Source organism: Meleagris gallopavo, chromosome 10, assembly GCF_905368555.1.
Source record: "Meleagris gallopavo chromosome 10, MGAL_WU_HG_1.1, whole genome shotgun sequence".
Classification (NCBI taxonomy): domain Eukaryota; kingdom Metazoa; phylum Chordata; class Aves; order Galliformes; family Phasianidae; genus Meleagris; species Meleagris gallopavo.
In genome coordinates, this window is record NC_139413.1 from 23,744,773 (window position 1) to 24,020,698 (window position 275,926).

The 275,926-nt window shown below is 39.7% G+C and overlaps 11 protein-coding genes across 28 annotated transcripts; 6 read left to right on the forward strand and 5 right to left on the reverse strand.

Moving 5' to 3' along the window:
* Window positions 1-9,476: 9,476 nt before the first annotated feature.
* Window positions 9,477-67,205, forward strand: ZFYVE9 (zinc finger FYVE-type containing 9). 3 transcript variants are annotated; one of them, XM_085231371.1, is made up of 19 exons: window positions 9,477-9,610; window positions 24,168-24,271; window positions 30,851-30,955; window positions 32,484-34,564; window positions 38,367-38,466; window positions 41,253-41,429; window positions 41,681-41,850; window positions 42,607-42,730; window positions 44,764-44,886; window positions 45,757-45,912; window positions 54,070-54,294; window positions 55,938-56,020; window positions 56,733-56,837; window positions 59,478-59,628; window positions 60,984-61,064; window positions 61,401-61,563; window positions 62,618-62,723; window positions 63,637-63,813; window positions 64,654-67,205. In XM_085231371.1, exons 3-19 carry the CDS (start codon window positions 30,886-30,888, stop codon window positions 64,813-64,815), a joined length of 4,254 nt encoding a protein of 1,417 aa, XP_085087497.1. In that variant the 5' UTR covers window positions 9,477-9,610; window positions 24,168-24,271; window positions 30,851-30,885; the 3' UTR covers window positions 64,816-67,205. The 3 variants fall into 3 exon arrangements, with proteins under 3 accessions (XP_085087497.1, XP_085087496.1, XP_085087498.1); XM_085231370.1 differs by lacking the exon at window positions 9,477-9,610 and adding an exon at window positions 9,961-10,101; XM_085231372.1 differs by lacking the exons at window positions 9,477-9,610; window positions 24,168-24,271 and adding an exon at window positions 9,963-10,101.
* A 330-nt stretch (window positions 67,206-67,535) lies between these two features.
* CC2D1B (coiled-coil and C2 domain containing 1B) lies at window positions 67,536-97,907 on the reverse strand. 2 transcript variants are annotated; one of them, XM_010716120.3, is made up of 24 exons: window positions 97,472-97,907; window positions 94,625-94,766; window positions 91,234-91,346; window positions 90,275-90,394; window positions 89,013-89,150; window positions 86,865-87,138; window positions 86,261-86,385; window positions 86,033-86,108; window positions 84,725-84,835; window positions 84,273-84,403; window positions 83,655-83,727; window positions 81,371-81,483; window positions 80,572-80,764; window positions 78,214-78,386; window positions 77,500-77,625; window positions 76,968-77,026; window positions 76,564-76,680; window positions 76,007-76,080; window positions 75,333-75,391; window positions 73,985-74,036; window positions 73,117-73,216; window positions 69,893-69,983; window positions 69,091-69,222; window positions 67,536-68,310 (listed from the first exon to the last, which is right to left on the reverse strand). In XM_010716120.3, the coding sequence occupies exons 1-23, from the start codon at window positions 97,535-97,537 to the stop codon at window positions 69,103-69,105; spliced, it is 2,646 nt and encodes an 881-aa protein (XP_010714422.1). In that variant the 5' UTR covers window positions 97,538-97,907; the 3' UTR covers window positions 67,536-68,310; window positions 69,091-69,102. The 2 variants fall into 2 exon arrangements, with proteins under 2 accessions (XP_010714422.1, XP_085087500.1); XM_085231374.1 differs by lacking the exons at window positions 94,625-94,766; window positions 97,472-97,907 and having other exon boundaries at window positions 90,275-90,390.
* A 130-nt stretch (window positions 97,908-98,037) lies between these two features.
* Window positions 98,038-120,682, reverse strand: ORC1 (origin recognition complex subunit 1). The gene is made up of 17 exons (XM_085231373.1): window positions 120,527-120,682; window positions 119,929-120,022; window positions 119,447-119,574; window positions 116,945-117,114; window positions 116,145-116,520; window positions 115,417-115,711; window positions 115,173-115,277; window positions 114,642-114,843; window positions 112,920-113,026; window positions 112,221-112,322; window positions 104,895-105,066; window positions 104,603-104,710; window positions 103,755-103,904; window positions 102,424-102,543; window positions 101,284-101,450; window positions 100,352-100,439; window positions 98,038-98,881 (listed from the first exon to the last, which is right to left on the reverse strand). Exons 2-17 carry the CDS (start codon window positions 120,015-120,017, stop codon window positions 98,687-98,689), a joined length of 2,574 nt encoding a protein of 857 aa, XP_085087499.1. The 5' UTR covers window positions 120,018-120,022; window positions 120,527-120,682; the 3' UTR covers window positions 98,038-98,686.
* An 83-nt stretch (window positions 120,683-120,765) lies between these two features.
* PRPF38A (pre-mRNA processing factor 38A) lies at window positions 120,766-125,032 on the forward strand. Its single transcript, XM_010716119.4, has 10 exons — window positions 120,766-120,979; window positions 121,047-121,206; window positions 121,718-121,839; window positions 122,318-122,403; window positions 122,578-122,688; window positions 123,250-123,362; window positions 123,860-123,886; window positions 123,964-124,061; window positions 124,415-124,463; window positions 124,714-125,032. Exons 1-10 carry the CDS (start codon window positions 120,850-120,852, stop codon window positions 124,754-124,756), a joined length of 939 nt encoding a protein of 312 aa, XP_010714421.1. The 5' UTR covers window positions 120,766-120,849; the 3' UTR covers window positions 124,757-125,032.
* A 1,357-nt stretch (window positions 125,033-126,389) lies between these two features.
* TUT4 (terminal uridylyl transferase 4) lies at window positions 126,390-169,933 on the reverse strand. Of its 8 annotated transcripts, none has more exons than XR_014885157.1 (30): window positions 169,780-169,933; window positions 160,838-161,507; window positions 159,184-159,347; window positions 155,616-155,732; window positions 153,269-153,446; window positions 150,077-150,165; window positions 149,086-149,137; window positions 148,251-148,320; window positions 147,152-147,278; window positions 145,934-146,053; window positions 145,369-145,590; window positions 145,049-145,223; window positions 142,340-143,082; window positions 141,790-141,940; window positions 141,134-141,220; window positions 140,306-140,409; window positions 139,859-139,916; window positions 139,661-139,764; window positions 139,147-139,236; window positions 138,573-138,686; window positions 137,439-137,516; window positions 137,018-137,195; window positions 136,632-136,679; window positions 136,451-136,533; window positions 135,170-135,285; window positions 133,363-133,523; window positions 132,338-132,435; window positions 130,639-131,164; window positions 127,292-127,998; window positions 126,390-126,851 (listed from the first exon to the last, which is right to left on the reverse strand). XR_014885157.1 is itself a non-coding variant. In XM_085231364.1 (30 exons), the coding sequence occupies exons 2-30, from the start codon at window positions 161,397-161,399 to the stop codon at window positions 126,760-126,762; spliced, it is 4,881 nt and encodes a 1,626-aa protein (XP_085087490.1). In that variant the 5' UTR covers window positions 161,400-161,507; window positions 169,780-169,933; the 3' UTR covers window positions 126,390-126,759. The 8 variants fall into 8 exon arrangements, 7 of the variants coding, with proteins under 7 accessions (XP_085087490.1, XP_085087491.1, XP_085087492.1 ...); XM_085231364.1 differs by having other exon boundaries at window positions 127,825-127,998; XM_085231365.1 differs by having other exon boundaries at window positions 127,825-127,998; window positions 160,838-161,504; window positions 169,780-169,924.
* Window positions 169,934-173,391: 3,458 nt separating this feature from the next.
* On the forward strand, window positions 173,392-187,729 carry GPX7 (glutathione peroxidase 7). Its single transcript, XM_003208870.5, has 3 exons — window positions 173,392-173,639; window positions 178,588-178,849; window positions 180,670-187,729. Exons 1-3 carry the CDS (start codon window positions 173,433-173,435, stop codon window positions 180,831-180,833), a joined length of 633 nt encoding a protein of 210 aa, XP_003208918.1. The 5' UTR covers window positions 173,392-173,432; the 3' UTR covers window positions 180,834-187,729.
* Window positions 187,730-191,221: 3,492 nt separating this feature from the next.
* On the forward strand, window positions 191,222-204,743 carry SHISAL2A (shisa like 2A). Of its 2 annotated transcripts, XM_085231376.1 has the most exons (4): window positions 191,334-192,359; window positions 198,899-199,038; window positions 201,645-201,727; window positions 204,259-204,743. In XM_085231376.1, exons 1-3 carry the CDS (start codon window positions 192,178-192,180, stop codon window positions 201,674-201,676), a joined length of 354 nt encoding a protein of 117 aa, XP_085087502.1. In that variant the 5' UTR covers window positions 191,334-192,177; the 3' UTR covers window positions 201,677-201,727; window positions 204,259-204,743. The 2 variants fall into 2 exon arrangements, with proteins under 2 accessions (XP_010714417.3, XP_085087502.1); XM_010716115.4 differs by lacking the exon at window positions 201,645-201,727 and having other exon boundaries at window positions 191,222-192,359.
* Window positions 204,744-229,510: 24,767 nt separating this feature from the next.
* COA7 (cytochrome c oxidase assembly factor 7) lies at window positions 229,511-231,572 on the reverse strand. Its single transcript, XM_010716116.4, has 4 exons — window positions 231,397-231,572; window positions 230,910-231,127; window positions 230,700-230,840; window positions 229,511-230,140 (listed from the first exon to the last, which is right to left on the reverse strand). The coding sequence occupies exons 2-4, from the start codon at window positions 231,013-231,015 to the stop codon at window positions 229,692-229,694; spliced, it is 696 nt and encodes a 231-aa protein (XP_010714418.2). The 5' UTR covers window positions 231,016-231,127; window positions 231,397-231,572; the 3' UTR covers window positions 229,511-229,691.
* On the forward strand, window positions 231,150-251,955 carry LOC100545946 (protein zyg-11 homolog B). 3 transcript variants are annotated; one of them, XM_085232080.1, is made up of 16 exons: window positions 231,694-231,782; window positions 236,041-236,357; window positions 236,614-236,685; window positions 236,914-237,079; window positions 239,419-240,173; window positions 242,369-242,509; window positions 243,429-243,605; window positions 244,335-244,399; window positions 245,074-245,173; window positions 245,261-245,311; window positions 245,912-246,073; window positions 246,170-246,217; window positions 246,819-247,016; window positions 247,106-247,158; window positions 248,046-248,143; window positions 250,314-251,955. In XM_085232080.1, exons 2-16 carry the CDS (start codon window positions 236,241-236,243, stop codon window positions 250,502-250,504), a joined length of 2,394 nt encoding a protein of 797 aa, XP_085088206.1. In that variant the 5' UTR covers window positions 231,694-231,782; window positions 236,041-236,240; the 3' UTR covers window positions 250,505-251,955. The 3 variants fall into 3 exon arrangements, with proteins under 3 accessions (XP_085088208.1, XP_085088206.1, XP_085088207.1); XM_085232081.1 differs by lacking the exon at window positions 236,614-236,685 and having other exon boundaries at window positions 231,695-231,782; window positions 236,041-236,381; XM_085232082.1 differs by lacking the exons at window positions 231,694-231,782; window positions 236,041-236,357; window positions 236,614-236,685 and adding an exon at window positions 231,150-231,303.
* A 2,627-nt stretch (window positions 251,956-254,582) lies between these two features.
* ECHDC2 (enoyl-CoA hydratase domain containing 2) lies at window positions 254,583-260,018 on the reverse strand. 5 transcript variants are annotated; one of them, XM_085232087.1, is made up of 10 exons: window positions 259,853-260,013; window positions 259,011-259,078; window positions 258,365-258,452; window positions 258,155-258,241; window positions 257,422-257,514; window positions 256,818-256,874; window positions 256,242-256,429; window positions 255,793-255,843; window positions 255,476-255,523; window positions 254,583-254,860 (listed from the first exon to the last, which is right to left on the reverse strand). In XM_085232087.1, exons 1-10 carry the CDS (start codon window positions 259,953-259,955, stop codon window positions 254,783-254,785), a joined length of 861 nt encoding a protein of 286 aa, XP_085088213.1. In that variant the 5' UTR covers window positions 259,956-260,013; the 3' UTR covers window positions 254,583-254,782. The 5 variants fall into 5 exon arrangements, with proteins under 5 accessions (XP_085088213.1, XP_085088212.1, XP_085088215.1 ...); XM_085232086.1 differs by having other exon boundaries at window positions 259,878-260,005; XM_085232089.1 differs by lacking the exon at window positions 259,853-260,013 and adding an exon at window positions 259,354-259,822.
* A 46-nt stretch (window positions 260,019-260,064) lies between these two features.
* On the forward strand, window positions 260,065-271,677 carry SCP2 (sterol carrier protein 2). The gene is made up of 16 exons (XM_003208849.5): window positions 260,065-260,221; window positions 260,595-260,649; window positions 261,142-261,213; window positions 261,512-261,643; window positions 262,089-262,153; window positions 262,487-262,613; window positions 262,867-262,930; window positions 263,174-263,260; window positions 263,593-263,743; window positions 264,237-264,384; window positions 265,328-265,435; window positions 265,689-265,842; window positions 268,178-268,271; window positions 268,815-268,944; window positions 270,317-270,396; window positions 270,803-271,677. The coding sequence occupies exons 1-16, from the start codon at window positions 260,180-260,182 to the stop codon at window positions 270,896-270,898; spliced, it is 1,605 nt and encodes a 534-aa protein (XP_003208897.2). The 5' UTR covers window positions 260,065-260,179; the 3' UTR covers window positions 270,899-271,677.
* Window positions 271,678-275,926: the final 4,249 nt, after the last annotated feature.

The following is a 275,926-nucleotide window of genomic DNA, read 5'->3' on the forward strand; positions in this document are numbered from 1 at the left end:
ACCTCATGTATATATACCCTTATTATTATATGACATAAAGATCTGTAACATTGGCTCTGTTTTAGCTTGGTTCCTTTATTCATCCAAAGGACAAGATTTCCTTTATTATGAAGATGCTCAGCTTTTTCACATACTACAGGGGGAGATGTTTGCTCAGCAGTTTTCTTGATGTTAAACACTTATTTTCCTTTGGAAGACAAACTTTTTCTTCTGGCTTTCCATCACAGGGACCATCTTGTTATAAACATGAGAATGTAAGAGAAAGGCTGCACTGTTTTTGTTTTAGTTTCAAGATATTTTTCCTTTTCTTACCCTTGAAAGGACAGCCTAACTCTGTGTTTGGGCAGTGTTCTTATCTTTTGCTGGCTAGTTCAGCATGAGTTGTCTATCCAGTCCGTTTACCACTGCATTCTTCTGCTTTGCTACAATTTATGCAAAACTTCTATAAAACAATTTAGAAGTCTGTCCAATAAAGATAACAAGGCATTTAGTGCTAGGAATGAGTTTGCTGCTTAGAGGAGGAGGAAAGCTCCTCCCAGGAGTAGAAAGCAGTATGAAATGGAAGTAGGCCTACATGTAACAGCTTAGTGCTTGCCTGCATTTAGCAGGCTGGAGGGAAGGTGCCAGTGCTGGAGCCAGGCCATGTGTGTAGCTGCACAGACCATTGTCACTTAAGGCTCTTTTTAAATAACTTTTTAAAAATGACACCAGTTTCAGAAAAATAGTTTTTAGTACAAGAATATAATTGTGTGAATACGATCTTCAGATAACAAATTAAATGGATTTTAACTGTCTTTCCTAGTGAATTTTTGGTGTGGGGAATTTCATATCAGTTCAGTTGCTGCTTCATTTTTCAGAGCATTTTCACTATGAGTTTTACAGTTTCAGTTAAGTTGTTGCTATTTAAAAAGATGACTTCCATGTCATTTGCAAAGCACATAGAAGCTGGAGGCGATTCAGCATTTTGACACTCTTAATTAACTGACAGCCTGTCATGAAAGTAGGTTGTAATTAAATGATACTGTAATTTTGGTCATGCTACTTTTCAAACTATTTTTATGTCCTAGCATAAGTCAGGCGGTGACATCATGTCATTATACGTGCCTCTCCTTCCTCACTGCCTACTGTTACTGGTGGTTCAAAATAGCTGTAAGACAATAAATAAATCCCAATGAGTTTTTGGTGAAAAAAGGAAATAGAGATTTAAAAGAAAAATTCCTGTCACCGAGCATCATCCTGTTGGGCTCTGTGAAGATGATGTGTAATATGTGACAAACTACATTTCCTGTAAGAAATATTTACATGTTCATAGATCTGCATGGCTTGTAGTGGTCTGTTTGTGTTTGTGAACGATGGCTGGAGAAAACATGTAATTTTGGTGGCTATAGAGTCTGTGTCATGTTTGCTCTGGAAGATTTGAGTAAGATTGTATCTGGACTTGGCCCAATATATTTTCTACTAGTGAAGATTATGCTGACATGAACTAGAGGGTTGGATATTGAAATTGAAGTGCTTTTATGGATAAGCAAACATAGCTATACAGAGATATTCCAGGAGGGACATGTCTCTAATGCAGCCTGACAGCATTACTGTTCAGAAATTAGTGGGATTTGCCAGCAGCTGGTAATGCCCACTGCATTTTGAGCTGTGTTCTTTTGATGTCCATTTTCTGATGTCTTGCCCTGGGGAAATCTGCAGTCTATTCATCTCTAAAATCCTTTAATAACATCCCTTGTGCCAGGAACATCATAATGCTGAATGCTCTGACTGAGATGTTACTATGAATATGCTGAAGATCTTTGCTTGGTGTGTGTGTGATGAAATGATCTTTAGGGAATAAGTGAAACAAAAGCACATGTAGGATATCCTTTAATTGAATGAAGAATGTGGGTGGAGAAGCAATTGGAATGAACAAGATGCTTGGGATTTTTGTTAATGCCTCGAATACTTGGGGGTGTACTTACACAAATTTTTGTGCATGTGAACAGTTTAGTTCCTCAAAGAACTAATGAAAGCAGGAGGAGCCCATGTTTTTAACCATCTCCTTCATTACCTGCCCTCCATTTCCTCTGAGTTGTAGGCACCATTATTCGCTGTGGCAGTTCTGATAGAGGAGAATATCCATCCAGAGGAGTCTAGACTTGCATGCTGCTGACTGACAAGCCACCTGCTGCTGAAGGGATGTAAGGTATCTGCTGTGCACTCAGCAGGGGCAGTCGTTTCTGACTTTCTCCTACAGCAGTCACCAGTTGCCTCTTTCAAATGCAGCTGAAACTGAGCAACATGTATCTAAATTGTTAGGTGCACCTGCGGCACAGTTGTGTAAGCAGACTTCCTTAGAAGACTTAGCTTAAAAAAAAAAACAAAAGCATCAAAGATGGTGGCTATTAATGCCTGCTGCATCCTCTTTCATTAATCTGACAAAAAGGTGGAGTAGCATGGAAAAGATAAGCAAGCAAGCAACAAATAATCCAAGAGAGATTTGCAAAGGTAGTGTCTGCCAGATTCCTTCATGAATAAAATCCCTTCTGTTGGAATTTGACTTTATCATGCCTTCAAAGATTTAATAATAAGAAATCATGAAACAGAGCTTGAGTGTCATGTACGTTCATGCACATAGCAGCCATTCATTTATCCCCAGCACAACAAAGAAGAGAAATGCTTCAGATAACCATGAGCCAACTACATCTACCACTTCCTTTCAAGTAAGTTTCACTTCCTTTCTGAAGAAAACCCATCTTTTCATTTGAATCCAGAAAGATTTGAAGAATCATTTGAAGATACATATATATGTATCTGTTTAAACCCTGCACATAGACACTGACAGAAAAAATATATTCATTTTCTAGATTAAGGTTTATACTTAACTTCCATCCTTCAAGCAAAAGGTCAAACAACAAAACTGATAATGCTGGAAATAAGTAACTACATGTATGTAGACACATTAAGAACTCTACACTTGGATTGAAGGCAATTTCTAAAATATATTTCCTACTTCAACTAGAGGCTATAAACTTCATGCAAGATGTGTGTCCTCACTACTGCTGTCCCTCAATGCCTTCTCATGCCCCAGGATCCACTGGATTTATTCCTTCTGTGTCTCCCCTTGTCCTACCAAGGCCTGTAGCAGTCTCTCTCTTCCCTCTTTTTCACAGATGCAGTAAAAATATTTTATTTTTATGTTCAAAGTAAATTTCCTGAATGTTGAGTGCTTTTGACAAAAGCAAGGTAAAGCTGATCATAACTGCCCACAGTCGGATGCATTACCTTTCAGGTTTGACCGTCCAAGAAGAAAACCAGACTTTTCAGTTGAGCTGGTTGCAGGCAGAGAGCTCTGCTTGTTGTATAACTGTTATTCTCCCCAAAATAGAAAGCAATAACACTGAGGCTGTCAAAGTACTTCTCCAAGTAGGTGACACAGCCTGTTCAGCTCTGGCCATAGCCTTCAGCTTTGCAATAAGGATAAAATTAAGCATCTAGATGCTGAAAATGACACTATATAAAGATGCCGAGAAACCTGTGATTTGAAGAAAAATTGATATTGTCAACATTTTTGCAGAAACAAAAATGTGACAGAAGGAACACACTGGTAGTAAACAGAATAGAGGATTATATGGAGAAAGTAAAATTGATTGCTCCTGTGGGAGAACAAAGGGCTGTAAGTTAAACTGCCTGGCAGAACATGTACAGTTGATTAAAGAAAGTACTTTCAGAGTATAATTGGTGCATGGTACTCGCTGCTACAAGATATTACACAGATTATAACAGGATCTTAAAAGGATTAGATCTTTTTTTCTGCATAGAATGTATGTATCCATTTATATTAGATCAGTACAGCAATTAATTGATTTATTTCATACACAAAACTTGTAAAAAAAATCTGACAACTTTTTTGTTGGCAGTTACATTGGAAGAAACAAGAAAACACACATGCCAAAAGGTGTCACTTCAGCATTCTTAATAGCGGATTATTTAATCATACTTATGTTGGTATGATTTTTCACTTTGAAATATTTTTATTTTGTACTTACAAACAACTAAAATTGAAGTATTTTCTCTAAAATTGAGTTGTCCTTAGAATTTTCCTTTCATCTAAAACGTTGACATTTGAGGGAGTGAGTCTCTGTTCACAAAAACAGTCATTCGAAAATCCTCCACAAAACACCCTCTGTGTTGCTGCTTTGCTGGTGGAATTCCTTTCTGAAGTGTCTGATGTATTTTGTCCTCAGCCAGCATATTGAGTAAGCCTTGCCTCCACGAGTGAACGCATCAAGTCCAGAGCACATTCACTGAAGCCCACACAAATGCCTGGGAATGTTACTTACGTAGATCTACTTTAGCATCTTGTAAGCTGCCTTGCAGACTCACATCTGGTCCTGTTTTGGAGACTAAGATAAAAAATCACCTGCTGTTTGCCAGTGTTATTCCCACTGGCCATGAAGCACAGATATGTTGGTTGCATGTATGGAAAAGGGTACGTGGCTTTTTAGAACAGGCTATCAACAACTCAGAAAATTCCTTCCTGAAACTGTGAGATAAACCAGTCCCTCCTCCATCAATATATCACACTTAATGCAGAATTTTTAGACCAGCTTGGCATGAATTATAACCTCTATCCAAACAATGAGAGTCACAATTCTCCAACTTGCCACCATCCTCTGGCACAGCTCCAGCATTATTGCTGCACAGCTCCAGCATTATTGCTGAACTCCATTATCTTTGAAAGATGGAAGACTTTATACAATTGTGGAAATTAAATTATACCATAGTTGAGATATACGGGATATGAAGTAAACTCAAGAATTCTATGATTCTAGTCCAAACCCTTAAATGTGTTTTTGAATGATGTGGAGCAGATTGTTTAAGAGTTTCAACTATTTGTAATGTGCTTTTAGATCTTCAAATGAAAACTGCACATTTTGCAGCATTTTAGGAAGATGAAGTTAATCTTTTGAACTCTAGATAAACAATTTGAATAAGTATTGTTTCCATAAGAAGCTTGGACTACCAAACTAAAATGGGCACCAGAGGGAGAGAAAATGAAAATATCTAAGGTCCAAAGGCCTTGCTCAACAGAAATTTAAAACAGATACAGACATATATCTCTTAAAGCATCTGGGCCAGTGTCTGGAATATGGAGAGAAAATTGATGGATATTTCAGAAGGTAGCCAGTATAGCTAGTAAACCAGATTTTAAATGCATAACCTATGAGAGTGTACTGCTGGAAAGATTTAAAATGCCATCTTTATTATTCCTAAGAATATATGATGTTTTAAATTTAAACTGGACAAAGCGAGAATATGTATTATCATAGAATGACTCTAAACTGACCCATGCGTGGAGTTGGTGACCTAGCAGGTCTTTTTCTTTGCTAGAGATTAAATCACAGAAAATACATTATATGTTAATTAAGTGTCCAGGTATTAGTGGCTTTATTGTATGATTCATTAAATAGTGAGTTAACCTTAATGTACCTTCCTAACGTTGTCTGGATAAGCTTTTCTATTTATTCAGATTGTTCTGATGCAGGCTGTACTCGAGTGTAATGGATGAAGCCTGCATAAAATAAATTTTAAAAAAAACATCAAATATTCAAGGCTGGTGATGTAGTAAAGATGAAGACAGTCACCACAGGAGCTGGACAAAGTCATTCAGCCACTAGAGGGCAAAATCATTACATTGTAATCTTCACTGCAGGTCTCGGCGTTTTTGGAAGGGTGTAATCAGAGTTGGTTTTTACAGTAGAAAAAAAAAAAAAGAGATCATTAAGCACTCCATCGGCAGAGGTGGTAGTAATGAATAGTTAAGTATTTTTTTTGTAGGATTGTGGTATGCAAACAGTTACTAGCAACTGTATGGAAAAAGCCTATATTTTATTCCATGGAACTGTGAACAAATGTGATGGTCATCCAAGGCATCATCCAAGGCATTTTGACTCTTAGGTTCACAGCACTGGCCCTTCCCACTTGAGATCACAAGTATCAATAGGATGCATGTGTGGATCAGGAACCAACAGTAGGAAAGTGATGAGCATTCTGCTGTGAGTTTCCTAATTGTTTAGTGATACAAGATCAATCAGGAAACTTATCATTATTTTGATCAATGCGAGATTCTGGAGATGTTCAGAGCTTACTAAATTCAGTCTTTGACTTTTCAGTATCATATGTTACTCTTCTCTCCAGTGGCTCTGTTCTGCATCTTTGCCACTTTACCATTAAATATCTATTCCGTGCTCCCACCAAAACTCCCACTCTACTGTTCACGGATCAAGGCTGGGCCAGGCTTGGTTTAAATCGAAACTGACCTTTTCTTCTTGCCATGAGATAGATTAGTAGCCTGCCTGTGGGAACAGACAGAAGCAGATGCCAAATAAGAAATTAGTAGCAGGATAATCGTATAGTGTAATTTGTAAGGAGTTCCCGGCTTCTAGCAATGCATGTCAGACTTCTCGAGTGAGAAGTGTTATCTTTGTATGTAATACACTTCAAAGAATTTGCCTTCTGTGAACAACTACACTCATTCCTTCAGCTTATGTAAACATTAGCATCCAGATGGCTGCTCCCATCATGTGCTCAGAGACACATGATCTGTGTCAGATGATGCTGAAGGGGATGACAGGTTGCTTCTTCTTAGTGCCCAAGGAAATCAACTTCTGCATAGACAAGCAAAAGAATCCACAGCTAGGATCTTGTAGTTGTCTCTGACAAGCACCTCATCTAACTTGTTCCTCCCTGAAGTGTCTCAGTAATTAATTCACTTGATAAAAGACCTCACTGGCAAGGTGAACGAGACTGCCTTTAGTATAGTCACTGAATTCTGGATGTACTTAAAACCTGTGATTGATTGAGTCATCCCTTCACTTTCTTATAGACATGGAAACAGATCTAATGTTTTGACTTTCTGTCTGAATCATTCTTGCTGTTCTTCTCTGGACCGCCTCTTTTCCAGCTTCTATGAGGGAATCTGAATATCAAATTTCAGGAGCAGTTGGACTTATGCCAGATAAAAATAAAGACATAATTCTATATTCTTCTGTTTATATAACCAAGGATTATATTATCCTGCTGGCCACAGCACCGCACCACCTGCTCATCTGCTTCTGATTATTTGTGATGACTCTTGAGGTTTTTGAGCATTAACTTGTTATAGCATAAATTCTCCCATCCTGTAATCATGACCTCTATTCTTTGGTGCATGTTTTTACATCTGGCTGTATAGAAATGCATATTACTTGCTATCAAGCTGTCTCAGATACTCTACGTTCTGACTTGTTTTTTTGTTGATCCTTATTGTTTACATCACTCACAGACTTGGTGATGGTTTTATGTTCTCCTTGAAGCCATTACCAGAGATATAATAGCATAGAACCAATCACTATGTGACACAGAAACACATTCTTTGATGACGCCTTCTAATTTCCCTAATTTGTAACTGCCAGTTAGACAGTTTAGTATGTGCTGTAATGAGTCTGTATCATTCTGGTTTCTTAATTAAAGTGTTTCAAGCTAACAAAACAAGTATTTCATAGAGCTACTTACCTTGATCAACCAAACTTGTAATGCCATTAAAAAATCAAATTATTTTGGCAAGATTTGTTTTCCATGTTGATTTGCATTTATTTTGTTTCCATCCTTTAATTCTTTTCTAATCATGTAATGCAGCCCATGTCCCATTATGTTACCCAGAATTCTTGTCGGCAAGCCATAATTACTCTGGTCACCTTGTTTACCCTTTTGAAATATTGGTGCAATATTTCATCCAGTCTTCTGGAACAGCATTCCAAGATTTATTGAAAATCGACGTTAATTGTCTAGAGATACTCTGTGCCAGTGCTTTTAAAACTTTTGGACGCAAGTTACCTAGACCTGCTGATGCCCAGCTATTAGCTTCTGTTTAACATCCCCCTCAGAGCCTGTTGCAATGGAATGTATCTCATCATCATCATAATGTATTTGTGTATCACCTGGCTCTTCCCCAAATGCAGAACAGAAATACTTCCTGAGCTCTTCCACCTTCCCGTGTTATTGTTCACATTTCTACTGTTTCCATCCAGTAACAGACTCAGACCATTGCTAAGCTTCCTTTTCCTCCAAGTTTCTGCAAGTTTTGCCAGGTAGTTTAAACATTCTCCTTAATTCTCTATAACTATTGCTGTATCAGTTGCCCATAACTCCCAACTCTCAATGTACTTATGTTGCTACAAATCCCTATCTTTGTATTGACCCTGCAACTCTCAGCTGCCCCCCTCAACTATGGCACCCCATGGCTTCCCCTCACCTTTCTAACCATGGTCTCCTCAGCCTCTTTGCAGTTCTGTGGCAGGGGGGTTGGAGATTCATGATCCTTGAGGTCCCTTTCAACTCGGGCCATTCTGTGATTCCCCACCTTTGTGTGAGCTGGAATCTCCACATACCCTGGCTGTCCTCTTCCTTGGTACCTTCTCACAAGCAGCTGGGCAAAGACAGTGAAAGACTTAGGGAGAGAGGTGGTTAACTCAATGCCAAATGTCCATGCTACCATCTGGGGTATTGTTAGGTATATTTTTCTTGTCACAGTGCGCTAGATGCTCACTGACATGAGGCTGATGCACTATAAAGAGCTGAAGATATTTTTTTTTTCATAGTTGTACTGAATGTGCCAAGTAAATGGTCCGTGCCTTATGGCATTGCTGGGACTTGGGACCGAAATTATTGTTTGCACACAGTATTTATCATTACTCATACCCAAATTCTTCCCTAGCAGAGGGAGCGCACTGTGGAGATGAGAAGGATGCTTTCATTCCAGGTGTCTGGCAGCACAGCTGTATAAAACAGAACAAAATTCTGGTAGTAATATGACTCTGAGACATAGGTAGTTGGGGAACCACAGGCGTGCACTTACTTGGCTGGAGGGCATGAAGTGTCAGATTGCTGATGCTGTCACTTTCTGTCACAGGCCATGTGTTTAGCTGTGCGAGCTGTTGTGTGAGGGCTGTTCTGAGGGCAGTGACTGTGCACTGTGCTGGATCAGAACTCGTCAGTGCTTTACAAGCGTGACACCACTAATTGCCAGAGACGGCACGTTGGGGTTAACCAGGAATGCTTTATAGGAGAAAGCAAATTCCAATTCCATTTAATGTGCTGCTACCAGACACGATCAGCGTTTTTTATCTCCTCAGCTCTTTGTCCACAGATTGATGATTCAGTTAATGGGGAGCATCTTGTGTTTTCTCCCTGAAAAGCACATCGTTCTACCAGAATCAATGAATAAACACTAAATGCTTTCTTTTGATTTCCAGCGGGATGGGCGAGCAGTCCCCGATTCGCTCACTGGGGCTCACGGCAGCGTAGGAAGCAGGCGGAGAAGCCCAACCCGCCGGCGGTTTCCTCAGCGCTGCTGAGGCGTTGGCCGTGAGCGCGGGCGGGGCGCGGCGGCACGCGGCTGAGGCGGCGAGCGAGGCCCGTGAGCCGGGCCCTCGGGCTCCGGCTGGCCGTTCAAGCCAGAGCCGGGCGCGGGAGCCCGGGGTTGTCCGCCCCCTCCTCAGCCCGGGGCGCAACGCGCACACGCGGGCGAGGCGTTGGAGAGACGGTTTTGCTGACGGAGTCCGAGAGCACTTCTGAGTCCGCTTTTGTGAGGAACCAGTGTGGTTTTTTTCTCTCTGGAGCTGCCTTTGAGCGGATGGCCCCGTGTACCGCCGCACAGCGTAGGGTGTCCCCGGCTGCCCGATGAGACGCGCGCGGCTCCACGCGCTGCCATTTGCGGGCGGCTCCCGGGAGCCGCGTCGCTCCCCCTTGGGCGCGCGTATGGGCGTGCGATCCGGAGGTGGCGGGGCGGGGGTGCGTCAGGCTCCGCACTGCCTCCCCGGCGGTGCCGCAGTGCCGTGCGCTGCCGCCGGGCCCGGCCAGGGGGCGCTGCCTGCCGGGAGCTGCGGCGGCCTCGGCCGCGGAGCCAGCGAGCCGAGCCCGGCTGGCGGGCGGTGAGGGCGGGCGCCGGTCTCTCCAGCGCTCGCGGGGGCTGCGGGGCCCGCCCGGGAGCGAGAGGCGGCGGCGGCGGCTGGAGGAGCGCGGCTCCGGGGGATCCCCCTCGCCATGCAGACCCGGCGGCGCCTGCCGCCCGCCGAGGTGAGTGAGCCCAGCCCTCCTCCGTCCCCAGGCCCGGGAGGCCGGGGTACCCCGCTCCCCAGGCCCCCCTACCCGGAGCGAGGCCCCGCGGGCGGCCAGGGAGGGCTCCGACGCCTGAGCCGAGCCGGGAGCACCGGGGGAGGGGGTGGGGATAACGCGGAGGCTCCGTGTGCCCCTCGCCCCGCCGCCCTCGTCCCCCGCGTGCGGCCCCGGGGTCGGGCGGCCGGCCGAGGGGAAAGCAGCGAGCCCCTCTCAGCCCTGCCATCTCCAAACCGCCGTTCTCCGCCGTCCCTGGGTGCTGCTCGCCGGCCTACCCCTCCCCCGGCACGGCCCCTGGAGGAGCACAGCTAGGAGGGCTCCGCAGCCTCCCCGGGATCCCCTCCGTGTTGCGAGGCTCTCCCCCGCCGCCCCGGGCCTGGCCCAGCGCCCCAGAAGGGAGGGGAGGATCCCCGTTTGCGTCTCGTGCCCTTTTTATGGCCGGATCCGCGCTCTGTCCCCGGGCGCCGAATGTGACTTGCTCATCGCGATGTGTAACAAGTCCCTCCTGCAATGGTGGTGGTGTGGGGGGGGATGGGGCCAGCGGGCGGGATGCGTTTTGTAACATCTCTAATTAGGCGAAACTGTGGTCGTGTCTCAGTCCAGGAATAACCGGCACTCGGGGCATGTCAGACTTTGAGCAGAGGTGGGTTAGTGACCTGCTCGTAAATGTTAGGGTTAAAGAGGTGCGTGTGATGGAGGGCAGCTGGAGAACTGCTTTTATCTTCTAACCCACACAGAACCAAGTGGCAGATGGGAATTGATAGAGTTTGTGTTTTGGTGTTATTTTGTTTATTTATAGAGATATTACTGATTGTTTTGTGACAAAGCTTGTGCTGGTTTGTTTTTTTTTTCCTTAAATCTGTCAGAGGGTTTAATTCTTACACATGCTTTCATTCAATTCAAATATTAGAAGTTGACTGAATAGGGAATCTCAAAATCTGGTGACCTTCACATTAAGTGTGGTTGGATTGGATTAGAATCCCAGAACAACACTGCCTTCAGTATGTTGATCTGGGCTGAACCCAGAACTGGAAGGGACTCAATAAGCAAATAAAGATATTCTACTTGAATAAAAGCTTTTATTTTCTTTGGACAGCATTTTATTGATCATACGATGTTTTAAAGCTTAATTAGCTTTTATTAGCAAACTGTTTTTGATTGCATGGAATGAATCCTGATTTTAGATATACCTTCAGTGATTAAAACAACAGAATCCCTTGTTGTATGTAGCCAATGGTGCACTTTCTTTCTTCTTTAAGTTACGGCTTACAAAGCTACAAGAGCCATCTCCTTGACCCAAGAGAGACAAAATTAGAAATCTCTCCGCAGAGGTTTGGGGAATCTGAAATGGAAGCTGAAAAAGGACCTAAAATCTCAGCCATGCCTCCACCTAATTCAGACTCTGATACAAACCTAATGAGTTATCATCATCAGACATATTGTGGTGGGTTCTGTAGTTGTCCATCTTCTTCTTTCGTTTGTGAAGAAAGAAGAAAACGCACCACAAAACTGCAATTCTGAGCCCTGATTTTAGGTGTTAATTCTGTGCTAGCTGAGTCAGTTATTAGGCAAGAGATTAAATATTTTCAAATGCACATTTCAGGATCTGAGGCCTGGGGCTAAGGCTGAGACGAAATACAGTTTATTTCAGTTAGGGAAGTCTGACTATGGCTGTCTCAGGGAACACAGGTAGAGACTGAACAAAGAGGCAGTATTAAAACTTGTGTTCAAGGAATGATAAGCTTTTAATGTATGTTGCTGTCAGTCCACCAGCTCTGCAAACCATAGGGGAAAAAAGCTTGTTAGTTTTGGTTTTTATGGACTCTTTATGTGGTTGTTGTGCAAAAGGATTAGAGTGAAGTTTTGCTGTAGAATAGAAGTTGGCAAAAAATAAGTGGCTTTTGGAATAAATTATGTATTAACATTTTGTTGATCAGAATGATCTCTCTGATGCACTAAGATAAGAATCTTCAAATAATTTTGAGCTTCTTGACAAAAAAAAGAGGGATGATAATTTCATGGTTAGTGTGCATGCTGATGAATCAGGAATTGTATCCAGAACATTGTTAGAAGATACCAATATATTAATAGAGTACTTTGAAACCTTTATGCAAATGCTGCTGTTTTTTAAGTGTTTGAGATTAGATCATTGAAAGAGATTACAGGAATCCTGTTTTAGGGCTCTGCTCGTGATGTCTTATGAGACTTGAACTTTGAAATGAACAGAAATGTGAGCTGACATGCAAGGTTTTCCCTCCTGTTGTTTGTATTGTGCCTTGAGAAACACTTCAGTACAATGACCCTGTAAGTTTACAAAGCTTTTTTATTGGTAATAAATATATAAGCAAATGTAAATGGGCGAAACAAGTAAGAGTTTTAGGAGAAAAAACAGCTTTCACTTCTCTTGACTTTGTTTTGGTTACATCTTGGACATTTGGGAAAATTACATCCGTTAATGTAAATGGATGGGAAGTTTGAAAAGATATACAGAGAATCCTTCACTTACACAGTAGTTTCTACTGAAGTAGAATTCAGAATATTTACATATTCCAAGGAGTTTGACTAGCAACGAGAGCAAAACATGCTATATTGTTATCAAAAGGATAAGTGTGATAGATGATGCTATGAGAGGTAAGTAGAAGCGTGCAACATGGATGCTCGTTCTTCAGAAATAACAGCATGTCAGCATGAAGTTGACTGAAGATGAAAGGCAGAGAAAATCTGACAGGGCTTTACTAAAGTCATTTTTTAAATAGTTGTTAAAGGCACTGTAGTATGGCCAGGAGCTTATGGGTGACAGTGTTGTGTAGACTGTTCCTACACAGTTCTTTCTCTAGCTCAAGCGGGAGTTAAATTAAAGAAGCAAGTCCAGACAACCAAATTTTACACATAGTTCTGTTAGAGTAGAATAAAAAAAGGCTAACAAAAAAGTGATAAACTATGTGAAAAACAGAGTCACAGTCAGTAGATGTTTCTATGTTAGGGCAAGTGTGGGGCTAGAGTGCTCTCAGCTGTACTGTTCCTAGTACAAGCTAGGACAGTAGTTTTGTGTTGGTTTAATTCAGTTATGAAGATCGGTGAGGAGAGTTTAAAAAAACCCAAAACTTTACTGCTGTTTTGTTTCTGTGTAAAATTTGGAGATGTCGTTGTATGACTGACTGTATGTTCATGTCTTAAAGTGACCGTGCCCAAATGCAGACTTTTTTGAGTATTCTGTCCAATGTGCATTGGACAAACGTACATGGACTTCAGGTTGGACTTCCACTTGCATTAATTTTTCATTTTGCGAGATGTCCTTGAGTAGCAATTACCAATCTTTGTATTGAATCATTTTCAGATAGCACTCTGCATGCCATCTCTGTGTTGCATATAGAATATAGAAATGTCTTGTTTGCTGTAAACATTGCTTATATTCTTAATGCTTTGATGGCAACTGAAGTGATGAATCTGCCTTGTGAGTCAGTGGGGTCGCTTCAACATCAGTTGTTTAAGGGAATGTGTTGAAGATGCAGAAGCATTCTGGTATGCAGCATCACCTTTGTTTTTCTATGAAGGGCTGTACTGCATGCTGCTAGTTTATAGTTTTCCTTCTGTTTTCTGTACTTTTCTCCCTCCCTTTTAATATCAACAAGAAGCTTTTTTTTTTTTTTTTTAAATATATTTTTAAGGAATTAATTGCATAGTGAAGTGTGATAGGACTTTATAATTGAAAGTGGTATTACCAGGTAATAATTTTTCTTAAAATTGTTTTGGATTTCTGTTACTGGTTCAGTTCCAATATACTAACAAAGGTGGAAAGTTTTCTAATGGAGGCTTGAGGCATCCACTGATATTCTACACAGTGATGCTGAGCCTTGTTTAGGGTATGGCTTTGTATATATAAAATAATGCAGTGCTATGTTCTCCTGTTTGTTAGCCTGGCTGAAGCTGACCTGCAGTTTGCAGTAGTCAGAAAAAAAATGAGCTAAAGCCTAATGTAGACAAAGCTGTAACTGTTTTTTCTGCTATTATTTGTATATGAAAATACTTCAGTGTAGATTTTGGTAACTATTTTAGGACCGTTTCCCAGCAATTGGTGATTAGTGACAGAGGAATTGGGTACGATTGGAGATACTGGAAATGTTTTGAGCCTTTGCATGTATTGCAAAAAACTCTTGCCCTGTTAAAAGTCATAATTTGGTAGACTGTATTTTCTGTGTTTACTGGAAACTTTTCATTGTGAGTCTTGCTTATTGACTTGTGTTTCAGTTTTGCCAGAGTACATCCATGGGGCTGCCTAAGAGGGCAGAATGTTCAGTATTGGTCTCATGTTGCCTTCTTTGTTGTTGTTGTTGAAGTGGTAGCTGGAAGGAACCTGTCCTTCGTCTTCCCAGCACTCAGATCAGAGGTCATTTCCTACCAGGCGATGATTGGCAATTAAGCCATGCTTATGTCAGAGATTCACGTGTGCTCTTTCAATTACAGAGGTGCCATAGTTACCCTAGTAATCATTTGCCTTACTTCTAGATTCTTGTGATGTTTTACATTACTGTCATGTGAAAGTTTTAGTTTATCTCTATGATATACTGAAACTTTTTTATTTGTAACTCAATCGTTATATGTGAGTTCAGTGTAAACATTTATATTTTGTTTGTGGAAATAATAGGTGAACTACAAAATTCATAGATTACCAGTGAAGAAACACATGCTGATACATTTCTTAAAAAGTAGTACAATGAACTTAAAAGGAGTTGGTGATGTTCAGTGTAAGAAGTACATCAAAGAGCCTTCTAAATCCCATAATAGCTTCTGCATTTGTGAATGACATTGACTATTAGAGGAGCTTTTCTGTATTTAGATTCAGTTTTGTAGTGTCAAAACTCTTCTTTGAACTCAGTGCACATGTTGACTTGCCTGTTTGCACTCTGCGTGTGATCTAGATGGTTGGTGTGGGGCTGCTGAGATAAGCACGAGCCATGTGTAAGTCTGAATGTATAGTAAATATGTAGCTATGACAAATTCAAGAATAATTGGCAAATCAGATGAAAATGTGTGAAACGCATTACTTGATATGTTAGCCAGATTATTGAAAGTCTGGGGGAGGTTACAGGACAAAAATTGCAGATAGAAACAAAACAATCACAGATCTGGAGTTCAGTTATCATCTGATGTACTTAATTTTTTTTTTTTTCCGACCTGCTCAATGAAACTGTTCCCTCATTTTTATTTTTATTTTTTTCTTCAACAGCTTTGCTTCTGGCTTTTGTTCTTCCATCGCTTCTCCCACTCTGTGGGTCTGTGGTTGCGGTGTTATGTATTCCTTTGTGCTGTGCTCAGACCTCGTGCTGAGCCTGGTGTGCCTCACAAGCGGCCACCTCTGGGAGGTGACTCTGGTGATGTGCTTGGTGGTGGTTTGGCTAATCTCTACCCCAGTCATCTGCTGAAGATAAAGGGCAGAAAGAAATTTACAGTCCCTCTTCAAGTGGTTCAGTTCTTGCCTTTGCTTTTGAGTTTAAACAAAAACAAGTTTGTTTCCACACAGATTGGGAAGTTCAGTGACTGAAGAGGCAGCACATTTACTTTTTCTGCTTGTGTGGTGGAACAAGAAAGGCAAGTGGGCTTCTGTTCTCTATTGCCAAAGTGGCATGGATATCTGGTGCTGCTGATTTCTTAAATAACCATGGTATGAAACAAAAGAACTTGTGTCTTAGAGCTCCATGTGTGTTAGCTCCACCAGCTGTTGATTAGGGGTCATGCTTACCTGTCTTCTTAGGACATCACAGATTCAGGGAGCGTGCTGCCTGATGTCATGCAAGAGTGAGGGCAGAGAACTGGGCTAGACTAAGCTGATGCTTAGAAAAGCTCAATGGTTTTCTTGGTTGAGTGAATGCAGTGTGTTGGTCAAGTCTTGCAGACTGATACAGGAACGGGCATCACTGTAATTGAAGCAGTGAATATCTAAATCCAGGTTCATTTCTGATGACCAATTTTTTTTCTGCCCGTAAATATTCAGAATTTGTGAGAGATTTTGTAAGTAGCAGGGAAATTCTTAAATGGTCTGGTAATGAAGAGAACTATGTTTGGTTTTAAATTAGGAGATGTGAGTTTTGTAATGTATACTGAATATGATGTTGTATGTACCCAAGTTCTTTGAAGTACTTTGTAAGCATGTTGTTCTACCATTATTAGATTGAAATCCTGTAGACTTAAATAGTTTTTACCTCTTACTATCTCTTCCCTTCCTTCCCCCTCTGCAGTAACCGCAGCATTCTCACATGACACCGTAACTCTGGGCACTGATTGCTTAGCAGGTTGCTCCCAAAAGTACATAAAACAGCTGAATCCTGCTTGCCTTTTCTTTGGAGAAGTGTCATTTGGATTTTACTGTGCAGACACTAATTTTCATGAATGTTGGTTTTTGTTTTTGTTTTTTTAACCAGTACAAAAATACCAAGTGAACAATGTGATTTCATAATCTTCGTTTCCATAGGAAATCAAATAGAAAACTACAACACTTGATAAGTGATAGTACTGAACTCAGCATGTAAGTTCTCTTCAAATGTGTGTTACTGAAATTGTGAATGTTGAGTTTTCCTAGCAGAAAGGAGAAGAGACAGAAATTTCATGTTTAAAGTGTACAGTTTTAACTATGCCTCATGAACCAGTCATGTCAATGTAATTTTTTATACCTTATCTGCTCTGTAATGCAGATAAATGAACTTTTAATATGAACTGAGATTGTATAACAAGCAAGTTTCCTCCTTGCCTATTAGGGTTTTTTAAATTTATCTGACAGTCTTTTTGAAACTACTTGTTTTTCTGTATTACAGTGGGAATGCATGCTGTTGCCTGCATCTCAGACTTATGTTTTGTTGAAGGTGCAGCTGTCCCATCTGTGCCCTTTCTATGGTCTGTACTCAGGTATATAGGCAATCACTGTTTGCTGTCCTGTTCTTCAACAGAGCACATTAGTAGTTACTGCATTACTGAGTTGCATCACGTGCGGAATATTGGTTAGTTCATAATAAGTATATGCATAAAACACACTTACTGGGCTATTAACAAACTCCCGTTAATAGCCTGTGTGTTGAAACAGCCACTTCACTGAAACAGCAAATTGCATTGATTCACACTGTGGCTTTGTGTAAATGATGAAAGCTGAACAGTATCCCAGTATGGTTCATGTATTGTTCTTTCTTGATACTTTTATTGGTGTAACTTTAAAAGGTCATTACTGAAAGCATCTGTCTACCTACATACTTTCGTGTTTTCAAGAAATTAAATTAGTGCACTGGTATAATGTCCTTTATGTTTTATTTACTTTACTTTTAGTTAATGTGTCACATGTAAAATGCATGTAAATCTATAATAGATTTGCAAATTTATTTTTTGTACTCTTCTGTGGAAGTGGATTTGAGTATGATGGGAATTAGAACTTCCTTATTGAGATTGGCAGGTAACATTTATGTGTATATGTAGTGTCTTTGTTTCCCTCATTCTTTTCCTGTAATGTCCTTCGTGGTTGTGTTTTGTCCTTGTTTATTTTTTGCCATTACATGTCATTTCTACAGAGATGGCCTGTAGGTGCAATTGTACTTTTTTACTTGAGGAAATACGCAGAAAGTGGCACTTTGGTACTTAACAAAGTACCTAGGGATCTTGTCTGAACTTAGGGATCTTGAACACATGGGTGCTTGAGAGAAGCAGGGGTCTGTGCACATCTTGGGAGCTGGACTTGGTGTGTGTGTGTGTGTGTGTGTGTGTCAGAAATGGTTCTGTTGGGTAGCATTCAGTCCCTTCAGCACTGTTAAAAGGATGTTAATGGCACTGGGCGTAAATGAGAATCATGCTCAGAAGCAGCAGTGCAGCAGTGTTGCCATGGCTGTATCGAGTTGTATTGAGTGAGTTACCAAGTACAGATGCCTTGAGACCTAACCCACAGTGAGCATCAGCTAGACCAGTTAGACTGTGATCACAAACTTGGGGATGAACTTTCCTGCATTTCTTAAGACAAAAATAGTTCATAATGTGTCAGTGTTTGTGTGTATCTCAGTGTGGTATAAATAGGTCAATACAATAGGAGAAATAAAATTGCTAGTAGAAATCAAAAGTTATTTCCTTGAGATGATTTCACATTGAAGGGAGTGTGAAAGAAGCATTCGTGATCTTTGTTTTCAGATCTTTCATTTGTTTTCTGATGGGGATCTAGCTCCACAAAGGATTTGAGAAATAACAACTGTTTGCTGTCTGTTAAAATGATATTTCCTATTAAAAGTGTATGTGGGAAAGATTTTAGATAACTGTCATTACATAGCTATCAAAAGAATAAATGTGTGACCAGAGCAGCATTGGAAAGAGGATGTGTCCAACTGTGTTGATAGAGGTGGCTTTAGTAAACAGTTAACTGATGTTCTGTACGAGGTGACTGCAGACTTCCAGACTTCTTTTCGGTATGGGTTGGCCTTTCTCTAAAGAGCAGCTGAGTGCATAAATTGTGTCTGTTCTAGCTGCTTCTCTCCCCAGTGGGTACAACTGAGAATTGATGGGCTGGTAAATGGTAGCAGAGTGGTTTCCCTCTTTGCCTGTTGTCCTTTTAATCTGTCCCATTCTGATTATGTGGCAGTTCTGGCTTTTATTATCACATATGGATCTTGCTATCAGCACCTGCAAGTATCAATCCCCCTGGTTTTATAAAAAGGGCAGTTCCTTGGCATTTAATTAGTGATTCTGGGGGACCTTAGTTAGTTCTTCTTATATTGCCCAAATCTAAGAAATATCTGAAACAATAAACTGCAAAGGAGAGCTTATCACTCTCTACAACTCCCTGAAAGGAGGTTGTAATGAGGAGGGGGGTCGGCCTCTTCTCCCGGGTAACAGTGAATGGACGAGAGGTGATGGCCAAAGTTACACCAGGGAGGTTCAGGTTGGATATCAAGGAAACATTCTTCTCAGGAGGAGGGGTCACACTGGCACAGGCTGCCCAGCGAGGTGGTGAAGTCAGTGTCCCCAGAAGTGCTGAAGAATCATAGAACTGTGGCACGAGGGATGTGGTCAGTGAGCGTGGTGTAGTGGGGGCGAGTTGGGGTTGGACTAGCTGATCTTAGAGGTCTCTTCCAACCTTAATGATGCTGTGATTCTATGAAGGCAAGATTAGACTACTCTGAGATGCTTAACACTTATTCTGCATTTTACCTTAATTTTCAGATGAATAAAAGATAGATGAGGATCCTCAGATGTTTTTAAAATGTGCGCTGTTAGACTGATAACACTACACAGAATCCACAGGCAGGCTAAGAAACATAACTTCATATTAATGTTTAATACACTGTTCTTGGATCCTTTGTAGTTTACAGCATTTTAAACTTGGAGTTTTTAACGCTTCATTTTATACAACATAGTTTTACAAAACACTACATTTTGAAGTGAGCTTTATGAACATGTGAGTAAGTTCAGGAAAGGATTTTCTCTTTTCTGAGCTCTTCCTGGGAAAACTGGCATTGAAGGCAGTGCTGCAGTGCAAAATTGTCTATCTGTTCTTTTAGAGAGCTGGTGAAGGATACTTCTGGAGCCAGTCAGAAGTAGTTATGTAAGGAGGACATGTGGTTCTTGTCTCCAGGTGCTGACGGGCCTGCCTCGTTAGTGTGCTGGGAAAGGATGGGCCTTTTGGCAAGATGGTGTTTGCACTAAGAGAGCAAATCAATTTCTTTCTCATCAGATCGGTCAAAAAAGGTAGGAATTGGGAATTATATTCTACTCTAAGCTGTTTTAAAGCAGGTGTCCTTCTCAGTTGGACTGCTTTCTCTCAATTAATGGAGGGCGAAGGTTGGTGGTGTTGCTGTAATTTTTCTTGTCTCCCTGTTACTTCTGATGGTGATACTTTCTATATGACTTCTTTGAAGTTGGCTGCTCTTTTGACTGCCTTGCTGCTGCTCTGGCACACGTGAATGTCTGCTCTCACAAACTTGGCTGAAGAAAAAAGTGAGAATAATAGCTTTAAAACGGCATGGGAAAAAGTAACAGGAAAATATGCAAAGTTAGTGAAATAATTAGAGAAACTGTACACTGCTTCAGGTTCCGTCCATCTCTGTTTGTGGAATTATCTGGGGTAAAAAAGGACAAACCACCACAACACTGAAATAGTTTATCTTTTGTCAGCAGTCATGGGTTGAGAGTCGGAGTTGTATTACACAGAAATAGCCTGCTGTGCCCCAGTCTACTTTCGATTAATTTATGTTGAATAGGAGGAGCACCAGAGAATTATGGTCATTAAAATGAAGGATTTTGGGCATCTTGAGTTTTTGGTGCAGGAAAAGGATTAGCAGGGACTATCTTGTTTGTATTTGTTATAATTTCATCTCTTGCTTCTGCTTTTAAATCCACTCATTGAGTGGATTTAAGGCACATTTAGATGGAATTTTTACATTTTAGACAAGGTATTTTTGGAAAAAAAAAATCTGGATTTTGAAAACAATTTTTTGGGGTCACATTGCATGCTACTTGCTTAACTTATTAAGAGAACAATTCATGTTTAATTCGTGGTCTAATCTGAAGCCCTTGCCACTGCAGCCATTTTCATCCACATGACTCAGATACAGCTACTGCTACACCACAGAACTTCTCTCATGCCCCCCCTTCCTTCTGGCACACGCTAGATGAAAACAGCCCAGTAGTGTCTTTGTATAGGATGAATAGCTGTTTGAGAATTGATGAAATTCAGGAAAGACAACAGCACTGCAGAATGAAGCTTCCATTCATTCCTTGGTCTGGATGTATGTTGTCCATATGGGTGCTGTTGTGACAGCATATCCTGAGACTGGTGTGGAGGACTGGTTTGTGGGAGGAACAGTCCTAGGCAGTAGTCTGTCTTTCTATTTACATTAATTCTTAAAAAGTAATCAAACACAAATGTGTGAAACTTGATGCTTCATCTGTGAGAGGCCAGTAAGGAACTGTTAAAGTGATAAACTGCACAAGATAATTTACCATTATTCAAAGCATTTCATCACTTGAGTGAAGGAGAAGCCCCACCTTTTCCACTTGTAAAGACTTACTATTCAGATTAATTGAAAATAACTTGTTTTGTCTAATTGATGTGTGACCTGAAGCTTGTTACCTGTTTTCACTCCTACTTATTTCTTTTTGCAGTTTTTGTTCTTGCGGTGGTTGAGACCTGAGTACATTCACTGCATGTCATCTCTCTGAGTCTCCCATCTGATGGTTCCAGTGAATAGACAAGCAGGAATTTAAGATACCAGCACTGAAATCTGGGTTTGCATTTATGATAATACCTTATTCAATTAATCTCGCGATAACAAAGTGCATTAAAATGGCTGCAGATGTATTTCTGCCTACTCAAAGACATCTTCTCATCGATAGCACATTATAGAGGATCTGTAGTGTAGTGATGAATTGGAGCCTTGCCAGCAGATGGAAGCTTTTTTTAGCATCTCTTCATGCTTTGAGTTTTCTGCTTTTTCTTTTTTTTTTAACATAGTGTCAAAATTGCTGCTCTTTCAGTCTCTTCATTTATTGTAAGCTATTCCAATTCCTGTTTGGATTATTTCCATTTGGTTTTGTAAACATTTTTTACATTCCTTTTTGTTGGAAATATTTTTAACCTTATATTTTTAGAGCTCTCTCTTTCTATTCTTCATCCTTTCTTTATTCTGGGCACGTCTCTGCTTGTCAAATTTCTCTTCAATTTCTGTTTTGCCTTTGCAGTAATTGGCAGACACCCTCTTGGAGCTCCTGAGGGAAATCATATATGTAGTATTTTAACCAAGAAGCACCTGAGTGATATTACCGTAGGGCAGGAGGCAAAAAGTTCAGCCAACCATCAGCAGAAGAGATAAGAAACTGTGAAATGTACCAAGTAAGCAATCTGGAACAGCAGAGGCACAGGGCCTTCTTCCTTTGTGGTCTTACATTTCAGTAGATACACAGTTTTTAGGTGGCAATATATGTTAGTTTTTTTTTTTTTTAAAGTGTGATGGAACCAGTTTTTAGCAGTAAGAAAAGCTTAATAATCACTAGTTTTTGCACTGTTGTAAATACTCTTGGCTTTCCTTTGTAATTATTCTTCTTGATTCTGTTTTAATATACTCTTGGAAAAAGAACTTGACTTTGTCAACTTGCATTTCATTTCTCTTATGAAACCCAAGTGGTACAGTTTACTTTTTTTCCTTTCTAAATTGCTTTGTTAATAAATACATCCATATCTGTAAGTATGCTTTGATCTTTGAAAGGAGAAAGTGGTGATGAATTGTTGAATTGTAAACAAAAAGCTGTAGGACCTCCAGCTCTTCAAAGCTTTCTTCAGAAGCTGGTTATGATTGTCTGAATCCGTGTTCCTCTGTGTTAAGGGCAAAAAATTATTACATGGTAAGAATGGAAGAAGGAAAATGAATCAGAATAAAAGCAGTGAATAATAAAACTATATTATTGCTTTGAATATGGCCTTCCTGGTAGGCTTGCTGGCTTAGAGCACTGGTAACAGCACAGCATGTTTTAGCTGTGCGTTGCTAGGTCTGATCCATTTCTGATCGGTAGAGACTGAAGTTTGTGGTTAATGTATGACTGACTGCTTAATGTGAAATGTATTTGATGTTCCTGATGCACTTGATAGGCCTAGTCATAAAGTGCAAAGAGAATTGTCTTGCAAAAGGATCGTGAAAACCAAATCATTTTCTTCTGTCTACAGACCAGGAAGGAGCGTGGTGATGATACTTTGCTCAGCTGCCGTGTTACTTCACATCTCATCATTCTGAAGACTTTCAGTAGAATTGAATTTTTGCACACCTTCATTTTTGTGTGCATTAAGAAGCCCATCTGAAGAACCTTGTAATATAATAATTGTTAACATTTCCCAAATATCCACAACTCAACTTATAGAGGTTGAAATACACATGGCATGAAAATTTTTATTTTGCCTACAGGAACGGTTTTGTTGGCAGGCAAAGCTGTGTGATTTTATTCTGAATTTGGAAACGGTACTACTAAGAGTGCTACTGTTCAGTTCATTAGTTTCCTGGAATTATTAGTGTGGTTTATTTCTGAAGAGAATAATAAACAACCCTGGGCAATTTGTAGTGTAACGCCGAATATTGTTTTAATGTGTGGAAAACTGTTTTGGTTTTTTTTTTGTTGCTGTTGTTTATTTGTTTTTCCTCTGTTTGTTTGTTGGAGTTTTAAGATAATTATTTTTTCCCTAACATACATGCAGCTGCTTCATCAGAGTGCTAATAAACATTTCAACTGCCTAACAGGTCAAATACCAGTACCTTAACTTATTTCAGTCCTTGTTCTCATTTGGTTGTTAAAACTACTAGCCTTTCTTCTTTTCTCATGGCTGTATTGGGTTCTTGAGCTCTGTTGTGTGCCAGGATGTAGGCCATGAAAATGATCACCTGACCTTGAAAAAGGCTGTAATTAGGAGAACAAGGTACTTCTGAAGATTTTTCTGCCTGGGTCTTCTCTGCTATTAAGTGTTGATGCCATGGTGGTATTTGAGAGAATAAGCTGATTGGAAGTGAAGGGAGCCTAGGATTGTAGGAGGAATAATTTGTAGACAAAAACAGTTTAGCTACAACAGAATCAGTGGGAAGCTGATAAACGCAGTTTACAGAACTCCGAGGGTCATGAATTTTTTGTCTAGTACCAAAGCTACTAGGTTTTTATTTTTGGAAGGCCTTTTGCAATGTAGTATAATGAACTTTAGAAACTAGTTTTATAAATATAGCATTGCAGTCAAGGTCATGAGGGATACAAAAACAATTAGAGTTGCTGTCTCACTCTGCGAGTTTACGATTAAATGAAGAATAATTGTCAGTAGGTAGAATGTGCTTTTTATTAGAAGCCTTTTTCATGAGAATATTGGTGTACAATAGTGGCATAGTGCATAGACCCCTGAATTAAAAGCTGCATATGTAATCTAAATCATTTAGAGGCTTGCAGCATTTGCCATATGTATCTGTGTTAGCAGCGTTGAAAAAACCTGGCTTGTGGCAGAACTACCAGTTACAAAATGCATATTTATATTTTCTTTTTAGGATCAAAAAGAACACACTGACTCAGCAGAACTGGCTGATTGTGCTGCAGTCATCATGAGTAGGCACAGGGTCATTCGTTTCTTAACAAATGTGTAAGAAAAAAGGTAAGAGGCAACTTCTCTTTAGAATATAATGGTTTAGGGATATGTATGTGAAATGCTTGAGTTCTTATGTATGTGTATGGGTTTACATTTATGTGTGCACCTGGACATATGTATGTTATCTTGTACACAAGATAATGGAGTATTTTTAGCATTTTGTGATTTTGATCTTTATTGAGAGTAATTGTCTTGTTACAGAGCTGAGATGTCTTGCTTTCTTTGGGGGTGGGGAGCAGGCAAAGTCTTTCTTCCTCAGTCTGTGCTGTAGGTACAACTAATGCTGAAATCTGTAAACAAGCTGCTCATTAAAATAGAGGTGCTTGACTTTGAATTCCTGGGGCAAATAATATAAAAGTCACTAAAGGAAGCTGCAAAAATGCATGGACGTTTTTTTCCTGAGATTGAAGATGGTCTTCAGGAGCATTAGAATTAACAAATCAGTTTGTCCAGTTGATAGTCAGTTCTATGTTGTCATGCAGTGAGAAGATGACATTTTCTGGAGTCAAACTCAGGATGAATGAGCAGTGCTTGTTTTCAGTCTGGTTGTGCCCCTTGTGACTTTCATCTTAGGAGCTTTTCGTATGTGTTATTGTTGATGGCTACAATAAACTACTTGAGTATTTTGTTTAGTAAGTGTTTACTGAAATTGGTATGTTTACAGTTTTGTATTGAAGAGCAGAGAAGTCTGCCCACGAGGCAGTGTGATAGAAAGTCCTGAGATGTTATTGCCTGATGTACTGCCTGATGTGGAGGCTTTTTCTGTGACGTTAACAGTTGTATGCTGGTGTTACTTCATTTTGGTGCATTTTTTTATTATATACCATTAGTATGATCATGTGCTAGTCATGTACTGTTAGAGTGGAGAAACTGAAATGCTGTCAGTTCCAGTGGTGAAGGATTCTTCAGGGTAATGTAAGACATCCAGCATGGAAAGAAGATCATAAGTTATGTAATTCCTCATTGCAGAGACCTGAACAAGTAAGTCTTGCCCTTTGCAGGTACAACACAAAGCCTGTCTATTTGTACACATCCTTTCCCAAGAAAAAGCAGGCATGTAGGACATCTGAGCTATCTTGAGAGGCAGCCTCCAAGGTTAAGCCTGTTCAGAATACCAACACTATTAATTAAGATCTTTCTGTCCTTTTCCTTGGTTCCCTCTCTCTCCAGTAACCTCCTGAAGTTTGTTTTAGGTCTAGATGCTGTCATGACTAGGATAGTAATTCTGTTTCTATATCTGATACAAACATTCTGCTTTATATTTAGATACTAAGGGAGGGTAAAGCATATAATCTTGTTAAAACATAAGTTTTTAGGTTTTAGAGGTGAAGATGCTGTTTTGTGAAGAAATTGTTGAGTAAAATGCAGAGTTTATGACTTGTGCCTGATCTGTGGTCCAACAGGAGCCTGAAGATAACCTGATTGTTAGATTGCATGTTTTTGTGTTTTTTTTTTTGTTTGTTTGTTTTGTTTAAGTGTTCTTCACAGATTGGAGGCTTATGTCTTCTGCTTGCACTAGCATGATATCCTTGTATTGTTCATTCCAATATGTACTAGTTTAAAAGGTGCCCCATTTTTGGCAGTGTATAGCTAAAATCACCATTGAAATTTCTTTCTAATTTGTTCATGTCTTCATCCTTACTTTTCCAGAGTTTGATTTATGTGTTTGCTTCTCAGCGTCTCTCCATGCCATGGCTTGAAGAGTTTCCCAGCTATGAATGATTAAAAAATGTCATTTCTTCTTTCAAACTAAGAGAAGGTTTGGGACTAGAATAGTCCCCAAGCTGTCCCAAACTTTCTTAGGGGTACCTGTGAGTTACAATCAAAGTTTCCAAAGGCTTATAAAGGAATATATATGGTTTTATTTATGTTAGACCATCAAAATAAATATTTAAAATAAATTGTGACCCATGGAGACAACAGCTACCAGATTATTGTAGTGTACTGTTTTAGAGCATTTTGTGTTATCTTTTGATCTTGGGTTATTGGCTGTGCAGTTGAAGTATTAGATCTTAAACTGGTAAATGTATGAGATGTTGACAGTGTATTGATCAAGAGGATTATGTTTGTATGTCTGGAACATGAGTACTTTTCTGTCAGGAAGACAGCAGTAAGAACTTTTGTGCATTTCACAGTTGTTTTTTTTTTTGGCTTGGGCAGAACCCCAGGAAAAGTGTTGAGGCTGATGTATTCTTTTATATAAGAATTATAATTTTCAATGTTAGACCTGAGGATTCACAACTGACCTTTTCAGAGAAATACCTACTTGTATAGACAATGAGATCTCATTTGGAGTGGCTGAGAGTTTAGTGATTGTGAGTTTAAAAATAAAAGGTTCTCTGCATATCCTGGTATGTCATATGTGAAATAATGGTAATGTTTATTAAAAAAATGTTTTCCTTCTTCAGTTTGCATTATGAGCATCTATCAGGATTTTGTCTCAGTACATGCTTGTGCACTTGCATTTGAGCTTCAGAATGTAGTTGTTTACATTTTAGAAATATAGAAAAAATCTTTCTACATATTGGTCCAAAATTAAACTCGCAGATATTAGATGTTTAAATGTTAGTACTGCTTTTAATAAAATTATTATTTCATAGAATTGTTATGAAGTATTGACCCATTGGGGTTGCAAGGGAATGGGGACAAAATTCCAAGTCTTGTTTATATGCCCTTGTTATTGTTAGACGTGGTTTCTGAAGCCTGAATACTTGTATTTTTTTGGTGTTATAGAACCACGATATAAGATTTTAAAGCCAAACTTTGACTAAGGTAAATAAAAACGATAACATTTATTGTGAGAGTCTAACATTGCTCTCTTTGGTAGGGTGCAATTTGATTAGGGGACTGGAGCACCTCTCCTACAGCAAAAGGCTGAGGGAGACCTCATTGAGGTACTTAAAATGAGCTTACAAATAGGACAGAGGCCAACTTCTTACATGGTCTGATTAGGACAAGGGGGAACAGTTTTAAACTAAAAGCACATTTAGTTAGAGGTTAGGAGAAAATTATTCAGAGGGTTGTGAGGCACTTTCACAGGCTGCCCAGAGAAGCTGTGGATGCCCCATCCCTGGAAGTGTTCAAGGCCAGGTTGGATGGGGCCCTGGGCAGCCTGGTCTGGTGGGAAGCAACCCTGCCCATGGCAGGGTGTTAAGACTGGGTGGTCTTTAAGGTTCTTCCAACCCAAACCATTCTGTGGTTCTGTTTCAGCAGACAAACAAAAAACACTAAATTTAGGAAATGTTCGGGCAAAAATGCCTTATTGCTGTAGGTACATAGATTTGAGTTAGTTCTAAATTTTATCAGTGTTTCAGTCACATTTCAAAGCTGTATGAATGGTCAGCTTTTGTGAATTCTTCTGAATGTCTGAAAGATACACAAAGTCAAAACACAGTGTTTTAAAGAGTTACTTTAAAGCATGTTTTCAGCAACTGTGTAATCAGCCTCACATTCCTTCCCTATCAACTTGCTTGACATTAATCATTATCTTCCCTAAAATAAGCAGAACAGAAAGATCACTGCTTGTAGCCTATTTTGAGGCCACTCATACTGTGGTTTGGGTTTATGTCCAAGCGAATGCCTTGACTGGATGTCCTTTTTGACAATGGAAGTGCACTGAAATCTGATTGTGGTGGTTTCAGAGAGTGTTACAGTTTAACTCTGTTAAACAAGAATTCTGGATGTTACTTTTCAGTCTTACTGTGCTTCCACTGACAAATATTATTTATATCATTGACCCTAGTGGTGGGGTATTGCTAGACTGGAATGTTATCATTGTAATAAAGTTAAATCCGTTACACATGGATGTGAAATTATATGGCATTTTGTATAAAAGGATTTTACTGTAGTGCATTAAATGAGGCAGATGATCAGAACTCTGAGTGGAAAAAATGAAGCAAAACATTTATTGGAACAGATTCCGGTTAACTTCAGTATTGATATTTAAAGAACTGGTCTAGATGCTTCTCATCAAGATATTGAAAGGAGAAGAAGGGAAAGGTGCAAGAGAACCTACAAACTCTTGCAGTTTGGTTGTAGTTCAAATGAATTTAGTGTTTGTATCTCTAAGGAGAAGTATTTGCTTTGGTTTGATTGTATAGTAAGTGTAATTGTTTTAGTTAAAGTACTGTGGAAGATTTATAATGCCTTGACTGGGCAGGCAGGATAGGTCAGGAGGACCTTAAAATAAATGTCTAAGGGATCAAAGAGTACAGTGCCACAGCTAGAGGTCAGAACTTGGCTTTACCTTCTTCAGGAAAGCAAGTATGTTAAATAATGTAAAAATTAATGTTGTAGTAATTGAAATAAACCTTGTTGATGCTTTCCTCAAATTCTAGAAATACGCAGATAACATTAAAACATTGTCTAGTGTTAAATGGGAAAGTTCCTCTGACTTGTTTCTTGTCTGTATCTCTAGTGTAAAGGAGCTTGTTTTTAGTTGAGCTGAAGTCTAGCTGTCAGGTCTAACACTGTTTCTTACTGTAAAACAAGGTTCTCACCCCTTCCTCCTCCATTTCTATATTTCACAGCATTTGAAAGCCAGCTCTGAAGAGAATATTTTGGATGGTGTTCAGAGAACAGATCAAATCAAGGTCTCTCTTTATGGTATATGGGTTATGACACACATTTCTCAGTGAAAATGCCTTCACTGTTAGTGTTTTCAGGAAATGAATCACAGCGTCTTGTTGCTCTAAATCATCAGTAGCACGAAGACCATCTTCTCACTGTTAAGGTGTAAAGGTGAAAATGTTATTTATTATATGGAGTTGTAGAAGGTTATTTAATGACTTAGGGGTTGTTTTTTTTTTTCTTTTCTTCCCTTGTCATGGAATCATAGAATCACAGAGTCATAGAATGGCCTGGGTTGAAAAGGACCACAATGATCATCTAGTTTCAACCCCCTTGCTATGTGCAGGGTCGCCAACCACCAGACCAGGCTGCCCAGAGCCACACCCAAAGATCCCTTCCTGAGATCTGTGCTGAAGCTGAAGGGCTGAGCACTGCAGCACCATCCATAGGCAGCATGTATTATCTTTTGATGGAACTGCTTATTTCTGTGCCCTTTGCTAGATTTCTGGTGCTTGCCTATCACAGAAACAGGGATTATTAAAGCAGGCAGTTTAAGAGTAGCATAATTCTATTAACACCTGTTTATTCTCTCAACAACTTTTCAAGTAGGAATCTTCGAAGCATCTCTGAGAAATGAGTGAATCAGAATATTGCTAGCCTAGGAGACATTACAAAACTGAAACAGAGTTTAGGCTACTTGTTCAAAGCTGTGTGAACTTATCAGTGGTAGCATGAAGCCAAAAGCTGGATCTTCAGATTGGTGCATAGTTGGATTCTTGGTTTTCTGAGCAGTGTTATTTTCTGACTGATGTTGGAGTGGTTTTCCTCTCATCATTATGGTAATCTCTACAGTAGACGTTAATGTGGCAATACAAGGAAGGCTGCACTGACATCATCATTTGGCTTTTGAAATGGCTTAGAGAATATTGCTGGCTCTGACTGTTCTGTTTAAATGCTCAGGTCGAGGTCAATGTTTTTTTTGAATGTAAAAAGTTGAGACAATGCTATCAGATGCTGAGGTAAGCATTGATGGTGAGCTGGGTGGGTAAAAGCATGTGACTGGCTTTGATGTTTTCAGGGCTGTACTGTTGATTGTATTTTTGCCCCAGCAGTTAGGGTTGCAGTTCTTTCAAAAGTCCTTCTCTCCTTCCCTGTGTATTGCGGTGGAAAGAAAATCTCAGTGGTCTAAATAATGATGAAAATTGCAGTGATATGTAATGAAAAGCTTGAAACATGAGAAAAATAATGTTTTTTTGTACGTAGGTTGCATTTTGCTGATCTCCAGTTAATGCTGGAAAAGCTACATGATTTTCACTTCTATTATACTATCCTAAAAAGAATTTTCTAAACATAGATTTTCTAAATTGCAGAAATCAATTTGGTGTGCTTCTTGTGTATATTGTTCTCCCAAGTCCTGAAAAGAAAATCCCTTTATTTTGGCCTCTCAAAAAGACCTGTCATTAACTGGGAAATGTACGGAACGAAACGTAGGGACAGACACACAGAGCATGTTGTAAATTCTGTGGTGTGGAATACATTCAGCTTTGAACTGACACAAATTTGCAAACCCAGTTTGGTTACTATTTTTTATTCATCTGATGAGGATATTTTCTGTTCCTCTAACAGCCAGCATGTAAAAATGAACCTGCATTCTTCAAATGTTGTTTCTGCAGACACCTGGTTTACATCAACACTTCTACTTTGTGTGTGGCAAGATTTAAAAAAACATATTCTTCTGCACATGGTCGTAAATGCTATAAAAAAAATCAAGATTTTGCTTACATGCTAACTTTTTAAAGAATACTTCTATAAACTTGGAGATAATATTAAAATCTTAAAGCAAGTTTGGGGAGGTTGTTAATCTGAATTAAGCCAGTTTAAACACATAAATAATTTATATACTTTTGTTTTATGAGTGTAATGCATTTAAAATTTGATTTACAGATGTCTTCTTTGCTTCTTAAAACAGAGGAACAGAAATGTAGATACTTGATTGTACTTTGTTCTGTTTGTCAGGTTCAGACAAGAATCTGGTGGTCATTCCCTGACAAATGGAGAACTATTTCCAAGCAGAGGCATATAACCTCGATAAGGTTTTAGATGAATTTGAGCAAAACGAAGGTGAGTAATTTTAACAAGATCATAGATGCATGATGTTCCACAGGGAAAACCAATAGAAAGGGGGTGGTCTATGATAGAATTTTGGTTTTTTAAGTTACAAATGTATCTCAAAATTTGGAAAATATATCTGTTGATTTGATATGAAGTGTGTTCAAAACTTGTTAATAGCATTTTCTTCAGCTTCCATTCATCTTGTTTATTCATTTAAATATTTGTTCCTCTCTCTTTTGATAGAAAGCCTTCAATAAACATTTTAAAGAAAGGCTTTGTGGAGCTTCATCTCAGTAGCTATGTTTTTTGTGATTCATTTTAAATGAGACTAAATGTCTTTATTCTAAGCAGCTTTTGTAGTTTTGTGAGACTCAAGCATAGAAATGTTTTATTAGGTCACGTAAATTTTATAATGAGAGTTATCATATTTGAAGTATTAAAGTTTTGCTTTGTCTAATTGCTACTTCTGTACTGTCAAAGAGGCTGAATGTAATGGAAGTTTTCTAGGCATTTTAAGCTATGTAAAATATATTAACTGATACTTTTAAAGTTGTTTGAGGAAATTCTCAATAGAATCATAAATTGTTTGGATTGGAAGGGACCTTGAAGATCATCTAGTTCCAACCCCCTGCTATAGGCAAGGACACCTCCCATTAGACCAAGCTGCTCAAAGCCCTCTCCAGCCTGGCCTTGAAAGCCTCCAGTGAGGGGGCATCCACACCTTGCTGTGCAACCTGTGCCAGTGTCTCACCACCCTCACAGTTTCTTCCTAATATCCAGTCTAAATCTACCCTCTTCCAGTTTAAAGCTATTTCCCTCATCCTGTCGCTACATGCCCTTATGTAAGAATTCCCTCTGTGGCTTTCCTGTAAGCTCCCGTCAAGTTCTGGAAGGCTGCCAGTGGCTGGTACTGGGGGTTGCTCCCCACAGAGCCTTCTCCAGGCTGAAGAGCCCCAACTCACTCAGCCTGTCCCTGTAGGGGAGGTGCTCCAGGCTTCTGATCATTTTTGTGGCCCTCCTCTGGCCTCACTCCAACAGCTTGATGTCCCTCTTGTGTTGGGGGCCCAAGTACTGGAAGCTTTACTCCTGGTGGGGTCTAATGAGAGCGAAGTAGAGGGGCAGAATCACCTTCCTTGACCTGCTGGTCACATTTCTCTTGATGCAACTCAGGATACAGTTGCCCTTCTGGGCTGCAAGCGCATGTTGCCAGCTCATGTTGAGTCTTTCATAAACCAGCACATCTGAATTCTTCTCTTCAGGGCTGCTCTCAAGCAGATCTCCACCCTGTATTTGTGCTTGGATTCAACTTAATACTAATTGGATAGATCTAAAATTCTTAAGTTGCTGAAACATCTTGCAACAAGACAATTAATGGTCAATTGAAGATGTTAATGGTTGATCAAGGATATTAATTTTACAATTCTAGGAATATTTGAACATCTTTTCATTTATGTTTGGGATGTTCTAATGCCACAGAGTTAATAGAATCTAGCAGGACAGTAATTTTTCTTATTAATTATGTAAACCATTTTTTCAGGTGCTGCTGTCTCACCTACGCTGTTGGGTGCAAAGTGGAATCAGATTCTAGATCCGCCTTCATGTCGTCTGTCATATAACCCGACTGTGGCCGATGTGAATGAAGCTACAACTCCTAATGAATGTCAGCAGAGATTAAAGTCTTTCTCCTTGTCTCATTCAGTGACTACACCCACAGGAGGAGAGGATCACTGTGCTAATGGAAAGGATTTTAGCCTAAGCCCAGAAACTCCAGTCATGTGGATTGATGATCAGGCAGCAGCAGACGATCAGTTAATTAAAAGAAATGGTAATCAGGATGATCAGTGTAACGCTGTGGAATCTGGAGAAAAGAAATGTGGAAGTATAGCTTGCTTGCCAGAGGAGAAAAATGTACTAGTGGTGGCAGTTATGCATAACTGTGACAGAAGAACACTGCAAAGTGGTGACTTGCTGGATTGTAAAAATTACAACAGTCAGTCCCTAATGGACACTATTAGCTTTACACTGGATAATGAAAACCAACAGAGTGATGAGTTTAGTGTTACTGTAAATGGATCCATGGAAAAAGATGCAGATACGGAAAAGCAAGTAAATTGGCTGTGTACCGAAGATGACTCTAGAAGTAATTTGTTTAACACTTCATCTGAAACCTTGACCGTTGCATGCCCCTCCTCTTGCTTAAAGGATGATTTTAATATGAGTAAAGATTCATGGCTTTCAGAAGCTACAGCTGCAGGGATTAATACAGTGACTCTCTGTAAGAGACCTGTTGATGCTATCATTAAAATGCAAGAAAATTGTGTATCAGTTGAAAATTTTAGTAGTAAAGCCATTCCTCAGAGAACAGATCTAGAAGTTAAAAACTTTTCTTCTGGTTCAAGTAATGGTAGCCTAGGAGAAGAAACAACCCAACAAATATGTTCTAGGGTATCTGGGCTTGAAGAAACTTGTCAATCTAATGTGGCTGGAAATGGCAACCACAAGGAATGTGTTGCAGAACATTTTACCTCTGAGGATGGCAGTGCCATTGAAAGTGAAGTCATTGAATGTGGTAAAAATCTTGGCACATCTGAAGTGCTCGGTATGGAAGAGTGTTACCCTGAATCTCAGGAGATGACTAATTGGGAATTGACTAGATTGAATGAGATTAATGATAAGCAAACTGTGGAAGAGAATGAAAGACTTCTGCAGACAAAACAGCCTGATGAGGCATGTAGTAGAAGCAAAGAAGGTGGAGATGGGAAGTTGGAGGCAGGCATAGACTTAAAAGGGACTGGTACAGACGAGCCTGAAGGGTCCAGTCTCTCTGATGCGACAGGTACATCAATAGCAAGCTCTCTGTCTAATGGTTGTGATTCCTATGGAATGCAGAACCCAGTTGTTCCTCATGTTCCAAAGACTTTACCCTCCAAGGAAGACTCGGTAACTGAGGAAAAGGAGATAGAGGAGAGCAAGTCAGAATGTTATGCGAATGTTTATGAACAGAGAGGAAATGAGACCATAGAAGGGAGTGGTCTTATTTTAAACAGTGCTGGTGACCACGTAAAGAAGAATTATCTACATAATCTCTGTAGTCAGGTGCCATCCCTGCAAGGGCAAACTTCACCAAAACCAGTGACTAATCTGCAGTCTGTTAGTGTTCCTTTTGGTGGTGCAAGACCAAAACAACCTACAAATCTTAAATTGCAGATCCCAAAGCCATTATCGGACCACTTACAAAATGATCTTGTTCCCCCAAACTGTGGAGGTAATAGTAAAAACAAAAATGTCTTTGTTAAGACACAATTAGGGGATAACTTGACAGCAGACGTGTTTCCTGGTGAAGCATCGTTGAATGCCCCTGTTACTGATACTAATGGAGAACACTTAGAAGAGTATGAATCTGGAATCTCTAGTAGTCCGTGCCTTGCAGTAGCCCCAGATAGTCCAGATAATGATCTCAGAGCTGGTCAGTTTGGAGCTCCAGCCAGAAAGCCTTTTACTACTTTGGGTGAGGTGGCACCAGTTTGGGTTCCAGATTCTCAAGCACCAAACTGCATGAAATGTGAGGCGAGATTCACATTCACGAAAAGAAGGCATCATTGCAGAGCTTGTGGGAAGGTGAGTTCAAAATCTTTGAGTAAGTTCAGAGCATGCTTTCAGTGCTTATACGGTGTAAAATCAAAACAGAACTTCCTAAGCAGCTGGTTGTACTTAACTGTGACATCTTCTTCCTGAAAAGCTGTGTTTGATTTGTGATGGAAAAACAGAAGTTTCTAAGTTCTAATCTCTTTATGGTTCTAATGAGGAATAACTATTTGTATTTATAGGTGTGAGAATAATCCTGTATGAGCAGCATATTAGTTGATTGCAGTCATCAACAAGCATTGAATTCATGTGATATGAAATAGGAAAGTGCAGGAAACTAGTTTGCAGAAATTACTGCATCAATAATCCCATCAAAGGTATAGAAACATTGATGGGGATTGGAAATACAGTGTTGCTGGCATTCTTGGTGTTTCAGATGTCTGTTCAATTCTATCCTTTTAAGCTTTCTGTACTATTTTGCATTTTTAATATTACATCTTCTTTCGTAAAGAATGTATCTTTGTTCCTGAAAAAAAAAAAAGTCAAATTTTCTATGATTTGGTGGATAGATACATGGTAAGAAATTTTGTAATGAAGACAACCAAAATTTAATTTCTGTATTTCATTGTTGGCTTTTTTTTTTTTCAATTTGAAAAGTGCCATCTAGGCCAACACAAATTGTTATGTGGTGAGTTTATGAAGTATTCTCAATATCTTGTTACTGAAACACAAGTCAGTGGCATATGGGAAATAGGAACTTGGGGAAAAATATTATTATTCAAAGGAGGTAACTTAACACTCTGGTTATGTAGATATTTTAAAATTATTCACGCATAAAAAGAAGCATTTAAATTGGCAAAAAAATAGAGTAAAAGTAATACTGGTTTATTTAGGATTCTATTCCACTGCTCCTGAAGTTGGTCAGAAGACCCCAGAATGCTATGGGCATGATCTTTAGCTACCAGAAGAGTGCAGGGAGGCAGAACAACTTGAACAAAGAACTTCAAAGAAGTATCTGGAAAGCTCAAACCCTTAAATCACCTGTTTCTGGAAGCAGCCTATCAGAAAGCAGGCTTACTTCTCCATGGTAGACTATGTATATGTAGCATTTCTCTATTTAGAAACCAAAAGGCATAGCGCTCAGTTTCTTCACTGCATCATCATGTAAGTAGATTTTAAACAAATGCTGAGGAGTTGTTGCCAGGACACTTGACTGCTCTGCAGACATTAGTTATGCACTTGTTAAGGACTTCCAGTCGTTTGCTTCTGCCATCCTGTTTCAAGTTGTTTGCAGTGCAGGTCCTGAGGAGGAGTAGTAACCACAGGAGATCAGTCGGCATCATCAGAGGTACAAGCCTATGTTTTGTGCACCTTGCAGTTAGTATCAAAGGGCTCATTCTTGTTCTTGTGGCAGTTAGGGAGCATCATCAGTTAAAGGAGTTGCATAGCTTTGATGTGCTAACTTATGCTGTCAGGTCCCATTTTTGATTTGATGTGATTACAATTTTTATTTACAGCAATATTTTTTTTTGTTTGCTTGTTTTAAATAAGTTTATTGCTGATATTTAATGACTTCTCTGTAATGATTAAGCCCTGAATTGCACAAATGAGAAAGCAGAAACTGAGAGTAACCTTGTGTGAAATGGGCAGAACATAGATAGTTTTAAGCCAAAATATTTGGTGTCCTTTTTTTTTTTTTTTTTTTCCATTGAACTACTTAAGAAGCACAACAAACCTTGGAAAGAACAACCAGCCTTGCTTTGGATGATACATAAGAAATAGATGAAATAAAGGGTCCCTCTGCTCTGTAGACAAAATTATTTCTCAGATATGAAAAATACATGTATTGGTATTTAATATTCTCAGAGTGTTCTTAGAATAATCCTCAGAAGGGCTTGTTTCTAGAAGCTTGTGATAGCTGGGCCAAATTTGCACATGTGCAGTTAAAAAATGCTGCAGATAATTCTGTGAAGCTTCTCTTTATGCCTTTTTACATTTTTTTTTTCTCTGAAGAAAGCACTCATTTACAAATGCTTTGCATTGCTGTAAGTCAAATACTACCTAGCACTTAATGCAGACTGCTTCACAACATTCAAGTCCTGTAGTGTTTTTGGGAGGAGAGAGACCAAAAGCTTTGAAAAGCAAGCTTTAGTGAATCTAGCTGGAGAGGCTTGAGACATGTTCAGCTGTCTGCTCTGCCTTCTGCTTAGGACAGCCAGCCCAATGCAAACCATGTTGACAGTGTGCTGTGGTGTGGGAAACTGCTGCATCATGGTAATGCTTGCACTGCTTCTGTGAAATGCTTAAGTCTCCATTAAAGAGCTGGGGAGGTAACATCTTTGTGTTTGACAATTTCTTGTTTCTAAGGGACTGGTCATGGGAATAAAGATTTTTGAACTGAGGCTTTAGCACAGCAAAGGAAAAAAGACAACATGTGGTAGAGGTGAATGTGATCATTTGATTTGGAAATGAAAGTAGCATTTAAAAATAGTCGAGTGGCACCTGGGAAGTCTGCCTCTGTTTTTAACTTCAGGATCATAACTGCAAGATTAATGGAAGATACCAATCCCAGGGGAATGATAAGAAGTAATATGCTTAGTCAATTTTGAATTAAAATTAAGAGCCTGAAGAGTGTAGGTGAACAAGTTCATAAATTTTGCCTTATATGTGTATGTATTTTCCATTGTCAGATGAAACAATCGTCCATGAGAGGAAAAACATAAAATTTGTATCTCATCTTTTTACTGGCAGTCAAAACTGCATTTTCAACTTTGCTATAAAAATCATCAAAACCCTTAATAAAGGGAAAAAGGTTTTAAAAGTACTTTTTTTTTTTTTTTTTTTTTTTTTTTTTAAATCATATGTGGAAAGGTGGCATTTTATTCCTGCATGAAAATACTTGTTTAGGCACATTTCTGTTTTGTTTCCAAAATGGATTTGGTTGTTTGGAGGAAGCCTCAACACTGTTTCCTGCCCAGAACTTGGGAACTGTTAGGTACAGCTCAGGTGTGAGATGTGCTGGTAATGATCTGCAGCTCTGCAGACAGTTGTGCCTCCAGGCATTTTGCACTGGGTCCCTCTTAGCAGCCAGCGTGTGTAAAATGCAGTTTATGATTTCTCTGAAGTGTTGTGATGGTGTAGTGTCTGCAATTAAGTAAATATGAGCTTTTTCTTCTTTTTTTGTCCTTAATAAATGAAACAATGTCCTTAATAAATGAAACAATGTTTTCCTGCAGTATCACTGTCATTCAGATTTTTAAAATGTTATTTTATCCATTGAAAGCTTAAAGCATTTTCATACATCAGTACTCACTTGACTGAGGAATACATCTGAAGAGATTAAATAGAGGTACTAATATAGATGAACCATCCTGCTGCAAATAATAATGACTTGTTTGAATTAATCTCTGCCTCAGCAATCTCTTACGCACAGAAAACTGGTGTATTTATAAAGAGTTGATTCTAGAAAGTAATCATGCTTTAAAACTGATGTTCATTGTCAAATTGTTAAATCAGTGAGGGATTGTAATGTGGTAGGAATTTAATAAGCCATTGTCATCTATGCAAAACGTGTTTTAAAAAATAGCACCATGAAGTATCAGTACAACATGAATTTATGTGCTGCAGATACTGCTACTTCGTTGGGATTGGTAGGAAGGGAATCTTGGGCAGATAGTAGTCCCTGTGGCTTTAATGGGAAAATACTGATAATTTGCCTCCTTTGATAATTTGCCTCCTTATTTTGCATGTCTAGAGCTTTACCAGTATTCTCTGATTATATGAATTCATTGTATGTTTTTGAACAGCATTTAAGTTTTTTCCCTTTGGGTTCCAGGTTTTTTGTGCAGCATGCTGTAGCCTGAAGTGCAAGCTGCTGTACATGGATCGAAAGGAAGCCAGAGTGTGTGTAATCTGCCACTCGGTCCTAATGAATGGTAAGTGGAGGGAGAATCTGAAATGCAGAGCTTTGTTGGCTTTGTGCTGAGCTGCAGTGATGATTTAAAAAAACAAAACAAAAAAAACCAAAACAACAAAAAAAACCAACCAACCCACATTTATTTGTATGGGTAAGTATAGTAAGTCAAGGCTCTTAAGAAATTAGTTTGTAATCTCTGAGGAAAGTGGGAATTTCTCAACTAAACATGATTAATACAAGGCAAAAACTAGAAAGGTTGCCATGAGTTCAAAAACGTGTTTGTGAATGCTGTACAGGATTCCACAAACAGTGATTTAGTAGGAGTCTGGGGGATCGATGTCAGCCATTCCTCATAAGTCTTGCCTTTCAGGCCCTTGAGCATCTTTGTAGCCCTCCTTTGGGTGCTCTCAGATAGCTTTATGTCCTGATGTGGTGGTGTCCAAACCTGCACACACCGCTGGAGGTGAGACTGCACGGTGCAGATCAGAGCAGGACAATCCCTTCCCTCTCCCAGCTGGTGCTGCTGGTCCTGCTGCATCCCAGGGTACGCTTGGCCCTTTTGGCTGCCAGGTCACGTTGCATGTTCTCATGTTCAACTTGCTGTTGACTGTCTGTATGCTTTCTTTCTCCACGTAAGCACTAGAAAAAGATCTATGCTCAGCCAAAATGGCCTTCTGCCTGCTCGATTGACTTCTGTTGCACTGGAATCATCTGCTCCTGTGCTCTTAAGAGAGGACTCTTGAAAAGTGAGCGGCACTGATGTGTGCCCAGTTTCTTCAAAAGCAGATTCCCAGGGAACCTTACTAACTTGCAGGCCAGTTATTTAAAGTGACAGGAAATGCAGGCAGTACTATCAAGAAGTTAAGAGCAAGCCCCGCAAAGACAGTTTTACATTTTGAAATGGAGAAAATAGCACATTTCAAAGAGTACAAGAACAAGTACATAACACCTGGCATAAGACAGCCAGCTCCTTTTAGTGGTGAGTAGGATTTGTTTTCAGCTGGGGGAAGGAAGGAATATGAAAATATTTCAGTTGGAACCAGAAGTGTTCTTGTAAAAAGGCATAATAAAATTGATCATATTATAATGATTTCCTTTTAAAAGCCTTTCTGTCCTGTTGCCAGGATGGAAACACATTAATGGCAGCAAAGAATGACACTGCTTGGTTTATTTTAGGGAGAGAGAAAGCTACTTAGGTGTGCTGCCTCTCAGTTACCTCTGTGTTGCTATCCCTGCTGCAGTGCTTTGTGGTGATGCTTTTGGTTACTGATTATTTTCCCCATTGTGTGATTGTGTCTGATCTCTCCAGATTTCTTGCAGTTTGTTTTCCAGTAAGGGCTTTTTTTTTCCTCTCAGTGCAGCAGATTAAGCATCTTTGCACAGTTTTGGACTTGATGATAGGAATTGCACTTTAAAAGCCATAAATTCATTTGGTTGCTCAGTACCTGCTTTGTATTTTAGTAAGATGTTGAGAGAGAATTGTGAGTTTTTTTTCTGTCATTTTCTTGTGGGCAGACTACATACTTAAGAAGCTTCCAATGCCACTGGTTGCTGTACTTTTCAGTTGGTAGATATGCAGTGTTGGCACTTTGGTAGATCAAGAGAAGGCTTTAAAAATGCTCTTTCACTCTGTTATGAATTTTCTAATTATGGGATCTTGGAGAAGTAATTTTTTGGTGCATTTTTAATATGTCTTCCAGGACACTTGTTAAATGCATACAGAATTGCTGTTACAAATAATTAAACTTTCATCACAAATGTCAGTACCATTTCCATTGATAATATTTCAATCTACTGGTCTTGTAGATTGATGGGAAGAAGTAGAAGGGTTTGTGTTTTGTGTTTTTTTTTTTTTTCTCTTTTCAGTCTTGTTACCTTCACATTGGCTTTATGACAACTTATAGCCAAAGGAACCCAAAGATGTATGTGATTTATTCAGACTTATAAGCTGCTTTGAGAATTCAGGTGGTGTGATATTTATGCCTGGCTGGAGAGTTGCATATATTTGTAACTAATGTGGACAGGCTATAAACACACATTTGAATTTTCTGGTAACTTGCAAAGCTACAAGTCTTTCTTACAGATGAAGAAGTTGTTGTAATTTGGAGGTACAATCTACTTAGTCTGCTTCTCTGGACAGAGGAGAGATTTCACTGAGATGGATGTTTTCAACAGGACTTTGGTGCATTATAGTTTGGATGGTTAAACTAAAGTTCAGGCAATTCCTTCAAAATTGATAGCATATGTTTTTTTTTGTTTTTATAGTGAAGAATATGAGTTGATCTGTAAATAATTGACCTTGAATATAAGGAAATGTACGGTGATTTTTTTGTCATATACAGAAGATGACTTACAGGACATCTCAGTAGATTTATTAAACATTTGTAGTAGGAATTAGGAATGTCCACTGAAGTCTAACGAAGTACTGCGTGATGAAGATACATATGTGATATATATATATATATATATATATGTGGTATATAAATATATATATTTATATATATATATTCAGAAATACAGAACGAGGCATGAAGAACTAAGCATCAGTCAGTTCAAGTGTACTGTTAAACTTTTCAGAAGATATTTCTGTACAAACTGATATTGTCATTACATAGGGTCAGTGATCTTTCTCCTAATGCTGTGTTTCATTGTTAAATTACAGTCTCTTCAGCTTTTAAATGAACAGAGGTTGTCTTTCTAAGGTGTCGGTGGTCTAGAGCTACCATAGCTGAGAACTTAACACAGTGTTTTTGGAGTCTTAGGTACTTTCCTCTGCTCATGTTTCTTGTTCTTTGTTTGCTTTAGCTCAAGCCTGGGAGAACATGATGAGTGCCCCAAGCCAGAGTCCTAACCCTAACAATCCTGCTGAATACTGTTCTACTATCCCTCCTTTGCAGCAGGCTCAGGCATCGGGTGCCCTGAGCTCTCCACCTCCCACTGTCATGGTACCTGTGGGAGTTCTAAAGCATCCTGGAGCAGAAGGTAAGAGTTACTTCTGTTCTTTTTCCCTTTCAGTTTAGCTGTACCAAGAAGTTGTCGAGAATATCTGCGCTTCATCTGCTCTGAGTTTTCTAGCTAATGCCAATGTGGCATTCCTGCCCTCTCTAGAGACATAATGCTTTTAAGGACACGTCAACTACTCTCAGCAGATGAGTGTTTAGTTTATGTGTGATGTTGCCATAGAGGGTCAAAGTTGCTGTGAGATGTTAAATACCATTTTTTTTCCTCTCCAGTGGCTCAACCTAGAGAACAAAGACGCGTTTGGTTTGCTGATGGGATATTACCCAATGGAGAAGTTGCTGATGCAGCAAAACTGACAGTAGCTGGAACAACTTCTACAGGAACCTTAGCAGTATCGCACGATCCAACAAAGCCCGTAACCAACAATGCTTTATCAGCAGAAGTAAGGAAACATTAGTAACCATTCAAAACACCAAGCTTACTTTGGTCATATATGTTACTTGTTTGTGATTTCAGGAAGGCTAACATGGAAAATCTGTTGAGACTTCTCTTAGTGTGTTATATGGCAAATGTCCTCACTTATTTCCATGTTTGCAGAGTGCTGAAGCAAACGTATATTTTGGCCCAAAATTGAACTCTCATAAGAGAGCATTTAAAGCACTGTTTAAAGTTTATGTGCTAGGTGGCTTCCAAGGCTTGAGATGTGCAGGCTGTATAGGGAGCACATTTATGTAATGCATGTTTTAAAAAAGCTGAGTCACTGCCAGTAAGGGTTTGTATCAATCAAGTTGTCATAGCACAAAACAGAAAAATGTTTTGCGTGAGACTTCTCATAAAGTGATTTATGCATGAAAATGCAGATGGGATCTAACAATGTTAAATGCACCACGCTCCATGTGAACAGCATTGCAACTTTTCACTAAGTTCAAATGGGCACGAGTACATTTGTGTGTACTTTTACAAAGGAAATTGGTATGTGTGGTGCTGGAGAAGGGAGATGCAGTCTCTGAGCAGGCTCTTCAATAAAAGTTCACACATAGGAGTTGTCGTCATAATCTATTTTTAAAGGGACAGATTACTTGATGCTTCTGTTTCTGCTGCAGACATAAAGCCCTTCACCTAGATATAGGTAATCTAATTAGGCAGCTCTTAATTCTCTTCTGTAATATTGTCTTCTCTTATTCTTTGCTTCTTATAGACTGATAATGCTTCTGTATTTTCGGGAAGTATAACTCAGGTTGGCAGTCCTGTTGGCAGTGCAATGAATCTAATTCCTGAAGATGGGCTTCCTCCGATTCTCATCTCCACTGGAGTAAAAGGAGGTGAGGGGATAAGCTGGCAGTTAACTTTTTTGTTTAACTGTTGCAATTAACTCAATTGTTACTACGTTTATTTTAGAAATAAGATGCTATCAGTATGGTGAGCATTTGAAGAAATGCTCAGCAAATACTTCTGTCTAAATGTCTTGACACTCTGTATAATCAATGAATGTACAGATGTTATAGTTACGAGATATACCAGAGAGCTTAGCTACACAGTTATTATATCAAAACAGAATAGATAGGATGCTTACCCATGTCCTGGGCTCACTATGAAACTCCAGAGGAGGGGATCTCCAGAAGAGATCCTTTCCCACTGGCAGTCAGCTCTTAAATGGGTGTAGGAGAGGTGCAGCCAGGCTCCACCCCTTCCAGCAGCACATGTGAATTGCCTTCACCTGTGCTGTCGTGGCTGACTCATTGCTCACCCCTCAGGTGATCAATCAGAGGCTCAGGCCATGATTCAGCAGTTCCCATACTCACTCATTTGCACTATTGATCCCTACTAGCAACCAGAGGAGCCCCATCTTGCAATGAAATTATGGTAAGAAGTAAAACACAAAGCAAAAAGAAAATTAGCCCATATTTCTGGTCTCGAGTTCATTTCTTCACTAATCGGGCCGTTGGGAATATTTTGCAGAGATGCATTTTAATTAGCCTCCTGAATATTCATGCTTCCCTTCTCTGTAATTCTCTTGTGACATCTGCTTGTCTGAGGCATCACAGCGCTGAATACAATGTCACTATGGCCCATCTTGGCCTGCAGTGACAGTTGTAGTAATTGTGGTATCCCATTCTGAAGCATCCAAACGCAGGAGGATTCAGAAAAACTCATTTTCTAAAGGTTTAAAAAAATGTATGTTTGTTTATCTGACTGTTGCTTTCTGCTAATTCATGATATCCTTTGAAATGGTGTTTCTGAGATTAATTTATTTTTTAATCTTTGATTTCCCCCTTTTTTTTTTTTTTTACATTCCTATTAAATATTTTGCTGCTATAGTCATTTCTAATATTAAACCAGAAGTGACCCATGACTGTAGGATATTGTCAAAACCAGAATGTGAGCATTTCATTTCAAAACAAATCTGTCCCATCCTGTGTTGGCTGTTTAAGTGGGTACTTGGTCATTCAGTTGCTTCCACAAAGAAGAGTGAAACGACAGTATGGTTTTCAATTTCTATAAGGAGAACCTCATGTAAATTGTATTTTGTATGCTAAGTTGATTTTGTTTCAGATGCTGTCATGTACAGGATTTTTTTTGCAATATCTTACTTTCTGTATTCTATTTTTATTTAAAAACATTCCAAAATCATTTTTTCATTATAAAACAAATACTAGCTTTCCTGTTAGAATTATCTAGAAAGAAAGGTAATACAATGTAACTGCTTTTTGTTGGTTTGAATACAGATAAGATTATAATCACATGGATGAGAAATTTTAATTTACTAGTCTTAAAGGTCTAATCAGAGAGAGAAACTACAGGCATCTTTGAAATGTCATGTTGGAATGCATTTTGCAGTGCATCTACAGTCTGTGAAGAACATTGTTTTATATGGTTATGTATTATTGTTTTCCCATTAGCTAATGCACTGAAAATATAAGTTCTGTGACATAGGGATAGACTGTGTGTTGTGTCTGTAGTCCAGGACTGATGCTCCTGTGCTTTGCTGTGACGTAAATAACAATTGCTATCTTCTTTGGGTTATCAGTTGGCACCATGGCACATTTCTGCATTTGATTTCCCTTTTCTCCTCCAGTTGATACAAAAAAAACCCCTACCAAACCTGATTTATGAAAGAAACTGTACTTTTCTTAAGGGTGCACAGGGGTGATGCATATAAATGTTACTGAGTTTGAAAAAAGCAGCCTAGAAGACAATCAGTCAGATCAGAATACGTAAGGAATATGTGATTCTTTAAGTGTCAAAAAGCAAAACAAACAAACAAACAAAAAAATCAGGATCAGAGTTAAGTGATCATAATATACTTTATGAGTAAGTGAAGGATTTCACTGTGTGTTCACTTGTTCTTTTATAGATTACGCTGTAGAAGAGAGACCCTCTCAGATCTCTGTCATGCAGCAGCTGGAGGATGGTGGCCCTGACCCTCTTGTATTTGTTTTAAATGCTAATTTGTTGTCCATGGTAAAAATTGTAAATTGTAAGTCTATGCTTTTTTGTGATATACATATATATTTTTTAATTGCTATTAAATAAGGCTTGGTATATGGGGGGATATTTTGTATGTATTATTGTAGCAACAGCAGCTTTTTTATTTGGTGAGATAGTCTCAGTGTGCACAGAAAACTTTGTACTTAACCACATTAATTAAAATTATATAAGGATTCTGTCCAGTGCTTTAAACATTGATGAAGATTTCTTTTTTTCCCCCTGAAGATATGAATTAGATTGATAGAACCACCATTCTCAATTTTGTGGTATCTCCTTTCTAACTTGATAGGACAAAATATTATATTACTCAGTCTTCCTGAGTTGTCTGTAATCTTTTAGCATCTAGTTAACATTACATTTATGTGCTTATATTTAGATGAGAAAATGTTATTCTGGTAACTAATTTTTGATACTTGTGTCATGGTTAATGGTTAATGTTCATATAAAGCAGAACACAGTGATTCAGTGATCCATCTCAAGAGAGAGATTGCTCTCCGAAACTTGTTTAGCTGTCAGGATCACAATATGCACAGCAAACAGCCTGGCCTTTTGTCAGCTTCCTTTAGTCCCATTTGTATCCTGACCTTGAATTTGGACACAGAAGCTGCTAAAAGTCTGCTCTGGGGTGCTAATCCCAAAAATCTGGCTGGTTCCTTAGTACTCTGGCTGTTCCTTAGTTTCAAACTGCGTGTTCCTGAGCTGGTTTTGGTACGGATGTGTTGGCTAATTTGTTCCTGTGACAGACATCACAACCAAATATGCTGTAAAACTGATGATTGAATGGTATTTCTGTACTGAAATTTAGGCACATTTTGTGAAATTTTCATTTTCTTTTCTGATATATTTTCCCTTTCTGCAGATGTGAACAGGAAGTGCTGGTGTTTCACTACAAAAGGAATGCATGCAGTGGGACAGTCTGAGATAGTCATTCTCTTGCAGTGTTTGCCTGATGAGAAGTGTTTGCCCAAGGATATCTTTAACCATTTTGTGCAACTTTATCGGGATGCCTTAGCAGGTAGGAATTCTATCTATCTCTTAAAAATGATTTCAATAGACCAGAAATTCACATTTCTGTCACTTAGAAAAATGTCTTGTATTTTTGTATGAGATAATATGAAAAACAAATAAGGATCAAAGCTGATAGGGTGCTGATTTATGATTGGTTAGTAGCATCCACTGTAACGTTCATCTTATCAAACAGAAGTGTGAGTGGGGTGCTGGTGACATGGGAACTGCACTGAAGATCATCCAGCTGTCCTGTGGGAGCCAGCATGTGGGAAGTTTGGCCTATAAAGACTTTACATAGGCTATTACAGGAATGGAGCAGGAAGACTCTCCCTATATCAATGCTGTTTTTATCAGCCATTGCTTATTGTCTGCTCTGGCATTTCTGTCAGATCTTGAGTTAAGAACTTGAATAAAACTAAAACATTCCTTAAATGATTGCTCAGCTTTGTTTAGTGGTAGGTGTAGTAGGATACCCAGCAAGGCTCCTGGGTACACTGATAACATAGCTTCTAACAATTTTCATTTCAGCTTAAAGTCAGAAAGGAAATGTTGAGAATTGTTGTAGATAGAGTATTAAATATCTTAAACCAAATAATTTAAAAGTTGGTTCCTCTATTTTTATACATATGTTTGTACCTTGCAGAATTTTCCCCTGAATTTTGCATTTGCATTTTAGTATCTCAATCACAAGGTTGTATGATGTAAACCTTTACACATTTTATATTTGCTGAGTAAATAGGCCTATGCTCTTGACTGTTGATTGAACCTTGTAATTCAAAAACTCTTGCATGGTGAGGAAAAGCTCTTATTTAGTTTCTCTGATGAGAAAATAAAGCTAGTTTTCCAGAGGTGAAATTGCATCATATTTAGGTCATACACTGGCAGAACATTTATGAAGGGTTCTGCGTGTTAACTGAAATGCCTGTGCAGTGACAGAATCCAGTGCTTTAACAAAATAATGAAAAAGGTCTTTGTCTCCTGAAATGTCTTTACTCAACAAAGGTCATCTTGTCCAGAGAGGTTACCAGGTTCAGAATGTGCTGTTATTGCATGGCATAATGGATTTAACATACAGTGGAAACAAATAACTTTCCAAACCTCACTTCACTGACAGTGCTTTATCTTCTAATGATGATGTTACTCAGAGGGAGATGGTTAGAAAATGCTGTGTGTGTGTATGTGTATGTGTGTGTGTGTGTGTGTGTGTGTGTGTGTGTATGCAAACACACTGGTATGTACACGTGCTACTAGATGTGTATATTGCAGTGATGTTTGTGTAATTACGTTACTGAAATAGATAATTCATAACTCCTACATAATATATTTGAAATTCTTTTTAGTGCTCTCATGGCAATAATTTAATATCCTATGACTGTAGTTGTGTAAAGAGCTGCTTACTATTGTACAATTTTTTCATTAGAAACCAAACTTCACTGGTTAAGAATTCCACTCTGTAATGTTCTTTTGTTTCCTCTGCATTGTATTTCAGACATGTAGTGGAAATAGGTACACTGAAACTTTCATAGGTCATAGCACCTCAGTAAATTCCTGCAGCACTTTGTAATGCACACTCTTAATCTGCATCCTTTTTTCTTTTCAAGTCATGTGCAGGAGAAGAAGTATATATTTGCAGCTCTGGTCATTTTCAACATTAATCAGAGAGGCTGAAGGGATTTCAGTTGGGTGGTTGCAATCCCCTGGAAGTGGTTAGCAGTTTGTGTGCTGTTATACATGCACCCATTCTTCCAGCTTTGTTCATTTCAGAGGTATTGCACTTCTCCTAGAGTTTAAATGACAGATGTTTAAAGCAAATGAGAATCTCCAGTAGAAATCAGGAACTGTTTGAAACCCCACCTCACAGTTTCATTTTTCATGATATAAAAAATTGGTTTAAATGTATTTTGCTGTGAGGAAACTGAAATAAACTCTGGTGTTTTTTATTCATTTCTAGTAAATATTTAAAAACAGTCACAAAGTAAAAAGGCACAGTGAGTAATTTTTAATGGAAAAGAAACAAGAATTGCATACAGTGATAATGATTTTGTTTTGGAAATGGTTGGGTTTTGCTGCTGGTTTTGCTTTGAACCAAAACATACAGCATTTCTCACTTTGATTATTTAATTAAAGCACATCTCTGTAGTAATTTTTTTTTTTTTCCATGAGTCACATTTATTTACTAGCTCAGTTTTTTTTTTTCCTGCTCAGTTTTGAGTTTTGCATTCAAATACAGAAGCTCGAACTTGTCTCAGGTCCCCTCCGAGATGTTTTTGCTATCCTCAAAGGTTGGTTTGTTTCTTCAGGCCAAGTCCTGTGCTCTGCATGCTCAGCCAAATGCAGAACATGGTTTTAGCATGTGCAGTAGCTGCAGCAGAGCCCAGCCCTCCCACCTGCATTTGGTGTGTGTGCTTAATGCTTTGTGGTTTGTCCTTCTGCTTCAACTCTATTGTCAGTGTGGAGAAGATGTCAGTCTGGTGCTCTGAACCTTAACTAGGGGAAATGCTCAACCATGAGCTTTAGTGTTAGGACTTCATAATTGTAAAACAGTTGAGACACTTCGAAGGTAAGATGCTATTTTTCCCTTTGGGTTGTATGTATGTGAGGTATAAATTATAAATTTGTTAATTAAGACAAGCATTAACTGCTGTTGTTTCCCTTGTTTTACTTTCCCTTTGGCTCTTCAAAAACTTCCTGCTTCCCATCAAGCTCCCTGCTGTGTTGCCTTTCTTGTTTTGAAATTGAAAGCTAATGATTTCTGTTGTAGTTGTAGAAGTACTATTGCAGTAGTAATCCCATGATTATCTTTGTTTGTTGGCTATCAGCCTGCGAGGAGGTCTGGTGAATGGAAAAATGAGAACTTCTGTTCCTCTGAATGAGTACTTTGAAACAGTTAATACAGAGCTGCCAGATCCACCCTTAGTATGTGAACTCTTTGGTGGGAAACGATGAATGCTACTGTTACTTTTGTAATGAAAAGGCAAGTATGGTAACTGCTTGGAAAGGAGTTCTGGGTGTTCTATCCCAAGCACAGTTCTATGTATTTTTTTACTTAGCGTGGTTTTATTTAAGTAAGCTGGTAGCTAAAACATAAGATCCACAGAGAAGTCCATGGGTACACTGAGCAGAGAACAGCTTAACTGTTGTGCTCTGCAAGTGCAGTATGAAAACTGGATACAAAATTGAGCATAGGGTGAGAGTGATTGAAGACTGCTGTGTCTTGACCTGAGGAAGGTTTGAATGCTGATAACCACTGCTCACAATGATAGTGAGACTTTACACCTGTTGCCAGTGTAAGTTCTTTCCAAATTACATGCTGATATTTTTCAATGCAAAGATACTCAGTATGATCAGAACTTTGAATTTTCTTTTCAATAATGGCATCTGTTACAGTTGTGTTGTGTGATTAAGTTCAATCCACAATCCTGTCTCTTTGTGGACTTTTGTGTTAACACTGACTGGGTTTGTGTTGGTTTATGTGCTCATTTGCTCTTGAAGAAAATCTGTCTGGCAAAACTGATCCCAAGTGAGTCTTGCTTTGCATTTCTTGCTGCTGGAATAGGATGTTTGAATTTTCAGGATGTTGGCATGGTGTTGGATACTTGGCAGATCTTGGCTGTTACTGGTGATGGTGGGATGAGGTCAGATGGGTGCAGCTTTCTCTCTTCCAAATGTGCTTTCCCTGAGATTAGATGTTAGTACGGAACAGTACGGAGTATATGTCAGGAATTTAACATCAACTGTTTTTGGTAAAAGTACTGAAGTGACTTCTTCATACACTGAGTGCAATAGAGGAACACAAGAATACTTTCTTCTTTACCTTTTCTGGTGTAAACCATTTTATTTGAACCCAGAAGGGATTGTCAAGCTGATATGCAGAGTTCATCAGAGGAAGGCACTTAAGCAAAGAATTCAGAACACAATATGGATTATTACTGAAGGTAAAGCCACATCAAACAAGCTTGTTTGTTTTAAAGGAATTCGTAGAGCTGCTTAGGATTAAGGATATATACAGGGTAACCCAGTATAGCTGGGAAAAGAATAAATACCTCCTGCAGAGCTGCTTTAGATGCATTGTGCAGATTTATGGCACTTCCTAAATAATATTAATTGTCTGATGTAATGTGCTGGAATTTAATATAAGAAAAATATAAAAGAAAAGAACTTTCTGTTCACAGTTACTTCTATAGAAAGGAAGTTGTGATGTTTTGTAAATTAAATATGTTTTTGAGAAGGATGGCTTTTTCTGAGGATTCTTCTGACAGCTGCACTTTCTGTACAAGCTTCTGAAGTACAGTTCTGTGCTCCTAATGTGTAACAGTGCAATGGGCTGGTTTGACCTTGTCACACTGGTAATAGCTCCCCTTTATTTAAGGTAGCAGTGTGACAGGTTTAAGTGCTTTGTATCCACATAAATAAAAAGTGAATGGGAATTTACTGAGAAATTTAAGTATATATTAACTTATCAGTGGGGCCTTGACTTGGAACTGCCTTCAGAGACGTGACAGGAAAGGCAGACAGCCTCCAGACAGGGTAGAAATATTTGTAGAAGAAGCCCAGAGTGGCTTTTTCATTTGGATTTGCTGGGTGAAAAGGGCACTTTCTTGATTCTTCCCATCTCTACTCAAAGCAAGCTGTTGCATGTTCTCATAAATGATGACTTGCAGCACAACTGCCTAATCACAATAGTTTGTCCTCTTAATAGTTGTAACGTCTTGGAGCTTACACTGTGAGACACTTGTATCAGTAGGAATAACGGGTAGTGCTGTGTTTGTGGTAGCAAAGTGCTGAACAGCAGAGAGTCAGATTTCACCCTGAAGGTTTTTTCATATTGCTATTAGCTGAGAAACTTGCTGCTAAGGCAGCTCAAGAACGTATTGAAACGCCATCTCCTGAAACAGAAAAATAAGTAGTCGTCCTCTTCTGCTGCAGCACTTGGCATCAGTCACAACTAGAAGTGTCCGATTGCTTTGTCATCCCAGTGGGCACTAGCTCACATCATGAAGTATACGGTATTCTCCTGGAATCACAGAATGGTTTGGGTTGGGACCTTAAAGCCCAGCCAGTTCCAATCTCCTGCCACAAGCAGGACTGCACCACAGCAGAGCAGGCTGCCCACAGCCCCATCCAGCCTGGCCTTGTGCATCTCCAGGGATGAGGCACCCACAGTTTCTTTGAGCAGTCCGTGCCAGTGCCTTCCCACACTTTGAATAAAGAATTCCCTCCCAGCATTTAACCTGAATCTCCCCTTTTTTGGTTTAAACCCATTCCCTCTTGTTCTGTTGCTATCATCTTGAAGGGCTGTCTCTGTCCTGTTCCTTTTAAGTACTGATTATTCTGGTCATGTTGTTTGGAACCAAGAACCTCATCAACTAATTTTACTATCAGGTCTATAGCTTCTGTTTCGATAAGAACATATGGGAAGGGAAAAAAGGAAATATAAACGAAGAGGAAATTACTGAGGGTAGGTGGGAACTGCAAAAGCAAATGAATTGAGATAGAAAGGTGCCAGAAGCTATTTTAGAACAGAGAAAATCTTTCATGAACATGAGTCGATACATTAGGTTACACTTGTACCAACTGCAGCATCTTGCTAGTATTAGCAGTGCAGTCACTGTGCAGGCTGCAGTGTCACAGCACAGGCTGACAGAAATGCATTTGCAGATGGGCAGGGACAGTGCTTCTCAGAAGCTGGCAACATTTGATGTAGCTTTATTAATCATGTTAATTTTTCAGATTAATGAATGACTGCTTTACATCAAATATACTCAGCTGAGCATTATGGAAGTTGTAACCACTGTCAGAGTTTTGGAATTTGGAATCCGTGATGGTGGTGTCAGCTCTGGCTTGTGTGTATCCGTAAAATTAAAAATCAGCTACTGAGGGTAGCAGCAAGCTGTGAATGAGCCTGACCCTGGCAAAGAGGTGCCTGTGCTGCTGAAGCCTGATGGCCTTTAACAGAGAACTTGAGAGCTTAGTTTGTGCAGCACCTTACGGGCACAGCAAAAAAACTACCACAGAAACCAAGCAAAATAAAAATCCAGTAAGGTTACCCAAATTTGAATAGCAGGGACACCTGTGAGTGCATTTGCTATTTGGAGTGTAAAATAAGCCATTTGTTTAGTGATCTACCAGTAGCTGTACTTAATGCAGGAGATCCCTGCGTGAGTCACGTGAAGGAAAGAAAACCCAGTGGTGATCATGTTCTGGGGGGCTGCACGGTAGCATGGCCCACATCTCTGGAGTGAGAGCAGGAATTAGCTGTACTATTCTCATGCCAGAGCTGTGAGCTGGGACTTTAGTGGTGGATCAGTGTAAGGGTCACGCTTGGAAGGACTCACCGGTTAAGCTTTCCTTTGCTGGCCTAAACTGTGCCTACTGTGTTTGTTTAATTGCATTTATACATGTCAGTGTGTTATTTTTCAGCTGTTCTGAGTTATAGAATTTGAGAAGGCTTAACTTAATCATCATTTTTGTCTTCTGAGGATTGCATTTCTGTGACCTGTGTTTTTGCTCAAGATGCAGTATTTGTGTGTCTGTCTCAGCATGTCTAAGAGGGAGAAATTGCACAGCTGATGTGCATGCTGAAGAAGCAGGACAGCACTTCTTCCTTCTCTGCCTTAAATTCAAATAGAGATGCTCCATTATGAAGTAAGGGAGGAAGGAGCATAACTCCTACCTAGCAGTCCCTCTGCCTGCGTGCATGGGAAGCCTGGGGTTTCTGCACAGGCCCACAGGTCTGCATGGGAGCCTCAGACCCACACGGTTCCTTAGGAATAGTGTTGATCAAATGTTCAACCATGCTACGCTCCCTCAGCTTACTTTTGTTTTTCTTTGAGAGCAAATCAGCACTATTAGTGTTTGCATCTTCCTATGGAGAATTGCGATCAGCCCTTTGGTTGTTTGCGTGCTGTTACACTGTGGTTCTTTGCCATGATGTTAAACATTGCATTGGATGCTATAATAACCTAATAAACTTTCAGATTCATTCAGTCATTCCAGCATAAACACTTTTGGAATTTAAGAGCATCAAAGAAGAAAAATTGGAGTGAAAATAAGTGGTTCTTCTCCCCTGTGCTTGTCTCAGTTGCATTTTACATAAAATGCGCTAATTAAATAAATACTCTTATGTGCAATTCTTAAAATGACCCAGATCTTCAGTATGACAGAGAGAGACTCTGGTGGTTTGCCTAAATGAAAGGACAGCCCTGTGGGCATTCAGCATCTCACTAGGTGTGCACTTCCTCTCATCTCAGCTGGCTCTGAAAATTTGGTTCAGTCATCAGCAGCTTCTGCAGTAGAAATCTCTTGAGTGCCCGGGAGGCACCAAACACAGGCTTTCACTGAGCACTTTTGTAGTGCCAGCAGAAAGGTGCAGGCAGCAACACTGTCCTGAACTACCCTTCTTCTCCTCGACTGTCCTTGGGATATATCATCCCCTCTGTTTCACCTCTTTGGCTAGTTGAAACAGGCAGATGACTGAAATGGTCAAGGCAGTTCGCCATTCTTTCCCCACCCTCCACCCATTTTTTTTATTATTTTTTTTTTAAGCTGATTTTAATCCACTGAGTCATTTTTAAGAGCCATGAAGACATTGCTGAATCATACCAACCTCAGTTGATTACAAAATAGAATGTATGCTCCTTTCTAAAATAAAATATGTGTCAAGATATTGCTGTTTTCCTTGGAGAACTGGTAGGTATTGTATATATTTTGCAGTGTAATTCTTTATGTGTATGTATTGCTGAAAAGGAGGAGAAAAAAGGAGAGAGGTGAGGGACTTCACACTGTATGTACTGTCCTGTTAACATTTACAAGCATGGCTCAGCCAGTGTGGAGCAGAAATGAAGATATTTGTGCACGTTTTCCTACAAATCTGACTTTCTACCAGTGATAACAAGTAACTTTATCACCACCAGAGGTGGATCAAGCAGAGATACCATGGCTTTGGTTTCTTTAGTCTACGCATTATTCCATAGCAGATTTCACAGTTTTGCCCAACGGAAACCTGAGCTCCTGTGTGCAGCAAATCATTGTTTCTTGTGTTGTTAATGGGCATTAATGCTTTAAGAAGCAAAGATATATACTTTTTTACTTCCATCCTGAAAAACTCTTTAAATTCTTGATACAGCTCTCAATCTAGTGATGTAACGAGCATTTTTATTCATAGGTAATGTTGTTGGCAACCTGGGACACTCCTTTTTCAGCCAGAGCTTTCTGGGAAGCAAAGAACACGGAGGGTTCTTGTACGTTGCAGCTACGTATCAGTCCCTGCAGGACCTGGTGCTCCCAACCCCACCCTACTTGTTTGGCATCCTCATTCAGAAATGGGAGACGCCCTGGGCTAAAGTGTTCCCCATTCGGCTGATGCTGAGACTTGGAGCTGAATACAGATGTAAGTAATGTGTGTTCTTTTAGCTGCAATTATTCCTGCAGGATAATGTATTCTGGTTTAGAGCACACACACCCAGTCCTGAATTGCTACCTGCCAAAGCAGTGTGAGCTTCAGCAAGCAGGTAAAAATTATTGTCACTGGTGTTCCATACCCACGTTGCATCCAGGTAACAGCACAGCAGCCCTGGGCGCTTTTTATGACCTACAGCCTTTTTAAAACTGTAATAGTTGAGCTTTTATGGAAACAAATCTAAATCTGAGCAACTATCTGTCGTTCACTTGGTGACTTGAAAGGGAGCAGTGTGCAGAACAAGTCTGAGTTAGCTGGTGTAGTTATGTCAGAGGCTCTCATTTGTCCTGCGAAGTTCTTTTCAAGCTGAAAAAGAAGAGCGTTTCCCTTTAGTTTTGTAAAAACACAAACAAACAAACAAACAAACTGTGCTCGTTATCCAGAGAATATATGCACAGGGGCAACTGATGTGGCAGCTTGTTAGGAAAATTCTGTTGCAAGTAATAAAAAGCTGGAGAGAACGTTTCAGCTAAATAAAGTCTTAGCAACTAGAATGGAGTAAAATCTTCAAAAGACATTGATGATTGCTGGAGACTGCTGGAAGTCTGTCCACCATGGCAGGCCAGAAGTTTGCGGTCTTGGTTGTCTGCTGGTTTAATTGGCACAACTCCCCTTCTTGTTGTATCAGGACACTGTGCTTGAGTAGGTCAGTTGTGCAGCGTGTGTGCAGGAGTTGTGCTTTTTAGGTGCCTCACCAGTGTACAAAAACTGTAGTTTATAAGGAAATCGTGATGATTTTATTCAAACCTGTAGAGCATTTTGCAGCTTTTTGTGACTGCAGTGGAAGCTATGAAGATGTGTGGCACTTTGGAAAATCAGGGAGAGTGGTTGCTTGAGGATAATTTAGGAGGCTTCCTTCACATTTGTGTTTAGCAAACACTGACATTACATATGACTGCGTGAGTCATGTTTCAAGCTCAGTTATCATTTCTGCTGCAAGGTAATGTGATGGAGCCAGATCCATACACTGCACATTGAATTGCATCATAGATGTTGTACAAGCATGGCTAAGTCAGCTAAGGAATGCAGATATTTCACATTGTTGTCATACTGTAAATATCCTTTTCATTCTTTCTGACATGCTTCTGTAGAGAATTTGCCACATTTTAATGGGATTATGAAAACAGAAAATAAAATAATCTCAGTGTTGTCTGTTGAGTGTCACATATGTCATTGACAAGCTAAAGGCTTAGGGTGCTGTAGTGAAAACAGGATGACCATAAAAAAGGGAGAAGCCATTTCCAATAAGTATCTTGAAAAAAACATCTAGGCTATCTTTGCAATCAGTGTTGAGATCAAGTTCAGGGTTGCAGTGTGGCACTTGGTAGTGGTCCATGAGATTGTTCCTCCTACTTAGAGTGTGGTGGGCAAAGAGCCATGAGAGCCATGAGATGTCAGGTGTGTTAAAGGATTGTACCCTTCTTCTCTTTGCTCTTTAAACTCTGGTCTTCTTTCCAGTCTTTTCTTTTGCTGCTGGTTACCACATTCAACAGAGGCGATTGTATTTAAGTCTGTTTTTTCAGAATCTCAGTATGTAAATTGAATTTGACTACTTCTGTTTTATCTTATCCTAGTTTATCCATGCCCACTTTTTAGTGTCAGATTTCGTAAACCTCTGTTTGGAGAGACGGGACACACCATTATGAACCTCCTTGCAGTAAGTGCCGAGGCTGTTTCCATGTTCCATTGATAATCATCAAACAATGTGAGGAGAACTGGGCTCCTGTTGCACATAGTAGTTGGCAGGCCTAGATGTCAGAAGGGAATAATGGGCATTTGGATGAGTTGCCTGCCACTACTGGTATTGGGTGTTACCTTGTGACAGTGTGTGGATTGTAGAGATTCCCAAAACAGCACCTCCACCTTGGCCAGTGGAGGATGTTTGGATCACTTCCTCAGCAGTGCTGGCTTGTCACAGTGTTTATCTGCAGTGCTCTGGTTATACGGAGCTTCAACTGCAATGAACTTGCTGGCTTTTCCAACATTGTTAATGTTTTCAATATCGAAAATTATTTAATGTGTGATTTCATATCATTGCTAGAAAAGCTAATTATCCAGTAATGTAACAGAACACAGAGAACAAATTTTCTTGTATACAGTGATGGCATTCAAGGCTGGAGAATTTTAATTCTGATGTAAGAAAATGAGTGGAATAACAGGGACTAACAGGCACGACGAAGATTTTTCATTTGTGTATTTTCATTATGTAGGTTACAAGCTGTGATGTTTCCCTCCCTCCCTGCTTTTCAAGTTACTGATTACAATTATCTTAATGAGGTAGCTGATTGGTCACTAGGATAGTTAAAAAACCTGCTATGTTAATGATGATTACCACGCGCATAATTTTAAAAACTTGTTTTAATTACCAGGATTTCAGAAATTATCAGTACACGCTGCCGGTGGTCCAAGGCTTAGTGGTGGATATGGAAGTCAGAAAAACCAGCATCAAAATTCCCAGCAACAGATATAATGAGGTAATGCTTAAAAGAAGTAGATTTGTTTGCAGTTTCTTTGTGATTGGAAGACCTGGGGTCTGAATGAATTTTATTCTTATCACTATCACTAAGGAAAACTGCCTCAAAATCAGTCAATAAATTCATGATGATTGCATATTTTAAGAGCAAGTAATGATGGCTCCACAGGAAGAATGCAGTTCAGTTTAGTGTTGATAAAACAGGAAAGGCTATTTCTTTTTCTTCAGTTTTTTAATTTCAGTTTTAAGTACTATAAATAATAGAAAGTATTAGAGGATTGCAGATATCTTTTTGACCTGAGCTTTACTTGTGGTAAGTTGACAAACTTCACACTTGAGGTGAACTAGGAGGTAAAAGTGCATTAGCTTTCCACATCTATGCTGTACATGAATACTTGCAGCATGTATTGGTATTGTTGGATTGCTGAGTATGTAAAGCCTCTGCATCTCAATTTTATACTTGATGTCTGCTGTGAGAAAATCAGTGTCTTCAAGATGTAGCAGTGCTGCGAAAGCTGAGGGATGGGATATTTGAACAGCAGTGAAGGAGGTGATATATTTTGTGGTCTGTATGGACAGCAGTGAGTAAACTTGGTATTTTGAAACTAGTCAGCAGCTGGGAGAAGAGCAAACCTCCTGAGCAAAGCAGTGTTTTTAAAAGGTCTTGTAGAATCAGAGCAGAATGCATCTTTATCTTGTGAGGGAATTGTTCTACTGGAAGCATTTAAGTGAAACAATAACAGGATTGAGGAAATAAAAAAAAAAAAAAAAAAAAAGGAAAAGCAGTTTTTATGTGAAGTTTGAAAAGAAGAAACTGATGAAGCAAGAAGATAAAAGGATGTATTTAAAAGATAAATTGGTTCTTGGTGCTGTTGTGAGAAAATGGAAAAGGTCAGTAAAGTTTGCACACATGAAATGCAGATCAGCACACTGGAGGCAGTTCTGTAACAGCTGTGCCTGATTGCAGGTGTGCGGATGGTTCTGTATTGCATGTTGCACTAAGCTGGACTCAGAGAAAGATTCCTATGTTGTACAGCATGGCAAAAGCTCTGCACTGTGCTCAGGTTCTCTTTGCAGTGTAAAGCAAAGACTTGGCTTTTTAAAAGGAGGAAGTGTTATTTATTTAACATTATTGCCTGCAACTGAGCTGAAAGGTTGAATTGGTAGAGATTTTTCATCCAAGTGTACTTTGAATTAAGATGAATTAAGCCAGAAGACCTTCACTTTTTTCCCTGTGCAAAGCAGTATTTCATTAGAAAAGAGCGTCACTCAAACTGTCTTGAAAATGAAGAACTCATCCTAAATCTCATGCATGGATTAAATGTGGAAAAGTCAGGCTCTAATTAACAAATTAAATATTCATATATATTTCTCTATTAAATTTATAGTTTTTTCTTCAAGATGGTTTTACTTTTCTACAGTTGTAGTGATACTCAGTTCAAGTGTAAGACTATTCAGTTCCTCAAGGAAGGTATCACTGTTACTAAGTTGCCTTGGTACAAGATACAGTGGCCATTCCTGTTGTTTCTTCTCATGCTGAAGGTAACTACAGAGCTCCATAGAGCTGCCTGTTGTTGAGCTAAATTCTTGTTTCTGGAGCATGACATGATAAATAGATAAAGAAATACACTGTTGTCTGATGCAAAATCTTAATTAAGTTTCCTCCCTAAACATTACACCTGTGCATATTTGTCAACAGCAAGCATCAGCTAATGTTCCTGACACTCTAATTAAGGTATTATGTTAGACTGAGGAAGATAAATATGATGTGCAGGGCATGCTTGCTTATCAGGTACAGGAGGCGGAGGATTGGAGTGTGAGCACTCTTAGGAGATGTCAGCATTTTCCTTCTCTCCAAGGTTTTTGCTGGGGGAGATGTAATTTAGTCACTCTCTAACCTCTTTCCCCCCTTTTTTTCTTTAAATCAGATACATAATTTTTAATTTTGAAAAATTCCAGAGATAGATGACTCCTCGGTGTTTATTTTAGATAAAAAAAATCTCATCATTTAAGACAAGATGGAGAGGAGAAAAAGGAGGAGTACAATTTATAATAATATTTTGCTGAGAATTAAAATGATTTCTGGATGTCAGTGATTGAAATCTCTTTGAAAAGTCTTTGAAGGAAGGAGAAGAACCAATCCCAATTTCACCAATTCGTGCTGGTGAAGCACAGAGGCACCAAAGCTTTGGTGTCTGCTCATGGCAGAACTAGGATTAAATGCCACGAGTGTCAGAGTGCCATTCTTGCACTGTTTGCAATTCATGGTTTGTGTCATCATTAGCTCTAGCAGTGTAAACTAAGCAGATATTTCCTCCCAATATTTTTTTTAATATTTTTTCCCTTGGATGTTTTATAAAACAGCTAGAGAAAGCAGCTTTTGCAGGCTACTTTGTAGGTCATCTATCCTTCTTGCCAGTTATCTTAATTACTTGAAAGGTGACACTAAAGCATCTAGGTGAAATAAGGCCTGAACCATCTTTTCAAGTGCAGGTGATGGTTCTGAGTATTGAAGTCTGTCTGACACGGGACTGCAAGCACTCTTAATTTTCGCTGTCTGAACGAACTGTTCCAAGAACAACCTTGATATGGTATTGCTTGACAAACAGGGTAAGAATGGTATAAACCTTTTTGTTTGCAGATGATGAAAGCCATGAACAAATCCAACGAGCATGTTCTAGCAGGGGGAGCTTGCTTCAATGAGAAAGCAGACTCGCATCTGGTGTGTGTTCAGAATGATGATGGGAATTACCAGACACAGGCCATCAGCATCCATAATCAGCCGAGGAAGGGTGAGAATGGGGCTCATTGAGGCCGTTGGCTCACGGTGCTCTGCATGACCTCTGTTTTGCTGTTGTTCTCACAGTGATGCAGCGTGCTGTGTGGTGAATCTGTCAAGATTGGACTTGTCTGTATTTCACTGTTTCTGCTCTAGTTCAGAGAAAATCATTCTGACTGTTGGGCTTCCTGAATAGGCAGCTCTGTGAGTTAGGTTTGAACACCCAGAATAGCGTGTTGTGCTGCTCTGTCTGCCTTTACCCCCTCAGTGTTTTATTCCCCTTGCAGAATGCAAAATCTCAGACATCCAGAGGCACACTGCTGTTTGTGTCCTGTGTACGGGCCTCATCACACTTCCTAGGTCAGTAGTGCTGTTCTGAATTTGTCTGAGAGGCATTCTGGCAACTTCAGACCAAGCAGACACAGAATTAAGCATATTACAGCTTGCTGCCTTGTAAATGTGGTAATACTGTTTGCACAGTACAGCTTGGGACATACACATTTCCAGAAGTCACAGTGCTCTGACTGCCTTACACAACTTCTGTACATGAATAATGACAGCAGTCTTTGGCATTACTGGAGAGTAGAGGTGGGAGTGTGGTTGCCTGTGCTTGTCCTGTAGGCTGTGTGAAAGAAAGAGATTAGGTTTAGTAGGAGGCTGGAGATGTGAACAGAAATAAGCAACAGCAGCAGTGTTTAAATAATGTAACTTCAAAAATAGATTCACCTCAGTCAGACCATCTGATTTCCAGGCTTTACCTGGCAAAGATATCTACACTATCTCCAAATGAGAAGCAAGATACAGGCCAACTTTTGTTTGGCAAGTATCCCTATATGCAGTGAGTGTAGTGATGTGGGATGTCACTTCAGGACTGCTGGTTTTATCTGAGTGTGATTTTACACATGGGATGAATAGAGGAACTTCCAGCAAGTATTTTGTGATGCTTGGTGGTCATTTAAGAGAATTTTATTCTAAATCAGCTGGCTGTCTTTCCACTGTGTCGGTGTTACAGTGTGGGCCATAAGCAGCTCACACATAGTCTTTTGCTGCTGTATGAGAACTTTCAGAATTATGTAATTGGTTACCCTAAATTAACAATCCTGAAACTTACAGGTGGTAGTGGAGAGAATGATGAAATACTAGCATTTAGGCTGACAAAACTGCTGTCCAGTTCAGAAGATAACTGGATGATTTGCCATTCTATGTCCAAGCATGTAAGATGCATTAAAGTCACTATAATTCTGAGCAGCACTTGTTCTGATTTAGATTAATCACCTCTCTGGATGATAGAGCTGTTCTACCCGATTCTTGTGTGAGGCATTGTTTTGATGAAAGCCCCACTAAATCACTCTGTTGTTGTTGTTGCAGTGACTGGTGCCAGCTTCTTTGTGTTCAGTGGGGCTTTAAAATCCTCTTCAGGCTACCTTGCCAAATCCAGTATAGTAGAAGGTAAGAACTGAACTTAAAATGCTTGCTTAAAATGCACTGCTTCCCCCTTAGCACTGCCCAGCTAAGCCCTGAGCATTTGAATGAAGCTGCTGGTTCAGCTTCAACTTACTTTTTAGCAAAAAAAACCCACTGTTTCCTTTAATGAGGGGCATGAGTTATCGTGGTGTCTCCTAGTCAGTGTTCCATCTTTTAGGGTTCAGAGAGTTCAAGAATGGCCTTGTGTACTGTCCAAATGGATTTTCAATATTTCTGTTGCTCACAGGAAGAAGGATGTTTTTTTATAGGGTCTGCTCATTGTGACTTATCTTGGCTTATGAGGATTTCTTGGTTCCCTAGATGGAGTAATGGTCCAGATAACTGCTGAGAACATGGACTCTCTGAGGCAGGCCTTGAGAGAGATGAAAGACTTTACCATCACTTGTGGCAAAGTAGATGCTGAAGATCCTCAGGAACACGTTCACATTCAGTGGGTAGAAGATGATAAAAACTTCAGTAAAGGGTAAGCAAGACATATTTGACTGAATTTGTTAAAAGTTTTAATGGATTTTATAAGGTGGATGGACCATCAAGTCAGTACGAATTATAAGCTTACACTCTATTTTGAGTGATAAGATGCAATTAAATGTAATAAAAGTGGAGCTGAGACATCAGAGCTTTGGGGCATCAATTAAAGTTGTCAGTGCTATGGATTATTTTGCCATTGCTAATAACCAGTTACTGGAATCTTTCTCCAACAATCCATGCTGAACGCTGCATATTATGGTCACTTCATACTCTAGTTGCTTTGTGAAGTAGTGCTGGAAGAAAAATTGCTGAACACCAGCAGTATATGTTGTACTCAGATAGTTAAGCCAAAAGAAAAGCATACATGGCAGTTTAAGTACTTAGGGGGAGAAAAATGCTGTTATAATGGGACGTTCTTGTAAAGAATCAGCATCTACAAGGGATGGTGTTTCTGTACGTACAGAGACTGCATCAGTCTCAAGTTCTGTAATTAAATGTTACAGGACACATTCTGTAGTATGTGAGTAGTGTTTAAAGGTATCGCAGGCCTCCACCAACATTATAAATGAATACAAAGCAAGTCATTTCCTGTTGCTCTTTTAACAAGTGATTAGAGTTCAGTCTTGGTGCAGAGTTTAGCTGGAAACATGCAGGAAGCTCCATTCTGAACTCCACGTGTCAGAGGGCTGGGGTTGCAGTGGACAGCAGGACCTCTGTGCCTTTTCCCCCAATTATGAACATCCAGGCTTAGCATCAGCATTGCAATTAGCAGTTGTGTGCAGGGTCACTTATTTTGGCACCCTTTGTTCAAGGAGCTCCCTTCTGAGGCTAGTTTTGGTCTGCGTCCATTTAATTGATGTGGTTAATTTGCTTTGTTGTAGTGGTTCAAATTGCAGAGCACTCAGTTCTGAAAACAACCTGCAGCAATTCTGTTGATTTAGGTGTACCAGAGGCACTGTCCTTTGATCTGAGATACTTTTCTTTTGCAATGTCCTCTATTAATATCTCCTGCTAAGTAGGAATTTACCCTTTTCCCTTCACTTCTGCAGTGTTGTAAGCCCTATTGATGGCAAATCAATGGAGTCTATAACAAGTGTGAAGATATTTCATGGCTCAGAGTACAAGTCAAATGGAAAGGTCATTCGATGGACAGAGGTAAGTGAGGCAAGTGGAGCATTTTAGGACTGCAACTGCAGCAGTCTGTCTTCATCGTGCTCTCCCTACATTACCAAAATTATAGCAGTGAATTCTTCAGAACAAACCTGGAGTAGATTTTCTAAGTGTGCAGAAAGATTCTGCAAAGCACAGTCCAGAGTACAGTGTCCTGCCACCACTGTGTAACTCACCCTGCTGTCATGGCCATTTTCTACAGCCTGCTTTGTGCTGACCACCTTTTCTTGTGCTGCCTTGTTGAATGTAGGAAGAACTAGAAAAATGCTTGCTCACTGTGTTACCCAAGGTAACAGCTGGTTTCACCTGTATTTTGTATTAAAAGCTACCTTTTAAAAGATACATAACTCTTATCTATTAAAAAAAAAATGCTATTCTGAGCCCTCTTTTCTAAAATTTCATTGCTTACAGCAATTAAGTTAAGAAACTGCACAAGTGTTGTTAGCTTTGACTCTGCCAGCTGACTCTGCCAGCACACAAATGCTAATGTTAAGGATTTCTGGAATTGCTTCATTTATCTGCCCAGGAGGAACCAAGTCAAATCTTTCTACAGCTTGCTACCTTACCCTTCTTTTTCCAGATTTATCTGGAGTTAAAGTTTACTGACAACACCACACATTTTTTCTGACTTCTACTCAAAGTGTGGATTTTCTGAAATGAACACCCATTTAAAAGCAAATAGTGTACAACATACAGTGACTTTCTGTAATGAAGCTTTTGATGGAACTGAAAGGTTTTGGAAAATGTCTGTATAGGTATCTGTTGTTGAGACATAGTTTGTCTTTAGGGTCTTTTACTGATGTTCCTCACGAAGCTTTTCTTGAAGTCTTCTTTCATAAAAAGTTTTGAATGGCATTTAATTAACTTCATGTTCTGTTATCTTAATTCTTACCCTCAGGTGTTTTTCCTGGAAAATGATGAGCAACACAATGGTCTGAGTGACCCAGCTGATCACAGCAGACTGACTGAAAACGTGGCAAAAGCCTTCTGTTTAGCTCTTTGTCCTCACCTTAAGTTGTTAAAAGAAGATGGCATGACGAAACTTGGTCTGCGCGTTACTCTCGACTCAGATCAAGTAAGTCTTGAATAGTTCCAGTTTAATGACTGGGTGGTTGGTTGCTTCCCTCTCCTCCCCCCCCCAAAATCACCCACTGTTTCAAACCATTCTGTTGGCTGAAGTACAACCAGTATCAAGATGCTTATCAAGTACTGCTATTATGTGGTGTTTGGGGCAATCTGTTACCATGGGAGAGCCAGTGCCTAGCGTGTATAAACAGTGAGCCCATAGCAGCACCTGCTCTGTATCAGACCTGGAACAGCCCTTGGAAGTGCAGGCTGGAGACACCTGCTGAGAGATGCTGTAAGCTGGCCTTTCCACCAGGAGCTGAAGAAGGGAGTAGAATAAATGTGTTCTTGTGTGAGCATGAGACAGCGCTTAGAAGTATGGCTGTTCATAAAAGATCACATTGCATATGAGGCTTAGAAACAGATGGGAGCTTCCCTTAGAGTGCTCCACAGCAAACACTACAAGCAGAGAGAAAGGGCTTTTGGCACACCAGCTGGCCTTGCCTTGAGTGAAGTGTGCTTAGTATCATCCAGGTCTTAAATACTGCATGCCTTAATCTGATAGTGCAGGGTATGGCTCCTGCTGGTCTGGAAGCTCTGCTTTGGTAGAACAGTGGGAAAAACAAAAAGCTGCTTTTGTCCAGGCAGTCACTGGGAACAGAGAGAACACCAAGCACAAGTAGGTAGGCTGATCTAATGCTGGCTGCATGCTGTTCATGGGCCTGACTTCCCCCAGCTGAGACAGGGGGCATTGCACACAGCTCATCCTTCTGCACAGCACTTCCCCCACTACCCTGAGCCTGCTATTCCCTTTCTGTGTAAAACCCACTGTTACTTTGTATTTTTCTAGGTTGGTTATCAAGCTGGGAGTAATGGACAGCCACTGCCTTCTCAATACATGAATGACCTGGACAGTGCCTTAGTTCCAGTGATTCATGGAGGGGCATGTCAGTTGAGTGAGGGGCCAGTCATAATGGAGCTCATCTTTTATATTCTGGAAAACATTTCATAAGAGGACTTCATTTTCTGTTCAGACCTGTTCCAGCAGCAGTTGTATCTGAATCATTTGCACTTTAAAACTGGAAAAATTAAGCTTTTGGTAACACTATTAAGGGGAGGTGGGGGGTGGGGGGTGGCGGGAGGGACAGTTGTTCCATAATTCTAAATCTTCTATGCATTGTCAACAAACAGAGGATCAGGGCAGCTTCTATACTACAACATGGCTATGCTATCCTTCTGCAGCTAATAACTTCTGTTACTGTTTAGAAAAATGCTCATGTTTAAAGACAGAGTACACGACTGTAAATGCTCAAACGAGTACAAAGATCACTGGGGCGTAAATAAAAAGTGAAACTCCTATCTTGTACTGTTTGTAGATGGACAAGTAAGAAACAACAATCAAGACCTCCATTCTGACCTCATCATAATGCCGTTTGTGGTAATTCTGTAGACATTAAAAAGTAACGTTTACATTGTTTTGACCAGATTATTGGTTAAAATTTGTTTGGAGTAGCCCTTGAGAGATGTGGAACGATTACCTAGCCATAACTATGTTTGTATATGAGTCTGAATGAGAAGGGTAAGCATCTCTCAGAAAACGGTATTCTGTACGCTGCAGTTCTGTGTGTGAAATAGGCTAGTTTACTTTTATCCCCCACTCTATTTACTGTAAAAAAAAAAAAAAAAAAAAAAAAAAAAAAAAGACAAGTTTATTGGTTGGTGGTTTTTTTTTTTTTTTAGTTACCTCAGCTGATTTCTGTAACCTTCTAGAACACCTCTGTTCTTCTCTACTTTGTTTACAAGTCTGTATGAATTTCAGATACCTGTCCCAAGCAGAGGAATAGTCCTAAAGTGCAGTTATTACCCCTTTCCCCCAGTAGGTCCTGCTTTTTAAAGAGAGTAACACCCAGGGCAGCTTTAAGTCTTCTCCCTGCTGTACGCTGTAGTGTAATGCTAGTGTCATGTAATACAAGACAGCTTGCACTTATTAGCAGCACCATGTAAAAGCTTACCTGTGATTAAAGTATAGAGTGTCTGTTTCTGCATGTTCTGCTGAAAAAGGCTTTCTGGTCAGCTCTGGAAACTTGCACATGGCCCAGTGCTCTTGGTCTCACCTGGGAGGGTGCTAGGGAAGCAGCTGCTCACAGCTGGCACAGCATTGTGGAGCTGGAATTGACACAGCTAGAAGAAATGTGATTTCAGTCTTCCCAAATTAAATTGTTCCAGTGGAAAGCTGCTAACGAGAGGAGCAGGGGGCTGTCTGTTGAGTCAGGCAAAGCAGCTCTGAACCCCTTCCAGGAAGGGGCTGAACATTTCCCCCTGCTGCCTATATGGAAAATTAATGGGGAAAGGGAGACTACTTACCTACACTTAAGACAGTATCTCACACCTTGCACTGTCCCTACTTGCAATCAGTTCTGCTGGATGCAGTGGGGATCATTTTGTTTCTGGTGTGTATGAGCGATACAGGCATCCTTTCAACCAGAAAGAGAAGTCCAAGGCTACTATGAGACCAATGCTATGTTTTTTAAACAAATATACAGCATCAGCTGGGCAAAGGAAAAGGTAACTGTACACAGTGATGTATTTTATGTAAAGCCAGCACTGTATATGTACAGAGTGCATTTGTGAATAAATGGCTACTGCTTTTTAAAAAAAAGTTCTACAAATTTATAGCAAATTACAGCTGTTAACACCCAGCGTTTCAAGAAGAAAGGCCACACTGCTGGGGTCCCAAACCAGAGATAAAAGCTGGCCAGCAAGAGGTAGTGCATTAGCAACACTGACCCCGTTAAGTGTCCAGTAAGTACAGCCTTACCTCTGGCAGTTGGGAAAAGGTGGCTTCATGTTTCACGATGGCCAAACAAACCTTAAACAATGAAAAGCCTCCCTACGTATTTGTGCAGAGGAGCAGGACTAAGGTTACTTTCCTTTCAGCCTCTCTTCTGCCCACGTGCATACAGTGCAGCACTACGTGCTGTAGGCAAGATTTGGTATCTGGAAGAGAGTTCTGTAAACAAAGTAAAAAAAATCTTCCTTCTATAGCCTGCACTCCAGCTTTGCCACAGCAGCAGCTTCCCAGTTACCTCAGTTGCATTGTCCTGCTTAATAATGCAGTAAAAGAGGTGAGAAATCTTGATCTTCTCTTCCTTTGCCCCAAAAGTCATTTAAGTTTGGGTTACGTTTGTGCAAAACACTATCAACTGGTGACTGACATGTCTGCTTCAACCATAGCCTTTTAAATGACCTTAATTACCATGTTGTTAAGAAATGAGTACTTGTTTTAGAAAAAAAATTGTACTTTTAAAATTCAGTTAGTTAACACTGCAAAAAACTGCATATTATATTTTTATTTTCAACATGTAGTTTTGTATATTAAATTTATTGAAATTAAAAACTAAATACTGTATTGTCTTCATCTGCTCAGGAAGACAGGCAGCACTGCCCAACTGCTCTGGACTCTTTCCTGCCTACAGCCATGCCTTCCCCACCGCCCCCAACAGCCGCACTGCACCGCCCTGCTGAGGGCACATCCTCTCTTCTGAGGTCACTCATTGCTGTTGGCTCGCGAGATTTAAGCGCACAAATGTATTTGGTACCTTTTTTTTTATGCTGCTAATTCAAAGCATTCCTGAAATCCTAATCCAGTTTTCTACACACCACAGAGTGGCCATTTTCCCATCACCTGGAAGAACTGTGAAAGCCTATTTCTGTAAAAAAAGACAATGACCATTTGTGAAGCAGCAGTCTAGCGTATCTCTTTTTTCTTTTTTAAATAAACAAACAGACAAGAAAAGGCACAGTACTCCGGCTGCCCTGCAGTAAGCAGTGCAGTAAGCATGGCAGACAGCGTAGCCAGAACAAAAATGCAGATCTGTAAGCACCTGCTGCTAAGAAGCATTGCAGCCTTCTCTTCTGGAAGGCAGCATCCTCAGAAGCTGAACTTCCTGCTGCAGTGGCAAGCGTAGAGGAGGGGGGATGCTGCTGCCAGAATTCTGCCTGAGTTTTCTCCCCTCTATTTTAGGAAACTGCCACTGGGCAGAGGGTGGGGGGAACAAAGAGTCGATGATAAGCAGAAAAAGCTGCAGCAGATTGCTCCCTGTACCGCACTGAGTGTTGTACACTTAACAAAAAATATATCTATCTATGAAAGGCCTTACCTGGACCTTGACTGAAAAGTTTCTGTGCTGCCTCAGGGAATTTTGTTTTAAAGGGCTAAACCTTCCGCACACCACTCTGCATAGTTAATGTAACATTCATCCTGGTGCTACGTTAGTAGTCCCACATTAAGGCAATTCTGTCTATTTTGTGTAGACAAAATAACAACACCCTGCAGCAGCAAATTTTCTGAGCCTTACATTTGCCTTAAAATTATTAATAAGCACTATGGCTGTTACCAAAAGAGACATCAGGTTCAGTAGTGCATTTTTGTAACGTCTTTGGTGCTTGCAGCTAGCAGCATCTCTCTTCATACACGTTCATCCCACATCTCAGCCTTCTTGTGGAGCTGGGGAAAGAAGAGAAAACAAAGTTACTTGATGCAGCACTAACAGATGTTCATAATCAAGGTCATATACTTAAAACACTGACGTGAAGTTTCTGGGCAGTCAAGTACAGCAGAGCAAAATCATCGAGCTCTAGTGACAGAAAATACTTGTGTGTCCAGTCAGTGCACAAGGCCAAGGCATTGCCTCAAGTACCACCACCAACACGTCCCTCAGCCAACCTGAAGCTCGGGAGCAGCTCCTTCACTGGGAGGAAGAAATCACCTGCCAGACAGCTCGTTTGGGGCTTCCAATTCAGTCCGCTGTTTTGAAACAGGACCCCGCAAAATCTTAGACAATTTGGAAGCAGTGATGTGGCAAACAGGTGAATCTCATGAGCATTAGTTTAATTTATGAAATTAGAGCTACACCGTATGCTAAGGAACAGGGAGCCCGAAGATTTCAGGAAGCCAAGAGAAAGGTAAGGGATTTCTCATTAGAAAGTTTCCATTTATACATCATCTGATGTCCATGAGTTTTGTTGCATGCTTATATAGCACGGTCATGGTCCAAAAGGACTGTACACACTGTAACACTACAATAGCATATTTGATATACAGACATCAGATACAGATTCTATAACCTCATTTCTAAAGTTACATCAACTCATCCCCACAAATACAAAGATGAATGGTATCAAAGCCACATAATTAGGTCAATGCCATCATAAGACATTGTTCCCTGCAGAACGTAGCTCTGAATTTATCTGATGGCCAGACCATCTCCAGATGCTGTATTCATACCTCATATAGGAACTAGTGTTCAAGGACCAGCCAATTTTCTGTAACTGTTTGAAGATCCTGACCGCTGAGGGGCTCCCTGAGTCTCACTTTTACTTCCAGCTTCCCTCCAGTGGGTTTTCTGCCATCAAATATCTGAAAGAACCACAGAAAAAAGGGCAGTTAGCACACACACAAACACACAGTCACACTACAGTGCCTCAGGCAGCCACTGCAGATGACTGCAGCACTGGGAGGTGTCACAGCCACGTGCTTCCCCAGATGCAACAACCTGTGGTTCAGCAGAGCTCATCTTCCAGACGAGCCACTCAGGCAGCTTTACCACGGGCTGTGTTAGCTCTGTCTGCCAGCAGCAGGCATTCTGCCCTGAAGTACCAGTAGGCAGCTCCAAGGGCAGGACGAGCAGCAGCATCCTGATGCAGTCTGTGATGCAGCCTGAGGGAGTTCTTCAGGCTCCACTTACTGAACTCATAATGGATTGTACAGCAGCTCTCTATTCACTCTGGCAGTCTTTCCTTAGTCTTTGATCTGTTTTCTACTAGTGTGGGATCATCTGAATTTTTGGTCCTAACCAAGAAAACTGTCTTGATATAGAAAATGTGCAGAACAGAGTGCTCAAGAAGTTCCCAGTACCAGAACTGTCACAGCTAAGACAAGCTTCCGGACAAAGAACAGTCTATTGTTTAGCAAACCCATGCAGTACAAATCTGTTCTCTGCATGTGAATCATTTATGTGAAGTGAACATTCCATTTCCCTGCATGTTCAAATATTATTAGTAGAGCACACCTCCCCCAGAACACATACCTCGATGATCTCTCTAACTTCACATTCCGACTCTAGCTTGTCCAGTTTCAGGTGTGCTGTTCCCACATGCTTGTCACTTCTGAAAAAGGACCTGTTACAAAGAAACCTGTCTTAATGGAAAGCAGAAGATTTCTCAGAACATTAAGGAGAAAGAGAAGTAAGATCATCACTGTTGGGACCATCAATGCATCCAGGAGGTTCTCAAGGTGTGCTGCTAGAACCATAAAACCAGGGTGAAAGAGACAAACCTGTAATGAATTAGCCCACAGGATATACTGGATTAATACTGTAGTATTAATTTTCCAATTACACTCTTAAAACCAAGTTAGAGAGAAGCACAGTGAAAGCAGATGAATCCTCAATTAGCACTTGGAATGGCAGAAATTCTGGTTTCCTCTTCTAAGTCATTCATTTTAGGAAAAACAAAATAATTCACCCTTCTTCCTGCTATCATTAAGAGACATTAAGGTACCAGCAAGCAAGACGTGACGTGCACTGAAACCTCTAAAGCTGATTTTACAGAGCCTCGAAGCCATGTAAGTTGTAGTAAAAGTAACTGGTATAAAACAATCCTTCTAAATTGCTTGTTTTGCACCTGATGAGCCAGCCATATTTACAAACCTTACAGCATCCCTGACATTAACCATCCTCATCTTGATTCACTTCATGCATCAGAGCCTTGAGGACGGACGTTACTGATATTTTAAAAAAATTGTTGACAGAACATTCATCACCTTCCTGAAAACGTCACCACGACCACCAGTGCCCTTCTTCAGCTCCAGGCTGATACCAGACAGGAGTTCTGTAGCAAGGAGCTTTTCATGAGACGAAGCAACAATTACATTCAAAAGACATCTGAGGATTACCAAGGGAGGTCACACCAAAACTGCTTTCTGGTTTGCCCACCTCTCTCCACTTGCAGCACAATGAATGGACAACCCCTCTGAGACCAAGTGTGAAAAGTCAATTACCATTACAGTTTGGAGCATTTGGACGAAATTTCTATGAAAGAATTCTGACAGCAATAGACCCAGAACACACTCCAGAGCACGTCAGTCTGAATTTTGTTGATACAAAGCCTTCCATTCCCCACTGATATGACTAAAGGTAGGCACAAGTCATTTAGGTAAGTTAGAACCGGTTACTTCGCATGCTGCAGTACTTCCTTCACTCCATATGCACCTTAAAATGAAGGGTTACATAACTGTACTGCAGTCTGTTGGACACTTTGTTCATAAACTTTAAAAGAGAAGTAGCAATCCTCCCAGCTGCATTTTTTTTTTTTTTCTTTTAAAGCATTTCTCCATATTCTAATCCAGGAAATAAAGACTGGCTCCCCTTGATCAGTTCCAGGGAGCCTGAAGGGAAGAATGAGCTTGCTGTAGGCAATGGCTTCAGAAACCTCTGGGGAAATCTCCTTTTATCTTCAGAAGATTTTACAAGAGTTTTAAGTTAAGACTTTTCCTTTGGAAAGATGCGTTGCTGGGTTTTCACTTCAAAGTGTTTTCTAAAATAAAGTTTAACATGACCTGAAACAAGTTCCCTTTGTTCACTAAGAGACCCTGAATCTGTTACATCCATGAGCATTTCTGAAAGTATTATCTAAAAAGACAACAAGCTGACAATCTTAAGAGAAGAGCCTGGAACACTTAATTCTCTCCTTCCTCCACTGGCTGCAGGTAAGCCAGCAAATCAAGAACTGCACGAGGCAGAAAACATGAAGACTGTAGAAAGACCACTGTGAAGGGGAGGCAGCTGGGCCTGTTCGTTAGCTTAGTATCACATACCATGGCAGGAAGCACATTCTGCAATTCTGCTTAGCATAAACGTAGCCTACAGGAGGCCTGGCAGCCCCGTCCTGCCCCAAGAAGACGGCTAAGGAGCAGACAATCAGTGGGCATTTCTTATTTATTCCCTTCCCTGTTGCTGTTTGCCATGGGGAACTGCCAGCCCCTACCCCCGTAAAGGAACAAGTATATATTTAACTTGTTAGATTCCTGTTCTAAGGACAAAAAAAATCCCTCTACGCCAGAAAAGAGAAAATTCACCCAGATTTATTTGCTGACCTTCAGAAAGGCTTCAAAGGACAATCTGGAGCTGGCACACAATTTCATGAGTCACTGGAGAGTGTTTCCCAATGGATGAACTTAAGCTTGAACTCAAAATCTAAGAACGTGTGGTTCCAGATGTGAAGAGCAAAGGATATGCCCCACATGTGCAATGGTATGCAAAAAATAGGGAAAAATGTGTTTACATTTTAAAATCTGACAGATCTATGCCAAACAGGCAGGATCTCCAGCAGTGAAATCCTGAAAAACAGCAGACAGGATTGATAGAGAAAGAGGAAAGGAAGTCAGCTATTGCTTCAGTGGAGATTTTAAATGGAAGATCTGGAAGAAAAACAATGGGAGTTCACCTCATAAATAACACAATCTACAACATCAAAACCATTTTAAAGAAACACTGGATCCTTTCTGTGTGCTTCAAAAATAGAAACAAAGAACAGCACGAAGAGCCATTGAGACAGAACCAAGTTATCTGACATCTCACCGAAGCCATGGGTCACAGCTAACAGTGAGATGAGTGAGTAGAAGACATTTGGATTTTGAATAAATCAGTGATAAACTCAGACGAAGGATGTCACCAATCGCTATGAATCACTAATCGCTAACATCCGTCTCATCCCGTTGGTCTCCATGATGAGGGTAGCTAAGTTCTCTCAGAACAGTTTGCCAGCAGTGCTCAGTAAATATTTTAAGATCCTCAGAAGGTAAGTACAAAATTGTAACACCAGTTCTGCCACTGTCTGTCATCTGCTGTACTACTGTTTGTGTTTTGCTGTCACTCGTATTCCGTTACTCTACAATATTATCCGATATAACATTTAAACCTTCTAATCAGATGACTAAAAACAAATTGGACAAGAATCCAACAATTTAATGCTGAATCATTACCTTCTCCGTCATCAATTTTTCTTAATGCACTAATCCTCAATGGATCTCCTACTTAGGATCCAACTTCTCCTGACTTCTGCTTTTTTTTTTTTCCCTCGGGAAGATACAGAGCTCAGACATACTTTGAAAGGAGTTCTCAGACACAAGAACTAGGCAGCTTTTATTGCTAACTTAAAGATAAATCATACACTTGAGCTTCATAAATTTCAGCGACAGCACTCTTTTCAACCCTTACAACAGAAGCAATGAGAGGCAGCACACTAAACTTACCCTTTATGATATACTTCAAATTTAATTCCTTTGGACCGAATTGCTCGTCGGAAACCTCTGTGATTTCGGTTGATGTTTAACTTGAACAGCTGGTTGTATTCTACAAGAAAAATGAAAGAAAGCTGTCAAAGTCCAATGAAGTTCAACGTCCTACTACATGCATGTACTCATACCTCTGTTCATCTCTGCCCCATTTAAAAGACACCTCACATCTGCATGAACCTCCTGCTCAGTAAGACCCAGTTATTGAAAGACACAGAGCAGAACTCTCAGTATGAGGGCTTTAAGACTTCCACTCTCCAGAGAGTGTACAGTTAAATTAACAGCTAACAATTTGGATATTTAATTTGATGTCGTTTTGATACTAGATGGCTGCTTACTGAAACAATTAGAAAGAATAATACAGCAATAAACCAAACTCAGAGTGTAAGATGATTACTCATAATCAAGTCTAATACTGGTGTTCGCTAGGTACAAAGGGATTTTTTTGCAAAGGTACAAAACAGTATTTTAGTTTGAAGATGCAGTCTTAAATATAAATTAAAAAAACCCTATTTCTACAACGACACTTTGTAAGGTTTAGAAACACTAGAAGATTAGCAAAAATCATGATAGAACTGGCGATCTCACAGGGCACTGAAAAACATCTGATCCCTGGACATTCTGAAATTAATAACTTAACTTCCTCAATAAAGAAAAAGCATTTATCTGGCCCACCACCCAGGAGGGTAACAGCAACAGGTCACTTATCACCTCACTACTTCATGACACAACTGCTCCCATCGATACTGGGATGAAGGTGAAGAAATGCCTCATCTGGACTTCACCTTCTATTATGCCCTTTCCTAACAAGCATAGGAGTACTAACCTGGACAGTTGTTGTTGTTAATTACAGGCGTTTTACTCTTTTGAGGTTGCTCCTATTTAAAAGAGAGAGACAGTGCATAAAAATATCAGGTACTGTTCCAAAATACAGAACAGTAAGCATTTTTACTACCAGGTTTTTAGTACCATGAAAGAAACATGAGGTTTGGGCAGGCGTTATCTGAATGATAAAGTCAGTCATGGTACATTCAATACTAAAATATCTGGATATCATTGTGGTTGCAAATATAATGCTAGATAAAGAATAAGCCAGAACACTGAATTAAATACAGGTGCCACAGATAAGCTGCATGGTCACACTCAATTCAGTCACGTCATCGTGAAGTTGCTGACAGAAGCTGGTATATTACATGATAAACTATGCTCGTTCCGTGGCACGGTAATTCTGCTCCTTTGGCATTAGCTGGAATAATAAGCTACACAAGGAATCCATCACAAGTCACTCAGGGAATTGCCCTACTATTATTTTGCCTGACAATCAATCTGTCACCAAAATGAATTAACTTTTAACCTAAAGCAGAGTACAAACCGAACCTCTGGAGACTGAACAAGGACAATGTGCCCTAATTATTGCAGCTACTTTGCAAAACTGATTTCAGCTATGAAGGAGAAAGGTGGTTTATTTGCTCATTGGCTAAGCAATAGAGATCTGCTTTTTTCTTTTTTAATAACAAAGAAAAACAGACTAAAAGCAACTCTGCTGATTCTTACTCACTCCCCAGAACACGACTTATACACAACAAATCTGTTTTCAGCCACCCCAGTGGGGTGTGCCCTTCCATTAAAGTCTCGTGTAACTCAAACATCATCTGTCCACACCAATTTCCCACAAGTAATTGAATTTATCTTAGCAGAATTACTACAAAAATGTATTAGAAGGTAAAAATGTAGGCTCTGGACTCTTGCTGAGCTAAGAACTAACACTTTAAGAGCAGAAAGTGTTTTTGCTCTATTGAGAGAGTAGCAGAAGTAGCAGTACTTCTGCTGATAATCAGAGTAGCAATGTATATACTGGTTCTAATGAGGGCTATGTGTCTACACACATACATACAAAAAGCATCAATTTATAAAATAAACACCAACTGAAACACGTAGCAAAGCCCAAAGCTAGAGAAAAGAAGATTCAAAAGTCCTGTTTCTCAGGGAAAAAGGGTTCTGCCTTTTTGTTTGCTTGTTTTCCTAAAATACACTAAAGCAATATGACTAAAAACACTAAAAGTATTTCCCTTCTTAGAAGAAAGCCTGCTCTCCCTCCCTGAAGTCCTTACAAGTGAATCCAATGATAAAGGTCACAGCCGGAGATACAGAAGACTCAGGACACACACACTCACCGTGCTCGGGTAATGAAATTCAAACTTCACAAAGGCATCCAAATCTTTAGGTGCCACACCTGAAGGAGAGAAGAGTCAGGCAATCCCAATAGCTAATACAAAGATTTTCACTGCATCTGTATTGTTAATGAGGATTTTCAAAAGCACCTAACTGATTTTCAGAAAGACTCATTACCTGTTTCTTAATAACTGAGGAACCCATCCATTAATCTGACACCCACAGAAAGCTGACAGCCAAAAATAAACATCTACTTTCTTACTGCTTTCGCTAGTCCTGAGACAATGCAGCACAGATTGCTTACAAGCCCCAGAAATGAGGTACTAAAAGCAGTGATGTTGGCAGGGAAAACTACTGTCTGCTGAAGGGTCAATACAGATGGTGCAGAGCTACAGAGGGCATTCGTAACAAAATACAAGACACACATGAAATTCAATCTATGTAAGTGAACCCACGACAATTTGAAGTTATTTCCTCTATCCAGACAGAATCCAGATTCTTTATTCTCATGCTGTTGGGTTTTTTCTGTGCGCATCTCTGAGCCTGAAACCTACTTATTTTGTAGAGCTCTGGTTACAAAGTTCTGATCCTCAAGTGGTCTTTAGGGTACAAAAATAGCATTCCTCACTACCTTCCCCTACTCACTCAAAGACCACACATCCTTCTAAGTTCATACCTGGTGGAGCTGGTAGGTTTATCCCCCTGACAATAAGAAGGTGCATTTCTGTGCTGTTGAGCTCAGAAAATATCCTGTGAAAAAACAAAGACAAAAAGTGTATTCACCTCAGTATCCTACACCACTGATCCACTGCCAGACCAGGATGCCGTGAATTTTTTCAACAGCATACTCCTGCAAAGATGATCTTCAGAAATAACAGAAGAGTAAGGAAAGAACGTGAACCAAAACAAAACCATCTCTGAGGCATAGTGAAAAACACCAAGAACAAAGCTCAAAGACACCAGGATTGAGTGAGACAGACAGAGGAAGGAAGAGTCACTGATGTAGCCAAACATGAAAGATGAAGATGGAAACAGCAAATAAAGCTGGAGATAGTCTGAAAACAAAAGGACACAGAAGAACAACTTCTTTGTATTTTAAGTGGTTATGAGTGTCCTTTCATGAACGCTAAAACCCTATGTGCCATCTGAGTTTACTGAAGCCAACAATACCTAAGAGCTAGAAATCAGAAACTCATTCCAGTCTGGCTAAGAAATCTCTTTGTTTTTACACACCTTATCATCTTAAAAGTTCTCTCCTCAAAGTGATGGCTTGGGGGATCCATTCCTTGTGCTCGTGCAAGCTGTAGGATGTCCAAGTCCTTTTTACACCCTTGTGCCAGCTTCTCAAACCTGTGAAAAAACAGCAGAAAAGTCACACACCGTGGAACATCAAAGCGTTCTGCCAGACACAGGCCACACAGTAATCCTCAGATTACTGAAGCTGAGAGCGACTTGGCGAAGCAGGCCTCACCACTACTACCCCTGTAACATAATGAGGCTCCTGCAGGCCTCACCATTACTGTCTCACATAATGAGAAGAATCTTACCAACCCAATCACTTTTAAGGAGGTTAGGCAGACTCAAGCCTGAAATGATCACTTATGGGATGATGAATAACAGCGAGCAGCAGGTCTTACCGAGTCGTTTCAGCTACATTTCCCAGATGCATAAACTGCTTGGAATACTGCAAACATTTCTGTCAACAGCAACAAACAAATACAGATGCACTTTAATGATCTTCACACACAAATTCATGTTTGGCAGCAAGATATGAAGCTCATAAAAGTCTAATTTAAGCCAAGAATCCACATTTTTCCCAAGTCATCCAAAAAGATCCATCCCCCAGTCCTCTAAGCCCAAAGTTGAGCACTCATCTCTTCAAGCTGCTCTATCCTACTGCTTTTTAAACGACTTAATTTCTAGAGGTTCAGCCAAAGGCTACTCAGTTGAGTACTATTTTCAAACTTGTGTGCTCACATCTAACAGTGATAATTTGATAGTTTCTAGCCTCCAAGCACACCTTCTAACTTCAACTAGTGGAGAATTGAGCTCTGAAAATGTTTCACTCTAGGACATGCAGGATATAACATATTTTACAAGAATATTAATAAAATCCTGGAAATGTTATAAGAAAGATAAACACATTTTTTGCAAGGATAAAACAGTTACCTCATGTTGGTCCTTCAGCAGTTTTATGAGCTGTGTGTATACCTCATCTGCTTTCTGAGATAGTCTGACATCTTCATGGTGTATAAAGATAAAATCACCCTCTTCATCTGTAGGGGGTGATGGCAGCTGCAAAACAAGAACATCACATTTCAGAGCCCTTGTAAGAAACAATGAAATAGACAAAAAGCAGTCAGAATGTATGGAAAGGTCAGCGAAGGGAGACAGGCTGTTTAGGTAATTCCAACCCAGTCACTACTTATACCACTGCAGAACAAGTTGTAAGACCCCGCAAAATGCCTTACAGGTCTAGCTCCCTGATTATGCAGGTCAAGAGAGATGCTGCAGCACAGTGTGATTTCCCCATCTACCCACACACCAGCAAGAGCTAGGACATCACTGGATCACATTCACCTGATCCTCAGCACAAAATGCAGTTAAGACATAACCAGGAGGTGTGCTCACACCACAGACCCAGGGAACATTTTCAAGCTGCATGGTTTAGGTGTGCCATTGTACATCAGGAGCAAACCCTTTACAGAGACTGGATTTTCTCAGAATCCAGCACAATTTCAGGGCTCAGTACCCACATCTGCTACTTGTGTGGTTTTAACTAGTTTTGTGTCGAGAGGTATTATTAAATCATTCAGCATTTTAAGTATGCAATTAAATGTCTGAGAATACGATACAAAGCAGAATACTAGCAGTCTTACTAACCTTGGAAATATCAACGAGTTTGCCACATTTTGCTTCCTCAATCTTTAGGTCAAAGGTCTTAGCTGTTCTGAGATACATCTTAGCCTGTTCAAGATTATTTTCCTTCTTTGCTTTGATGGCTGCTTTCATGTATTGCTTCTTTCTGTTCTCCAGAAGTTCCAGTTGTTCCCTAGCTGAAAAACAGTTGTATGAAAAATCTCACTCATCTGACACTGACATGGCCCTGAAAGTTTCATCATGTTCAGTTTATAGTCAAGAAAAATCAGTAGAAGTACAGACATCGACTGAGGACATTTCCTTACTGCACTTCATTGTTTCTTGGCTAGTTTCAATCTCGTTTATAAGGATGAGAAACACTTCCTTATATCATGGCATCCTTCATAACAAAAAAAAAATAACTCACAGCACTTCACAAAGACACTTCAAAGTGTCACAACAAATCACAACAGCTGACAGGTAAATAGCAAAAGCCAAATTCAAACTTTCAGCTAGCCGTTTAAACTTCTCAAAGACAGCGAATATTACGAGCACATGAACCTTGAAAGCACTTCTGTTTACTCATTTCCCGTCTTCCACTCTCTCTGTCAGAGAAAATAGATAAGACAATGTATGCAGGCACACTCAGACACATCCATCTCTGCTTATTTGTAATTCCTTGCCATCTTAACTGTTTTCTTAAGTCTTGGGTCTTCTGTTTCCTTCTCAAAGCAATAAGGACAATCACACAAGTTAGAAAAGATTGCTTTACAATGTAACAGGTCGGTGTATTTTGCCCCTTAGTTTACCTCACTTAGGAAAGGGTACAGTGTTAGCTGAGTACAGCCATTTCTAAGGATACTCAGTGATTTCACCACTGCACTTGTAATTACACAAGCTAAACAACACCTGCAAGAGGTGTCTGTCTCTGCAAATAAATACACAAGTGATTCTCATGCTATTTTCACTGCTGTCAGATGAATATCCCACTGTCACAAGAGAGGCTGCTACCCTACTGCTGTGAGCAACTTGGATCCCATCAGCCAAAACCAAAGTGATTAGAAAGGTAGCTAGCCTCGTTTTCATTGAGACAACATAACCAGCATATAGAGTTCTCTGTGAGGCTGAGATACAGAACACAGGTGTTTTCAAAGAAAATGTGTGTAAGATGAACTTAATAGAGCCATTATTCATACTGATCATGGCTCCTTTCCTAGTATAGACCTGAAATGTTTCACTGCACTCCCATAACTCTTTATGCCTCACATACTCTGACCAAAAAAAAAAAGCTGATTATCAACTAAGCTGTACTTCATAATTCTGGGAGAGGGAAGTTAGATGTGAGTCACAGAAAGTAGTTTAACTAGTGAAATATAGCTCTATGATAGCAAAGTACTGGCATTTTGTTGTGAAGATGAAGACTGTATGAATCTGTGTCAGTTCTTATTGCACCTATTGGTCTCATTTTAAGATATTTGAAATGCCCAGGAGAGATTACTGACCAGGTAACGCCAGAGATGATGGAATACCACTTTCTTCACAGTAAAAGTCAAGAGCATTCTAGATTCATTTAAGAGATTAATATGCCAGCTGAAATTGCAGAAACCTAATTTCATGAGGATTTATGCATCTTCAAAGCCAAAGCATACAACTTCTATGTTTCAGCGTTCTTTAAAAAACAAGCCATGGAACCTTCTAAAGAGATGAATTATCAGGCACATTGAACACCTTTGCATTCTGCAAAAGAACTCGCATCAGGTAAGTAGGCAGTGTGCTTTGTCCCGAGGAACTACCCAGGGCAGGGTGGGATTATGGTCATGGCATGATAGCAGTATCAGTAAGAGCTCAGGCACTGCTGGCACGTGCCCAGATTGCTCAGTGAGGTGGTGGCTGTACAATTAATCTTGTACAGACAACTGTTCAGTGACCTTAGGGATAGGAGGAATAGAGATTGATGAATTACTGCCCATGTACTGGTTTGATATCCTTGGGTGAAACACGAGGCAGAAACCACTGTTTCACACAGGAAGCTACATTACATACATGAATGATTCAAACTAGTGAGCCATCCACTCTAATGAGAGTTGAGTTCAACTGTGAGCAGAGTTAAATATTATGAATCAATATATTTGTTACATCAAAATTAATTAAAAACCCAATCAACCTTGTAATTACACACGCTGCCTCTGTGAAATACAGGCTGTATGGATGGTCTGGATCTGTCCTCCAGCAGATAAATATACCGAGGCTCCTGACAGAGGAAATTTACATCATGCATTCACAGGCTTAGATCTAAATCATAATGAAAAGAAGTCTTCATCAAGGTATTAGTGCAAATGACTTGCACATGGATCACGGGGAATGCTGATCCCACCACCTTACCAGCTGGAGGAAGATGATCCACTGGCTCTGCCTTGTCCGGGCTGGAGGGCGATGCAACTTGCTTTACACACTCAGGAGAGCTTTCCTCCTCAGCTACAGCAGATGGCACTGTAATGGGCTTAACAACCTGAGTCGGCTTTCCAGGCAGCTGAGCAGGCTTCTTGGCAACTGGGGCCTGTGTCAGAAGTTCATTCTACCATAACAGAAGTAATTTCATATTAAGTGCACAGAATCTAACCCAGAGGATGGTATCTCAAGCATCAATAAACCTGGTTATCACTATGCCAACCCCCTAATACCACTTTTGAGAGGTGTATAACATTCCAGACTGTGAATTCTAACTTCTGGGGTCTATAAGGAGGGCTGTGCCAGGAGGTAGCTGACCCATTGCAAGCTCCAAACCTCTGCTATAAAAGGGACAAAAGCAGTGTTCAACAACACAGTCGTTTCAAAAAGAGCAAGTGCATGCATCAAAAACATCATCCAGGAATTCTCTCCATTAAAAGCTATACTGGTTGAAAGCACAAGCATAATCAGCAACCAAATTTAGCTAGGGAAAGAAATTAAACCAAAGACTAAATGCAAATACTGCGTGACAAGACACAGTGAGTGCTGAACATCCTGGGGAAGAACAGACATAGAAACTATTGGGATGCAGGAATACAGCATAGATTTAAGCACTTCTGAATAATGTAAAGGTATGGCCAGAACCTGAAGTGTTCGCTTTGAAACTAAAGTAATCTCATTATACCAGAAGAAACAAAATTTAGACTACTAAACATATAAAAGAAACACTAACCTCGTCCTCTTCATCGTTATCCTCCATGCTTGCCAGCTTGCTGGCATTTTCCAGAACAGCAGCTATAGTTCTGTCATCATTTGGTGCTGCAACACCAGGAAGGGGGGGAAATCCTAAGGAGGAAAGAAGCAATGAGTTGTGCAATGTGTATGTTTTGTCTTCCATGTTTCTTTTCTTTTTTCTGTGAAGTTATTTCTATACAAGTATTAATTATTATATTTCGTAAGTTAGTATATCTAGACTGAGGCCAAGGCCAAAAATTTTCGCTAGGTGGGCTCAACAATAGACCTCTCACCAATATCCAAGCTTAAGGGATGATGCTAAAATGATGTAGTAGCAGAGCATGGTTTTCTATGTTCAACACCTGGCAGCCAGCCAAGGAACCTTACAACTTCAAAAAGTTGGTAGGAGATGCTCAGAAACAGTAAATAATTTAGCCTCTCTCCTTTACAAACAGAAGTGCAGCAGATTGTACAAACAGTTGCTGGTTTGTTTTTTTTTTTTCCTCTTTTACTACAGCCTCACTTTATTTGGCACACAGTCCATCAGAAAAGCAGTGATACCCCATACAACTATAAAAAAGACACAGCTGAAGTCCAGGAAATGGACTATAACACTAGCTGTCAAAGGATATGCTGGAAGTTCTATTGCAATGGAGAGGTTGCAAAGTAAAGCAAAAATACAGTAGTTAAATGTGAAGTATAAGGAGAACAATCCTTTTGATCGTTTTATTATTCTTTTAAGGATGGGAGGAAGGTTGGATGATGGAAGATAAATTCTGATTTCCATGCCACCAGTTCAGTGTCAGCTTCAAACAGCAGAGATGCTCCTGTTTTTCTAAATTAGTAAGATTTGTCTCATTAATATGTAGCAAGCATTCTTGTTGCCAGTCTCATTAGAAGGGCTAACAAATAATGACTAAACTGCTTTTGAGCTTGGAGATGGCTGCTGTGGGTACATAACTAATTTGATGTATACAGGCAGGCAGAACACAGGACCTTATGCCAATGCTCCTGTGTGACACAAGGTTCATTAGTAAGCAGCATTTCTGTCCCCATGAAGGTCAGGACTGCTACTTATCATCACCCAGATGCAATGAAACGCACTGTCAGCCCTGTATAATCTCACAGCTGGTTTCAGTGACTGCCTGACTGCTGTCTTCAACGTAAATCACACAGCTTCTAACTCCTGACTGGTCAACATGCAGCTGTGTAAAGAAATTGAGGAGTTATGCATATTTTCAGAAGGCTAAACCTGGAGTACCTCACTCTTACCACAACTGATGTTCACTACGAATTAGATTGTGTTCTAGAGCACGAGTTGCTGAACTGCTGCTTTTCAGGGGCAGATTCAAAGTAGGAGCTGTTCAAAGCACAACCTGACAGATTTGGTGCTGCCTACCTTACTACTATGTACTTTACTCCTGCTGAAGAGTTGCCATTGCCACATTTGATAGTGACAAAAAGCCACCAGATTCGTGTCCTTGAGGATTTTTTTCCCCCAAACTAGAAATTCTAAGCACCATTTTGCTGCGATGTGCATCTTATCACAAGAACACATTACACACAAGGCAAAAGGAATGATGCTCCCAAGAAAAGGAACAGTATCACACAAGCCAGAGATGAAGTATTCATAGATGACCTTGCCCAAACCTTTATAGACAAAGCACTGTTCTGAAGAAGATAAAAGAAGAGACAGAATGTCTCATGGAGTTTCATTTTCTGTCTCTGTCACTGTCTCAGTGTGACACAGGCATGATTTGTTTCATCTCTGTACACTACTTTCACTAGCCTTGAGAATGGCAGCATTCATCTGACTTGTCAAGCATTGCAAGGAGATATTTAATTAAACACAGAGATCTGAGGCTGCTACTGGGAAAAAAAAACAGAATGGGAAACATCAGGTAAAATTTTTCCAGTTTCAAAAATCTCCTTCTCCTACCCCAGAGAAAGCATATACATCCCAAGTTTATCCTTTCCTCCACAACAGGCAGAGAGTTATATTCATCATCACCTGCTCACGATTATGTTGCTTAACTCTCCCAAAAAGGGTTGCTTTCAAGTTCTGGCACTGTCAAAAAATATTTACCAGTGCAAAAGCTTGGGAGCATTTTGATAAGCAGTTTTAAAATGTATTCTTTGGTGCTAACCAAAAAGAAATGCCAGTCAACTGAACTGAAAAAAGGAGGAGACACTTCACAGGATGAGGAGGCAATACCTGCACAACTCCTGCAGAGCCCAGAGCACATGCAGAAGTTGCAATTAGGACACAGGGTCACACTTACCAGGAGGAACAGGTAGCTCAGAAAAGTTAACTTTTCTCCCTGCTTTATGGGCTCTTATGGCATCCTGGTATTGCTGTAATCAAAGGCACTCAATAAGACATAAAATGGAGTTTCATGTTAATTGTAAGTTACTAATCATTTATATTTAATTACCCCAACTATTGCAGAATACACAGTATTTTGGTATTAAGTTGTATATGCATACCACCACCTAATTCTGAAGACAATCTTGCTTCAATGATTATTTACATCTCTTTCTTGAATAGTAAAAGATGTCAGAGGGAAGTAAAAATACTGCTCTGAAACTCAAGCTTCTGCAGCTCAGAAACAGACATCACATTCTTTAAATTCTTCTGGCATGAAAGACTGAGGAGCTTTACCTTCTTCCTACTTCTTATTTACAGTACGTGCCCTGCCTCTGAATTGGTTTTATTTCAGTAGAGCTGAACACCTGTATTTTGTTTTTCCTTACAATGAAGGTTTTAGAGCTTTTACACTGAAATTCTTTCCAAATAAAAGAACGATACACAAATGATTTATCCCGAAAAATTCTTCAACAAGAGAATTACCTCCAACAGCTTTGCTAGATGCAAACAGCTTGCTATATTTGCATTTTACCTTGGCTATCCTCTCGTGCATTCTGCCTTTCCGATCATCCCCACTTGCTTTAGCTTGTGCTGCTGCCGACTTGTACTTTTCAAGCCTTTGCTGCAATGCTTCCAGCACTGTTTTTGGCTCCTGCAGGGAAGCTTGAAATAAGAAAGACAATGAAAAGCTACGTCATTCTGACTTCAAAACATATAAGCTGCCTTTTTCCTACCCTTCCTTACCTCCCGCAGAGACAAAGTTATTGCTGAAAATTCTTATATACAACTCTTCTAAAGGAAGTTTATGAATTTTTTACTTTCATTACTGGTCTATAACAAAAATCAAGATGGGATCAGTAGCAAACAAAATTTAGGAACGTAGCTGATTATACTCAATCCTACTGTACTTCACTGGAAAATACCTCAAAATACCTTCCAGCCCTGCTATCTTTATAGCTTCCTACAAAAATCCAGAAGTCCTACCTGAAGCTTCTTGGGTTTGGGAATCAAGTGCTGCAAGACCCTGAGAACTTCCCACCGAAGCTGGTACCTTTTGCTTGGATGTATCTTGTGCATTTCCTAAGCTTTCCAGATCTGCAAAGCAAAGAAAGCAGGAAGATTCACAGCATGTTCCATAAGCAGCAAGTAAATACCAATGAGTAAGAAAACCATGGACTGATCAGATCTCCTATCAGAAAGCTTTTCGGCTTCAAAAGAACATTTGGGTGTCTAGGTAAGTCTAAATTTCCCAATATTCAGAGAAAGTGCTTTACAGTAGAAAATGTGAAATACTGACTTAATTTAGGTTTGTGCTGCTTACTAAGAAGAAGAAAAAAAAGTAAAAGCATTTCAGGTATTCTAAGAATTCTCTCACAGAATATAACTTGCCACCTTGGCAGATAGGAAGCATGAAAAAAATCACTAACTTGACTAAAATATCCTAGTAACAAAATCTGTGCTGAAAAGGGAAGGAAGTAACACCTTCTATTCAGAAATCCAAGTTTCAAATAATAGTGGTTATTTTTAGAAAACTAGAAAACAATCTAGTTTCTAGTTTCATTCTGGAGACTCAAAACAATCTAACAATCTTAAAAAAATATATATCCACTACATTCATGTTCAACAGTGGAATATATCATGGGTGAGGATTCTCTCCAACACCATTTGGTGATCAGTTTACAACTTAAGAAGTCATAAGAGTCATGATTTACTGAAATAGAATAATCTGTCATCTATTTTCTTTTAATATAATAATCTACTACTTGCAGTAAATTGTCTAAAACACTGACTTGCAGAGATCAAATGTTGGTTACGATGCTAGATCCATTTTAATAAGTCTCTTACAACGATTCAAGTATATTTAATATTTTACCTTCCTAGGATTTAGACTTTAATGCATTGAAATTAACCATCATTTGTATCCTTGTTAGCGTATCTGCTGATCTCTTAATCTGAAACCTTATGAACTTCAATTGAAACACAGAACAACATTAAGTATTACAGTGAACTTTGAGAATGTGCCCTCATCCCCCTTCTCGGCCACTAAAATATTGTCTCCTGTTATCTGAAGTTACAAAAGAAGGAAAATTAGACATCAACTTTGTAATTCACAGAAATTAATATAGATAGTGATACCTCATTTTTCTTGGATGCTTTTGATTAGAATTTGAACACGCACTAAGTCTCAAACCTAGGTGATCTTTAATTCTTATAGCTTCACAATCAAATTCAGAACCATTGCACATTACAGCACAGACAGACTTCTAAAAGCTTCTATAAGGTACACCTTACCCTGAGGAGATGGAGGCATGTTCTGGAGGTCTATTGGCTGCCCACTGTCCAGAGCTTCCAAGACCACATTAAATTTCTAATGCACAGAAACAAAACAGAAGGTATATTCTAGTATGGCCAAGACTTGCTAGCTGGCACAATGAACACGTGACATCAACGAATGCAAAAGCACAGGACGTGGGTACAGCACAGGGCACATTCAGCATTTAAGATTTTCTGTGTGCATACCTTGCCTATTTTCATATATTCCTTTGCCTTTTCCAGGTCCCCTTGCTGCTTGGCTTTCAGAGCTGCTAATTTATACTCCTTCTGCCTCTTAAGTAGTATTTCTCGTGTGCCACTGCTATGGAGATCTGTGAAAATAAAATACTGAGACTTACACAAAGCATGGAATAGATGCACTTCTGGTTACATTCATCTACCTGCACATCTACCTTTGAATCACATATCCATCTTTTCCTCTCAGTTTCCAGTCCTAACAGGCTTGACAATCCCACTTTTTCCAGTTTAAAAAAAAAAGAAAATAAAGAAAAAAGACAGAGTCTTTAAATCAGGGTCTCCAAAAATCTTTAAAGCACCTAATTCCACATGTTATAACACTGGAGAAGCTGAGACACAGTCAAGATTGAACATATTGATACAATGCAGACCATAGCTCTATAGTAACATGTGATTTCACTGCCAGAGATGCACTATCCCACTGCCAACTTTATCTGAAATATTCAACAGGGAAGTGCAGACATAGGCAGCGTTTTGGAACACAGCTGAAAAATGGAGAAAGATGTAGCATTAATATCATACTGCAACAGCTTATCCTCTCAGATTATGGTACCTGTTTCCAGGGTAGGACTAGAAGCAGCATGACTCTGTAGAGATTCCAATTCCAGGTGCTGCTTTGCTTCATGTGAGTTCTTCTGCTCATCACCTGCACAAGACTCAGCTCTGCTCTCTGGTGGGACACTGACTGAATCTCCTGAATTTTCCTGATCTGCTCCTGTGGCTTGAGATATGTGAGACGAGCTTTTTCCTATTGCAACAGGAGGTGGCACTTCTTCCTCATTGATTTTTTTGCCTCTCTTCACTGCAGCCAGCATGGTTTCCAGTGTCTGGGAGAGATGGAACACCGAAGTTGGTAGGTGTTTTCATCAAATATAGTGCTAGCATAAAATCATTAAAACATGAATTAATTCTCCTACTCATGGTGAGATCTATTACATCACATCACAAGAGATGGATGTCCTTTAGCATTCCCTCTTTTACTGCAAGGGCAACATCAGCACTAGGGAAAGGTGCCCAATTATCAGATTAACACAGTGCAAAAGACTTGCTACACAAACTAGGTAATTGAAAGTGGCAGAGCACCTGCAAGTATCAGACCATTGATGTGGAACAGTCAGCTTTCTGACAGACAATAACCAAGGAAGCTATTGCTGAAATGTCACTTCAAAATTGTATTTAGGGAAAGAAGGAGTCCACATACTTGTTTTGTGGGGATGAGAAAAATCATTAAACTAGAAATGGCACAGCTGGTGACTTACGGCAATAAGCTCCCACCATCATTAACATGGGTTAACTGCTAGTCACACAGTTCCTACTTGTGGCAGAGAAAGGGTTTAAAGAAACCATTTTTTTTTTTTTTTTTTTTTATTTAAAGTTCAGACAAAGAAGCATCATGATCTTAAAGCCAAACTAGAAGTTTTTACTTCATTCATGTTCCACAGAAACTGAAATTGAAGCACAGAAAGACAACAACATCTCATCAGTGCCAGAATCACTGCTACTCTCAGTTAGCTGAGGCACTGTTTGACCTACTAAGTAACAGTGGGACATATAATTTGACTAACAGCATGTGAGACTGGAGTTCAGACCAGCCCAGGAACACACACGCAGCTCTCTCCTCCTCATGTGTTACCTGAAACATGGAATTAGACTCTCTGGGATTAAAGTTCAGTTCCAGGAATCAAGCACGAGATAACTGTACACCATCTGCTAGAGTGTCATCTAGCTAATTAGGAACTGTGAGCAGTGAAGTAAGATCCAGTCTACTAACCTTAGCTACACCACTTAAGCACATGGAAGCTCCCTACCTTGAAAAACAAAGCAAAGGAAGAGACAAACAGAGCACTAGATTTCCTTATTTGGTGAGCAAACCAGTTCTGCTATCCCTCTTGCTCTCCCTAAAGGTCAGGTGGTTACATGTACATTCAATTCAGAGTAAAGTGGCAGAGGACACACACAGCAATATCCCTTCTTGTGCATTTCCTTTTCTGGGTTTGGCCTCAGTCACTCCCTCTGCACACTTGGTAGCCAAACAGACATTACGCTCTTCCCTCACTGAAAGATAAAGCTTTGCTCAACAAGACAGTCTGCTGCTGTCTGAGACAATGCAGGAGATCAGAGAACAGGGAAATAGACACTGCACAGCAGCAATCACCAAGCACTACCAAACTAACGGCAAGCACGCCACCTGGCTGAAAACATGCAGAGCTAGAGAAGCTGCTTCTTGCTGCAATCTGTAATGGTTCTAATGAAAAATCCCATTTCATTCATTTTCAAGCCCACCCATGGAAAGGTAGCCTGTCTTGGTCTCACAGAACCAAATGGAAGGGGGTATCATGGCAGGTGTATGCATTAGGAAAGCTCCTAAACTGTGAGTTCAAGTAACAATTAACAGTCATTACAGGTAAAATTCAGATCTAGATGGGCAGGTTCAACACCAGCATTTACCATATTCCCTGCCTCCAACTGCTGCTAGGTACATTCAACAGAAAAAGAGCTGATGCACAGACATATGAAAGTACACTTTACCTGTGTATTTACTATGCAGGAACACTAGTAAATGTTTTTACATTAACTCAAGGCAGTGTATTAGAATTTCTCTCCCATTTCAGCAATTTCACACATCTGAAAAGACTGAACTACACCTCAGAGAACTGATTTTGTCACCTCCTTGTTCACACAACTTACGAATCTAACTTACCTTAAGGCCTCTTTCGTACCGCCGTAGTTTGGCACTCTCACCCAAGTCCTTTGCGTTAGAAATTGCCGTCCTATAGTTAACAATTCTCTTCTCTATTGTCTGCTGCAGCTCACTGGTGACAGCAGCAAGCGAGGTGGTCTCAGAAGAAATAAGACAAATCAAGAAAACTTACTTCATCAAACTATAGGATCTTTTGCACAGCACTGAAAAGCAAGCACTCTTCTTCAAACACACTCACATTAGCAACAAACGCAAAGATGGAGCGGTCTCCAAAACAGAGCAGTACTTGTACTACACTAACAGTTCCTGGATCCATCTCTGGGCTCTCTCTCAAAGGCGCAATAGAGCAGAATGGGTGGAGACATTTAGAAAATTCAGTCAACAGGGTAACAGGAGCCATGTGGTCAGAGAGTAGGTGAGGGAGAACAGTAAGGCCTTTCAAATACCACACAGCAAAGGGTGCGAATAAATATTTTGGCACAAATCTTTTCTCCTTTTCTAAACATGCTGGTTGACGTCCCTCAGGGGCTCTTCTACTTGGTTTTACTATAAGAACTCTTCTTCCTACAGCCTGAGATTAGGTCAGTGACACAAGCAGCCTAAGCAAAGTTATTAGTACTACTTACAAATGCTCCACAGCTACAGAGACATTGCAGATGGCTGCCGATGTAATTACTGCTATAATTACTACTATTATCTCTACAGCAACTCTGACAGACTCATTAATGGGCACAATGCACGAGGGCACTGGAATCTGCAGCACACAACAGAAACAGGGCAATAACTGAATAATGGATTTAAATGCATGAGGATTGACAAGTTGAACTGAGAAGGCTAAGGCTACTGAGAAATAAAATCCACCAAGATGTCAGAGATACTGAGTTATATTGGGTCTCGCTATCTCAGCTCACAGCTTAATGGTCAGAGAAGGAAGTCACAAACTTTAGAAGTGAACAGCTATTTACATGCTCATACACAAAATGAGGTGTAAGGCATACTGGATTCTGTTTACCTCCTTGATTCTATGCTTACACTGAAAGGCATCCTTGGAACAAAACAAAAAACAATCATTCAACTCTATAAATACAGCACTGGTTCCCACAGAGAAGACAGCAATAGTGTAGTTTTTCCTTCCCTCAAGGACAAAAGGGTCTCTCTCTCATTTGTTACCTTGTACTACTGTTTATCATGAAAGTGATTCAGCAAAACTGTCAGAAAGCTTCAGCAAAACTTTATGTCAGAAACATAAAGCTCTCTCCTACCTGTGGTTGCAGTTCAGGTTGCTCATTTTCTGCTTCAGCTACAGACTGCTCCATTGTTACTGTTTCATCCTCACAGCTTCCCGTCTCACCTTCCACTCCCAGAACTTCTTGCAATTCTGCCTGAAGCAAAAGTCAACAGTTCTTCAAAATTTTCTACTGCCTCAAAATACAAAACAAATGAACTCCCCAGTTCCTTTGGATGGACCTTAAACACAGAGAATCTTAAACATCTCATATCTCAGATACTTCTGTATTTATTTTAAAGAAATTGTTTCCATGAATTCCACTTGTATCCACAATGGAAAGCCAGATACTAAAAAGCCAGACTGCAGCTCAAGGATCACCACACAAGATTGTGGTTAAAGATCTGAACTAGAGAAGTACTTTCAAGACATCATCAAAACCTACGAAACTTCAGAAAATCATCCTTTAACACCGGATGTTAAAAATGCTGCCTAACACTCTTTTCCAAAAAGCTAGCCAAAAAGGAATTATTTGGGATCTTCCTCTCAGGCCAAGCACTTCTAGCAATAGCAAAATAGTCATATACGTCACTCTAAGGAGAACGTTTGATCCTATACTGCACTGTCTGACACAGAAAGGGATTCTCACTGTTCTCCTACTCCTCTTAGACTATCACACATTTGAATGTGCCGTGGTTTGAAGAGTTAATCTGTCATCTTTTCGGGGAAGCCAGTTGGTGAGGGTTGCCAATAAAGACTTCGTTTGACTCTTTCTCTGTATTATCTCACATTCCTTTTAATAAATTACTTTCTCCTATCTCAATCCGGTTTTATTCCTCTTCCTTCTCTTGAGGGGAGGGAGGAGTTTCACATGATTAACTCTTCAAACAGAAGAGCAGAAGAAGTGACATAATGTTAGCTAGGAAACTCTGTCACTGTATCCTTGTATGGAGTATTTTGCATGCTTAAACTTCTTGCTAACAAAGTTACACATACCAACAGATCTGTATCTTTCTCCAAGTCTTCATCCTCTGCTTCCTCCTCATCTTCATTCAGGTCCTTCATGCACTCTGCAGCCATCTTTTCAATATGATCCATGGGCAGAGGAGCTGCAAAAGAAACCACAAAGAGATATAAGCCCTGGACAACAGTTATGCAGTCATTGAATACAAACTCTGAAGCTGTATCTACTGGCTGAAAGACAGCAGTGACTTTGCTTCCTCTGTATCTTTGATAAGAGTCACAGGTAAACAAGAGTATACTCATGGATAAAGGACAAACACTGGGGAAATGAACATCTCAGAAAAAGAAAAGCTACAACAGCGTTTCTGAAGGTGACAGCCAAGGTAGGCAATGACACAATGACTGCATCCAATAACCCAGCTCTTTAGTAAAACAAGGAGTCCGAGCTGCAAAATGGTGAGCATCACAATAAACAAGTATATATGGTGGAACACAACAGTGCTCAGAAAACATAGCTGCAGAAGAGAAAGATGCTGTGCCAGGTTTGCACAGCAATGACGTTTAAGACTGAGGAAGACAAACAGGTAGGTCTAGATGAAACAAGTGGCTCAGGGAAAAATTACTAGAAGTCTCTAGTTAAGTTCCTAGGCTAATTTAAGATAAATATTTCTGTGATATTATTTACAGAAATAGCTAGCAATAATTACAGTTTCATCGTGTAAGATTTCAATTTTCCACAGAAAAATCAGAAAATCATACTGACTATTCTTAGATGTTTTGTCAAAACTGTATTCCTCACGTTAAGATAAAATACAATGGTGTCACAAGAACAAATTAATATAAACCATCCATGAATAAATCCAATTACACGCTTCTATCCATGAAAGGAAATTACTGAAGCAGCCTTTGTTCCCAGTAGGAACAAAGATCTGAACTAGTTTTAGGCTCATGATAGATACTTATAAAAGGCATTTATGACATGATTGTGCATATTAACAAAGTCTTGTCTTGGCAGCCTTATCAGATCTTTCTGTTCTGCATCCTTTGCCTCACGTCAGTTTACCCTTAACAAGATGTAATTTACTGCTGTATAACCTTTGGTTGAAAGATTAAATTCTGATTCTCTATGGAACAGAAACACTCCATAGCTGATCCAAAGTACCAACAAAGTACCAAGAAGTATTTTTCCCACTTCTTTCCCATTTCTACTCTTCTGATATTGAACTCAGATGAGGTAAAAGTACCCCAGCTCCCAAGGACCTGCACACATGGATTTGATCAAGTTAGCTCACAAACAGAGGCAGCTTCAACAGTTAGATGGATAAGATGCAGACACTGAATCTCAGCACTCTTGCCTTGAAAATTTTTGTTCGCACTTTCATCACACTGATCACCCTGGCTCAACTCAGAACACTCCAAAACACAAACCCTTTGTCTGAGAGCACTGTTCAAGCATTCCCTGAGCTCCAGCAGCTCAGAGCCATGCCCACTGCCCAGGGGAGCCTGTTCCATGCCCACTGTCCTCTGGTGCAGAACCTTTTTCTAAAACCCAGCCTGGCCCTCTTCTGACACAGAATCAGTGCAATAAACTTGATGAAACTTGATTCCCCTCTTCAGCCTAAAAGCAAAAGCAGGCCACTGGCACAGAGATCTGCTATACGAATCAGGAAAAACACTTTCTTCTACCTTCTTAACTACACTTTTGCATTTTATGCATTATCATCTCATTCCCTGAGATTTTCCTCTTTCCATATCTTTACTGCTACTCTGTGCTGTCATTTTTCTTCAGGCTCCTGGTCTTTGTCCTGAGAACTCTTCTGAACTCTTCCTTGCCAAGTTCTCACCTTTACTTCATACCACGCTTAACCGAAATCTCCTTTAACTATTCACTTCCTCCACACATTCTCGAAAGTGGAGATAATTGCACACAAATACCAACTGTCCACACGAATGACTCTGATACCTCCCTACACAGATATATCTCTTACTTCATCACAGAATGGCCAGGATTGGAAGGGATCCTCAAGGACCATGAATCTCCAACCCCCTGCCACATGCAGGGCCTCCAACCTCCCTATTTAATACTAGACCAGGCTGCCCGGTCCCATCCAATCTGGCCTTGTAAATGGAACTAAAAGAGACCACATCCCTCTCCTGAATTTGCTGAATGAGATGAAAATTAGCCCAAAGTTCATCTGCTTCAATGATTTAAGTTACTCTATCAGTGCTGTAGTACCTCTATCAAACACACTACCAGTGTATGTGACACATAGCAAAACTCTGCAATCAGGACAGCAGGCAAGTGGCTGCACTTCAAGGGTCAGATTATCCCTTACCTGAAGCCCCTCTACAGAGACAGTATCAACCAAGCTTCCCTGGATAGCTGGTTCCACTCTAACCCAGTATGGCAAGCTGAGGCTAGAATTTCAAGCATCTCAGTAGCTGACCAACTGACATTTATGGTTGCAGATAGCAGAGATTTCTGTACTTGAGATGTTGCGTCAGTACAGCTTTTGCTGCCTGCAACAAGGTACAGACAGATCACTTCTACCCTACCTATCACAGCTCTAGAATATAAATCTAGGAGTCAGTTACTGCACCACGTGCTCAGTTATCCTCTCCCTTGTAAGCACAGCAGTGTTCCTGCAGGCAGGTGACCAGACCAAGGAAGTGTTTCAGCTGAAAACCTAGCACAACAAGAGAAGTTTGTTTTTATAGCTGTGTTTCCTGAACCAGCTCACCCTGCACCTCCAAAAAGCATACTAATTTGGGAGTAGAGCTTGTCCACTTGTAAACTGCCCCACTCTGCAACAATCTTGACAGTAGCTTACAGAAAACCTATAAAACATTGCATAGCTGTAAGTAAACACCATTAGACAGATTAGCAGTAGATTTGTAAAATATTAACAATAACAACTATATTTTCCAAGAAACACTAAGCCGCCTGAATAACACGAGTTATCAGATCCTCCCAGTAACTCCAACGCTTCCAGAATCTCTCTCCTAAAAGAATATTTTGTTTTAGTTACAGTATCCAAGTAACTAAGAATATAATGCTTATTCAGTAAATTCACTCTAAGCAAAAGAACAACCAATCAGTCCAGCCTGCACAAGAAACATGATTTCTATTTTAAACTCATCTAGCACCTACCACCACGTGTTATGACACCATGCACTAAATTGACAAGCATGTCTTAATTTAGTCATTATTAAATTAGCTAGCCATCATATATGTTTTCCCTGTATTAACAAGAACACAGACAAATTCCTCACACTTTTTGCATTAACGACTGTTACCTTTTAAAATTGAATACAGCTTCTACAAGTGGTGCAAAAACTTTTCAGATAAATCAATGACTTGTAAATAAATCTTTAAGAAATTATTCAGGTTGTCAGTAGATAAAATCCTGAGACTTGGACTTACTTTTTCCTTTTGGTTTGGTTTTCCCTTCTTTCACCTTTGCTCCTGTGATAGCAGCAAGCTCTGCTTCTAGATCACCATCATCCCCACCTTCCTCTGCACTCAGTAGCATCTCTTCAGGATTGAAATCTACAAACAGCCCCAGCTGGAGCCAAGGGAAAGAAAAAAAGTTGTGCTATGAGAAAGAAATGACACTCAAAAACATCACCCTGCATAGATTATTTAAACATTTTTTCTTTTTCTTTTTTAAAGCCAACTATAACATCGCTTCTATTACCAAAACAACACACACAAAGCATTCGTGACTGAAACGCAGTGCACAAATCTTAATAAGCAATGAATACGCCCTATAGAAACTCTACATTATCAATGATTTTTAAAAATAAAATCTAATAGCTTGCCACAACCAGACAAAATGATGGCTGTTATCATTAAGCAGATATCATCAAGGAAGTTCAGGGCAGCTCCTGTAACAACTAAGCTAAAGAAATATTTAATCACCATTCACAAATACAGGTCTGACATGTGCACGCAGAGACTTCACCCTTGTCTTTTGGAACAAGCTACATTTGCACATACAGAACCATCTTCTATCTTATTAACTCAGCACATAAACAACCAAAAAGAGGAAACACACACACAGAAACGTGACCAATGTCTAAGTTACACTGGGAAAAACAATCAAGTGTTCAAAATAGATTATCGCTATAGCTAAGTGACAGCACCTCAGGGAAGACTATTAACAGTACTCAGAATGTGACAGAAGACTGCCTTTAAATTTTGCAAAACACACCAAAAAAAAAAAAATATCAGAGATACCTCTGAAATCTTAATCTGAAAGATGCTATTCTAAAACGTCATTTTGACACAACTGTTCTATTGCTAAAGTACCTAACTGACCCAGGAATAAAAGCATTCTTGATGTAAAGAATGTTAATGATTTATTTCTAATAAACATGAATTAGCCGAATTCCACTCATCATGTGAGGTACACAGAGCAGCTTTTCTGAGATTTTTTCAAAGCACAAAGCCCTTTTGGTGCACCGATCTTCACAAAGCCAAGCAGGTAGCAGCTCAACTCCATTCTAGCATCAGAGTAAAAAAAAAAGTTACCATTATTACAAGGATTAACAATCTTCCCCTGACTTGGAGGATCTGCAGTGCTGCCAAGGCTTGAAGCTGGCTGTCAGTTTTTCAACTAGAGCTATTCAGTAATAACTTTTTTTTTAAACCCTGTAGGAACCAAGGTACTGGTGGCTCTTTTATAACCCCAAAGAAGAAGATAAGACATAGCTGAGAAACACTGAGTGCAAGGATCAGGAACAAAGCAGCAGCTGTATGTTTGCTAGCCATGGTCCTGCCCTTGACATTCAGTAAGGTACTGAACTGGTAGATGAATCACTCCCTGCCTTCTTCCATCTTCTGTAAAACAAAACTAACGTATCTGTAGTCTTGTATAGAATGGAAAGAAGGTCCAGACAAGATTTAATCAGGAAACGTCTGTAACAGTGATCTAAAGACTCAAGTTCAACAGAATAGACAGTCGTATCTGTTATCAGTATGAAACACTGATGATTACTGTGCTACAAGCATAGGCAAAGAAGTCAAGAACAGAATCCAGCAGTTCTAGGGCTGAGTCCTCAATCTGATCAGCAAGGCAAATTTTCCATGAAGTTACTGCATCAAGTTTTTGCTTTCTCCAACTTCTTCAAGCATTTCTTTAATACCCTCATACGGTTCAGAAATAGCTAGTCACATTCATTTGCAAGTGAACAAGCCCTTAGCATATTCAAGAAATAATCCAAGCTGTAAGCTGTAACCATATAGAAATAAAAACTGGTAAAATACGTTAGTCAGATCTTTTATTTTTTTCCTTTCTTAGGGAGAAGGAAACATACTTCCATCACTTACGTCTTCCCTTCCTCAAAAAAGGTAATTAAATGCTACTCCTCTAACTGAGAAATACAAATGATTGTATTGGAGCAAAAGTGACTTCATAGATCTCTAACAGAACCATTCTGCCTCTGGTATAAGGATACTGATTCCACCAGAACAGAGTAACTTACCTAGGATCCCATTTCAGTCTCTTCTCCTATTTCCCTATTTTTGCATCAGCTATTCCTCCAAAGCTTAATCAGCTTCCATTTTAGATCTAACTGATTTTGGAACTTTAATGAGCACTCGCTCTCTGCCACCACTTCCATTTACATATCCACAATTTTGCCTGGGTCAAATTGCTTTCTTTACGCTTTTCTGAACTTCTTCCCAAGCCTGCTCACCATTACCAGATTCGTGGCTCTCTCATCAAGACTTCTGAAACTACATCCAAATGAAACGAGTACAAACAGAACCAACTTGCAGGCACACCTAAGCTCTCAATGATTAAGCAGTAACTACCGAGCAGTGACAGCAGCTAATCAGTCCATCTGTTAAAGGAAGAATAACCTCACAGAAGGCAATAAACTGTTGCTTTACTGTTTTCCCATCTCTGACCCTGAATTTGTTACTTAATATTCTAGTCTTACTCCTCCGCTTTTACAAGTATGAGAAGAAATTCAATATAGAGACTGAATTTACGATTAAATCTCAAAACAAGTGATTAGGAAACTACCCTAAGTGTGAGTCATAAGGTCTGCTACAAAGATTACAGCGTGACAGCACGGCGGCTTCCTCGCAAGGCCTTACTCCACGCATACTGCCCGTCACGTTACTTTAGGAAGAAGGCACTAAAGGAGGAAGCACAAAACAACCGACAGGCAACTGGAAGTAGTTCCGAGCCTCCCGCAGGACAGCGGCGAGGTCTGAGCGGGCCGCCCTACCCGCGGCACCCCGGCCCTTCGCCTTCCTCACCTGCTTCGCCACCGCGGCTCCCTGGCCCTTGGCCTGAGGGCTTTTCTTGTGCCTCCTGCCCAGCATGCCGCCGGCGGACCTCAGCGCACAAACAAGGAGCGCGGCGTCAGCGTGCCCGGCCGCCTCGAGGCAGCGCCAGCGGGCCGCGACCCCGAGCAACGGCCGCCGGTCCCCCGCCCCGCTTCGTGCCCGCGGGAACCCCGCCCGGAGTGGGCGAGGCGACGGCGCTGCCCCCCTCCCCTCAGCGCAGGGAGGAGCCCGCGGAGGCGACGGGCCGAGCGCCGCTTAGTAAGTGACCGCCGCCTCCCGGCCCGCCTCGGCACCCGGCCCACCTCCGCCTCACTCCGCCGCCCCCCAGCACGCAGCCCGCCCGGCCCGGGGACGCCTGGGCCGCAGCTCCGGGACGGCGGTGCGCCTGCGCGGTGGGCGGGGCCGGGAGCAGCGCCGGGAGGGGGGCGGGCAGCGCCGGTACAGCCGCGGCCTGACGCGTACCGCCCTGCGTGGGCTGGGCGCGTTGACTTCTAACAGCCGAGGTGTACGACGGGCGAAGGGTTCTGCTAGTTGCAGCTTAAGCCACGGGCACGTTTTATTCACACAACACGAACGCAGTTCTCAAACCGCCCCATCTCCAACCCTTGGATACAGGTCTGGGAGCAGTCAGGTTGAAGGCAGGTTTCAGGCGGAGGTTATTTCTTTAAAGCAATTCTCAACACCAAGCATACACAAAGTTGATTAAAAGTAACAAAAGCCGTCAGTCACACACATAGCTCCATGGTTGCAAAGAATCCTTCAACAGATGTAAAGTTCACTTTCGAGACACAAACAACAAAGGTTTAAGGATACCTCAAACACATCTTTTGTACTCAACAAAAAAAAAAAAAAAAAAAAAGGAAAACTAATGCCACAACGACAGGGCTGGTCACAACAAAAGCAGCTCCACAGGGATAAGCTGAGAAGCACTGATGCCAGTAATCAATTCCAGCTCACACACCTCAGCTGGAAGGGGACTGCTTACCAACAGTGCTTTTGAAGCAGATTGTTTCGTTTCAAGTATTTAAAATGCTCCAAAGGGAGTTCTTTATTGTACAAAGTGCTTTGATACACCACACAAAAATATTTAAAAATACAACCTACTATTTTATCAGTACTTAAAAAAAATAAAATAGACCATCTTTAAAATATTTGTACATATATAAAAATAAAATCTCTATTGCCTTAGTCATCCTTGAGTGCATACATGACATCATCCTGGCTGATGTTGAGGCGCACACGCATGTGAAGGTATTTACTGCTGGACTCCAGCAGCAGCAGCCTGCAGGCACCAAGCCTGGCACAAATGGCCAAGATGTCTGACACTGTTGGGCTCTGCATGCCCTCCATTCTGCACAGTGATATGTGTTGATGATAGACCTGTTGAAGAAAAAAAAGATATAAAAAAAAAGATTTAACTCAAAGTTTTGACCTCCTGCTGCAATCCATAGGCCAAGGTGACAAAAAAGGGAAATTTCCTTCCCTCCTCATCTCTGAATCACAGAATCACCAAGGTTGGAAAAGACCTACAAGATCATCCAGTCCAACTGTTCACCCATCACCAATAGTTCTCACTAAACCACGTCCCTCAACACAAAATCCAACCATTCCTTGAACACCTCCAGGGCCAGCGACTCCACCACCTCCCTGGGCAGCCTGTTTCAGTGCTTGACCATTCTTTCAGAAAAGTAGTATTTCCATTTTTTCTGGGAAGGAAGAACTATTTTCAGCCTATTCAGTTGAAATGCACACATCTTGCTGTCGTAGCACCAAACACTTGGAGCTTCTGTCATAATCCACTATCCTTTATTTTGATATAGCCCCAAAGCAAAGTCTTCCGCAACCTAGTCTGTCCGCAATTTCACTCGATCATTTGTTACCACACCTTCCCTGGACTATGTGGAATGAAGGTGATCGAGCAGCCCAAGAGCTGATGTACAGCTCATCACCCATCTCAGAAGCTACATGCAGGACAAGTGACCAGTAAGCATCAGTGTTGCTGACTGCAAACATCAACAAACACAGCTTAGAAAGGCAGATTACACCTTTAGGCACAAGAAAACACAAGTGTCACAAATCATGCAGATTAAGACAACATTGGTTGGGATTTTCTGATTTTCTACTTCAGGAAAAGCAAAAGAAACCTTTTTGTTCTTAGAGGAAAAACTAGGAGGAAGAAGTGTAAGAGATCAGCTTAACAAGATATTCTTGGATGTTCAAGAGCAGATTGCCCACTGTACCTATCCAGTCAACTGACAGATATTCAGGAAGCTGTAATAGAAAATTAAAATTCTTACCTGTAGAACCAAATTTAGTTAGCAAGTCATTTTATATAAAAATATATTGTTTTAAATATTTGTAAGTATTAGCATTTAGCTTCCAAGCACAAAATGGACTCTCTACGTGGCTCTGCTGGTGTATTTTAGGAATCCACTACTGGTGATATTTGTCTCTAATATGAAAGAGGATGATACAGAAATTGGAATTAGCTTTCAGTTTTCATCCTTGAACTGTGTTACCCAGTATTTCCAGGTTGTTTTATTTCTTGTTATTAAACACATTGGGTGAAGCTATTTTCAGATGCAGAGAAAAAAAAATTCCTTGTGTGAACCAAACCACTGGTAATGCTAATATAGGTGCAGGTGTTTCTAATTACAAGTGATAGCACCAATTATGTTTCACACCTGGGCTGGACAGCCATGTCCCAGTCTACCACTGGGACCCAATTATTATCATATTGTTTTCCACCAGGTTCTAGGAATATAAATCCCAAACATTTAAACATTTATAGTTTTGCCTGAGAGTTTTTACAGTGCATTTAAATGAAAGTACCACAAAACATTAACATACCTGTTGAATTGTTGCCTCCTCAACTCCCGCCCTGCGAAACTCTGCTAAAATTGCTTTAAAAAAGATTTGTTCGTGCAATGAGGCATTCCTGAATATCAAAACAAGATGGGCAAGAATTAGTCTGCAAAATTCAGAACTTGTGAGTCCTTAGGAAGAAATCTGGGAGGAAAATCATCTGCTAGCAACACTTAAATGCAGTGTTTTCCTACCTGACAGCAGAAATATGCAAGACACCTTGTCAAACAGCCCATATTACAACCTGCAACCCTGACAATACAGAGCACTGCATCCCACTCCTTTCACTATCTATCTGAACAAGACATTTGATTCCATGCAGAATATAAAGCTTAGTGGATCAGTTAAAGTGCCACACAGTTTGCTAATTGTACAGATCCTTGTTTCTTACAAGCATTCATGTGAGGAATGACACGAGATCAAAAATTAACATGGTAAATCTCTATGAATTACAGAATTGTGTAATGCCATAATACTGTGAGTGTACTGTGCTGGCAGAACAAGTCTGTACCTCCTTTAATAATTCTGAACCCAAGCTGAAAATGGCAGAATCCATATTAAACTCCATACATGCTTTGCAATGTGTTATAATCACTTTACATTTATAAATTAACAAATTAACATTTTTCAGACACAAAATACAGTAAACAGGGACGATCATAACATCTCAAAATCTTTGAGGGAAAGGCTAGTATGGAAACATAACAAGAAATTTCTGTACCTTGTTGTCCCATCTTTCATTTCTATTTTGTATCTCTCTTCTGTGCTGTGAGATTGTTGTTTTTTAAAATCATGTTTCAACAAAACAATGCATCACATGCACTCTAGGAAGAGTGTAAGAGTAGACTGAAGATTTTTGAAAAATAGCACAGTGAAAATGACACAAAAACAAATAAATGCCCGAGAAATGTTTTTACCTGATTGCCTTTATATATGGTGATGAGAACATTTCATCTATGGCTTGTGTTATGTGGGTCATCCTGACTATCTCATGAGAACTCTTTTGGCCAGAAAACTCACAGATCTCAGCAGCCCTTCTGCAGATATCAAGGCAACGCCTTGCATCCCCAGACAGCGCTGCTACCTGAAAGTAAACATGACAGGTTTGTAGAAATATTTTCTTGCTAAACACTTATCTCAGCTTGTAGAATCAATAGGCCAGAAAACAAACAAACAACAGGTGGACTATGTTATGCAAATCCAGATTTGAAATACTGGTCAAAATTTTGATCTTATTGATCAAAAGCAACTCCCCTGCACCCACCTTGATCTAGCATTCACTCATTTGAGACTGAACTTTTCTTCTAAAACCACAGAAGGTTAAAAAAAAAAATAATCTAGGAAATTCAGCATGAACAGTTTAATCCAAAACTTCTCAGAAACATTTCAAGTTTCTGAGCAAAAAAAAAAAAAAGCAAAAATTCTGTTTTTCATACACAAAGTAATATTATTTTTAAGAGTTCACAACTGCTTGAGATAATGAATTTACACTTGCAAGTGTCTGAAGAACTTTAGGTTTACAAAATTTCTGAAATACCTCTTAAAACCCACTTGCAGCTTACAATTTTAATGAAGTTTTCATTAGACCATGCATACATCTTAATTTGAGAAGCTACTGATCCCAAGGCATTATTTGTTTTTTGTACTACAGAGCATACAGACTGGAAATAGAATAGGTTACACTGAGGCCTTAAAAATCTGGAGAAAGACAAAATGAATATGGATATTTCCACTGCTAGTGGCATACTAGACTTCCCCCCTCCCCCAAGATCCATCCAATGATTCATTATGCCAAAAGTGTAGAAAGCTGACATTGTATCATTAAGCAACCTTCTCAAAGCAGGTGGAAAAAATAGGGACACTGCTTTAGCATGTTTCCTGTAAAAATGCCATGTATACTTCAAAGAAAGAACAGTGCATGATCCACTACTAGTGCCTCACTTTGTCCCCACTGCAGGATGTGTACCCACAGAACTGAGATTACTGTTACAGAAGTCTCCCATGTCCCCATAATTTTTACCTAGCTCAACACAGGATAATATTTGTACTGTATTTACCTTTCTGGAAACTAGCTGAATTGCATCCTCCTCAAATGCCTTCACACTGTTCAGTCTAGATGAAATAATTTGCTGTAGCTGTTTGTAGGTATAAGGCTGAAAGGACATTCTGGTGAGACCCTATAGTAAACAATGAAATACAGTGAGAAGTGCTTGCAGTACTTAAACTATTCAAGCATAGCCTGCATTGTTAGTAGTTGTAACTTCTCTGGTTGGAGCAATCTGTTTAATCCAACCTTTGATAAGCTTTGATCTTTTTTTTTCTGCTTTGCATTTGTGAAATAAGCATGCACATCCACAAATGAAACATGGAGAGCAGATCACTACCCCAGAAGGGCAGAGTTAGTGGTGCATGCTATTAGAATTCAAGTTCTCTTACAAAACTAGAGCCACCAATAAAAGAATCTTTTGATTACAACTGTTTACACTGATTTTTAAGTACAGTAACATCAGAACCTTCCAAAACTATCCATCTCTTCTTTAGTATATCTATGTGTATGTATACAGTCATACTGTTGACTTGACATTAGGCCTGCAAGTCAACAACCAGCAAAGAACTACAAATCCACCTTTGGCTCAAGCTAGTAACAACTGATTTCAGATGAGAAGACAAGTCTATGATTTATATATGATGTACTGCCTTTCACATCCTACAGGAGGCAAAGCTTTTCATCCCTTATGAATTCCTCTCCCTTGACTACATGGATTCTCAGAGCTTCAGCTAATCTGCAGGTTCTATTTTTGAGTCACAGAAGGATGAAGGCAGAGCAGTTTTTGCAAATCACTTCTTATGGAAGCATTGAATCAAAGACCTAGGACAATGTATTAAACACATGTACAGAGTACATCCAATTTCCTGACCAAAGGTATTGAGCAAATAAAATCCACCATCTGATTAGAGCAAACAGAGACAAGTAATCTGTGCCAGAAAAGGGGAAATAGCAAGGGAAAACAGAAGGAAATTTCTCTGAACTCTGGAATAAGCAGCTTCACCATGATGCACAGAATTAAATTATACAAAACTTAATATGTTTAAAAAGACATCTGCATTCTTTTTCTTAATTCATTCTTATAAGAACAGAGTGTTCTTATGTAGCATAACATCTGACTAGTTAGCTGACTCCTATACTTATTTTGCTAAGATTTATATGATCATCTGCCCTCTGGAGACAAGAGGGAATTATAATTGTTTATAATTATTTAACTTCTGATGTAACCCACCCTACCCTTCCCTCCCAGATTACTTTTGATTGCAGCACTCAATCAGTTTTGGGTTGTTTTTTTTTTTTTTTTAATCCAAAGCTTAGCAACCTAATTGTTAGAAGACATACCAGCCTGCTAGACACTCTGTTCATCATTATTCTCTCTGGCAAGTCCATGGTGTTAGCAATGGCCAGGATGATTAACTTGGAGTGCTTTTGAGTCGGCCAGTCAAATAAGTTGTACATCACATTCTGCTTTCGGGTCCACAGAAGATCAAGCTGAAGAAAAAGACAAGAATGTGACTGAAAAAGAATGTGTTGTAACAATACAACTTACAGTGAGGTTTAGAGTTAGTTCTGCCACAAAAAGTTCTTACATAATACTGAAGAAGGTGTCTCTGCTGCATTTCCTTTGCTAATCTATTAATAGTACTGCATTTTTTGCATTAGAGCTCTAATCTCTCTGAGAAGTATTCATCACAAACTTAAGCTGCAATTTCAAACACTAGTGTGATATATTACATCCAACAAAATTAAAATACCTAACCATGCAAAGATCTGAATCATCTTATAGCAAAAAAAAAAAAAGTGATTACTGAACATAGTATATCCAAAGTTTCAAAACTAGATTTTTTATTGTGAATTTTCTCTCCACAAAAAGATGCAGCTTCCACATAAAATACATACTCTGAACATGTTCAATTCCATGCTATTTAGGAGCCAACATCATTATGCCATAAAACATAAAAACCAACATGAAAACGAAGAATTCAGGAGACGCATCTATTTACATTCAGTTTCCTAATGAGACTAAGAGGAACTATTTGAGTGCCCTCATTCCAAAGTCTTTTCCTTTAGATCACATATAACTCTAAACACAAACTGTTTTTCAATTCTCTAAAAACCTTTTTTTTTTTTTTTTTAAATGATACTTTAGGTAAGATTTAGTATAGAGAATGAAGGATTCCTTGTCTCACCTCATCCACTACCAGCACCGTGGTCTTCCTCTTTGGTCCAGGTGTGCAGAACAGTTTTGCCAACAGCACTGCAGCATGAGTTGCTGTCACCTTCTGACCTGTTAGTAACTGGACAAGAATTAAATTATACTGCAGGTTAATCACACCAAAACTCTGGAAATAGGCAATTTAACCCTTTGTAAGTTTTATCTTTCAGAAGTATTGATTGTTAGTTGCCTTGAACCCCATAAAACACCGAGGATCTGAATTTCCTCTTCTTTCAAAGGAGAGCAGCTGAGGAAGCTTTTCTCACCTCTAGAATCTGCACATAAGCTTGGTGAGGATCAGTAAGCTTCATGCCATTGATCTCTATGAACTGGAATGATGGTAGGTCATCATCTTCTGTAGCTCGCTGAAGACAGCGAATCACTTCATGAACAGTTGCAGTTTTACCTGTTCCAGGCACTCCAGAAATATACATGCACCTACAAAATAAAACATCTTTTTAGCAGCCTCCGCAAAAGAGTTACACTCTTAGTATCAAGAAATTGGAGTTCCTGGGCTCTGATGCTGCCTTGAATACCCTTCCCTCTCTGTCCCTTCAGGTAATTCCCTACATTCAGTTATTTTATTGCAAATTAGGATGTCACATATTAGAATAAGGTTTCTTTTTTTTTTTTTTTTAATTATTAAAGTAACTAACAATCTAAAACACTTTAGAAATTCTAATTTTGCTTTGTTAAAAATATTTTTTGAGACATCTAAAATTGATTAGGCATTTCTGTCTTAAATTTGAATTTGTGCAATAAAGGAATTCATATTATTTACATGCACAACAGCTCTCAAGGAAAAAAAAACATGCTGGAAAATTCAAGTAGGATCTTTACTTCAGTAAACAAGGATAGCATTTTAAATAAAAGCAGCCTTGATTGACTGACACTGCACCATAGGTATGTGTGATTGTCATGGTTTCATGATTTTTCATTATCGGTATTCCACATCATAACATCATGCAATGTACTGGGGGTTTGACTGCTGATGCTCAAGTTCCGGGTGCCTGTCCAGCGGAGAAGAGCAGCTACGTTTCCCCAGGGGGCTTTGCGGTCAGCGAGGAGATATAACTCCCGGCAAGGTCACCTGATGCTCTCTTCTCTGCCTGCGCTGCTTCGCTTGCGCTTCTCTGCCTGCGCTGCTTCGCTTGCGCTTCTCTGCCTGCGCTTCTCGCCTGCGCTTCTCTGCCTGCGCTTCTCATCTCAGCGTTGTGGTAAGGCCGATCCACTATCAATTTCACATTCTCTCTCCTTATAAAATTCTGTTGATACCATATTTAGTAAATTACTTTGTTTTACCTCAGATTGTTGCCACTGTTTTCAATTATTTCGGGGTCCCTTATTTTCTTTTTTTTCCTGGGGGCGCGGATCCGCGGATCCCTCCGCCCTTCTAGTCACGGAACCGGGCCGAACCAGCCCGTAAACCGTTGACATTCTTGGTGGAGAATGCGGGCAACAGTTGCTTTTTAGCTTTTTGAACAAATCTCTCTCTCCGCTCTCAGACAGCTTCATTGGGAAAGTTTATCTGTTTCACCAGTACTGTCTGAAAGCGTGACCTTGAAAAGTCCAGGCGGACGGCCAATACTCTAGGATATTTGTAAACTTTGAGCCTTGCTATCTTGTTTCTGTAAAAGAAAAAAAAAGAGAAAAAAATGCTTTCTCTACTGAAACTGCCTTTTAAGGGGCTGCATGCCACTGTCTCTTCTTTCTTAATGCTAAAAACATACTGGGCCTTAATTAAGTTCACCACTTTGCTCTATGGAGCAATAGGTATATATAGCCAATTGAAAACATGGATGGAAATAACTATGTGGCATCTGCATATTATGTGGCATACCATTCCAGAGGGAGCTGCTAATTTTACAGGGTTGGGGATTTTTAAGCAGGTTTCCAGCCTCTCCTTTGAATTCTTTATGTGGATTTTCAATGCTCACCTGATCACGTTATTAATCTCCGTGAATGTACTGCTCACCATTTCACTTATTATTAGTATTTATTATATTTTGAGGAAGTCTGCCCCAAAACCAGTAAATACTGAGTGGCAGGGAATGTGGAGAGGCCTGGGTGAGACTTTAGAGAGATGGAAATCTTCGGTGTCATGGAACTTTACTCCAGAACACCTGAAAGACCCTGAAAATTTAAACAGATATTTGAGACAGGAATGTCGTGGCTCAGGAAGATCTGAGGAGGCCCAAATTGTTTGGGGCCTGGCTAATGCTTACCGGGCCTTATTCAATACTATCCTGGAGAGGGAGAGAGTTTGTGAAATTGAAAAGGAGAGTCTCAGGGAAACAGTGCAAAATGAGCGAGAGAGTCTCCTGGTCGAGAGAAACAGCCTCCAATATGAGAGAGATGCCCTCCGAATTGAGAGAGACTCCCTGCAATCCAAACTCAACAGTCTTCAATCTCAACAAGACACCCTCCAATCTGAGCTAGATACTCTCATAATCGAACGAGACAGGCTCCGAGCTGAACTGGAGGATGAGAGCATTGGAACTGACCAACCTGATCAACTACAGGAAGCACCACAATTGATGTCACTTGCCCCTGTAAGAGGACGGAAAATGAAACGAATCTCGACTCAGTTAGAAGAGAAGAAAGAAGAGGAGAGAGGTCCAGAGGAGTGGCTCCAAGATCCACAAGAAGCACCCCTAAGTCCAGGGGAGGGGCCCTCAGTAAGACCACGGTCACCGGCGCCAATGAGGGCAACAAGAAGTCCCGAAAGAGTAAGAGGTGAGCAAGATATCGTTACCATTGTTGATCGATCTCTGAAAATGAATGAAATTCGAAGTCTGAGAAAAGACTTTTCACGTCACCCAAATGAGCCTATTGCCACTTGGTTACTTCGATGTTGGGACAATGGGGCCAACAGTGTGTGGCTGGATAGTAGAGAAGCTCGCCAACTGGGTGGCGTTGCTAGGGACTCAGCCATTGACAGAGGTATTAGTACATGCCAGAACCAGGCCTTTACCCTCTGGAAGCGGATGTTGTTAGCTGTAAAAGAAAGATACCCCTTCAAAGATGATCTGATGCCTGAGAAAAAGAAATGGGCTGATATGGAAGAAGGCATCTGTTATTTAAGAGAATATGCTGTGGTGGAAATGCTACATAGCCCCGATTTCATTCCTGACGAGCCAGACCAAGAGCATGATCCCGAGAGAGTCAGGTGTACACCAAACATGTGGCGTACATTCACAAAGACCGCACCAGAAAGGTACGCCAGCACATTTGCAGCAATGTATGGCAGAGGGGAAAGAAGACCCCTTATAAGTGAATTGGTTAATAAACTTCAAGACTTTGAGTTACATTTAAGCCCTCTGCGAGCTTGTGTTTCAGCCATTACAAAGGTAGCTGAAAAGCTGGACAGAATGGAAACCAAACAAGAAGATATAATAGACAAACTATCAACCGTGCCTGAAGCTGATAAATCCATAGAGGTAACGGATACATCAAATGGGGACCAGAATCCCCAAAACAGCCTATTGGAGGGGCTGATCAACTTGATTTCCTCCCAGCCGGTGGCATCTAATGTCTCAGCTATCAAAAGAAGACGTTCTCCTGCTCGAGCAAGTGACAACAGTAAGACCACATCACGTTTTGCCTTGTGGCATTACCTACGTGACCATGGAGAAGATATGAAGGAGTGGCATAAACAACCTACTCCTGTACTTCAAGCACGGGTAAGAGAGTTACAAGACAAATCAACCACCAAGGTGAACTTCTCTAAAAAGGTGATTGCTCCAGTTGCTGCAGACAGTGAAGGTAACAAATAGAGGGGCCCTGCCCCCAGCCAGGGGGGGAAAGGGATAATAGAGTTTATTGGACTGTGTGGATTAGATGGCCTGGCACATCAGAATCACGAAAATATAAGGCCCTGGTGGATACTGGTGCACAGTGCACTCTAATGCCCTCGAGTCACCAAGGGACAAAATCAATTTATATTCATGGGGTGACTGGAGGTTCCCAAGAGCTGACTATGTTGGAGGCCGAAATCAGCCTCACTGGTAAAGACTGGCAAAAACACCCTATTGTGACTGGCCCAGGGGCTCCATGCATACTTGGTATTGATTACCTCAGAAGGGGATATTTTAAGGATCCCAAAGGGTATCGATGGGCCTTTGGAATAGCTGCTGTAGACACAGAAGGTGTTAAGCAGTTGTCTATTTTGCCTGGCCTGTCAGAAGATCCATCTGCCGTGGGGTTGCTACGAGTGAAAGAGCAACAAGTACCGATTGCCACAAAAACGGTGCACAGACGGCAGTACCGCACCAACAGGGATTCCTTGCTCCCCATTCAGAAGCTGATTCACCAACTAGAGAATCAGGGAGTGATTAGCAAGACTCACTCACCTTTTAACAGCCCCATATGGCCAGTGCGTAAAGCCAGTGGAGAATGGAGGCTGACGGTGGACTACCGTGGCCTGAATGAAGTCACACCCCCATTGAGTGCTGCTGTGCCAGATATGTTAGAACTCCAATATGAATTGGAGTCAAAGGCAGCCAAATGGTACGCCACCATTGATATTGCTAACGCCTTTTTCTCCATTCCTTTGACCAAAGAATCTAGGCCACAGTTTGCTTTCACCTGGAGGGGCATTCAGTATACCTGGAATCGTTTGCCCCAGGGGTGGAAACATAGCCCAACCATTTGCCATGGGTTGATCCAAGCTGCACTGGAACAGGGAGGTGCTCCTGAGCACTTACAGTATATTGATGACATCATCGTGTGGGGCAACACAGCAAAGGAAGTTTTTGAGAAAGGAGAGCAAATAATCCAGATCCTTCTGCGTGCTGGTTTCGCTATTAAGCGAAGCAAAGTGAAAGGGCCTGCCCAGGAAATTCAGTTCCTAGGTATAAAGTGGCAAGATGGCCGTCGTCACATCCCAACAGATGTGATCAACAAAATCAGTGCCATGTCTCCACCCACTAATAAGAAAGAGACACAATCGTTCCTGGGTGTAGTGGGTTTTTGGAGAATGCATGTTCCAAACTACAGCCTCATTGTAAGCCCCCTTTATCAGGTGACACGGAAGAAGAATGATTTTATGTGGGGTCCTGAGCAGCAGCAGGCTTTTGAGCAGATTAAACAAGAGATAGCCCGTGCCGTGGCCCTGGGGCCAGTACGGATGGAACAGGATGCGAAGAACATCCTCTACACTGCTGCTGGAGAGAAAGGTCCCACTTGGAGTTTGTGGCAAAGAGCCTCAGGAGAGACCCGAGGCCGACCCCTGGGATTCTGGAGTCGGGCGTACAGAGGGTCTGAAGAGTGCTACACTCCAACTGAGAAGGAGATCTTAGCCGCGTATGAGGGGGTTCGGGCTGCTTCCGAAGTAATCGGTACAGAAACACAGCTCCTTCTGGCACCTCGGCTGCCAGTGCTGAACTGGATGTTCAAGGGAAAGGGTCCCTCCACCCATCATGCTACTGATGCCACTTGGAGTAAGTGGATTGCGCTGATTACGCAGCGAGCGCGGATGGGGAATCTCAACCGTCCAGGAATCCTAGAGGTGATCATGGACTGGCCTGAAGGCAAAAAGTTTGGAACACCGCCAGCAGAAGAGATATCACGTGCTAAAGAGGCCCCACCATATAATGAACTACCCGAAAATGAGAAGACATATGCCCTATTCACAGATGGATCGTGTTGTATTGTGGGGAAACACCGCAGATGGAAAGCCGCTGTGTGGAGCCCCACACGACAAGTTGCAGAGGCCACTGAAGGAAAAGGAGAATCGAGCCAATTTGCAGAGGTAAAGGCTGTCCAACTGGCCTTGGATGTTGCTGAACGGGAGAGGTGGCCAATGCTTTATGTTTACACTGACTCGTGGATGGTGGCAAATGCTCTATGGGGGTGGTTACAGCAGTGGGAGCAAAACAACTGGCAAAGAAAGGGTAAACCTATTTGGGCTGCTGACCTGTGGAAAGATATTGCTGCCCGAATAAAGAATATGGTTATAAAGGTGCGTCACGTAGATGCCCATGTGCCCAAGAATAGGGCTACTGAAGAGCAGCAAAATAACCATCAGGTAGACAGAGCTGCCAGAATTGAGGTGGCCCAAATAGATCTGGACTGGCAGAACAAGGGTGAATTATTTCTAGCCCGATGGGCCCATGAGACCTCAGGCCATCAAGGGAGAGATGCGACATATAAGTGGGCTAGAGACCGAGGGGTGGATTTAACTATGGATGCTATTGCGCAAATCATTCACGACTGTGACACGTGTGCCACAATTAAACAAGCCAAGAGAATGAAACCTCTCTGGGAGGAAGGGCGATGGCAAAAGTACAAATATGGGGAGGCATGGCAGGTTGATTATATCACCTTGCCACGATCTCGTAATGGTAAGCGTTATGTGCTCACCATGGTGGAGGCAACAACTGGGTGGCTTGAAACCTATGCAGTACCCCACGCTACCGCCCGAAATACCATACTAGGTCTTGAGACACAAGTCCTGTGGCGACATGGTACCCCAGAAAGAATTGAGTCAGATAATGGGACTCATTTTAAAAATTCTCTTGTAGGTACCTGGGCTAAAGGTCATGGTATTGAGTGGATTTACCATATTCCCTACCATGCACCGGCCTCAGGTAAGATTGAACGATACAATGGGTTGTTAAAAACTATGCTGAAAGCAATGGGAGGCGGTACATTTAAGCACTGGGAGAAGCATTTGGCAGAAGCCACCTGGTTAGTCAATACCAGAGGATCTATCAATCGTGGTGGTCCAACCCAGTCCAGCTCCCTACATACCGTAGAGGGAGATAAAGTCCCTGTTGTACATGTAAAGAATATGTTGGGAAAGGCAGTTTGGGTTATTCCAGCCTCTGAGAAGGACAAACCTCTTCGTGGAACTGTTTTTGCCCAGGGACCTGGGTCCACTTGGTGGGTGATGCAGGAAAACGGGGATGTTCAATGTGTACCGCAAGGGAACTTGATGTTGAGGGAGTGCAGTCAGTAATTCCTAGTGCGTGTGTTTATATTTTGTTTGTCTATATTAAGCATGATGTAGTGATGTGGAATAAGGGGTGGAATGTCATGGTTTCATGATTTTTCATTATCGGTATTCCACATCATAACATCATGCAATGTACTGGGGGTTTGACTGCTGATGCTCAAGTTCCGGGTGCCTGTCCAGCGGAGAAGAGCAGCTACGTTTCCCCAGGGGGCTTTGCGGTCAGCGAGGAGATATAACTCCCGGCAAGGTCACCTGATGCTCTCTTCTCTGCCTGCGCTGCTTCGCTTGCGCTTCTCTGCCTGCGCTGCTTCGCTTGCGCTTCTCTGCCTGCGCTTCTCGCCTGCGCTTCTCTGCCTGCGCTTCTCATCTCAGCGTTGTGGTAAGGCCGATCCACTATCAATTTCACATTCTCTCTCCTTATAAAATTCTGTTGATACCATATTTAGTAAATTACTTTGTTTTACCTCAGATTGTTGCCACTGTTTTCAATTATTTCGGGGTCCCTTATTTTCTTTTTTTTCCTGGGGGCGCGGATCCGCGGATCCCTCCGCCCTTCTAGTCACGGAACCGGGCCGAACCAGCCCGTAAACCGTTGACAGTGATCTCAGTTACACAGCCTCACCAATGAACTCACCCTCCTGTTCCATCAATAAGTTTGCTTTCCACAAAGTTATAGATATCCTGGAATTCTTCCTCACGACAGGGCAAAGACTCTGGGACAGCAGAAACATGCAGCCTTTTGATTAAAAAAAAAAAAAACCAAAAGAGTAAGACAAACTGAAGGCCAAAGAGTTGCATTTTCACTGATCTACCTGAAGGGCCTTAAGGGGCAAAACAAATAGCAAGCCCCTCCCACCTCTTCCCTTCACAGCAGACTTTAAAATCTTAGATACTTTTGGTTTGAACACCAATGTCAAGTATCCAAATAAAGTCTAGTCTCTCTAGAGGTTTTAAGCTTTTGAGCTTTAAGATGGCTGAACAATCATCATCAAATAGCATTAAATGAGGTATAGATAAGAAGAGGTGATAGCTTGTAGAATGGTACTCATTGTACCATTATAATCTACAAGAGAGGATCTTTGCTTTTTTTTTTTTTTTTTTTGAGTGTTAGAATAAAGACAGATACCTAACTGAAGAATTTAGCACTAAGAACTAGTTACAATAACTTGCAATTGTAGAAGTAGTACTATAACCACCTGTAATTATAGTATTTACTGTCAGTTCATTAGTGTTCCTCTGAAGTCAAAATATTACCCATTTTCACTGAATTTATTCAATCTGGTAAAGGTGACATTACCCTATTTTAGTATTCCGTGCTTTCAGTGAACATTACCTTAATCTGGCTTCTTCCAGTACACTGGTTGGTTTCTGTGCTGCATGGCTGCGCCTGGGAATCTCAGGAGTTGCATTCCGAGGGGTCCTGGGTGTTCCTAGTAAGGGCTGAGAAGAAAAAGTTACGACCTCAGATTTGCTACGTACAGGAATGTCTACCAGAAACAGATCGTTCATATAGGTCTCCAAAACATTAATTACACATAACTTCCTGGAGATGACGAAGTACAAGATGAAAGGAGGCACATATTCTGTAACTCTGTGTTCCAAAGCGATCTGGTTCTCAAGAAACAGCAAACAACTAGAAACTATTGATCTGTATTTCATTGACCAAACAAAAAAGCCACACAGTATCTTATATATTCTTCCTCATTGTGCTCACAAGCTCTAGTTGTGCTAGGATTTCCGTGTTACACTTCACAAGGATCCCCATCCCAAGCCCAGTGGCTGTGGCACTATGAGAAACTGCTGGCCACACTGTCTTTAGCATGGCCATAAACACTGCACAGCATTCCTTTTGTGCTGGTAGCCATCAGCACAGTGCTGAACTTACAGCTTTCTGCAATATATGAAGATTGCATTGACCAAAGATTATTCAGAAACAGCAGAACTAATGTGTCTCAGTGTGCAGTGCACAATAAAAGGAAAAATGCTGGCCATAAATGGATGCTTAGAGAACAGAAAGAACAGGGCAAGAACAGCCTTAAGTATTTTCACTTCAGAGGAGTTAAATTAACTTGCTGTATCCTCTTTCTTTAGTAACTCTCAGTGGATCATTCTTGGGTACTTAAGTCATTCACTGAACCCACATAATATTTGTACAGTAAAAATACTGTTTGCCCAAGAACTGCACAAGTCTAACTACTCATTGAATAAATTGACTAATTGCTTTCAGTTTAATCATAATTCCTACCAGGTTTATTTGAGAGCCTGTAGATTATACTGGGAGAGAAAAACAGTTTCTGCTCCACTCTTCGGCCACTTGTGACTTCACACACCTACCCTACCTCCTCCCACATTGTCTCATTTTAAGATTCACAATTCATGTACTGCTTTCAATAGTTTCCCCATGTAGAAACAAATCCATCATTTCATTATCTCTTGCCTTCCTCTGAACCAGCATGGAGCTTATTTTTTTTCTTGAGAATAGTGGTTGAGAAACGCAGCACCATTCAGGTGTTTCAAACGGTTTCCTCAAATCATCTTAAAAAAAAAAAAAAAAAAACAACTAATTATCCCCTAGAGACTCTTCTTTTCTTAAGCTGCCCAATGATTCACATAAGACTTTCACTTACGTATCACTAGTAGATGTCCTGAATCCACAGCTTAAGAACTACAGATTTAGGACATGCTAATGCTCTTCCTCCCTTCCTAATTCTCTCCCATGTCCTTCCTCAAAGTAAGCCAAGATATTACAGCCACATAACAAACAAACAAACCAACCAACCCAACACATTCAGCAGTTACTGGTCAGCTTCAGCCTAATCCAACATGTCCTTTATTTAGGCTGGAGAGTTTTCTGATCAACACTGTTGTAACATTGAGGATAAGCAAGTACTACATTTTCATAATTTAGTCATACTGAAGATCATACAAATGTTTCATCTAAAGCATAGGGGCTCAGATACTTAACTTCCTCATACAGGCATTGAGCATTAAAAAAAAAAAAGCTTAGAAACAATAAAAAACTTTTTAAAGTGTCAGCAGCTATAAGGAACCTTACTGTTTTCCTTGGAGTCTTGGCAGGAGTGTGAACTGAAGGCTTCCTTGAAGATTTTGGGGTGCTGAACATTCTGCTTGATTTAGTTTTCTTCTCTGGTGTACAGCCCACATCACTATCTTCTTCCTCACTACTTGAGGAGTAAGAACCATCCGAGCTAGACAGAAAATCCTCTTCTTCCTTTGTTTCTAGCATATTTAATAAGCTATCAGAAAAATGACAGAAGTTTTTTGGTTATTTTTTTTTAATAAACTACATATGACTGCTCACTAAAGTGTCATTTGATACATTTTCAGTTTTTCCTGCAAGGTGCCTATAATCAGCAAGTCAACTTATTCTCCACTTCAGCCATTAATTTTCCGTAGCTATTTAACAGACAGAGCATTAAACGAAGTCAGCTTAATGTTTCTTAATATAAGGACAGTTTTTACTCACTCTACAATATTTGCACCTTACTATTAAGCTCTACAAACTCTTGAGGCTTCAAGGTGTCAAAAACGATTTGAACAAGATAGCATGAAAGCAAAAGCTCACCTGATTTGCTCTGCAATGCGAGTGCTTGTCTCCTGTGTACACGTTCTACGAGAACGAGGGGTCACCGCAGGGCTCTGACCACCCAGCTCCTTATGTCCAGTTAAGCTGTGAAGAACACAGAGCTACTTTTATCTGAATCACACTCATAAAGATGGAGAGGAAGGCCTTTAAACTTCAGGCTCAGCTGTTAAGCCAGTGAACTCAATGCAAATATAAAAATAGTTATGAAAATACTATTACTTACACTATAGCATCATCTTCCATATTAAGATTCTTCACTTTCTCACTAGAGTCTTCAACCTTCCTATAAGGGGACAATCTTAGTGTATCACCAAACATCTCCTGGTGCTCTGCTGTACCAAACACTGACTTCAGCTTATCATCGGCACAAGTTATTTTTGGTGGCGAGCTTAGAACGTCAGTGAATTTCACTTTTCTTTTAATAGCTGTTGGTTTTAACAGTTGAGAATCATAGACATCATCTAAAAGTTCTAAAACATCCTGTTCCAGGAGTTTGCCTTTCAAAGATCTTGTGGGACCTAGGAATTAAAAGCAAAATAAGCTTTTGTCAGGCTTTAACATAGATGGTTTGAGTTAGAAGTTTCAAAGAAGTCAGTACTTTCAGAAGACATGGTATGACTCAGAGCTGCAATTTAAATGAAACACAACAGCATTAAGCTTTGTGGACAGAAAACTGAATTACTGGAAAGCATGCATTCCCTCTATGAATACAACAACATAGTAGAAAAGTGAAAAATCAGGCACTATCACTTCTAACTTTACTCAGCTTTCAGTTTGAGCATATGGTCCAAATGTGTTCATTCAGCCAAGCCAACGTAAACCTTCTTGCATACCATTAGCCAGAAAATTAAGGAGAAATAAGGCAGACATTCTGAGGTCAAGATGGAGTCACAATACTACATTCAAAACAACCAAATGGACAGAATACACACATATATGACATATACATACTGTTCAAATCTAACTTCTTTCTTGCAGTTGGATTTCTGGTGCCATTATCTATTCTTAGTGAATGTCTCTTCTTAGAAAGGGAAGACTTGGAAGCAGAATGTTTTGATTCTATTTCCATCTCAGCATTTTTTGGTTTTGAGGCACTCCAAGCAACCTTCTTGGTCTCTTTTTTCACGGAGGAAGTGATATCCGAAGGAACAAAAGAGCTGAAAGAGTTTGGGATGCCATCTCCTTTCTTGTTAGCTTCATTCAGCTTAGAGAACGTGTGTGGGGACAAAACCTTAAAGCATTTCCCATCCCAAGACTGTTTCACGCAGAAAATTTTCTCCTTTTTTAATCTAGTAGGCAGTTCATCCTTTATACGTAGTGGTATTACCTGAAAAAGGAGAAAAAAATACCAACAGATGCATACTGCTAATTTAGCATTCAACTGTTTTCTATTCACATATCTTACGGTTGGAACTCATGGAACTTCCTTAGAGATGGCAGTGTGTTCAGCCTATAAAAGGGTTGGCACAGTGTTACCCCGCTACAAGCCCTGTCAAACCATGACAGGCCTCCATCACATTACTTCCTTCCATGCAATCCTCTCAATGGGCTGGCTGCCCATAACCAAAGTCATTTGGGGATGGAAGAAAGGAGGAGTACTGAGTTTTCAACCATCCTGCACAACTTCATTAGCAATCAAATACACACTACGTGTTCAGTTCAGGAGGAAGTAAAGTAGCTGCACTGTTCTGTTTTTCAAATTGTTTCAGTTTCTTTTTTCCTTCTGCGTGTAGACAGGCTGCAGTACGTACCAGCACACTTTCAATGATAGTCTCCACAGCTATGTCAGTGTCATAGCCAGAAACTAGATCAAAAAACACCTCCTGGGAAGAAATTCTTCTTTTAAGCAGTTTCTGCTTATTCTTAGGTATCTCTGTAATATGAGTGAACCACTGCACAACTGCATGCTTCTGCTGAGCACCTACAAATGAAAAGAAAATGAACACTAAGAATTCTCTCGTACCACAAATAGTTCTTACCAGACTTTGGTGACTTCAACTAAAATACTGCACAAGACACATAGAATCATAGAATCACCAAGGTTGGAAAAGACCTACAAGATCATCCAGTCCAACTGTTCACCTATTACCAATACCTCCCACTAAACCATGTCCCTCAACACAACATCCAGTCTTTCCTTGAACACCCCCAGGGTCGGCGACTCCACCACCTCCCTGGGCAGTCCATTCCAGTGCCTGACCACCCTTTCTGAAAAGTAATACTTCCTAATGTCCAGCTTGAATCTCCCCTGCTGTAGCTTGAAACCATTCCCTCTGGTCCTATCACTAATGACACGAGAGAAAAGGCTAACCCCCAGCTCACTACAACCTCTCTTCAGGAAGTTATAGAGAGCAGTGAGGTCTCCCCTGAGCCTCCTCTTCTCCAGGCTGAACATTCCCAGCTCCTTCAGCCTCTCCTCATAAGGCCTGTGTTCCAGACCCCTCACCAGCTTTGTTGCCCTCCTTTGAACACGTTCCAGGGCCTCAATGTCTTTCTTGCAGTGAGGAGCCTAAAACTGGACAGAGTACTCGAGGTGCGGCCTCACTAGTGCTGAGTACAGGGGAAAAACTTTTTATTTAGAAAAAAATTATAAATTTAGAAGAAGAGGATGAAAAATTTTCCAGATGAATGAGGGAAATAAATTAGCTCAAGATCAAACAAAGTTAAGGCCAAAACTAGAAACTGACAAATGATGCAGAAGTTACAGCTCTCATAGCTCTGGCAAGTAAATATACAGACAGTTCTGTACCAACTGCAATGTAATTACAACAGAAGAGTGACGTTTAGTTACATCAAAGCTCAGCACTCCCTTTCATCACTACTGCAGTACCGCATTAAGGGCACCACAGCTGAAGCAGTGCCGCTGGTTACTTGATGGAATTGCGCTCTTCTGGTGAGCCACAGGGATACCACAGCCACGTGCTCACTTGATAGATGTGGGACAGTCAGGGAAAACTTTGGGCACTACAGCAGTCGCTTGGATTTAGAGAAAGATTAAACATCCTGGTGCTTCTTTAGCTACACCTGATCCTGAGGAATGTCACTGAGAATCTAAATTTAAAGTGCATCTTTTAAAAAATAACTACTACTCAAGTAGTCCGTATAGTTCAGTCAAACTGAAGCCTGATCTAAGAGCCTGTTATTTTGATATGTCACATAACAAGTACTTAACTACTTTACTCTGGGAGTCAGTCATGTGTGCACACAAGTAAGTTTACAAATGTATGTAGCTATGTAAATGTTAAGAAAATGCCAGCCTTATTTCTTACAACTCGTGCAAGCAGGCTCTTTGTCCAGGAGTTCCACAAGAACTCCCGTATTTGTTCCCTTCTCACACACTGGGAAATTCAAAACAATTTCCTCCTGTGAAATACCAGAGAAGAAAGTCTGAATAAATGGCATGAGAAGGTTCCTCGTGGATAGAGTTAAAAGACATTTAGAACATAATACAGTTTTTATGCTCCTATTCATACTTCAAGGTGTTCATCTTCAAATGAAAACAAAACCAAACATCTTTAACAACTTTGTTAAAGACTTGGACAACCTTTTCAAGAAAGATTGACAAATTTCAGTCCAGCATGAAAAGAATACTCAGTTATGTTACAATAAATGTGCGTTACAAATATGCATCATTCCACATATTTTTGTTTTGAATGAGAAAACCCACAAAATATTATCAATGCAGATCAAAAGAAACAACAGCTGTTGAAAGAAAAGAGACTTAGCTAATGAATAGTTTCTCATTCAGACTCTACATAGCCTTTGTGCCACTTGCCTGCCATGACTTATCTTTTCATATCTACCTCTACCTACAAATAAGTAGTTCTACAAGAGACAGAAGTGACGAGCCTATTTATTCAGCTGTGTATCTTACACTGAAATCCTTGGTGTCTAACAACATGCAAGTCTCAGGGCTGCAGTACTCCTGCTCCAGTGGGATTCTCCAATATCTAAATGAAGCAAGAGCTCACATTGCCTTCCTCAAGGACTATTTCTTTTAGAAGTAAACAACTAAGCAAAAGATTGTGCCTTTTAAAACCTTTCAGCTGCATTTAGTTATCCAATTTAGATGAAATCAGCACCAAATATTTAGGGAAAACGTGCACACAGATGCAGTGATCAGCGCAGTCCAGTTTCTGTAATAAGTCAGAGCTGCAATAGAGCATTAATGCTAACCACATCCCCACGATATAATTATCTAGGAAGCATTTTAAGATTCCTCACATAGGACATGAGCTTTTTTTTAATCTTACCATCTTCATACAAATCCAGGAGTTGTGCCACAAAAGGTTGATCTGCGTTCTCCCCTTCTATTAGAACAAAGTCACCAAGCTGTATACATCTTTCTGTTTTGCTTCTCTCTGATTTGATAAGAATTCCTCTAAAAAATGACACAGACAGTTCAGCATACTTTACAATTCACTTGTTATCAAATTTGACTTCCTGCCCATCTTAAAGCCACTTAAAGCCTAAAGTCAGGCTTTCCAATTAAAAACCTTCACTTGTATTTTGAATAGGCAGTTAACACTTACTCACAGACATACTTAAATGCTTTTGCTCAAACATACAATTTACATTTCAAGAGCTTTATGACAACGCTTTTTGTGGTACACATACAAACTACTGCTATTTAGTAATATTCTCAGAGCCAAATTAACCTAAGCGATGTCAAAAAGGCAAAGCAAGTGTCACTGCTTACGTCTCCCTGAGAAAAACAGAAATAAACGTTTTTTACTTGTACTGCAGAGTCCTCAGCTTCCTGTCTGAGCTCATGGGCTTTCCGTACCAGGAGTAAATGATTTTGCTCTGCTGACGGGTGTCCATGATTCCTGAGGAAAAGAAAAAGCACATAAATAAGCAATTGTTGCTTACAGCTTAAAAATAAGAGGGGTCAACACTCAGGATTTCCAGACCGCAGGAATGGCCGTCAGATGCCGATTCCCCCAAGGGGTGCAGGTTAAGACACAGCCCCAGCTCCCAACCTCAGCCCCCGCCCACCGCTCGCGTTAAACCCCCTGGATTAAAGCCGCCCTGAGGGCCCCCTTTTCCCCGACAACGTCCGCGCACACCGAGGGCCGTTTGAGCGTTTCTCCTCGCTGGTTTTCGCCCATCTCCCACAGATGCGGTGGGTGAAACAGTCGCGCACGTTTTATCTCCCCTCCCTCTTCCTTTTTTGGCCTCAGAGCCGCCGAACCCATGGTGCTTTCCTGCCGCCAGACAGCCCGCGTGGCGATGGCACCGGACGGGGTCGAACGCGCAGAGACCCCCAAGTGTTCTCACAGAACGAGCAACCCAGCCGCCCGCCCCCCTCAGGGACCCGCGGCCCCACTCACCACAGCGCCTCAGCGATCCCCACGCGCAGCAGCTCCAACAGTCACGCCGCGAGCTCCTACCACCCCCGCGATAGAATTTCGCGCCAAAGCCCACCCGCAGTCCCGCCCTCTCCGCCGCGCGTGCGCACAGAGCGGAGAGGGCGGGAGAAGGTAGCCGGGCGGTGCCGCCATATTTGAATCTGGAAGGGATACCGGAAGTGACACGCTGCCCGAAAGGAACGTGGCGGGATAGGGGAGACAGGAAGCGGAAGTTGTTACTGTTCCTCGCGGAAGTGGGGTGAGTGTGTTTGCCGCCGTGCTGAGGGGAGCCGGGGGCGGCCGCCATGGCGAACCGCACGGTAAAGGACGCGCACAGCATCCACGGCACCAACCCGCAGTACCTCGTGGAGAAGATCATTCGCACCCGCATTTACGAGTCCAAGTATTGGAAAGAGGAATGCTTCGGTCTCACGGGTATAGCGGGCTAGGTCGGGCGGGGAGTTCGAGGGGAGGCCGTCACTAACGGGTGTCCGTCTCGCAGCCGAGCTGGTGGTGGACAAGGCCATGGAGCTGAAGTACGTGGGGGGCGTCTATGGCGGGAACATCAAGCCCACGCCTTTCTTGTGCTTGACGCTGAAGATGCTGCAGATCCAGCCCGAGAAGGACATCATTGTGGAGTTCATAAAAAATGAGGACTTCAAGTAAGTCTGTAGCACGTTTCCTTGCTTTTAGCTCTTTTGCTTGTCGAAATGTGAATGTCCCGAACTGCCAGGAAGCTCCAGGGCAGGACTCAGCTTCCTGTACACAAACCTTTGTAAACGTGCTCTTCTTGCAAAACCCTGGCCTTACTCTTGCTTTCCGAAGGCTTGTTCCTCTTGTTGCTGGGCTGCTGAAAATACTTGCCCTTATGGCTTGTGTTCTCTGCAGTAACACAGCCTGAAGTACTGGGAGTGAGGTGCGTTAATGGAGCCATAATCACCTACTTTCTCTAAAGTGTTTCTTTAATCTCTGAGAGTGATAATGCAGCTCTGCATCTATAAACAACCTGAACTGGGATGATGCACATGCTTGTGTATTTGAAGGAGAAAATCCATACAGACACTCTTTATTGTAGGGTACTGTTTTTCACATAAAATTCTGGGAACAATTTTTCTTTACCTAAACTGCTGACTATGCAGAAAGTTCAGATGTGTGCAATGGTTTACTTTCCAGGTATGTCCGAATGCTTGGTGCATTGTACATGAGATTGACAGGCACAGCTATTGACTGCTACAAGTATCTTGAACCACTGTACAACGACTATCGAAAAATAAAAAGTCAGAACAGAAACGGGGGTAAGCAACCTTACGTGGTTATGGTTTCTCAGTGCATTAGTGGCCTCTTTAACAGATGTTTCTTTTAGAAAAATCTTCTCATTTAATAATGTATAAGTTAAAAAATGGGACACAACTATCTTTTTGAAACACCGCTTTTACTAACTTATCCTTGTGATATCATGTTGTGAGTCTTGTACAAATGAGAACTGCCTTGCTTATTTTGCTTTCCCCAAGTGCTCGCGTTTTTTGTTGACGCTGAAATTCAGTTCCATATATATCAAAGAAACATGCTACTGGAGTGAGTTTAAGCACTGGGCATCTGCTATTCTTAGCTGTGCTGTAGTTACTCCTTTCTACAAGACAGGCCTAAAGATTTCCCTCATCATTAACAACAATTTTAAAGCTATTGTTTGTGCAGCTCCTTCAGCGAAGTCTGAAGTGTCTCATTTTATATAGTGTTAACCATGTATTTAAGATGCTATTTTTTTCCCTCTAGAATTTGAACTGATGCATGTGGATGAGTTTATCGATGAACTGCTCCATGAGGAACGTGTGTGCGATATAATTCTGCCTCGATTGCAGGTTTGGAGAAGCGAATGGTCTTAACTGCATTGTATTCAGTTGTATCAGCTACTGGCACGTTGCATGAAGCTATGATTAAGACTCCTTATATCTGACGCTCCTAAGGATGTGTCAGATGCCTATTTGGTGCTTATCTTATATATAGGCCAAGAATAAAGTTGTAATTTCTCCTAGAAACGATATGTTCTGGAAGAAGCTGAGCAACTTGAACCTCGTGTTAGTGCTCTGGAAGAAGATATGGATGATGTAGAATCTAGCGAGGAGGAAGAAGAGGAAGATGAAAAGGTTAGTGACATGTTTTACAGAGGAATAGGTAAAGCTAGTGCTGGAACTGCCACAAACTGTATGGGTTTGTGAGAAATATTTGAGAGATCTCAGCTGTTTGCATCTATCAGCTCCTCCCTTAATGGATTTTCACATAAGCTGTCTGTGAGAATGCTTTAGATCCTGAAGCAACTCTTAAGTGTTGTTTGTCAAGCTTTCCTGCCTGCTGAAAATCACAGCTCTGAATCTCTTTTGTGCTACTTAAACATGTTTTAGATAAATTATTTTATCTATTATTTTACATAGCCAAAAAGTAAAGATGGTGAAGGTTATGATGACAATTGCAGTCAATTCTGCTGTGCTATTTAAGAATCAACAGTATGAAAGCAGCCATTTTAATTTCCAGTTGGCAAATTTGGGCAGTATCACTCATACATGAATATTAAATATTTGAGGAAGAAAAGGCTTGATTTGGATGACTTATTTCCTCTTTTTTCACTTAGATTTATCATTCAGAAATTCTGATTATAAATAAAACCTTGATGAAGGACTTACAGAACCTTTTTCCCCCACTGTTCCCAGCTGGAGCGAGTTCCGTCTCCTGATCACCGCAGAAGAGGCTACAGAGACCTTGACAAACCTCGCAGATCTCCAGCTATAAGATACAGGCGGAGCCGAAGCAGGTCTCCACGAAGGTGAGACATGGCTCCTTTTCAGCAGTATTTTTACCTGTTGTGCTGCAGAAGGCTGCAGTGAAGTATGAAGGAGAAGATGCCAATTTAGCACCAGAATCTCTCCACTTCCTAAAGTAAGGAGCAGTGCAGTCACAGTTGACATCTGACTGTTCGTTTCCCTTGATCTTCAGTAACTGTTGAACTTGCTGACCAGTGTTAGCTAAATCTGATAATAGAATGAAGATACTAAGGGGAACAAAGTGCTTGTTTTCATGTATGCCAAAGTTTTGAGAGAAAATCCAGTTACTGTTCTTATTGGAGAAGTCAGAAAAGAATCATCGCTTAACCCTTCTGCTCAATGGGCCAGACCAAAGCATGTACTGCCTCTTGTGCATCAAGCCCATCAACTGCTACTGTAGGCTATAGGAGAGTGCAGGGTGCAGTTGCTAAAGTGTATAGGAAGTGAAACTGGTGGTTCTGTTACTATTTTTAATGCTTCTTTTTTCCCCCAATTACAGGCGAAGCCGCTCTCCAAAGAGAAGAAGGTAGTCTTTTATTCTATTACTTCATGTTAAAATGTATGTTGGTAGCATGGCTGTCTTAAAAGCTTCTTTCCTCTCAGTCCATCACCACGCCGGGAGAGGCATCGCAGCAAAAGCCCAAGACGACACCGGAGCAGATCCAGGGAGAGACGCCACAGATCAAGATCTAAATCTCCAGGTATTTCTGTAGTTTTTAAATTTATCTGGCTTTTTTTTTTTTTTTTAACCAGACGACATCTACTGAAAGAAAAATCAGTGTCATAGTATCAAAAGGTAGTTTACATGCTTAATCTGGCTTATAAAGTGGTTAATTATATGAAAGTGTTGAGAACTGCTCCAATACTCACAAAATTGCCCGGGTACGCTTTTCAGATACTTGGCAGGAGGTTAATTTGAGTGCCTGATTAAGCTTGGAGTTCTCCCATTAGCTAGGACAGTTAGTCACCAGAAGCAGATTTCAAGAGCAAAACAAAAAAGACCTCCATGGTCTATGGAACTAACTTTTTTTTTTTTTTTTTTTTTTTCTTACAGGGCATCATCGTAGTCACAGACACAGAAGTCATTCCAAATCACCTGAAAGGTAGTATTTCATGGCACATTTCTTAAGGATGTGTGTTTGGTTGTAAGAGCTCGTGCTTGTCATTGAATTTTGGGGATTGAAGGTCTCCTTACTGTGTAGTAAATGAAGTATTTGATGTGGTACCTCATTCAGTGTTTTCTAGTTACACTATCCACACGTGGCTGTGTAAAACACCACTTATTGCTATAATTCATGTTATTTGTTTTAAACAGTTACTAAAACTGTGACACATAACTGTTCTCTGTTTCAGATCTAAGAAAAGTCACAAGAAGAGTCGTCGGGGGAATGAATAATCTAATTTCAGCACTCAGTTCAGTCTAATACTGTCCTATTTGCTTTATGGGACAGCTAAATATGCACTGGCTGCTTTAGCAGTCATTTTTAATCCTTTTCCTCTTGTACAAGTGTTATTTTTGTGGGGTTTTTTTTGTTTTTTTTAGTTAAAAGAAAGCTGAAGTTGCTTTTACTTTCTAATCCTTATTATAAAATCTGAAGGTAGTTTATAAATTGTTTCTCTTGAGGCCTGTAAAAAACAGTGAAGAGCAATAAAATAGGGTTTTGTCTTTAAAGGCTCTTTCCTGTTTCTTTTTTAATTTTTCACTGGGACTTGTATGGGGCTGCTGAATCACGGCCTGAACCTCTGATTGATCACCTGAGGTAAGCAAGGAGTCAGCCACGGGAGCACAGGTGAAGGCAACTCAACTGTGCTGCTGGAACGGGTGGAGCCTGGTTGCACCTCTCCTACACCCATTTAAGAGCTGACTGCAGTGGGGAAGGATCTCTTCTGGAGATCCCCTCCACTGGAGTTTCCTACAAGAGCCCAGGATAGGGTGAGTGTCCTTTTCTGCTCTAGTATAATATTTACATAAGCCAAGCTCTCGAATATACTATGTCATCTACATATTCACTGATTGTACAGACTTCTAATTGAAACTGGTTTTATTCTCAAAGCTTTGTTTTGATTAACAGATGCCACGTTCCATTGCTAAAGTGTGAATATGTCTAAGTCATAAACACTGAAGAACTACAAGCCTAAACTCTGTCAATAAGCCTCCTGTACAGGAAAGGAAGCAGCACCACAAAAATCTAGCATGGGTTTAAGTTAGTTTCCAATTTCATTAAGTAATCTCCAATACATAGCCTGCACTTGTTCTTTTTTAAGGGATCATCCTTAAGTCTAGTACTAGCCAGGGTCAAAAGATGCAAGCAGAGTAAAAATACACCTTTTTGCCTGAAACATGTTGTTATTTAGTAAATTTAGGAACAGTAAACCACTACTTTGAAGATAGATCACTTATGACCTACCTTGACTGGGAAGAAAATGACACATTAGCTCAGCTCTAGCATCTCTTAACGGAGTTAGCATTCGGCAAGACCCTGTTTTTCAAATTAAGAATATTCAAAGTTCTTACTCAAATCACAATTCTTACCTTAGTACATTTAATATAATTAATATCACAGGAATGTAGTTGTATTTAACTAATTTTCTACTCTACCTTAGACTGACGGTTTTGTGTCTTGAACACTATATACATAAAATTTGGATTCTGCCAAAATATCTTCATACTGACCAATGGGTGTGACACCACAGAAGGTAATATGCCAAACTAACTTCTTTAGAACTGTCTCAGAGTACAGCCTGTTTTTTCTGAATTTTCATACTCATTAGAATGGTTTTAAACAGAAAACAAAGTGTACACTTAGATCAAGCATTGTACAAGATATTGCCTGTGAACAACATGGCTCATTAAAGCAAGTCAACTTTCTCCTTTAAAATATCTCAAAGTTGCTTTTGTTACTGTACTTTACTAATTTAATATACAATCAGGAAAAAGGAAAAAGTCATCTTTTTTTTTTTGCAGTTTTATTTTTCTTTTAAAAAGTTTTTTGGCACTACATAGTTCTGTAAAGAATAGAAGTGACAAATTTTTAAACACATGAAATCCCTTTCTAATTTTATTTTTTAGAACAATATATATAAAGTCTGAAGCAACCGAAGTATGAATACAGCTAATAGAAAATAAAGAACTTAATTTTAAAAATTCTCTCTCTTTACAGTTTATCAAGATAAAACAAAACACAATTCCCCTTAAAAATAGGGTAATAAAATAGATGAAATTTGTATCACTTCGTTTTGTGATACTAGTAAAAACTATAGTTCGTATCTATGTACAAATGATACAGTTTAAAAACAGTCTTAAATAATCTTGTATCTAAACATGTTGCATTACGATTTTAAATCAGAACCTGAATTTTTTCCTCCCCTCCCTCCACCCACCCACAATCCCATTAAACTTCACTTTTTCTGTTGAATGTAATTCAGATTCAAGTGTGGGTGTCCTTGAGACAGAAGCGAGAACCGCTGGTTACTCTGCATCAGTGGACCAGCTAAAAGAAAATGGATTACAATTACTTCAGCAATTAAACATTTCTAATGGTGCTTGGCTATATTAAATGTATTAATCTTACTTAGAAATGAAGTCATTTTCTAGATTGACACAAATGCTATCTGTATGGCTATCCCACTTAGTGGAACAATGCAGTATTACTTTAATGCTATGTCCAAAATTCCCTCAAAGTTTAATACATGAATTTATTACTTCAATCTTAGCTCTTCAACAAGAATAATGTCACAATATTAAAATGAGGGTCTCACTTGGGAACCTCACTATAGCCAACAGAGAAGATTTGGTGCCAGTATCTCTCATTTTATACAGCAACACAGGTATTGCAGCTTCCAAGTAAAATTTGAGCATAGTTTTTCTCTTACTGGAGCCAAGGATATTTTTCTGTCTTTCCCAGTCCTGGAAGATGCTGAACATCTTTACCTCACTAGCATTAGGAAGAGTTGAGATAAAGTCAGTCCTGAAGCTGATACAACTTTGATGACAGCACTGCTTTGATTGCAGCTGGACTACATAACCTCCAGTGGCTCCTTCCAACTTGAATTATTCTACAGTCTTGTAAGCTTTCATGTATGTAAGGCATTCCACAAGCAATGTACAAAAGACAAATAAAATGAATCAGCACAAGATTTTCTTCAAATTCTTAACAAACTCATGGGCAAATCATCTTAACCCTAGCAAAGCAGAGGTGGCTCTACAGCGAGACCAGCAGTAGAGGAAAAAGGCTGGAAGTGCAAGAGTGCAAGCTGATGCAGAATTCAGAATTTGATTTAACCTCTTCCCTCCCCCAAAGATTTTAATCCATACAGGAAGCCAATAAGTGTGGATTTGACTCAAATTCATTATGGTTCAAGGGAGACTAGGCAAGTGAAACATGATTCCTTGGCTTGTAAAGCCTTTGAGACAGTAAAGAGACATGTTGCATGAGCTGTTGATTCACATACTAGTTCTAGTACCTTGAGGGTAGAAAGGTTTGTTCGGTGGATAGCTGGCATTTCCCTGCTGCATGTAGTTCTGAGGCATATTGTAAGGCCACGCTCCTCGGAGGAGAGGAAAATGGGTAGGGGTCCCATGGTCCCAAGGGACAGAAGGAGGGTTCATTTTACCAAACTGTCCTTGGAAACCCTGATCTATTTTTCAATTGAAAGGGAAAAGCACATTGCAAGTTGAAATAATTAAACAGAAGTCACAAATACAATTTACATCTCAAATAACAGTTTGCAGGGCAGTTAACGTGTCTAGTCCGATGTGCTACCATTTTATTTTTTGAGAGTACATCAATAAAAATTACCACCTAAATTACTTCATTATTCACTATCATAGAATTGATTGGTGGGGAAGACATATGATGAATCAGTACTTAGAATCAAGACCTACAATTCCACAATTCCACAAAAAAATAAATTAGGCTTTACGTCATTCTCATGATGAGAAATACAAGTTCCGAACAACTTCACTAACATCTGAGCCCACACAGATCTTCACTATTGCTAACATGAGACATGAAAAGTATTGTCCTGCAAGAAAGAACTCTCAAAAACACTGGAAATCCACTAATGCTTCTATATTTAAGAAACTCAATACATAGTTGGTCAAGCGACCAATTTAAAATTGATTTCTAGAGAGAAAGATTAAAAACTTTTGAAATAAGTACGCAAATTATGAGCTATTCCATTCACAAATTACTGCTGAATTAAGCATGAGAAATCAAGCATCCAAGGAGGCATGGCACACAACAGCTTATGCAAAATGCTGTATTACTTCTGCTCTTTTTGCCCGTAGCTTCCAGTTTTTTAAGACACAACAGTGCCCGCTAATTTAAAAATGTAGACAATGTACATTTAAAAATAAATAAATACATTCAAGTAACGCGTTTTCTCAGTATGTCAGCTCCCCTTCAGCTCAGTCATAAAACTTTTAGATAGACTTTCATTAAACAGAAGTAAGCTACAGGTTTAAAAATAGTAATGAAGCACGGCTTTGGAGCAGGCACAAAAAAAGTTATCTGTCTGAAAACTTCTAATGATCCTACTTCTGATCAGATTGTCTACTGGAAAGAAAGCATATCTGTTCCTTCTAACTCGAGTTCATGCAAGTCAAGACAAAGTTTTCCACTTAGTCTTCCCAAGTTGTCCCATGCAAGTATAAAGTAGGCTCCAAACCAGGCAGCTCATTTTTACTATGGACCTATCCAGTGACATCACCTAAAATACCATCTAAGCCATAAAGGAAACAAAGCTGATTAAAATACAGAAAGGAAAAAGTCCAAGACTGAAAACTAGGAAAAGGTGTGCAGTAAGTTTGAAAATAGTTTGAGGGGGAAAAAATACTGAGACTGCACAAGAAACCTGGGATAACAACTGTGAAGGCAAGATGACAGTAGAAGCAAATATAATCACAGAATCACAGAACAGCTTGGGATGGAAGGGACCTCAAAAGGATCACCCAGCCCCAACCCCCTTGCTCAGGAAGGGCCACCAACATAATGAAACAGAGCAGAAGGAAACAGACTGAAGACAGAGACTGACTGGACTACATGATGAAAAATGGGACTACTTGAGGAAGGAGAATGAAGGAGAAACTAGGATTCAGCAGATAGCCTGCAAGAAGACAAGCTACTCAGGTGAGAAGAGTCAGATTGGAAGAAGGTGATTGAGGATAAGTCAGGGCTGGCTGGGCATGGAGGAGAGGGCAGATGAGCCTGGACAAATAATTATGATCAGAAATGATGGAGACTGAGGGACAAAGCACACTGAAAATTCAGCACGTTTGTAGCAGCCCCTGTATCCTCAAGAATATCTTCCCCACAAAGCTTTAAATACAAAACCATGCAACCCCTGCACCTCAACAAATGCATTAAAAACTCACTGGTGGAGTATACTCAGCCAACACTGTTGACTCAGATGAAAACCTACTGTTGCTGTCAATTATTTTGTTAGTACAGAGAAAAACTGTGCAAGAGATACCCAATTTCCACTCCTTGTGATGAACAACTGCCTCATCATGTTGCATTATGAAGATATATATATTTAATTATTGGAAGAGTTACACACTTAAGTCAAAAGACCATTACATGCAAGTTCAGGGGCTGCCATTTTTTACGTTGCTTAAAAAACTGTATGGGCTCTGACTACTACGTGCTATTTTTCTCAGCCTCAAACACACAGATGTACTTGGCTTTGGTATGAGGCAAAAGGCTGTTGCACAATTGTTGCAGGTAAAACATTTATGATGTATTCTCAGAAAATAAGGTCAATACTAAAGGAGTTAAATGAAGCAGAATAGACTATAGGAGAAAAGACTGTATAAAAACCATGTCATTATACCTATATTGCATACAGATACAAGAGGACAATGTGTCTGCACAACCGTAATTCTGCCAGTCTCTCAAATTCATAGTTGCAGTCTCAGCATTCATCTAATAATCTATACAGCATCTACAGCATCATAAACAGAAACTGCTTTTGTAAGCGTGTTCACAGAAATATACTTTAGACTCAAACAATTATTAGAACATTTCTCAGTTGAATGCATGTTTTCTCATGTGTTGCACAGCCATTAATGGCAAATAGGATCAACGACTAAAAGTCAACAAAGATCCAAGCTGCATAATTTTTTCCTACAAAAACATTAAGACAATGAAGGTAATAACTTGGTTTCTTACGCACTGTATTTTTAATGCAAAACAAATTGGAAGAGTTAGCTGTTTCTGTAACATTTAACATTTGTACACAAAGTGTGAGAGGTTTGATACAACAGAGAAGAATTACCTGAATTCCCCACAGTGCCATTGTTCACCAGTGAGTTTGGAGTCACAGGACTGTGCCAGTGTCCCTCATGAGAAGTGCTGGGGATTCCCATGGGCCTGGCAGCAGGCTGTGCAAAGATGATACTGGGATCGTTCAAGCTTACACTGCTCTGGTTATTTGTGGTGCCGCTGCTGCCAGATCTCATAGAAAATGGAACATTTGTAGAATGAGGAGGGTTACCCGGTGCAGAGTGAATAACAGGCCCATGAATAGGCCACGAAGTGTTGGGAAGCTGAATTTGGTGGTGATGGTGCATCTGAAGTAGTCCCAGGTTATGCAAGGTAGAATACTGACCTGGGGGAGATTGGGGAAAGTTAAACAAAGACAGCTGGACCTGATGGGGTGGCTGTGCACCCTGCTGTGGTTGTGGAACGTGCTTAGACTGGGATATTGGTTGTGGCTGAGTCTGGTTAATGGAGGCTGGCTGAGAGGAATTCTGTGTAAATTGTTGAGGTTGTGGAGAATAAGATGACTGATGCGAATCAGACTGGAGGGAAAAAAAAGTATGTGTTTCTGATTAGTCCACTAGCAATTTAATAGTGTTTTCTTTAATAAGTACACAATGCATTAGTCTATTCGTTAAAAAAATGCAGAGCGCTCCCCAGCAATATCCCAACTACTAAGCCCAAGTTCCTGCTGGTTTAAACCAGTGCAGTTCAACTGACTTTTGTTTTCCCCAGCAGATGATTTAGCCTGCTAACGTGGCCCATCCCAGCAAAAACATGATTCTGAGCAAATATTAACCACAAGCTCTTCATTAGACTTTTTACACATCTGTTTCTCATTTTTAATCAGTCTTTCCCATCCTGCTTATTTATAGCCCAGAATCTCATTAAAGACTTAGCTTATTTCTAGAGTAGTTCTTATTGCCACAGATACTGTGATTACAAAATAAGCTCTTACTATTTATTTGTTATTTAATGTATTAAACAAGAAATTGAACTTTCTAGATCCTCCATATGCTGATATCAGGTCATTACTGAAGGCATAGAAACAGACAGTACTGCAGCATTTGCTGTAAAAACTTATTTTTTATTTCTGTCTGAACAAGAGGAAAAATTTCTATACTGTGACAGTGACTGAGCACTGGTTGCCCAGTGAGACTGTGAAATCTCTCCCTGGAGATATTCAAAAGCCATCTGGTCACAATCCTGGGTAACGTGCTCTAGAGAACCCCACTGTTCTGTTTGTTCTTCTAGTTCTTGCTGACAGACTCTCCTGTTATCACATCGGAACTAAAGCATGATTTACCATGCTTCCTGTCTGTTTCTTGCAGTCCCCTCTTAAACCAAAGAAAATTTGTAGTAACAAATCCACGTACGTTAACGATAAGCTGAGTTTTATCTCCCTTAGTTACTCCAGAATATTGCCAGAAATAACTAAGCACAAGATTTCACAAGACACCCTAACCTGTATTTGACAGATACTGAAGTTGACCTTTAAGAACTATACGGTTTCCATACTGAAATATAATGAACAATCTCAAAGAGACACTGCATTACAAATCACAGATGTATTACCTGGCTAGGTAGAGTGCAATGTTGTTATTCAGAAATCCAGGATCTGCTAAACAAGTCTGGTCAAACCTATTCCTAGCGCAGCCCAAGACCCCTGGTTTGCTAAAGCTACATATTTTGATACTGTAGCAATTGGAACTTACACATTCTGAGGACTGTCTAGTGCGCAAGGGTCCTTCCACTTGCTGCTGGCTTACAGCCACTAGCTGTGAATTTACCATGCTTCGGACCAACTGGCTGCCTAATCAAAGAACAAAAAATTAAATAAAAAGCACAAGGTTATGGGTTACAGAATAATGAACACAACCAGGAATCAGTGACACTGTAAGCAATGTGTGACGCAGCGTAGGTAAATCACTTTAACTTCTGCCTTTAAGTGGAAAGCCTTCCATCTATTGGTAACCGCTGATAGTAATATTTACAACAGCTAAAGCCAACATTTAATTCTGTGCAATACAAGTCCTAGTATGAACAGGTAAGAAAGGCTACTTTACAGAGGTTTCCACACAATTGCTGTGAGCTGTAGGATTTCAAATGGCATTAGCAACAGCAAAAACTTTTTGGGCAAAGAGGGGAAAAAAAAGGGATAATGGAATACAGAAAACAGCAAGGTTCTCTCTAAAGTTCATTTATCATCTCTTTCCTTACTTTCTCAAGTAGTGTAGACCTGTAAGAGCCTAATTTAAATGGGTTTGCAATTAGATTATATAACAGCGATACAACAGCTTCCTAATGTATTTACATGCTTTCAGAGAGTTACTTAAAATCACTGATTTTTTGTGAAAATACACTTACTTACCTCTCACACATGATGGAGGGTTAGCTAACATTTAACAAACACTTGGAAGAAGAAATGCATTCAATTATTAATTTGATTACCATACTAAACGCACGCAGTTTGAGTGGAAGACAAATAAATGCAAGGCACTGAAGTACACTATACTTACTGCTAAGTACCTTTTTTTTTTTTTAACCACCATGCAAAGCCTGAATTTCAATAGATTCTACTGCCCTTGCAGAAAAATCAACACTTAGACTAAAAGGGTTTTTTTTTTTTTTGCAATCACTACAAAAATTTTGAAGATAATTACTAAGTCTGCATAAAAAGCTAGAAAGAATGGATCTCAGGACTTTAAAATGATATTAAGAACACAGCAGCTTTACTTACTTGGCACACTATTATTTCTCTGACGGGCTTGTTTGAATTCAGGACAATCTCTTCTAACGTGACCCACGTCTCCACAGATGAAACACCTCTTCTCTCTTGTTTCTCTATCATCTTCTTTCACTTCTTTTTCATCATCTTTCTCATTCTCTTTTTTCTTTAACCTAAATGGCAAGTTTTTATGAGCACAAGTACAAAAACCACAGAGAAAAAAACTGTTCTTACATTGGTATATGCAAAGGAAATGGTTACATAACCAACAGCTGTACCAGCATATAAATAATTTAGGAATACCAGAAAAGGAACTTTCAGAATCTAATCTGGTCAATAACCTGTTTGTACAAACTTAACCAATTCAGAAACTCTCCAGTATCACCCAGAAGCTACCTGACTACTGGTCCAGAACTATACCCACACTTAAGCAGACTTAGCCTGCCAACTAGTTTGGGAATTAATTTTATGCAACAATCCAACTGAGTCAGGATACTGGAAAAACAAGTTAACTATATTTTGTAGATAAAGGCTCCTTCTGACTGGACATGGAGTATTTATTTATAAGAGTGTATTAGCACCCTGAACCTAGACAGGATGTGAAAGAGAGCACTGAAGCTCTTTCAAATACTCAGAACTAATGCAAAAACACTGGAGAATTATTAGCGATCAGGAATCAAGACAAGAGACAAGTCTTCTTCCACATGATGTCTCTAGCATTGAGTATTATTTTGTGAGCTGTATGTACTATTCATGAGAGATTCCAAGTGGCTGCACTGTAGCAGCAGTTTCTGAGAAGAACAGATCACAACTCCTCCTGATGTAGATAGAAGAAAAGAGGTGATGCAATTCAACATGCTCATGTTTGTGAGGAATGTATTACTGAGAGTTGCTGAAAGAAATGGTCAACCTGTGACTTAGGGGACCCAGTCCAGTTTCATGTATCTTGAAGTCTGCAGACTAAATAAATGGCTGTAATTAGTAAAGGACTTAGTAGCAAGAAAAGAAACAGAATCTTTGGCAGAATTATAGAATACACAATTGAACAAAAGGACTAAATGAAAAAGCCCAGACTCGGTCTGTAACAATAAAACACTGACTTCTAAGGGCTTCTGCAGGTTGTAGGAGGAGTCAGATAACCTACACTGGATGGCTCATGGAAAAAGTAAAGATGTAAAAATGCAAAGAGTGTAAATTATTTGTCAATCCTTGATGAACTTTCTTTGGAGACACCGACCTACCATGTAATAGGAATTCTTTTCTCCAAGAGTTTTGGAACAAATGACATAATTGCAATTGATGTACAGATGTGTGATCATTAAGTGGCTATACTAGTATGATATAATATGCATCTAGATTTTAATAAGATTTTAGCTGGCTTACAAAGGTATGTTACTATATAGAACAATTTGAATTCAATACTGCCTCCCAAACATCACCAGTATAGGAAATCCATTTTAATATATCACAAATTGTACAATCAGGTAATATGGTCCAAACTGAAAGTTTTCACTATAAAGGGTAACTGAGTGATTTAAATTTTAAGGTAAACATATTTAAAGTAGATCACAAAGCAAAAATGTTAACATATGGACTGATTTTACCATGTGTGTGCTTGAGTGAACACTTTTAAAACTTGAAGGGATGATGATAAATAGCTTAAGAAAAACAAAAATTGGAAGGTTAGATCAGGGTCAGATATGAAGCTCTGATTTTCTATGCAATTAAGAGCATTTTCTTCATTTCTATTTAAATTGCAAATCTCCAACTCTCACATGGTTTAATCTCAAAGACTGTAACTTTTAAGAAGTTAGCTTACCTCCTCCTCTTTGGACAGTCTTTCATGTAGTGACCAATTTTTCCACAGACACGACAACATCTGTCATTGGGCGCCAATTCTCCATCCGTCAGTACTTTTGAGTCAAAAAAGTATTCCTATCAAAATACATCAGACAGATACAATGTATAAACCACTCATTAAAAAAGACTGAAAAACAACAAAAAAATAGACCTGCCTTATCTTTAGTTCCCTAAATTTTATTGCCCCTTAGACAATATCTTCCCCTGGATAACAGCAGCTTTTTCAGAGGAGTGGAGCAGTCATAGCTAGAAAAGGGTTTGTCCCAAGGCCTGAGGCCAAATTTCCAGAACCGCCCATCCAGGCTCACACTTTCTACCTACCTTACACCTTCCCCAGGGTTCCTTACAGCATAAAGGCAATTTTTTGCATGCAATACATTTTGGTATCTGAGTCACTGCTTGTACGCTTTCTAAAGGAGTCTATGTTCTGTCCCAGATATTGTGATTAATTCCCGCTAGACTGAACAAAGTTCAGGTGGGAAATTAATGAAGCATTCTTATTATTTGTACCACAACAGTACTCAAATGCCCCAAGAAAAACAGATCATATTTTATTAGGTACAGCACAAAACAGAACACAGTAACCGCACCAAAGAACCCATAATACAAATTCACGAAAACTGCAGACAGAGAAAGCAAAAAAAATAAAATAAAATACCAGAGAGATAAGGATGCAGGGAAATAACAACAGATCAGCCTTCCTGCCTCTCTAAGATGCCAGCTCACATTCTAATAGGTTTTCCAGGAAAAACCTGTTTGTTTTTTTTAAAATGTGTAAGATTTTAAAAATCACATGGGAACACAAACCCAATTCACATTCATTTGTGATAACAGTCCTAAATTGTGTTAGAAAGCACCTTAATAAGCAGATTTTAATAATGTTCATTCCAGATGATTTACTTATACACAAAAATAGTTCTCTATTACACACAGATGACTGGAGCCTGTACCAGAGAGGAGTACATTCTTCATAGCATGTCATATGAACATGCTCCCAACAGAGACTCAGAATACAAATTTTGAAGATCAGCTGCTAACAAACAGTTGATCACCCTCCTTAAGGGACAGCTCTTTCTTTTCCCACCCACTAGAAAAAATAAGTAAAATCACACACTTTTAATGTCTTGCAAATCTGTTTTTTTTGCTTTGAAGGTGTTCCTGGGCTTTAAAGCTGATTTTGCAGTCTTCAGCAATATTATGAAAAGTTTTTAAAAACCAAACTAAAATTTTGAAAACTTACAGCTTCCCTTCCAACAGTTGGGTAGAATGGGGTACCAAATAATTTCCTTCCATTGATAAATGCCTTCATTATGAAATTGGTCACTAATGAAGAAAGACAAAATTATTAGAAAACAACAGAAAATGCACAACACTTCAGAAAACAGTGAACATTAATTATTAAGTAGACATTGACAGCTTACTTTTCCTAGAGACTCCAGCACCAAGATTATGATTCAAGTCAAAAGGATCTGTGTAAAGATGGGGGAAAAAACAAAGCAAAGTTGGAAACCACATGCAGCAACATAAATTCTAATACAGAGAATTCAATTTCAAATGAACTCATGGAGCACATAGCAGTAGATATCAAAGCGATGCTCACGACTGCAAAAACAGGACCAAATATAATAAATTAACAACTTTCCAGAGGTATACTACAAATTAGGAGTCTAATCTCACTTTGTAAGGTGTAGGACTTGCAAACAATAGGTTTTTTTAAACATGGTAGTTTGTTTACGTAAAAATCCTGTGCAACTATGAGAACAGATCCTGAAGCAACAGCACTCATCACACTTAAGTGTGCAAGTACCTTCAATAGCAATACATTTCGATGTCCACTGTTTCTCAAATGTAGTTAACAGCTTCTTCTGTCGGATGCTGATCACATATTCCTTGAAGTCAAATTCTTCAGTGTAAAATCGCAGCAACCCCAGCCAAAGTTCTCCAAGGGATTCAGTGTTCTTTCCAAGAGAAGGCAGACGCTTCTTCTACATGCAATTGAAGACATTAGGGCAACTCAGGGCTACCTTTATTATTTATCTTTATGTATATATTTTATACATTTACATAAAGAAGTAGACACACATTTCAGCAAAGCAAGATTGAAGTGCGAAGTTGTAATCACATGGATATGGAAGTTCTCCTTTGTGTATGACACTGTTATAAATAAGTCATTTTCTCATAAAAATGAGCCCTAAGGTTTAGTGACTCTTTTGAAATTAGAATATTACCAGCTCTTCCATGTCATCAAAGAAAAAGGCATTCCATCCATCTACCATTCTCTGTGGAATCTGTTTTCCATCAAATATCTGCCAAAACAGAGAGCAACAGTTACCACTGTAATTTAAACGTCACCATAAATATATCTGCAGTTGTTAAGAACAGCACAAAAGTAGAAATCTTTCAATTTTAGCTATTATTTTACACACTGGCAGAATTTCCCACTGGTAAAATGCTTGAAAGTCATTTTGCATTATTGCTATGCCTTTTGCAAAGTACATGGATATTTTATTTTCACTTGTTCCTTATAAATAAGAAAACATAACTGAATTACATCACTGAGATTCCAACATCCCTCTTGCCCACAAAATCTCTAAGGAGACTTAAGCAAAGTCAAAGGGGAAATTCCGTTTTTATTTTAATATACTCTCAGGGATAGCAATAAAATAACAATTCTCAATCGCTACTAAAATATCACCAAGAAAGTCAGAGTCTCAGCTGCTATCTTAAAGCCAATTTTCCTCATGCATGCAGACAAGGGGTAACTTTCATAAGCTCTTTACAGTGACAGAGTATTTCCAGGAAGAGGCAGTTAATCAGCTATATTCCCCCAGCCCATGCAAAGGTACAGAATGTTATAGTCTTAATAAAGTTTCCTGGCACACGTAAAACAATATCTTGGAAGTTGTACCAAATCAATGGTTATTCTCCCACACCTTATGAAATTGGAAAATAAATTCTCTCCTACAGATAAGAAACTGAGTCTTAAAAAAACGTTTCTTACAATAATTGATAGAAGAGCTGGTGTTACATCCTATGAGCATCTGGCACAACCTCAATTACCATTCCCTTCCTTCCATTCCACTTGCTTTTTCTTTTTTTTTAAACCCTGCTCAGCATATAGGTATCATAATGCCAAAATCTCAAAGTAAACATAACAGCAAAGTTTAAGGCCAACAGATACTCAATTTTTTTGTAATTTTCTTTTTCAGTTTTACCCACTAAAACAAAGTGGGAGTTAAGAACCTATTAATGAGGAAAGGCTCTGTGCTTCATTCATCCTTCTGAGTCTAAGTACACAGATTTCTCATACATGAATTTTTGCAGCCTCTTTTTTTTTTTTTTTTTTTTTTACATAAACATACCTCCTGAAGAACTGGAATAACTGGTGGATTTCTCTGTTGTAGAAAGTACAAAACCATAAGAATATAGGCATATGAAGACAGGCTACCACGGGATGCATCACCAATGTCGCAGCGCTGAAAAAAAATACATTTTAAACAAAATACTGAGTTTACATTCAATTATTCAAGACTACTAACGATAACGATGCCAGTTAGCAAACAAAACTCCACCACTAACAGAGAACGCAGTCATCTCTTAAATAAAAACAGGTTTACAAAGTATGAAAAATAAACATCTTCAAAATCAAGTATCATCTGGAAAACTCAGAATCCATTTTTGCCTAACATAAAACCAGAAAACTTGTTAATAAGCAATTTTTTTTTGTTTGTTTATAATGTGCCAAAGCTGAAAAATCCCATTAGAACTTGATTCAGACAGACACAATCAGATGGACCACAGTCAGCTTAAGAGTGTTTCTTCATATTAATAGCATTCTGCTATCTCCTTTCTTGTTGGTGTTAAGCAAAAGGTAAACTCCGTGGCTGTATCAGAAAACATCATGCTGTACAAATAAGTATTTTCTTTGCATATTACCTTTGCAAAAACTTTCATTGTATAACCCAGATATTGCACTCTAGGATCAATAGCTGCATACGTAGCCAGCATTCTTGTATTATGTTGGGCCTGAAAAAAATTAAACAAGTGTTTCAATCTAATTTATGGTCTCTTATAGTACAGTCTGCAGTTCAAGTACAGGAAATGCATAATACAACTGGAGGACTAAAAACTCACACAGCTATTCCCTAACATTCACGCTTTTCTGTCACAAATCTGAAATACGAAATCAGGACAGAAGAATTCAGGAGCATTCACAAAGATGTTCTGCATACCATGCTGCTGCTGTGCCATCAAATTATACAGCTACTTGGGTTGGGCTTAGGGTAAAGACATTATTTAAATGAGAAAGAAAAAAAAAAAAAAAAAAAAAGGAACACAAACAAGTATTTTAATTTTGGTCTCAAAATTCTTCCTTCATATGATTACTTGAATGAGTTACAACAAATTAAAAAGCTTTTTTTTGAACTCAGTCAAACAAACAGATACTTACCAGTGTATTGTATAAACTGATATCTCCTTCTAAGCCACTTCGTCTGTGTTCAAATTTTACTATAGGCACTTTGGCTGTTGTTATAGGCAAGATGTTTCTCAGACCTGGAGAGGCAACACTTTAGTACATAAAACATTTCTATTAACTACATATATGTTAAAAGCAAATATAAAACAAACAATACTTTTAAACACTTACCTGGATGCTTCTTAAGAACTTTTGCCAAACCTTCTATTATTTCTTTACAGTTCAATTTCTAGGAAAAATAAATGCCACAGCTTAAGATGTTTAAACATGAGTTCTATCTCAACAAGCATATTTACCATCAATCACACATCTCATAAGTACAAAGTACATCTCATACATACATCTGATATGTACAAAAAGAAACAGTCTATAAACTAACATGTGAATTTATGTAAAATGGTGACTCATACACAGAAGTGTGTACTTTTAAAATGCACTAAGTGTTATAGGGTGTCAGAACTAAAATAAATTATATCTTGCTTTAATTGTGTAGAGTACAAGTCAATGTGCTACAAGCAAAATCCCACCTGCTCCGTGTACAGAAGCCCTAACTGCATGAAACACATCAAGAAGTCTTGAATTTCAAACAGTAAATTTTATCGACTTCAGAACTCTTACCTCTGCATTTTCATGGCCTTCCAATGTCATGCAGATATCTAGATCACTATCCCGAAATCCAAATCCATTCTTTGAAGAGCCAAACAAGCAAAGTCTAGCTTTATCTAATAAAAAATGTAGAACAAAAATAAAATAAAACTCTGTTACAGTTTAACAATGAATCTTTACTATGGAATATCTCTTAACTGAGATGCACAGGTGTACATAAAAATGAGCTTCAAAGGGAACCTACAACATCATTTCTAACATTTCATCACTGATGAAGGACGAAACATAATTTTCAATAACTATAGGAACTGAAATGGAAAGAAAAACAGTGCTCTAGCACTCTTTATAACTTCTCCAAAAAGTTACTTCTCATCTCTGTGCCTTGGATGCCATTTCTGTAATAAGATACTTCTTCCTACTTTATAAAAGGGATGTTAAGATACAAGCTGAGTAAGATTTCCAAAACACTCAAACACTGGTGACTAGGCAACAAAAGTACTTGGATCGCAATCCAGATAATCCTAAACCCAACTGGCCTGGGCTCATTCTTTTTTTTTTTTTTTTTTTTTTTTTTTTCCTTTCTTGTCTTGACTGTGAAAGGACTGTATCTGCATTATCTCACTTGATGCTTTTCTGACAATAACAGGATTTTCCCATGGATTCCATAGGGCAGTTGTTAAGTTTAGAAGCCAATAAGACAGGTAGACATGCAGAAGAAAAGAGATGCCGCTGCGTTAACAAGGAAAATGAGCAGTAATGATACAGATTAATTTATCATGTTCTGGAGAACTTCAGTGAAGAAGTATTATCAAGAATCACTACCTACTGCTATATACATACCATTATACTCTTTACGAATAAATCTTTCCAAACTTGCCAGAATTTGTTCTCTGTTTTGTTGCTCAGATAAAGGAGGAGATAATTCATCTAAGTAAAAACAAGTTAAAACACAATCAGACATACATTCTGCTACCTCAAAAATCCTTTTTCAGCTAATTACAAGCACCAGATTGGATATATCTTACGTTTTCTTAACTTTTATTGAAAAAAAAAAAAAATTTCCTTTCTTTGATTATCAATTAAAATGTTTTTATTTCTTTTTATGTTGTCATTAGAGTTGCAAGGATTTTATTTCAGATGTCTAATTTTTCTGCAATTACTCACACACAGGCACCCAGAAGCAGCTTTTCCTCGAAAGTGACAGAAATTAACAAACACAAAAACCAGTTTTGCCCAGAGCCTAATTTCTGAGGACACCAGCAACTTCTTACCAACCCAATAAAATTCCTGTACAGTATTAGTTCCTCAAAATGAGAACCTGATAACACAACCATCACTTATGAGAGAATAAAAATACTAGCCAATTTGTAGCCTAAGGTACCTAGAAGAACTGAATCTACTGGAATCAGTCATTTAACCCCTCTTTTCCTTTTTTTTTTCCCCTTCAGATTACAGATCACAGTTTACAGTGGAGTGCAAATGCTTTTCCAACTTACCAAAACATCTCTTGCACACTATATCAAGTATTTCCCGAAATCGGTCTGTCATTGGTGGTAGTGGTTTAAGATCAATTTTCTTAAAATCCTCAGGGCAGTCATTTTTGGAATGTCCATCCCGTTTGCAGATGCTGCATACTATAGTTGGAGGCTTAAAAAAAAAAAAAAAAAGAAAGAAAGAAAGAAATATAATAATTATACTTCTAAGATTATTCAATAGACCCAACAATTTAACTTACACAGGCAAGAATATTTAGTATCTTGACAGTTACACAGTCTCTACAAAGAACATAAGCACCTAGAGAAGTAAGGTAGGAGAAGTGAAAAATCAGAAAGCTTTGCTTAAGAGGGGTACCCCACACTGTCTAATCCAAGCAGCACATTTTTTCAGGATTTTTCGGTCCTGAGTAAGAGGTACTCTAAAAATACCAGAGCTACCATTCATAACAGAGACTGGAACAATAAGTGGATGGGTGTTGCCCACCCATTCTTAATTTTAGTTATTTGAAAGTAACAGCCCACTCATATGTGATGTAAATACACCACTTACCTTTCCTGAAGTCAAAATAAACTTATCAAACACATAATGCATTTCTTCTGTAGAGAGTCTGCCTTCATCTTTGAGATCGTGAGCTTCCACCATTGCTTTGCAGTTGTGCGAGGTAGCTGGTGTGCCAGTGCACTTGTTCTGAGAAGACTCCATTACCAAACTCTGTCTACTTTCAGCATCAGAGAATTCATTACTAGAATTTGTGTCATAGGACTGATGTTCACTGCAGTTACAATGGTGGCTCAGCTCACCTTCAGTCAGACAAACTTCTGAAATATCTAGATCATCTCTCTCCTTAAGTGATTTTTGCTTTAATTCACAGCATTCATTAGAAATAAGGGATAATGCTTCTTCTTTGTCTTCATCATAACTAGAGTCCAATGTCGAAAGTAGCAAAGAGTCTCTGTTCTTCAAAGCGTATCTTTTGGCTACTGATTCTTCCATTTCATTACATTCAAGTTCATTCTCCAGTATGGTACGTGCACTTCCTGTATTTTGTTTATCTACAATTTTATCCCCTTGTGGAAGGCAACAGTTGGTTATGGACTCTTCAGATCTTGTGGATTTCTTGTTATTAATTTTCCCTTTCTCTTTCTTTCTGGTATCTGTCTTGGATTTAATCCCATCTTTACTTTGTGGACATGCAAAATATTTATATGCTGTCCTAAATCGCTCCAGAATGTACTCAAAGACCATCTGGCTATTTAGACTTCGTGCAACATTCCTCTTTAGTGCAAAGGGATCTAGGAAGAAAAATTGCAATTTCTTTATTAATATTTAATTGCTCAATTTGAAGTAGCTATTCCAGACTAAAGTAGTTGAAATACCTAAGTTATGATACAACAGTTAAGAATGAGAGATTCTTATAATAAAATCCAGAAGATCTGGGGAGAATGTAGGGCCCAGAACTCTTGGATTTCCTCCATATAAATCAACACGTGGCCATGAATGGCGAGCAATCATGAGCAATCCTAAATAGTGTTATTTTATAAAAACAAAAATCAACAACAACAACACAAGTATTATACACCATTATATTATGGTCAATTTCTAATCCCAAAATGAAAATAAACCTACATTTATTTTGCACCTTTGTAGTCCTGCCTGCACTTTTTTCTTCATTAGGGAAGGATTTCAATTCCACTGAATTAATTTCTCTAAAAGCATTGTCCTAACATTAAGGTTATAAGCACTACATGAACCAGTCTCACTAGGTTTCATTCTTAGTCCTTACTAGCAATTTCTAGAGGAAATACTTTTCTCCAAATAAATGAGCACTTGCATAGCTGCTGTAAGTTAGCCTCCAAAGATTCTATCAAACTGATATTCTGTTAGTCACTTCATAATTTCAGTTACACATTTAATATCAGAAACAAAGCAAAACAAAATGATAACAACAAACAATGAAGAACAAAACCACCAAATAGCAGCAGGCATCAACACCAGAATGCAGTATCTTTTTTGAAAAGAGCTTGCTCTTTCTTTCTCAAGAATTTGCTCTTTCATCCTGCAGGTTTTAGTTTCTCAGATGATAACTGTATACTAGCCTAGTTTTAAAACTTTCTTATTGAACATGATTGAAGTAAAGAAGAAATTAAAGTCACAGGAGTGATCTTGAGACCCACTACTCAACATCTGCCTCAGCATTTCACTACTTTTTTTCCTCTTTGTACTTCACTGACTGGTCCATTAATGTTCCTTTAGTAACTGATTCCTTGCCACCGTGATGTAATTCTCCTTATTCCCTCTGTCACCTGATGTGTGTTTCAAAAAATTGAATTTATCCAAAATTCATTACTTATTCTTTTATAAAAATAGGATTTAAAGTGGTTTCTTAACATTCCTCACCCCCCAGTTCACTTATTCTTAAGACCAATTCAGAATGCTATGCAGTGCTCTGTTACTTTCCCTGTAAAGTATCAATCACACATTTTTCTGAGCTGAGGAACAGAAATAATGATGCCTTCCAGCTATAAAGAAGCAATAGACAAAATAATTTATTTTCTTTGTATTTCTCTCCCCAACATACATAACTCAGGTTATATATCACTCAATTCTCCCCATAAAAGCACTTCCCTTAGACACATTATTCAGGCAATGAAGCACAGTCTATGACATGTTATTCAGTTTCACAGTATGGAAATACTGTCAACAGGGAAAGGGGTGGAGGGGTTACTTTAGTGGGTTTAATCATAGAATGGTTTGGGTTGGAAGAGACCTCAAGGATCATCAAGCACCAACTGCTCCAGTTCACCAAGTTAACCTCACTACTCAGCCTGCATTATGACAGAGGAAATCAGCTGATAGCTGCTAACACTCAACATGTGGCTTTGGAAATGCAGACAGATGTGCTGAGAATTCATAAATATCAGTATTATCAAAAAGGAAAAAAAATGATGGTTTACAAAAATAATGGTTTACAGAAATAAATGAAAGAAATGAAGATAACAAAATGGTAAGAAGCAGTGAGATCTGTTTCTCACTTTGTTTTTCAAAGACCAGAAAACGTAGTGCTATACAGAAAACTGGTCTTCAAACAGTTTAAACCACAGACAAATACACCCCAAAAGCAATTTACTTTCCCATTCAATTACTATTCCTTCTAATATTATTTAGTTTGTTGTCTAGACATGTTGTGACAGACTTGTATTGGATAAATAAAAGATGATAATGCACAGACTACAGAATGAGAAAAAGGTATCATCCTACCTTCAATGGCTATTCGCCTTTTAGGCCAGTTCTTGTTCTCTCTGGTTAAGAGTTCTTGTACCCGTATGCTGATGACATACTCCTCCAAAGCAAATTCCAGTGTGTAAAACTTCAACAGTTCTAACCACAGTTGCCCCAGTGAAACTTGGTGAGGGGTTTTGAATGCTAAGAGAGACTGAAATAGATAAGAGTGCTCAGATGCTATAAGATATGCAAATTCCAGTTTTTTTCTTGGTTGCATCCAACATTTAAACATTAAGAGCCACAACAGGGCTAAGACACAGAATGTGAATTTCAGTGAAATAAAACTGCTGACTTACATTGCCGTGCTTCTCCTTTGCATTACTTTGGTTGTCCACTTCTGAGCTTGTTACCTTCTTACCACCACCTTTTTGCTGTTCAACTTTACTTTTACCTTCTGCTCCAACTGAGTTTTTTGCTGAACCATTTGTTGACGGTTTGTACTCCCACCGTACAAACTCATCTTCTTCTATACCTTTCAGCTGGTGGTCATCTGGCTTCTTTGAATCAAAGCCTTCAATCTAATAACAATTAGAGTAGCTCTGAACAAAGACTGCATGTAATACGTACAAAGACTTCACTGAAAGTAACAAGGACAATTGTCATATTTATCCCTCTCAAGAATAACTGATGACAGATACCTAAATTAAAGAAGAAAGGATTTCTCCTTTCTCTAAAATACAGCATGGTATAATTGCAGAGGCTACAGCAGCTGTTGTCAGCTGCACGAGGATTAGATACCCACATGTTCTATTTACAGATTTATAAGGCAAACAAATTCTGTGCATATTATGACCTGTTAGAATACTGAAATAACCTTATAATAACTTAATAGTAGGGGTACTGTATTATCAAAACACTTACCCAATTGCCCAAATATGATGGTAAAATAGGTGGTTTTCTTTGCTGAAGAAAAAATATCACCATTAAGGCAAAGGAGTACGAGGGAATTCCACCTTCAGCCTGACAGTCAATGTGGCAGAGCTATAACAGAACACATCATTAATTTTCTGATACAATATCAGCATTTTAATTTAAAATATATCATAAAGGGATTAATATTTAAGAAGTAATGTGACAAAATCAAACACAAAACTGTTTATCTCAAAAACTGCAGTAAACAATATAATGATTTTGCTTTATAAATGCAGACAGGAAATGACAAAGTAAAACAAGCAATTCTCAGTTATCTACTGCTCATGTGTAACTCAGATCATTATACAACATACTTATCTTCTTGTAGCATAGGCACATTTGTAAGCACACATCAGTCATGCCATGTGCAGGGAAAATGCAGTTATAATAATTCACACAGTGTCACAGTTATACTACTTTATTTTCTCTTATTCTTTTCACTATCTCCACGTTGTGATTGTGGGACATATTTATGTTCTAAATATGTCAGGTATTTGTTTTATGCAACATCTCATGTATGGAGATCCCATTCATCTGGTTGTAATCTAATATTGATTGATGTAACGTGTCAGAGATTGAGAGATGTAACGTGTCAGACTTCAAACAGTTCTCTGTAGTTTCTATTCCTGTTTCTCTACGTGTCACAAAACAGGTATTTTTATAAAAGCACTGCTAAATTATAAAAAAAAAAACATCAAAACCTAACTTTCTGATGAGGCCAAGACATCCTAAACATGGTCTGACAGCAATTTCAGTGTTCAATTACATGACACTTAAGTGCTGGCTGTGAACATTTTAACTTGATTCCTGTGATCGCCATTGATACTTTACAAGAATAACAGCAGGATATGGCAACAAATTCTGTTTAGAACAAATGCAAATTTCTCCAATGCTATCTCAATAGCAGGGAGTTTGTAAGACCTGTTTACTCAGTTGAGCTGGTTTTCAAGGAACAATTAACTTAAGAAACTAATATAATAGCTTGCCAACAGAACAGTGGAAGCTTCAAAAACATATATAGTTACCACACCGAAATCTTCAGTCTCATTCTAGATGAAATAGTAGCATCAAGTTTTTTTCTTATGGTATAACACATATTACACTGTACACAGTACTTACGAAAAGGAAATAAACATATTTCAATATCCTGAGTATTTATACACTTACTTTAGCCCAGTAGCGGAAAGCCAAAACCAAAGGAATGAGGACAGGCTCCAGTTTACCAAGTGCAGCCAGCAGATCAGTTGTAAGGCAAGCCACATCATTTCTAGCACTAACTTTACATGTCAAACCACTGTAATTACAAATGTAAGATAGGAAAAAAAAATTATCTTTACCTCAAGTACACAAACAATGATTAGAGGTGTGAGACAGTGAAATCATTTCCACAGTACTAAAAACATGCATCCTCCCTATGAGAGAAACTTTTTAACAAAAGCAACAGAATATAATGCAGTTTTCTTTACTATTAATTCATCACTTGAATCTGTAACTTACTGAAATTCACTACAGCTAAATATGCAAACTGTCATTACAGCACAGCTAAAAATGCAAAAGAATTTGCTCTAAGTTCTCCCTTTTCTTAATTGTGCAGTCTTACATAACTCACAAGCACCATGTATATCTTTCACACACTAAATAAATAAAAGCAGGTCTATTTCATATAAGAGTTGGTAAGCCCACAAAACAGCTTGTCTGAACACTTTTTGTTTTTGCTTCTCAAAATAGTTACTTCTATTCTTTTAGTACTTAACAAGGCATGAGAAAAACATATGCCCATCCTTTCTATATTTGCTTCCTCAGAGTTTCAGTTACATACTTCTAGTCAGTCAAAACCACATGGCCATCATACAGCAAAGACATTTCATTTTGGAGGTTGCTACTTATTAGGAATTTACTGAAACTGCCAGTTGATGTTTCCTTACTGGCAATGTGAATCTTACAAAATGTTCTTAAGCTCCTGGATTAAACTACTGGCAGAAATTTTGAGTATCGACTGAGAACCACTCTGTATTTCCTTTACATAACTGCAAGCAAAACTGCTATTTTCAGAGTCCTACAGCTTATAAGCTGTGTGCATCTCCTCTAGTCCAAGCACCAGAACAAAACTAAGATTTCTTTCTATACTTCATTTTCAGTATGAGGATTTCCCCTTTGACATGAATGTTAGCTAATACTTCTTGTCAAGAACACATGCCAGAAGCTGCTATAAACAAGCATAATAGAAATGAGTATCTCCTTAAAAATCTTTTTCAATAACACATACCTTTTAATATCTTTGCAAAAGACAACAGGAACTTTGGCATGGAAATCTGACTCCACGTCAGAGTAGACAGCTATGCAAGGAGAAAAAATGTCACATGTAAAAAGCCTTCCACAATCTTCCCATCTGTGTCTTCTATGCCAGGCATTTACAGAAAAACACTAAGTGCTGCGTTTCTAATCACTAAGTTGCATATTCTGGTTACTTTCGCTTCTCACAGCAAGTATAACACAGTCAGTAGGAAAAAAAAGAAGAAAAGTTCCCACTGGGAAACTCAGCTGGCATTTCTTTTAGAACATTTTTCATCTTTATAAGATTGGAATGACACAAAGTAGAACTTTGAACAAAGTGGGCTGGTTTGCAAACTGCTTCTGGAGCTGGTCGATCAAAAACCATCCGAAGGACCAAAAATACAATGCTACTTCTCTCATCTGGTACAAACGCATGTATTTTATGGGGTTAGATGAGTTCCCGAGAGAACAAGGAGGTTACAAGTTTCAGCAGTTTTGCAATAGTTCCCATTGACGTTCATATGGAAGTGGAAAGTGTTTGCTAAGTTTACTGCTTGGAATTTTTCCTACAAAGTGAAATAGTCTGAGCTATCAGGTCAAAAAGAATTAAATCTGACAATCTGAAAAGGCTGGCCCACCTGAGCAGCCATTCTACCTCTGTACAATCACCAGTACTCCAAAAACAACTCAGATAACTTGGCTGAAAATTGTTATTTAAAATTGTTATTTAAATAGTTATTTAAGTTTACTGAAGAATTCCATATAAAAACAAGTGAACAGTAATTTGATGTTTAATTAAATAGAAATGAGAAGCAACTAAGACTCACCACTGTTCTTCAAGATTTCAAGCACCTGTATCAGAACATCTGGTTGACTCATCTAAAATGACAAAATTTGAACAGTTTACATTATTCAGATGAAATGATTTTATTTCACGTCTCATTTCAAATTACTTAAGGTGTGCAATCAGTGACAATGTTTTATACACTGCATATTCAGCAATTCCAGTGTCAAAAGATGCCAACAGAAATGCACAACAAAAACTTTCTTTCTCAAGGGTTTTTAAAGATTAACTTTTTAAAATGTTTCCTCCCCAGAAATCAGCTGTAATTACTCAAGTGACTGCAAATTATTAAAAAAACCTAAAAATTAGCACCATTTTTGAGCTTCTGCGAAATGATATGATACATTCCAAGTGCACTTGTTAGAAAAAGACCTCATTTTTCCACTTAGCTGCAGTATCACTTAAAAATATAACATGTAAACATGCACCCAAAACAGGTATCTTGAATTCCACAGCAGCACAGGCCAAGAAAGAGCAAGATCAGCAGCTCTGTCTCTAGCAAGGACATGTTGCTAAAATCATGTACTAAACATGAAGCAACAATTTCAACATTTAAAGGCAAGATATACCATTCCACAGTAATTTTATACCACAGTATATTGTAACTTGGAATATGAGATCTACTTGTAATTGACTAAACACGAAAGGAAAGTTGTCATTACTTAAAGTAAACTTTTTTAAAAACAAAAACAAAACCAGAAAGGGCTGGGAGATGAAGATCTGTGAGATTCTGCTGTCAGAATCCTGAGCACATAAAAGCCCGCTCACCTGGAGCCAGCTATTTTCATATTGCTTCAGTGCTCCCTCAATAAATTTAAAAAAGGTAGCATAAGATTGCGCAAAAAACAGAATTTAAGTTATGTACTAAATAATAAAAATTTTATCCATTTGTTTCATAGCACATGTGACACCAGATCAAAGATTATATACTTCACACAAACACTCTAAGATAAATCAAGACAGTGTCTACTCACCTTAGGTGGGAATTTTATATCAATATTAATATCACTGGTTTTAAAAGCAAATCGAGTTAAGCAGGAGCCATACATCCTCAGTGAACAGTCTGGAAGAGAGAGAAACATAATTATTTATAATTATCAGCTAAGAAGAAAATATTCTTTAATGGTGACAAGTGCCTTACTTTACTTTAGATACTCTAGCTCCCAAGTGGTACTCCCAGATTACTAAATATGGTACCACTTTTTCACACCTGTGACATTTAGTCATTTCTACAACACACCATCACAGCAAAACTAGTGATTCAAACTGTACCATCACTAAGAATCCAAAGTTTTTCAAGCTACTTTGGAATATTAGTTCTGTTTGTTTTTAATAAAACTATTAAGTAACAATAAGCATTGCCATCCCATTGCAGGATTTTAATTAACAGTTTTTGCTGTTAATAACTTTATCTTACAGGAGCAGTTACCCAACTATGCAGTATTTAACTGTCACACACATTTTTGTCAATTTTTTTTTAATACATACTACAATCTCAGTAGGTGACACCTGCAAGTTCCTATGCACAATTCATTAATAACCATGCATATAAAACAAGTTCAATATAATTAAAGTCACAAAGTATAGTACCTATTTAATAGGGCTTTTGCAGTTAAAACAGTTCCTTACCTGCAAGGACGTACAACACATCTAGTCTAAGTTAATTAGAAAGTAACCATTTAGTAATGATATCATGTGAAACGTCATTCTGCTCCATGAGCAGTAATTTCTACCACACCATGAAGCAATTTATGTAAGTAAACCTTTCCTGCAACATATAATAAGGCCCTGATGTATGTATGTTAGCTGCAAATTGAGACTATCCTCAACTCTTTCCAAATTATTGATCATTTGGGGCAGTAAGGAGGGATCTTCGTTACAGAGTCACAGAATGGCTGAGGTTGGAAGGAATCTCTGGAGACTCTTTAGTTCAACCCCAATCACATAGGGTCACCTGGCACAGAACACCCAGGACTGTGTCCTGCTGGGTCCTGAATATCTCCAAGAACTGAGACTTTACAACCTTGCCAGTGTTTAAACAGTCTTACTGTGAAGAGGATTTTTACTGCATTTTTTGTGTTCTGTTTGCATTCTGATCAAATACTTTCAAATAGAACTATCACAAAGTTATTTTTATGAGAAAATCAATCTTACTCATGCACAGTTTCAAACCATGGACATCCAATGTTTACTACACTATGCATAAAGTGAATTTCCTCCTAATTTACAACTTTTGAAAATAGACTCACTAAAACATAATAGGCTTTGAAATGGAGAATAACACCTTGTCACTTACTGCTACAGACAAACAGCTTCACATCAGCTCATCACTCTAATCATTTCAGGCAGCTGAATGACACCAGTACAGTAACTTTAATGAATATTTACAAGAACACTGACCACTTCCTTCACTTTCTCTTTTGTCAAAATACTATCAGTGGAAAACTCAACAGTGTGTCAAGATTGCACTGGGAGCCATACGTGGCAATATCACAAACTAAACAGCACAGTTACACACTGCAAGCCTAACTTCTATACAGCATCTTACATTTAAGCAGATATTAAATGCAGCTCCTAAACATAAGACTGATCATCCCATAACAAACAAATGAACAAAGGAATATCCTTCTCAATACAGCATCTTTGTAGAGCAAAGGGAAAAAAAAAAAAAAAGGTATTTCTAAAACAGCCAGAAGATCAACCCAGTTTTAACATAGATGAGATAAGATATTTGAAAACTTTTTTCTGCTAATGACTTTAATATTTTGTTAGACTTGAATGTTTCACATGTTCTAGTAAAGTAACATGCTGCACATCTGAGAAAGAAAAAAAACAACTGGGATTATCCAGAGAAGAGAAGGCCCAGGGAGACCCTCTAGCTCTCTATCACTAGAAAGGAGATGTTGGTCAGCCTCTTCTCCTGAGTAACCAGCAATAGAACAAGACGGAATGGCTTCCAGTCGCTCCAGGGGAAGTTCAGGTTGGATATTAGAAAACATTTCTTTGAAAGAGTGCTCAGGTGCTGGAATGGGCAGGGAGGTGGTTGAGCCTCCGTCCCTGGAGGTGATCAAGAAGCGTTTACATGTTGTACAGAGGGACATGGTTTAGTGGGGAAATATCGGTGGTAGGCGGACGGTTGGACTAGATGATCTTAGAGGCCTTTTCCAAACTTGGTGATTCTATGATTTTATGAAATTACTTAGATCATTTCTAGGAACTTTATAAAACCACTGAGCTTCAATGATCCACCAATACATGTGACCAAGCATTATGCCTGCCCAGACCATGTTTCACATTTTTTATCAACATAAAGCACTCATAAAGGTGAGGTATGATATTTATACATTGTTATGTGAGTGCAATATTTTTACCTACTTAAGGTAACTCCTTCATTTAATACCCACTAGTTATAAATACACATGAGAAGAAATACTTGCTAAACAGTAACACTTCTTGATCTAAATAACTCGTTTTAACAAATATTTGCTGATTAATATCCATAGATATTTCAGATCACAATCAAGAACTGACAATGTCTCATGGCTACAGAAACCACTGGGGTCTAACACTCTTTTTCCTAATCTATGCTTTAAAGAAAATTGAGTCGTGCAACTTTTACTTGCCCCTAAAGACATCAAAAACATTTGAAGTACTGGTAGGATTTTTTTTCTTCTACTTCAAGTACCTTCTCATATTCTCCTTCCTACCCAACCCCCGTGACACTTACGCAAGCATAGCTAAGTACACTTGAAAAATAAATCTCTTTACTGTAAAAGCCACAGACACTCAGTACTGTTAGGCAAGGTACAGGTGGAAGGCTTTGTAGGACTGGAGCCTGAAGAAGATCCTCAGTGGCTGCAGCTTTAATCATAACTAGGTAGGAAATATTTGGTGCTCTAGTTGCTTCCAGTCTTTATTAGAAATCACCACTTTAAAGAGGACCAACAGCTTCAATAAAAACATACAAAAAGAAGTAAAGGTAAGGACAATCATATTTCTCTCTTTTTGTAGATTTCTTAGCTGCTTTTAAATCAACTGCCAGTATTAAAATGCCTGTATACATTAATATTTTATAATACAAAGATACTTTAACCTCAAATGTATTAATTCTCCATTAATAAAAAGAACAGTTTTCAAGTAGAGAAAATGGAGGATGCTTTGGATACCTGGTAAGGGCTGTTGAATAATATTCTCCATCTCGTTTACAATTTCTTGACGAATTCTGAAGTCATCATCAGATATGCCTTGTTCATTTGCTGCCTCAATGAGTGTAAAACTCAGGGCAGCCAACTGTGCAGAAGAAGGGGGTGGGAGGGCACGCAGCTCATTTTCCTCTTGTTTTTCCTGAATAATTGTTGGATGATAAAAGTAAAAACTTGTATTTCAAGAGAAAAGGATATCTTGTAGTATTGCATGATATTTATTAATGTATGTATCTCACAGTATTGCACAATATGTAAAAAATGAACTGTTTGCTAATTATGCTCTATTTACAAGTGTCCTGACCAAACATTTCCAAAGGTGGTAACTCTGCCCTACAGAAATGATAGTAGATGCTGTGTTTAAAAGAGAACATGTTATTTCACAGCTGGCAACTGGGGAAGAAATCTGGTGCGTTGTATTCTTGAACCATGTTTTCTGACAGCTGTGAAACAGAAATCATCCAAAGAAATCAAAAGCTCTATCTGTTCCTACATAATAGAAGTATCTGAGTGGAAAAAGCTACTTTTTCACACAAGAATCACACAGATTTTTCAGAGTAGGCTGTACTGGAATGAAGGACAACAGTAGCAGAAGAGATATTCCTGGCTCCCAGGAAGTTTTAAAAAGTACAGTCTCCCCTTGCTGCTGCCTAAACAACTAGCAGGAGAAAGAACTTTTAATGCATCATATTGTAATCAGCTTATCCAACAGCAATAACTACGTCACATGCATCAAGTCACTTGGGGCTAAATGAAACAATAATTAGTTTCACAAATACATCTACTGAACGAAATGTGACTGATAACAGAAATAAATAATAACCTGAAAATAGTTACACACATCAGTATGGTATGAAAATAATGTTTCATTAGTACTAGTCTTCAACTATCAACTGCTCTTTTCTCACTTGAGCAAATACAACATATTTTGAAGGGCTGCTTTTTGTGTGCATTTTTTTTAAGAGGTTTTTTTTTTGAGTGAGGACCCACAGCTGCTGCAAAGTTCATTCCTAGCCATACATCAGTAATTAGAGCTGCAAACAGGTACTCCATGAAGTAACATCTGCACAGTTACACACCACTGTCACAAGGTGTCCTACATAAAACTTTCTGAAGACAAATATTACAAACTGAAACCACGCCCTGTCTTCTATTGTTTCCATTCAGTGGTAAAGAAACCACATTTCTGAATTCTTATCTCCATGCCCACATGCAAACCCTGGTACAGGAGTGTTTCCATATTAAAGGTGAGGCTGGTTTGTTCCATTTTATTCTTCTCCATCTCATGGTGCAAATTTGATTGAAGTGAACCAGAATCCCTTACAACAAATTGAACATAAACCAAAATGTTACTTTATGGGATGTTATGGATTTATGGTGTTCAGTTTTCCAGGTGATGACTTGCATATTTATGAGAATTAGAGCATTCATTACAAACATAAGTTTGGTATGAAATACATAGACATAGGGAAAATAGATTCAATTTTGGGAAATAGTTTAAATTATTCTTCCAACAGCCATCTGAAATGACAGAACTCTACATACTTGTGTATTTGTATTTATAAGTATTTACAAAAATGGCTTCACAAGAAAATGCGTGTGCCCTTTACTGCTTTCATGTATGTAATGCTTCTCAAAACAACACAAACTAACACTAGTGTATCTAATAAGGAAACCATTTGGCTTTTTTACTGAAAATCTTAGAAATGTACAGGTGTTTTTCATATTAAACACACAGATAACCGCAGGGAGATGATGAATGCCATCTCAGGAACAGATTTCCTCCCTACTTTAACACTTTTTTTTTTCTTTTTTTTTTTTTTTTCTTTTTTTTAAGTCTAGACATCCTACCTCCTCTGTTTCCCCATCCTAGCAGGGATATCAATGAAGAAAAAAAATGACAACAACAAAACCACAACAAAAGAGCACCAATCCCATCTCCATCCCTGGAGGCCTTGCTACCAATGACACTAGTTTTGAAAGAAACTGAAGACTAACTATATTTCTCACCCAAGTTACCCTGCCTTCTGTTATTACAAGAGTGATGAATTGCCTGCTACTCAGAGATGATAATTTAGAAACAACGACCAAAAATTTTTTTTCCTTCTCTGTCAGCACAGATATCAAGCAGTCCTCTCAAACAGGAAAGGAACAAAAGATGTTTGTGGACCTCTGCTCAGCAGATGCAAACTTTCATGTAAATGAAAGTGATTAAAGAAAACATACCCCATAACCAAAAACAAACAAACCCTCTTAAAAAAGAAAAAACAGGAAAAAAAAAAAAAGGCATTTGAGAATGTGGTTAACTTACCATTATATTTTTCTTATGACGTTTTTCTTTAATATGCTTGTGAGCTCCCTGGATATTTTCAATGTGAACTAAGCAGAGCTTGCATAGATACTGACAGTTGGTATATTCTGGGGAGCGCTGGGGAAAAATGGCCACAGATTAAAAGAAAATGTTGCTGCCAACAGTGTCTGAAAAACTCAACTGTTTCAATAACAAATTCTATTTAACAATTATTTAACATTTGCAACATAAGGGTGCTTTGTAAACATTATGTAATCTTCAAAAAACATGTTGCAAGTGGATTTTTACCCATATGACTAGGGGGGAATGTAAAGGAAGGAAGTGGGATGAGCTGAATAAAACACTTCTCATTGCATTTTTGTGAAGCAAGATTAAGACCAAAGTCTCTGCCTCTTAAAGCTGAACTAAAGGCCAGTAAGCCACTCCCTTGTCAGCTCAAGCTTTTAAGAACCACAGCTTTATTAAATCTCTGCATTTATCTGTCCTTCTCTGATGAGAAAATGGGAAGTCTTCAACACATTATCTATTGTATATGTAATGACAAACAGTGGTGTTGTTTGGCTGCCATATTCACAGCAGACTGTGCAAGTACTGCATTTTTTTGTTCTATTTAGAAGGGTGTAGCTGGCCAACAAGGAGGACAATAGCCAGTTACTGACTTCCTGATGACTAAATTCTGAATAAGGTGGGACTGTCTAACAAGGAATAAGATTCTATTTTGATGAATAATTTGAGGTGCTTAGCATTTTGGATGGACAGGCAAGAGTCTGCAAGAAGCAGCTGAGCTGCCAAGCCTCTGGAAATCACAGGAGGAAAAAAGTCCTCTCTCCAAAGATGGGGTGCTGTTCTCAAGCATTCCAATTTAAGCTATCTCATCTTGCAGTTGTTCTTCTTGCTCTAATTAAACACTGTTATTGATGTAGGAGGCACTTTGACACATTCATTTCAAATGGGAAAGCTGTTTCTCAAGTCCCTCTTGAAAGGGCCCCAAACAAATGCCTCAGTCTGCCTGCAGACTTACTGGAAAACTTCTAACAGCTATGAGTTATAACTGGAAGAGGAAAAGAACTACTTAAAAATTTCATCCTAATTCTAATATATCTATATTTGCTAAAGACAAAAAACATTCTGAAAACACCAGCTGTTCTACCAATGACAGAACAATGAATGAACAGAGAACGCCATTTTAAGATATCACAGCTTCTTAAGATTTCACTTCTTATATTGAAGACCTAAGTTACTGATTCATTTGGGTAAGTTTTTTATTTACTGATTTGAAACCTCTGCTTTTTGGAAAAAAAGAAAAACAACTGAGGAAGAAAGGTCTGATAGTCTCCAAATGTAGATTAAATATGAACGTAAAACACAATGGTAATTACACTTTTCTTACTAATTCTCTTCCTCCTTATTTTCTTTGAGATTGTTACAAATAAAATTAAATTAAACACCCATTTGGAACGCAATTTACAGCTACACTTGGCTAGTTCAGAAGATTCACATATTCAATCCCAGATGACTGAAGCAGATCAGAAGTAATACTCTAACGCTCTTCTAAAATTAAATGGCTATCAGCATTAACAATTGGGTACTCCTTTACAATACTGATCTGCAGTACTACGCCAATAGTTCCCAGAAAGGTTGAATCACATAATGCCTTTTATTCTGCCTCTATTGTAAAGCCTATTTCCATCACATAGATATGCTTAACACCAATGAAAGAGGAAATCGTTTTATAAATAGATAAATAAATAAATAAATAGCTTCAGACTATTATTAGAGTGAATTAGAAACCTCAGGAGAAGCCAAGCCTAGTGAAATTTGTGTTTGGCAACACATCTCAAAAGGCAGCTGTATTTTAAAGAACTCACACAATGGAAAAATTCCAGATCATTAGGAAAGAAAAACTCAAGAATATCTTTAAAAGGCTAGAGAGGATGAGTCAGTTAGAGACCAGTTAGAATTACTGTCCAGAAAAATGCTGTAATAAGTAAGATATTAATAACCACTCAGGAAAGAAATAGGCCACAGGTGACAAAGTGATTTGCTATAAACCAAACTATACTAAACCAATTATAGGGTTGTTTTTTTAAAAGAAAACCATAAAGCTTGAAGAAGCAGCAGATGTTGCATACTGAATTTTACAAAGTTTTTGTCACTTGTCATGGTATCTTTCTAAAAAGAAGACAGGGAATACTACCTAAATAAAGAACAGTAAGGTGAGAGTAAAGCTGCTCAGAAAATCGTCCTCAGTGCACACATACCTATACTGGCTCATCACTGGTCTAAAAGCATGTGCCAAGTAGGTTTCAACAGGGGGTCCTTCTGGGGTGATAATCATTCATATTTTTGTTAGAGATTTACAAAGTGCAGAAGAGAGTGTGCTGAATACAGATGAGAAAGATAATGCTGGAAGTGATTATGCATTTTGTGTTAAGATGACAGTTCACTGATCACAGGAAATCAGAGAAATTGAACAAGAAACTTGCAACCAAATTTTATCAAAGCACCGTATCATTCCTCTTTAGATACTGTCAACTAAAAGAAATACAGGGCTGAGGACACCCAGTTGGACATTTCTTAAGAAAAGGATATGTGGATCATAGCTGACCAAGCTACAAGCCAATATCTTATTGCTGATAACAAACAAACAAGCAAATAACAACAACCAACAATAAAACCCACGCACAGGAAAAAAAAACAGACATCCTAAACACAAATGCTTTGCTTCGGATAGATTAAGCCAGTTTTCTTCTTTACATATAAGGCTTCAGCTAAAAGACAGCATTCACTTTAGGATACCACAGTTCAATGGGTCAGGTTGTGGAAGCCCATAGAAAAGCAACAAGAATGCACCATCAACTGAAAAAAACTCTTCCGACTAAAGAACAGAAAGTATATTTGGAGAAGACAAGTCTGCTGGGAGAAATGGTAATGATCTTCAAATGTGTGGAGAGTTGCTGATGAAGGTTATAAACCATTACGTTTATTTTCCTAGGCCAACTTACGAGAGATTCAAATGCTCCAGAGACACTTATATTAGGTATTAACTTCTGAGATACATATAATGATTGCAAAACTTATTTCATTGGAGATTACTACAACAGCTTAAATAAACATTTTTAAGAAGTCATCTTTAATACAGGTGACTTGGTCTGGTAGAAGGCTTACATACTGAAGATATACTGAGGATCCTTTCTGACCCTACACCTTCAATTTTCAGGTACAGGACTTTCTAGAAAACTTTAAATACATAATGGAAATGTAAACCTTTACATGTGCAGAATTTAAAAAAAAAAAAAAAACAAAAAAAAACTGTTCTATGAATGCTACATGTGCCACAAAAGGAAGACTAAGTTTTCAATTCCTATCTTGTCACAATTAATGACAGCATCTTTTAATCTATTTTTATCTATTAATGGTTAGTATCTTAGATGACTGAAGCGATTCACTATAAAGAAGGAACAGAGGCAATAGGCTAGAATAGAGATATTACTCAACTCAAAATATGGTGATGAGACCAAAGGAAGATATTCATCTTCTTTTTTATCTGATAAATAACTCAACCTACTTTTTCCAGTCGGGAGATATAATCTCTTTCCAGACGCTCTTCAGCTTGTTTCAATCCCAGCTGCTGTTCAGCCGTCAGATTAGACTCATCAATAACAACAGTGTTTTCTAAATAATCAGTTTCCAAGGTATGTTCTTTAGTTGATTCAGAATTCTTTATTTTACCTAGAGAAAGAAACAGTTATTTTCTTCAGAATAACTCAGGAAAAGTAAGAGTACAGAGGTCACCGCAGATAAAAGCATCTCACTGAGAGGCAAGGCACAAAGTGAGTTATATTGCAGGCTAACCACCAGAACAAGTAAGGTTCATATTGCTAACTCCATTAAGGACTTCAAGGCAAAAAAGAACAGAGTACATGTCCTGATGCTCTGCTTAACAGAAATAAAAGTACTAGGCTTAATTATTATTCTTTTAAATAACGTATTTTGCTATGGAAACAATCTAAAACAACTTTAAATACATTAACCCAAACAACCTCAAAAAGCCAGCTGCCAGACATTTCAACTACCCATGTTAGATGACAGCTGGGAGTTGTAGTTGAACAGACTATGACACATTGCCATGATACCAGGGCTAGCAACAACAGAGCTCTGGAATGCTGCTACTCAAACACACAGCTCAGTTCCAGTCCAGTTCCTCCAGATGCCTATGAATTGTTCATAGTTCATTAACCTCTACAAACACCTACATCTTAAATTAGTAGTTTTTACATCACCAAACGTGACCTTTTTCCCTGAGAGAAGCCTGGAAACAAAATCTGAGCAAATTTTCAAGTCCTGTTTTGCCAGTGACAGATGGTCCCCTCAGAACAGTACTGACGGTGGTCTACAAAGAGCTACCAGTAAGGGGATGCTACTATTTCAACCTTTTTTCCTGTTAAATTTTATAAAGATACCTAAAAATATTTATTTTTCATAATTCCCTTTTATTTCCATATTTCTGCTGCAGTGGTAGGAAATATTTCAAATGGAAGCTCTGCACTCTGACATTACAGCCTTCAAGCAACATTTTATTAGAGAATACTGTGTTGTGAAAAAGCATGACAAAGTCTATGATAAGGAGCTATCTTGAAATGCAATAAATCCTGACCCATATGTTTAATTCTGAAACTGAAAAAGACACAAAAATTAAACACTCCTAAAGGTAACTTCTGATGGATGGAAAGTATTCCACAGCTCCCTAAACCGAAAAGCCATCTGCCAAATCATCTTTTAAACATTTTTAGAAGAAACAGAGCATAATACACACAAAAAAAGGTAAATACTTTCCTCATCTCTATAAAAAAAGTTTTCTTACAGATTTTTTTTTCTCCTGATCTTTCTGAAACGCAGTAACACCTGGCATTTCCATAAATGGCAATGATATTATGAAGGGTTCTCCTCCAGCCCAAGACACTATATTCACAAAATTGCCTGAAACCCACGCACTTCAAGTCTCTTGCAAAGATGTTTAGATTTAAGGCATAAAAAAAAGTCATTATCATAATCTCTTATTCTCTAAGTAATATGCTTATATTAACGTAATTACCTGTAAATGCAAGCAGCAACTTATTATATGTGAAAAAATACACAACAAAAACATTTCAAAGCCCATTGTTAACCATTTCATCAGAAAAAAAGAAAAAATGAAGTGTGCAATGTTGAGTAATACTCACTGAAGTCATCAGTCTTATGTTCCAGTTTTCTTTGATCTGAAGCAGTCCTACCAGGATCACCAGTCTGATCAACATTAGTCTTCAATGCATGAACTTCAAGTGGATTTTCCAGAACCAGTTTCCCTTTCTGAGTAGCTGTTAAAGTTTCCATATCGACCCCATTCCCTGAAACATGGGAGCCTAAAAAGTTTTCTCCCATTTGTTGACCTTTTGTCTGTTTCAGGTTTTCCGCTGCTGATGATAAATTAGAATTTTTTTTTACTTTTCCATGATTTCGCTCCTGAACATTTGACCCAGTGTCTTTAGTCCCAGGAATACAACTATTTACTTTGCATGATTTATTTTCTCCTTGTTTTTCAGAAAAAACATCATTTTGTTTACTTTTTTTGCTGCTATTCCCACCTGGAGAACTTCTCCCAACATCTTTCACAGATTTGTCATTTCTATTATGCTTATAATTTTGATTATTTGTAACTTTAACTGCTTTGCCTTCCTCACTGACGAGACGGACAGACTTCCTTGGGTCATGATTTCCATTCTTTGAGCTCTTGGCCTCTTCCATTATAGTGAAGACCTGCTTCTCCTATCTTGAGTCCTCTTGAAGTGCAATTCTCCAATAATTTGAAGTTGATTTTAAATCCCCTGTGCAAGGATCGTGGCTGATTGTCTGCTGAAAAAAATAATGATAGACATTTGAGAACTGAGGGGAAAACATCAGCGCTCTGCAGAGGCAATATATTAAAATAAAGCTCTATAAAGAAAAGTCAAACTACTAATGATTAATGAAAGCACGTTTCCCACTCCCCAGAGGCATAAGTGAATTTTCATAACATATTCTATATGACCAATAAAAATCATGAGAACGTCGTTAATCTTAACTTCTGTTTTAAAGAGGAAGGGATATGAAGTGACAAAAAATGGCAGAATGTGGTAAAAAAAAAAAATAGTAATAAATCTGCCAACAGCTTGCTTTTTTCTGTCCTCCCTATTTTTGGCTTTATGGAAAAAAAAAAATCTACAAGCCAGGATGTCTGCAACTACACTGAAAAAGAAAACTGAAGAAATCTAAAAAATATCAGCAATAGAACATACTGATTGAGTTAGCTACTGAAAAAAAAAAAAAAATTAGGGCTATAACTCAAACCATTAGGAACAAATCTCACCTATCATCTATATCCATAGACACATAAGCACAGCATTTCACACATACAATTCACATACAGTAATTACCATCAATTAATTATTTTCATCAGTGAAAAACAGAAATAGTAAATGTTTTATTTAGCTGGAGACTACCCTTACTTATCTAAACCTCTGTCCTTTAAGTAGTATATCATCTGAACTTTACTGAGACTTCTCAAAGACTACAGTGCCAATAGGAAGCTAAGCATGAAGAATGGAACCTGGTATTAAGGAATTAATCTTTGCAATGTAGACAATGAAAAAGAAGAATCTATAACAAGAACCAGGATTTTTTCTTTTAAAGCAACCTTGAGTTGGCAGTAAGAAATTAGGAGAATAAAGTGTTAGACACAGAATAAAATCAATTGTGTACAGCTATAGCAAGATTTGGAATTCTGGAACAGTTTCTTTCTTTCCAGTCCACCTACATACTTGGTAGTTAGAAGCATCATATATGGAAATTTCTGGGTTTTAGAGAACCCATTAAAATAAGTACCTTATCTTTAGCAAAGGAATAGCATTGAAAAGAAAAATTAATAATAAAAATAAAAATAAATAATGAATTAAAACCATTAGGGTAGCATAAAGCACTTCTGTACTGCAAAAAAGAAAGAACAGAGGGATCATATTAAAACGCCTGATAAAAAAATACATCTTTTTGAATATCATCAGCATAAAGGATAGTATATTTTCAGGTACATAACTACCTACTATCTGTCACTTTGAGAAGACACATACTCCAGGATACACTTCAGGACACAAACCACATACTAAAAATGGAGAGCTTAAACCTCTGTTAACACCACTGAAATATATATTACCTTAAAAAAATTAAAAAAACAAAAGCAAAAACAAGAGCTTTTATGAAGTTAATGTCAGAGTCCTTAAAAAAATTACAAACTCAGAAAAAAATAATAATGTTACTAAACATATTCAAATAGCTATGCATCTTACCTCAAAAAGTCATGTATTCCTATTAAACACCATCATATCTGGCTCATACTTCTAGATCAGAAGTCAAAGACCAAAGTCCCAGAAGAACAAGCAGCATTTGCCTTTGGCTTGCAGTCCATCTTTCCTGCAGCAATTCTTACCAGCCCCACAGCAGGAATGACCACTCACATACATCAGGGCTGCTTCAGCCAGACTGCAGTGAGAAGAACTTGGGCTGCAAAAACTGGCTCTGCTGTGTGACACTCTGCTCTAAGTGCTGCCAGTAAGACTACTGGTATTACAGCTCCATACAGCACCCTGTTATCTCTAAACAACACTGTGTTCTCCTACAGAGGTACATAAATATTTTTTTAAAGGAAACAAATTGTAGAGAACGACTCAAAATTCTAAACTCTTCTTTACACTTTATTTGTTTGCCCTGGGTGGGGTCACACGTAAGCAAGATAAGTCCTCACTTCCACTTTCATTTCTCCAACTTGGGACAACCACACCATGCCACTGATGGAAGCTGGACTCTAACATGCCCAGGGCACACTCCTGTGTTCACCTTCCTGTGAAGCAATGGAAGTCAGCACCAGCCCTGACAGCACAAATGCCTTCCTCCAGTCCCTGCCACTTGGGCTGCTCCCACCATTGAGCACCTCTGCAGAGACTAGAACTGGATAGCCAAAGCAGCTGGCAGGAGGCAGGAGCAGCAGGAGGGCTGCCAGCAAATAGCCAGAAGCGTGGTGGAACAACCTCCCTTGGCACCAAGGCCAGCCTGAGGTTACTGTGAAAATGCAGCAAAAGGAAGGCTTCATTCTGCTTTGCTTTTTCTAAGTGTCAAATTGTTACAGTCACATTTCACAAGAAAGTTTAAAACAAATCCACAAACATCCTACTACAAGCTCAAACTAGATCTCAGCTGTTCAATAAAAAACACAGTCACACATTCAAAGAGAACTCAAAGAGAAAGCTTTACACAAATGCACAAACATTGCATACCTTTTATTAGCAGCTTCCTTAGGTGTTTTTCCTGTCTCATTTAAAACTATCTCTGTAACCCAGTTAGGAAACTGAAAACTGTAATACCACTACATATTAAGAGGAAGTGTAAGCAAATGAAAATAATTAAGATTAAAAAGCAGAGAGATATTTTATCCCAAAGAAATAAGAATAAAGATCACTCATGCGATTTCCTGAAGCTTGAACATTTTGTAAAAAGAAATGTTTCACATAAAATTTCGACTTTTAAGTGCCAGAGCAATAGTGTCATGTTTAGGGATAAATTTTGTTCTTTCCCACTGAAATGATGTAGCAAATTAACATTAACCTGAACTGCTGTCCTGTATTATCAACCACATTATCCATCTCAACAAACTGCCAAGTAAACCAACTCACAAAACTTTATCATTTAAAAGGAAAAAGAGATCACTACTAAAACACGACAGCCTAAAAAAATGCCCTCTGCCAGCCACTGGGCATCCGTACAGCAGAGAGGGAAATGGGGGGAGGGAAAGGAGTGCCTCCAAAAAGAATAACACGTTTGGAAACAAAACACTGGAACAGAGTGAATCAGTGCTGAGGTGGCATCTCTGCAGAAACCTGGAAGGCATCTCTTATTCACAAGCTCAGGCTCATACCAATTGCCCGACCTGGAATGAAAACAGAATTTTCTCCCAGGCAGACTGGCAACAAAAACAGTTTTTCACCTGCATCTGCAAAGTGAGGTAGATTCACCTGTTGAAAACATTTCAGCACATTCCATTTATTTAACATTCTGTTGTTAGGGACTTAGTATCCCTTCCCTGCCCCCTTCCCCATTCCTCCCCCCCGAATGGACAGTGCCTATTTTACTCCTCTAAATCCACCTCAATGCTTGGCACTCCATTGAAAAATAATCTGGCTGAAATACAACATCTTGAGGTAAGGGAATGCATCATCTGACCTCAAATTCTAGAAAGTGGTTAAGCCTACACACACCTACAACAACCGAATTTTAAAATGTTGAAAATCAGCTTAGATTTTTCTACTGTAGAATTCATTCTAGGCAGAGAAAATGAAGGAACAAGATTGTTTCACTTTCATTTCTTCTGTTTCCTTGTTCTCTCAGATTAGCAATAGAAAATTCTGCATTTGAATTGCAAAAATTCGGGGTAACACTTCCAAACAGGAAAGGGAAAAAAAAAAAAAAGATAAAAAAAACAAGTTTCAAGAAGATGTTTCTACCCATCTGCCCTTTTGTTTCTTCTTCAGCTTTTCAGCTGTAGTCAACTACTTTAAAAATCACCCATCTTGGGTCAGATTTTGCATGGTTTATGCAAAGGCCAAGTGGAATTGTGAGCTTTCTACTCTGGGTTGTGACAGAATGCTCTTTTGCAAAGCATTTCTGTTTGAACCATTTTGTTAGCAGTCAAACTAAAGACTCTCAGTTCCTCACACATTCATTCTGTGCTTCGCTGTCACAGTCTCAGCTGCAGCCTGGTTAGCAGGTGGAGGTGTGTTGCAGCTCAAGAAGCACACATGCTGATGGTTCCTACCTATCCCCTATGAGGAAACAAAACTTTCTCCTGCCTTCCCCTCAGTTGAGACTGCTCCTCTACTGAGACATCATTTTTCCAAGATAACATGCAGAAACTCAGCAACCTTTTGACATTATGTTAAATGTGTTCTAAAATTTGCTCCCAACTGACTCAAATGTCCAAAGATGTCTACAAGAGTGTAGAAGAGCACCTAAAGGGAAAATGAACAGTCTCTTGTGATCTTGTTTTTTTTTTCCTCAGGGACAACTAGATTAAACATATATAGAGAAAGTACTGTAAACATAACTGTTATCACCTTCATTCTGTAAAGTATTCCCTCCTTGAGATAGAGAGCCCTGACATTTTTATCTGAAAGCTGCCTTTATCTGCCCCATTATGATTGTCCACAAGCTGAAATCTTCCCAGCCAGCCTCACAACATACAGGGGTGATTAACCTCAGCCTCCCAACACAGTCCAGCTGAACTTCCAACACAAATAAAGTGAAATTCAACAAACAAAGGCTGCAGCCACGGACAGAAACAAAAGGACAGGCTGTCTCACGCGCTCTGCTCATATTGCAGCACAGGTGATGTCTCCTCCTGCAGACAGTGCCAATGCCCTAGTGAGAAGGGAAGGGGGGAATAAGTCTTTCTACACTAGTTATAGCTTCAGGCTCCTTTTTGCACTCGAAAACTCACACACATCATTCCCCTGTTCTGTGCCAATATTTAAGAAGAAAAATCACATGTTTATATTTGTTTTGGGATAAAGTAGACATAACTGTTATCAATCCCTGGTGTTTTTCCAAACTACTTAGAACTAAAACTATCAGAAGATTACCGGCCACTAAAGCGCTTCAGGCTCCACCAGCAATAAACCCCACAGGTATTCTTAGTAACAAACATGTAAGTGCTATCTATGCACAGTCTCAGATCCTCCAGTCTCTAGAAGCTGCAGGATTCAAGCTTGTAAGCAGAGTACTTCCAAAATCTATCTGGAAGGAAGGCAGGGCAGTGCGCATAACATTAAACACAACACAGACACAGCAGTACTTTAGCACTGGGCCTAGGGAAGATGAGCACGAAGCTCTATGTTAATACTACCATGAAGGATTAGAAACTTCTAAGAAGGACTCCTTAGATAAGCAAGTTTACATATAGAATTGTAGTGAAGCTTGTGTCTGAATTAGATGAGTATCAATGAATAACTGAACTAATGGGAAATGCTTTGCTTTATACAAAACAGTGCCGATGTATGTAGGTATAAATACCCCACAACTAAATCCTTAAATGAGCAGAATATGCAAGACAGAAAATCCATACGTGATGTGCCTGTTACCGGCCAGCTCCTATTCACATTGACACCCACTGTCTTTCCTACAGCAAGACATGGCTCACTGCAAAGGTAAGAAAGAGGCTTGCCAACAACAGCAGATGCCAAATACTTCTTTCTGAACCTATCACTGCCAGCAATCCCTAACTCCAGAAAGCCCTCCTCTCAGTCCCACTAGCTGTGCAGTCGATCTGGACTCTCTCTCCTTCCTTTTATATTTCATATAAGAACTTTGAAAGCCTCAATATGCTTTGATTCTGACTTCAATTTTACTGTAATAATTATTTTAACTTCTGAAAAACACTAGAGCTCCACAATCAACTAAAGCACTGAAGCCAAAATAGGGGTGCCACCTGCCTCAAACATTGCTCTGTGCTGTAAGGTACATTCTGTAACCAGATCAGGAAATTGAACCAATTCAGCTCTTACTTTTAAAAACAAACACATTTGTACCAACACTGGGTAGGAGGTTGGAAAAAAAACAAAACAGTACAGCACCACATATGTGTAAAGCCTTTCAGAGGCTCGAGTAGCTTCTGAAGGCCTGAACTGATCACAAAGCTGGTTCAGACTGTAGCTACATGTTTAAATCCAGTCTACCCATCTTGTTCGTTCCATTTGTCCCTGCCACTTCTGCTAAATAAAAATACAGCCTTACGTATTTTCAGCATAGAAGTTTATCTCGTTCTTGCATTTAATGACACTGATCCTTTCACCCAACTTCTAATCTTTCAGGACATCCTTTGAACTGCTTCACACCAGTTGCAAACTGGTTCACAAACTAATTCACTAATGCAAATGGTTTCGCTACCTGTATCCCTATGACTGCTTTCCTGGTAACTTGTGCTTTCACTCCTGAAAGAAATATGCTGAAAACCATGACTTGAGAAAAGCTGTTAAGTATACATTCATATAGTGAGCACACAGACTGAGTAGTAACTGTTTCTAACACAAAATCAATTCCAGAATCCCGTCAAGTTTTGCAGACACCAGAAACTGAAATCCAAAAGTTACATCTTGCCAGCAGTGTTGCCTTTACACAACAGAAATAAAAATTATGTAAGTAATCTAGTAACATCTGGCACATTGTTTTTTCCAAAGATTTACTAAAATATCAGAACTGAGATCCAATCCATACAGCTACGTATACATTTATGTATGCATCATTGCTCAAAAGTAAAATTGAATTCCATAAGCTTTGTTACTAAATTTAGTTAATAGGTTTTTAGTACTTCAAAGCTAAAAGAATTATTGATCTATCACTTACATACAATTAAACAACTTATGATTATATTGTATGTTGTTTGATAATGTGCCAAAAGCACCAGAAGCATTGATTCCCCTGGATGGTTTCCATTCTGTAATCAACCTGACAAGCAAAATGCAGGACCTTCCTTTCTACAAGCCTTTGAAACAAGTCAGTATCAGTAACACATTATTAAGGTGGAAACAATAGCGAAATAAAGCTCGTTAAGAAGAAACACTTTGTGAAATCTAGGAGCAAGCATTACAACTAGATATACTCTCAGGTGGGAAAAATTTTGAACAGCCTTATAGCATCAATGTGAACACAATTAAAATTGTTACTGTGACAAGCAGATCCACCAGAAACATAAGAAGAGCTCCCTTGGGACACCTTGCTTTCAGACAGAACACAGGGAAATCCTTCTCCCCATTCTCCCCATAGCAGCACTTCCCTCCAGAGCAAGGGCCAAGTAAATGCCCTGCATTGTGCAGGTGCCCTGTGGCATCCGGCTGTTTTTCTTCCTGTGCTCGCCAGGTACAAGACAAAAGCCTCAGCTGTCTCCTATGCAAGAAGAGAGAACAGAAGAACCTTCCTATCTCTCCCTACATATCTTCTGGGAATATATTCCCACACAAATCTGATAGGAAACTCTAATTTCATCCTAAAAAATAAATAAATAAATTAGGAAGCAATTATCACAGAAGCGAAATAGAAAAAGATAAAAAAGCTCACTACACTACCAACGTTTGAAAAACAGACCTCTCACTCCTAATATAGCTTCTTCTGCCAGATGCTGTAATTAAGCCATATTTCCATGGACGAGTTGCTTTTCTTGTCACGGAAATAATTATGTCATAACCATGAGGGGTCAGACGATGCATAAGCACCTACTCAAACTGGGAGCACGAGTCAAACAAAAACAGAACACGTATCCCCTATTTTCAAACAAACGCAACAACTCTTAAACCCAGGCCATCATTCAGGAAACAAAGTAACATGCGGATGGGACCAAAAACAAAAACAATTAATAGATTCTTACGCAGATGCCACTATCGCCTTAGCGCCCCAGTCTCTCCCTAGAACCTAAGCCTAGATCTGATTATATTGTTTCTCTGCATGTAACCAGCTCGTCCTCCTTTGACGGACCCAGAAACAACCTTAAAAGCCAGAAGGCCTCAGGTAATGTGACACATTCAGCCAACTGGCAAACTGCAACCTACTGCAAAAGCCCGAGAGCCGCTTATGTATTCGCACACAAGATAAGCCAACAAAAGAGCCCTAACAGAGGTGAAGGGATCGCTGTGCATCATTTCAGGCACACCACCTCGCACAGAAAGCAGAACCTCCGGTTTAGGCGAGTAACTGCAGGCAGGGGCACAGCTGGCGAGCACGGCCTGCCTCCCCCCCCCAGCATTTATTTAATCCCAGCCGAGAAGAACAACAACAACCTGCACGCACCCGGCTCCAGGCGGGATGCGGCCCCAGCTCCCCTCGGAGCCGCTCCCCGCGACAACCCCAACGCCGCGCCCGGCGACCCCGACCCCGCCACCAGCGCCCCGCGGGCCGCCCGGTGCCGGGCGCCGCGGGCCGTGCCGGGTGCCGAGGCCCCGCCGAGCCCCCCAGGCCCGCCTCCCCCCGCCGCGCACGGGGGGAACGGGCAGAGCGAGCCCACCTCCCCCTCGGAAGGACGTCCCCGGAGCCGGCGGCTGCCCCCGAAGCCCGGTACCTGGCTGCGGCCCTAGGGGTGCCGGGGCTGCGCCCCCGCCATGCCCGGCTCCGGCTGCTGGAGGCCCCGACGCCAGCGGCTCAGTCCGGCCCGGCCGCCATGTCAGCCGCGCGGTGCATTGTGGGGCGCGGGCGGGCGGGGAGCCCCGGGCCGGCGGGCGGTGGGCACGGGCCGGTCTGTGCCAGCCGTGCTCGGGATCGCTCGGCCCGGCTTAGAGCCTCGCTTCCCACCTTCCCGGCTGATCCCCCACGCTACGGCGCCAGAGGGGAGCGAGGGAAGCAAGCGCTCCATTTTTTCCACTAGCCTGCCCCCATTTTTTTTTTTTTTTTTCCCCCCATTTTCTCTTTTTTTTTTTTTCCCGTGCCGGGACGGAATGCCCGCCCCCTCCCCTGCAGACCTGCGGGGTTTAACAGCAGGTAGAGGTGTCCGAAAAACGTTTAGATTGGCGCTGAGGGACGTGTTTTAGTGGGGAAATAGCGGTGGTAGGCGGTCTTGTAGGTGACTAGGTGAGCTCGGAGGTCTTTTCCAACCTTGCTGATTCTATGATGCACCGCAGCCCTTTGAGGATCTGCTCCTCTCCACAGCCTGGGCCTCAAAGCTGACCTTCCCCATTCCCCTGCTCTGCTCGCTGCTATTTGGTGAAGGAATGCAAGTTCCACGTAAAGCTCAACCTCTGCAGGCCTTTCCCATCCCTGGGATGCTGAGGGAAAGGGGACCCTGGCTCCCTGGCCTTGGCTACAAAGCTGTTTCTGGCCACGGCAAGGGACAGCACCTTGGCCAGCATGTCTGCTGGCATTTGGGCAGGTCTCAAGAGAGAAGGGCTGGCCTGCTGGGCTCTTGGCAGTGCTGCGGGGTGACCTAAAGGAATTGGCAAGTGTTTGAATAAGGCAAATATTTCAAGGAACCAGTACGGTGCTATCTCTCTTGGCAGTGAAATGCCTTGTTGGCACTGCCAAGCCCCAGGTAAGGAGGCCTGTCCAGAAAAACAAGGGGTATAAGAGTGCTGTTGAACTATGGAAGAGATGAAAAGGAAATTATTAAAAATAAATAATAGTGTTGAAAACACTAGCTTAGATAGTCTGTAGGCAAATGAAGGTTGCAAAATGTGTAATTCTGGATGCTATGAATACTGGCAAGATGTACCTTTGAAATATATTAATTCATTGCAATCCTTAGAGCTTCTCCTAGTTCACTTCAAGCTCAAATATTACAAAATGAAGAACGGGTACCTCAATTTTGCTTCTGGGAAGTTGTGCAGAGCAGACCCTTAGGAACATGGGCCTAGTCCAGTCAGCAGTGACAAAAATTGCAGTGCCGCAGTGCTGTCCGATGGCAGCTGAGGTCAGCTGGGTGGTGGCTTCAAATCAGCCCTATTAGACAAAGATATTGATTAGGTTTGGTAAGTCAAAAGCTAAATTGTAGAAATAACTAAATTTAACTTGCTGCTGGATGCAGTGCTCCTAAATCAATATTTAGACATGCTACTGAGCAAACAGGCACCAGTTTGCAAAACTGACTGGCATTTTTCCTACGTGCTGAACTTTATTAGAATATATCAGATTCTTGCAGCAATTTAGTTCAAATAGCTGGATAGACTTGAATAGAAAATGTTAGTGCAATTTTGCCATGAAAACTTGATCATTACAAAACCAAGTCACTGTGTGTATTCGGAAACAATTCTGCATTCTCTGCAGAATTTTATTGCAGGGAATAGTAAAGATACGTGGCAGTAAAAGAGGAAGTTGAATTTCACTGCCAGCTGGCCATCATTTAAAGAAATTGCAATTCAGTGCCACTGATCAAAACCCTTCAGATTCTGGGCTGAGATTGTAGGATAAAATGTAACTTTGAAAACAAGTGAATTTTGCATAAAAAACAGAGACAATAAAGATGAGGCTGTAGGAAGCAGATTTTATAGAGTCCCTTTACAGAGCAAAACCTTGCTTGTACCATGATGCCTTATTTATTGTCCCATACTTAAATGCTATATAGTTATATCTAAAAATAATGAAAAAGTGTACTGAAAGTTTATTTTTATGTTTTTCTGGCCAAAAACAAACAAACAAAAGTTGTTTTTATTGTCGGAACGATTTTTAAACTGTTTTTAGAATTAATTAGTTTTAATTTCTTTATTTAAAAGCTTAAAGCATTTTAAAGCCCTAATCTGCACCTTCAGCTGTCTCAGAGATTCTCTAAAGCTTCTGAGGTGATTTTTTTCTAGAGTGAGGAAATTGCACTTGGTTCATGGTCAGTGCTACAGGTAGGAAAATGCCCAGAAATACAGAACTTACCTGTGAAGATGAGATGAGAACTTCAGATTCTCAGCACAATCTATTTTTCCTATAGACAGCATGATGAAAGACTTTTCATCCATGTAGAACATTCCATGATTTCTTAATGCTGGATGTCTGCTTAAGCTGAAATACAGAAAAGCATGCAAAATTTGAAATGTTTAAGAACTATCATTAAATCTTTCATCTAACCAAGGTTTTTTTCCCTTACAGTAATGCCACTTATGCTTGGACCACCTAACCAAATTTCATCAAGATGTCAAAGATGTACCAAAATACTCAGTTAAAAAAAAAAACAAAAACAGATTACAAAATGTGATTTGCTCTTCAAAAGATAGATTTCCAATATGCCTTGGATATACTAAATTGTTTTCTGTAAATCACTACATTTTGCTTTTCTTTGCCAAGAAATATCAGAGTCAGGCACGGAGGAACAGTTTTTTGGTCCAAGAAAAAAATCAATGACCATCAAATGCCTTCTATGGTTGTTACTTTACATATACAAATTCTTTTCCCTCAGCAGACATCATAGAAAATGTTAGAAATTGGTATTTTTTCTTGTAGACAACTCAAGAATGGCATCTGTACATTAATCCTTAGGCACTGGCGTGGCTCTATAAACCTGAAAGCTTCGGTAACACATTCAGTTTTTAATGCTTCTTAAAAGCTCCTTGGTAATGTTCTATCTCCTACATCACCCTGTCACTCACTGCAAACCAAGTCCTCACAGAGAAGTTCCTGAAGGTCTCACGAGCACTGCTCCATTTCACATGGTATTATGCATGGCACATTTGTAATTCTCAGTTTTTGCTGACTGTATGCCATGTCTCCTGCTCTGAGCACTTGAATCAGTAACCACTAGCAACCAAGCCACTGATATCCTTTGACATTACACCACAGTTACTAGATGCTTATAGTTAGTATACTAAAAAAAATGCACTTGCAAATCCATCAAAAAATCACAGAACTCCCTTATTTTCCTAGGACATAGTTAAAGCAAATCTGTACATCTGACATTCCGTACATGCATACCATCTTGCTATTCTTGGACCAAAGAACTAGCACTTCAATTCAGGCTATACCCATAAAGGGCCTCACTTGACACATCACTACTGCAAGGAAACACTGTTTTCATATTTGGCTGCTCCATAAATACTTGCCCATAAGGTCTTGCATAGACACAGACTCTGCTAAATTATGGTTGAATTAGATGATCCTAGTGGTGCTTTCCAACCTTAAGGATTTTATGATTCTGTGCTCTTTGCAAGATCCAGACTGTTGCAAAAGTTTCGTTTGCAGCAGTCTCTTCTTTCCGGCAGGGCTTTGCTTTTGTGGCAAGTGTTTGCAGCTCGGTCGTGCAGCATGCTAGATCCTGAGGGCAGTGTGGAGCACAAGCCTTCCTCTTCCTTCCCTAAAGTTTTTCTCATTCCTCTAGCCATGCTCCTTGCAATTACAGCACTCCTGCTCTTAGCGTTTTCCACCACTCAGCAGAAAGAGACTGATTTTTACACTTTTAAAGTTGTAAATATCAGGGGCAAACTAGTATCTCTGGAGAAATACAGGGGCTCGGTAAGTGCACGCTCCTCGCATGTTTGTGGAAGCCAAGGGGGGTGGAGAGATTGGACATTAACCCGATGCATGCACAGAGATTTGCATTTGCGACTCTTGAACTGATCTGGAGTGTTGCCTGTGCTTGCTTTGATATCGCTCCGTAGGTCTTTGCACTCTTTAAATAAAGCATTTGCAGGTCTCACCTCTGTGTGTCAGAGTTTTCCTTCTGCAGGCTGCTCCCTGTATACGTGGCAGGCAGGGACTGCCTGTGCGCCTGTCCTTTGTGCAGCAGGATGAATTGCACTGGATGGCAGCTATTTAACTTAAAGCACATTACCTTCGTACATGTTACTTTTGGAACTTATTTCTGCCTTTTAACTGCATGAGTTTTAGTAATTTTTTTTTTCCTGGATCCCATTTCTTTTAAAGTTCTGCATTAAAAAAAAAAAAATGATCAGTGGTTAATGGAGTTAACAAATTTCACCGTAATTAGTAATACAGTGGTAAAAGATGAATGATTTATTGACAGTTATTTTTGTGTAAGTGCATTGTGAAAATGTAGCACATCATGCTACATTCTACTTGTTATACTAAAATCAACAAGATGAGCAAGAAAACATTTTTTATGATGTCTTTAAATTTCATTTAAATGCTACATTAAGGAGTTCTAGGCAGAGCTTACCAGTTTAAAAACAATTGCCCTGAATGTAATCTGATTGTTTTTCAGTGATTTGACAATTTAAGATGCTTAGTCCCTATAGAACAAGGTTAGGATAGGAAAAGGGACATAAAGTTCTTGCAGATAGATTCAGAAATTAGAGAAAATAAAACAACATAAAGCCCACAACCTCCACCCTTAGCACTCAAGAGGTGCATCTTAAGTGATGCTACCAAAAAAGGCAGGCACTGCTTTCACTTTCACTCTGAGCCTCAGCTTTGTGTTTCCACTATCCTTTTCACCCTCCTCAGTTACTTCACTCAGGTTATTGAGCCCACTGGTCCACAGTGGCGAATCATAAATCATTTGCAGGAACACAAGAGAAGGCCCATAGAAGGAGGGATATATTTTCCTGAACAGCTGAGTAAAGAGAAATACTGGTGGGTTTAAACCAAACGAGAGGCATTAAACTTTATCTGGTCAAAGTCCTCCTCCATTCACAATTTCGTTAGAAGACAAAGCAGAACTGGTCAAATGCACACTCAAATATCTATCTTGGAAAAAGAAAAACATGCAATCTACGCAGTATTTGCTTTATTTTTAAAGAGTTCCTTCCAAAATCTCTGTCAATAAGACCTGTCACAAGGGCATGTTTTTTCTGTATGTCATCTACAAATCTGTCTGAATAAGCAAATACCACCTGTAGCTTTACTTCAGAGCCAGAATCTCTGGCTCTGGCATAGAAAGGAGTAAACAGGTGAAAATGGAGGCACTTGTTCCAGCCACCTTGCAGAATTCTGCATGACTTGCAGGTCCTCCAATAACTCATTATTAATCTAAATTATGTATTCAGATCATAGGGATAATTGTTCTTACCAAGAAAAAAGCGAGACTGATATTAATTCAACTTCCATTCCATTCAAGTGCATCTTGATACAAATTAGAAGTACTGTTGATCATAGAGTAAATAAGAAAAGTACTACATACAATTCTGAAATACCCTTTTTTCCTGATGTAAATAAGTATTTAATATATAACCTGTCCTCCACTTTAATAAAAATATTAAAAAAGAGATGAGGAAGATCTTTCTTCTTGTGGGGGTATAAGAAATACAATTTCTAGAATGCTAGAAGTTTACGTATGTGCTACAAATTTGGCCTGGTACTACATCTACCTGAAAGCAGAGAAGGAGAGAAATACTACAACTGAAAAAAAAAAAAAAAAAAGTACCACAAGTGCTGTAGATCAAAAAGCTGGCTGTTTTACTCCCTTGCATGAGAAGGTGATCCTGCTATGCTTTATCCAGGCTACCATACTGATGTTGATCCATCTACTTTAAACATGAGGAGTGGTGATGGTTGACAAGAACCAATGGGATGCAGATAAGATTTGTCTTACCAGAACACCTGTCTAAATCAAGAAAGTTTATATTTTATCATCTCCATCAGATGTGCTCTAAGTATGAAGCAGTATTCTTTCCAAAAATACATTTGTCTGGGAGTTAGAAGTCTCACATCAGCTGTTCCCTGCTGTGTTTATACTCATCTAGATACAATAGTACCAACCTGTCTGCCCTCCTGCCTACCACACAATGCATGCAGTGTGCTGGGGTGTAATATAGCACTGCTAGGACAGTTCTTTGGGAACCCTGAAGCAAAGATATTATAATCTTTTAAAGCACTAGGCACTGCTACGACATATAGCATTATTTTACTGTGGAAAGCAATGCTAGGCACCTTGCATCCTAGCTCTCTGCAGTCTGAGAATGTAGTATTATTGAATGTGTATAAGTATAGGGTATTGATACTTAATCACTGTACAAATAATTGCTATAATAATTGCTACTTTAATCCATGAAAGTAACAATTGAGTCAGTTTAATCTTACATTTGTAGCTGATCTTTTCATCAGCCAGATGGGGACAGTTAAGAACATGAGCATCTACCATTTCTGATAAAAGATCCACAAACAATTACTTTAAAGGTGATAGATTCTTAAATCTCTAGGGTACACTATGTAAACATCAAGTAAACCAAGAACTGAATTTGCAGTGTTGAATAGATGAATTCACTATGAGAATGCATCGGTTTTCTAAGGAAAGTAAAGGAAAGGATAATATTAAAAGACAACAGTTTATATAGAATTCTGATTAAATGGGTTTAGAAAGGTTCAGGTCGAATTGTTGGCATTGCACACTAGGTGGTGTGCTTGACTTGCATTCTCAGAGCCTAAGGTGGGAGAAGAGTCAAAGGGAATACTGAGCTTAATTTAAATCATTAATAGTTGTCAAAGTACAATCTCTTTATGAGGACAAGAAGAATAGCTGTTATTTATTAAAAGTAAACAAAAAAAATACAAATTACCACATTTAATCACTTGTGGTACCAGACAGAAACGCTTATGAGATAGCTTGGTAAAGGCTTTTAATCATTCTATTCAGAATACAAGTTTAATTTGCAATGCTGACAGTTTGTGAAAGAATGCATCATAAAATCATTGTGTCTTCTCATAAAAAAAGAGAGGGGAGGAGAGGGAACAGGAAACAGAGAGGAGAGAAAATCCTAAACCCTAATTATATGGCATATATTTAAAATTTCAAGTAGAGATCTTAAATGTAGTTTGAATGACTATGGTGCTCTGGAAGTTAGCTAGATGGCTCCAGATAGTATTTCATATGCAAGTTTATAGGGATTGCTTAGACTGTGTTTTGTTGACACACTACAACACAAAGATTGCATCAGCTTCTACTTTAGAAGATTACCTTTCTGTTTTCCAGGGAAAACAAATAGGGCTGCTCAGAAAACACTTGAAATATAGCCACACGCTTGCCTATACAAGGCACAAAACACACAACATGTTAATGTTTAACATAAGAAATTATAAACACCAACTTCACCTTAGCTTTCTCTTTACTGCTTCCTGCACCTACAGGAACTTCACCCTATCATTCCATACCTTACCCAGATTATGAGCTTTTATCTGAGAGTTTGGGTTTGAGACTTAATGTTATTCGTAGTGCTGTATTTTTCATATATTAATTATATATTTTTGATGTGCTCTATTCATATTTCCTACATAATCTTATATTTTGCATAAAATCACCTGCATAGGAACCTGGAACAATGGTAACATTAGAATCCAAAGTTTACATTGAGCAAAGGCAGCAGTCACAGACATGAGTATGGAGGCTGAGTTAGGATAGATATATTTATATATACTTTTTTGCTGTGTAACTTTGATCAGATCAATTAACATCTCCAGGCTTTAGGCTCCCTTCTTGCTGCACTGAGCCCTTCAGCACTGCTGTCTCACACTGACAATAATGAAGCCTACATGCCAGCTTCCATGAAGCTTCCTAACTATTGCAGAAAGATTGATGCGAATAGCTACTGTTGTTGTAGCAATACTGGGGAATATACTGGCGATGATGACTGAATTTAAACTTTTTTTTGCAATTTAAAATGAAGCACAACTTCTGGGCTGATGTATAATCTGTGGAAACCCACTGGATTCACTAGGTGGTATAATATTTGCATTGGCTTATTACTCTTAAAGAATGGTTTGAAAAAAGAATATAATGTAAAGAAACCTCGCCATAAGCTGCACACTGCTACTTTTATTAATAAAATCATACTGTATCTAAAAGGTCTGCAATATTCAGCTTTATTCTACTCTCAAGAAAACTTTAAAGTGGGCACTTACTTCACTACTTTGGATCTGTAATTGGGGCAGTAAACCTTCATATTTCAGATGTTGCCATTCTGTCATAAATGAGTAGACAATCTAGAAGTTGTGTGCATCCATTTATCATTGCCAGCACATCTACACTGGCTGTGATAAATGGATCAGCCAGTTCTATCTGAGTACTAAATTCCTTACAAGAAAAGATGTTGCACAACAGATGCTGTACAACAGATAAATGGACAATCAAAAACAACCATTAATGTGCAGATTTCTTCCAGGCAACTGAATATTGCTCAGCTGAATGGTCACTTCTTAAGAATGCTTAGAAACTATCCAAAATGCAGAACAGAGAAGCTCTCCATAGGGTAGGCTCTCCATAACTGGGAATTAAGATTACTTAGTAGTTTGTTGATTATATTCACAGTTGCCCAATGGAAATTCATAAAAGAAATACATATCTTAAATCTTTCTGTTGTGAACAAAACTTAATGCAGTTTCAAACATGAGTGTTCAGTCACAGTTCTGCAGAAAACCTCATTTTTTGAAACTGAGCTGCATCCCAGCCTACCTGTTGGAAAACTGACACGTGCAGCATTTTTTAATCTCTCACCCTCTTCTTCTTCAGGTGTCATTAGTTGTCAACGTTGCAAGTGAATGTGGGTTTACAGATAGTCACTACAAGGCCTTACAACAGTTACAGAAAGACCTCGGCCCATATCATTTCAATGTGCTGGCATTCCCATGCAATCAGTTTGGGCAGCAAGAACCAGACACCAACAAAGAAATAGAGAGTTTTGCACGAAAGACATACGGTGCCTCCTTTCCTATGTTCAGCAAAGTCGCAGTCAGTGGAGCTGGTGCAATTCCTGCTTTCAAGTACTTAATTGGTGAGTAATCTGGAATGGTAATGGGTTGCTTCCCCAGTGTAGAATTCCTGACACAGGATACTGTCTGATTAAAAATAATGCCTATGACTGCGCACACAGGACCACAGCACAGAATTTTCAGAAGACAAAAGTCATTGAGCCAGCCCTCCTGCACAAGGCAGGACTTCTATGTCACTACAACAGGTTTGTCTAGCTTTTAGAAAATACTTCAAGGGATGAAGAACTCTACAATAGCAAATGCCCAGTAAGAGCTAGTCACTTCTTTTGTCTTGAAATATTCTCCTACATGCATACAACACCTGATCTTCATTTTTTCCACTTTGTAATCTTTTAAGCGGTTCTCCTGTGATACAACTGCTGCAGGTGGAATTTAAAGATTCATCTAATGATCTTTATGATAAGTGGAAGCAAAGTGCCTACATGATTTACTTCTTCACCAAAAAGTGAAACCAGCCACTAAGAGTTAATCTTGAATACTTCCTTCCTCATTCCTTATCAAACATTGCAACAGCCATGCTGTACTATTCTTCCAGTTTTGATCTGTATTATAGCTAAATGCTACTTGAAGAGGCTTTGTTCATTCTTGGCAGACAGCTAACAAAATACACTGTAAAGCAATATATTCTCTATCGAGACACTTTTTCATTTACTGAATAAACACTCTAAAATACCATTTAAATGCCAGACTTAAATGACAGCCTTTATCTAATGTGAAAGAAATGTCTTCCAGGAATTATTTATAAAAAAGACCAAGATGACATGGTATCACAAACTGCACTCTGCAAGAACCATGCCACTTCTTATTCTCTCCAACACCACAATGTTCTCCCACACATCACTGAATTTAAAGGAGTTCCACTACTATTTTTGGCTACCCAAAGCAATCCTTCCCCCAGGTGGATCTTTCTGCTAGTCAAAATTCCCTTTAATTCTCTACATGCTCTTCCATTTCTGTTTTTCCCTTTGAGGTTGTCACTACAGACATGTCACATGATACTTGCATACCTTTTCCTTCCGTTTGCCCACACGCAAAGGGAAGCTGCTGGAGGCAGTATATTTACTGCAGCTTAACAACCAGTCAACCATGTAAGTCTGTCGGTATACTGAGAATACTCTGAAATATCTTTGGATCCCATATGAGATTTTGTCTATTGTATAATCAGTGGAAAAAAGATGCTAATTTGTCTGTAGGGTCTGTGCTTGTGCCATTAGTGTAATGAGACTCCTTGTCTTACTCAAAATCCCGAACATTTTGTTAGTTATGTAAAAGATAGTAAAGGCTGAAAATACCACTGTAGTGAAATGAATATGTAGTTGCGGAGAGAAAGAGTAGCATATGAGAATTAGGAGGAAACCTCCTAGAATAATTTACCTTGTTACTTCTTCACATAGCATTTCTTGAAATATTCTTCTGAAGCATACAATACCAGATGTTCATGGAGGAAAAATTCTGGATGAGCAAACAACTTGTCATTCTCAGTGCAGTTAGATTTTTTTATATCCCAAATTCCATTTCCTTATCAGTGTTCAACTGTTTCTAACCATCCATAGGGTACATACACATGTCTCTCTCATGACTACAGTCCTTTCTTCTGTCTGTCTCAAGCTTGACTGTGCTTCCATCATTATTCTCCAGGGGACTAATGTCTAGTTAAATCTCCCTTTCAGACATCATTTTAATATTCACTCTGAATACCCTCTAGATTTGACATTCCTTCTTTCTTTGGTAAACATCAGATTGGTACAAATAAGAACTGAAGAACTGGTTAACATGACTTTCTTTCATTTTTCTTTTTTTTTTCCCCCCCTCCTCCCTGTAGATTCTACAGGAGAAGAACCAACCTGGAACTTCTGGAAATACTTGGTAGACCCCAATGGGAAAGTAGTAAAGGCTTGGGACTCTACTGTCTCTGTTGAAGAAATAAGACCTCACATTACAGAACTTGTGAGGAAAATCATCCTGAAGAAAAAAGATGAATTATGACTTTCAAAAATCATAGCAGGTCAATTACATCTTTACTGAGAATTAGGAATGGGCTCTGTCTTTCCACATTCCAAAAGAGAGAATATGCAGAAGGGAAAACATGACCAGTGGAATTGATATTCACCACCTTTAGAATGCAGAAAACAGATAAAATTTAATTACTTTTTAATTTAAATTAGTTTTTGCTATCCCCAAATATATTCTATTTGGCCCTTCCAAGAAAGAAGGTCGCATCAGCACCAGTTACTGTACCTCTAGCAAATAGGGTCAGGGTAACAAGAATTTCCCAGTTGGGATATTTCTGACATCTAAAATTCTGTTGTCATATTTTGATCACAATCTAAATGAAAAAATAAAGAATAAAAAGTGTGCGAGTGATTTAAAGCATATGCTAGGAAGAGGGCAAAAGCAGATACGTCCAGTCCAAGCCAACTGTATTGTATTTTTTTCTAGTTATGAAGGTCAAACATTTAATTTCATCTACCCATAAAGTCAGTTGTTATGGGCCTGAGGAAAACATTCATAAAACTTAAAAGAAACAGAATACAAAGTCTCTGTAAAAACTCTCTGAAAGCTATAAGATCTCAGCATTTTTTTCATCCAATAAAGATTATCAGATGACAGAAAAAGCCATCGGAACATCTGGAGGACGAGAGCCTGAAATGGTTGTTGCTTTCACAGCACTGTGGCTTAGAAGACTTACTCTCACCTCCTGTAATTGATTCTAAGTTTATTTTTCAATGTATTATACCATCTGATTTTGCTGCACGTACAAACATTAGAGAATTAACATTTTCCTATAGAACACATTTTTCAAACATTTGACTGTTGCATAATGCTACATTATTTAATGTTGCAAACGTTTAGTTGTACCCTTGTTTCAAAGGTAGCGCTCAGGCATCTATTCAAACTTCACACTGCAGAAGTTATTAGTGTATACTAAAATAATAACAATAACAATTACAGCCCCATTGTTCTTTGACAGAAATCTACTGAAAATCTTGTCAGCAAGAAGTCTTTTTATCAATAAAAACACAGTGTACAGATCCCCTGCTTTTAAACCCAGGAAGAAGCCAGTCTTGTCTAACGGCAGTATTATTGACAAGTGAATTTTGCTGCTTTGTAATGCTTTTTAAAGTAGCAAAAACAGTATTTGTCCATGCAGTTGTCAGGGCTCAAGCACATAAATAAGCCTTAATTGCTCTGGCCACGGTATGAACTTATAATGGCAGTGATGAGCTGGAATAGCTCTTCAGCATCCAGTCTTCAGCTGAAATCAAAGGCAAGCATTATGGCATGCACTGGCTTGCAGGAAAAAAAAAAAGGGGGGGGGGTGGGGAAGAAGAACTATTGGAAATAAAAGAATTGATCTTAGAGTCCATTACAGAGCACACACTTTAACAGCTGCTCACTTCTGAGGTCTTGGACACGTTATATAGTCTGGTCTAAGGAAGTATAGAACTGGAGATGTTTTAGGGGTTGAAGAATGGCTCTGAGGGGCAGAGATTGTACTGTACAAAGCAAGCTGAATTTCCCTGAAAGAATGCAAGGTCTAGGTGTTGGGTTTTTTTTTTTAATTTTTAGTTAGGGGTGGTAGAAAAAAAAAAAAAGAGGTGGAGAAAATAAAAGGAAGAAGTAACAGAAGTACAAAAGATTAAAAAAAAAAGGAGATCAGGTAAGAAGGAAGAAATGGGAAGGAAATGAAAAGACAGTTTGCAATCAAAGACACTTTAGGATAAATAGAGGATGGAAATGTTCAGTTATATTGAAACTAATAAACATACTCCAAGCTGTATCAGCTAATTCTCTCTTGGAGCATAGCTTCAGAGTACAGGAAATTGGTACAAGTGACAGTGAACATATCTATATTTTTCTCTGATGGAGAGAAAAGTGGATGCCACCATCCATTCAGTCATTTGGTCTATGCTTACATCAATCACTTAGGACAGTTGTTACAAAGTAAAGTGACAAAAAAAGCAGAATCAGACTAGGCCAGCAGTATGCTGGGACAAAGAACCCAACTACTAAGAAAGGAGCTCTTTTATGACTATAGTTATTTATCTTTTCTGTCCATTGATGCCAATGCAGTGCTCTGACATGCTGTTAGCAGAAAGCAAGAGCCAAAAGTATTTTCCATATAAAAGATGTTTCTATTAGCTGAAGCCCTGATGAGCCCAGATCATGCTTTGCAAGCCATTTTAAGCCCTCTTCATTTCAATTTAGGATGTCCAACTCCAAATAGAAATCCGGACTTACATAAATGTGGTCTTGCATTCCCTATTAGATAAATACTGAAAGTCTAAAAAGATGTCATGTCAATGACCAGTTGCAAAGAGTTCATTCTACATGGACAAATAATCTCTGGATTACTTTAAAGGCATTACAAAGCAAGGGGAAAAAAAGCTTTCACTCAATAATACTGCAATTGGACAGGACTAGATTCTTCTTAAAGCATCCTAGGGTTAAGAGCAGGGGACCTGTACATTGTGTTTTTGCTGAGGTAAAAATAATTTTTGCTGTCAAGATTTTCAAAGGTTTTCTGCCAAAGAACAGTGAGGCTGTAATTGTTAATGTTATTATTTTAGTAGGAGTTAAGAAGTTCTGCAGTGTGAAGTCTGAGCAGACACCTGAGCGTTATGGGGTTGGTGCTCTTCTTAACAAATTGCCAATTTAAAGAGAATTAGTATTACAAATGCAGGCTTTGAAATGTGAACAGGCACATGGCTTTAAGCACATGAATACTCCCTTTGAAGTTAACAGAAACATTTTTATGATTGAGCATGTGGCATATATTCCACCTTTTGTCACATTGGAATTCTAGCCTGCAGAACAAATGTTTTGGTCTTTTAATGAAAGTTACAGAGGAAAAGTAAATATTCTTGGCTGCAGATTAGTTCACATCTAGTTCTTCATGATTACCTGCTCAAAAAAAAACCCAAAAAAATTGCAAACAAAATTGTGCTGGCATGTTGAGACTACTTTTCATCATGCAGAGATCTGAAATTACTTTTTCCCTCCAGCAGGTCCTGAAAACTGTAAAACAGCACTGAATTTATAGCATGAGACTAGCTGCTTTGCAGCCTGTCTGCTTTATAGAGAAAATAGGAGTTTGCCTTAACAGATGAGCATTTATGCATGGAGAGTGATTATGTTGATCACATAAGACTTGATCTCCTACAGCTTGCAAATCTGAAGGTGTAAACTCTTTGCAAGCCAATTTAAATGTTAAACTAACCACCTAGACACATGACTGTCCTCAGTCATATCCCCTAGAGCATACCAGAGAAGAAAAAAGTCACTTAAAGGCCTAAATATGATATTAAAATCAGTCAAGACTATTGCAAACTTCCAGAATTTTGTCTCACAAAGCATGGAAATCAGGTCTGCATATATTCCAAACAGTTCTGAAATGAAATATATTACATTGAAATAAAACAATGGAACAGAGCATTATAATGAGATCAACACCAAGCCGCCTAGTTACCCTTATATCTACCTCTGGTATTTTTGTTATACACTAGTGATGTTTCAAGTTATTCTGGTCTGAAACACCATCAGCAAACCAAACAATTTCTCTCTTGGATGGTACCACTGTTACAAACAAATTAGCATCCACCTCAATAAATAGCTGAACATAATGTTTTTCAAAAACTAGATAGCCATACAATTAAGCAAAAACAAATTTGATGCTATCTTCAATTCTTGAATCAACCTATAACAATTGGACAGATCAATACAATGGGAAAAAGGTGTTTCACCAGAGGGGAATTGACAGAAGGACTAGCACAATAGAAAGGTGCTATAAGGGAAGGGAAAAAGATTGTTCACCCGTATCACAAGATTCCAGGTTTGCAGGAGAAAGCTCTGCTAGAGATCCTTTCCCAGTGGCAGTCAGCCCTTAAATGAGGTCTAAGAGATTTGCAGCCAGGCTCCCCCCTTCCGGTCTCACAGCTGAATTGCCTTCACCTGTGCTTCCAAGGCTGACCAGGTCCATTCCCCAGGTGCTCAATCAGTGGTTCAGGCTGTGACTCAACAGTTCTCCTACACTATCAAATATGCATGTAAATGTATACTGCAGCTATTCATAGAGCCAAATGAAACTTAACAAGCTTATCTCTGACTCATTCATGGAAGAAGTTGAGTTAGCAGACAAATCAGGTGTTCTCTGTGACACAGTATTAGTACACTCTGGAGTAAAAACATCACTGGCAAAACAGGAAAGAGTTTGCAAACACACTGATGGAAGAGGCACTAAAAACACAGATCTATGAACTAATTCTGAACCATGTTAAAGCTACACAGAAGAGACACATGTGGAGTAGAAGGAAATCCTTGAACTACATCTTAAAGTTTACCATTCAGTGAAGACTGTGTGAACTAATACTACACAGCTGACTCATCCATTTGGCCAGCTCACAAACATAGTACTGCCTATAGCGTAGGATCAGAAATAACAAAATTCAACTCCACTTCTCATCTTTTACATCATTTATGCCAGCTTTGCAGCAGAAAGATAGAGGCAACAGTGGGGACCTGTGTAGTGATAATGGCTAATATTTGCCAGCTGACTCTACCCAGGAGCTGAAGATGGCACCAGTAACTTTCCTTTCTTAGCCTAGAAAACCTGACCTAAACTGTCAATCTACAGACCTAGGAGGAAAGACATGCTGTTTTATCTCAGAGCACTGCAAGATATTGTGTTTGACAAGAAGAACTTCTAAACTAATGGCAGAAAATGAAAGCAGTTGCAGGATTATTATATTTTGAGTAAGCAGTCTTGTGTTGTGAAAGTTAGGGATAGCATGAGTTCTGAAATGAAGTTGTCTACACAGATTCTTTTCTCTCTGCTCAGAAATAGCATCAACAGAACCAGGGTCAGATTCTTTCCTATAAGCACAATTGATGGAACTGGAATAGTAAAAGAAATAATGTTCTATAGTGACAGGAAAATACAATTTTTAGGAGAATTAACTTCAATAAGATTTGCTATGTGAACTCAGTTCTGTGGAATAAAACAGACAGAAATTAGAGAAATATTAACTTCATGGAGCTGCAGCTTTAGTTTTCTTAAATTAAAGACCGTGAGAAAGCTATTACTAGATTAGATAAAACAGTCTTATGTCTTTTTTCCCCTTTCTCTAAAAGTGCAGCTGTTTCATCATAATTGTGTTCATCTGAATTATGATACCATTGTATTTTTATCGAGTAAACACATGAATCCAACAATGATAAATGAAGAAAAGCTGTAGAGGAAAATGTCCATAATCCACAAATTGTTTCTCCATCTTCTAAAAAAGGGCAGAAGAGTCAAAAGTATTCTCATAATTAAAGTGTCTATACTACAAATAAATTTTCTAACCTTTTAGCAGAGTAAAACCACTCAGATTTTTTTTTTACTCTTTCTATATTGAAAACATTATTTTATTAGTGCTAGTATACTGTTCTCTCAAAGGTGCACTACTAAGCATTAGAGATACACAGTAAAATGTTTTCCTGTCATATAAGCATTTTAAATTTGAAGTCTCCTCTTCCAGATGAGAACAGAATATGCATATCTTGAGTTTTGAAGATAACAAACAATTTGGTTAAGGTGAAAATTTTTGCTTGGATAAAATCAATGAGAAATGTTTCAAGATTGATGTTCAAATATTCAAATGTTTAAAAATATACAGATAATGTAAGAGAAAAAATTATTTCACACCAAGAAATAGAATCTAGATGCCAATAAAGAGAGCTTTGATGACTTTAAAACTTATAAGTAGATATGGTGAATTTTGTCAGAACAGATATTTTTCCCCATATATTTCAGACTGGGGAACAGCTCGGTTATAAAAGAACTGCTCATTTCTCATAACAAAATTTTCTTTAAAATAAAACTCCTGCTAACCTTAGAGATGGCCAATCTCTTCAGCAAATAGCTGTGCTGAAGTGAACAGGAATAAATCATTGAGTAAAATTGTAAGATCAAACCACTGAATTATATGAATCATTTAATCTTATCGAATACTGGAAATTGCAGGTCACCAATTGCAGCTGTTAACTGCATGCATGGGAGATGTATTTTGTCAAAAAAGAGATTAAGAAACTTGAGACCAAAAGTTCATATAGTTCTAAAAAACAAAAATATTTCAGAGAGCTCACTTAAAAATTATTGTAATATGAATAATCTACGCCATAAACATGTAACACTATCATTCTTATAATATAGATTTTTTTTTTTAATGGATGGCCAGCCGATATGGATAAATCTTTCCCAAGTTTCAGGTGTGAAGCTGTTAGCAACAAAAAGGTTTAATTGCACCTGCAGATAGAAAGTTCAGAGAAAATTATTTCAGTGCTTAAAGAAGATGAGAGAGCAGAGACATTCTTTTGTTATCAGTCACTACGAAAGAGCAAGTAATTAATTTATATTAAAAAATAATAATAACAAAAAGCAGTAATTACTGCAAGTATAAAAGTGGATGTATAATCATCTATTTGTTAGAAACAAGCTTGTGAATTTCCACATCAGCCTGGAAATACCTCTCCCTTTGATTACTTAATTTGCTCTGGTTGAGTTCTCTGTCAGTTCTACCTGTGAAGATAAAAGTTCATTGCTTTTCCAGTCTTTTACCTCTGACCGTTTCTTTTGATTCTTCCCCTGATGCCTCTTTCTGACTTAATTTAAGTTCAAAGCCTCAATTAACAAAGTATGAAAGTATTATGCCTATTAATGGTTATTCTTAAAATGCCATTTAGTAGGTCAAACACAATAGATGAAAGGAGGAAAAGGGGTCCAATGGAAAGTGTAATAATTTGAAGACATTCCTATTTTGTCTTTTTTGTGGCTTTGTTCATAATCAGTATTCATTTTTTTCCTTTCTCTAATAAAAGTAGGGCAAAAGACTATAAAAAAAGGTGTTTATGATGCTTCTGTTGGCAAAGTTTTGAACAAGAATATGTCTTTACACAGGATGAAAAAGCATGTAGGTTAATTGCATTTTAGCACAACAGACTACAATCAATTGCTGGAATCATTCTGACTTGGCTCTCAAAAATGCTCTCACCATACTTTTGTGCCACCCTCCATCTCCACTTCTGTTAGAAAAAAACATTCCACTGATGTAGCCAAAATTCAGTTGACCAACATCAAAGCAATTTCTCATGAATCTGTCCTAAGACATGTTCTTCCTTAAGTTCCATACCAGATACCTGAGCTCCATAACTGCTACAGATGACAGTATCAACAAGTAAAAATGACCTCATTTTATGGTACATTTTTCCTCTGTTTTATATTCTTCAAAACATCATTTATAAGCACTCTAACATCTACTGAAAATCCCCCTGAAGAATTCTGATTTAAAACAACATCTAGTATCTTCAAAATGTCTTATCTGTCACTCAGAGCAATTCCACCCATTGCAGCTCTGTAGTAAACATGTGCTTTGATAAGGAAGGACACAAATTAAGAGACAACAATCACATGCCTTATTGAATATTATTATATTCAGTGGTACCCAGTGACAAGACGAGATATTCAGGTAGAACCTCATGTGTCCCCATTTATGCCCACCAGGAAATACTTTCTTTTTTTTACTGTGCAAGTACCTGAGCACAGACATGTTGCCCAGAGAGGTTGTGCAGTTTCCCATCTGGAGATCTTAAGTTGTCTGTACATGGTTGTGGTCAACCAGCTCCAGGTAGCCCTACTAGAGCAGGAGGGTTGGACCAGATGACCTCTAGAGGTCTCTTCCAACCTCACCTGTTCTGTGGTTAATAACTGCTGTGCAAATGTAACTGGTTTGAAAGACCCATAAAGTGTCTTGAAAACATACAAAACCAAAAAGAATATACTTCTTTTTTATCATTCCTTCAAATGACAGGTTATGTTGGACAACTGCTCCTTATCTTCATTGCTGAAGTGAAAAGGAATTTGAAACTGAATACAGCTTTCTAGTGTCAGCCAAAGGTACAAGGGCTATGGAAATTGATTCTCTTTACATCATTTCAAAATTAAGTAGCATTCCCAATATGGAAGACAAACTATCTCTCAGCACCAGCAGGGAGGAAAAAAATGAGCTTTAGCAGCTAGGAAATAAAATGTCAAGAGAAGAAAGCATATAATTGCTTGTGACTAACACAGTATCAGGAGTGAAAAGTCTTCCTGTAGTTATATACAATACATGTACCAAGAAGGAATACACCATGTGACTTCTTCCCCAACAAACTTAAAGCACTGTCATCCACAGTGAGGTTGAACCAACGCATATGCTATTATTCTGATTGCTTATGGAACACTGCAGTATATTTTTTAAAATCTAAATACATTTTAAATGCATTTTTAAATGCAGGGGAAACATACATTTCCATTGTCAGCCAAGTACAGACAGAAAAGTTCCCCCACCAGGGTTATTATTAATATTTTTGTATTTTAATAAAATGCTATCGTAGTAATTGGAAGCAATACTTTGAACTTTTTGTAATTCTCTGTTCAAAGGTCTCACACATTTTGTGAATAACAAGTATCCTCAGCTTTCCTATCAGAAGAAAAATAATTGAGACTTCCAATAGACATCTCTGCTTCCAGACTCAGGCATGAGAGACAAATAGGTGATGGCATATTTTGGTATTTGCAGAATAGATAAATAGCCCAACCTTTCATCTCACAGGACACAGAAAAATGAATTAATACCTGTGAAGCAACCAAAACTATTAGAACAGAAACACAGCTGAAATAACTGCATTCACAGTACGTATGGTAAACACTCAGCAGATCAACTTTTCATCATATATTAGAAGAGTGAGAAAATAAAATATTTAGAACCTCAATGTCAAGTGAGATAAAATCTCTTAAGAAATAGTGTGTGATCATGTTATCAATTGTAAGTCTGGCATTTCTAAATTCTGAGTAACCTCATATTATTTGAATATAATTTTCTAAGTGTAATTTCTTACATTTGAAAACGAATAGAAAAAATAGTGAAATTTCATATTGTCAATCATGAGAGTCATCTGGCATATTTCAAACTAGCATACAGAACTTTGTTACATGTATTAATTAATTAAGCGTTACTACTTGCCATTACATTTGTGAAAGAGAACTAAATGAAACATGTATTTCAACTCCTAGATTTAAATGTATTTGCTGAGAGAAAAGGAATGGGGACAAGGAAGAAACTTGCATTCAGTTCCAAGCTTCATACATAAATAATATCTAATGAACTTAGTCTTCTTCCTATTCCCCCAAATCCAGGTCTTCTTTGCCTTGTCTTGTGAATTTGCCTGTGCTCACACATTGTAATTATGCATCCCTTAAACTTCTGTTCCCTTTCTAGTTTAAAATATCACTCTGTCATCTGCATCACTCTTATGTGACAGAACACATTGCCTACACCAAGTAATGTCAGTTTGAGTTGTAACTCCTAATCAGGACTAGTTACTCAATCACAATACAACTATTTTGTTTAATTACAAAAAAATTGCCACAAGATTATTTTTGGAAGCAATTTAAGCAGCTGTCTGCCTATTGATAATGGTTAAGGAATAACTTTCTACACAGATCTGAGAGTGAGGGCTGAAGTTGATCTAGACAGCAGTACCTCTTAAAGCAGTCCACAATTAATTTTCTGCTTTTTTAGAAGCTCAGGGAGTAGAAACAAATTCCACAAATGTTATGAATGAAGGACTGTAATAGCCATGATTCAATCACAACATGTAGTAACACTATCAATATAACTGAAGTAAAAATACTACCTTCTGATCTTTAGTAGATCATTCTACTGTATGCATTCTGAATAAATCAATCCTCAATTTTATCATAAAATAACTCATCTGATTCTCAATTCATCTGAATAATACAGGTAACTAGATTAGAACTATAATCTCATAGTAATCTGGCCATTTTCTTTCTTGAGATCACATACCAACAAAAAAAACAACAGCCAACTAATTGAAGAATATTTATACTTTTTGACAAATAGACCATCCTAATGTAGAGAGAGTACATGCAGTAGTGAAAAACACTTGTGTTAGGACTCTAAGTGGCCACTGATGAGTCCTGATTATTCTCACCGGATTAGCCTCCACCCTAACCCCATAGTCATTGGTCCATGTGCCCTATTTAAATTAATATCTAGGTTGCTTGACTTTTCTTAAGGTACATCAGCCGTTTACCCAGGTTCAGTCCTATCTCCTACTTAGTATACTACTGTATACTATGCTCTTAGATGAATCTTAGGCATGTACTGTAAGTAACTTGTGTTACAGTCTATTTCCTAAATGGGTCCTAGATTTAGTATCTTACCTTATCTAGGTCTCTTTGGCAACTGTTGTTGTTACCAGCCTCACCGTATTTAGGTGTTGTGGGAATGTACCCTGGCTGCTGAAGACCCCACTTGCCTGTGGATCATTTCAAGGTAAAACCTGAAATTAAAATGTGGAGCATTAGCTGAATTACTGTGGTTTTGCAAAATAAGTTTGGGCTCTGTCACTGTTGTAACAACATCCTTTCCTCTTTAAAAACTTTTGCTTGAAGTGACTTTGTGTCACTTGTGTAACAAAGTACTTAAAATCATAAATTCAGTTGAGTGGGAAGGGATGCTTCAAGGGTATCTAGTCTAGCTCCCCTGTAGTGAACAGGGACTCCTACAGCTCTATCAGGTCCAGCTTGACCTTGAATGTCTTCAGAGATGGGCATTCATCATCCCTGTGCTCTAGCCTTTTTTGCAGCTTGAAAAGACCAACCTCAGCAGTGCTGAGGACTGGGTCTTTGGAGGGGCTGCATATACCTCTGGCTCTCCAGAGGACTTTTTCTTATGCTGCTTTCTGTAGGTAAAGTACACCCTGAGGTACACCTGATGAACTCGCAGGTGTATCTCAAACTGAGATCTCCCCACCTTTCTCTCACAGATGGCTCTTTCCTCAACGGGGAATGCTGGCTGCCTGGGCACCACTTCTTAAAAAACAGATAACAAAAAAGTGGTATAAAACCACTGAAATGAAGACCTCTGTGAGGTTGGCCTCTGAGAAAAACAAAGTATAATGTTACCCTCATCAAACCAAGGGGCTCTGAGCTTACAGGCGTATGGAGCTCCCTGAACTCCCTCCTCGATTTGGGACCGAGTGCTGAGGGAGAACCGAGCCCTTCCGAGAGGCGCTGCCCTTCAGGCCGTCTCTGCCTCGGAGGAGCGGACGGCGCCGGGCTCTTCACTTCAGGACGCGTTTCCCGCCTTGCGGCGGTACCTGAGGAGCGTGAGGGGCTGCCGGCCGCCGCCTGCTCCGCCCGAGCTCCGCCCGCCGCCTCCCCACCTCCCTCCCTCCCGTGTGCCGCCGGAGCCGAGGCGGCGGGCAGCCCCGCCACAGCGCGATGAGCTCCGAGTGCAGCAGCTACCTCAACGCCGACAGGGTGCTGGTGAGCGGCTTCAGCTGCCCGCAGGTGGGAGGCGATGCCCGCGCCGTATACTGCTGCGGCTTCCAGGACGTCAAGTACTGCTGCGATGACCCCCACAGCTTCTTCCCCTACGAGCACAGCTACATGTGGTGGCTCAGGTAGGGAGGGCTGCTGTGGGGGTGGGAGAGCAGCGTTGGCCGGGACTTGTCTGTGGGTCTGTGTCTGAGGCACTTTGAGACTTCGTGCCCTCGAAGGCACTTGTAGAGCTGCAGCTGCTGCCGAGAGAGTTCTCCTTACACCATGGTGGGTTTTTGAGGGCAGATCCTTCTATTTGTTTTATACTGCTTCCTGGGAGTTTTCTTCTTCTTCCTAGTTTGCTTTTACCCAGGGAGGCGGTGAGGTCACTGTCCCTGGAGGTGTTCAAGAACCGTGTCAGTGGGATGGTAGGGTTGGTCCGTGCTGGAGCTGCTGCAATCATTTTAGTGACTTCATCTTCACAGTGCTGCTCTGGAGGTGCGCAGCCTTGAGCTGGGTGCTCAAGGTGCAGGGTAGGGCAATGTTTTACACAGTGGCAAAACAATACCTTCAGTCTTGCATTCAAAATCTTTCAGTTTGATGGCCAGCATCCTTTGTCTGCAGATATCTGTGGTTCTTGTTGCAGGTTGACACTGATTTTATTGAACTGTCACTCAAACTTTTCTCTCCAGTTCAGAACTGGCAGTTCTGAGTTGATGTAGGCTTGGCGTTGTTTATTTTTAGCTACATTGTGTATGTTGAAGCTCATCTGCATTGCTTTAGACCACTCGCTTGGTTTTCTCAGAGTAGTCTGGCACTCCTAGCCCTCATAGTGTTTAGTTGCTTGGAAAAGAGCTCAGAATCGCTCAGATCTGCCTGTTGACATACCCTGGACTCCATCAGATTTGTGAGGTGGTACTATCCCCTTACAGTGATGCTGACTGCTTTACGTGAGTTTGTGACTCAAAGCAACTTCTTGAGGGCAGAAAATGTAAGAAGGTGGCTGGGGATGGCAGCCTCACCAGCAAAGACCTGGCCCTTGATTCCAAGTGGAATGAGCAGGGCAGCTCTGGCTGTAGTGGGCTAGGGACAATAGCCAGGGTCAAACACAACCCTGCAACTGCTGGACAAGACCACAGCTGTGGTGTATGCCTGAGGGCAAGCTGGAAAGTCAAGTAAGCAGTTCAAGGGCAGGTCTGGAGATAGTGACCAGACAGACGCAGCCCACTGACCCTGTCCATGATCAAATTAGGAGGTAAATTTGTGAGTGTCTGGATGAATGGTGACCAGGTGCAGGGTAAGAGCCTCACTTTAAAGTAGCTCGTTAGGGAAGAAGGAGCAGCCCTCAGAGCTCCCCCAAAGGGATCCAGCTTGGCCCTGAGCTTGAGCACCTAAGGCCTTGATGCTGTGTTTGTCTCTTGGCTTAATGGTCTTAACTAGTGTTTTCGTGTTTTCGTGAGTGTTTTAGACCTTTGTACTGCCCATGTGGAAGTCAGGTGCATTAGTCTGTAGTTCCTGGGTTCCCCTCTTGAGTCCTGTGTTAGGCTGGAGTTGCATTCCCAGTCAACCAGTCCTCTGGCAGTGGCCTCCTGTTGCATGCCTTGGCCAGCAGTCCTGCAAATTCATGTAAGAATTCCTTCAGTGCTTTGCTACCCAGTGCTTTGTTTTGTCTGACACTGAATGTGAGTCTCCCAAGTATCCTCATCTGTGAAGAATGATACAGAATTGTTCAGCTTCCCTGCTGTGATTGACATATCTAAATGTGCTTTTTACACTTTTCTCATCAAATAGCCATGTTGTTTTAACTTCAGATGGTATAATTTTTGAATAGTCTGAACATTTTGGCCACAGGAACCCTTTTTAAGAGTAGAGAACAACAGAAAAATGAAACTTAAAAATTAAAAATTATTCTCCTGTGTTAGGATTGGATAGTGCATTGAAGGCAGATAAAGCATGATTTTCAGAAAGTACCTCAAAGAACAAAATCCTACAAAAGGCTTTAATGAAGCACCATCTCATAGAGATCTTTTAGCTTCTGAGAAGTGACTGCTAAGCCTTTATCTGGGTCAGAACTTTGGATGATGATTTTGATACTTCAGTATTCATTCCTTTTTTTTCTATAAGGTGGTCCTAAGTTACTGTAGCTAAATCCTGCCATAACTGTCTTGTGTGAATTGAAGTGAATAAATGCAATTTACCTCTCTAAGCAAACTCACTGAATGGTTAGTGCTGAAAGTGATGTCATAAGTGCTTTCCCAGTAACAAATCAAATGACAGTTTTTATTTAGATGCTACACTGGAAGCTGCACAGTCTATTAGGACCTTTAAAACTAAATATTTGCACATAGTGACTCCATTAGGTGCTTAAAGAAAACATAAGTAACATTTTTTTCAGTGTTTTGGTGATCACTACCTTGCTTGTCTTCACTTCAGACTGTTGCCTACATTGGAATGTAACAACTACATAACTAATTAACTCTTCAAAATAGTTCTAAAGAAATATTCAGATGATTTTTACAGCTTATGAGGGCACAGACTTAGAACTTCAGGAATAAGCCAAAGCCAGCTAAGACAAGCCTTTAGGCTGAAACTACTGAGAATGGGAAGGAAGCTGCAAGATCCTCTGGAGTAACTGTTGTAAGCTTTTCTTTACTCCAGAGCTTGCAATTTCTCATTCTGCATCTCTTTCCCTGCTTGACTTTGCCCACTAATTTGTAAGCAACAGCTGAAGGCATCACCAAGTAGTCGGTGCTATCTCAGGATTACTTCTATTTGACATGAGTTTCTGTTTCTGACAGCTATTGTGTACTTGTGTTTTTCCTGCTGTGGAAGACACGTTGCCAGACCACTTGGCAGCTAGCTCTGATGGAAGCAGCTCCCGAAGAAACCTTCAGCCTGGGCAAACTGAAGCAATTGTCTCTTACCCGCCTTTAGGGTTTTTTGTTGTTTTCTCCAAATCAATACTGTCTGGACAATGTTTAGAACTATGTACTGCACTTTGTGAAAATGAGTCCTCTTTTCCCTGGCTGCTCCTGCAAAACTAGTCCTTGAAAATTGTTTCCTAACACTTGTACTAGGAGCTGCTGCACAATCAGAAATTGATCTTCAAGCAACACTGACATTTCATACTTTTAAACATTTTTATCTACAATATTAGTAATTTCTTGGCTACTCTTTCATTTGCTGGCACTTAAGATCAAATAACTTTTTTGGTTAGTGACCTATGTTCCCTTTTCACCTTTCTGGATAGGCTGATCTTGATGAAGAAAAGCGAAGGATGCTTTTTGAATCAAGCCAAACATGCATGGAGTAGGAAAGGGAACATCAACAAAAAGATGGGTCTGTAGAATTCACCAGAAGGTTATAGAGCTTCTGAAACCACCAAGAAAAAAAAAAAAACACACCCAACAGATGCTATAGAACACCAGTGAGCAAAGCACTGAACAGCTTAGCCTTCCTCTGTGTTTTACCTGCAGTCATTGCAACATCTGCTTTACTGCTGAAACTGGGTGGAAAGGGAGAAGAGCTGAGCAGGTGAGACTTGTACTGAGCTGTGATGCTTCAATCAGTACCTTTTGTTTTAAAGCCTTAGAATTATTGTGTTACTGCTCAATTAAGTCGTTTTTGCAAATGGTATGGCTTCTTTCATGATCAAACAGCATTACAATATCCATTCCAAGTCCTTATATCTTGTAAGTTTCATATAGTATTATTTATTTTACTAAAACTCAGGCAGGCCAAATGGAGCTGCTGTTCAAGATGCTTAATTAACACTTGGAGAACCACAGTGCCCTCTTGATCTCGGCAGGCTTTGCTTGGCTGAGTAGATACTTGGGAGCTTGTTTTGACTTTCCAAAAAAGCAAGTCTTTTGTTTCTGTTTGCTGGTCTGCTGTTAATGTGTTGGCTTTGCAAGTATAACATACAGTGAGCGCATCACTGCAGCAATGGTATTATCATAGAATCATAGAATGGCCTGGGTTGAAAAGGACCACAATGATCATCGAGTTTCAACCCCCCTGCTATGTGCAGGGTCGCCAACCACCAGACCAGGCTGCCCAGAACCACATCCAGCCTGGCCTTAGATGACTCCAGGGATGGGGCATCCACAACCTCCTTGGGCAACCTGTTCCAGTGCATCACCACCCTCTGTGTGGAAAAACTTCCTCCTAGTATCTAACCTAAACCTCCCCTGTCTCAGTTTAAAACCACTCCCCCTTGTCCTATCACAATTTGCACAACAAAAGGCCCTGGAATGGAAGATACGGGAGCTCAGCGAGTGGGAGCAAGGTTTGCAGACCCTGAGCTTATGGCTCGTTCACCACCGCGAGAGGAGGAGGATCAAACCTTCAGGCTTGGTGATCAGCCTGTGAGAACAGGAGCTGCGAACATTTGTTTCGCTCAGATCCAGATGACTCATGAGCTTCCTTTTAATCTTTCAGTGGACGTACTGCATCTGCTTAGCCAATATTTAAATTGTTCCTGGCTGCTGTTGGTGTGGATGGATTAGTTTTTAGTACTAAAAATAGCAATAGGTGTCTGAGCCCCCACTGAAAGAAGTGTTGATGACCTACAGCAGCAATCTGGACAGCAGCAGAGGAGCCTGCAGGCAGAGCAGCTTCAGCTCATATAGCCTCTGGTTGTGCAGATGTGTGGCTGTGCTGCATGTGTGCACCTGGCACTGTGTAACAGCAGTCAGAGCAGTCAGTGAGATTTGTGGCATGCCTGCATTGTTGTTGTATGTAGTCTTAGGTGAGTCTTCTTCTGTCAAACTTATCATTGCTCACATTCTAAGTTGTGTACATGCCATCAGGATTCCTCCCAGGACTTTGCAGCTGTTCTTATGCTAGATTATTGTTTTGAGGGAGGGTGGATAGGTTATTAGTGCTACTGAGGCCATAGCTTTAAACAAGAGCAGCTTCTTAGTTTCTAACTAAATGTCTGTACTACCAGACTTTATTTTCTGGGAAAGGTAATAATTAAAATGATGTTTTTTTTATATTTTAAGAACTATCTTAGTAAAATAAAGTACTGCTGTCTTAAGATGCTTCAGTGCTCAGAGCTGTGGAAGGCATTATAAATTCCTGAGTTAATTCAGTCTTTGAAAAAGCAACCCCTACTCTTCAACTTTAACCCAGTATTAACCTTTAAGAAATGAATAATGCATTCTAAGAGGGCTGTTAGCTTCTGTACACTGAGAACAATCTGGTATTTAAAAAGTTTGTTTAAAAGCAGTATATACAAACTGTGTCTTAATTTGGGTTGGTTTTGGAAGTTTTGGAAAATCTAGAATTTTGTGGTGACAGCTTCTATGTTTTGGGTAAGATCCTCTCATGTTGTTGCTGCATGTCAAACATTTTCACTGGTGTGTAACCTGTTATGCAACCTACAAGACTTGTAGTAAATATGTGAGAGTTCTCCAGGAACTACTTTTTTTTTTCCCTATGCTTTGTGTGCTATAAAAAGGAACTTGCAAAGTTCTGAACTGATAACGCTAGTGTGTTGTGCTGTGTGATGCACAGCTGTGCTGCTGTTATTTGAAAGGAATCTTAGACAAGGGCTCAGAAAAGCAAATTGTATGCTCTATTACAATTGACTATTTTGGCATGGAAGTTTTTTTTTTAATCAGGGAAAGACTTGAACAGAAGGATTAGAAATAAGGAAGCTGCTAAAAAAAACAGGTACACATACTTTCTTGACTATGGAAGTAGTATAAAGCAGCTTTTATCCTGCAGATGTAGTATTCTGATAAAATCTGTTGATAAAGGCTACAAGGGGGAGCAACAATGATCTCAGTACTTCTCCCTGTTCCACAGAGCTGCTGGCAGAACTGAATGTGGCTTTCATTTGTTACCCTGTTTTTTTATAAACATGTCAGCCTTGGAGAAGTCTGTTACAAAGGTGTGCTTTACTTGAAGCTCTTTAGTTAGCCTTTCTTTGCAATGGAAGTGGCAGTTCAGACTGAAAATACTACTTTAATAGTCATGGTTGAGAAAGAAGAACTTACGCTGGTTGCTCGGAGCTCTGGAATCCCTGTGTGTGTGTGTGATCTTAAGATTTTGACCAGTGTAGAAGCTCCTGTTCAGGAATTGCAAAAACTGTGAGAAGTTAACGTAAAAAAGGAAGAAAAAAAAATTGGCATTAATTTTCTTGTTGAAATGCCTTGATTTCTTTTACTTTATATCTGTGAAGACTATTGCTAATTCTTTCAGTTTCTTTCTGCACAGATGAGAATGCTGCACAAAGGCTGTGCATGCTTTAAGCTATACTTTTAATTAGGAAACACAGCACACGCATTCTTGAATTTTTCAGTGGCTTATCTGGAGTTTGGACTGCATTGGAGGAGTTCAATTTCACTGATACAAGTTGCTGTATGAAGTTGCTGCTGATTTTTGTAAACATTTAAATCACAGTAAGGAGTACTACACATAAACTACGTGAAATGTCAAAGGACCTGGTGCTGAACCACTGTGTAATGACTTTGGCCCTTCTGGGGACGATGAAATAATGCTTCCATATACATATACGTATCTATACATACACTAAGTACTGAGCTTTAAACTTAGTGTAAAAACAGGCATTCCTATAACTCAGTACATGTAGCCTCCAGGCATAATTGTGATGTCTATTTTAATGGGTATTTCAGCATGTTTGTACTCTTAATTTGTTTGTTTTCTCCCTTAGCATCGGAGCGCTTGTGGGCCTGTCAATAGCAGCGGTGGTCCTGTTTGCTTTTATCATCACTGTGTGTGTTCTCTGTTATTTGTTCATCAGCACAAAGCCACGCAGCAAATTGGATACTGGTTTAAGCCTACAGATGGCAGGTAAGGCCAGTTGTTATTGACATACATTATCTCCTCCACAATAAAAGCTCTATTTTGGCATCACGTGTGGAAGAATCCAGCTACACATTTCCTCTCTCTGACATCTCTTCAAATGATGTTGGATTATCTTGCTTTTTAGTTACTGAATGAAATCTGCAGTGAACTCAAATGAAAATATTTAGCACAAGCTTCCTCTTTATTAGTAAGAAGGGTGTAAAACTTGACAATACCTATTAAGGATGCAACAAATAAATCCCATTATCAGCAAAAGGCTGAATGACTTACTTTTAATTTCTTGTTTAAATGCATACATATATAATAATGCTTTCACTCTAGTGATAAGAAACTCAAAAGAAATTTTAAATGCATTTTCTTGACAAGGAGGGATCATTCTTTTTTGTTCCATAACTTTGCTCTGAAACAGTGTGAGAGAAGGCACCTGCAGAAACAGTGCATGTAACCTACTGGCATAGGAGAACCAGTGACTGCTTCTGAATGCTTTAGCCAGTATTTGTGGCTTAGACTTGAAAGGTGACTGAAAGGTTTGTTTTTTTCCACTCTTTCCAAAGAGGACCTTTTTGACGGTCAGTTGAATTAACACTTTTTTTTGTAGAAGAATTAATACATATGCAGATTAGCCAGTACAATACAGATCTACCACCAACAAACATCACTTCAAATTCAAAATTTTTGCTAGCTTTTAATGTGCTTCCATACCTGAATGGCAATAGATGATCAGTGAGTTATTGTAATAAGCTATTATACGATAGTAAGCACACAGATGAGTATCTAACTTAGCCCACTTTATAATAAAATTCCTTTACCTTGTTTTGTTTTTCCAGAGAATGCAGGTTTTGGTCTAAGAGCACTTCATAGGGCTCTCAGGAAATGTAGAGTCTTTTGAAGCTGCATAAGCTGAGCAAATGTCCAAAGTGAGAGTCACACATTCAGCAAACTGCTACTAATCTGAGAATTAAAAACTTGACACTTATTCTGGAGAAAGGCAGAGGAAATAGGCTTCTCTATGTAGCAGGACCTAAATAAACTCTTAGGTGGGATGAAAAAATTGTCTGGTGAACTCTTATAAGATGACTGTATTCTAATTATAAACTGACTTTATACTTTTGAATGCCTTACTATTCAACATTTTCTTGCAAGTTTTCCTTTTACAGCATCAATTTTTAAGCCATTGTCAGGACAACAGTGCTGTTTTTCTCCTGGTCTGTTTTTGTGACAGACATATTTCACATATCTTAGGCTGGGAAAGAGACAGGTGCTATTACGTTGCTGCTGCCAAATGCTGCCATCTTTCCTTTACAGACTTGACCTCTGTTGTAAAGCCACATCCTGCTGTGGCATTACAGATCCTTCCTTTTTTCCCCGGTGATGATCCAGTGTTCACATTCTGTCTTAGTTTCAGCTGCTAGGACTTAGGATGTTGAGATCTCTGCTCTTGCCTATGTGCCTCTGGTGTTGTTTTGAGCTTTATTCAGCTTGCAGTGCTTGTCCTGTTTTCACCTATTATTCTTTTGTGACTGTTATAAATGCTGATTATTTCACATCCAAGTTCTGATAGTTTTAGCTGTTGATGAGGTAGGCTGCCAAAAGTTGAAAGCCTACTGCTTTCAAGTTTTTCAGAGAGGTCTGAAAAACTTGAAGGATTTCACTGACAAGCCTGAACGCTTATCTTCATCACTTGGGTTCCTTTTGCCTGGAAGTCATGCAAAATCTGAGTCCCTTACAGAATGGCTGGTAGCTGCTTTCAGGTGTAAGGAAGAATAAAAGCTCTTCTGTTCTTTCAGTTCTTTGATTTTTAGCATAATCGTCTGTAGGCAATATAAACAAATCTTAGAAGCTTCAGAATGAGCCTTGGAATGAGAGTTTTACTTGTGAACTCATGTCAGTCCTGCTTTTTCTGAACTAGAGTGATCTTGCCTTTAGATGGTTTTGCTCTCCTTTTAACCATAAGCATTTCTTTGTGTAAATGGTCTTCATCCCCATATTGCAAGTGTCTTAAGGCTGAAACATTCAGGGAAGATAAGGAGAACTGAGTAAAGATTTAACAGTTTTGGGAGAGGAGTGGGACCAGTAAGGTAAACAGGCAAGAAAGTAGGAATCTTTCTGAAAAGCAAGAGTGGTATTTCTTTCCTGTGGAGAAGTATTGTGAGCTTTGTACCACACCATGCTTTGTCATGACTAGATGGAAGGTACTGTGAAAGTAAGAAAGTAACAGTGAAAAGTGACTGATCGTTTTTGGAAAGGAGTGAGGGTCTGAGAGTTTTGATCTACTTTCATGAATTGGAAGTTTTTCTTACAATTTCTTTTAGGAGTTTGACTGCTTGATATGAGTCTTACTTACATCTCAGCACAGCTACCTTAAGGAACTCATCTTCATGCTTATTTTTCTAACACAAGTATGCTAGTAACTGCAGCCTCTCAGAGGCTCAGGAATGGAAAGTGGAATATTGTGATTCATCTCATCCTCTAACGGTTTGAAGGAAGATTCCAGGAATCATTTTTTTCTAGTGCAGTAATAAATGTATTACTATGTAACTAAAAGAAGAATAATACCTTTTATTTTACTAAAAATGCTTTTGTTTTTTCAGATAGTGAAACTAGAGGGGGCTCTATATGTTAAAAAAAAAAATAGAGATACTGGATGAATTCTACTAATGCTGTAAGGAAAAAGGTACAGTAAGAACACTTCTTTTTACTTTATTGCATTTATATATACTCTCTGCTCTGTTCTGTATTGGTTGGTGCAGTATAGTGTTTGTCAAATGCTGTGATTCCTCACATGAGTTTTTAGCTTTCTGAAAAGTGCTAACAGAAGATTAGGAGACCTTGAGTTGCATCCTCACAGACCTTATAACTGTCTCTACTCTATATATGTGCATACTCCTTTGCAGAGATGAGCCAGACAAGATTACATTGCTTTGATGCTCTTCTTGTACAGGAAAATATCTACAAAGAGACTGGAAGAGTATTTCCAAAGAAATCTCTTGATTTACTTAAGCACAAATACCAGTTTATGATTTCATGCTAAAGAGGACTACATTCCCCTGATGCTATCTGTCATTTTCATTATGCTGTCTGAGCTGCCCCAGACCTTACTAAGAAAACAACCTTTTTAAGTTACAATTCAAAAAAAATTCTTCAGGCATTAACTGGTAGAAGGACTCCTGTGTGGCCAAAGGGAAGAGCAGTGAAATACTCGGTTGGTAGTTTAGTCATGTTCTGCTTCCTGGTGATGTTCCTTATGATTGCTGAGTCCAGTCTGATATAGAAATTAATATGGCTACCACGCAAAAAAAATGAAGCCTCATATACTGACTTGATTTCTATGCTAAAATCATGTTTAAAGGTCAAACTGCCTATGGCACAGATGATACAAAATAGTATTTAAAATATACTGTAATACAGAGAAATTGTACTACAGACTTGAGGGGAATTCATGAATAATGCAGATAACTTCAGATGGCATGAAATGTCCATTTCCCTTTCTGCAAGGAAGTTAAAATCTCACAGCTAAGCATGCACGGATTGTAAGAATACATGCCATAGATCAGCATTATCTTTCACAGAAAACTAAGCAAGCCTGTTTTCTCAACAATTGCTCTTAGATCAGTAGGAAAGTATGTGTCTGTTCCCTGTTCTATTTTTCTTATACCCTTCAAAAAAAAAAAAGCTACCCTGTGCATTGTAAGTGCAATTGCGTCCTTCTTAGCACTCTTAATCAGAAGAACAAGTTGCTTGTCCTCCTGCAAATACTTAAATTTCAAAATTAGTTTTATTACTCTTCTAATCCTTCCACGTTTCCTTTGCAAAATCAGGAAAAAGAAAAAAGCCATGGGAAGATTAAAAATGTTCCTGCAGCCATCTGTAGAGAGAAAATGCAAAAATATCTGACAAGGGTGCTGAGTACTGAGATGAGATCACAGTTCAAGTCTATGAACGTGGCATTGTTTTCTGTAATGAGTCTCTCATTCCACTGCTCCTCAGTTTGCCTGCTTTCTACCATGTTATGGAGACCAGTGTTTACAGAGTGCCATGAAATGAAGCCTGCTACATGCTGTTCCTTATAAGAGGGGAGAGATCGGACAAAATTAAAAGGCCAGCTGCAAAGGGGTTCGTTGTATGGTTGTGTGTATATAATATGAAGACTGAAAACCTTGGAAGCTTTTATTGTGGATGAATTGTATAAATCTATTTTGTTGGCAGAATGAGACTGTCTTCATGAAGATTCAAAATGCTTGAGATATCTTTCCTGGGCTAAGACAAGAAAACCACATTCTCAGCCTTTTTGCTTCCAGAACTAGGATAGAGGAGCTGGGAGCTTTCAGTGAAAGTGAGAAGAGGGCAAGATCTTTTTTGAATTTTAGTGAACAACTAGGTTAAGAATTGGTGGAAAATTCTAATTGCTTTTTTTCTTGATCCTGTTTTCATGTTGTCTGTTTGCTGAAGATTTCATGTCTTCACTATTCAGTGATCATCCATCAGTAGCTGCAAACCTTCAACTGTTGTGAGAAAGCAGCACATGGCAGCTAAATGTGACATGCGTACTTCTGCCAAATTGCACATTGGTGTTTATGACAGGACACCTACACTATTCTACTTACGTAGCTTACCGTAAGGGAGAGAGGCCAGGGAGCTGAAGGCATTCCTTTAAACCTGTTATGATAAATACACAGATTTCACAAAGACAAATGGTAATAAGCCAGACTAATCTCTTTGTCAAGATGATTTTGCCTGTCAGGGAAGTGGGAACAAGTGGCTGCGACTACACATCTTTGTGAAAATTAGGCAAAAGTTCTTAATGCTCATTCTTAAATGCACTGCACAGAAATGTTAGATGAACTACTCAGTTAAGTTTTTTATTTTTCTTGTCTTATTCCAGTAGCATTGTGCATGAAGTCTCTATCACATGCAGGAATAAATCCTCTGCTACAAAACAGAGGAACAAAAGTAGATTTGTCTATCCACTCCCAGAGGAGGCATTTAGTGTTCATAGCTGTGGTAATTCCTTTGAGGAGTATAATTCTTCTCATGATAAATATTAGGACTAAAGTTAGATGCTTGGAAGAAGTAATCTCAGTGAAATGCAGTGAGCTGTTTAGTTTGTTCTGAATTTGTCTGTAGGAATTCCTTAACTCTGGTTTTCAGCTGAAGAAAATCTTCCCCTGTTCAGACTAATTCTTACCTGTGCTTGTTGTTTTGCAGGTACGGAACTGCATCATTCACATGGCGGCTACCAAAACAAGCTGTTGACAGAACCAAGTGGCTTCAGGAGATATTTCCTCAGCCACAAGGATAGACCGTGACCCACAAGAACCTCACCAACTTTTCCAGAGTTTTTTCCTGGCTGCCGTAATTGCAGCTGATTTCAAGACGTCAGCCTGAGCTGTGCCAGGATATGCATTTCTGTATGGTTACTGTACTGGGAAGCATACTTTAATTTGCATCAGCTACTGCTGCTAATTACTTTTTTGCAAATTGTTGTCTTATGCTGTGCAATTTTGGTGATATAACAGTTGTCAGGCAGAGTGTAATTTGGTACACCCTGTTGACCAAGCTTTGTTTGAAATTTTCCTTGTGTGCCATCTTAATGCGATGTCTTTGCATTATTAGTATGATCTTTAATCAAGTGTGATGATTTGTTTCACAAACATGAATGCAGTTCCTCAATAAAATCTGGCATTCACTTATGTTGTTTTTCTTAATTCATCACTTTCCCCAACTTAGTTTCCTCAAAGTTATCATAGATCTTAAAATTATTGTGATGAGGAAATTCCTTAACAAAATGAAGTTCATAAAACAAACTCTGTCAAAGATCAGAAGGGGAAAAAAAATTGATTTTTGCCAGTTCTGCTGTCTAGTTTTCTTCGAGGATTTCAACCTTGAGATTCACATAAATATATTCTTAATTTAAAATTAGAAGTCAAATCCTTTTAAAACAAAATAAGTGATAGAAATTGTTTAAATTTCATACAAGCTTGAGCTATAGGTCTTGTGATTTTTAAGTTATTAATGTTGCAGATGTGATGAAAGTCCTTAGTGACCACAAGAGTGTTGTCTACAGATAACTAGTTCATATGACTATACTTGTCTATATAGTGTATGTGTACAAAATCTCTGCAGAGAAAGAACCTATCCATGCATCTCCTAGGCCATAAGTCTCTATCCAATATACTAAAATTTACATTTTAGTTACCTTATAGTTTTGCCACTTCTTTGTAGCTTTCTCCTGTATTCCTATGCTTTTTTCCAATATGTATCTTTTACAAAAAACTGTTGAAGAGCCTTGCTTTGTATACAGAAGAGTACATTTTGATGGCAAGAGCAACACAAAGTTGAAATTTATTGGTGGAAACAATGTAAGCACAAATAGCTGCATAAAAATACCATTTTTTACAGCTGATGTTTCAAGATTCTCTAGCTGAAGAGACACAACTTGTAGAAAACAGCAGCTTCATTTTTCCCCTTGCTAAAAAAGAAGCTGGTGCCAACGGAAGGGTCACGGGACTATTTTTGACATTATCATGTTCTATCAACTCTGAGCTGTTACTGAGCCAGTCCAAGCAGCATCATCTTGAGGATTTTATGGGAGAAAATGGGCCAAAGGAGGCTCAGGCATTTGTTGGCTGTGGATGGACCTCTGCACAGAGGTATGGAGGTATTAATGAGCCAGGAATATGCTGTACTTCAAAAAGAGTGACCTCAAAGGACTTGGTGAAAGTGAAGTTCCTGCATTACTCCCCAGCAATGAGAGTGTCTCGTTTGTTTCTTCTTTCAATTCCTCTTTTTCAACCCACTCAGTCTGAGCAGGCCCTAGTCTGGCTAAATCTGGTACAAATGGTTTTGATGGTGGGAATTGGCCTCCTCAACTCTGATTAAGGTAAAATCTCTATTAGTTCCAAAAGGGTGTTCAGAAGTCAGCTTGCCCCCAGGAATAAAGGGGAAGGGGCAGGGAGAGCAGGAAGGTTATTTATGTTGTCAGTTCTCTTGTTTTATACAATAATCTGGATTCCAGAGATGACACCTTAAAATGACTTGGCCCTTTGCCGTTATGTGTCTCTGCACTCTCCCTCTGCTTTCATGCAGTGTGTAGTAGATACCCTTCACATATACGGGTGAAGACTGAAGAGTACCAAAATGGCTTTGCAAGTAGTTTTCAAATCACTGTGGAAATCAGGCCATAGGTCAGAACCATCCTGCCCGAAGTTGTTGCTCAGCCCAAGAAGGAAAGTGCCATGTTCTTCTTGTTCCTGATGTTCCTTGATTCTGCAAACAAATGTAAGTACCTTTCCCTTAATGAATGCATTGCAAAATGGAATCATTATTTTTCCCTAAATGCATCAACCACAGAAATTTCAGTAAATTGAATCTGCTCTTTCTACAACACTGAATCAAAATGTCAAACCACCACAACTCAATTATATGAGAGGAAATAAAGCAACAGGCTGAATACCAGTAAGTTATTTACAAAATACTTCAAACTGCTACTGCCATAACTACCTGTGGGAAATGAGAATAGACAAGAGCATAGATTTGGATGTGGGTAAACTGACTCAGAGCAAGTTGTCTGCAAAGTTATAGAATTCAAATTTTCACTCCTCCTGAGCTTTACAGATCAGTCGCTCCCTTTGGTCTGTTACTGTTCTTACTAGAAAATATTTTAGTTGAGAAGCGAGGGGAGGGGAAAGAAAATCAGAACTCAGGTACTTGGTTTTAAAACGGGTAGAGGAACTTGTTATTTTTAAAATGTCATTTTGTTCTGTACATTACTATCCTTAAAAAAAAAAATAAAAATCAATCATCCCAAAATCCACAGTGGAGACAGTATTGCAGGTAAAGCGTTGTTCTTTGTGTTTTTTGAGAAGATAAAAATGCCTTATTTTACTGATGCTGAGAGATAAGGTGCAGTAACTTTAGTGTTGCAAGAGGTCAGATCTTTGTTTCATACTGAATGAAAAGCCAAGTATTTCCAGTAAGATAAATTTATTTATGAGGGATGCAACGAACTCAATCTCTATACAGCTACTGTGAGTGACATGCAAGTGTTTTCCCTCAAGTTCTGATGGGTTTTGGAGTTTGAAGTCTTGGATCTGGCTCTTCACTTTGTTGCTGCTGGATGGCAGTTGTGAAGATCCCTCCAGTACATCACAGCTGTAGAGCTTGCTCCACTTGAGGGAAATAATGTTCCTTGCAGGTTATCTACTGATACTGTTTCATATTTATCAGCTTTGCAACAGTAAATGATATGAGGAGCTGAAGGGTTCTTGGTAGTAGTAGCACTTCAGTATAGTAATTTTCTAATTTACTCAGAAGATGACAGTATCTTAAAAACAAAGCAAGAAAAGTGGTTGCACTGAGCAGTCGCTTTGTAGTGTCAGTCATGGGATGTGTGGCGTAATGCTTTTACTCACCAAGTAATTGCTAAATATGAGCCAGCTAAAACAACAAATGTCATAGAATATTACATTTCGTGTATCTGCATACGTATCTTTTCTGGAATAGCATGAGGAAGCATAAAATGTTCCAGGACTGAGAATAATGAAAGTGCAGAACTCTGTTTCAGTGATACAGTGGGACTAAATTAAATTCTGAAGTTGTGCTTGAGGTATTCAAACACTCGTGGAAAGAATTTCCTGGCAAATTGTTAAGCTGCATTTGAATGATGTTCTATATCTACCATTAATCCTACACAGGAACATACAGGAAAAGGGAAATAAAGGAGCAAAAAGTATATGTATTAGAAAAGAGCAGTGTTCAAAAGGACTGCTTCTAAAGCAGATACGAGGTAAGAGAAAGCCTGTTGAAAGCATTACACATTGGTTTGTCTGGTTGTTCGCACCAGTGATAAAATCTGTAGAACTGTGTTGATGTCCTGTCAGGAAACTGGGTAATAGGCACCTAGGTTCAGCTTTATCACTATGGTTCAGGCTGCTGGGATAAAGCTGTGAGGTGCAATGCCAGTGGTACACCAACTGTTTGTCTGAAATATTTGAAAAGCACATATAGAAAGAGGAAAAGAAAGACCAGATGGGAGACAAAACGGTTCTGGACTCAGAGATCATAGGGCAGTACAGATCACTTTCTTATCTTGTGCAACTGCCAAAGCTCATGCTATTGTTGTCAGTGAAGCTTGCATTAGAGTCACTCTTGACTTTTGTATAACAATAGATCATAACAGCATGACAAGTGTTTGCACCCAAACATTCACCCACCTCTGTACTTTTTCTGGTTTCTAACTTGGCAACAGAAATGTGAGAGAATTTAGGTGAAGTTATTTCCAATCATGCATTTTTCATTTTTTTTTCTTGCTTGTTTCTGCTTCAAGAGAGGACAGCAGTTGTGCAAATTTCCAGTCCCACAACAGAAGGTGATTCAGGAAAAGTGCTTAGTATTTTGTCTTCTGGTTCATCTCCCCTAACATACTTCTCTACTTTGTCCTTCCCTTTCAGGAACACCATGTTCAGTTCAGTATTCAAAACTGTGGGCTTTGAGTGGAAAACATTATACTAGTCCTAGGTAAGTTTCAGAAACTCAATCTGAATTTATTTAAGGTAAATCTTGAAACCAATTTGAGATCTGAGCGTTTTAACAAATATGTGGGTAACACATTGTATGGGAACCACTGAGTCACAGCCTGAACCACTGATTGAGCACCTGGGGAAAGCTTCCTGGCTCAGCCTTGGAAGCACAGGTGAAGGCAATTCAGCTGTGTGACCAGAAGCGGTGGAGCCTGGCTGCACCTCTCTTAGACTCCATTTAAGGGCTGACTGCCACTGGGGAAGGATCTCTGGTTGGAGATCCCTCCCCTGTGGAGTTTTTTCTGTGAGCCTTGATATTCAGAAATAGGTGAGTAGCCTATCCTTTGTAGCACCGTTCCATTTGTGCTAGTCCCTTTGTTACTACAGTTCTGTGTCGCCATTCCAGCATGTTGACCTTTCTGATTGTAACACACACAGACTTTCCAGTCTAATGACTAGGACAAATTGGATCCCACAGTATCAAACATATATAGTAGCCTTTTCCCGAATGAGTTTTTAGGAGCCACGAGTGCTACATGTACTTAAGGAAACTAGAGGGAAACACTCAGGAGCACATATTTCTCTGCCAGTTAAGGAGCAGATCTAAAGTATTGTTGAGCATAAATTAAACTTGAGATTGGATCAGTGCTTGTCTGTTATTTTGTGCTAGCTAGGAGCACAATTTATGCTATCTAAAATATATATTTATCTCCTTTTGTAACAATGTTTTTGCTTTAAACATTGTTTCCTTATTTTAGCATATGGAAATATAGTTGTTTCATGGTGCAATTTATGTTATTAGAAGCAGTTTAAATGTAATCACATTGCTCTGTAGAACATACTTAATATGCTTCTAATTACCAAGAATGTTGTTGGATCTTACACTAATTTCATTTTCAAAACATGAAAACTTTAGACAGAAACTTTGAATGTCCTATTAGCTCTAAAGCTATTAGCTCTTTGTGTTAGCAGCTTTATGAAATATTCCTTGTTTGTATTGAAATGATCACTTCTTACCTCACTGCTACTGCTGTGATGGTGTTCCCAGGAGCTCTGAACATCGTATTCTAAAGCTTAAGAGTGCTATCAGGCAGGACTCTAAACATTTCTTATTCTTCTGCTGTTTACATTGGTCCTGCACCCATATCTTCACAATTCTTTGCTCCTAAGAAGATGCTAAGCTTCATGACTAATGCGAGTGCACAGGCCATGGAAAAGGATCTGTGGCAGCATGGGGCAGCTTGGTATGACAGCTGTGGATTGGGTAGCAGAGAAGAAAAACACAAACAAATGTATACAGCTGATATGCAGCCTGGAACTTGGCTGGGCAAAGGCTTAGGGATGGTGCCATGAGGGATTCAGATGCATACAGACCATACTGCCACTGTGAGGAAAGTAATCTGGCTTTTCCTGTGGATCGCTGCTTCTTGCTGCTCTGAGTTGTGCAGGGGGGGCAACAGCTCTTGAGCTGCCAAAGCCCCATAGCAGCAGATTCTACTTCATACCTGTTGGCTCCATTTTACTGCATATCTGCATCCCTGGCAGATGCTGTTTGTAGAGCTGGACCTCCAGGGAATGATCCATGAGCAAGTCACTGGAGCGATAGATGAAGTGAGTGGTGCAGCAAGAGAGAACAGCTCTTCCCTGGGCAGCAGCACTCTCCTTCCAGCCGAGACTTTTTTGCCACATGTGACAAGCAGAAAATTGGATCTTCCCTGAATACCTTGAGACTTTTTTCCTTCAGATGTACTGGGGCTGAACAAAATACTTAGGGGCTACCCTGCAAGCATTGTGTGTAGCAGCCAAATTAATTACCTTTGTTTTCCACAGTGTCTTTCAGAGGCAAAATATAATGACAAATAGTTGGCTACTGGTAATTTCAGCTAGACCTGAAAACTGTAGAGTGGCTTAACTTGATGCTAGAGTATCTGAGCAAAATTATGCTCACCAGTCACTGCTCTGAGACAACTGCACTGAGCTTCAGCTTGCACTGGGAGTTCCTGTAACATCTGTCTAACATTTTTCAAGCCTACGTTTAAATTCCTAGCAAAACACTCACTTGACACACTCTTGGATGATGGCCTTGAGCCTTCTGCTGTGCATTTGCAATTCCAGGGAGCTTTTGTCAGGTCACAGCTGTAAGCAGAATGCACCTTAAGCTGCCTTCCTATGCACCAGTGTATGGAAGGAACCAGGCGTGGTTCCTTCTGAGTCCCTGGTTTAAATGGCTCTAAACAGCATCAGAATTAGGCTCTGAATCTCAACTAATGCATTGTGATCTTTCCAGATTGATCAGTTATCTATAATCTGCATTTTATTTTCACAAATAACTCTTAGCACTTATTTATTTGCACTGTAGGGATGCATCAAGATCTGGACCAGAATGTCTGCAATCCTATTCTAGGTGCTATGAGTTCCCACTGCTTTCTCCAGGCCTTCCTGCCTGCTACAAGAGCAGGCAAAGGGGTAATGTAGGTTTTGTAAATCTACTTAGGATACTTTGGGATGAGGGAAAAAGGAGTTACTTGAAGTACTTTTTTATATAAAGGAATAGTATTATTATTTTTTTTTTTTGTCACCAACATTTGCAGTATCTACTACTTTGGAAGTACTTAAGTCTCATGATTTACAGGAAATGTGAAATTACAGTAATATTTTTATGCAAAACTTGCTATTGATCCAGGGACATCCTAAGTACATATTTTAAAGTATTCCAGCATCAGTCAATGATAAGCTATGGTATCTGCAGGATTCTCTTTGTATGTTTAGACTCAAATTTTTACAGGCAAAAAAAGGCTTGTTGAAATAATCAGAGTAAGATGGGATTTAATCTCAGGAATATTCCATTATTGTGCTTGATGACAAAGCTCCCAGCCAATTTTCACAGCAGAAGCAAATACCTTCATGATGAAGATCCAACTGTAACTTGATTAGTATAAAGGCAGCCCCACGTTGCAGTTGGTGGCACACTTGCATGCTTATTTTCCATAGTATTGGGAGAAGGTACAAGACAGTTGAAACACTGGTGGAATTGAAATCCAATAATATTAAGCAAAGAGGCTTACCTCTGTCCTTACTGTCTCAAACACTTCTTTAAAAAGCATTCTATATGGATGATGGAAAATCAGGGGAAGATAAAACTCCTATGTAGATTGAAAAATGGGATGTGAATATTTCTAGAAGCCACTTTTTTCCTATGCTCCCTTCCTCCCCATTTTTTGTCAGTAAGAGAGAGTGGTGCTGATGTGCTGGAGTGGCAATATTTAGTAGTCAAGTGCAGTCTGCTCCCAAGTGCTTTGCTCCTGAACCCAGTTGTGGTTGCTAAGTGATAACAGCCTAATTGACTCATAACTTTGACTAAGCCAAACATTCAAAAGCAGGGGAAAAGTGCTAAGGACAATGAAGCTCTCCTGCTGTCTATACTGTAAATCAGATTTGGTACTAATATGTTTTCTAGAACAGACAAAGTTATTTATTTCCTGTTTTTCTCCAATAAATTAGTTATTACTCAGAGCTTCTAAGGGAATTACACTAATTGTTATGGTAATCATAATAGGTAGCAATTACTTTCAATAAATAATTATTTCACCTTCCCAAGTTTGTTTGTGACATCACCTGGCCTTAATTCCAGCTTTATAATGAACATTTTTCTGAAAACAAGAAAAGAACAGATATTATGGTCTTTGGTGGGGAGGGCTTGTGTATTAACAAGCTGGAGTCTTCCCCCTTCATAAACAGTTACTTAAAAATCTTGTGATATTTCTAAACAGTCTGATCACATTGACATGGCTGCCTTAGGACTGTTTTTTATTTGTGACTGTAGCTTAGTGTAGATAAAAATAAGAAATACCAGCATCTGTGAAAAGCCTTGAATCCATGTGAAAGCAGGACCAGACTAGTTTCACTCGAGTGAAACCAGCTATTGCTGTCACTTTCCTGCCTAAGGACTTTAAAGAAGACGCCTGTATGAATACAGATTTAGGATAAAAATTTACAAGACTGAACTTCCATTTTAACATGTAATTGTTATTATACTGACTGATGAAAATCTGTGGCATAAGAGTTCCAAAATAGAATGCCTCACAAAGACATTAAATGACATTTTAAAATCAAGTTATTTAAGTTAAAACTATGCATAACTGCTTTCCCGTTTTCTTTTTGTAGCAAGTCCTTTATTTTATCCAATATCCGATTTTTGTAATCCACTATGCCTGACCTAGATTGAAAATTCCCTTTCATAAACAACTACAGCAGTGTTTGGCTATTCACAGCAGTATTCCTCAGCTGCTAATGTTCATCAGACTTGGCAGAATGATAAATCCCCAAACTACTAATTACTAAGGTGATATGCTTTTTACATAAGTAAACTGGACAACATCTTATTCAGCATTAGGAAAGATAGATATCTTCCACTCTTGTGCTTTCCAGTACAAGACCAGTGCTGGATAATACTGAGGAGTACTACTAGCAAGGATGCTTTCATCTGAAGGTGTAGAGAGAACTGATGTTTCACACTGAGCTCCAAGGTTCAGCAGTGTTCTTCAGGGCTTCCAGAGAAGTACCATCCATAGCTGGAGCCTGGTGTCAGCACAGCAGTTCAACAGAAAACTATCTTCTCTAAAGTCTTCAGTGTGTATTTGGTGGCCCAGGTTTTGTTTGTCACAGTTTGAATCTAAAGTCCAACAAAATGGGTTTTGTTCTTCTACCAACTGTATTTTCTCTGCAGAAAGAGTGCTACAGTGCTCAATAATGCAGATATTTTCCACTTCTAGTTATTTCTACTACAATGGTTTATTTTCCTGGGCATGATAACCAGAATAAGGGGATACTCTGTGGGCTTGCTGGCTGAGAATGTTTGCAGAGTCCTGAACAGCACTGCACAGAAATTGAGTTTTAAGGCCAGATTTTCTGTTAGTCTCTTTTTCATTCCACATGCAAACAATTTGCAGGAATAACTGATGCTAATTTGATATCTAGTGGTCTGCCTACACGTTTTTATGAGCAGACATGACCTCACTCTTTGCTTGTTAGGAAAGTGCCTCTCCAAACAATGGATTAGCAAAACCCTGCCTCTGCTCTGATTTGTTCATTTGTTCAGCTTCAGAACTGTGCTATTGTTGCTGCTATGGCTTGTAGCCAGCCTGAAACACTGGGAGAAAGCTGAGGGAAAAGAACTGGAGAAGAGAAAAAAGATGGGTCAGTTTTAGCAAAACTGAATAAAGAGTTATAAGACACATCATAGCCTATTTCTCCTTCAAGCCCTGCAAATTAGGCACTTTGTTGCGTCTCCAGATAGCTGAATGTAATTAAGGAGCTTGCTTAATGTGAATTGATGCAGCTGGAGGGAGGATTCATCCTGCTAGATGCTTTCTTTAAATGAAATATTATCTACTTATACATAGCAAGGGTCAGAGAAAAGTGTATTGCAACTCCCTCAGGATAATTCCAAAATATGACCCTAATGCTTTAGCATTTGGGGCAGTTCAATATTGCATGTCTGGACACCATGTGATTTTTAAGTGCAAAAAAACTGTGTGAACTCCCATTATACACACATCATCTTACAATACCCGTTTTTTCCAAATAGCAGTTCAGTTTCCTGGTTTTATGTGGCTCTAAAGGGTGCAGTACTGACACAAAGCAACTTTTCCAACAAAGCCATCTAACTAAAAAATGACACTCAACCACTAAAATATTCCCCAGTGGCGAGATGACGGCTGAAGATTGCTGAGGGATATTAGTGATGTGCTCAATCAGTTCTGGCTCTCAAATTAGAAACAACTGGAATTAGTGAGAGAAGAAAACTGCTTCATTCCAGTCAAATTTTAAAAGATACTGAATTACTACTGTGAGGTAAGTACTGTGTGAAGGACAGCTGGGGATGTAAATTAATTAGTGCAGATATGTAGATCACAGTAACCGATCTGTTCAACAAAAGTGTAGCAGTAATTTTTTTCCCTCTTCCCAAACAATTAACAATTCAGATCATCTCTCTGAGAGAAAGCTGAGAAAGTCCCATTTTGATGTGCTGAGGTATCACAAGAGAAGGTCTGCCCAAGCCTGGATGCTGTGATTGCCTTGTGTACGTCACTGTCAACCGCTCTCCAGTTGCCTCCCTGAATCCACCACGCCACTGGCTCTTGGCTCCTACGTCCTCCAGGTTTTCTGTGATTTCCAGTCATCGTTGTGGACTCCATAACCAGATCAAAATAGAGAACTTGAAGTGCAGATGATGGGTAAGATACTGTACCTATTATTGCAAGAGTGATCAAGCAGTAGACTACTTTCTCTTTAGAACTAATTAAAAAAAAATTGGAATAATTCATAAGATTTTAATACATCTGACAGACTATGTTAAGGATCGTGCACAGTCTTCCTATAGGAATGACCTTCAACCCTTCAAAGACAAAGACTGAACTGCTGCAACTTATGCCACAAGTATATCCACCTGTAATGCCAAAATGAAAACATTAGAAAAAAAAAACCCTTCTGTGGAAAAAGCAAAAGAAAGCTTGTAATACTCAATAATTAGTCAATTATACCCACAACTAATGTGTTACTGTGATCCCTTCAGGTTACCCAGAATCCTTCTGGAAGGAAGAGAAAGCATATCATTTCATTGGCCAAGCAGTAAAAATAATAATGAAGCCAATCATCCTTTGAACAAGCTTCTGAACTTCAATGTATGTATATGTGTTTTGGGAATATGGGAATTTTCAAGATGCTCGCTACACATATATAAAGAAGTCAAAAAAGTTATTTTGCCTTTATTTTATGCAGTGCAAATGTCATTTGCTTTTTCTGTTCATATTCCTTGTTCAAATGAATAAAAAAGCAGCTTAGACTTTAAAAAATTATAGTAATAGCATGAAGAACAATAGATATCCTTTTTTTTTTTTTTTTGGCACCACAAGAAGGTTGCAATAACCATTTCTTTAAGGAAAAAACATAAGTGTCATTAATTTAAATTATCAGGGAGCAGAAGAGCAAGCTGACTAACAAATCATTTCTTGTTATAAAATAAAAGCGTTCTTTTATGCATGTGAGCATCAGTGCTACCAGGGTAGTTAGGAATTCATCAAGAAGCTTAAGAGGTGAGTTTCCTATTTCAGTTTCTTTAGCATGATCTCAATGGTTTTTAATGTCCATATGTTAACTTCATTACACAGTCCTGCTAACAGTCCCTTCTGGGAACCCTCCTCTTAGCACCTTCCTACCTCAGACACATACCAGTGACAGTACTCGGGCAGTACTTCTTTCCTTCCACCATATACCACTGTGTTCCTCCCAGGTACTAGAGCACGTTTGATTATTTTTAATTGAATGTTTTTAATCTTCATGGCTTTGTCCTGAAGCGATGAAAACTTGCTCAGGTTTTGTAAAACCAAGCAGATCTTTTAAAAGCAAAGCAAAATAGAGCTGTAAAGATTAGATTTGTCTCACCTTATTTTAACTACATAAAAATTAATTACCTGGTTTCAACTATACAGCCACAGTTTTCCCCCAACCAAGGGAAAAATACAGTAACCAGCACACAGCAATTCATCTGGGCCCAGGAGAGATTCTACCCTCTAGCAACATGTGTTCCCATCATTTGCTTTTGGAAGAGACCCAGATGGCTGTTTTGAAACAGCACCCTGCCTTTCATGCGTTTATACGTTGGTTAGATGAATTTCAGATTGCAGGGCTGCAGTGTACTTTACCACTGACAACAGGCAAATATTGAAAAGCAAAGAGATGCCTTAAGATTTTGCCCATCTCTCACAGTTCTCACAAATATTTATCTAATTCCAATCCATTTGCACTTTGATAAACATACTGTATCATTCCTATATCACTGAAATAGGAAAAAAATAAACCAAATAGTATGGGATGTTTGGGGTGAAGATGGGACAGCAGAGTGCCTTCACTGCACTGGGCAGGGGTTGGGGGCAAGGAAAGGTACATGACTGCATGCGTGGGTCCTGCACGCTATGGCTCCATGCTGGTGTGCTGTTGCTCACCTCTGCTCCTCCATTACCAGTGATGCCATCTGCTGAGTTGTCTTTTCTGCAATTTGTATTTGTTCTGATTTTAATTTTTTTTCCTCTTCCAGCAAGGGGTGTTTTTCAGCTCCAGACTGGCTCTGCTCCTTCACAGCTGTCCCTTCCCATAGAGATCACTTCTAAAGAACGAAGCAAACTGAAGCAGCAGGTAACTTTTGCACTCTAAAATCTGGAAACCTCCTCAGTGATTCTTTGCAAATCTTATTTCCTGTATTTTTTATTGTACGTTTAGTTTGCAAGGCACATGGAAACATTTGACGTATTTAATTTAGACATTTGTCAGATCTTTGCTCAGGGAGATCTTGCTTCGATGAGTGTAAAAATTACATGTATGTAATTCTGCAAAATGCAGTGGATTCTTTTGTTACACACAGATGTCACTCACATCACTTATAAGTCGTGGTTCTCAACTGGTCGTTACCTTTTTCCACTTTCCTTATGCTGAAGACAGTTAATTTCAGTATTTATCTGGTCTACTTGGGATGTACATAATGTACTAATGAAGAGGAAGAGAACAATAATGATGTTTAGCCCTTGAAAAGCACTTATTCCAGTTTGCTGCATAAATATTAACTGATGAATCCTCACAGTAGCCTCAAGGAATAGATTAATACTATTATCTTTCTCTTTAGAAAAGTATAAACAGTGAGGTGACAGTATGAAAAGGACACAGAAGTGCACAGAAGTACTCTTCTAATCTTTTTATAGCATATGAATGAGGCTTGCAGATGTTGTTTATAATTTGGCTTACAGTTTATATTTAAGTTTGAACTGGAATACAAAATCTTGCCTTCCCCTGACTTTACTGTGAACTTGACAAACCAGGAGTAGGAACATCCTTAGAATTTTACCAGAAGGTGAGAAAGTTAAACTACTATGTAGGATTTTTATTCTAGCAGTGATATGTCAAGAAACATTAAGGATAGCAAAAACTTGGAAGACAGAATGGATAAAGATCACTTGTTTCAGTTAGGTGCTGCTTCCCTTGAAAATAACCATCCTTCTCCTCCATGCATTCTCCTGTTTCATTGTTTTCTGGGCTGCTTTTGTGCCAGGTGCATGTCCCAACACTTACAGCTCCTGGAGCTGTGTTTGAAATCGGAACTGAGCTGAGTCACAGTGCAGCTTCCTCAGCATTCACCATGGGTTTGTCCTCACTGGAGCTGCACTTCTAGTGCAGTCTTTTGGGTTCTATTCTGACCAGAGTCAGAATATATCAAAGGACAGAAGGGGCATTTCAGAGCTGCAGGCTCCCTCCTGTTCGTGGCTCCCTGCAGGTGTGCCCTGAGGCAGATGGCTTCTTGTTCCAGTACTGCTACACCATGAGCACTTCATGCTGCTGTCCTGGGGAAGTAGCACGTTGGGAGGGGCTGTGTTATTCTATGGGATTAGTGCTGACATGCATAAGTGGGCCTGAGGTACGAATGTGCACCTTTAGTTTGCTGTCCAGGTTTGCCCTTGAGGTAGATTTCCCTATCATATGTGTTAAAAAGCACCATTACCAGGAGCAAAGTGAAGACTGTTCAGTGTACTTGAGGCTTACTTGAACCTACCAATTCAGTGATGCTTTTTGGGCTCTTTAGCAAGGAAAAAGGGACCTGTTCTTGTACAACTGGTAAACACTGACTGTTATACTACTCTTCCTCTGAAAAACTCTCTAGCACATCTTCAGTGATATTAAGTTATGTTTAGTTCCAAAGAATAGAAATTAATTCCTTCTGCAGTCAAGATACCTCATTCCCTGCATTCTCTGATACTGTTACTATGATTGAAGAAAAACTATCTATAAATGAATTTTATAGCTCAAATTCCTCAAAAAATGCATTTGTCCTTCTAAAACAGAGGTGTATTCTTGAAATCCATTTTAATTCAAAAGCATCCCACTGCTCAACTACAGATGTAGATGTTTTCTGATTACAGCTAGTAAAACTCCAGGTCTATTGTATTTCCTCTTCAAGGGAGAGCAGGAAGAACTCACGTTAGGGTAGGAGTGGAAACAACATCAGTGTCAGCTCTTAAATCATATCAGCCTAACTTGACTTCCATTTAGTTTGCAGAGTGTAAATATAAATTGATTTTAGGTAGACCATATTCAACTGGACACAATGTTTGTATAGAAAAAGCATATACTGAAAAATGTTTGTATATATATTTAAAGGGATATCTGATCTGAAAGTTCAGACACTGGTGTAGTTGTGCCTCTTCCATATGAACTGCTGCAGCATCTTGAGATTGTTCCATTTGTGGATAACACAGCTACACTTTGGGCCAAACAGCAGTGAAAAGGTGGTCACTGATGGTTTGCCAAGGCAGCACTTAATAGTGGATGAAATGAAAGACCCTGATCAAAGTTTTGAGGCAGTAATTGACTCAGATTGAAAGTATTTCAGCAGGGCAGTGGGTGTAGGTGAGTAGTCAGAAGTACAAGTCATTCCTCCTGGGCAGACTGTTTGCCCTCCTGGTGCGTTCTCAGCAGGAACCAAGGGCAGCTGATATCCCCCCTCTTGGAGGGAAGCTTCTTGGCCTTGTGCAACACAGCAGTGCACACAAAGGAGCTGGCAGCTCTTCCTTGCAGTTCTCTGACTGCACATCAGTTTACGGGGTGAATTTGGTGCTTCTTGTCAAAGCCAAGGGTAAAAAAATTTGCCAGTATGCAGGAATTAAAGAGAGAATATAAAAAAATAAAAAAAATATAGAAAAACAAGATATATCATCAGTAGTTACTGCTGGTCTTAACAGATTTTCCAGGATAGTCTTCAGAAGTACCAGAGGCCACAGGGTAACTTGGAGTTGAGAGAGATTCTAGTAACTGTTTCAGGAGGAAAGTAGTGAAATTACTTGCAGTAATATTCCAGTAATTTTTCATTTCAGTAAAATAAACCAAAAGCTATCATAAGACAAAGAGACTGCCAATGATTCATGCTGTTTATTTTTATTATTTTTAACTTATTTATTTTTGAAAGGACGCCTGCACAAAGCAGTGAACTTCACATGTTCATTTGGTTTGAATTGGTGTTAATCAGTTTTCTGGCAAAAAAGAGGAACCGTTGACACCATCAGTATAACTAGTATCAATATAATAATTGTTCTTGAATGAATGCAAACATAATAGTGTAAGAGGGATCAAATTAATCCTCACTGCATCTTCTAGTCACTCTGATTAATTAATGGAGGGGAAAAGACAACTTCTGAATCTTTTTCTTCCTTGCAGTTCCTCCAGGTACTTTTGGGAAAGGTTCCTCCCAGTAGGGTCTGGTACTTGTTGGGGGTTTCCAGAGATCAGTGAGGACAGGTGGATGAGGCAGATCTCATATGAGCCCATCAGCTTGGAGAGAGAGACTGAAGGTAGAAACTAAAACATGTTATAAACTAGGGGACCCTAACAAGTGTGAAGAATATAGTTGTCTCATCCCTTTACTTTATAATGGAGATTGCTCCTCCTAATGTATGGATTTCTCTTTCGAATCAAGGATATAATGTATCTCTGCAGTCTCTTTTCATTAGGTGATGTTTGTTGTTTGTGTCAATAAATCCTGGCGTTGAGCTAAATGAAAACTGGGCCTTGCCCACACACTCCAACTAGGGCTATCAGTCAGTTGCCCCCACAGCTGAGATGCTCCCTAGGAGCACTGCTATACCCAGGATGCCTGAGGCAAGGAGTTTAAGAGTTGTAATGTCTGACAGTTCTTCCTTGTGTCTGCTGAGCTACCAAGCTTGGGATTTTAATCTGCAAAGTCTGAGATTTGAGAGATGAGGTAATATGTGAGGGACTTGGCTGGGGCACAAACACGTGGAATAACAGCTAACCAAGCAAATGAGGGAGGTATGTCAGAGCTTTTGCGGGCAGGAGGAGTAGGCTTTGCATAGGAAGGGGCAGTTTCTGTTTTCCTGCGCCCAAATAACAGTTATTGAAGAGCCTGCAAAATTATTTAGTTTTGTGAATATGTTTTCCTTAGAATTTGCCAGTTCCCATGATTTAGCTGTAGTGCTTCAGTTCCCTCATTTGTCTGAAATGGGAATTTTTTTACAGTGAAAAATGATTGATGAAGCCATTTGTGCAGAGGACAGTGTATTTTTCCTCTTCCATCAACATGAAACAAACCCTTAGAGGCACATTTACCACGTTAGGGCTGGAAAAACAACTTGGGCTTCTTAGTCAGATCAACAGCTTTGGCCTCTTGGCTGTGCTTCCTAGGATGTGACAGAGCAGGGCTGTCTGTGCCAGCAATGGACTCTGTGCCAATGGCTCTCTTTTCTGGGGAACTGAACCAACAGCCATTGGAGAGCATTCATTTTTATTTAAAAGTATTTGAAATAAAATCAAGATGTACTGCACATTAAAACACCCCTTCTATAACAGGTATTGGGAGCTGTAGGTTTCCACTGTTTGCCTTTGCTCTAATCCCAGATTTTTGCAGGCTGTCTGAGATTGGAGATGTGATCTTTTTATCCATATGAAAACAGCAGCACATCCTGTGGCAGGTAAATCTCTTTTCTTACCAAGAAGTAGATAAAACAAGGCAGCTAATTTCTAACATGCTGTTGTAACAACCACACCACCAACAAAAATAAAGAGCAGTTACTTTGATACAGCAAAAACTAAATCTGGGACAATCCACATCAGTAGCGCAAGTGGCTACTCCTTTCTTCTGCCTCTCCTGCATTGCCATGAACTACTGTTTTACATTGACTCATTGCTAGTTCTCTGCTCTGATGCTGATGAATTCTATCTTGCCTGCACTTCCCATCACACTGAAAAGACTTCTTTTTCAACTGATTATAAATAATGATCTACTGCAATCAACTTTAAATAAACACTTGAACTGAGTGGGACTTCCCTTAGGGTGCCGGGACACCTGAGTCAGTGCTGCTGTTGGAATGGGGTCATTCTTTCTTGTGTGCATGTTGTCCTTTTACTGCATTCACCCTGTGCTTTGCTGGGAAGACAAATGAACACAGGAAAATACTGGTTGCAGGGATTGTGAAGCCAGTAGAAGAGGTTGAACAGGGCAGATAGCTGTCAGATGTGATAAATACAGATAATTCTGGGTTGGAGCAGAGGGATGGACTACATAACCTCAAGGTCTCTGCTAGCTCAATTTTTGTAGGTTTCTATGTAGCACATGCTTTATTAATATGCATATTAGTGTTCCAGTTCTATTGCAATAAAATTTTATTTCCCCTAGAAAACATTCATGTAGGATTACCTTGTGTCACCAGCAAGAGTGAAAAGAGTATGACTTCTAAATACATTCTAAATTGTGTCTAAATACAGTGATGTTTTCATGATGGCAAATTGGTCAGCAGTGATCAATATGTTGACAAGCAGTGTCTGATATGTGTGCACTACTGTGCCTTGAGCTAGATGAGACTCTGATGTGCTTTAAAGTGCTGCCTCTTCAACAAAGTAGGAATTGTGGAGCCCTGAGTCATGGGTGGATCATAAAGGACTTTTGGGGAAATAGTATCCTTTGGAAACCTCAGAACAGAGAGTGACTTTGTGGAAATAAAATGGGGAGTTCAATTGGGTTAGCAGAGGGCTAGGAGCTGTTACAGCTTGGGCGGGTTGCTAAATTCCATTTATCTGCTCATGGATGCCCCAGCACTTCCATGCTTTTTTGATTTGCAGTAGTTCTTTAGTTATGGTTTCTTGATGTCAAAGTGTAGGAGAACTGTGACACTTTTTGGGTGGCAAGATGCTATGACTTAACTTCTTTGGCCCCTGAAAAGAGAGATGTCTGCCCTCACATCTTCCCAATAACCAGTGTAAAGCAGGGCATGCAAATTGAGCAGGCAGTCCTGCTGATCACCTTCCCTCTGTTCTTGAACTACACACGAATGTTACAAATTCCTGAAAAATAGGTGAGCCCTGAATGCAATTCCCTATCAACTTTTCCCATGTTTCTCCTCAACGCTTTGTGAGGGCTGCCCTGAGCTGCCTTCTCTTCCCTATGAGCTTTTCTTGCAGGCTTTCAATTTGCAAAATTATTCAGCATGTGCAGCAGAGTCTTTACCAGCTTCCCAGCTAACCAGTGTAAAACTCTTTGTCGACTTGCCTTGTTTACTGCCTCATTTTCTCAACTTCTGTCTGAGATCTGACATTTTCTGCTCACCCGATAGACCTGTGTCCTTGCTTTCTCTTTAGACTGGTCTCCGGTTTCCATAGATACTGCAAGCCTCTCCTTGGCTTTTGAATTAGTGTCCCTTTATGGTGTTGCTTGACTGTGAAAGGACTAGTTTCCTCCAGGCACTTAACTAAAGAAAAAGATGTATTTGAGTCCTTCACATAACAGTAATTTAAATTAGAACAGATTCAGTCTATGAAGGGTCTATGGAGAGCAGGTTATTGTGCAAAAGTTACTTTGCAAATGCTTTAATGAAATGGAAGTTCATGGAGCACTTGATGGCAAGTGAAGGCAGAACATTAAGGCAGAACATCTCCAGTGAAGATGACTATTTCCATTCCTCTAGTGCAAAAGCAACAGTGTCCTTAACACAGAAAGCCAAGACAAAGAGACGCTAGATGGTAGGTGTGTGTGCTGTGACCTGCCCCTCCTGCTTCCGTGAGACTGGCTGTGTCTGTTATGCCTGATGCCATACTGCTGGTGGTGCCTGTGGTTAAAATGAAATATATCTGATTGGAGCAGCTAAGGTAGCATACGTGATCTCATGTGCAGGAGGGCAGAGAAACAAGCCCCCAGCCTCACCTCCCATGGGCACTTCTCTGTCAAGGTAGGGCCCAGCAGGAAAAGACCCCACGGATCTACCTGGCACTGGGGCTAAAGCACCCAAGTAAATGCAGTGGTTTTCCATGAAGCCGCTGCCTTCCAGAAGCATTTCCGGTTATGTCCCTGCATTCCTACTGGAATGAAGGAGAAACTGGGAAATGTTTTCATCCTATTAGCTCTGAATGCCCAAATGCCAACTATTAGAGGCCAGCATTGGTAGCCAAGGGAACAGCCCTCCTGCAGCAAAAATAAAAAATGTACAGCTGAGCAGCACATAGAGAGAACAGCACACAAAAGGCTCACCAGACCATGAGAACATTTGGGTTTTGTTGTGGGGCTAGGTGTTTTGTTTGTTATTTTAATATAGATGGATAGCTCTAATCTTTTCTCCATTCTCAGCGTTTAGACCACCTGCAGCTTAAAGTGCTGAGGCACTCTTCAGCCTTTAATGGGTGTAGGAGAGCTTCAAAGAGCCACTGCAATCCCATCAAATATAATGCACAGCTAGCCCAGAACAAAAAAAGCTGGCTTGGTCTCCGATATCAGACTTGTGTTTGTGCGCTGGTTCAGCCCTGGCTGCAGACAGAAGGTGAAGATGTCTATGATGAAGAGCTGTATTTCTGTCCCAGTCCTCTGCCATGCAAGGATTTAAACTCATTGCAGGCCTCCTTTTCCTACTTCTCTGTTATAAAGTAGGTTTTTTTTTTTTTTGTTTTGTTTTTTTTTGGCAGTGTTTGGGTAAAGTTACACTCAACAAGTCCTTTAAAACAACAACATGGGGCCTAGCTGGAAGTAGATGATGTTTGACATACTAGAGGAAGCGCAGAGTCCCTTGGTTTTAACCATATTCACCATCTGAGTAGTATTGCACATAATAATTTCCAACAAGAAACGGTGTTTGTTCGTCACTTATTAGCTCAAGCCACCAACCACAGAAAGTGCTTAATCAATTCCTCTCCTCGCAGTCATCTGATCAATTTGTAGTGTCAAGGCAAAAGCAGAGAACAAATGTTCTATAGCCCAGATTGCACAAGGACCTTTCTAAAAGCAATGTTTCCAGAGCTCTTGGTATTAAGGGTCAATATCATTAGATTTCAAGGTTATATCTGTTTCTCAATTTTACAGTATCTCCAATTCAGCCTAATGAATAAGAATTGAATCAAAGACCTTTGTTCTTTCATTCTTGAACATGAAAAGATGTCACTAATTTCTTTCTGTCCCTTTATGTCCCCAGGCAATGTTAATGCCTTTCAAGAGCGCGAAGCCAAGCGTGAAGGTCACTGCTCTTCTGTAGCATTAGCAGTAGGCTCCTGAGCACCAGGTGTCTCTGCTTGCTTCTAAATGCCATTTTCCCAGCTTGTGCGTGCAATGCTGTCATTGCAGTCTGACAGAGGGCTTCACCTTTGGTTCTCCAGAGGATAGTGTTTCTTCCTTCGAAAATGTAAAACTTTTCCACAATTGGGCACCAAGCTCTTGCAGTGTTGCAAGGTATCAATGTGTGGGATGACAGCAAGTATTCTGGGCTCAGTGCTGTGAGCTGCTGAGGCAAAATATTAATTGAAATTGCCAGTTCAAGGGACATTTGCATTACTGTGACAGCTAGCTCTGCTCTATCTCGCCTTACCTTTTAAGATACTACGTGTTTCCTTTGTCCCAGTTGCAGAACAAATGAGCAAACAATGCCATAGAGGAAAGGCCCACCACTTCCCTGAAGATAACAGCCACAAAAAGCTGCTTGCAGTGTTGGCAGTCTCACAGCCTCTTATCTTCTTTTCAGCTGCTATTAATAACAAACACTTGTGGTGAGGTGGCTATTGCATCTTTACAGAATATTGTCAGAAAGACATTCAAAGGCAAATTTCCCATCTTAGTGTTTGTTGGCTTGTAAGGAATTAACAGATCCTTGCCATGCTAACCGTTGTTTGTTTGGAGAATAGTCAGTTTGGGCCGTCTGTGATACTGTGTAACCTTAATTAAGTCAATGACCATTCAGTGCTTTTTCTCATTTCATGTACAATAGGGGAAATACAGGTTTTCTTCTCAGGAGTTTGCAGCACTGGTTATTGTAAAGCTATTGTTGAACAACCAGTTTCTTGGGCAGGAAACTCCAGAGGCACATGGAGTGCTTCCAGTTCCAGGAGAGGTGGCAGGAAATCAGCTCACTTCTTTCCAGTGCTTATCCTGAGATAATGAAATGCTCAGACCAAGCTACCAAGTGCCAAAAGAGGGCTGACAGAATAGGGAATGTTTCATGTAAGTTCACAATGGCTTCATCTTTAAGTTAGGAAATTACATTGTGGCCAAACAACTAACAGTTTTATTCTGCGGCTTTCCTATCCCAGCCTGATACGTAATGGCTCCACCTGAGAAGCAGTTCTGTGTCTGTAGTGATTAAAGTGCACTAAAATGCTCTGGGTGACAACTGCTGTACAAACGTGGAGTTTTCTTTTCTTTCTTTTGTTTTATCAGATGGCTTTCAGCTGCTAAGAAAAAATCTCCAGGGTATGTTTAAAGCACCATGTTTCAGTTTTGCATTCACGGGGTGAGAACTCCCACTATGTTCACGATTATGAGTTTATGCATGCATTACTATCATGCTGTTCATAAATCCCCATCTGAAATCACCTCTCCAAAGTGGTCTTAATTTTACAAATCCACATTGCACAAATGTGGATTTCTTCCCTTAGCTGATCTAGGGGAAGAAAGGATAACAAATAAGACTATATTACCAAACCAATTCCCATATTACAAACAAGACTGTAAAACAAAGTAAGACGTATAAAGCACTATATTTGGAACTAATATACCACTGGTAATTGTAACTAGTATTAGAGTAGAAGGCAATAACAACAAACTAGATATATGTGATTTAGTATCTAAAATTAGTATAATTACTGGTTATAGTGTTTGCTTCAAGAGTGGATGCTGAATATGAAAGCACTGGAAGGCTACAGATATGGAATAAGAAGTTAGACATCACAAATTTCATACAGAATGAAATCATTAAAATCTTAAGAGTCTTGAAGAAATCTGTTTTGTTTAGATTCTGGGTCATCTTGTTGATACAGTGTCTGGAAAGTCAGAGCAAGATAGACACTGAGATATTTTCCAGGGATGTTGAACCCCCAGGGAGAAACTACCTGGGCAAGTTCCTCTCTCTCAGTCTCATAATAATGAAAAATTGTCAGTAGACTGAATTTCTTTCCATATCAAATACAAAGTTTGAAGACGATATTCTTTCTCAGTGCAATGATTTACATGCAGTCTCCCAGACCATCCCAGTGGGTATGGACATGTCTAAGAATGCTCACGCACTACCCTCACACACTGCAGAAATAAGCTGTTTTTGGCAGATGTACACAGTCTGGCAAGCTGCAAAGCTGCTTTTTACAATGCAATGCAGAAACAGAGCCACCAGAACAAGTCCTTTTCTGTCTACATAACATCATGCAGGTTCTTTACCTGACAGCTTATTCTGTCAGGAATGAACACAAAGGACACTTGGGACACAACAGGATGTGGCAGCAGTGCTTTCCAAATATCGGCACAAGAACAGCACTCCATTAGCAATCTTTTCACAGCTGCCCGAGGCACCCTGTTGTGAATCCTTTTGTGATTTAAAACTACGTATTTGGGAGTGTATTTAACTAATTAAAATTGGTCACAATTCCTTTTCAAGTACATTGCTGCTTTATTAGAGGAAGTTGGCTGTATGCTTAAATCAATACAAATGAGCGAAAACGAAAACAGAGAATGGTTTGGAAGCTGTGAGACTGAGTTAAGGTGCTTTACTCCTAAGACGATCCACCAATCCTGAAGAGATCTGCAAGTGTTCCACATTTCTAAGTACGCTATTATAACCGTGGATCTATCACACTTTATGACCTCAGAGGAGTTGGAGGAACAGTTTTCTTCCCAAGAGGACATAAAATTTAGCCTTTGTAACATCAGTTAAAAAGAAAGAGCAGGAGCACTGGCCTTTTGATAATACCCTCATAATATCGGAGCAAGATGGCTATAAGCTAAGATTTGCAGTGCAATTTTCAAGTCTTAGCCAATTTTGATTATGTCTCATGAACACCATTTCTAGGTTGAGAATAGATTGCTGGGAACATCATTAACTATGTATAATTTATAACATGCTGAAATGCAGCAGGCTGATCAGATTTAATGCTTTACCACCCTCATGTTTTAGTGTAACAGAATTTCCTTAATTTGGGCTTGCCAAAACTTGAGATACAAAATTGGATGATGCTTCACAAACTTATCTGTACTACTACTACTGACACCTTTTATATGCAAAGTTAATAATATTTAAACTCTGTTAACATGCTATTAAAAACAAACAAACAAACAAATAAACTACAAATCTCTTCAGTGTGCACTTTATATGTGGCTTTAATTATCTGCTATGTGTGTCAGTTTTATTCAGGATGTTCCCAAGTCCATGCTTGTAGTATTGTGAACACTGATAATTGGAATAAAGCTTGTATGAGTGTGGCAGATACATTTGGATCAAGGATCTGAACAAAGTGCTCAGAGGCAGTGAGCGTTATGAACTCAAAAGCTCAACATTTCACTCTGTTCTCCAATGCCTTGAGCTACCTGTAATTGCTTACTCTTCAACACAGAACTTGCAAACTGTTTTATTAATGGAATGCCACATTTGGTGCACAGGTAACCTTTCCCATGTCTTCATCTGAAACAGATCTACTTTCCTGAAATGCCACAAAATACTAACTGACTTCACAGAAAAAAATAATCTCACTTTTGTCATTACTGATTTTTTTGCAGGCTGCTAAAAGCAGAACAAAGGGCCTTAAACCTAAGGTATGCAACATTTTACATATACTGCCATCTGTCGTTCCAGCATGCCAGTTTTATCACCGTGCCTCTGTGATTTTTATTCTAGCAGCAAGCATATCCCTTGAAAGGAATGTTTTGCAAGAAATCTGTTGCAAGTACAGTTGAGTTGGAAGAACTACTGTAATTCATACATGATCTGTCTGAAATAGTACACATTGTGATTCTTTTGCCATTTATTCTGCTGTGAATACCTTCAGTTCTGGCTGTGACCAAATTTGTGTTCGTTTCGCTCAATTTATTTTAATAGCAAGCTTGTCTCTTTACTCAAACCACAGCCAGAGCTTTCATGTTCTGAAAGTTGTACCTTTGCAGCAAAATGTACACGCATGTATCACAAGCTTTGCATACATGTATACATAAAATTGTCTATTTACATATACTGCCCTACATATTTAGACTGCTTCAGTTCTGGTTTGTATATATGTAAGCTATATGATTTTGTTTAATTGGAGTCCAACATATAATCAGTTGGCACTGTGCTTCCTAAATCTATCAAAAAAATGGAGAGAGAGAGCCTTTCAAAAGCTGGCTGGAAACCAAAAACAGTTGGTGCAGGGAGTGATCACTGTGCACTGGAGAGTGATCCTAAAGCAGCAGGTAGACATGGAAGTCAGTTACACAGTGACAAACCAGTTGGCAAGGTGCTGAAAACATTCTGTTTTTTGAAATGTTTGTATGCTTTGTCCAAGGGAATCTCCTGTCTTAGACACTTACCTGCAGTTCCATGGTAGGTCATTTCCTAGCTCTTTGACTTTTTCCTACTACAGCCTCTCGCTTAAACTCTGCCCCTTCAGTTCATCTGTCCAACAAATCTAAGTTACTTTTGTTTCTGCTTCTTATCTCTCCTGCCCATTTCATTTGCAAGATCTATAGGGAAACATGTCTCTATATATGTATTGTCATGCAGACACATTACTTTTTTGGGCTTGGCATCACCTGGACATGACTTAAATGCTTCTAGGTCTAAGCTAAGCAGAGAAACATCCGCACAGACATATAATCACCAGAGCCAGCAACAGGCGCTGTCTAGGGTCAACAGGCAGCCTGGAGGAACATCTCACAACTAACAGAGTTGATGTGCAAGCAAAGGACAGCATTTTTGTATCCAAAGACAGCAAAATTAGGAATGAGTGTGTGGACCTGAGTGTGTTGGAACGGGTCCTAAAACAAGCCTCAGTACCGAAGCAGCAGACAGGAAACAGTCTTCCATGCTTGAAACCATGGGGACAAACTCCCAATAGTCCAGAAGAATTTCTCCTCCATTGGAATGGGATGTAAGTAATACACTTAAGAACATATGTATTTAAAAATGTAGAAAGCCACAGAGTTGGTCATGTTTATTGCATCCACAAAAATATACATGTATTTGCATACACAAGTACTTCCAAGATACTTATTGAGTTAAAACTGTATGTTCATGAGATTTAAAATGCAAGTTCACCTGCCACTTAAAGCTGTAGTCTTAACTATGTCAGACAGTTTTACTCCCCAAACGTTAAAGAACTCAAGGCCTCTTTCTGTTCTTTGTGCAACTGCTTTGCCCTGTTTTTCAAATCCTCTGCCTTGCCATCATTCTTTTCAACACCATCTCCCAGTTTGTACATTCGACTGGCATTGGCACAAGCCCATACGTGACCCAGCTCACACCCCTTCAACGAGTACTTCAAAGCACGGTTCATGTCCTTAGGGATCCCAGCTGCTCCTTGGAGGTACATTACACTGAGGTTGAAGCAGCTAGGAGCAAAGCTGCCATCGCAGGCTTTTGTGTAGTAGTCTCTAGCAACAACTGGGTCAGGTTTATCATCGTTGACTCTCCCATCGTGGGCCAGCAGCCCAACGCTGTGACAGGCATTCACTGACTTCTTCCCGCCTTTTTCACATGACTTCAGGAAAGACTTGTAGGCAGCTTTCAAGTCTGCAGCGAGTCCACCTGTACACCAGGAAACCAAGGTTACTGCAAGGACAGCTTGAAATGGATGGGAGCTTTCTGCTCCACACTGCTCTCTCTGGGAAGACAGCAGCCCTCACTTTAGGCACTACAATCAAAATTTAGGGCTTCAGAGGCCATGTTGCTAACCTTAGGAGACCCTCCTCCACTTCCTGGTGACCAAATTAGTTCATGCAGACATTATAATGTAAAGAAATGGAAGAAATGCAGATTTTAAGGAAAGGGCACAGAGCAACATTCAGCAGCAGATATATACTTGCTGCAGACACACATAAAACATCACACACGTGGCTAATCTGAAATTCTTTCTTTGGGTGATTAACTTAAGACTTTAACTTAAGGTTTTCCATCCTTCCCTTCTTTTATTAGGGTAATAAAAGGGGCAGGACAGGCGGGTGTTGGGATCAAAAAGCTCAGGGGCCTCAGGGGCCGAACGGAGCCCGGGGTGGGGGGGTGGAAGGAGCAGGGGAAGGGGGATAAAGGAAAAGGGGAAAAGGGAAAAGGGAAAGAGGAAAGGACTGCGACGCAGCGCCGGGCGCACCTTTGCCGATGGCCTGGTAGGCCCCCAGCTTGTAGCAGCTCTCGCTGTGCCCGTACACCTCGCAGTTGTCCCTCAGCACCCGGGCGGCCGCCTCGAAGTCCTTCTTGACGGCGTCCAGGTAGTCGGCCAGGCGCTGGCAGCCTGCAAGGCACCGTCAGAGCCGCGCCCGGGCCGGAGGGCTGGGGCGAGGGACGCTGGAGAGCCGCTTACCTTCGGGATCCTTCTCCTTGAAGCACTGGTAGCTGTACTCGACGTGCAAGTTCTCCAGATAGCTCCTCACCTCCTCCTCGTCCCCGAAGTCGATCAGCCCGGCCATGCTGCGGGGCCGCCCACGGCGATGGCCGTCACCGCCCGCCCGGAGGTGGGGCCGGGACCGCCTCCCCCTGCGCCGCTCTGTGCGGCCGCCCCTTCCGCGGCACAGATGAGTTCTGTAAACGGGAAGTGATTTCAGTGCTGTAACTTGTGGCTTGTGGAGCTTTCGGGATGAACAGAGCTCAGTTAAAGCTTGTGCGCGGGACGAACCCGGAGCGCCGCCAGCAGCGCTAATGGCGGGCTCCCCCTGCTGGCCGCCTCCGGCATTGCTGCGTGACGCCGTTTGGCCGTGGTGGGTTGGGGTTATTTGTTATTTGGGGATTTGCGAGCAAATGTTGTACAAAGCAATTCCTCACAAGATGTAACTGCGAACTGTCCACGTTACCTGGGAAGAGTAATTGTATCGCTGCTCACTTTGTGCTGCCAACAAGCAACAAATGTATTCACAGTGCCTGCGCGTCGGGAGCGGTTTTTATCGCTGTTACTGTATCTGAAGCCTGAAATTACTCAGTGCGAAAGCTGCTGGCAAAGCTCCTCTCCAGCAAACCCGACCGCACCGGAGCAGACCGCTGCGAGCAGGAAACGCGTAGAGCGCTGCCCTGCGCGGCGCCTTTAAGGGAGGCGGGATCGGCGCTGCCTCCCGGCCGGCCGCGAGCATTCACTTCCAGGTCGGGGGGGGGGGGAAAGGAAAGAGGAAAAAAAAAAAAGAAGCAGCCAAGCTGCGGGACCCGGCTGGCTGGGCGGTCGCCGCCGGCACGCAGCGCCGCGATGGTGAGTGAGCACCGTGGGGCTGAAGCACCGCGAAGGGGAAGGGTCGGTGCCCGTGAGGCGGGTGGGCCGCTCCCGCCGCGGGCTGACAGGCTGGTGCTGAGGGGAGCGGGGGCCGCGATGGCGGCGCTGCCGCCGGTGCCGCTCTGTCAGCGCGCGGGCGGCGGGCAGGCGGTGCGGCGGCCGTGAGGCGGTCGTGAGGCGCGGTGCTGCGCCGCCGAGGGAACGCGCACAGGGAGCCGGCCCCGCTGCCTTCGCTGTTGTGTAACGCGGCGGCTGCCGCCCTGCCGGTTATATAAAGAAGATGGGGAGCCGGCGGGTTTGGGGGCTATCGAGATGGGTGGTTGTTGCGCTCTCACGGAGCCTCCTGACGGGGGCAGCCGGCGGGCAGAGCCCCTCGAGCGGCCGGCCCCAAGGGCAGAGCCCGTCCTACAGCCCGCTGCACACCCTGCTGCTCGTGTCCCCGTGAGGTGCGGCCCGGCCTTTGTTTGAATCTCCTAATAAAGTTTCTGAGCTCTAAGGTCCGGGCCGTTTGCACCCGCTGTGCTGTCAGCAGGCTGGGGCCGAGCTGTGCGGGAAGCTGACATGGAAGTTAATGGCACGGCTGCAGCTCATGGCGGTTCTGTGCACCTGTGCTGGCGTTGTGCATCGTCTCCATAGCTTGCTTTCTTCAGCAGCATTTATTCACTGTGCCTTATTTATGAGCACTGTTCATTTATTTCCTCCCCATATGATCTGCTGTAGTCTAATAGCTGTTTTTTTTTTCCCCCAGCATATTCTAGTAGCTGCTCTCTTCAAATGGAGATGGTGCAGATATCTTTTAATGCAGATAGCCTCAGGAGTGCACTGAAAGTGACATAATAGTTGCTTATTTCTGCTCGATGCTCCTCTTGATGCCTTCCTTGGCTGCCCCACATTGTTTCCTTGTGGTTAAGCAAACCACTCGGGCTCCTCTCTCCACTCATTTCTAATTGATGGACCCATATCGGAAGTTCTTTATATTAATTTTCAAGTACATGGCCTCACTGTATGGCTTTCATGTGGCACTGTTTAATTTTGGGCCTCTTGTGGTTTCTGCTGACTGTATTGCTACCAACTCTAATCAGTGCATTCCCACATGTGCCAGAGTAATTAGTGAAAGTATTAAATGTGAGTTTCGTGCATAATGCTTCCTTGAGAGGCTAATAAATTGTCTAGTTCTGTTTCGTTCCGTTAATTTCAGTAGGATAACTGTGACACTTCTTTTTCATAGCATAAATCCCTAAACCACCTGCTTATTTTTTGCTGCCCTCCCCTCCCTTTGTTAGTGCTCAAAATGATTCTGATGAACAGCACAGAATTGTTGTTATTTGTCATTTTAAGAAGGTTAGTTTTAGGGCTGAAACCTAAGGCAGTGCCACCTTTTATTTCCCTGTTGACTTCTTGAGAGAAATAATTGCTAGTGTTTGAAAAGTCCCTTATGCTGTTGTTCCTTCTTTGGGCTTTCAGGGAAGAAAAGCCAATGGGATGAACTTGGAGCAGAGACACCTCACACACTTGAGTCTTGTTATAGTGAGTCAGTAATTAGGTGTAGCAATTGGAGGGTACATCCCAGAAATAGTTTTCCTGGTGCTGAAGTTGGTGTCTGAATTCCAAGGCTTTATACAGGTTTATTGAGGAAAAACTGATAAAAAACTACTTGGGGGTGGGGAGAAAGTGATTTGATTTTTATGAGTCTGAGACAAAGCTGGAAAGAACTGGATCTTTCAGGCTGGAGTTGGTAGGATCACAATCCCCATAGTGAAAAAGGCTCACACAGCAGTGGGGTTTAGTTTTCCTGCAAAGCTGGATTGCAATTACTGGTGAAAAACATCGGATAAACCAGTCTCTTTTTTTTCTTCTTGTTCTTGTTGTATAAACAGGTGGCTGCATGGTAATACCTTTCTAAAGGATCAGGTTTTGTTTGGATTCTCACACCCAGCATATTAACACAGCCATAACACTGGATTTAAGGCTCTCATTTGCTCTAGGTACTTTAGTGTGACCCTTTAAACTCTTCTTTTTCTTCTTGACTGCATTTTGAAATACTGAGTTGATATAGTCTGTCAATAACTAATGTTGATACAATGAGTTTTTAAAAGAACACATGAAGGATGGTGTTCCTGATGAGAACCTTTCCAACCTGGGATGTGCTATGGGCCAAACAAGGTAACACCACACTGAGGCCGGGGCTGCATTTCAGCCCACTGCTGTATTGGATTACTGCTGGGTGCTGGCAGCCACGCAGTGTGTTCACCTTCCTCTTTCCTTATCCTTTTTGATAAAGCTGACCTTGGTGATATTAAGCACTTATATTTTTGTAGAATTAATCAAAATAAGCCTTAAAAAGCCTCCCCAGAATTATTCTGCTTAGAGATACTATTCCATTAACCAGCTGGTTTTAGATATGTCGCATTACTTTTGTATATGCATGCTTTAGCAAACAAAGCACTATCCAGTAGTGCACAATCCTGTGCTTTGAGGATTGTTTTCTTTTTTTTTTTTTTTTTTTTTTAATCTGATCAGTGAATTAGTTTGCTGAAATTGAAAGAAATTGCTAGTTTTGGATGATTAAGGTGGCTATGAAAAAGTCAGACCTATGTGATAAAAGTTGTACTGAAATGGTTCTGAATGATCTTTATGAAATAAATCCCGAGCTGAAGGTAACACACATTTATGGTGTTGCATTAAAGTACTGGAACCAGAAAGTGATATGAACTGCACGGCAAGTACCAGGCTTGTTCTCTAGGCTTGTTCTGATGTGCAGAAGCATAGCTAGAGAAAGGAAGCACGGAAATCCTAACCCAGAAGGAGTTCAGGTGCAGCTGCAGCCTCATTCTGAGCTCCTTAAGTGGGCAATGTTTTCTTAAAGCAAGGAGAAGTTAAGAAAAAGAATGCTGCTGGTCACGTGAGAGGTTTACAGGTAGCATTCAAGCTATTCTACTTCAGTAGCAGGAATTCACTTTTATGGTTCTTGTCAAGAGACTTTATTAGACATGGATAAAAGCATTTCCTCTGTCTGTTACCTCCAGCGCCTCTGCTGAATTTCTTCAGCCTTTCTGCAACAAACTGAAGAGAAGTCACAAACCTCTCCTGCAATTGCTAGAAGAGAATAAAAATGGCACTGCTGTTCACAGGTGTCACTGAGCCCAGCCTGTGTCTCGGTCCCGTTATTGCCATAGAGAGGTACTGTGAGGACTTCTGAAGTGCCTGTTTCATACAAAAATTAAAGCGGTGTCTCTGGATTAGATTGGCCAGCTAGAGGTGCTGCTTGAGAAAATAGCTTTGTGAGTCATATGCTAGCAGCCTGTCTGCAGGGCTAAAAATTCTCATCAGAGTTTGTTCGCTGATGTATGAAAGTGTGTTAGTTCTTCTGGCACAAATTATGCAACAGTGCCAGAAGGGATGAACAGAGCCCGGATCCTGGCTTTTGTCATGTCTAAGGATCAAATTAGAAGCGCGAGAGCTAATGAGAGATGTGCCTGTCTTTGCTGCGCTCAGAATCGTTTTCATATTCCTTTGAGTAAGGATTCTGATTTTCATTTGAGCTGACAGCTGTCTTAAGCCTTGTATGTGTATTAATGTCAGGTTGAGAAAAATATTTTCCTCTTTTATTTTCTCTTAATATTTAAAAATAACTGGTTGAATTTCTCTTGGGAAGTATTTGAGGTGTTTTTGCACGTTGTAAGAAACAAAAGGCGTTAACGATTCCAGATTCTGTCCCTCCATATCAGCTCAGGGTGGGCGGCAGCCCAAATTGCTGTTTTCTGGTAATGCATTGAATGCATCACAAATAACTCCTGTTTCTTCAACAATGATATTTAATAATCAAGCTGAATAAAAATTAAGTGAGACCGAGTCAAAGGAGTTGGAAGTGGCATGTTGAATGCTGCAGAAGGAGTTTGTGTTGGAGTGACTCGGAGTTTCTTGTTCCCAAACCTGTACTTAAGCCTTCAGGAGCTATTGAGCTGCAGTCTCTCTTTGTTGACAGTGTATGATTCATTAAAGATATGTGCTGTTCCATCTAATAATGTGGTACCTCCCAGTCTTTACATAGGTTCGTGTTATTTTAGAAGATTTAATTGTTGTTTTCTTTATATTCCTTCTATGTAACTTTTGTATCTGTACTTGAATGGTGAGCGAGGATATTAGGCTAACAAAGCAACAGAACTGGAAAAGAAAGGTGAAATTATCCACAACTTTCAATATAAGAAGCAAGCTGCCTTTTTTTTTTTCCCCCTAGCCCTACAGATGAGATGTGGCAACAGTTGATGCTGTTATTTTCAAAGCTCTCTGGGGGAGTTTGTACCAGTCAGTCAGCCCTCCTTTGTGCAGCCTGGGGATGATTCACAGTGCTGTGATTAATCTGCGAGACCGAAAACAGAAGGCTATTCTTAACACTGACTGAAAAAAGGGAAACTTCAGAGGTGTCCAGATATCAATATGCAATCTCAGGCTCTGAAGGAAAACTTGAAGTTCATCTTCCACCTTGTCCTCCCTACTCGGTGCTCCAGTGCTATAGAGGATTTCCAGGTCCTCAGCATGAAGAGAAGGAAGCTGGTATCTTTTATTAGAAGGAATACTGTAAGAATTGTTACCTCGTTGCAGCACAGATTTTATTTATCTATTTATTTTTAAAGATTTGGATTTCACCTGTCCTTTTTGGTATCAAAAATTCCTCCAAACTACACGAGGTTTGTCTTTGTTTCTAATGTAAGTTGGTGGTCAGCTTTGAGTGTGCGCTGATTTAAATGGAAGATTGAAAGAAATAATTATTTCAGTCAAATATATTCAGTTTATCTTGACTAATTCCCAGCAGATTTCACACACTCAAATTCTCTCATCGGAAATAAAGAGTGTTCTCTGTGAACGCCAGCAGACAGACCAGGTGGGTTCTGAGAGAGAAATGCCCACCAGCTTGGCATCGTTTCTTGTGTGACCTGGATTACCAGCTTAGTGCTGCTCTAAGGGGCTTCTCACCTCTAATATTTGCTTGTTCAAGTGTAAGCAGAGCTAACAAAAATAATTACTCTCCCCAAAACAGACATGTGGAAGAATCGCAGAGAAAATGGTTTGACTAAATCACCTCTGTTTCCTTGTGTCTTGCATGTGACAGGAGGAAGCTTCCCCTTACTCCTTACTTGACATCTGCTTGAATTTCCTCACTGCTAACCTAGAGAAGTTCTGTACAGAAAGACAAGATGGAACGCTGTGCTTGCAGGAGCCAGGAATGTTTCCTCAGGAAGTGGCTGATCGATTGCTGCAGACGATGGCGTTTCATGGTAAAAGCAATTCTTTGTGGGTCATCAGGGAGAGCACTTTACTGGGATGTGACATTGCAGTTCTGGTGTGTTTTGTAGCAGGATGGGTTGGAGCTACTTAAAATGCTTTCCTTAGTCTCTTGAGTAGAAAATTTTTGGCATTTTGGCTGTGCCATAAGTTCAGCTGGATGTCACACAGTCATACAGAGAGCTCTAAACAGAAAGGCCTTTGTTTCACATTTAGGATTATAATCAAATGTTCTTTTAAGTGGTTGTTCTTTAATGGATCCTTCAATCACTTTTTAAAAGATTTAACTCAACTTTGAACAGTGTTCAAATATTTCCGTACTTCCTGCAGACTAATTAACTGAATTATGTTTTCTTTGCCATGTGTCCATGTAATTAAACTCTGAAATGACCTTGATTTCTTCATTACAATGGTTTCTCATTGATTTTTAGCAGTTTTGGTGCAATGTAATTGTTTTCTAAAGAGTGTGTGGTGTTCTTATGTGTCAGGTACTGGCCTGTCTCAGGGCGTTGGATGGGAGAGATACTGTCTTATTTGCTTTCTTTAAGCATGACAAAGGAAAATGTTAAGCTTGTGTAAAAGCTTCATGGGATGAAAGCAGTGAATGTATGGATTACCCTAGAGAAGAGGCAGGATTCCCATTCCTTCAAACTTCCCTTAGAAATGAGACAGACACAAGAAAATTGCTATAAACAGAGGGAAGGCCCCTCCTGTGGCCGTGCAAACATTAGTGTTCTAGCTTCTCTCAGTTGTTTCCAGTCTGATAGAACAGAAGAGATTGTCCTAGAAATATGCAAATGCAAAAAACCTCTCAATTTTCAGCATGCACTGCCTTCTGTTAAGTAATAGTTTAGGGGAGCCTTGAAAAATCCAACTCAAGAACAGAAAGGTACTGCCAGTGCTAACAGTGATGATGGCAGCCACAGAAACACCGCAGACACTGTCAGAGTGCAGGAAGGCCAAAAAAAAAATGTTGCCAGATGAACAGGATTAGCTAAGGTAGGCCAGCCAGGGAGCTCAACTTGATCCTTCATTTGAAAAGGTAACTAAATAGTTACATTTAAGTTATGTTTTAACCAAGCTATTACACTATATTTATTTCCTGAGTAGCAATTGCCTCACGTTATATCTTTCCTTTTTGTGCAACGGAGGCATTCCTCAGCTACCTGGTCAGAAATGTCTGAGTTGTTTGTTGCTGAGAAAGCTCTGCAGATCTTAAATTAATATTAATCTTCCTTACAGAGGCAGTTACTAGCTCAGGACTTAGATCTAGACAAACTGTAGCGTTAATTGTTTTTATTCAAATATATTGTGTTTTCAGTTTCTTTGCTGTCTTCAGTATGCTTGAAGGTACAAAACAGGGACACTGACATTTACAGCTCTCTAGAGCAAAACTAGAAGGAAAGACTCTTCCCACTGCGTTTATGTGTATGCTTGTGTACACATACCCATCTCATGTGGTTGTTTATAAAACAGTAATTCCTCTGCTGATGACACAAAGTATCTTGGTGTTTCCAGTATGTTTTGTGTAATCCTGTGCATGAAACTAAGCTTTTCAGCTAGTGTTTTGTCAGTATTCTGTAGGAAAAGACTATTAATCTTTCTGCTTTGTAGCAAAATTATGAGTGCATAATAATCTCCAGCAAGACTGCTATATTTCCTTTTTTCACTGCTGTCTTTCTCTCCTTCCCACTTCTTACTTACCCTTCTGCTGCTTCTCTTTGAAACACTTTTTAGGTTTCTTTCTCACACGTAGCTTGTTTCTGAGCAACACTCCTACCTTCTTTATGAAGGATCTGTGAAATAACTGGCTTATATAGAGTATTGATCCTGCTTATGAATTCATTTGAATGCTTCAGTATTCAATTGGGTTAAAGCAAGATGCAAGTGGATTGTTAATTGCTGGTGCTACGTTGAGGTTAACAGAACTGTGTCCAGGGATTAAAACTTCCAAGGAATGTTGAAATTCTGTTTCTATCCAGTTCTAGCGAGAAAAGCCAAAACCAGCAGGCTGTAGTCTGAATGTTTTCAAATCATACCCGTGTCTTATTTTGCTGTATGTTCCACCTTTTGAACAAGACGTGTATTGTGAATGTACTGCATCTTAATTTCACTGTCCTATTCTTTAACATGAAATTATCCAAAAGTGCATTCATAATCTTCAAAGCAGAATTTCAAAAGCTTGTGAGATCAGGAGCACAGTGGTCCAAGGTGTGCTATTTTGCAATGGATTCTCTTTGCTAACACTTATTTCTCGTTTCCCTTTAGATTCTCAAAATAGAAATGCTGTTTTAGAATACTAGAACCAAACACTAATGCTGTTTTCCAACAGGGCTTCTGAATGATGGCACTGTGGGCATCTTCCGAGGCAATCAGATGCGTTTGAAACGAGCCTGCATCCGGAAAGCAAAGATCTCTGCTGTGGCCTTCCGGAAAGCATTCTGCCATCACAAGCTGGTGGAACTCGATGCTACTGGGGTGAATGCAGATATAACAATCACAGACATTATAAGCGGGCTTGGCAGCAATAAATGGATCCAACAAAACCTTCAATGCCTTGTGCTGAACTCACTGACTCTTTCTTTGGAAGACCCCTACGAGAGGTGCTTCAGTCAGCTGTCAGGGCTTCGTGCATTAAGTATTACCAACGTTCTGTTCTACAACGAGGACCTGGCGGATGTCGCTTCGCTCCCTAGGTTGGAGAGCCTGGATATATCAAACACCTCTGTTACTGACATAACAGCACTTCTCACCTGCAAAGATCGCCTGAAATCTTTGACCATGCACCACCTGAAATGCTTGAAAATGACCACAACTCAGATTCTGGATGTTATAAGAGAACTAAAATATCTGAATCACCTTGATATTTCAGATGACAAACAGTTCACATCAGACATAGCACTTCGTTTACTGGAACAGAAAGATATTTTGCCAAACCTCGTGTCTCTGGACATTTCTGGAAGGAAGCATGTCACAGATAAGGCTGTAGAAGCATTTATCCAGCAACGGCCAAGCATGCAGTTTGTAGGATTGCTAGCTACCGATGCCGGCTACTCAGAATTCCTAACAGGAGAAGGAAACCTAAAGGTTAAGTGGGGGAATTTGTCAGAAAAGTGAAAATGTTCAGGAAATACAGATCTAATCATTTGTAACAAATGCATGTGGGTGTTTGAGGAGGAGGATGTAGGTTCCTTTTTTTACTGTGAATTTTGTTACTGACTTTAAGTTCCTACTTAATTCTGGCATAGAAACTTCTAGATGTAAATAATATCACTGTAAAAATATGAATATAACATACATATTTGCATCTATTTTTCTGTGCCTTTTCAGTGAGCTTCAAGTCCTGATTTAATACATTAGGTCTAGGAGAGCTGAACTTGATCTAGTGTGAAGTAATTTACTGACAATATTCTCCTGCTTCCAGCACAGTGTGTAGCACGAGGCAGCAAAGTGTTAGAGGTTGAGGTATGGTTTGCATCAGCTTTGAGCAGTTAATGATTAACACAGCTGATAAAATTTAATGACTGAGCTACTGTTGTGTTCCATCACTATTTGTAACTTCCTCGTTATAATTCTTCTGCCTACCTTGAGAGGTCCTTTTGGAGGTCTTGAAAGGAAACTATGGAGGGGCTGAGGAAGGTTTTGCATAATGTGGCCAAATATCTCCTGTGCAAATTCTGTTTTATGCTTCGGTTTAAAAATTTAGAATGCCTTTTCATTGCAGTTATGGCAATTATTTAATGATAATTTTCACCTTGAACTTGAACTTCACCTTGAACTCTCAAGTTGGTACTTGAGAGACTCAGCCAAATTGTTAAAGCTGTGTTAATATGTATGAGTGTAGAAACAATGCCGGAGAAAGCAAGTTCCCCTTTGATGTGATTGATGTATGGCATCAGGGAATGACCGCTCACATTTGGTATAGAACAGTTCAATATAATCCTTGCTGTTAAGAATATATGCTTCATACAATTGACTGCTATGCAAAGGCAGTCTTTGTTGTTTTTTTCTGAGGTGACCTGGAATTCATTAGTGACTGTACTGAACTATTCAGCTGCTCAGTTTAGACACTACTAAATAATAAACAGAACACAGCTCTCGTGGAGACAGCATGACTGAAATATCATTAGCTTAATAACAGTCCTGTGAAATATGATTATAGAAAATTCTTACAAGATTAAACACTAGACAAACATAGTAGCTGAAACCATGAAGCCATGTGGAAGTTCTTCCTATAGGGTTTGGTTGTCTGCAAAACATGTCAGTAAATACAATTGCTCTGTTTTAATCAGCAGAGAGCATGAAGTCCAATCTGGTATCACTTCTGTCAGGGTTGTGATATCTTCCTGGTCTAGCAAGTTTGGAAAAAATTGGCTTACTGCAATGCAGAATGCATGAAATGTGTCACTTCCATCTATGAATGTTTGCTTTTCCTTGTGTGACAAATTAGGTAAAACAAGTTCTGCCTGCTTCCCTGAGAGTATTGAAAAGGTGTTTGCAGCAACAATTCTTTAAGTAGCAGGGCTGAAGAGCAAACCACCTATAACAATGCAATGCAGATATGAAGTAGGCAAAATAGAGTAAAATGGAAGGTGGGGAAGGTTGGGAAGTGGAAAAAAATTGCAGTTAGTTGCTGATTGAATAGTTTAAAGAGTATTAAAGATGAAGCTGGTATTAGTCAATAGCTCTTATCTTCTAATGCTCCCTTCACCTAAAATTGTTAGTTTTCACATGTATTTCAAGGCTGGTTTTGAGGATGATTTCTTTTGCAATCAGTATGATTGTGTTCTTTAATACAATGCTGGAAAGCTATTGCTACAGGTTGAGTTTATAGGAAACCTGCTGCAGACATAAAAAGGAAATATTGTTTTGTTGGCAGTGCTAGAAGCACAAACCAAAAATATCAGCCAAAATACCATATTTGTCAGCTTAGCAGAGGAATTTTGTAGAGCATGTAGTTATGTGTACTGCTCTTAAGCATTTGATGTATTGTAGGCAGTTTCTATTAGTTATGAAGTGCTACTTTTAAGTAGCTGTTTCATATAGCTGAGCTTATAGAGATGACTGAAGCCTAATTTTGGCTCATGAAGTGAATTTTTATGAGGAGTGTTTATAGATCATGTAGTTCCAGATGAAGATGGGCAGCTAACATAACTATCTGCTTACTGAAGACTTTGGCTTAAATATTTGTGTCTTTGAAGCTGCAGGTTTGCAACTTTATGAACGAAATTCTTCAAGTAAATGATGACATCTTGAACTAAAGATTATTTCTCTGCTCACAGGTATCAGGAGAAGCAAATGAAACTCAGATTTCTGAAGCCCTGAAGCGTTACAGTGAAAGGGCCTTCTTTGTGAGAGAAGCACTCTTTCACTTATTCAGCTTGACACATGTAATGGAAAAAACGAAGCCTGAAATTTTGAAGGTAAAATAATACAGTTTTGATGAGAAAGTCTTGTGCCATTCCTAAAGGAATTTTAAGGAGGCCATTCTCAAAGCCCTGGTGAAAAAATTTTTTAAACTTTTACACTTCTTTAGATTAAAATTCTATGATGGATTAAAATTAACAACATTTTAAGTATGGAGATGTGGATGAATGCTCTATTAGCATTTTATATTAACTAAAGTTGATTTGGACTAAGTTGGTAATGTCAAATTTAGTAGCACTTATGTGTAATTTTGAATGGAGTTTTCTGCAAGTGCAAAGTTATGTCCTGAAATCCAGTCTGTATTGGGTCAAATCATATTTATTTATTTGGCTCTAACTAATGGAGATTCCTTAACACCCATTCTAGGAATTGGCTTTTCATTGTTAGAACACCAGAGATGATTTAATTTCTACTATGGTCATAAAGAGAAACATCAGTGAAATAGGCTTAGTCCCTTCTCCTTCCCCCATCTTCTTTCAAGTCAAACAAATGGCTTTGATCTCGTTGGCTTCATTATCAAAAAGATTTTAACAATGTGATAAATAAGAATATTTTCTTAACAGAGATCATGCATAGCCAAAAACATCTTGGGAAAAAGCTGTGAAAAATGTAGGTCTTCTGCTCTATTTGAAGGTATCATCTCCTTTGAGAGGCTGCAGCAAACAGCACAGGAGATGGAGAAATAGGAGTTAGGAGTTGCCAGTTTTGAATCTCAGAGCAGAGGGAAATATTCTTTCTGAGAATTAAAATCACACCATATGGATTTCTCTTGAGGGAAAAGGAGGCTATGATTCTGTGAGGCAGATTCTGGGTGCTGCTGAATCACTGTTGTGGTTTGCAGCAGCAGTGGATTGTTCATGGGGTATGTGCACAAGTGCATATGTATGTAATGTGGGCAAAACTCTTGCATTTCAGCTTGTGGTTATTGGAATGAGAAATCATCCCCTGAATTTGCCAGTGCAGTTGGCAGCAAGTGCGTGCGTCTTCAACCTAACCAAGCAAGATTTAGCAGCAGGCATGCCTGTGAGACTGCTGGCTGATGTCACTCACTTGCTCCTGAAAGCCATGGAACATTTCCCAAATCATCAACAGGTAAAAGATGAAATTTCTTTATCTACTGGTTTCTTTTTCTTGTGGACCTCATGAAATGTTTCTCCAGATCTCATTCAGACTCTCTTCAAGAGTAGCTGTAAGCAAGCATTCATACAGGTGCATTTATGCAAGATTTAAGTAAATACTGCTTCCTTTTTTACTTCCTCCTTATAGGACTGTAATTGATAGAATCAATATTAACCATAATGTGGCTTCCTATAAAGACTTTTAGAGGTTTTATGAAAAGTTTGATCTACTTGGTCAGTGTTGAATGACGTGGTGTGATTCTGGACAAGTGTCACTATTGAAAATACCCATTTGTATGGTGAAATATTAGGAGTTAAATGGGCTTTGATTTTCTGTTTTGCATAGGGTTTCCTTAGATATCTATAGTTGTAGTTACAGTTCTAGATATATGTCCTAACAAATGTTCTGGTCAGTGTCTAGAAGTGTCATGTGTGATTTTGTGTGTATGTGTCTGGTAACTATATGAAAAATTTAAACAACCAAGCCAGAATTTTATGGCACGTTCTCAGGCAAAATGGTATTTGACCAACACTGGGGGAATAGAGGGAATAATATTACTCTAATGCTCCTCTTTTTTTTTCTTTTTTTTTTGAGTTGCAATCATTTTCAGTACAGTCTTTGAAAATATGTTTAAGGATTCATAGCAAGAAAGTATTCTGAAGTATGTGCATCTCTGAAATCTTTCTTTTTAATTTCTCTTAGCTGCAAAAGAATTGTCTTCTTTCTCTGTGCAGTGACAGAATACTTCAGGATGTTCCATTTAACAGGCAAGTTTTATGTCAGTTAAAATGAGCTGTAGCATTGCAGAAAATTTTTCTGTTGCTGAGTACTGAAATAAGCTTATGATTTATTGATCTTTGGAAAATCATGGTTACTCTAAAGACTTGATCATTCACTGGATTTCTGGCTGCAGTTTGTTCAATTTCTATCATTCCAGTGTGCTCATTTGTGTGGTCTGTGGTATATTGGGCCTTTAATTCACAATTGCTTTGAATTATACCTGCATACTAAAGGATTTTTATTCTTGATTTCACCTGGCTGGGTCAACATCTATTTTTGTGTAAGAGGAGTCAAATTTCTCTGGGGGGCAGTGGGATTGTGTTTTGCACAGACTTTCTACTTGAATGTTTTGCTTAAAGGCTTTTGAAGCATATTCATCTGCTGTTTCAGAAGATCACATCAACTTTTTCTTCCTTTAGAAGCAATTACTGTGCACTTTGATGTATGTAATTAGAAGTAAGAGGTTCTAAGCAAAGAACTAAGCAAAGTTCACTGAGGTTCATGCAGTACCTGTAGTTTCCTGGTTCATTTGGATGTTTTTTGGTACAAGGCACACTTCTGTTTGTTTCATGCATTTCTATCTGGAGAGTCTTCTGTGTGCATCTTTTTCTGATTCAGACTTATGAGACTTGTGAAAACTAAACTTATCGTTAACTTTCAGGTTTGAAGCAGCCAAACTTGTTATGCAGTGGCTATGTAATCATGAAGATCAAAACATGCAAAGGATGGCTGTAGCCATAATTTCCATTCTTGCTGCAAAGGTACAAAATTAAAACTTTGATACAATCAATTAGATAGCATTTCTGAAGCCTTTAAAAAATGCTGATTATAGTTTTGTTTATTTACAGCTTTCGACGGAGCAAACTGCTCAGCTTGGCGCAGAGCTCTTCATTGTTAGGGTATGTCAGATGTTTTCTTGACAGTCAAAAATACCAATTTCTCAAGCTATTCATGCAAACAGTATTTCTAAAGATTTAATACAAAAATAAGGAGAGAGAATTCTAAGAATGCATTAGCCTATATTCATTTGAAAGTTCTTTTGAACAACAAAGCCTGGAGAATTTCCTAGAGGTGAAAAGAAATCTAAGTGGGAAAAGCTTGACCAAATTTAATATGAAGTAAAATAACAAGAGATTATTGATTTGAAATTTATTCTATAAGATTAAAGATGCTTAAAAAGAGAATATTAGAATTAAATTGTTAGTGCTGTCAATGCTCGTGTGGCTCCCAGAGTTATGTGGATGGCTTTGTGCCAACAGTAATGGTACTGTGCATATAATTATGGTGGAAACAAAGGAATTCCTCTGCCAGGTGACAGTGTTGAAAGGAGGGAACAAAACATTTAATAGCATGTTTTGAGAGGTAAAGTTTGACCCTAAATACATAGGTCTTTATTCTGCTTATAAATGATAGTCTGCTCTACCTGAGTCTGTGTAGAATCAAGCAGAGGAACAGACAGGTTTTTAGATATGCAATCTTTTTTTTTTTTTTTTTTCCAGCAACTACTACAAATAGTTAAACAGAAAACAAATCAGAATCTTGTAGATACAACCCTCAAGTTCACACTGAGCGCACTTTGGAACCTCACTGATGAATCACCAACAACGTGTCGGCACTTCATTGAAAATCAAGGTCTTGAACTTTTCATGAGGGTTTTAGAGGTGAGGAGTACAGTTTGTGTTGTGGATTGCCAACCTAGGTTTATAATTAACACTGTAAACAGTTACATATAATTTCTTTTTTTTTTTTCCCCACAGTCTTTTCCATCAGAATCATCCATTCAACAGAAGGTTCTTGGACTTCTGGTGAGATGAACAAAAACGTCTGAAAACTGTGTTGTTAAAAATCCATCGTTTTTCCATTTGAAAAACTTTGGTTAATTTGAAAAAGTGTCGAGTATTTTTAAATTCTTCTTTAATCTTTATAATGTTCTTCACTCACAACTGACGTTTTTTCAGATTATTTTGTCAGTTCTCCAAAGGCACTAATCTTATTGAAATCGATGGTTACAGTAAACAAGAAGAGCTTTTCAGAAAGGGCAGAGAGTCAGGCTTCAGATAAATCTAAATGCAAAAAGTACTTGAAAATCAGTGGAATTCAGAACTGCGCACTGGTGAGATTTAATGAGATTGATTGATTTTGTTTTGAAAATATAAAAACTAGCTTATAAACTTGTGTGATCTACATGCTATGGGTCAGAATTACTTTATGATAAAACCTCTATTTTAAGGTGAATTTCTGTATTAAAAAGGAAAAGCTTCCAGTATTTGATATGTGATTATCATCTTGGTGTTTATACGTGTTTACTTGCACAGTGTAGTTCATATGTGTATGTTCATCTTCCTTTGATCATATTATTTTTATTAATGTTTTGTTTTTTTTTCTCCCTCTTCCTCTCTCCTCCAGAATAACATAGCTGAAGTTAAAGAACTCCATTCTGAATTAATGTGGAAGGACTTTATAGACCACATCAGTAAACTATTGCACAGTGTGGAGGTGGAAGTCAGCTATTTTGCAGCAGGGATTATTGCACATCTAATATCTCGAGGAGAGCAGGCCTGGACGTTAAGTCGCAGCCAGAGAACGTCTCTCCTTGAACAGCTGGTACTGAAATGACGACGCACTTTATCACGCCCTTCAATTTTCGCATGTTTGGATGTGAGACTGAATATTCTTTGTTCTGTATTTTGCAGCATTCTGCCATTTTGAACTGGCCAACTCCAGAATGTGAGATGGTGGCTTACAGGTAACTATTGCCTTGATTTAGAGTTTGGAAAATACAGCAGAACTGAACTAAATTTAAAACTTGTTCCTGAAGCAGAGTAAGCTGTCGGCCTGACATGGTTTTGTCCAGTGAAAAAAACACCTATCAACTTAAAATACACAACATGCTGATTTTTCCTTTGTGATCAAAGAAGGGTAGGGGCACCTGTAAAAGGTAAATATAGTGTTTTTCTGACTGCATTTCAGTTATTCAGGTCCACTGGATCTAAAAGACTTGAATGCAAAGGTTAACCAGTAAGGTTACACTAGTGAACACAAGGTTAAGCACCATCCCCCCTAAGTAAGGGGGCTTGAGGCCAAAGAATCATAAAATCACCAATGTTGGAAATGACCTCTAATTTCATCTAGTCCAACTTATTTTCACCAATAATGGTAAGCCATGTCCCTCAGTACCACATCTAAATGATTCCTGAACTCACCCAGAGATGGTGACTCTCCCACCTCCCTGGGCAGCTTATTTCAGCACCTGACCATTCTCTCAGAGGAGTATTTCCTAATATCCAACCTGAATCCCCCATGGCACAACGTGAGGCCATTCCTTCTAGTCCTATTGCTAGCTATATAAAGTATAACTGGATAATCACTGTCTGCTTAATCTTTATTTCCACTGTCTACTACTATTTTTAAGGAGTAAGAATCAAAATGTAGTGGCAAAAATATACTGTGTATCCACTATATGTATTTTTGCTAGTTATTGCCTTAAATGTTAAAAGGCAGTCACTGCATCTAAAACTCCAAGTTTCTCAAAAGTCTTTTCCAGTTAAACCAGCAGGTGTGTAGGCAGTGTAATGATCTCTGAAGGCATAGCTAATAACAAAGTAAGGTGATCATTTGTCTCTTTTCTAATAGGTCTTTCAATCCATTTTTTCCACTACTTGGCTGTTTCATGACACCAGGCGTCCAGTTATGGGCAGTGTGGGCCATGCAGCATGTCTGCAGCAAAAATCGTATGTATTAAGATAAAATTAGCCATACAGTTTTTATTCCTTAGCATACTATTCACTAGCATGAAGTGAGATTAATAGGAATTTCTGTGGTTTTCATTTCTGGTACTTTGGAGAAACTGCATTGAGGCTTACCCAAAATGAGGCAGGAAAGGAGTAATAAAAAGCTCTCTACATCCTTTTTATTTACCAGAATTTTACTGTTGATGCACAATATTAATTTCAAAATGTATACATGTGTTAGGATTACCTACATTTGCAGCTTGCATAGGTGTTTTTGTTCAGAGATGTTAATATTAGTAAAAGGCAAGTAAGTTGTAAGTACCTGTAAGGTCTGATAGTAAGACAACTACCTGCTGTAATCCTTGCTCTCTTTAATTTGAAAGGAGTTTGTTGCCTTTTTTCTTACTTACCTTTTGCAATAATATGCTGCTACATGAAAGGCACTTTCTCAATCTATTTTTCCCATCTGCAAAATGAGAACACCAGCATCTTCTTTGTAAAATACCTTGAGAGCATGTAATGAAATGCACGAGTATTGAGGTAGGAAGTAAGTCCCCTGAGCATACCTAAATGTAAGAGCTGACAAACCTTCCTGGCTTTTTTAATTTTTTTTTTTTTTAATAAAATATCTTCTGACAAAGTTGTAGTGGTCAGACTCTGGGTAACAGTTTTTTGATGAAGACCAATTAATTTGGTGTTAGTGAAATTAAAACAAACGTTCTTCCCCTCTTTGTGCCTCAACCTTGTTAATTCAGAGTACAGTCTTACTTGTTCTATTTATTTTTTAGTGTTTATTTTGTGCTGCCTAACCTCTGAGCTTTCAGCATGCCACAGAGGTTTGTCCTGACAGTGAGTAACTGCACTGAAGAATGCAGAGGCTGTGAATAACTGGATAAAGTTCACCTAATCTGAGTATAGTAGAGTCTTAATTTTTTTCTGTGTATTTATTAGATATCTATATTTATATCCTGAGTATATGTCCCAAAGTTTAATTCTGATGGCAGTTGGTGCCAGAAGCTTCCAGAGAAAGTTGCAGAGAAACCAAATGCTTGGTAGCAAATGTAATAATGTGCTCTGGGGAAGAATGTATTTAATTCTGAAATACGGAGTGTTTTATGGGAGAAAAAATCTTAAGCTTTTGATGCTTGGCACTAAAAAGGCTTTATCTTTGGAGAGAAGATGCATTGTATTTTTGTCACCTTCTTAGAAGAGGGTAAAAAAGTGGTCTGGATTTAATAGCATTGATTTTTCTTGTCGATTTTTTTTGTTGTTTTTTTTTTCCTCCTTTTGCTGTTTCATGATGCTGTAGCCACCTCAGTGAGCTAACTTACCTAAAATAGCAGCAGCAATGCAGTAAATGTGATCCCTGCAGAAATGTTTAATGTCAGGATTTAAACAACTCAGGTGGTGCTTCACTGAGATGAACAGTGCAACTGGGTGCCTCTGACATAATGCTCTGTAGATTGCATTACAGTCACTCTGACCTTTTTGGAACAACCTCTGAAACTTGTGTGTTAGGTTGTGTGTGTTAGACTGTGTGTGTGGCTCTTTGTATAGCTGATCTTTCCATGTAGTAACACTGGAATCGATGCAGACTTTTTAAAAGCTATAATGAAATTGAAAGATAAGTGTAACTTTTATTCTGAAAAGGTTTTCCTAGCAGCTAGTTAAGCTATACCGTATACCAGTCAGCTTAAGCAGCATTTGGCAGAATATTTTCTAGAGAACTCTTTCCTCTTCACTCTCCAAGTCTGTATGATTGACACAGTGTATATGTGGTACCATTTTTTGTTAACTATGCTAAATCAAAGTCTTTCTTAAAGAAGATAGCTTTATTTGGGTACTCAGAGAGACTATACTTCTGCTTCTCTTTTCTTAAAACTTATATACGTGCACTTAAAATGCTGTGAGGGAGAGAGAATGCTGTGCATATTACAAGGTGCTTTCCAGACAGCTAGCTAAGACAGACATGAAAACAAATACAGTCTGCATCCTGTCAAAATAACTCTGTTGTCCTGTTGTCACCCATCAAAGTACAAATTCACTTCAGTAGAAACTTGTGGAAGTGTCCTAAATGCTGCCTGGATTAGGAGATGAAAGTGAATTTCAAGCATTGTTTACAGTAACTGTTATTTCTATCCTAGATAATTTATTTCTTTTTTTATTACAGCTGCCAGGTACTGCAGCATGTTAATTGAAGAGGGTGGCTTACAGCACCTGTACAACATTAAGGAAAATGTCCAGACTGATCCACATGTCCAGAGGATTGCTATTGCCATCCTGGATAGTTTGGAAAAGCACATTATGCGTCATGGGAGGCCACCTCCATGTAGAAAACAGCAACAAAATAAACCAAACTGAGAGCTGCAGGTATAAGAGTGTAAAGTATTGTCTCTGTAATATTCCCTTCTGATGTGTGTGTAGTTGGAGTAATATGTAATATAGTGGTCACCATTAAAGTGATTTGCCTATAATTGTGGTACCCAGAACCATGTATGGTAACCTTTGGTGAATGTCAACTTTAATGGCAACTGCATATGCAACTTGTAAAGGGTCGCTGCTTGAGCTGGTCATACCTGTAGGATTACTGCTGTCTACAAAGAGACTGGACTTGTACAGATAAATATGCACATCTGAGAAGGAAAAAACCCAACAATTCTAGGAACACCTTGGGTTTTGACTTCTGGGACGGAAAGTTATTTCATCCCTATGATTGCTGTTTATAAAACTGTTTACCAGACTGGTGTTTGAGTAGAACTGTGCGTGGTTGTGGTATTCAACACTTTGACAGATTTAAACAAAAGTTCCTGCATGCAAGTTCCAAACGAGACTTGTATCTAAGGCGACCAAAATGTCCATCTTCTCATAACCCTTCTGAACATGAGGACTTCAGCCTCCTTTTTCTTTTGCCTACCAGCTCTGCGTTTTTGTTTTCCTTGCTGCTCAGCCTATGCCTTTTTGAAATTCAGCTCTCCTGAGTCCTCTGTGCTCTCAGTAAGGTTGGGATCAGCACTGTGTCAGGGAAAATGGAAACTTGCTATAATAAAGCAATAGAAACAAGATTGATAGGAGACACTAAAAGAATGAGCTAAGCTTGAGATTTTAAACTTGATAGCATGAAGGGGGTTTTGCTGTTTGACTGCTTTTGGTTGTGTGTGGGATCTTTCTTCTCTGTTTGGAAAAACTGATAGGGAAAGAGAAGGCTCGTTAGAGTGAAATGTTCTCATCCTGAAAGGGATTGCATGTTTTAACAGGAGGCCTGGGATGTTTGGTCACCTTATTTATAAGAGACTAATGATTGTTTTCTGTAAATACTCTGTTAGTATTGTGCAGTGAATTATATTTCCAAGTCACCTCAGTGCAAAATATCACCCAGTGTTCTGTGTAAAACCCATGTCGATTGCATTGTTTTGTGAGGTGTGAAATTTTACATAAAGATGCTAATTGTAACAATTTATTTCTTGGTTACCTGTGGGTTTCAAATGATGTGCTGAATGAAACGTATTGCACAGCATATGGATGCCTGATAAAATACAAGCGATGAAAGCAAACTGCATGTCGATTCAAACTCACTTTTATTTCAAGAATTGTTTCTGTTTGTCTGGTTAGTCTCCATGTTTCCACAGGAACTGACTGATGTTCTTAGACTGTTTTGTAAATATATTGGTACGTCAGTTCAAAAAAAAACTTATGTTTGATAGTTTACGAGCAGGGATGACTACTTCAGGATGACCATGTTTTACTATTTTTAACTCCTCCTCTTCCTCTCCCTCCTAATTCTCATCCTTCAAATAAAAACATCACCTCTATTATTCAGTTATCTAGTTATTGTGTACTTCAGCAACTTCAAAATGAAGTGATCTAGTAACTCTCAGTGTCATGTTGCGTAACTGCTATTTGTATGAAGATATAATTTGGCTAGCATGTTTTTGCTACGTGTTCTGATTATTTACTTGTTTTCTTGATTCAGAAAGAAATTGATTGTAGCTTTGAATTACAAAAGTGGTTTAAAATAATGATCTGCAAATTTGTATCTAGCACCCTTCTGGGATGTCTGCTATCAGGCTTCTGTAGTGAAAGTTTTATTACTTGAAATGGCATGCACAACCTGTCAAAATTGGTGTTAATGGAATGAATGTGAACTGGTTGGTACTACAAGAATCTAAACCAAACACGACAGCTTTTCTTACAGTTACTGTACTATTCTTTCCTAATAACAGGAGAAATTAGTGCAACATCTTAACTAAATCTCTGCTATCATGTGCTGACAAAATGAATCTGATTCAGGCACTGGTCCAGATAGTGAAGATGTTGCTTAATGAAATTCTACAGCCAGAGAATTGTAAATGGTTTTCTATGCCCTTCTTGTTTTATTCTCATTTGCTTCAGATTAACAGTGAGTAGAACTAGAAAAATATGAATGGCTGCAAGCTGTAAACTTACTAAAGAGAAAATTTACTTGCATGTGCCACTTACAGAAAAGACTCTTCATATTGCTGTGTAGCTTCAGGAGATCCTGCCAGGGTAGAGTAATTCTGGAGGCCAGTGGCATTTACCTTTTTGTGAAGGCTGAAGATAATGCCTCTGCTTTACCTCTGCAGACCTTTACAAACGAAACCTGTACTGTGTAATCTACTAAGGTTATCTCAATTACAGTATTGTTAAGTTCTGGTTTGATTCAAGACTGTAAAGACAATTTCTAATACGGTAAGTTGCATTTTCTTAATACGTTCTGATAATCTCTTGTGTTTACTGAAAGCTTATTTATTAATTCACTTTTGCTTGAAGGCTGCAGTCTGGGGAAGTTGGAAGCAACAGAGCTGCACTGAGTGGCATCTCTGAATGGTGGAAGAGCACTGATAATGGAAAGCAACCTTTGGGAAGTTTTATTTCTTTGTAAGTTGTCAAGAGAATAGATTTTTTTTATCTCATGTTTAGATGCAGTATATTTATAGGCCAGCTTCACAGATGATTTTTGCCAGAATGACTTCTATGATACTTTGACCCACTGTGATAAATTTTCATCAAGAAAGAAAAGGAAAAACTAAAGCATACTGTTACATTGTTGAAGCCTACCACGTATTTAATAATCCTTTTCTACCTTTTTGTTTAAATTTGCTTATGGAGAATCAAAGCTGCTCTGTGTTCTTTGACATCTTTGAGAGCTGTGACTGCTGACATAGGGAATTTTTGTGCTAAGAAGCAAAGACCAACTTGCAGAGTGCACAGCTGGCACCCACTGCTTTGTATACAGGGAAGTCTGGGACTCCTCAGTACCAACAAAAAACTGCAGAGTAATTTGAAAGGCTTTTATCTGCATTATGAATCTATGACTGCTTTATAGATAGTATTATTTTGTTCAGTCTTCTGAGAATTGTTCTAAAAGCAGTTATTTTCAACTCAGAAACAGGGCCTTTTATCTTTCTTTATAATCGGGCTCTGTACATAAGTGATGGGTGAATTAGAATGTCTAATTTATTTTTGCTTGCTTGAGTTTTTGCTGCACTAACATACCATCTTCTGTGTCACCAGAGCTGCTAAATAATGGAACAGGGGAAAGAAAGGAAATCCTCAGCTACTTCTGACTGCCACATTCTTGCCTAGGCTTTTTTTATCTCTACTTTAGGAAAGCTGAAAACTTTTTCATTTTTTTTTTTTCCACTTCAGCTGCTAGGTACTGTAATATTAATTGAAGGGGAATTGCCACATCTCTGAAACAAAGAGAACTCCCGAAGAGCTTCTGATGGCCAGAGAATCTCTGCTAAGGTACTAGTGTAGGTTCATGTACTTTGATAGAAGACTTAAATTAGCCCCAAGACAAATTAACAGCTGCAAATATAAACATATGTTTATGGAAATACTGTGTTGCTTTGAGGAGCTCTTCTTAAAGGCCAATCCTGTAAGATTAGTGTTGCTATCCCACAGGAAAGCATAGTTTGTGAATCCTTGAGGAAGACAATTTCAGCCCCTCTTTTCTAAGAAAGAAGCTGGGCTCAAATGTTTGGACTTCAACTGCCTCTGTACTGTTATACTTCAGTTTAGAAATATGGTTTTATGCTCCTTCAGTCACAGTAAACACCAGACCCGTTTGTAATTCAGCATTCCTCAGAGCTGGCTGGCTGAAAACAATCTATGAAATCATATCTATGGTCAGGCAGTGAGTATGCTGTCTCTGAAGACAGCAGCTCTGCTCTCCACCTTAGCCCACACACGCATTATTCTGCAGTCATCTACTGAAGCACAGGAGAACTGAGCAGTGTGCATGAGAACAAGGTTAGAAGTTAGATCTATCAGTTCGGCCTGGAGGCAGTCCATCCTGACCTTAATAATCAGTTAGTTAATTAACTGATTAACTTTTTGTTCATCTGGTTGTACTGCCTTAGGGCTAACTCGTTTCAGATTCAGAACAAGGAAAAATGTACATTCTTTAAGATCAATGGGCCGTACAAAGCTAAATCTTTATTGGTGAATCCTTAGAGAAAAATGATCCAGTGAGTATTCAGAAATGCAGTCCAAGGCATGGAGAAGGAGCTACATACAGAGAGTGCAGTCATAAAAATAATCCTAAGAAATTAGCAGATCCTCCTTAAACAAACAAACAAAAAAACATTAAGACAACAAGGGGGAAGCTAGGAAGCATTATTTGCCAATAAACTGAGGTGGTCGTTTTTCCCTGAAGGCAGCCATTCCTTCCTGACGGTCTCTTGTGGGAATATTCTGCATTAAAGAAATAAATATATATTTGGTGATAAAGGAATTACACTTAAGTAATTAACTTAGACCAATTAACTTAGCAGTAGTGGTCTTGACCCTTTGCAGAGATTGCTTTTCTTAAAACAATGCATTTTGCAATGAGGAAAATAGAAAGGCTGGGTTGTAGTGAAAATCCGAGTTTCCAAGACAAAGCCCAGCAATCAGTGAACTACCTAGGACAAGTTTTCCATGCCTTTTAATACTGCCGAGAGGCACAGCAGTTAAATGGTTAACTAAGAAAGGTGCACACCCTCCAAATTTGCTAAAGAATGACTACAGGAGCAATTTTAAGTTAAGACTAAAGCTGTTAGAAAAACCCATGCTATAGTTAATGTATTTTATGTTCCTAGTTTCAACTTCAGGCAGAAGGATATTTATTTAAGGAAGGACTTTTCAAGACACAATAGTTAACAGTCTGAAATAATAATCTGGAACTACGCTTGGTTTATGTTGTCAAAGCTTAGGATTTAGCTGCTAGTCTTCCCTCTTGGAGAAGAAAATACATGTTGGGAGTCCCTGGCTTTAGAAAACATGCAGTAGTTGTGGTTCCTTTTAAAAAGCAGACTGAAGGGAACTTACCTGTGCGTAACACATCCCCTCAATTGCCATCCCTGATGCAATATCAACCTGCAGACAAGAGGGAAGGAAAGGGACACACAGTAAAAATTAACTGGTAGTGACTAGCATTAGACTTCATTCTCATATTAGAACTGCAGTGCTATCATCTGGAGAATGAAACCCTGCTGTATTAACTTTGTCTTTAAAAGCTCTAAGAGGAGTTCTAAAGGCTTTGTTTAAACAACGATTATAGTTAACTGCTGTAAGTATTTTTACTGTAGTAATTTGTAAGAGCTGCTTATCTGCCTCCCTTACTGCAGTATTTAAAAAAAGATTACCTCTATTCCTCTGTTTATTGCCAGTTTTCCCATTTTCACAGCAATTGGAGCCTTTATTTAAAAAAAAAAAAAAAGCCACATCAGTTCACAATACAGAAGCAGTTGTAGCATCACCCTACCTCCAACTGACCTTTCAGTCTAAAGCAGTTAGTTGTTTAGCTACTTCTAAAATACAATTCAGTGTTATCTACAATCAGTACATCGATAGCTTACATTGTGCACATGTATCCTGAAAGTCTGGGAAGTAAAACTATCCTATGAGTTAAATAACTGGATGTTACATTTGTTCCTACAGAAACTGCACTCACAAAAAAACAACAGAATTAAGAGACTTGGATATCAGGAGCTAAGACGTGGATATTTCATGGAAAGAAATCTCAGTTGTTTGTTCTTTCTTAAGGGAAGCAGAAATGCATTCTTTACAGTGACAATACAAATAAAACACTGACCCGAGGAAGGATTTCTTTAGCCAAAGTTAATGCTCTCTGGTAAGCTGCATCTCCCTCCTCATTTTGGGGCACGGTGTGATTTACTAATCCCATTGAGAAGGCTTCTTGTCCATCTATCTGTCTCCCTGTGAAAATGAGTTCCTTTGCAAGACCTACTCCAACACATCTGGGCAGGCGCTGGGTTCCACCTTAGGACGAGAGCAAAAACACCATTTTTCATTTCTCAGAAATGTCCCAAAAAGCAACAGCACTTTGTCTTTTTTGCAAGAGGGAAGTCTGAACAATAAAGGGTTAGCAACCACTGGCTGAATGCATCAACACATATTTGAACAAATATCTGAAAGTCTTCAGCATTCTCGAGTATTTTAATAAATGAGAAAAAGAGTGAAAGAACCACTGATTGACAGCAAGACGGGATCTGGGGCAGAACTCTAGATTCAGGGATCTCGGGCTACTAGAAGATGTTACTTAAATTACATTCAAAACCAAATAAGGAGCATATCTCAAGTGCTCTAATGGCAGAATATTTATGGAGCTGTAGAGAAAGTAAGAGGCTGAAGATACAATGAAGGTTACCTGCTCCTGGAAGAAGCCCTCTTGTGGTCTCTATAAGACCCATTTTAGCTGATGAAGCTATTAAAAAAAAAATAATTATTATTTTTCTTATGTACACATTGTCCTTATGAACTGTACTATGTTTTTCCAGGTAGCTAGAAAGTCTGAACACTACAGTGCTTAATGTCCATCTCAAGTCAGATGAGCGATGCATATAACTGCCACTTTTAGGGGTAAGTAGCAACACTGTATAGACAAATGAACTTTGGGCCACAGTAGATAAAATATATTGAATGAAAGAACTGAAATAGCAAAAGCCTTACTTCTTCCCCAACCTAATTTAAGTTGTGAATGTTAGATCTAGCCAGAGTGCTGATTCAATACTACATAAGAACTTCTGAATCCCCCCAGTGAATAGTTTTCTGACGGAATCCTAATCTTGTCTAAAAGTATGCAAGGAAATTAATTCCCCAGAAGTAACTAAATGTTTCAACTTCTGGACAAATGCCCACTTTCTTCTTGAACTGTGTAAGTTCTTTTATCCTCCTACTGGGTTCCAATAACAGTCAGCTATCACAAGAGTAAGCTTCATTTAAAATGCAGACTTATATTAAGCAACACAGACCTGCAACTCGAAGGTCACAAGCCAACGCCAGTTCTAGTCCACCGCCCAGTGCGTAGCCATCTATTGCAGCAATTGTGGGTACAGGCAGGGCAGCTAGAGAAGACAACACAGGTAATAAAGTTTTCTTCCCAAAACTATGTTGCATTCACTTCTGGAACTTAAAAGCCTAAATTTAAAGCGTTTAGTAGTTCTCTATTCTGGTTATTCTGCTGTTCTCACTGGTACTTCAGTCAGATTTAACTTTGGTATTTCTCTAGTGAGAGTAGAACAGTTCTTAAATAAGGAAAGAATATTGGTCCAAAAAAAGAGGAGTGGGCAGCAGCAGGTATAAATACCCTAACACTATCAAATACATTCAGAAGTCCAAGTGCCTCCTTCTTAGGTCACCATCATATGAGTGCTTTTAAGCACATATTAAAATTGGGACAACTAACGTCACTTAGTTTGTCTAGCATTGTTTCTCAAGGATTACATGGAATTCTATACAGAATGCTTCATTATTAGCAGATACTAATATGTACATCTGTCCACTGCTCTTCATCTTAGAGAATTCAGTACTGAAATGTATCTTGTTTGTTGAGCTGCAGCATAGTGGGTATTCTAATCAGATCTCTATATCAGATATAAGCAGGAGCCATGCAGGGAACCTCTCCTAAATGGTATCCTGCTGGGGCTGGCACCCTACTCCTCCCACAGAATTTCTGTCAGTCTTCCAGCTGAGATAGTCACAAACCAATTTCATCCATGAGATTTCTCAGCCTTTTAACAAAGTGTCCAACTTCTGCATCATCCATCTTTTCACGCTCCTTTAAGTCTGCACCTAAATCAGAAGAAGGAAGAAGGTGAGAATGCCTTTTTTTTTTTTTTTTTTAAAACAATCTGAGTAGCACACAACCTTAGGAGCCATGGACTTTTAATCACAGTTTGCAGATCCATTACCTACCAGCACAAAACACACCCTTCACTTTGCTCTTGAACACCACCACACGAACTTTCTCATCAAAGCGGAGCTGTTCCAGAGCACTGAAAAGCTGTGAGGGAAAGGTAAAAAAGAGAAAAGCTTTAAGTACATGGATGTATATACTGAAATCATAGCAAACTTCTAATCTATGCTTTTTTTTTTAATTATTTTTAATTTCTCTGCTAGTGCCAGGAGTTTCCCAGAAATCACATATGCAATCTCTTTGTGACAGCCTCAGGATGTTTCCCATCTCCTTCTCATCTCCATTCAAAGATGGATCATTGCTGTCCCTTACGCTCTCCTGCCTGTCCAGGTATGAGCCAAACTACTATCAAACATTATCAAAGCTCTGCTAAGGTCTGACAGTGAGCACATCTTTGCTGCGATTACTCCACTGAAGACATTAACTCACATTTCAGTTAGCTGATCTAACTCCACTTCTGGGCTGCTCCCCACCTGGAGTTACTGTGATACAGACCCATGGCAATCCTTTCCCTCAGGATAACCTGCCTTGCCCCAAACACAGAAAGAAATCAAATCTTGACTTCATGTTTCCCACAGCTATTCTCATCACACTGATTAATTGATTGTGATTCCAAGCATGTTTACAGACCAGGCCCATACTCACTTCATCTACAAATACTTTTCCCAAAGAATTTCTTGCATGGGGTCGGTTCATTAGGATTTCAGCAATACCTTAGGAGACAAGTTCAATTATATTTCATTTAATTCTCTGCCGCATTAAATCAAATGGGAACAATATCTGCATATGCTGCATCTTCTCTTTCCTGAAAATGTATACAAAGTATATTCTAAAGCAACTGAGTAATGTAAAAGTGGCAGTACCACGAAATACAGGAAAGTTGGTGCCTATGAAATCCTGTATTCTAGGTGACTGTAAAATTCAGTAATGTTACAAGTAATATAAATAAGCAGATCTTAAAAAAAAAAAAAAAAAAAAAAAAAATCACCTCTCAGAGTATGTTGCAGAAACACTGCAGTACTGGAAAAAAAATGTATATTACGTTTCTGTTTCAAGCGCTACTTAATTCAGGTTTTATTTTATAGTCTGCGTTCAACTCCATCTCTTAACGTGAAAATAAACATCTTGTGGGAACTGCAGTTTGCACGAGATGGACAGACTGCGTTCGCGCTCCATTTCGCGTCGATCAATCAGCTCGTTGAGGAGAGGACTGCGCTCAGAGTTCTTAAGTTCGAGCAGAACAGCAGCACCGCGATCTGTAAATCATCGGCTGCCGCTTCCCTCTCCGCTCCCAGGCGGCGCGGAGGCGCTCAGCGGTGCCTTCCCGGGGCCGGGACGGAAGGGCCGCTCCCGACCTCACGGGACGCGCCGCTCAGGGCGGGGCGAGGCACGGGCGCGCAACGCACGACCTCCGAGCACGCTGGGGACACCGGCCCGGCCCCGCGCCGAGCTCCGGGGCTGCTGCAGCGGGGCCGGGCCGGACTCACCGCCGCTCTCCCCGCCGACTCGCACCTCCGCGCCGCGCCGCGGGACGGCCGTGTGGATCCCGCCGCGGCCCCAGCGGAGCGCCGCCCGCCCCAGCCGCATCATGGCGCCGCTCGGCCGGCTCCGCGCCTCCGCTCCTCCCCGCCCTCTGAGGGCGGGTCCGGGCCGCGGCGCCTTTAAGAAGGAGGGGCGGGCGGAGGAAGAGGGAAGGTGCTGCGTTAAGCCCTGCCCCTCCGAGCGAGGCCGCGCCCAGCCGGCGCTGAGCCCCGCCCCTCCGCTCTGCTGCGGCCCGCCGCGTCTGCGAGGAGCGAGGTGGTCCCGCAGCCATCATGCGGCGTCGGGTGTTCGTGGTGGGCGTCGGTATGACCAAGGTACCGTGCGGCCCCCAGAGGGGGAGAAGGGGGAGAAGCACAAGGAGAAAGCGCGCGAACTACGAACGGCCGACGGCGCGTAGCGCTGTTAGTGCCGGCGCCGCCCGTTCCTTCGTTCCTTGGCCGTGCGAGGCGGCCTGGCGCCGGCGATTGGAGCTGCGCGGACTTTGGCCGCTTGTTTTTGGGTCGGTGAAATGGCTTATGTTAGCAAACGGGATTTAAAAGGCATTGCTCATAAACGTGTTCCTTGGTAGCTCTTAAGCCGTAGGATCGCAGTATGTCTCCGGGTGGGTCGCTGAGGCCGGTACTCCGATTTGAGCGAAGGATGTGTTAAATCTCAGTGATTTGTTCTGTTGTTTTTTTTTCTTGTCAGTTTGCAAAGCCCAGTGAGAACAGTGTTGATTATCCCGACCTAGCTAAAGAGGCTGGTAAGTCAGCAGTAAAAAAGCATTTAGCTTGACCACCAACTCTAGTTTAAGTCAGATGCAAAAAAGCAAATCTAAAGCTTACCCATGGTAAGAAAGACCACTTGAAAGTGAATCCCAACTGCCCTGCAGCCTTACGGGACTGAAGTCAAAAGGATGCCTTGACACTGAATCGGACACATCCTTTCCTATCTATGCATGCTACTCGTGCTTCCCTGGGAGCAGCCTTTGTGCGTGAACATGGGACTGATCGGTTGGCATTTGCTGGGAAAGGAGCTTGCTGAGAACTAAGCACACCACAGGCTTGGCCTAATGAGAGTTAAGATGCAGAACTTTTGGACCATTCATGTCCTATAATGGAGAACTTTCACCTCTCTGCTTTGTGTGCAGACGCACGAATCACACATGCTAAGCTAAGCCTGCTTGTTATGATTGTGAGAGCTGCTTTTTTTCAGAATTTTTTTCTTTTTCTCCCCAACTTTTAAAATTCTTTAGGCCAGAAGGCTTTAGCTGACGCTGGGATTCCGTATTCAGCAGTGGAGCAGGCCTGTGTGGGTTATGTTTATGGTGAGTATCATCTTGTGCTTGGGACGTGCGCGTGACGTATGTGATCTGTGACACTCACAGATGTGGGTAAAGTTTATCCACGTCTGTGTGGAGAAATGAAGGGGGATCCCATCAATTTCCCATCTATTTCAGATGATAAAAACTCCAAGCTTTTAAAGTCCGATGATTCGTATCTTTCTAAGGTTTTTCTGTTGTGTGTGGCTGAGAGATAGTTGAGATGACAGCTCAGACTTTCAGACTTGAACAGTGGCATTGTGTTAATGTTGTGTCCTGTGTTAATGTCTGTCTCTGCATAAAGGCGACTCAACCTGTGGACAGCGGGCCATCTATCACAGTTTGGGTTTAACTGGCATTCCTATCATTAATGTTAACAACAACTGTGCTACTGGATCTACTGCTTTGTTCATGGCCAGACAGCTGGTAGAGGGAGGTGAGTTGTTTTGCTCTGCAGCCGAGTAACTCAGTCTTCATTTGTAGAAATATAACTTCCTTGTTCTGTTTCTTAAGTTTCTTTGTGGATTCTGCTACTTTCTTGCACCTAATTGCTTATGTTTCTGTAACAACAACTGTAGGAAGGTGCCCTACGATTATTCTAGTATTACTGGCAGAGGTATAAGTGCTCGGTCATATAAGGTACTTGTTCTCAAACTGTGGAGAACTGTCCTAAAATAAACCTAAGTGCTTTGGTGATTTTTTTAGTCTTCAGTATTAATGTTTTTGTAACAGAACCATCCTCGTCCCAACTGGACTCACTTTTAAAAATTGAGAAGGGAGGAAGAACAGTAATGGATATCTACTGTAATGAGAAAGTTGGTTGTACGTATTGTCGTTTATAGCTACATTGTGTTCTGAATAGCCAAAACTTTTATTTTAAGGTTTGGCAGACTGTGTTCTGGCACTTGGCTTTGAGAGAATGGCAAAAGGATCCCTCGCTTCAGGTGTAAGTGTCTGAACATCTTACGTATCTCATTGTATTCACAGATGGAGAACACCTCCACATTCCCTGAGACATTCTCATAAGTGGTTTGACATGCTGCTGTAGATAGTTACAAAATAAACCTTTTTTTTTTTTTTACTCGTAGAAACTTGTAATGAGTTTTATGGTTCTGATTGCAGCTACGATGTGCAGATTTAGTATGGAATGTTTTAGAATTAATTTGAAGTAGCCCATCACATTTTTAGTACTTTGTAAAAATATATTTAAGGCAGGGTTAAATAATGAAGAGGATAATGAAATTATGATTTACTTTATAGCTATTTCTCTTCTTTTTAGTTTTCAGACAGAACAAATCCAATGGACAAACATTTAGAAATAATGATAAATAAATACGGCTTAGCAAGTGCTCCAGTAACACCACAGATGTTTGCAAATGCTGGCAAGGAACATATGGAGAAATACGGTATTGTTAAAGACACTTATTTTCTCTATTTTCACATTAGGGAGCATTGAATATTCAAGTAGAGTCATCTGTTATCTAGAACTCAACCACCTTTCTTAGAATTATGTTGAATTAAAAGAAAGCTTTGATGCAGTCTTTTGTAAAGTTGTTTGTGAAGTTCAAAGTTTTATGACACTAATACAGTATTTAAAAGTTAGGTTAGAACGCTGTGTTTAAACCAAGTATTCCAACACGGCTTATTTTCTCCTTCCAGGGACAAATCCAGAGTACTTTGCAAAAATTGCATGGAAGAATCACAGCCATTCAACCAACAACCCGTGAGTAAAGCACTCCCAACTCCATACTGAGCAAATGTTACCTGTACACAATTCCTGTAAAACAGATAAAATTTTTAGAAATGCTTAGAATATGTTGTTTATCATAGCTGGTATAAATTCTAAATCCATTGTCTTGTACTTAGTAAAAACAGCTATATAGTTAGTTGAATGATAGTGAGTTATTAGTAATGTCTACTCCTAAGGACTGCACTAAAACTCAAATTGCATCTTTGTTTCCCACAGGTATTCCCAGTTCCAGAAGGAATACACATTAGATGAAGTTCTGCAGTCTCGCAAAATTTTTGATTTCTTGACTGTCTTACAATGTTGGTAAGGAGAAAACCTGGCACTGGGAAAGAAATCTTGTTAAGACAAATTTGGTAGTTCATCTACTTAAGTAAAGTTTGCTTACTGTTAAATTAAAAGTTACAGTTCATTTTATGTATTTTCTAATTTTTTAGATGTCATACTATTCAAAGTTTGCATAGATATTACTGCAGTGGGCAGCATTAAAAACTGGAGGTCTTCAGCAAACACTTACGGAAATTTGTAGTTACAATTGCATCAGTCAAAATGCACTTTTTCCTTTGTTTTCAAATGTAATGCTATGGAAGATCAACATTAATAATTCAGAATGATGACATTATTTTTCTTTCCATTAGTCCGACATCAAATGGCGCTGCAGCTGCAATTTTGGCTAGTGAGGACTTTGTGAAAAGGCATAAGTTACAGCCTCAAGCTGTGGAAATTCTAGCCCAGGTGATGGCTACTGATTACCCAAGCACATTTGAAGAGAACAGTTGTATGAAGATGGTAGGTTTGTGGTCCTATAGTCCATAATAATTGGGATTTTTTTTAATATCTGCAAGTCCTAATGATACAATAGAATATCAACCAGCAAGCAAGCAAACTGTGACTTGGGCAGGTGAAGTGGGCAAACAGCATAGTTATGAAATAACACTAAGAAATAAATAAACATTAAAAATCTATTTAATTATTTAAAGGCTACTTAATAGAAACGTGAACTGGAAAAAATGTAGTTTCTTATGCAAAACTATTTGTTTAATTTCTCTGTTTATAAGATGAATAAAACTTAAATCCACTTTCCTTATGTTAATATAATTCTGGAGCTGAAATAACCTGTTGTTTGGTCATGAAGGGCTATGATAGGAGATGCACTAAAGTGAATGAAAATGCCACCTCCAACAGGTTATCTTCACTTGCAGGATAAATAGCAGCACATTAAAATTAAGCGAAGGAATGAAATAAATAGCTGTTTCTTTAATGATATTTTAATTTCTTGCAGGTTGGTTATGATATGACTAAAAAAGCTGCAGAAAAATGTTTTAAAAAAGCAGGCCTAAAACCTACGGATGTCGATGTGATTGAACTCCATGACTGTTTCTCAGTTAATGAGTTCATTACGTATGAAGCTCTTGGACTCTGCCCAGAAGGTAATAGCATCAGTGAAGCTCTTTATTTTACTAAAATGGAAAGTGTTAACAAATATTTTTTTATCTCTTCATGTAATTAATTAGAGTTGTGTACTGGACAGATGTTATATATTTGAACACCATATTAGCTAGCCTGGAGGAAAAAGCAAGCTTTCTATATAGTAACATAAAGAAGATGTGCAAACTGTGGGAAGTATTTAACAGATTGGTGTGTTACTGTGATTTCTACAGAAGTACAGAAGGCAAATTAAAATGTTGGACAACTGTATGAAATCACATAGCAAGTTTGTACAGGAGTGGCTCTTCAAGCAGGAGAAGGGCTCTGGGATTGCAGTATCTGATGCAGTCTTTCTCTAATTTTGTTATGCGACTTTGAGAAAACATTAAACTTTTGTCACTAGATGGTGTATTTTACTAAGTGAGCATTCTCAATGAGACAACTTCACGGGCCTTCAGGAAACATTGTTTTGCAGCCCCCAGTGTTGATAATTTTGCAAGTAATTCCTTTCAGAGATAACAAAGCAAAGATATTTTCACAGCAGTCACTAATTACAACTAACCTTTCTTTTACAAAAGAAAACCCACAAATTTCATGGTAGCTTCCTTAGTATAATAACTAATCACTGCATGATGTTGACCATATCACAACACTGTGTATCCACAACACAGCTGAGCAGCTAATTAAAACAAGCCTTTGCGTCAGGCACTCACACCTGGCTCCTCTCCTGCGTTCCCTTTCTCCAGTCATGTCAGCCATGTCTTGTGAACGTTGCTGGTCTCAGTTCAGTCTGCCCTTGTAAAATCTGTGCTGGCGTATTTCTAAGGTTTTGACGGACAGAAAGCATTTGCAGCATCTTTGGTTTGTGATGCTAGAACTGAAAAATGATGTTTAAAAAAAAAAAAACACTGAGCATATCTCTTTTTCTAACTCTTGTTCCATCAGGAAAAGCGTGTGACCTGATTGACAGAGGAGACAACACTTACGGAGGAAAATGGGTCATTAATCCTAGTGGTGGCTTGATTTCCAAGGGACATCCCCTCGGTGCTACAGGTAGCAAAACGCATTGCACTCGGTCACACCTTCAGGCACCTATCTGTTTTGGAGCAGGCAGGTGCTTCCCACTGCCGTTTGTACGGGCAGAAGCGGGACTCGCTTCAATAACTCTTTTATTCGTTGTCGTGCTTTAAAACCGAGCTTTTGGAGAGATTTGCCACAGCCGTGATTCTAGCTGCGTATGAGCTTCCCGCCCAGCGCCGCCCGCCCCTCCTTCCCGCCCACACGCGCTCTCTGCTCGATGTTTCAGGCCTGGCGCAGTGCGCCGAACTCTGCTGGCAGCTGCGCGGCCTGGCCGGGAGGCGGCAAGTAGGCGGCGCGCGGCGGGCTCTGCAGCACAACCTGGGCCTCGGCGGGGCTGTGGTGGTGACGCTGTACGCCATGGGCTTCCCCGGAGCCGCGAGGTGAGCGCCGGGACTGAGGAGGGTAGAGCCCCGAATGGGGTCGTGTGTGCGGCGCGGGAAGCGGCTCCGAGCGGCGGGGCTGCGCTGTGTGTGTGAGCGGGGCCAGGTGTCCGTAACGATCTGCTGCTGGCACCTCGACCTGCCTTTCCGTGGGTGAAAGGCACGAGCTGTAGCCGAGGCTTGCTGCTCAGGGCCCGACTGGGCACAGCTGGAAGTCTGAGGGCGATGCTTTCTGAGGGCGATGCTGTAGGCCGTGCCCCGCTTTTCTGTCGCTTTGAGCTTCATCTGTAAAACTCCGTGTGAGCGCAGGGAGCTGTGGGCGCTGTGCGCAGCTGTGGGTACAGCGTTCACCTCCAGGTGCTGAGGGGCAGTGCCTTCCTGTCCGCTGTGGGAGGCTTTGCAGATGAAGGTTCTCCCAAAGAAATGCCTTTATTTCCAATAGGCGATTTCACTTTTATTGGTATAGAGAATTGCCTTTGTTATTTCACAGGTGCATACCGAGGCAGAGACTCACAGAGTCATCGAGTTGGCACCTCAGTGCCTTCCCAGCACAGCTGTGCTGCCATGGCTATGGGCACCTCCAGGGACAGAACACCACAGCCCTGGTAGCGCTGGGGCCTCATCCCCTCTGCAGTCCATGTTTCACCTGCAGTCCATGTTTCACCTGCAGTCCATGTTTCACCTGCATTGAAGGTGTTTGCAGATCCCTGGTTCTCTGAAAGGCTTTGGCACAGGGAGTTCCATCAACGTGTAATAGACTTTGGAATGAAACAGTGCAGCTGATGTGTTGAGGCAGCAGTTACGTAACTGAGTGGTGCTGAGCGTTGTGTAAGTGAGGGAAAGGCAGCAGCATTGCATGGCTGTGAGATGTGCACAGACCCAGTCATTAGATTCAGATCCTGTCTGTGATCTGTGGGTTTGGTAAGAGTTGCCAAGAGTTTAAGATGTGATAGCAGAACTTGATTTGTTTTGGATTAATTGTTAAAACAATGCTGCTTTTTTTTTTTTTTTTTTTTCTTGTAGGTACCTTGTAGCTTTACATCCTGCAGGTACATCATTCATTTATTAGCAGCTATGTGTCTTCAAATGACACAGTCCCTACAATTGCTCCCCTAGCAAACATCTACTGGAGTGCTTTGCTCTTAGCACCACGCAAATAAGTTCTGGCAGCACTTCTTCAAGTGATTCTGTCACTTCAGCAGTGTCATACATGACCACAGCTTTGAACTCTGCTTCAAAGTGTGGAGATGATGATAATTACAAACTTGCTTTTTCCAGCTGCATGAATGTTTCTTTGGATATTTCTATACCCAGTTAATCTCCAGGTGCCCCTGCACAAAGGGAGGGATTAGTTGTCATGCTCCTGTCAGGCTGTGCAGGGGAGAGATGTGGGCTGATGGCTCTGCAGGATCCAGGAGCACAGCTCAGTATCTCCTGAAACAGCAAACAGGTGCATGTGAATTGTGAGGGAAAAGGGGAAGCAGCACTGATGGTCTCTGAATGACTACTGTCTTGTATGAGCTGGGGCAGGACATTTAGCTTTGGATTTCATGATAGCTTGTTGAGAAGGTACACGAAATGCAGGAATGCTCTCAGTGGGAAAGTGGGAAGTAAATCAGAGCCCAATGACCATTAGGGCTGAAGCTTTTCTTGCAATTGCAAAATCCCCCAAAATAGATACTGTAGTCAGTTAATTTTTTAAATATACAAAATAAAGGTTGTAACCAACTGACTGGCTACTTAACGTACCAACTTATTTCGTAGAAGGTACTCAAAATGATAAAAATGATTGAGTCTCACTTTTGGGGAAAGAAAAGACATATTAGCTGTGATGGGGCAGTGAATCTTTCTAGCTTCCACTGTAACTTGAAGCTAGAAATAATGTTAACTACAAGATGTTCTTAAGCAAGGTGACAGAATTTAGGACTGTTTCTGGGAATACAATAACTGAACTTCTGGACCCATTCTGTAAATGAGTTTATTTGATCACCAAAAAAAAAAAAGTAGTCTATGTAGTCCTTGAGGTGGTGCTTGTGCTGTTTCTCTCTTTGCGCACAGTGTGGCGATAGAGTTGGCTGATTGATCTGGATGGTTTACTTTCCTTGCCACAAGTCCTGCCTGCACATCTGAAGCAGCTGTGCGCTGGAGGTGGCTGTGACACTGCTGTCTCACCCTCAGAAAGAAAGACAGCTCTGCTTGGATTTAGTGGGGCTGCCCTGTGTTGTTGAAGCGTTTCAGTGTGGCTCTTTTCAGTGGTGTTGACCTGTTTGCAATAATTTGAAGACGTTGAAAATGTGATTAAATGTTTTTGTTTTTTTTCTTTTTTCCCCTCCAGTGATGGCCGAGTTACGGCTGTGCCTCTCAGCGCAACTGTTGATGGATTTAAGTCACACTTGGTCTTCAAAGAGATAGAAAAGAAGCTCCAAGAGGTATTTTGGGACTACTTTTACCTGTAGTGCCTTTTTATTTATGACAGGACATATGCAAAACCTGGAGGGAATACAGTACCATAAATCACCTTTTCAGTGCTGCTTGGTGAAACAGTTCCCTGTCAGATCTCTTTCAGTTCTGTACCATAAAGTGTTTTTTTCAGACAGCCCTTAACTGTACAAGAGTATTTGAGTAGAGAAACATTTAAGCCATATACAAGGAATTCACACTAACAAGTTTGTTATTTATTGCTTTGTAGGCATGAGTAAAAAGAAATCACAGTTTGGTAGATAGCAAGATAAGACTTTGGGGGCAATTGTCTTTGTTTTGTTTTGCTGAATAGATTTTAATAGAGAAAGATGGCCATGGGTGTTTTTCTCAGTGGTTGTTTAAATGAAGGCTAGTAGAATGAAAGGAATAATTCTATAGGTAGTAGAAGTTGTTGGCAGAAAGGGTGAAGTTTTTTAAAGCGCTTTCTTTTTAACTGTTTTAAAATTCTTCTGAAGAAAATGAGTAATTTGCATATTATGTGTCCATTACAGGAAGGAGAGCAGTTTGTCAAGAAAATTGGTGGTGTCTTTGCCTTTAAAATAAAAGATGGTCCTGGTGGGAAGGAAGCGACTTGGATAGTAGATGTGAAGAATGGTAAAGGCTCAGTAGCAGTTAATGCAGGTCAGTGTAATTTTTGTCATGTCATTGCAGAAGATGAATAAGATGATTGTAAATGTTATAAATTCTTTTTTTTGCTGAAGCGATAGTGATGTTGAACAAAACTGGAGTTGGTGTTACTTAAGTTATAAACTTTTCTTAATACTGACACTTTTATTCCATGGTGTTTAGGACCAAGATTTCTCCTCCTGTGAATTCTGTGTGTGTAGGTGCATGTTTTGTTAGGGGTACCTGTCAGCTGTGTCACTCAACTCCCACAGGGACCAGGAGGGAAGTAAACAGAACTCTTGTTTTGTGGGTTTGTGTGTGTTGTTTTTTATTTGTTAGTTTTTGTTCTGTTTTGTCAGGTGCTTTGTGGGAGACACCTGGTCTAGGTGGTAGACTGGTCTATCTCGTCTAGTTCCTTCTCTGCAGCTAGTTAAGCAATAAAACTTACCTGATTTCAATGCTGTACTAGCTGATGTAAACTTTAGGTCCATTTTAAAAAGGGTGGACATAAATAAGACTTGAGGACTGGGTGGTGGAGGTGGGTTTTCAATATAAGTATTGGAGATGAAGGATTTGTACCTTTGCCATGGAAGTGTCTTGTCTAAAACCTGCATCCTTTTAATGTAAAGATAAAGCCAAAGATGACATTATGTTCTCAAAATCTTGTCTGCCCATGAGCCTGCATTATAAAGCTTTTAATTAAAAAATGTGAAAGGGGATTGATTTGGAATTTGTTTATCTAAGACCTTAGGAGAGAAAAGTACTCTTTTCTGCTACGTGGGCAAGATTTTATCAAAGACTTAGTTTAGTAATACAGTGACTGGAGGAAAAAGTGTGTGAAGTTTTTAGCCCTTTACTATATGTATTAATACTTAAATCTGAATGTTTAAAAATATCTAGTCATTTCTTGTAAGAAAATGAAAAACCTTCTGGATTTCAATTAATTCAAATGAGAGCTTTTGGAATGCTTGTGTTCTCACTTGAGGAGAAGGTAGTGAAATTCAGTATCTTTGGAAAACATCAGGGAAAATATGTTCATTTTGTGTGGATTATACTACTAGCTTGGTGAAACTTAGGATGATTGTGAACACTTGTAATTAATATTCTATGTGATTACAAGTAGTTTTTTTTTTTTAATGGATGGGTTTGCTTAGCACTTCTCAGAAAGTCCATCTTTCTTCAGCATTGGGATGGTCTGTGCTATAATACAGCTTAGATGCATGTTAGCTCTTAAGTGATCTCTTATTGATGTTTCCTAATGACGTTTATTTAAAAGTGCTTCAGGTACCACTGTGCTAATCTGGAGTGTTGGCAGATTCTTTGGGGATTTGCAGCTTGTGTTACTGTTCTGTCTGTTTGAATCTTCACAGTCATCTTTGTTTTACAGATAAGAAAGCAGACTGTACAATTACAATGGCTGACACTGATTTGTTAGCTCTGATGACTGGCAAAATGAATCCTCAGACAGTAAGTGTAACATAGATGAAAATAAGATAATACTGATATTTTGGGAGCTTTTTTGAGCATATTTCAGCTTAAATTATTTGAATAAATCCCTTCCTCTAAAACTGCATGGCTGGGAGGGCTTTCTGATAACACAAGTAATACGCAGTACCAAGTCTATTCTCTTCAGGTATCACAAAGATAGTAAATACACTTTCTCAGGCTTCTGTTCTTCCTTTTAGTGTAAGAAAATAACAATTGCTGATGAATGCCAGGAGTCTGATAGAACTGTTGGAATTACAGTATGGCAGGCCAAGACCTACAGGAGTATAACAACACATAACTTCTGGGAGGAGTATGACTGGGGTCACGAGTTGCATTGCTATTGCATTTCATGCTTTTTTTTTTTTTTTTTTTTTTTCCTCTCTAGGCCTTCTTTCAAGGCAAATTGAAGATATCTGGGAACATGGGCATGGCAATGAAACTTCAAAACCTACAACTTCAGCCAGGGAAAGCTAAACTTTGAGCCTTTGAACTTGCTGAAGTAACAGTTGCTACTTCATGCTCTTTACAGCAAATTAGAATGATGCTGGATGTTGATAACATGACACAGACTGGGCTTATTTGGATCTCTCATCTAAAATCAGTGATTAGAGACCTTAACGCTTAATAAATTCCATCAGTTAGTAAATGGCAAAGATTTTTAGGCTAAGCTTGAGGCAGTAACTCTTGCAAATGGTTTGTGGTTTGTATTATGAAAACAAATTTCTCTTTTAATCTAAGAAAAATTTAATAAAACAGAATTGATGGAGGCTGCATAGTGTTGTTCAGGTTAGTTGGGAAGAGAGTGAGCAAGGTTCCAAATAGTTTGATTTATCACTTAAATTTGCATTTTTAAAAGACTGTAATAGGAGATCATATAAATGCTTTCAGACTTCTAACAAATCTGCTGCTGCTTAAATTAAAATGGACTTATAAAGGGGGATCTCTAATAATGTTTTTAAAATAGCCTTCAGGAATTTGCTATAAAATACTTTTCTTATTACTACTTTGGAGTTAAAGCTATCCACAGGTAGGTAGAGATTGCTTTGAGATTTACAGAATTTGATAATACTTAACCTTGAACAAAGGTAAGGTTTGTCAGGAGAGCAGAGAGGGAATATAACCAATGGTTACCTGTTTTCTCCTGAGAAAGTCTGGTGTTGGTCATTATAAATTTCTTACCTGTAAAAGCTTTAACTTCTGTTTTGGGAACATGTATCCTGGTTGGAAGTTTAATAGAAAATTAAATATAATTTTCCTGTTCTTCTGTGCATCTCTTCCTTGGATTTGGAAACAGATTTCATATTCGTGCACTAAATTGAGCATTTTGTACAGATTGTCACTTAGGGCTTCCATGGTCATCCATTTATTTATTTTTCTTCTTCAGCTTCAGCCCATAGATGCTTCATCAACTCTGCCTCAGTCCATTACGCACACTTGCCATATGTGGGTCAGGATTGAGGAACTTTCACATCTTTCTTCATAGAAGTGTTACCATCATCACCCCACTGAGGCCCAGGTTATGCTGCAGCATCAGCTGGGCCCCACTGCCTCCTCCTGGCTAGAACATGCTGTGGGCATGGTGCTCACATGGTGCTCACATGCTGCCATCTTGGTGTGTGCCAAAGAGCCACACTTCTGGGCTGTTGGTGTGAGTGTCCCTGGAGACACCCGAGGTCAGGCCGTTGGGGCTGTGAGCACCTGATGGAGCTGTGGGTGTCCCTGTTCAGTGCGGGGGGGATTGGACTAAATGGCCTTTAAGGGTTCTTTCCAACTCAAACGATTCTATGATTCTGCTCTTAGAAATGGCCGTAAGAATATAGCACTATACTACAATGGAGTTAAAAACTCCTCGAATGCAAATTGTATTGTGATTGGAATTGCTGTTGGCCTAGCTAGTTAACAGAAGGAATGTACTGCAGGTGTGTTCTGTGACCTTCCTTCCTAATAATAAATTAGTATGATTTGAGAACATTAAGACTTTACCACCCAGATAACTCGGAAGGTATTTCCTTAGGAGGCCTGAAATGAATATTAATCCCATTTCAGTGCAGCCTTGGTTTTAAGATTGTTTACTCTTTATCTCACTGTACTGTTCTGCAGTTACAATTCAGTTTCACTGACAAATTTCTTCCCTTTTACCGTCCACAGAACTCCATCCCTATCCATAAGCAGCTGCATGGGCAAGGGCATAGGCAGAATCTGCATTGAATGCAGTGAATCTTACGCGTTCCTAAGAGAAACATCATGGAAAGAATGAGTAAGAAGTTTTGTAATTTCATCCATGTCAGACTAAACAGACCACCCCCAGTTCCCCAGCACCAAGGACAGTGTGTGCCCACGGGACGCCTTGTCCTGGTGTGGTTTGGGAACTTGTGTGCCCTTCACTGGGCACAGAGCTGTCCTCATGGCTGCTCGACAGGGAAGGGAACTGACTGCCTTCAGGCACAGCACGTTCTGCATTGCATTCGCTTCTCAATCCTCTGCAATTGAGAGAGGCACAGATACCAGTAATTGCCTCTACATTTTTCACTATGGAACTGACAAGAATTAACACATCCCTAGCAATGGAATTCTTCCATCACAGATACTCATGCTCCCATTTAACTGGTGTGTTTTTCTTCCCAATACTATTTTTTTTAACCCCAAATTGACAGCAGGTGATCAACCTGTTGCAGCTATTTAGGTTAAGGTGTGCTATTTACAAGGTTTCTTCTCCAGCTTCCTGCCACCTGCTCATTCCCAACAAAGAAGGTGCATTACCCTCACAAATCCCAGTGCTCCTCAAGAGCCATCTCATGTGGGAGAGAAGGTGAGACGTTAAAGAACACAAAGGAAAACCTGTGTTGCTGAGAAACAATATCAGATAAGTATTTTGAGATCCCAAACTTAACAGAAATAGCTTTTATTATTGTTGTTATATTAAGGAAGCTACCATGAAATTTATGGGTTTTCTTTTGTAAAAGAAAGGTTAGTTGTAATTAGTGACTGCTGTGAAAATATCTTTGCTTTGTTATCTCTGAAGGGAATTACTTGCAAAATTATTATCAACGCTGGGGGGCTGCATAACAATGTTTCCTGAAGGTCCATGAAGTTGTCTCATTGAGAATGCTCAGACTTAGTAAAATACACCATCTAGTGACAAAAGTATGCAATTTTCTCAAAATCACTCAAAAACAATTCAGAGAAAGACTACATCATACTGCAATCCTGGAGCCGCTAATCTCACAAACTTGCCATGTTACTTCATACAGTTGTCCAACACTTTGTCTTCTGTACTTCTCTAGAAATCACAGTACTACACCAATTTGTTAAATGCTTCCTACAATTTACACATCTTTATGTTACTACACAGGCAGCTTGCTTTTTCCTCCCATGAGGTTACATAAAATGGTATTCGAATATATGAGATCTGTCCAGTACACAACTCATATGAAGAAGTAAAAAGATACTTGTAACACTTCCCATTTTAGTATAACAGTGTGCTTCAGTGATGCTATTATCTTCCAGACAGTCCAAGAGCTTCATAGGTAATGAACTCATTAACAAAGAAGTAGTCATGAAATTCAGTCGCTTCAACATTGGCAGGTGATAGGTAGCAGGATGAGCAGGGCCAAGCTGCGCATGGGCTGTAGGATATGCCCCCAGTAGGGCATGCCAGAGCACAGTGAAGAGCACTGAGAGCGCTCTAAATGACCCTGGAGTACACTGGGTGTTCCTGGAAGGCCTCTAGGATGCTTTACAGCTCACTTGAGGAGCTGTATTTGTATTACAGTGGTCTTGAGTAAGCTTGGGGAGTCCTGGAAGTTCTCTGTTGGACACTAGGATGTTTTTATGGCACTCTGTAGAGCACTTAAGAGAGTTATGAGAGCATTGTAGTGTGTCTCAGACTACAGTGGGAGGACCTGGGTGTCCTCTAGGAGACACTAGGAAGCCTCTAGTGTGGCTTAGAGCACATGCAGGGTCACTGGGAGCACTCCAGCATGCCATTGAGTACCCTGGGGGGCTCTGTGGAGTTCTCTAAGTGCACACTAGGAAGCTTCTAGGACAAACTAGAACACTGCGGGTGTATTTATTGACCCAGAGAGGCCTCTGCAGTCTAGAAAGCAGTGAGGTTTCTTTGGAGTCTTACGCATCTGAGAGTACAGAGGGTGCTATAAAACATGCTGGGCAGTTGCAGGAATCTTCTATAGTGTCTAAAATATTCTAGGGTGCGTTGCTGGCATCTGGGGCACCCTACAGCACAGGGAGAGCTCTGGGATTATGCTAGCTTTTTGCCCATCTCTGCTTACTGGTGATGGTGGTGAAGTGAGATGGTGGGGAACACTGAGGCTCGGCAACACAAAGGAGGTCAGTTGTTGGGGCTGTAGTACTGTGTAGCCATGCTGGGTATCCAGTGGGGACGAGGGGTGAATGATTTGTGTCTAATGGCCTTTCTGAAGGGTCAAAAAGAGTTCCGTCCCTGTGGGCTTGTTGGGAGATAGAGCTCTGAGCTAGGCTGCTGTGACCCCAGTACAGGGTCACTTCTATATGGCCTGAAGCTGCAGCCCTCATATGCCCAGTTCATCTGAGAGCTGTTTAAACTGTCACCTCCTTGGAACAGGAACTCCATTGCTTCCTGTTTCACAGAGTGCTGAGCTGGATGTCAGCTCTTGTTAAACGGAGAAGAATAAGATTGCAATTAGCCCGGTGGATAGAAGACAGGAAAAAGTCTCAACTATGAGAAATCAACCCTTGTGGAAGCAAACCACGTGTGGAGAGCAAATGCTGGAGAAAGAAAAACAGCAAAACACAACTAGTGGAAAAAATTCACTTATTACCTAAGTAAACAGCAGGGTAATTTGTTGGAGTAACAACAGCGTGAGCTGTTCTGTACCATATATCTGTAACAAGAATTCATTGCTGAGAGAAAAGCAGATGACTTTATAAGACACTGTGTGGTTGTTCTGGGAAATGTTAGTTATTTACTGTTGGTATAATAACAGAATTATCCTAGTAGTGCTGCAGCAAGCTAAAAAGAACATGTATAGCATAAAGCAAGTACAAAATATGCTGTGCCTGTGTCCCATATTTCAGGTAGATTAAAAACAGTCATGGATTCTTTTATTATTATTATTTTTTGAATAGTACATATCCTGTGGGAGAACAAACATCTTAAAATTCATTTGGATCAACACACAGATGCCAATAGGCAGTTGGCCAGGCTCTGCTGTGCATACTTAGGTTTGAAAAATACTTCCTTTCCTGCCTTGGAGACAAAAACGCCTTTTACTCTCAGTGTTTTGATTGTTCATTTTTTAAAGCAAATGACAGCAAGTTACTTAAAAGATTGTTAATAGGATTTGTTCTCTGCTTTCAATTAAAGGTGCATACAGCACTGGACTCTTGAGGAATGACAGTGTTTCTGTAGAGTCTTATTTAAATTGGGTAAATAAAGCTGAAAGTAAAGAACGTTTTATGACATGTTGATACAACTAAAACTTAACTTTCCTGACTGCCTTATGCCTCACTC

Coding starts and splice junctions, on each gene's coding strand:
- ORC1 (XM_085231373.1), bottom strand. CDS start 120,017: ATGGACACCCGTCAGCAGAGCAAAATCATTTACTCCTGGTACGGAAAG. Junction 115,278..115,416: donor ATGGAAGATGATGCTATAGT/GTAAGTAATAGT, acceptor TGTTCTTCACAG/CTTAACTGGACATAAGGAGC. Junction 102,544..103,754: donor ACAGAGTGTCTAGCAGGCTG/GTATGTCTTCTA, acceptor TGTTTACTATAG/GGTCTCACCAGAATGTCCTT.
- ECHDC2 (XM_085232087.1), bottom strand. CDS start 259,955: ATGATGCGGCTGGGGCGGGCGGCGCTCCGCTGGGGCCGCGGCGGGATC. Junction 257,515..258,154: donor AAATCTCATGGATGAAATTG/GTTTGTGACTAT, acceptor TGTCTTCTCTAG/CTGCCCTGCCTGTACCCACA. Junction 256,430..256,817: donor AGGGCTTCTTCCAGGAGCAG/GTAACCTTCATT, acceptor TCTCGTCCTAAG/GTGGAACCCAGCGCCTGCCC.
- COA7 (XM_010716116.4), bottom strand. CDS start 231,015: ATGGCCGGGCTGATCGACTTCGGGGACGAGGAGGAGGTGAGGAGCTAT. Junction 230,841..230,909: donor CAAGGAGAAGGATCCCGAAG/GTAAGCGGCTCT, acceptor GGTGCCTTGCAG/GCTGCCAGCGCCTGGCCGAC. Junction 230,141..230,699: donor CTACCAGGCCATCGGCAAAG/GTGCGCCCGGCG, acceptor CCTGGTGTACAG/GTGGACTCGCTGCAGACTTG.
- GPX7 (XM_003208870.5), top strand. CDS start 173,433: ATGCTAGATCCTGAGGGCAGTGTGGAGCACAAGCCTTCCTCTTCCTTC. Junction 173,640..178,587: donor TGGAGAAATACAGGGGCTCG/GTAAGTGCACGC, acceptor CTTCTTCTTCAG/GTGTCATTAGTTGTCAACGT. Junction 178,850..180,669: donor TGCTTTCAAGTACTTAATTG/GTGAGTAATCTG, acceptor TCCTCCCTGTAG/ATTCTACAGGAGAAGAACCA.
- LOC100545946 (XM_085232080.1), top strand. CDS start 236,241: ATGCAATCTCAGGCTCTGAAGGAAAACTTGAAGTTCATCTTCCACCTT. Junction 246,074..246,169: donor TTTTCATGAGGGTTTTAGAG/GTGAGGAGTACA, acceptor TTTTCCCCACAG/TCTTTTCCATCAGAATCATC. Junction 247,159..248,045: donor TGTGAGATGGTGGCTTACAG/GTAACTATTGCC, acceptor CTTTTCTAATAG/GTCTTTCAATCCATTTTTTC.
- ZFYVE9 (XM_085231371.1), top strand. CDS start 30,886: ATGGAGAACTATTTCCAAGCAGAGGCATATAACCTCGATAAGGTTTTA. Junction 34,565..38,366: donor ATTGCAGAGCTTGTGGGAAG/GTGAGTTCAAAA, acceptor TTTGGGTTCCAG/GTTTTTTGTGCAGCATGCTG. Junction 56,021..56,732: donor CCATTATGAACCTCCTTGCA/GTAAGTGCCGAG, acceptor TTTAATTACCAG/GATTTCAGAAATTATCAGTA.
- SCP2 (XM_003208849.5), top strand. CDS start 260,180: ATGCGGCGTCGGGTGTTCGTGGTGGGCGTCGGTATGACCAAG. Junction 265,843..268,177: donor GGCTTCCCCGGAGCCGCGAG/GTGAGCGCCGGG, acceptor TTTCCCCTCCAG/TGATGGCCGAGTTACGGCTG. Junction 268,945..270,316: donor CTCAGTAGCAGTTAATGCAG/GTCAGTGTAATT, acceptor TTTGTTTTACAG/ATAAGAAAGCAGACTGTACA.
- CC2D1B (XM_010716120.3), bottom strand. CDS start 97,537: ATGCTGGGCAGGAGGCACAAGAAAAGCCCTCAGGCCAAGGGCCAGGGA. Junction 90,395..91,233: donor AGAAAGATACAGATCTGTTG/GTATGTGTAACT, acceptor CTTTTGCTTCAG/GCAGAATTGCAAGAAGTTCT. Junction 77,027..77,499: donor TGCTGAAGGACCAACATGAG/GTAACTGTTTTA, acceptor TGCTGTTGACAG/AAATGTTTGCAGTATTCCAA.
- TUT4 (XM_085231364.1), bottom strand. CDS start 161,399: ATGGAAGAGGCCAAGAGCTCAAAGAATGGAAATCATGACCCAAGGAAG. Junction 141,221..141,789: donor AGTGTGCAAGAGATGTTTTG/GTAAGTTGGAAA, acceptor GTTTTTACTTAG/ATGAATTATCTCCTCCTTTA. Junction 138,687..139,146: donor CAATGAAAGTTTTTGCAAAG/GTAATATGCAAA, acceptor ATTTTTTTTCAG/CGCTGCGACATTGGTGATGC.
- SHISAL2A (XM_010716115.4), top strand. CDS start 192,178: ATGAGCTCCGAGTGCAGCAGCTACCTCAACGCCGACAGGGTGCTGGTG. Junction 192,360..198,898: donor AGCTACATGTGGTGGCTCAG/GTAGGGAGGGCT, acceptor TTTCTCCCTTAG/CATCGGAGCGCTTGTGGGCC. Junction 199,039..204,258: donor TTTAAGCCTACAGATGGCAG/GTAAGGCCAGTT, acceptor GTTGTTTTGCAG/GTACGGAACTGCATCATTCA.
- PRPF38A (XM_010716119.4), top strand. CDS start 120,850: ATGGCGAACCGCACGGTAAAGGACGCGCACAGCATCCACGGCACCAAC. Junction 123,887..123,963: donor CGCTCTCCAAAGAGAAGAAG/GTAGTCTTTTAT, acceptor CTTTCCTCTCAG/TCCATCACCACGCCGGGAGA. Junction 124,062..124,414: donor ATCAAGATCTAAATCTCCAG/GTATTTCTGTAG, acceptor TTTTTCTTACAG/GGCATCATCGTAGTCACAGA.